Source organism: Scyliorhinus torazame, chromosome 12 (assembly GCF_047496885.1).
Source record: "Scyliorhinus torazame isolate Kashiwa2021f chromosome 12, sScyTor2.1, whole genome shotgun sequence".
NCBI lineage: Eukaryota > Metazoa > Chordata > Chondrichthyes > Carcharhiniformes > Scyliorhinidae > Scyliorhinus > Scyliorhinus torazame.
The window spans coordinates 21,178,372-21,466,729 of NC_092718.1; the positions used below are offsets into that span (position 1 = coordinate 21,178,372).

At 49.5% G+C, this 288,358-nt stretch overlaps 2 long non-coding RNA genes and 1 other non-coding gene across 4 annotated transcripts; 1 reads left to right on the top strand and 2 right to left on the bottom strand.

Moving 5' to 3' along the window:
- Positions 1–82,562: 82,562 nt before the first annotated feature.
- LOC140387149 (uncharacterized) lies at positions 82,563–198,440 on the top strand. 2 transcript variants are annotated; one of them, XR_011933739.1, is made up of 3 exons: positions 82,563–82,747; positions 195,713–196,850; positions 197,996–198,440. It is a non-coding gene; the product is annotated as an uncharacterized lncRNA (long non-coding RNA). The 2 variants fall into 2 exon arrangements; XR_011933740.1 differs by lacking the exon at positions 82,563–82,747 and adding an exon at positions 163,367–163,477.
- Positions 198,441–213,525: 15,085 nt separating this feature from the next.
- LOC140387150 (uncharacterized) lies at positions 213,526–225,494 on the bottom strand. The gene is made up of 5 exons (XR_011933741.1): positions 225,358–225,494; positions 225,169–225,239; positions 221,653–221,892; positions 219,527–219,562; positions 213,526–214,011 (listed from the first exon to the last, which is right to left on the bottom strand). It is a non-coding gene; the product is annotated as an uncharacterized lncRNA (long non-coding RNA).
- Positions 225,495–228,089: 2,595 nt separating this feature from the next.
- On the bottom strand, positions 228,090–228,284 carry LOC140387564 (U2 spliceosomal RNA). The gene has a single exon (XR_011933905.1). It is a non-coding gene; the product is annotated as a U2 spliceosomal RNA (small nuclear RNA).
- Positions 228,285–288,358: the final 60,074 nt, after the last annotated feature.

Below are 288,358 nucleotides of genomic sequence, written 5' to 3' on the forward strand. Positions count from 1 at the left end.
GGTGGGGAGCTCGATCCTCCACTGTAAGATCTTATCGTTCTTTATCTTGCCCCGCTGCGCATTATCGAACTTGAAAGCAAACGACCATTGGTCTGTGAGGAGAGTGAATCATCTGCCAGCCAGGTAATGCCTCCAGTGCCGCACAGCTTCTACTATGGCCTGGGCCTCCTTTTCAACGGAGGAATGGCGGATTTCTAAAGCGTGCAGGGTACGTGAGAAGAAGGCCACGGGTCTGCCCGCTTGGTTGAGGGTGGCCGCCAGAGCTACGTCGGAGGCGTCGCTCTCGACCTGGAAGGGAAGGGATTCATCAATTGCGTGCATTGTGGCCTTTGCAATGTCTGCTTTGATGCAGCTGAAGGCCTGGCGGGCCTCTGCCGACGGGAAAGACCGTGGATTGGATTAGTGGGCGGGCCTTGTACGCATAGTTGGGGACCCACTGGGCATAATATGAAAAAAGTCCCAGGCAGCGTTTCAGGGCCTTGGAGCAGTGGGGGAGGGGAAACTCCATGAGGGGGCGCATGCGTTCGGGATCTGGGCCTATAACTGCATCATGCACTACGTAGCCGAGGATGGCTAGACGGTCAGTGCTGAACACGCATTTGTCCTTGTTGTAGGTTAGAGTAAGGATTTTTGCAGTATGGAGGAATTTTTGGAGGTTGGTGTCGTGGTCCTGCTGGTCGTGGCCGCAGATGGTGACATTTTCGAGGTACGGAAACGTGGCCCGCAAACCGTATTGGTCAACCATTCGGTCCATCTCCCGTTGGAAGACCGAGACTCCATTTGTGACACCGAAGGGAACCCTTAGGGAGTGGTAGAATCGCCCATCTGCTTCGAATGTAGTGTATCTGCGGTTGCTAGGGCGGATGGGGAGCTGGTGGTAGGCGGATTTCAGATCCACCGTGGAAAAGACCTTGTATTGTGCAAGATGATTGACCAAATCAGATATGCGGGGGAGGGGGTACGCCGTCGAGTTGCGTATACCTGTTGATGGTCTGGCTATAATCGATGACCATCCTATGCTTCCCCCTGGTCTTTACAACCACGACTTGAGCTCTCCAGGGACTGTTGCTAGCCTCAATAATACCTTCCTTCAGTAACCGCTGGACTTCCGACCTGATGAATGTCCGGTCCAGGGCACTGTACCATCTGCTCCTGGTGGCGACGGGTTTGCAATCCGGGGTGAGGTTCGCAAAAAGGGAAGGCGGATCGACCTTGAGGGTCGCGAGGCTGCAGACAGTGAGGGGGGGTATAGGGCCGGCGAATTTAAAAGTTAAACTCTGGAGGTTACATTGGAAGTCTAACCCTAGGAGCGTGGCAGCGCAGAGGTGAGGTAGGATGGAGAGGTGGAAATTTTAAATTCCCTTTCCTGGACCGTGAGGTTCGCTACGCAGAACCCCTTGACCTCTACAGAGTGAGACCCGGAGGCCAGGGAGATGTTTTGGTTAACTGGGTGGATGGGAAGAGAACAGCCCCTTACTGTGTTGGGGTGTATGAAGCTCTCTGTGCTCCCGGAGTTCATCAGGCAGGATGTTTTGTGCCCATTGATGAGCACGGTCGTCGTTGCGGTCGAGAGCTTTCGGGGCCGAGACTGGTCCACCGAGGCATGTCGTGGCAAAAGTTGGAGGTTTTCCTCGGGCGGTGTGTGGTCATCCGAATCGAGGTCCTGAGACTTCAGCCAAGATGACTGCACCCTGTGGTCGCACATGGCTGGGGGGGTGCAAGATGGCGGCACCGAGCCGTCGCACGTGGTCCCTGGGGAATAAGATGGCGGCGCCCGGGGCCCGCACGTGACTCGTGGAGAGAGTTGGGGTGGCGGACCCGGTTCGCCCCCGGAGACCCCGGTGACCGCCCGTGCCTGGCATACTGCCACGAAATGGCCCTTTTTGCCGCACCCTTTGCAGGTGGAGGAGTGGGCCGGGCAGCGCTGCCGAGGGTGCTTGGCTTGTCCGCAAAAATAGCAGGGGGGCCCCTCGGGGCTGCCTGGTAGTCGTGCAGCACAAGCTTGTGGGGGGATGGGGGATGCATCGGAGTCGGCCGCGGGGGGGGTTCCACGCTGTCCAAGGGGCTGTCGCGCGGTCGGGGACGTACGCGCAGGCGTTTCGGGAGGCCACATCCAGAGAGCTAGCAAGGGCCCGTGCCTCCTTGAGGCCTAGTGTCTCTTTTTCTAGCAGACGCTGGCGGATTTGGGAGAACAGCATACCTGCAACGAATGCGCCCCGGATCAAAGGTTCTGTGTGGTCGCTGGCTGAAACTTGTGGGCAGTCACAGTTCCTACCTAACACCAGGAGCGCAGGGTAGAATTCCTCCAGCAATTCCCCAGGGATTTGTCACCTCGCCGCTAGCAGATGTCGGGTGTAGACCTGGTTTACTGGGCGAATATAGTGTCTTTTCAGCAGGGTCATTGCGGCCTCGAAATCGTCTGCATCCTCGATGAGGGTGTAGACCTCTGGGCTCACCCTCGAGTGGAGAACTTGCAGTTTCTGGTCCTCCGTAGGTGCAGTTTTGGCCGTCCCGAGGTACCCTTTGAAGCACGCCAGCCAGTGTTTGAAGGTTGCCGCTGAGTTTGCCGCGTGGGGGCTGTGTTGCAGACACTCCGGCTTGATTCGGAGCTCCATTCTTTAAAATCTAGTCCAATAAATTGATGCTCGATCAATAACTCCAGAAGCGAGATTGGATGACAATTGAAGGCTTTATTGGACTAGATGTTTCCCCCAGCAGCACAGGTACAGAATGCAGCTGCTAGGGAGACACAGACTCTTATACTCCGCCTTACTGGGCGGAACCAGCAGGCAGGCTTCACCAATGATCTTCCTGTCTCAGGTACCTCCCACACCAATGGTCTTACAGCATCAACCTGGGTACCGTAATACCCCTAATACCGACTACCACACACTGCAACCCCTCCTCCCCAACCCCAGCCCGCCACCCCCCCCCCCCCCCACCGGCCACCCCCTTTGCAACCCCCTCCGTGATACATACCTCCCGCACTACGAGCTGGGTTGACAGTGACAGCGGGTCTGGTCCATGGGATGGAGATGATGACAACCCGTTCTGCGATGAGCTCTGATGCACCACATCCTATGACAATGTCAGATTCCTGCCCGCGGTAGCACTTTCCACCTGGATGATCTCTGCATACGAGCTGGCCATTTCGTCACACGGTCCTATCAAATCCCTGGAGTGGCGCAGGTGGTGACGGTTCGGTGGGGGGGGGGGGGAGGAGTTGGCGGATGGAGATGGGGGGTGGAGATAGGGGGGAGGGGGGAGATGAGGGGAGGGAGGAAGATGCGTGGAAGATGGGGGGGAGAGGGGTGGAGACAGAGGGGGGGGGGGAACACAGGAACGGTGAGCACTGTCTGAGCTGTGGTCCCTGAGCCAAGCCCACCCACCAACGTCTGTCCATTTCCCCACCCCCCAAGCCGCCTCTGTGGCTAGCCGGTGCCAACTTAGCTGGTGCCCACCTTTCTGGCCTCACGAGCCCTAAAGCTGGTTCTAAGTGGAAATCCAGCACTGTTGTAGAGTGGAGGCGGCCTGCTGTGTTTCCCACCCTGCGACCTGCCTCCCCTTTGGCGGGAGTCTTCTGGGGCGACTGGGCCTGGGTGGGCCCAGATGTTGCTCGGGTGTCCCAGGTGGCATGGTGCCGCCCTGTTCATCCCACTGCCCACCAGATGCACCAGGGATAGACGGGGGAGTCACCGGCATGGGCCCCATCTCCTCCTCCTACCTCGGGGTGCCCGATGGCCCCCTGAATACTCTATGGGACGGGGTTTGAGCGGAGCTAACCCCTGAGGTTACCCCGCCAACAGGTGCTGCCAGTCCTGGAGGCCCGTTCTGGTCTCAATCAGGGTCTGCATGCTCGCGGCCATGGAGCACAACGAGTGGACCATCTCTGTCTGTGACTGTGCCACAACATTCTGGGTCTGTTCCACATCAGCCAGTGACTGGGCCACCTCCCTCTGGGATTGGGCCACCTTCCTCTCTGTGCCACATTGGCCAGCGTCTGGGCGATGCCACGTTCCCCCCCCCCCCCCCCCCCCACCCCCCCCCAGATCCGGAACGGCAGCCAGTGTTCTCTTCATGAACCCCGCATCATCCCATTTGGGGGCATATGTGCTTACCATCGCCACTAACCTCCCCTCCAACGCACCTGTAACCATCGCATACCTGCAACCCTGTTCCGACACCACCTTCTCCATCCGGAACCTTACCCGCTTACCCACCAAAATCGTCCCCCCCCGCCACCCCCCCCCCCCGCCCACCTCCCTCCCCCCGAACCCTACTATTCAACCCTGAGTGAAATACCTGACTCACCCATTCCTTCCTAGGCCTCAATCTGGTTCTTCCCCCTCAGATGGGCCGCCTGCATCACCACATCGGCTTTTAGACTCTTCAAATGTGCAAATACTTTTGCCCGGTTCCCCTAAGCCCCTCATATCACCAGTCTGACAGGGGGTCTCTCAACCGCCCGCCCCCCCCACCATCCACCATCACCATTATATCAGGCCCCGCCCACCCGGTCGGACCCGCCCCATCCTTTCAGTACCGTCGACCCCCCCACATGCAGAATCTCCCCTCATCCACTTCATCGTGCAAACACCTCACCCAGTATGGATGCCCTCCCCCCACCATTCACACCTTCCGGGTCCATTGAAATCAGCTCGACCATGCTCCAGCGACCGCGGCCCCTCCCCCCACCACACACCCGTCCAGTAGCCAATGTTCATTTGCCAGCATGGTGACCCCTTGCCAGAGGCACCGGGGCGGGGGGGGGGGGGGGGGGTGGCAGCACTCAAGTCCTAATCCCAACTCTCACCTCAGTCCCAGTCCTTCAGCCATAGAATTTTTTTTTTTTTCATAGAATTTACAGTGCAGAAGGAGGCCATTCGGCCCATCGGGTCTGCACCGGCTCTTGGAAAGAGCACCCTACCCAAGGTCAACACCGCCATCCTATCCCCATAACCCAGTAACCCCACCCAACACTAAGGGCAATTTTGGACACTAAGGGCAATTTATCATGGCCAATCCACCTAACCCGCACATCTTTGGACTGTGGGAGGAAACCGGAGCACCCGGAGGAAACCCATGCACACACGGGGAGGATGTGCAGACTCCGCACAGACAGTGACCCAAGCCGGAATCGAACGCTTCTGCTGCCTCGAATTGTGAGTCACTCTCAGTATTGCTGGGTGGACCACTCTGAAACCCACTCCGCAGCTGTACAGTGCCACCTTCACCCATCCAAACTCCACCCGCCTTCTCGCCAACTCCGCTGTCAGATCTTAGTAGATGCGTATACCAACGCCTTCCCACTTCACATCTCGCCTCTGTAGCTTCGGCCTAAGTGACCGATGTGCCCTGTTCAACTCACAGCTGGTGGGTTCTTCCCCATCAACTCAACAAACATCTTTGCAAAATACTCGTATGGCCTAGGGCCCTCGACGCCTCGGGCAGACCCATGATCCTGAAATTGGGTCTCCTCGACCTGTTCTCCAGGCCCCCCGCTTGGGCTCTGAGCCCTTTGTTGACCTCCGCCACCCTCCACAGCTCCTCACCCATCAAGGTGAATGGGTCACTGTGCAGCGACAGTGCCTCCTCCACCCCCTTCAACTTCTCTCTTTGCTTCCGCACCTCGACCGAAGTCTTCACCACTGCCGCCTTTACCGGTGCAATCGCTCCTCCTCACACTCTTTAACCAAAACCATCATCTCCCTCCAAAGCACCTCCAAATGTTTGGCAAACAGTCTTTCAAACTCCATCAACATCACCTCGGTCAGAGTTTCAACCGTGAGGGGAGCGGCCCCACCCAATGACCCAGCCCCCGCCATCTTTCTTCCTGCAGGACTCACAGCAACACTCACCGGCGGACTTTCGCTCGCCCCTTCTTTCCAGGACCTTTCTTCTGGGACTTAGACATTCCCCAACCTCCGAATAACTTCCCACACCAGCCCAACCAAAAACTATCCCTGTGAACTGGCAGAAAAGTCCAAAAACCAGAGACTCTAGCAGGAGCCACCTAACGTGCGAACTTCACCAACGTGTCCCCAACGGAAGTCCCCGGGGCGCCCTTGTTAAAGGGTGCCCAGAGCAAGTGGAAGATCCCACCCCCCATCCACAGACTTTGCGACCCCCACGGACGTGGGCAATACCCTGAATCCTGAACCCCAGAGGGGCAACCTACCACCCATCACTAAATGTCCGCTTTGCTAGATTCACCCCCCCCCCCCCCCCCCCCTCCCACACACACAGACACACCATCCAGGCATGAGGGTGACCCGGCTTCATCCCCCCTCCATCCTCGTCAACATTGGGGCAACACACTCCCCCGAGTGAGCATACCCCTCTATGGTGTCGCTGGGGGCCCCCACCTTAAAGCCCTCCCCGCTCCCTTGTTTTCACCCCCCCCCTTGCAGGCTAGCCCCCTCCATGTGCCTGCTTCAGTCTCCCCACTTCATGCACCCCCCCCTTCAGCAACCGCTTTTCTTCATACCCCCCTCATGCACCACTTCCATGCCCCCCTTCAACCCCTCTTTCATGGACTTGGCCCTACTCAGGCCCTGCCTTTGACAGTTTACTTTGACACCCTGGCACTATCCCTGGCACCCTGGCAGCACCAACCGGGCACCCGGGCTGTCCCTGACCAGCCAAGGGCTCCAACGACCTCTGAGCTCCCCGGCGCCGTCATCGCGTCTGTATTCCGTTTTGGGGGAACCGTGATTTGCGCCGGCCTCACACTGCGCCAGCAGGGGCCAGCAAATCCCGGAAGCCGGGAGTCTCCAGCCTCGAACGGGCTGGGAATATCTAAATGAGTTTAAAGATTCATTTAAACACGCGGGTCTGTTCATGCCCGGGGGGGGGGGATTGCCCCCATGGTCTCATTGAATGGTGGTGCAGGCAGGCAGGACTGAATGGAATATTTCTGTTCCTACATATTATGGTCTTATGGTTACTGAGGGCTAACTGCTGGCCGCGGACGTACGCGATGGTCAGGTGTACTCGGCTGTGCTGGGCCCTCAGCTCTCGACAAAGCTCTGGCCAGGCCCACCCATGTAGAATGGCCAACAGGATCAGTAGCAGCTGGCCGGCTACTCCAGCCTCCCGGAGCCAGTCATTTCGGCAGAGGAGGAGAGAAAGCTGAACAAACAGACATGTTTGACAGTCAGCTTTCTTCCCTGCCCCCATACTGGGCCGTGAATTTCAAAAAGCTGTTAAGCAGCAGTTCATGAACTCAGATGAGCATTGAACTCACTTTCAAGGAGTTGAAAGACAACATCACTCGTTGGTTTCAAGTTCTCATCCTTTTACAAAATATTGTTTCTGTTTGCACAGGTGAAGGGGAACTCAACCTTTGGAAGAATGTCTACGCGAACATGCTTTCACTGGAGGGTGTTTGCATGTATCATAGCACAAAGGACTGTCAATCTGGCAACTATATTGCCTTATCACCTGAGACTGTAGAGACAAGTACAAATAGAATTCTATTCTATTTCAACACTTTGGCACTCCAAGACAATAGAGACTATGCTTGAGTGTCGATGTGAAGAGTATAATCACCTGGACAAAGTATAGATATTCAAATGGTAACTCAGAGTTGACCTTATAACTTAGCAGAGAGTAAGTGAGCCCAGGAAGAATGTATGCTGTGTATGGTGTCATGCTCACCTTTATGTTTTACTTCAGATCCCTGTGCTCCCTTCATGTGGGAACCCCGCGCATCCCCATTGATGACCGTCCCATCAGCTGCCTCGGGTGTAAACTCTGGAATTTCCACCCTAAAATTCTCCCCCTCCTGACCTCTCTCCCCACCTTCAAACACTCCTGACAACTGACCCTTTTGAGCGGGATTTTGGTCACCGCTCCCAATATCTCCTTGAGTGGCTTAACGGCAGCGACTGCTTTCAGAACTCTCCCGTGAAGCACTTTGGAATGTTTTACCGGGTTAAATAAGGGTTGATGCTGAAAATTGACCAGGTACAGGAGCAAAGATTTTCAGGGATTACTGAATCCAATTATTAAGTCTAATTCTTAATGCAAAGTCGTCATTTAATTCATTTCATGTGGCAATTGGGGCTTGCGTTGGGCTCAGGTAAGAGAATCTATGGGTTATTTAATAATAATAATCTTTATTAGTGTCACAAGTAGGCTTACATTAACACTGCAATGAAGTTACTGTGAAAATCTCCTAGTCGTCACACTGTGGGGCCTGTTCGGGTACACAGAGGGAGAATTCAGAATGTCCAATTCACCTAACAAGCACGTCTTTCGGGACTTGAGTGAGGAAACCGGAGCACCCGGAGGAAACCCATGCAGACACGGGGAGAGCGTGCAGACTCCGCACAGACAGGGACCCAAGCCGGGAATCGAACCCGGGACCCTGACGCTGTGAAGCAGCAGTGCTAACCTCCGTGCTACCGTGCCACCCAGACACAGCAACCATGAAGGAGCGTGACATGTGTCTCAAGTTAGGGCAGCACACGATTTGGAGGGGAACTTGGCGGTGACGGTATTCCCATGACATTGCCGCCCTTTCCCATCTTCGGGGTAGAGGCTGAAGGGCAGGAAGTTTATGCCTTTGACCATCTGGTCAGACAATATAGAGAGAAGGACCGGACGGCGTACTGGGAAAGAACTAGTCTCAGCTGACAAGAATCCTTATACGAGGCCCTGAGACTAAAAATAGGAAAGCATGCTCTCTCATGAGCAGAAGAACCCAAATGCGGTTGATTTGGCAGGAGGGCTGGTGGAATTTTCCGTCCAATGCAATATCAGCTTTATTGCTGCAGAACAGGTGGCCTGATTTTCATCAACTCTCACTGTAGTTAAACAGATGTAGACAGACTTTGCTGTGTAGGCGAGGCTTGACCTCCTCCGTAGCAGCCAGTGTTCAAACAACTTGTCCTGAAACAGAACAGGCGTTGCATAGTTACAGCACAAAGCAACTCCACAGGCATCTATCAAACTTAGTTGGAGACACACAGAGGATATAATGCTGCTTTTTGATACAGTGCTTTTTTGCCTTATTATTACTGAGAAGCTCCCAAATTTATGCTGTGAAATTGAGGGTGTGAAAAATAGGAGCGATAGGGTGAATCTGAACACAGTGGTTTGGCCAGTCTTGGGTTTTACAAAACCTTGTAGATCGTGAGAGGGGGAATGGACTGAAGTGGAGGTCAGGAGTCCATTTGTGCACGGGAGGGCCACAAACAGATAGCCCAGTTCTTCCTACCTGATGTCCGTACTTGGGCAATCGTCAACAGTGGTCAAGGAATGGTACTGCCCCTCATCCAGGGGCAATTGTTGCGTTCCTACAACCAACCTGTCCAAGAACAAAAGAACAAAGAACAATACAGCACAGGAACATGCCCTTCGGTCCGCCAAGCCTGTACCGGTCATGATACCACCCTTGGCCAAAACCCTCAGCACTTCCTAGTGTGGTATCCCTCTATACCCATCCTATCCATGGGCGAAATTCTCCCCCAACGGCGGGATGTCCGCCGACTGGCGCCAAAGACGGCGCCAATCAGACGGGCATCGCGCCGGCCCAAAGGTGCGGAATGCTCCGCATCTTTGGCGGCCTAGCCCCAACATTGAGGGGCTAGGCCGACGCCGGAGGGATTTCCGCCCCGCCAGCTGGCGGAAATGGCGTTTGTTGCCCCGCCAGCTGGCGCGGAAATGCGTCGCATGCGCGGGAGCATCAGCGGCCGCTGTCAGTTTCCCGCGCATGCGCAGTGGGGAGAGTCTCTTCCGCCTCCGCCATGGTGGAGGCCGTAGCGGAGGCGGAAGGGAAAGAGTGCCCCCACGGCACAGGCCCGCCCGCGGATCGGTGGGCCCCGATCGCGGGCCAGGCCACCGTGGGGGCACCCCCCGGGGTCAGATCGCCCCGTGCTCCCCCCCAGGACCCCGGAGCCCGCCCACGCCGCCTGGTCCCGCCGGTAAATACCAGGTTTGATTTACGCCGGCGGGACAGGCAATTCCTGAGCGGGACTTCGGCCCATCCGGGCCGGAGAATCCAGCGGGGGGTCCACCAACCGGCGCGGCCCGATTCCCGCCCCCGCCCAATCTCCGGTACCGGAGACTTCGACGGGGGCGGGGGCGGGATTCACAGCGGCCAGCAGCCATTCTCCGACCCGGCGGGGGGTCGGAGAATGACGCCCCATGTGTTTGTCAAGATGCCTTTTGAACGCCGTTAATGTATCTGTTTCCACAACCTCCCCTGGCAACGCGTTCCAGGCACTCACTACACTCTGTGTAAAAACCTGCCTCGCAAATCTCCTCTAAACTTTGCCACACGGACCGTAAACCTATGCCCCCTATGACTCACCCCTCCACCCTGGGAAAGAGTGCCTGCCCATCCACTCTATCCATGCCCCATATAATCTTGTAGACTTCTATCAGACCACCCCTCAACCTCCGTCATTCTAAAGACCAACCAAAGGAGTTAAAGGTAGGTCTTCCGGGCACCTGCCTGAAGGGAATCTATCACATTTTCTCTGGGGTTACCTATATCTGCAGGATATATCAGGAACCAGGTTGATTTAACATCCTGCTAATTGTGATATAAGTAATAAAATCCTCACAGGAATAGTGGTCCAACTGTGCCTAACGAGAAGTTTAAGCCAAAGAGAGCAGTAAAAATAAGGAGTCCGAATTCAGTAAAGGATTGTCAAAGAATTGGTCAAATGTTCCAAGATCGGCACAACTATTTTGAAACGCCTGATGAGGCGTGGAACTTTATACAGACTGAAAAGTTGGACTCAAATTGAGGGTTTGTCGTGGGGGATGTTTACTGTGTTCACCGCGTTTGGGGAATGTTCTTTTTGTTTTGGTGCTGGGTGGGGATGGGTGAATGGATTTGATGTGGGGGCTGTGGGAGAGTGTGGGCGTCGGTGTTGGAGGGGCAGGGCCCCACGGAGGAAGAGGGGGGGTGGAGGCCCGGGGATGGGGAGTTGGGGTAAGGCCGCAAAAAGGAGCTGCGCCAGAGGGGGCGGGGCCGGCTCAGGAAAGCGCGGGCTTTTTCCCGTGTTAGGGAAGGATGGGGGCGGGGCCGGGGGGGGGGAAGGGCAGTGCTGGAGAGGAGCGCACACTGACTGCCAAGGGGTGGGGGGATTCTCACACTGGGGGGGTCGATGGAATGGCGGGAGAGGCCGGGGTCAGCAGGAGTCAGCTGACTTACGGGAGTGTCATGGGGGGAGCAAAATGGCTAGGTGAGGATCTAGCGGGGGGAACGGGGGGAGGGGGGGAGGGAGGGAGGGGGGGAACTGGGTTGCTGCTGCATTGGCCAAAAGGGAGCTTGAGGTAGGAGAGGTAGTCGGGGAGGGGGTCCGCCGCCTGGGGGACTGGAGGGTGCGGGAGGCGCGGGCACGTGGCTGGCCTAGAAAAGGAGATGGCTAGTCGGCAGGGGGGGGGGGGGGGGGGGGGGGCGGCGGCGGCGAGTAGCCCCCCGATCAGGCTGATAACTTGGAATGTGAGGGGCCTGAATGGGCCGGTCAAGAGGGCACGGGTGTTCGCGCACTTAAAGGGACTGAAGGCAGACGTGGTTATGCTCCAGGAGACACATCTGAAGGTGGCAGATCAGTTTAGGCTGAGAAAGGGATGGGTAGGGCAGGTCTTTCATTCAGGGCTGGATGCGAAGAACAGAGGGGTTGCAATACTGGTGGGGAAGCGGGTGTCGTTCGAGGCACTGAATATTGTAGTGGTCGATATGTGATGGTGAGTGGTAGGTTGTAGGGGGTGCGGGTGCTACTGGTGAACGTATATGCCCCGAATTGGGATGATGCCGGATTTATGAAACGCATGCTGGGTCGGATTCCGGATCTGGAGGTAGGAAGCTTGATAATGGGGAGGGACTTCAACACGGTGCTGGACCCAGCACTGGACCGTTCTGGGTCCAGGACGGGTAAGAGGCCGGCTGCGGCCAAGGTGCTCAGGGGGTTTATGGACCAGATGGGGGGAGTGGATCCATGGAGGTTTGTCAGGCCGCTGGCCAGGGAATTTTCCTTCTTTTCCCACGTCCATAGAGCCTACTCTTGGATAGATTTTTTCATTCATTTTGAGTTGGGCGCTAATCCCGAAAGTGGAGGGAACGGAATATTCGGCCATAGCCATCTCGGACCATGCCCCGCATTGGGTGGAGCTGGAGTTGGGGGAGGAGAGGGACCAGCGCCCACTGTGGCGCCTCGATGTGGGACTGTTGGCGGATGAGGTGGTGTGCGGGCGGGTGCGGGGGTGTATTGAAAGATATTTGGAGGCCAACGACAACGGGGAGGTGAAGGTGGGGGTAGTCTGGGAGGCGTTGAAGGCAGTGGTCAGGGGAGAGCTAATCTCCATTAGGGCCCACAGGGAGAAGAGAGAGGGGAGGGAGAGGAAGAGGTTGGTGGGGGAGATTCTAAGGGTAGACAGGAGGTATGCAGAGGCCCCTGAGGAGGGGCTACTTAGGGAGCGACGGAACCTCCAGACGGAATTTGACCTGTTGACCACGGGGAAAGCAGAGGCACAGTGGAGGAAAGCGCAGGGGACGATGTATGAATATGGGGAGAAGGCGAGTCGGATGCTGGCACATCAGCTTCGTAAGAGGGAGGCAGCGAGGGAGATTGGTGGAGTTAAGGACAGAGGGGGGAATACGGTGCAGAGTGCGGTGAGAATAAACCAGGTACTTAGGGACTTCTATGGGGATCTGTACAGGTCTGAGCCCCCAGCGGGGGAGGAGGGGATGCGACGATTCCTAGATCAGCTGAGGTTCCCGAGGGTGGAGGAGGAGGAGCTGGCTGGTTTGGGGGTGCCGATTGGGCTAGAGAAGCTGGTTAAAGGATTGGGGAGCATGCAGGCGGGGAAGGCCCCGGGGCCGGATGGGTTCCCGGTTGAATTCTACAGGAAATACGTGGACCTGCTGGGCCCGTTGCTAGTGAGGACTTTTAATAAGGCGAGGGAGGGGGGGACCTTGCCCCCGACAATGTCCAGGGCACTGATTTCTTTGATCTTGAAGCGGGATAAGGATCCATTGCAATGAGGGTCGTATGGACCGATCTCGCTCCTCAATGTTGACGCTAAGTTGCTGGCGAAGGTGCTGGCTATGAGAATTGAGGACTGTGTCCCGGGGGTGATTCATGAGGACCAGACGGGATTTGTGAAGGGTAGGCAGCTAAACACAAATGTGCGGGAGGCTCCTCAATGTGATTATGATGCCCTCGGTGGAGGGGGAAGCGGAGGTAATGGCAGCTATGGACGCGGGGAAGGCCTTTGATCGAGTGGAGTGGGAGTATCTTTGGAAAGTGTTGTGGAGGTTTGGGTTCGGGGAGGGGTTCATCAGCTGGGTCAGGCTGCTATATAGAGCCCCAGTGGCGAGTGTGGCAGCGAACCGGCGGAGGTCGGAGTACTTTCGGCTGTACCGGGGGACGAGGCAGGGGTGCCCCTTATCCCTCTTGTTGTTTGCACTGGCAATTGAGCCGTTGGCCATGGCACTGAGGGAGTCCAGGAAATGGAGGGGACTGGTCCGGGGGGGAGAGGAACACCGGGTGTCATTGTATGCCGACGGCCTGTTGTTGTATGTGGCGGATCCAATGGAGGGAATGGCAGAGGTCATGCGGATCCTTCGGGAGTTTAGGGACTTTTCGGGGTATAAATTCAACGTAGGGAAGAGTGAGCTCTTTGTGGTGCATTCAGGGGACCAGGGAAGGGGGATAGACGAGCTGCCGCTGAAAAGGGCGGAAAGGAGCTTTCGGTACCTAGGGATCCAAGTAGCTAGGAGTTGGGGGGCCCTGCACAAGCTCAATTTGACGCGGTTGGTGGAGCAGATGGAGGAGGATTTTTAAAGATGGGATATGCTGCCACTCTCACTAGCGGGTAGGGTGCAGTCGGTCAAAATGACGGTCCTCCCGAGGTTTCTCTTTGTGTTCCAGTGCCTTCCCATTATGATCCCCAAGGCCTTTTTCAAACGGGTAAGCAGGAGCATCATGGGATTTGTATGGGTGAATAAGACCCCGAGGGTGAAGAGGGTGTTTCTGGAGCATAGCAGTGACAGGGGAGGGCTTGCTCTGCCGAATTTGTGTGGCTATTATTGGGCAGTCAATGTGGCGATGATCCGTAAGTGGGTAATGGAGGGAGATGGGGCGGCGTGGAAGAGGCTAGAGATGGCGTCCTGTGTGGGCACGAGCCTGAGGGCGCTGGTGACGGCACCGTTACAGCTCTCGTCGACAAGGTACACCACAAGTCCGGTGGTGGCGGCGACGTTGAAGATCTGAGGGCAGTGGAGGCGACACAGGGGCGAGGTGGGAGCCTCGGCTTGGTCCCCGATTCAGGAGAATTATCGGTTCTTCCCAGGAAGGATGGATGGGGGGTTTCGGAGCTGGCATCGAGCAGGGATTAGAAGAATGGGGGGCCTGTTTATCGACGGGACGTTTGCGAGCCTAGGGGCGCTGGAGGAGAGGTTTCGGCTACCCCCGGGAAACGCTTTCAGGTACATGCAAGTGAGGGCGTTTGTAATGCGGCAGGTGAGGGAATTCCCGCTGCTTCCGGCACGTGGGATTCAGGACAGGGTGACTTCGGGTGTATGGGTTGGAGAAGGCAAGGTTTTGGCAATTTACCAGGAGCTGAAGGAAGAGGAGGAGGCCTCGGTGGAGGAGTTAAAGGGCAAGTGGGAGGAGGAGCTTGTGGAGGAGATAGATGGGGGTCTGTGGGCTGATGCCCTGAGTAGGGTTAATTCTTCCTCCTCTTGCACCAGGCTCAGCCTAATACAGTTCAAAGTTATTCACAGAGCGCATATGACAGGGGCGAGGTTGAGTAGGTTCTTTGGGGTGGAGGACAGATGTGGGAGGTGCTCGGGGAGCCTGCAAATCACGTCCATATGTTCTGGTCGTGCCCGGCGATGGATGGGCTTTGCAGGGGTTTTGCGAGGACTATGTCCAAGGTGGTGAAAGTCCGGGTCAAGCCGAGCTGGGGATTGGCATTATTTGGGGTATCGGACGAGCCGGGAGTGCAGGAGGCGAAAGAGGCCGGTATTCTGGCCTTTGCGTCCCTGGTAGCCCGGCGGAGGATTTTGCTACTATGGAAAGATGCGAAGCCCCCTAGTGTGGAAGCTTGGATCAATGACATGGCAGGGTTCATCAAGCTGGGGAGGATAAAGTCTGCCTTGCGAGGGTCTGTGCAGGGGTTCTCCAGGCGGTGGCAACCGTTCCTAGACTGTCTCGCGGAGCTTTAGGAGGAGGTCAGCAGCAGCAGCAGCCCAAGGGAGGGGCGGGGGGGAGGGAGGGAGGGGGGGTTTCTTTTGAGGTGGCATTTGGGCGAAGGTGGGGGGTTCCCTATTTGTGTTTTTAAATGTTATATGGGGGGTTATTGTATATGGGGGAAATCCAATGTATAATTGCTGATTGTTGTGTTCTTGTTTCTTTTTGTTGGGGGGGGGTGGGTTTTGTTGAAAATTTGTGGAAAAATTTGAATAAATATATTTTTTTTAAAAAGAAGAATTGATCAAGAGAAAGAAGTCGGAACATGAATGCAAACGAACAGAGAGGAAGAGATTAGCAAAAATAAGCGTGCGTCCCTGAGGCAAAGAGTCATGGGAATTAAGGTAATTGCAGTGATCTTAAGATAATACTTTACATCCATCTTCACAATAGAAGATACAAAACACCATTCTGGAAATAGTCGGGAGCCAGTGAGAACAAGGAACTTAAAATAAATGATTGTCGGGAAAGAAATCGCAGTGCAGGAATGACCGTGACTAAAAACGGAAAAATCTTCTGGGCCGGATTGCGTACATCTTCGATAAAAGAGTGGTTACAGAGATAGTGGATGCAGTGGCTGTGATCGTCCAGGGTACCCTAGATTTTAAGGTGGACCCTGCTGAAGGGAAGGCAGTAAATGTAATTCAAGAAGTACTGAAGATATCACGGGGTGGGGGGGGGGGGGGGGGGTCTGGTTCCCAGTGGGATGGTGTCTGGTTTCCGAAGGAGAGGGGGGAAATAATAGTAGAGGAAAAGCTATACTGTCATCTATAATTAGGAGTGTGGTATCATGTCGCTTAGAAACTCATAATATGGTTCGCTTAACGAAAGAAACGTCCTGTTGTCTTTGAGATTTTTTGAGGTTGTACCTTCAAGTCTTGATAAGGGGAAAGGACTGGATGTAATGTATTTGGATTTTCAAAGTAGCATTTGATAAGGCACCACACAAGGGCTTTCACACAAAATTAGCGCTTTCAGGATTGTGGTCATATATTAGCAGGGTGTGAAGACTTTCCTATCATAGAATCTCTGCAATGCAGAAGAGGCCATTCAGCTCATTGAGTCTGCACCAACCAAAGAGCTCCCCACCCAGGCCCACTCCCTCACTCTATCCCCAGAACCCCATCTTACCTTTGGACACAAAGGGTTAATTTATCATGGCCAATCCACCTAACCTGCACATCTTTAGACTGTGAAAGGAAATTGGAGCACCCGGAGGAAACCCACGCAGATGGGGGGGTGGAGTGGGGGGTGTTGACATTCACACTCCACCCTGACAGTCACCCAAGGTCGGTATTGAACCCAGATCCCAGGCGGCGTGAGGCAGCAGTGCTAACCACTGTGCCGCCGTGCCGCAGTTAATGGAGTTCCCTGACATGGAAGGCTAGAAGGCAAAGTCACAGTCTCAATGTGGGGGGGTAGCCATTTAGCCAGAGATTAGAAAAAATTTCTTCACCCAAAGGATTGTGAATCTTTGGAATTCTCTGCCCCAGAGAACTCTGGGTGCTCAGTTGTTGAGTGAAGAAACAGAAATCAATTGATTTTTCAGTGCTCGGGGAAAGAAGGGATGTAGGATGGAGGACAAAAGCTGGATTCTCCGGTTGCTGACTCCGAAATCGTGTTCGGTGACGGGCCGGAGAATCCAAACTCCCCACAGAATTGGGGGCGGTGCCGTTTCCGCGATGCTCCGCCCCCTCCAAAGCAACGTACTCTGCGAGTACGCTGCGCCATGTATCCACAAAACGGAGGCCTGCCAACCGGTGCTCCGCCCCGACCGGCCGGGTTCCTGATGCCATGGGTCTCTCATGGTCTCACCAGGAACTCAGCGTGGCGGCTGCGTACTCAGTCCAGCGGCGCCACAGTCGGGGGAGGACCGATCTGCAGGTGGGGGGGGGGGGGGGGGGACACACATTATTCAGGGCTGGGGGCACTGTGGTGGAGCGGTCCGGGGCGTGCGAGCTGGCTGAAGGGGGGACTATTTCACGGACCGGGTCCGCAAGCTCCATCCACCGTGAAGCACGGCGCGGTCACTGTAGGCCGCCGCCGTGCGCATGCGCAGCCACGGACCCGACAATTCTCCAGGCCGTGTCGGCAGCAAAGCCGGGTGCACTATGCTGCCTCCCTGCTAGCCCCCAGCGAAACGGATAATCAGTGGCCGTTTTGCACCAGTTTATGAAAACGCCACCCTTCCCACGCCGGGGTGGGAGACTCCAAATCGGAGATTCCAGCCCCAGATGTGTAATTCTGGTAAAATAATGACCTTGACCTTATGGAATGGCAGTGCAGGCTTGAAGAACACAATGGCCTACTCTTTCTCCTATTTATTAAGCTCCCAAGTCTAGGCACCCGGTGACAAACAGTTAAGTACCTTTCTCAGCCATGAGGCCGGGGTTTTCAAGGTGGGCAAAGTATCATTAAAGTTCGAGATTGTTTCAAACTCACTTCGTTTTTGTAGACAGCAAAGAAAGGAGATTGATGGGCAACCTGCCTGGGCTGGATCTTGTTGACCCCCCCCGCCCCCCCCCCCCCCCCCCCAACCCCACCCCACCCCAGTCTCTCTCTCTCACAAATGAATTGCTTCATGCAAACAGCACACCGAACCCTCACAGCAAACCTGCAAGAAAATCGACTCACTTAAAAAAAATGTGCTTCTTGCCAAACTCCTGTCACCTTCACCGATGATAAATAAAAATTGAGGATTGAGTCAACTTGAGGTTCTGCGCTGTGAAACGGTGCCAGTAAAGTCCATTCAGATTGATAGGAGCTAAGCTGTTCTACTTTGTAAACAGGATTTAATCACTGTACAAACTTTATATACACAGGTGCGATGGTTTTACCTTAGGTAAACCAAATCTTATTTAGTAATAAAAAATTCCAAGACCAACTTGTGTCGGGACAAGCCCCTTCGCCTTGAATCATTGATTTTGGAAGATAAAAATTAGCACAGGACCCACCCAGGTTACTGTTGTGTTCTGACATGTGAGATTACCAGCTGGGGCCAGAAACATCTCACATTTTAAAGGCATAACAGTGTTTATAATTGAGTGATGAGACCTGTTTCTCTTCAAATTGTCCACATTAACTTTTCTAACACACGGCATAGTTTAGAATATAATGCAAGCACCAACCATGTAGAAAAATGAATGACAATCACGGCCATGAAGGTGGATGTGCTCAATGTGCAGTGCTGCTGTCGGTTGTGAACCGGAGATGGAAATGGTGTGCAACAATAGCAGTTCAATATCCTTGCGGAATAACACGCATTAGCACCACTGCAGTGGGAGCCATGTACTGTAATACCACCGCAGTCTGGGCCACATACGACCAGGACGAGGCTAGGCTGGGCCAGCATTTATTGCCCAGCCCTAGCTGCCCTTGAGAAGGTGGTGGTGAGCTGCCTTCTTGAACCCTGAAAGAGCCTGTTGCGCCATTCGATTAAATGATGACTGATCTGTGCCTTAACTCCATCTACCTGTTGCGCAATCCTTAATTCCCTGACCTAACAAAGCAAAATTAATCTCAGTTTTGAAATTTTCAATTGAACTCCAGCCTCAGCAACTCTTTGGAAGAGGCAGTTCCCGATTTCTGCCACTCTTTGTGTGAAGACGTGCTTCCTGATCTCTCTCTGAAATGTCTTGCTCTCATTAGTTCTCACTCGTTCTCGACTGTCCCAACAGAGGAAGTAAGATCCCTCCATCCATCCTATCAACATCTTTTTTTAATATAAATTTTGAGTACCCAATTAATTTTTTTCCAAGTAACGGGTAATTTAGCATGGCCAATCCACCTAACCAGCACATCTTTGGGGTGTGGGTGACGGACACTGACCCAGAGCCGGGATCGAACCTGGGACCCCAGCGCCGTGAGGCAGCAGTGCTATCCAATGTGCCACCGGGCTGCCCTCTATCAACATCTTTAATTATCTTGAACATCTCCGTTAGATTGGCCTGTGATCTTCCACTTCCAAGTGAGTGCAACTCTAGTCTATACAGCCTGGCTTCATAATTAAACTCTTTAGGTCCAGTATTGTTCCGATGAATTTGTGTCGAACTTCCTCTGAGGGGAATACGTCGTTCCTGAGACGATATCCAGGACTGAAAGGTGAGAATGCAGTTCCATCCCTTTGGAATTCAAACCCCTTGACATAAAAAGGCCAACATTTCAAAGGCTTTTTAAAACTAATTTTTTGTACCTGTGCTCTAGATTTTTGTGATTTCTGCCCTCAGACCTCTACATTCCTCTGTTCATCCACAGGTCTAAGATTCTCACCACTTAGAAAGCATTCTGATCTATCTTTCTTAGGGCTGCATCCCTACATTTCACTCCATAGAATTCCTACAGTGTAGAAGGAGGCCATTCGGCACTGACCCTACCAAGAGCACCCACTCCCCGCTCTATCCCCATAATCTCACCTAACCTGCACATCTTTGGACACTATGGAGCAATTTAGCACGGCCAACCCACATAACCTGCACATCTTTGGACATTAAGGGACAATTTAACATTACCAATCCACCTAACCTGCACATCCCAGTTTCCTCCGGGTACTCCGGTTTCCTCCCACGGTCCGGGGATGTGCAGGTTAGATGGATTGGCCACGCTAAATTGCCCTCAAGTATCCAAAAAAGGTTAGGTGGGGTTACTGGATTACGGGGAGCGAGTGGAGGTGTGGAATTAGGTAAGGTGTTCTTTCCAAGGGCCGATGCAGACTCGATGGGCCGAATGGCCTCCTTCTGCAGTGTAAATTCTATGATCTTTGGACTCCCAGCCACAGATTTACAGTGTATTGCACCCAGCGCAGTGTGAATGTTGAAGGCAGTGGATGGGGTGCCAATCAAGTAGCTGCCTTGTCCTGGTTGGTGTCCAGCCCCTTGAGTGTTGTTGGGGCTGCACACATCCAGATAAGTGGAGGGTTTTCCATCACACTCATCACTTGTGCCTTGTAGATGGTAGACGACCTGAATGGAAGCTAAAAGCCAATTCATGAACCATTCACTGCAAGCAGGCAAGCTCCAACCCAGTGAGTGCTTGCTGCTTATTCAAACATGCCACTGAATAGTCACCAGAAGCAAGCACTCGAGATAAGATCGTCTAACCAAGCACACGCTAGGAATGAAGCTGGGATTGTCCTGTTCTTTATGGCTGATTAGGCAGTGTGCTTACTGACTGAACCCCTAAGGGTAGCAACAACCAGCTTGAAATCCAAATGAGAAATTTAGTGGCTGGCTTTAAGACAAATCATATTAAATTTGGGTTGTGGAAGCTCGGTCATTGAGTATGTTTAAAGCAGAGATTGATAGGATTCTAAATACCAATGACATAACGGGATCTGGGATAGTGTGGGAAAAAGGCACGGAAGTGGATAATCAGCCACGATTGTGTTGAATGGCAACACAGACTCGATGGGCTGAATGCCCTTTGCCTGCTCCTATGACGCTATAGAAGACTATCTGATGCTCTTGGGAAAAATAAATTTTAAAATGTGAGGAAAAATAATTCATTCCCAAATGTCAAGTAATAGTTCTCATTCAAATTCAGGGGAGAACCTTTTACTGATGAGTAAAACAATGACCATACTTCATAATGATGTCCTGAGGTGATGTGAAGCAAAAAATAACTGCAAGTCTTGTGGCACAGTGGGTCACATCTCTATCTCTGAGCCGGAAGCTCCGGGTTTGATTCCCACCCGGGGACCCGCGTTCATAACGCGGTCAAAGAGGTTGAGTGTCTCAACCTGCAAAATCTTCCATTACACGAATGGCTGGCAGTAAGAGCGGGAAAGACTCCTTGGAGGGGGCAGCCACACTTGATGTGGACTGGTGCCCCCTCCAAGCTATAAGCCTTTGGTGATGGACGCGCAACCTTTTCCAGAGAAAAATTAGCTATGGGAACAGGCGAAAGTCTTCCTTGTGCACCACTAGCTGCAGGATGAGAACAACAAACGACTTCCGTTAGCGACCAAGATATTGCACCAAATAAAATGTCTAAGATCTACATTTTCCGAGGACATGGAAAGTCACTGAGCAAGTAAATCTCCCTGGTGTTGGAGAGATTGAGAGTTGATATGAAAGAGTGCCGAGTACATCGACAATACAGCCCCATTGCAAATTCAGAGTAATTACTTGCTCTCATTTATCAACTTTATATTCAGCTTTGTATCTAGTCACAAGTATTTAGAAATTGTTATATACCCTTTGCTGACATTCCAGCTTACATTGTGGGATTCTGCCATTCTGCTCCTCTCCTTGTCTACTGATTGCCTGGTTCTCTCTTTATTGCCATCTCCCTCCATCCATTCAAAGACTCCAAATCCTTCACCTCAAGCTCTCCCCTAATGCCAACTGTGTTCATTTTCTCTTTTCTCTCAAGGTCGGCATCCGTTTCTTCATCTTTTTTTTTAATAAACATTTTATTGAGGTACTTTTGGTATTGTAACAACAACAAAACAAACAATGTACATGAAACTATAAATATGGTGCAAAAGCCGTCTCCCTTCCTTACAGGTCCCACCTTTATTAACCCCCTAATCTAAGCTAAACTAACCGCCCCCCCCCCCCCCATTTCTGCTGACGATTAATTTTCCGCGAAGAAGTCGACAAACGGTTGCCACTGTTGTGTTATGCTGCTTCGGATAACACAGGCTGCTTCTTGATGCAGTCTTAACTAAAGGATGCTCCAGACTCTGAAATGAGTTCAACGTGTTTATTGAACTATTAACACAGTTCTCAAATGAGTTAGACTCTCTGCTAATCTAACTGTAGTAACTCAGTCTAACTGTACCAGCTTGCTCTAAGCCACGCGCTGGGGTGTGATGCTTCTGATCAACCCTGTCTAACTTTCTAGATGCCTGTCTGTGGAAAGAGGCAGGGTGTGGGTGCCTCATCCCTTTTATAGTGTTTATATCATGCCCCCTTGTGGTGATGCCACATCTGAATGTCCTGACTGCCCATTGGTTGTGTCCTATTCTGAGTGTTCATTGGTTGCATGTTTGCATATCATGACAGCCACATCCGGGCGAACCCTAACAGTGCCCCTGTCAAGGCGAACTTGATTTTCTCCAAACAGAGAAACCTAGGCATGTCCGATAGCCAGGTCTCCGACTTCGGGGGCTTTGAGTCCTTCCAAGCTAATAATATCCGTCTCCGGTCTACCAGGGAAGCAAAGGCCAGAACGTCTGCCTCTTTCTCCTCCTGGATTCCCGCGTCTTCCGACACCCTGAAAATCGCCACCTCTGGACTCAGTGCCACCCTTGTTTTTAACACCGTGGACATGACATCTGCAAACCCCCACCAAAATCCCGTAAGCTTTGGACATGTCTAGAACATGTGGACCTGGTTTGCTGGTCCTCCCGCACATTTTGCACACTTGTCTTCCACCCCAAAGAATCTGCTCATTCATCATCCTTCTTCACATAAAGCTTACATTGCATATCTTTCCAGTTGCCTTTGGGTGTTAAAGGTGCCATGCCAATGAAAGTTATTGTTGTTCTGCTTGTGAGGATAGCTGTGGAAATGTATGCTGATGTTGATAGGAAGATCCAAGGTCCCCCTCCTGTGACAGCTCCCCAATGCACAGACACCCTGACATCTGGAGAACCGATGCTATTGCTTCCACTGAGAATATGCTATGAATGATTTACTTCAGGTGGGTGCTGCCTTCATACCACATCCAGGGGCAATCTCAACCTAACCTGGTCATTGGAAAATTGATAGGATCTGGTGCAACACTGGTCTACCTTCTCCCTGCACTCCTCCCCCAATCTCACTTTTCACTGAATTCGACGTAGTGTATTCTTGGTCGGAGTGTAAAACAAACATTCCACCTGATCCTGGGGATGGGATTTAGGATTTAGTTTTAAAATGAGTTTTTAAAAGACTCCGCTGGGCCTCTGTCAATACACAGTCCAGGAGCCAACTGAAAAATGAAAAGCGACCACACCTGACAGACACTGCAGGAAGGGCAAATGACTTAGGGTAAGAGTTGGTGCAACAAGACTTTGATTTCAAGTCGTGGTGTCTCTCGTATTGTGTGAGGCCGAGCCTGGCTGTCCGAACCCCTGACATCTGGAGCCGGCATGAAACTAAGAGTCATTGTGGGGCAGACAGGGGTGTTGGGCGGCATGGTAGCACAGTGGTTAGCACTGTTGCTTCACCGCTCCAGGGTCCCAGGTTTGATTCCCGTCTTGGGTCACTGCCTGTGCGGAGTTTGCACGTTCTCCCTGTGCCTGCGTGGGTTTCCTCCGGGTGCTCCGGTTTCCTCCCATAGTCAAAAGATGTGCAGGTGAGGTGTATTGGCCATGCTAAATTGCCCCTTCGTGTCCAAAAGGTTAGGTGGATATGGGGATAGGGTGGAGGTGTGGGTTTAAGTAGGGTACTCTTTCCAAGGGCCTGTGCAGACTCGATGGGCAGAATGGCCTTCTTCTGCACTGTAAATTCTATGGTTCCATGAATCCAGTGAAATCCAAGTCTTCCTGACTGTTAGCAAGTTTGTTTCTTCTGTTATCAGCTGTATGGGTTGGGAGTATGGTGTAAAAGCAGGTCGGAGGCTCTCATTTATATATAGTACCTTTCACAACCTTAAGGCTTTCCAAAGTATTTTCAGTGAAGTACTTTTAAAGTGAAGTCACTGGTAATGCAGGAAATGTGGTCACTGATTTATGCACAGTAAGGCTCCATAAATAGCAATGTGATAAATGACCAGATGATCTGAACTCATGATGTGGATCGAAAGGAATTATTGGCCAGAACACCAGGAAGAGCTACTGGTATTCTTCAAAAGAGACGGCATGGGATCTTGTACACCCACCTGAGAAGGAAAATGTAGCCTCTCTTATCCAAGAGATGGCATTCCTGACAGAGCATGGGAGCAGGAGGAGGTGATTTAGCCCCTCGGGCCTGATCGGTTAGTCAAGGAGATCATGGTTGATCTGCTGCCTATCTCCATATACCTGTCTTTTCCCAAACCTCTCAGTAACGGGGATAGAGTGAAGGAGTTAGGCTGGAGGAGTGGGCTGATTAGTAAGTTTGCGGACAAAGGTTGGTGGAGTGGCAGAGAGTGTTGAGGATTGTCAGAGGATGCAGCAGGACATAGATAGGTTGGAGACTTGGGCAAAGAAATGGCAAATGGAGTTTAATCCGGACAAATGTGAGGTAATGCATTTTGGTAGGTCTAACATTGAGGGGAAATATACCTGAATGGCAAAACTCTTAGGAATATAGAGAGTCAGAGAGATCTGGGCGTGCAGGTCCACAGATCTTTGAAAGTGGGAACACAAGTGGGCAAGGTAGTCAAGAAAGCATACGGAATGCTCACCTTCATTGGATGGGGCATTGAGTATAAAAACTGGCAAGTCATGCTACAGTTGTATAGAACGTTGGTAAGGCCGCACTTGGAATATTGCGCACAATTCTGGTTGTCACACTACCAGAAGGAAGTGGAGGCTTTGGAGAGGGTGCAGAGGAGGTTTACCAGGAAGTTGCCTGGTCTGGAGGGTGTTAGCTATGTGGAGAGGCTGAATAGACTCGGACTGTTTTCATTAGAAAGATGAAGGTTGAGGGGAGACCCGATAGAGGTCTAAAAGATTATGAGGGGCCTGGATAGAATGGATGGGCAGGCACTCTTTCCCAGGGTGGAGGGGTCAGTCACCAGGGGGCATAGGTTTAAGTTCTTTAGAGGAGATGTGCGAGGCAGGTGTTTTACGCAGAGGGTGGTGAGTGCCTGGAACGCGTTGTCAGGGGAACGTTGTGGAAGAAGATACATTTTTTTTTAAAAAAATGTCTTGTTTTTTAAATTTAGAGTACCCAATTCATTTTTTCCAATTAAGGGGAAATTTAGCGTGTTCAATCCACCTATCTTGCACATCTTTGGGTTGTGGGGGTGAAACCCACGCAAACACGGGGAGAATGTGCAAACTCCACGCGGACAGTGACACAGAGCCGGGATCGAACCTGGGACCTCGGCGCCGTGAGGCTGCAGTGCTAACCACTGTGCCACCGTGCTGCCCCCGGAAGCAGATACATTAACGGCATTCAAAAGGCATCTTGACAAGCACAAGGATAGGATGGGTAAGGAGGAATACGGCACAAGGAAGTGCGGAGGGCTTTGGCAAAGGTTGGTATCGTGACTGGTACAGGCTTGGAGGGCCGAAGGGCCTGTTCCTGTGCTGTATTGTTCTTTATACTTTGTTGAGTGGGCCGAGGTAGGATGCTGTTTCAGATGGTCAGTGAAAACTCAGTGGGCCAAATGGCTTCCTTCTGCGCCATAGGAATTCCATTCTCTATTTTCTAAATTTGTTTAAGAAAAATCTATCAATCTTGGATTTAAAGGAGATTGTTATAACCTGCCTACTTACCATTGGCTGGGGACTAATGACAATCCCACAATCCTGTGGGAGTATGAGCTTTCCCAATGAGAGGGGCGGAGGAACCATTAGTAAACTCCTAGTATAAATAAAGCTGGCCAGTTTAGGAACCAGCAGGAAGGAGTGTGCAGCAAGGGAAGTTGCTGCTGCTGTTATATACATATATATATATATGTTATTGTAAATAAATGTTATTACTTTGTATCCTTAAAACTCGTGCTGGATTCTTCGTGGCCCTCACAAAACTGGCGACAAGGATGGGATTCGAACCCACGCGTGCAAATGGTGTCCGGCCTGTGGCAAAACGAGTCCGACGCCCTCCTTCGCCAGGGTCTTTGGTGGATTCCTTGGACTTTGGGGGGGTGGGATGTTATAACCTGCCTACTTACCATTGGCTGGGGACTAATGACAATCCCACAATCCTGTGGGAGTATGAGCTTCCCCAATGAGAGGGGCGGAGAAACCATTAGTAAACTCCTAGTATAAATAAAGCTGGCCAGTTTAGGAACCAGCAGGAAGGAGTGTGCAGCAAGGGAAGTTGCTGCTGCTATTATATATATATATATGTTATTGTAAATAAATGTTATTACTTTGTATCCTTAAAACTCGTGCTGGATTCTTCGTGGCCCTCACAAAACAGATTTACCAGGATGTTGCCTGGATTGGAGAGTAGGTCTTACGTGGAAAGGTTGAGGGTGCTAGGCCTTTGCTCATTAGAACGGAGAAGGATGAGGGGAGACTTGATAGAGGTTTATAAGATGATCAGGGGAATAGATAGGGTGGACAGTCAGAGACTTTTTCCCGGGTGGAACAAACCATTACAAGGGGACATAAATTTAAGGTGAATGGTGGAAGATATAGGGGGGATATCAGGGGTAGGTTCTTTACCCAGAGAGTAGTGGGGGCATGGAATGCACTGCCTGTGTAAGTAGTTGATTCGGAAACATTAGGGACCTTCAAGTGGCTATTGGATAGGTACATGGATTACAGTGGAATGATGGGGTGTAGATTAATTTGTTCTTAACCTTGGACAAAGGTTCGGCACAACATCGTGGGCCGAAGGGCCTGTTCTGTGCTGTTATTTTCTATGTATCTCCTATGTATCCTTCTTGCGTAGAAATATTTCCCAATTTCACAAGTAGGTTGGGATTGTTCTTCTTGGAGAGGGGAAGGCTGAGGGGAGATTTGATAGAGATGTTTAAAATCGTGAGGGGGGCTGGACAGAGCAGATAGGAAGAAATTGTTCAAGCTGGTAAAAGGATTAAAAACGAGAGGATATAGATTTAAAGTGATCCTCAAAAGAAGATATGAGAGTAAACGTTTTTACACAGCGAGTGGTTCGGGCCTGGAATGCACTGGCTGGAGGTGTGGTGGAGGCAGGTTCAATCATGGCATTCAAGAGGGCATTCGATGATTATTTGGATGGAAACAATGTACAACGGAGGGGGGAAAGGCAGGGGTACAGCACTAAGTCGTTCATTTGGAGAGCTGGTGTAGACCCAATGGGCCAAACGGCCTCCTTCTGCACCGTAACAATTCTTCATCACTGATCTGCAACAAGAGAGTCAGCCTAGATCTTCTTATGAAGGCCCCGAAGGGGGACTCTGGGGCGTCATTCTCCGCCGGCGGGAGTCTCCGTTTTGCCGGCGCCCGGGGGTTTCCCGATGGCGTGGGGCTGCCCCACAATGGGAAACCCCATTGACCGGCCGGTGTTACGGAGACTCCGGCCGGCCGGTCGGGCAGAAATGTGGCTGGGCGGGTAGGAGAATTTCGCCCCAGATCCCACAGCCTTCTGGTTCAGAAACAACACTGCTACCTCTGGCACGTTACAGGTGAGGGAGAATTGCAGATTACTCTGAAACTGGACGCATTCTGTAGCCTCCTTGTAATGAACGGAGAGCTCCATTCTCGTTTCATTATTGTCCGCTGACGTTAGCATGGGAAAATTATTCATGAGTAACTGGCAGTCAATGAACATTTTTTTAAAAACTTGCGCTGTTTTATTTATTTATTTTTTGAGAAAAAAAATCGGTGGCCTGGGGTGCATGAGAATCAAATATGTTGCATCTGGTCCTGATTGAGAGGGTACTCAGTTTACGAGTTCACTTTCCCACCAAATCTCATAGAATCGGCTCAATGAAAGGGCAAAGTGTGAAAGCATTTCTGCACAAAGGTTTTAAAAGGCTCGGCTGCTTTTCTCCCCTCCCTATTCAAGTCTGTTCCAGTAGCACCCCCCCCCCCCACCCCACATCTTCTCCCCACCACCGCCTCTCTCCCACCCCCCACCCCTCACACCCCACTCCCACCTTCCCACCACCCTTTTCCAAACAGTCCATTCAAACAAAGGCCGCGGCTATGGCTTAAGGCTGAAATGGCCCCCTGGTGGGAAGAGGCTACCCTTTTAACCCACGGGTCCAACTTATTTTTCTTCCTTCCCCCCCCCCCCCCCCCCCCCCCCCCCCCCCCCCCGCCCTTTGCGTTGACAAGCGGTTTCGGAGAAGTAAGCCACTCATCTTTCTCCCTCTGTGAACAGAGAGCCTCTAGACTTACAGAGGGATAGAGTGAGAGAAAGAGAAACCAGGAGAAGTGAAAGGGAATAGGACACAGAATCCTCAGAATCTCGATGCCTGCTCCCTGAATGCTAATTTGCCAGCAGCTGTCAATAATAGATGACTGTGACACACATACACACTCACACACACACACACACAAGAGGAAATGAGCCTCACTGTAAGGGGAAGGGATGGTGTTTGATGGAGGGGTGGTGGGGGTGATATTTCTGCTGCTTGACAGTCCTCGGAGAAGCTGTACCTCCTGCACCAGGGGCTGGTTTAGCACACTGGGCTAAATCGCTGGCTTTTAAGGCAGGCCAGCAGCACGGTTCAATTCCCATACCAGCCTCCCCGAACAGGCGGTGGAATGTGGCGACTAGGGACTTTTCACAGTAATTTCATTGAAGCCTACTTGTGACAATAAGCGATTTTCATTTCATTTCACCACCAGCTCTCAGCTAAAGACAGCAAAAAACAGACAAGAAAATCGACTAACTCAGCCCCTTCGAAGCAAATAAAAGGCCTGCGTTTAAACGGCAACTTTCCTGACCTGCGGACATCCCAAGGTGCCGCCAATGGCGTACCTTTTGAAAGTTAGTCACTGCTGTAATGTAAGGAATCGCGGCCATCAGTTCGTGCACAGCAAGCTCCCACAAACAGCAGAGGTATAATGATCGGACAATCCATTTTAGTGATTCTAGCTGAGGCAGGACATCAGGGAGATCTCCTAATTTTCTTTGGAAAAGGTGGTGAAAGGTTCTGTTCATCTGGGTGGACAGTTCTGCGTAATGTCTGGTATGACAGATAGCTGGCTATATTCCCTGGACCTCCGCCCGCATATTTTTCGGTGGCGTGCTGTTCGCTGGTGGTGGGATTCTATCTTCCAGCCACTTGTCAGTAAGGTTTCTCATTGAAACCACCCCACCCTGCTGAGAACCCCATGGGCAAGGGTGGACTGCTGGTGGGAAAAATCAATGGCAAGGTCCGGATAATTCTGGTCATTCTCTCATGAACTGGTCTATGCGGTTCGAATTCACACACCCGCATATGCACATACACATACAAGCATATGTACAAACATTCGGGACAGCCCGGTAGCATTGTGGATAGCACAATTGCTTCACAGCTCCAAGGTCCCAGGTTCGATTCCGGCTTGGGTCACTGCCTGTGCGGAGTCTGCACATCCTCCCCGTGTGTGCGTGGGTTTCCTCCGGGTGCTCCGGTTTCCTCCCACAGTCCAAAGATGTGCAGGTTAGGTGGATTGGCCATGATAAATTGCCCTTAGTGTCCAAAATTGCCCTTAGTGTTGGTGGGGTTACTGGGTTACGGGGATAGGGTGGAGGTGTTGACCTTGGGTAGGGTGCTCGTTCCAAGAGACGGTGCAGACTCGACGGGCCGAATGGCCTCCTTCTGCAGTGTAAATTCTATGATAATCTATGATACACAATCACATATACACATATACACGTACATGCATGCACATACACATACATACAAGTATATACACATGCACGCACACACCCATGCACAGATACAAGCATACACATACACACATAGTTGCACACACACCTGACAGTTACCCACACATGTCCACATACACAGACACACGTTCAGGCTCACACACACGCACGCATACAATCACACACACACTCACACATTGTAGTGCTCTGCAGGCCCATCCCCCCTCCCTCATTGTTACCTTGACTAAGAACAAGTCAGGAATTAAGCCTATGAATGTCCTGGGCTGCATAGCTCCATGTGGCAGTGGGCAATGCGAGCTGCAAATCAGCCGGGGTTGCTGCTTCCAAACACTGTCTACATTCCTACGTTGCTGGAAAATGTGCCTGTTTGTGTGAGTATGTGTGAGTGGTGTGTTTGTGTTTGAATCATAGAATCATAGAAATTACAGTGCAGAAGGAGGCCATTCGACCCATCGAGTCTGCACCGGCTCTTGGAAAGAGCACCCTACCCAAGCCCACACCTCCACCCTATTCCCATAACCCAGTAACCTCACCCAACACTAAGGGCAACTTTGGACACTAAGGGCAATTCAGCATGGCCAATCCACCTAACCTGCACATCTTTGGACTGTGGGAGGAAACCGGAGCACCCGGGGGAAACCCACGCGCACACGGGGAGGATGTGCAGACTCCGCACAGACAGTGCCCCAAGCCGGGAATCGAACCTGGGACCCTGGAGCTGTGAAGCAATTGTGCTATCCACAATGCTACCCTGCTGCCCGGTATGAAATTACTGTGAAAAGCCCCTAGTCGCCGCATTCCGGCGCCGGTTCGGGGAGGCTGGTATGGCAATTGAACCCACGCCTGCTGGCCTTGTTCTGCTTTACAAGCCAGCTGTTTAGCCCACTGTGCTAAACCAGACCCTTTTGCATGAGTGTATGGTCATAGAGTGATAAGAGTATCAGAATTTGCTGTGACAACCTGCACAGTTGGGCTGCTATAGACACTGGAGGATGTGCCCCAGCGAGGAGCCAGCTCCTTCAGGAGAGATCGGGGGAAGGATGAAACTCAACTTCCAACACCGGGGAGGAAAATTGGGCAGAATGATTTATTGTGACCCATTTTACTGCCGAAGACACATTTAAACGCCCCTGCATCCCCCCCAATAGAGGTTTTTTTAGAAAGCTGAAAAAGATCTGAAGCAAGAGACAGAGAAATAAGAGGAGCTGTCCTGTGAGCAAAGAATAGTGTACGGAACGACCTCTTGCTGAATTTAAATTGTGCATCGGGCAGCAGTAAGTGATACCAGTTCTATCGAAAGAATGTTGTTCAGATACTCTAGGCCAGTAAAATACAGTTGGAAAGTTGTCAGGAGAGGGTTTGCTGACTGTGCAATTGTATAGGGCGGGTGGGGATTGTGGCTTCAGTTCAAGCAGGTGGAAGAGGTCTTCTGAGGAAAGCATAACAAAGACGTCCTTCGCTCGAGGTGAATGGTTGGGTCTCAACGCCGGTCTCCCCTGAAGGACTACACAGGACAGTTTGGGGGCGTTTAACTGGGCTTGACACAGGGGGCTGGATTCTCCGATTCTGGGGCTATGTCCCCACACCGGTGTGGGAACGGTGGCGGTTTACACCAGAAACAATGGCGCAAAACGTCCACCGATCCTCCGTTTGGCTGGGGGCTACCATGCCAGCCACGCCGTGCGACATGGCGGAGACTGCTTGCGGACCCGGCCCGCGAAATAGTTCCCCCCCATTGGCCGGCTCGCACGCCACTGACCACAACCCCCCCCACCCCCACAGTGCCCCCAGCCCCGAATAAAGTCCCCCCCCCCCCCCCGCCCGTAGATCGGCCCTTCCCCTGACAGTGGTGGCACTGGAATGAGTCCACAGCTGCCACGCCGAGTTCTCGACGGGTGAGACCACACGCGACCGACAGCGCCGGGAACTCGGCCGGTCGGGGGCGGAGAATCGGGGGTCGGGCCTCAGGCAATGTCCTGAGGCTGTCTGTAGGTGGCGCGCCGTACTCGGAGAGTGCGCCGCTTTGGAGGGAGCATCGCATCGCGAAAGCGGAGCCGCCCCCGATTTGGTCGGGAACTTTGATTCTCCGGCCGATCCCCGAAAGCGATTTACATTTTTTTTTTAAAATTAATAAATTTAGAGTCCCCAATTCATTTTAGCCAACTAAGGGGCAATTTAGCGTGGCCAATCCACCTACCCTGCACATCTTTGGGTTGTGGGGGCGAAACCCATGCAGACACGGGAGGAATGTGCAAACTCCACACGGACAGTGACCCAGAGCCGGGATCGAACCTGGGACCTCGGCGCCGTGAGGCAGCAGGGCTAACCACTGCGCCACCGTGCTGCCCTCCCGAACGCGATTTTGGCGTCGGCAACCGGAGAATCCAGCCCAGTGTGTGCTGCAGAAGAACCATAAACATCCCCCCCCTCCCCCCCCCCACCCCCACCCCGCAAAAATGATGTCAAATATTTTGACATGGAGAAAGCAGCCAAATGTTCATTAGCGTTACTTTCTAAACAACAGCAACTTGTATTTATATAGCACCTTTGGCATAGCAAAGCATCCTAATGCACTTCAAGGGAGTGTGAATGAACAACATCTGGAGATTTAAAAAACATTTTTAAAAATTAATTTACGGGATGTGGGCGTCGCTGGCTAGGTCAGCATTTATTGCCCATCCCTAGTTGCCCTTCAGAAGGTGGTGATGAGTTGCCTTCTTGAACCGCTGCAGTTCGTGAGGTGTAGGTGCACCCACAGTGCTGTTAGAGAGGGAGTTCCAGGATGTTGCCCCAGCGACAGTGAAGGAACGGCGATATATTTCCAAGTCAGGGTGGTGAGTGACTTGGAGGGGGAACCCCCAGGTGGTGGGATTTCCAGATATCTGCTGCTTGTGTCCTTCTAGATGGTAGCGGTCGTGGGTTTGGAAGGTGCTGTCTGAGGAATCTTGGTGAGTTCCTGCAGTGCATCTTCTAGACGGTGCTCACGGCTGCCACTGTTCTTCGGAGGTGGAGAGCTTGAATGTTTGTGAAAGGGAGAGCTATCAATGGGGCAGCACAGTGGTGCAGTGGTTAACACTACTGCCTCACAGTGCCGAGGATCCAGGTTCGATCCCGGCCCCAGGTCACTGTCTGTTTGGTGTTGGCACGTTCTCCCCATGTCTGCGTGGGACACCCCCCCACAACCCAAAAAGATGTGCAGGGTAGGTGGATTGGCCACACTAAATTGTCGGGCCTACAATTCAGGCCGTTCGCCATCTGACCACACTGCTCCGCTATTCAATTAGATGATGCCTAATCTATGTCCTCATTCAATCATCTACCTTGGTTCATGACTCTGAACACCCTTGCCTAAAAAACAACCTATCAGTCTCAGCATGACGTTTTCAATTGACCATCTCAACAGCTTTTGGGGGCTCCAAGGTTCCATATTAAATATACTGGTTTCTGACATTACCCCTGAATGGTATTGCTCTAATTAGAAAGTTATTCCTCCATGTTCTGGACTTCCCCAATTAATTACAGCATAAAACTCCACAGTTGCGTTGCATTTGTCACCACATTTTAAAGAAGACAAGAGGGCAGATCCTCACTTTTGACTCGTCAAACAATCCCAGGGGCAGACAAGGGTTAAGACCCAGAGTAGAGCTCGCAGAGTAGAGCTCTCTCTACACTGGCCCTTCGAGGTCCGATGGCTAGAAAATTCACAGGAAAGTTCTACTTACTATTGACCTTCACAGAAACAACATTATGCTTTGTGGAGCTCCATGAGGATAATGTGAAGCTTTTCAAAAATCGATAAATGAACTTTATATCATTAGCCATAAAAATGTCTCAAGATATCCACAATTTACTATGTTTGTGTTCTGCTCACTGATAATACTATATTAGGAGCCTAGGCTTTAATCCAACCATTTAATCATTCAGCAGTGTTTTATAAACAGTCCGGACTATGTTTAGCACATGGTTGAGTCTTCTTGAGCAGGTCCGTGTGTAGGTATTGCTTGTTATACACAGCAGTGCTGGCAGGCCAGGACAAAAACAAGAACATTATGGAAAGAGCGAAAGGCAGCTGGTATCGATCAGTCACTGCTGCCTGCACAATCCTGCCTCTCTCTAAATAGAACAGAGCTGACTTACATTTGGAGTGTTACAAATGTCCCCTGGACAAGGAGGGTGAGCGCTGGGCATTGCTCAATAAAACAAGGGGCGGGATTCTCCGGTCCGCCAGCCGCGCGTGATTTTCGGCCGCGCGCCGTCCGCTGGCGGCGGGATTCCGTGTTCCCGCTGATTGTCCCTGGCATTTCCCATTGTAACCATCCCACACCGTCGTGAAATCCACTGCGGGGGGGGGGGGCGGGTGGCGAGAAAATTGAATCGCAACGACCAGAGAATTCCGGCCAAGTTTGGAAATCCCCTTGTGTGGTGGATATTTTGTGCCGCCCATTTTGGGCTTAGCTGTGGTGTCTTTCATGGATTCACACACTCATTTTCTTTTTAAGAATTCGGTACTCTAAATTTATTTGTTAAAAATGTTTTTTTTAACAATATATATATGTAGAGTACCCAATTCATTTTTCCAATTAAGGGGCAATCCACCTAGCCTGCACATCTTTGGGTTGTGGGGGTGAAAGCCACGCAAACACGGGGAGAATGTGCAAACTCCACACGGACAGTGACCCAGAGCTGGGATTGAACCTGAGACCTCGGCACCGTGAGGCTACAGGGCTAACCCACTGCGCCACCGTGCTGCCTGCGGTTCACACACTCATGAGGGGGGGGTCCCTTTCGGCACTCTGGATAACTTTCTCTGAGAATTTCCCTCTCTCCTGGCAGGCATGCACCCATATGGGTGCCTCATAGTGCAGCACACCCGAGAGAGATCGGGAGCAGTGAAAACCTGTCTCCAACATTTCCTTTCCCAGATTCTGTGCTGCCGCATCCAAGTCGGCCCTTGTACATATATTTACCATGTGGCATGGGCACAAAGAATTAAGAGCCAATATATATTTGATTCTCTGGGCGCGATTCTCCCATGCCGCGCCGTATGGGAGAATCGCCGTTCACGCCATTTTTTCCCGCGGCGCAGTCCGATGCCGGCAGGCGATTCTCTGGCCTTGGTGGGCCGAGCGGCCGCGCGGAAACGGCACCTGCTCGCAGCCGACGGGAACTCTGCGTGTAGGGTCGGGGGGCGGCCTGTGGGACGGGGAAAAGCAGTGCTGGGGCGGCCTCTGATGGGGTTTGGCCCGCGATCGGGGCCCACCGATCGGCGGGCCGGCCTCTCCAGCCCCAGCCCTACTTTATTACGCGGCCCGCCCCTAAGCCCCCACACCATGTTGCGTCAGGGCCGGCGCGCTGAGGAAGTCCCCCGCGCTTTCGCGGGTTGGCGCGGCCCAACTGCGCAGGCGCGGGTTGGCGCGGCCCAACTGCGCAGGCGCGGGTTGGCGCGGTGCCCATTTGGCGCTGGGAAGGGAGGTTGGAGCAGCGTGAGCCGCTCCAGTGCCGTGCAGGCCCCTTGTGGGGGCCAGAATCGGTAGTACCCACGCCTGTTTCGTGCCGTCGTGAAATGCGACGGCGTTCACGACGGCGCGAACACTCTGTCTCCATTTCGGAGAATCGCGCCCAGAAACTTTGTGTCTTAATCATGGATCAGTGGGCAGCACTCTTGTTTCTAGAAGCATTGAAAATCTGAGTAGGCCATTGGGCCCTTCAAGCCTGCTCCACCATTCAATATGATCATGGCTGATGCTCCACCTGACCGCCATCTTCCAGCGCTCTCCCCATACTCCTTGACACCAATAGATGCTAGAAATCTATCTATTTCCTTCTTAAATATATTCAGTTGGCACGACACAGCGTCACAATGATTAGCACTGCGGCCTCACAGCACCAGGGACCCGGGTTCATGCCATTGGAGATGCCTAGCTGGTCAGAGACACGGCATGGTGGCACCCTGGCTCGCCCCCTGGCATCTGGATAGTACCACACGGGCACATCTGCAATGCCACCCTGGAATTTCCAGGGTGCCTGAGTGATGCTACCAGGCTGGCAGCGCCAGTATACCCAGGTTCCAGGTTGGCACTGCCAGGGATAAGCCCCTGGGGGGGGGCTTGCCAGGCAACGGGAGGATGCAGGGGGGGTCCCCAAGGTTGATGGGGTGAGGGTGGCCGGGGGGGGGGGGGGGGATCAAAAGTGGGGTTGGGCCCTGAAAGGGAGTGGGGGGAGAGAAGATCGGGGCTGCCAGACAAAAGATACCTCGACCTGCGAGGAGCCTTTCCTGCTGATGAGCTAAATCCCTTTAAATGTGACCCAATAAAATGGCAAGGTACCATTGAATAACTGGCCGCTTATTGGTGCTGCAGGTGCCAACACCCCACCAAACGTGCCGTTCAACAGACTTTATCTCAAGTCAAAGCATTTGGTCCATTCATTGGAATTCTTCGCTCGAATCATTTGTGAAGCATCCACACTGCAGGGACTCCAGTGTTCCAAGTAAAGAGCATCATATTTCCACCATATCAGGGCAATTGGGAATGGGCATTAAATGTGACCTTGCTAATGTTGCCAAATCCCAAGAATAAAGAAACAAAAATCAATAAACAAAATCACTGTGAAGACTAATTTACTGCATATATTTTGACTGGACATTGTCTTTTTTCACACATTCTGACAAGTCCCATTAAAGGCTGACCTTTGACGTTGACAAATTTTGGTCTTCAGAGTTTGAGTGTGGTAGCAATGTGCAACACACCCAGCGAAGCCCCAGGGCTCAATGACAGTATTTTTGTGGTTGAATGAGCTTACCTCAGCTATGGTGTTCGTGGGACACCACAATAGATCTTTGAGGCCCCGCCTCGGAGAGAAAATAAAACATTGGCCAGGTTCTTGCACCTGATCACTCTCCACTGATGCAACTGTTATAGGTGTGAAGTAATGGGGAGGGCTGAATTCAGTTCAGTGGTAATGTCCTGGAGAGCAAATAGCCCCCTAACACTCACTGTACAGTCTGACAATTTAAGGTGAGGTAACAGGGTCTGTGGAGCTGTGGGGAAATTAATCAAGAGCTTCACAACAGGATCGGAAGAGGGGATGGAAAGGGGGAGAAAGGGCTCTTTGAGTTCACATCTTGTTCTGTAAATTAGGTGTTTGTAATTTGTAATCATTACAATGGCCGCGAGCATGTTAAAAAAATGCGGCCGCACTGCGCATGCGTGCCAGATCATTGGCGCATGCGCAAAACTATGCACATGCGCGCCGATGATTGGGCACGCATGCGCAGTGTGGCCGCATTTTTTTTTAAACGGTCGCAGCTTTTTGTTTTACAAGTTCGGGGGGGTTTTATTCATTTTATTCATTTATTTTATTCATTTTTTTTTAACAAGTTCGCGGGGGGGCTTTATTTGATAAAAGTTTACCGGAAGAAAATGCAGAGCTTTGGACAGATGGAGACTCCGTACTTTCCGACACCGGAAGGCTTCACCTTCACCCAACAGGTTCCATTGGAGGAGCGTGTACGAGGGGCAAAGGGACCCAAAACCATTTCCTCCATTTTTGTCAGCAGCAAACAAGAGAAAATTAAATGAAATGAAATGAAAATCGCGTATTGTCACAAGTAGGCTTCAAATGAAGTTACTGTGAAAAGCCCCTAGTCGCCACATTCCGGCGCCTGTTCGGGGAGACTGGTACGGGAATTGAACCGTGCTGCTGGCCTGCCTTAGTCTGCTTTCAAAGCCAGCGATTTAGCCCTGTGCTAAACAGCCCCTGGAAATCGCTTATTGTCACAAGTAGGCTTCAAATGAAGTTACTGTGAAAACCCCCTAGTCGCCACATTCCGGCGCCTGTTCGGGGAGGCTGGTACGGGAATTGAACCGTGCTGCTGGCCTGCCTTACTCTGCTTTCAAAGCCAGCGATTTACCCCTGTGCTAAACAGCCCCTTGGTGGGCTGGTGGGTCGCGCAGGTCGGCTGGCGTGGGTCGCGAAAGTTGGCCGGCGTGGGTCGCGAAGGTCGGCCGAGTTGGGTCCCGAAGGTTGGCCGGTTGGTAAAAATGGGTCCCCGGAAGAACACTGCATAAGAGGGTTGTTTAGGAGTCTGGTGACAGCAGGGAAGAAGCGGTTTTTGAGTCTGTTCGTGCGTGTTCTCAGACTTCTGTATCTCCTGCCCGATGGAAGAAGTTGGAAGAGTGAGTAAACCGGGTGGGAGGGATCTTTGATTATACTGCCCGCTTTCCCCAGGCAGCGGGAGGTATAGATGGAGTCAATAGATGGGAGGCAGGTTTGTGTGATGGACTGGGCGATGTTCACGACTCTCTGAAGTTTCTTGCGGCATTGGGCTGAGCAGTTGCCATACCAAGCTGTGATGCTGCAAGATAGGAGGCTTTCAATGGTTCATCTGTAAAAGTTGGTAAGAGTTAGAACATAGAACATACAGTGCAGTTAATGTTGGCGTTGAACCATACAAGGAGATATCAGGACATGTGATCAAAAATATAGCCAACATGATAGGAGGGGAGAGAGGTAAGAAGATGGAGAGATTTAGGGAGGGAGTTCCGGAGCTTAAGGCCTAGACAGCAGGAGGCCTATTGTTACCAATGATAGAGAAATAACATTTGTGAAATTGCAAGGGGCCAGAATTGTATTGACAGAGTGATCCAGGAGGGCTATGGGGCTGGTTGATGTTACAATGCAGGGGTGGATGAATCCACGAAGGGATTCGAAAATGAGGGTGAGAACTTCAAAATAGCGGCATTACCAAGCTGGGCATTACTGGACGTCAGCGAGTACGGCGGAGATGGGTGAAAAGGACATGGTGCATGGTTAGGGAGAGCCTTGTCAGAGCCAGGGCAATGGGAGCTTGTGAGATTGGATATTGGTCAACAATGGTTCCAAATCCAGAAATTTACCATTAGAATTGTCCATAGAACATATTTCAGGACTGAGACAAAACATATCTTTTCAAGCACGCTCTGGTCTGAGGCTGATATCGCAATTTAACATAAACCTGCTCGTTCCTACACACAGAGGCCAATATTGAGTAAGGGTATAGAACGGTCCAAGAAGTACAGTTGGACCACTCTTCAAAGTTTACACCTGAAGTGTTTCAATCGAATAGAGATATTGATGTGACAGCGCAGACAGAATCTTCCTCTATTTTCATAAAACCAAATTACTGCAGATGCTGGAATCTGAAACAAAACCAGAAAATGCTGGAGAGTCTCAGCAGGTCTGACAGCATCTGTGGGGAGAGAAGGCAGCTAACTTTTCGAGTCTGGATGACTCTTTGTCAGAGCTGACAAATCTGTTTTTGTTGCTCTGCTTTCATCCGTACAGCACCAGATCCGACAGTGATCCATGACACAGCATAGAGGGAGCATCACTCTGCATCAAACCCATGTCGTGTCTGACCTGGAAATGTTTGGTGGGATTGAGTGGAGGAAGCTGAGGCGGAATTCTCTGAAAATGGGGCAGTGCCCCACGCCGGCTATAAAACGGGTGCGAATCACGCTGGATTTTCTTAGAGAAAGTCCAGAGTGATTCTCTATTTTGAATGGGGGCTTGCAGGGCCCCGGAGTAGTCCTCGCAGCTCCTGCTGCCGATGCGGGGCGCTGTACTTCCGGTCGTGGGTTTGCGCAACATGGCGGACCCACACAGTGGGCCGGCCCCAACAATATAGGCCCTCCCCCAAATCGCGCGCGCCCGCTGATCGGTGGGCCCCGATCGGAACCCAGAGTGCGGACTGGGTCTGCAGCCGCCACTCCGAGTGCCCGCCCGGTGGAACCATGAGGGAACCACGCCGGCGGGAACTTGCCGCGCGGGCCTCTTTCGATGGCCCCCGACCGGCGCTGCGTCGACCGCGCGCGACTGACGGCGATTGTCCGATCCGCGAAGAATCGCGGGAAGGCAGCGCGATTTCAGCGCGGAGGGTTGGAGAATCCCGCCCCTTTACGCTGCCTCTACCTCTTATATTTTCTTAACTCATTCTCGGGACGGAAAGTGATTGACAAGGCCAACATTCATTGGCCATCCCTAATTGCCCTTGAGAAAGTTGTGTTGAGACCACCCTCTTGAACCGCTGCAATCCATGCGGTGTAGGTACACCCACAGTGCTGTTACGGAGGGAGCTCCAGGAGTTTGACTCAGAGACAGTTAACGAACGGCGATATACTTCCAAGTCCGGATGGTGGGTGGCTTAGAGGGCATCTTTCCTATGCATCTGCCCCCCTGTTGCTTCTGGATACAGAGGTCATGTTCAAAGGGTCTTGGTAAGCTGCTGCTGTGCAGTCGTGTAAATAGTTCACAGTGCTACCACTGTGCGCTGGTGGTGGAGGGAATGTTTAACATGGTGATTGGGGTGCCAATCAAGCGTGGGTGGCACGGTAGCACAGCGGTTAGCACTGTTGCTTCACAGCTCCAGAATCCCAGGTTTGATTCCCGCTTGGGTCACTGTCTGTGCTGAGTCTGCACGTTCTCCCCGTGTCTGCGTGGGTTTCCTCCGGGTGCTCCGGTTTCCTCCCACAAGTCCCGAAAGACATGCTGTTAGGTAATTTAGACATTCTGAATTCTCCCTCAGTGTACCCGAACAGGCACCAGAATGTGGCGACTAGGGGCTTTTCACAGTAACATCTTTGCAGTGTTAATGTAAGCCTACTTGTGATAATAAAGATTATTATAATTTTGTATCGTAAAACAATATGTCGGTAACATATACATAGCCTGATAGCAGGTGAGGACAGAATCAAGTGGAATTGGAATATTTCCATCTTGTTTGCACGGCCTGTGAATCTCAATGGCCGGACTCCCAGATCAATATGAAGCTGGGACCTGTGGAGTTGTACCTGAGTGTGAATCCACACAACCACTGAGGCAAAATTCAAGACAAGTCTGTCTTTGAATGGGAGAAGAGAATAAGTGAAGTGAGCTTTGAATATTCTCACACTGCACAGTAAGGGAAATATTTTCTCGACATAGGGATGGGAAATTCCAATGACCCCAGTAGCGGGAATACAGAATCCCGCCGCCAGTGAACGGTGCACCAAAATTCTCCCCCCTCGCTAGCAGCAGTTATCGGAGCGGACTCGCAACGGAGAGTCCCGGCCAATATCTGGTGCAGTTGCAAACAAGTTCTTTTCTCAATCCTTACAATTTTGTTACAAATGGTGCAGAGAAGATGTTTACCCAAAGATTACTTGGCGTTAAGATCTTTGGCCTCAGTGGTGCTGGTATCCATATCGACAGCTGAAACTGACTTTGGCAGCTGTTTGCAACTAGCTGCAAGCCTTCACGATGAACAGGCGGCTCCTGGTAATCCCACATATGGAGCAATTAGCACCTTTGCCCAATCTAACAGTGAGACTGACTCTTCAACAAACACACATCCATTTAAACTTCCAGAGCCAGCTGTTTCCTGGCTTCGAGAAAGCAGTTGGGTTGCAGGGTTGGTGGGTGAACGATAATGAGAAGAAGTTAACAAAACAGAAAAACAAAACTCTCAGCGAGAAACAAATGACGATCTGGTGAAGAAACAGCAGCGGAGACGCTTTCTGCACTCCCCGATTCATTTGCAACCTTCCAACCTACATAAAGTGGATGGCGTGTTTTTTACATTGCAACACTTTACAAGTCATTCATGGGCTTTGAGATGGATTTAAGATGCTTTGAGATGGCCAGTGCTCATGAAAGATGCTGGGTGGGATTCTCCGGTCTCTGACGCGAAATCGCGTTCAGCGATCAGCCAGAGAATCCACGTTGGTGTCGCAATCGGGGGCGGCGCTGCTTTTGTGATGTACCCCCCCCCTCCAAAACGCTACCTGAGACCCTCCCCCGATGCTCCTTCCCCGATGGGCAGAGTTCCCTACGGCGTTGGTCGCCTGATGGATTTTTTTCCCCGGGAACTCGACGTGGCGGCTGTGGACTAAGTCCAAAGCCGCCACAGTCAGGGGGCAGCTGATCCACGGGCAGGGGGGGCTTTGGCGGTGGCTGGGGGCACTGGTGGGGGATGGTCTGGGGGGTGGCGACCTGGCCAAAGGGGCCGTCACTATTTGGCAGGCCGGTTCCGCGCCCGGCTGGCGACATGTTGCACGGCGCGGCCGCTGCAGGCTGCCGCTGCGCGGTTGCGCGGCCGCGGACTCAGCATTTCTCCAGCCGTATCCGCAGCTACGGCCGGGCGCTCTATGCTGTCTGCCTGCTAACCCCCCCACCAGACGGAGAATCGTTGGCCATTTTGCACTGTTTTTTCAGTCGTAAAACGCCACCGTTCCTATGCTAGCATCAGCACTTAGTCTCAAAGTTGGAGAATCCAGCCCGCTATATAAATGCAAGCTTTTCCTTTTTGGGGAGCATAAAATGTACAGTTTTAATTTGTGCCTACTGTTGTAACTTCTTATTTGCTCATTTGAGTGCTCACATATGATGTACTCAATTATTTTGTGCTTCACCAACTCCAATTTTGACCACGCCAATGCCTGGAATAAACAAATTCCGATTTTCTCAACACCCTGTCGTGTTGGTCTTGTCCTTGTTGCCATTGAAACAAGGAAAGAGTTACATTATTTTCTGTTCTTTAAGAGCCTCCTCCAAACCTTGTGTTGACTGAGCAGCCCCCAGTGTTTCTATTACCGTGCAATGCTTCCCCACTGCAAAACATTGTTCAAGATTTACTACAGTAGAAAGTGCTATAAAAATAGCTGTTGCTATTGTGGCCTACCCTTAACAACCAATATATGACACTATCAATTAGCCCAGTAGTTTGATGCAGTCATTGACTGAAGAAGCAGACTTCACCGTTGAGTTTTGCTGTGTACAATGCTGTTTCAAGGTCAAAAACAAGAGTTCTGATTATCTTGTACATGCCCACTTTTTGAGTACACTTGCACGGCATTAGAAGATTGTCAACTCTGGTCGGACATATTCCTGGCAGTTTCACCAAAGAACATAAGAACATAAGAACTAGGAGTAGGAGTAGGCCATCAGGCCCCTCGAGCCTGCTCCACCATTCAATGAGATCATGGCTGATCTTTTGTGGACTCAGCTCCACTTTCCGGCCCGAACACCATAACCCTTAATCCCTATATTCTTCAAAAAACTATCTATCTTTATCTTAAAAACATTTAATGAAGGAGCCTCTACTGCTTCACTGGGCAAGAAATTCCATAGATTCACAACCCTTTGGGTGAAGAAGTTCCTCCTAAACTCAGTCCTAAATCTACTTCCCCTTATTTTGAGGCTATGCCCCCTAGCTCTGCTTTCACCCGCCAATGGAAACAACCTGCCCGCATCTATCCTATCTATTCCCTTCATAATCTTATATGTTTCTATAAGATCCCCCCTCATCCATCTAAATTCCAACGAGTACAGTCCCAGTCTACTCAACCTCTCCTCGTAATCCAACCCCTTCAGCTCTGGGATTAACCTAGTGAATCTCCTCTGCACACCCTCCAGTGCCAGTATATCCTTTCTCAAGTAAGGAGACCAAAACTGAACACAATACTCCAGGTGTGGCCTCACTAACACATTATACAATTGCAGCAGAACCTCCCTAGTCTTAAACTCCATCCCTCGAGCAATGAAGGACAAAATTCCATTTGCCTTCTTAATCACCTGTTGCACCTGTAAACCAACTTTTTGCGACTCATGCACTAGCACACCCAGGTCTCTCTGCACAGCAGCATGTTTTAATATTTTATCATTTAAATAATAATCCCTTTTGCTGTTATTCTTACCAAAATGGATAACCTCACATTTGTCAACATTGTATTCCATCTGCAGACCCTAGCCCATTCACTTAGCCTATCCAAATCCCTCTGCAGACTTCCAGTATCCTCTGCACTTTTTGCTTTACCACTTATCTTAGTGTCGTCTGCAAACTTGGACACATTGCCCTTGGTCCCCAACTCCAAATCATCTATGTAAATTGTGAACAGTTGTGGGCCCAACACTGATCCCTGAGGGACACCACTAACTACTGATTGCCAACCAGAGAAACACTCATTAATCCCCACTCTTTGCTTTCTATTAATTAACCAATCCTCTATCCATGCTGCTACTTGCCCCTTAATGCCATGCATCTTTATCTTATGCAACAACCTTTTGTGTGGCACCTTGTCAAAGGCTTTCTGGAAATCCAGATATACCACATCCATTGGCTCCCCGTTATCTACTGCACTGTTAATGTCCTCAAAAAATTCCACTAAATTAGTTAGGCACGACCTGCCCTTTATGAACCCATGCTGCGTCTGCCCAGTGGGACAATTTCCATCCAGATGCCTCGCTATTTCTTCCTTGATGATAGATTCCAGCATCTTCCTTACTACCGAAGTTAAGCTCAGTGGCCTATAATTACCCGCTTTCTGCCTACCTCCTTTTTTAAACAGTGGTGTCACGTTTGCTAATTTCCAATCCGCCGGGACCACCCCAGAGTCTAATGAATTTTGGTAAATTATCACTAGTACATTTGCAATTTCCCTAGCCATCTCTTTTAGCACTCTGGGATGCATTCCATCAGGTCCAGGAGACTTGTCTACCTTTAGCCCCATTAGCTTGCCCATCACTACCTCCTTGGTGATAACAATCCTCTCAAGGTCCTCACCTGTCATAGCCTCATTTCCATCAGTCACTGGCATGTTATTTGTGTCTTCCACTGTGAAGACCGACCCAAAAAACCTGTTCAGTTCCTCAGCCATTTCCTCATAAGACCATAAGACCATAAGACATAGGAGTGGAAGTAAGGCCATTCGGCCCATCGAGGGTCCACTCCACCATTCAATCATGGCTGATTTCAACTCCATTTACCCGCTCTCTCTCCATAGCCCTTAATTCCTCGAGAAATCAAGAATTTATCAACTTCTGTCTTAAAGACACTCAACGTCCCGGCCTCCACCGCCCTCTGTGGCAATGAATTCCACAGACCCACCACTCTCTGGCATCTCCCATTATTAAATCTCCCTTCTCATCCTCTAAAGGACCAATATTTACCTTAGCCACTCTTTTTTGTTTTATGTATTTGTAGAAACTTTTACTATCTGTTTTTATATTCTGAGCAAGTTTACTCTCATAATCTGTCTTACTCTTCTTTCTAGCTTTTTTTAGTAGCTTCCTGTTGCCCCCTAAAGATTTCCCAGTCCTCTAGTCTCCCACTGATCTTTGCTACTTTGTATGTTTTTTCCTTCAATTTGATACTCTCCCTTATTTCCTTAGATATCCACGGTTGATTTTCCCTCTTTTTACCGTCCTTCCTTTTTGTTGGTATAAACCTTTGCTGAGCACTGTGAAAAATCACTTGGAATGTTCTCCACTGTTCCTCAACTGTTTCACTATAAAGTCTTTGCTCCCAGTCTACCTTAGCTAGTTCTTCTCTCATCCCATTGTAATCTCCTTTGTTTAAGCACAAAACACTAGTGCTTGATTTTACCTTCTCACCCTCCATCTGTATTTTAAATTCCACCATATTGTGATCGCTCCTTCCGAGAGGATCCCTAACTATGAGATCCTGAATCAATCCTGTCTCATTACACAGGACCAGATCTAGGACCGCTTGTTCCCTCGTAGGTTCCATTACATACTGTTCTAGGAAACTATCGCGGATACATTCTATAAACTCCTCCTCAAGGCTGCCTTGACCGACCTGCTTAAACCAATCAACATGTAGATTAAAATCCCCCATGATGACTGCTGTACCATTTCTACGTGCATCTGTTATTTCTTTGTTTATTGCTTGCCCCACCATAATGTGACTATTTGATGGCCTATAGATTACTCCTATCAGTGACTTTTTCATCTTACTATTCCTGATTTCCACCCAAATGGATTCAACCTTATCCTCCATAGCACCAATGTCATCCCTTACTGTTGCCCGGATGTCATCCTTAAATAACAGCTACACCACCTCCCTTATCATCCACTCTGTCCTTCCGAAAAGTTCGATACCCTCGGATATTTAACTCCCAGTCGTGACCATCCTTTAACCATGTTTCAGTAATGGCCACTAAATCATAGTCATTCACGATGATTTGCGCCATCAACATAGAACATTGAACATTACAGTGCAGTACAGGCCCTTTGGCCCTCGATGTTGCGCTGACCTGTGAAACCACTCTAAAGCCCATCTACACTAGTCCCTTATCGTCCATATGTCTATCCAATGATCATTTGAATGCCCTTAGTGTTGGCGAGTACACTACTGTTGCAGGCAGGGCATTCCACGCCCTTACTACTCTCTGAGTAAAGAACCTACCTCTGACATCTGTCTTATATCTATCTCCCCTCAATTTAAAGCTATGTCCCCTCGTGCTAGACATCACCATCCGAGGAAAAAGTCTCTCACTGTCCACCCTATCCAATCCTCTGATCATCTTGTATGCCTCAATTAAGTCACCTCTTAACCTTCTTCTCTCTAACGAAAACAGCCTCAAGTCCCTCAGGCTTTCCTCATAAGATCTTCCCTCCATACCAGGCAACATTCTGGTAAATCTCCTCTGCACCCTTTCCAATGCTTCCACATCCTTCCTATAATGCGGCGACCAGAATTGCACGCAATACTCCAAATGCAGCCGCACCAGAGTTTTGTACAGCTGCAACATGACCTCATGGCTCCGAAACTCAATCCCTCTACCAATAAAAGCTAACACACCGTACGCCTTCTTAACAACCCTCTCAACCTGAGTGGCAACTTTCAGAGATCTATGTACATGGATACCGAGATCTCTCTGCTCATTCACACTGCCAAGAATCTTACCATTAGCCCAGTACTCTGTCTTCCTGTTATTCCTTCCAAAATGAATCACCTCACACTTTTCTGCATTAAACTCCATTTGCCACCTCTCAGCCCAGCGCTGCAGCTTATCTATGTCCTTCTGTAACTTGTAACATCCTTCCGCACTGTCCACAACTCCACCGACTTTAGTGTCATCTGCAAATTTACTCACCCATCCTTCTACGCCCTCCTCCAGGTCATTTATAAAAATGACAAACAGCAGTGGCCCCAAAACAGATCCTTGTGGTACACCACTAGTAACTGGACTCCAGTCTGAACACTTCCCATCAACCACCACCCTTTGTCTTCTTCCAGCTAGCCAATTTCTGATCCAAACTGCTAAATCACCCTGAATCCCATTCTTCTGTATTTTCTGCAGTAGCCTACCGTGGGGAACCTTATCAAACGCTTTACTGAAATCCATATACACCACATAGGACCACCCACTGCCACCATACTCATGCCATTGCTCATTGGCTATGTCCAGCTTGCAACATACTGCCTTCCCTGCCAATTGGAAGGCAAGCAGATTCCTATTTGCCTAATTGGGTGCCATTGGACTGTCAGTCAAACCCCGTTCCAAAATGTTCCTGACTATTTCGAAACAGAAAATGAAAAACGAGCAGACTCTTTGATTTTTCTCCCCGGCTGCTCATCGCAGTGTCCTGGAGATTAGTCCCTAATTGCTGGAGATGGCAGCAGAATCCTGGAGGCTTGGCAACCCTCGAGCAATGAGAAAGGTTATGTACTGATTCCTGGTCTAATCTGCGTTCGTTAATCTCTGTTGGATTGGTCATTGTGACACTACAATTGATCTGCAATCCTACTGGCGAGAATTGTTCCCTCTGGTCAAACTTTTGGTCATCTGACCTAATATCTCCTGCTGTTGCTGTTGTTATTTCCTTATCCGTGAGCAAGGGAGGGTTGAAATCAGAGAGGGATCATTCAGCGGCCTCCCCAGCAAATGGTCACGCTGGCGCCGATCAGTACTCCATTTTAAAAACGTGAACCTGGCGATAGGGCTTCTGTGGGGAGCCGAGGAGGTGAGGAGCCATCTTCGCTCACAGGCAAAGAACCTGGCGGCGCTTGACATGCCACCACAGTGCTTGTGGGGATAGGGGAACGCTGGCTGGGGGTGGGGGACCCTCCGCAGGGGTGGGCTGCTGTGGGAGGGTGGGAGGGGAGGCGCTGTGGGGGGGAACCGGGGGGGCAACCGCTCTCTGCGCCGCCATGCCAACCCCTGGATCATTAACCGATTCCTTGGACAACCCTTGTTCCTGCCCGTCTGCCCCACCGACCACCCATAACCCACACCGCCTCTGGCCGCGGGGCTGAAGGCTATCGCTAATAGGGAATTGGCAATCGTGGTTAAGTGAGCACTTCACATAACCCAAATGGATTCCCGTGACTGGGCGGGTCATGTGGCATGTGGGAGTAATTGCCTAGCATCCCAATCACACCTTGATGCCTGGATACGGTGCTGAACACTGCGGGAGACAACATCACACACACAGCAGAAAACATCCGACCACCCAGGGGATGGGACACAGCTCCGGGAACATGTGGTCAACGTTGCCACTCCAGAGGATGGGTCTGGGTTATGGGCACTGTTATAACCTGCCTACTTACCATTGGCTGGGGACTAATGACAATCCCATAATCCTGTGGGAGTATGATCTTCCCCGATGAGGGGGGCAGAGAAGTCATTAGCAGACTCCCTGTATAAATAAAGCTGGCCAGTTTGGAACCAGCAGGAAGGAGTGAGCAGCAAGTGAAGTTGCTGCTGCTGTTGTATATATATGTTATTGTAAATAAATGTTATTTCTTTGTATCCTTAAAACTCGTGCTGGATTCGTCGTGGCCCTCACAAAAGGCACCCAGCATCCCTTCCTCCCGCTCAGTGCCCATAGGGCCTTGGGGTTCATCTTGAGATGCGGGGGACAGCTGGTTTGAGCCCCGGCTGCCCCTGCATCATCTGGCTCTGCCAGCCCTGGCGGTTCCCCATGGTCCGCACCATAGTGTCGACGTCCTCGGCCATGCTCCTCAGTGACTGGGACATGCTCTGCAGCGTCTTGGCCATGACCACCTGAGAACCTCACCATGGTCAGCCTGCTTCTGGGTGACATCCCCCAGCGAGGCGGACATTCTGCCGAGACCCTCAGCCATGGCTGCCACTGACTGGGTGGAGCCTGGTGGCTCCTCACCTCTGCGGCGTCCGCCAATCTCCGCGTTTTGTGACTGCTCTGTCCTCACACTGGTCACCTACAGGGCCTGCTCCTCGAAGGAGGGGAGACTTCTGATGTCCGGCATCCCTCCACCAGTCTTGGTCCTCTTGTGGGAGAGCTTTTCCTGAGGAGATACAGAGAGGGCATCATTAGTCACACAGTGGTGGGAGGGGTGGTGTGTAGGTAGGGTTTGGGGAGTTGAAGGGGAAGGGAGGGTGGAGGGTCGCATGGAGAGTTGGAGGGTGGATGCACCCGTAGGGGCGGAAAGGTCTTGGGGGGTGGGGGGTGATGCACAGTGGGCATTGCTGTCTACTCATTCATGGTGCCCGGTGTCGGTCATTGACCTTTTCCTGCACTGGAGGCCAGTCCTCCTGGTCACACTCCCCGTGTTCACATCCGTTACCAACTCGTCCCAGGCAGCACTGGCCACCCTATGGCTGACCCTCCTGGACCCTCGGGGGAACGGGACATCCCTCCTTGCCTCCGCAGCGTCTAGCAGCATCCCCAGATCAGGGCCCCTGAATAAAGAACAAAGAACAAAGAAGAGTACAGCACAGGAACAGGCCCTTCGGCCCTCCAAGCCTGCGCCGACCATGCTGCCCATCTGAACTAAAATATTCTACACTTCTGGGGTCCGTATCCCTCAATTCCCATGCTATTCATGTATTTGTCAAGATGCCCCTTAAACGTCACTATCGTCCCTGCTTCCACCACCTCCTCCGGTAGCGAGTTCCAGGCACCCACTACCCTCTGTGTAAAAAACTTGCCTCGTACGTCTCCTCTAAACCTTGCCCCTCACACCTTAAACCTATGCCCCCTAGTAATTGACCCTTCTACCCTGGGAAAAAGTCTCTGACTATCCACTCTGTCTATGCCCCTCATAATTTTGTAGACCTCGACCAGGTCGCCCCTCAACCTCCGTTGTTCCAGTGAGAACAAACCTCTTCTCATAGCTAATGTTCCATAGCCAATTGGAGGAGTCCCAGAGGCTACAGGCGCAGGAGACATCGCAACATCCTGGTAAATCTCTTCTGCACCCTCCCCAAAGCCTCCACATCCTTCTGGTAGTGTGGCGACCAGAATTGACCACTATACTCCAAGTGTGAATCTTGGGGCCGGTCTCCTCGACACCATTGTTGCAAGCTGGGTTTGGCTGACAAGTGCAGCTTAAGTGCTGCTCGACCTTGTGAGCGGGGGGTTGGTGAGCACAGTCCCGGCGAATTGGCTGGCGAGCCTTCATTTGCGGCGAGAAGCCCCTAAGGCCTCGTTAAGTGGACCTATTAACATTGAATAGCGTTGCCGGCCTCGCTGCGCCGAGCTCCGGGATGCGCGCGGCAATTCCCGCTCGCTACCTCACTTAGAAACTTTTCCGAAGAATCGCGAAGTATAATTAAGAACAAAAATTGGTATCGACCTTCGCAGATAGTTTCGTGCCACTAGTCTTCCGTAAGAGAAAGTTCGATTATAAACATTTTAATTATGATGCCTCCCTACTTTGACAGCTGGATCCAGGGCAATTTAATGTTACAGTACCCAGGCAATCGAGGGGAAAAAAGACTCGGAATAAATATCGCAAGGTACTGTTTCGGCAACATTAGTTGATTAATGTTTCATGCATCCATCTGCTGTTTCTATGTCTGTTTCTTTAGCAGAGGTGTTGACACAACTAACATGTGCAGGTTAACACTTATGTTACAATAGAGGACAAAGATTTCCAATATGAACATGTTAAGTGTCTGTTCACTGGTATCACTAACAGTTATTTCTATGCTCTATGTGTGTTCAATAGGCAATCCCTCTTTCACCCCTGACCTCCAACCTCTGTGTTCAATCATTCATATTTCTCAATAGTTCAGTAACTTAGTTTACTTTAACTTTGAAGATGCTTAATTTTAATTTACCTGTCTTACAAATATCCACCTGTGTTGTTTTATTTAAATTGCTTAGTCTGATGGGTCAATATTTGAATCATTCAAATTTTTATTCTCAGGCAAGAAGACCGAGTGAGTTCTTTCCTCTGTCTTGGTGACTATTTCTCCCACAGTCAACATTATTGAATCATATTACCTGGTCATTCCCACATTGCTGTTTTGGGGAGTTTGCAGTGCCCACACTGGCTGCTGCATTTGCTGCATTTAGGGTGGCACGGTGGCACAGTGGTTAGCACTGCTGCCTCACAGCTCCAGGGACCCTGGTTCGAATCCGGCTTCATCTGTGTGGAGTCTGCACGTTCTCCCCGTGTCTGCGTGGGTTTCCTCCGGGTGCTCCGGTTTCCTCCCACAGTCCAAAAAAGTGCAGGTTAGGTGGATTAGCCATGCTAAATTGTCCCTTAGTGTCCAAAAGGTTAGGTGGGGTTGCTGGGTTACGGGGCTAGGGTGGAGGCGTGGGCTTAAGTAGAGTGCTCTTTCCAAGGGCCGGTGCAGACTAGATGGGCCGAATGGACTCCTTCTGCACTTATGGTTCTAGACATGCTGAGGTCATGAAAGCCGCTACAGAAATGCAAGTCTCCCCCTCTTGCTGTCCTCCCTCCTTCACCGTGGATGTTAGATCTTCGCCTGGTCTTTTCATTAATGCAAGCTGCATTGGGCATTGCTGGAGTGGAAACAGGTCAGTTCATGTATAGATCTTTCCTGCTTAAAGTGGATTGAATCACCGTGCTACCGCTGGAAGAGCTGGAGGGTGTGATTGAAGTGCAGGCTCCGTGATTAGCTGTATTATTGCCCGTTTCTGAGTCTGTATTGTTCAAATTGAGGTCTCATTTGTGTTCAGCGCGTTATTGATCACTGAATGAGTTGCAGTGAGGAGCACTGGGGCAGCTCATGGGAAACAAAAATCAATTGGAATGTTACGCTGTGCACAATCAATAAAGCCTCTGCTGGCCAACCATGTAGCAGTTAGCTTGGAATAGAGTGAGAGCAGTGAGAGGTAGAATGAGAATCGGAACGACAGATTGATAGAAATAGATAAATGACAGAGGAAAACACAGAGAGAAATGGAAGTAGGGGAAACAAAGAGAGCATGCAATACATTGCACTGCGTGAAATGCTTTTAACTGTTTGAATTGTAGGATTTTGGGCAACATCGGAATGAATTCTCCGTTTCAGCAACTAAGTGTTGAAGCCAACGGAGCATGTGTGGTCTTTTACGACCACAATTTCTGTGTGAAACTGTCACCGATTCTGGGACCGGTGAGTGGCTAGCACTGGTGCTGGGTGAAACTCCCGGCTCCCATGCCTAAAACGGCCGGAGAATGGTTGGGTCCCTGGCTGCGTTTGCGCATGCCGGCGACCTGCAGCGGGTTCCGCCGTGGTGCCGGCCGTGCATGGGCCCGGCCCGCCACCCGCCACCCATCGGCCAAACCCTTGGCCACCCCCATGCGGAAGCCCCCCCCCCCCCCCCCCCCCCCCCCCGGCCAGCGGCACGGATCCCGTGTGAGTGCGGCGCCGCTGGACGCAATCCGCAGCCGCCACGCCGGGTTCCTGCACGGCTGAGACCACACGTGTCCCTCGCCGTCGGGAACTCGGCCCATCGGGGGCCGAGCATCGCGGGAGGGCTGGCCGTGACGTGCCAACGCCGTTGCAACAGCGCGCGACGGAATGGCGCCATTTCCGAGGGGGCGGAGCATGGCTGACTGGTGTCAAACCGGTGCCAGCTCCGATTTGGACGTCGGAGTCAATTCTCCGCCCAATCGACGATTACGATATCGGTGCCGTGCAATGGAAAATCCTGCCCATCATTTCTTGCTGACCCCAACCATTTCCTTTTTTATTTTAAACACCACTTCACATTGGGGGCTGGATTCTCCGGTCCCCCCCCCCCCGTGTTTCTCGGTGGCACGCCATTCCCTGGTGGCGCGACACCGCTGTCAATGGGATTTTCCATTGAAGACACCCACGTCACCAGGAAACCCAAGGGCAGGCATGCGCTGCCACCGGGAACATAGAATCCCAACGCTGACAAATTCCGGCCAGTTTTCACAAAGCAGCATTGTCGATAGATTCCAGGCTGTAAATAAGACAAAGTGACCCGGAGCACATTTAGAAGTTAGCACAGAGTGCATAATGCAGAACGTGTAAAGCATAACGAAGCCTCTGGCTATATGGGATGCATCTAAAATTCCTCGAGGAATTAAACACTGAAAATAGTGTTGCTTCAGTTGATGTCTTTGAAAGCTGCATAAGTAGCAGTAGCCAAGTACTGGAGGAAGGCAGATAGAGCTCCAAAAATTTGAAAAGCATCATCTTGGCACTGACAGGCCTTTTAGGCTGGTCTCTATTATGGAATAAACGTCTGAGAGTTTCCATTGGGACTGAGGCTTGACAGAGCACAGGAATCATCGTGCACAGTAAGCATGGGCTTAACCGTAACTCATGCGGTCGTGCAGACATAATGGGACTCTTTGAGAAGCTGACGATGCCTGTTGTTCTGCCTGAGGAGGAACAGTAAGCAGCGAACTTTCACAGCGATGGCGATGGTTGATACCCCACATGGGGAAGAGATATGAATCAGGTTTGGCAGCGGCAAAAATGGACAGTATTCAATCGTCTGCGGAAAGGGAAATTGGGCAGAATGGCTTGGTGCTGTTTGGTGCTTCCGTCGGTGTTAAATTTTACCCTGTTGGAAAATATTAAATTTGCTGATGGCACCAAACTCTGAGGATTAGCGATGAAAGATCACCTTTAGAGACACTCAGACCAATGATGTAGATTGTCTCAATTATATCAGGTGGCTTTTAAGCGTCACTATTGTTGACTGACACATGCAGGTGCATCAGGGACGATGGGGGAACGGGACTTGGTGTTAGTTCAGAGTTTGGGATGACACTTCTCTGCATTAAATTTAATTCGCCATTTGTCAGCTCATTGAAATTCTGTCGATGTCCTCCCGAAACCCGTTCCTATCCTCCTCATTGTTTACAACACTTCCGGGTTTCAGATCATCTGCAAAATGTGAATTGTAGCCCTGTATTCCTAAGTCATTGGTCGGAATTCTCTGCCTGTTCGTGCCGGCGGGATTGTCCGGCCTCGCTGCAGTGAGTGGAGCTGGGCGCCAAATTCTCCGTCCTGGCTGGCAGCAATGGGGGGCGAACTCTGATTGGGGAATCGCGGCTTTTAGTACATGTTGAAAAGGGCATTGATCCGAATACCAACCACTCTGAAAAATAGCACTACACTGATAGCAGTTTACTCACTGATTTCGATCCCCTAGCCAATTGTTTTATGTATGAAGGGAATTGGTTGGATACGATTTTAACGAAAAAAAGTGTCCCTGTTTTTTGGGGGGCCTGAGTGTCATCAGTGCAGGAAGAGGCTGGGGCGCATTTTTAAACGCCGCCCCAATCTTTGGACCGGCCCAATGTGGCCTCCGTACGCCCCCAACCAACCTTAAGGCCCCCCTCACCATATCTCATATGGGCAGGGCACCCCTGGTTCTGATCCCTGGTTGTGCCGACCTGGCACCTGGGCACCTTGACACTTCAGGCAGCGCTCCTGCCAGCCTGACAGTGCCACCCAGGAACCCTGGCAGTGCCAGATTGGCACTCCCATGGTGCCCAGGTGGCATTGCCAAAGTACTCGGGTGGCAGCGGGAGTGCCACCCTGCCCAGAGCCCGGCCATCCGGGGGCCTCTGATGGCTTGGGAGACCACCCCAGGTGCCATTACGCCTGGTCCATGTTACCATGGGCCAGTTTGACCCCGGGCTTTGGGAGACTCTGGCGCAGAGATATTTAAGTGAAGCTAACTGCTCGCTTAAATATGCAAATCTGGATCCCGTCCAGTGAGGGTGAGATCCAGATCGCGACGTCTCCGCGATTCCATTGGATACGTGAGGCGTCCCAAGCTTCGCAAATCTTGTGAGAGGTCTGTCGTGAGATTTAACGTCCCCATCGTGTCTCGAGTCGGGCCCGACGAGGTGGCACGATCGTGCCCAGGGTCTTTGTGTGGGTGTTTGGGAGATGCAGGGTGAATTTATTGGAACGGACCATAACTTTCTCTCGTCATCTGGGTTTAGGATCTTAATGAAGAGACAAGAATAATCCAATAGAAATGTAATGGTATGTTCATTGTATTGTGAAGATACACAGGTGAAGGCATTACGTAACGATGTATTTAGAGCACAATTTTTAGCAAGACTGTCCCCTTTTAAGAGGGGGACGGACGGAGGGAAGGGTCAGTTGGCCTAGGACTAGTGTGAATCAAATTCATGGCAACATTATGGGGTTCAATCCCTGATCTGGTTGGGCTGGTTTAGCTCAGTGGATTAGACAGCTGGTTTGTGATGTAGAACAAGGCCAGCAGCGTGGGTTCAATTCCTGTACCAGCTTACCCTAACAGGTGCCGGAATGTGGTGACTAGGAGCTTTTCGCAGTAACTTCATACTTCTGACATAAAAGGTTATTATTAATTTTTGGGACCTGCCCCTTTGCCCTACATCTTTTGGAGGTCGTGGTGCTGTGGAAAAGGGGAGACAATGGTGTAGTGGCAATGTCACTGGGCTAGTGATCCTGAGGCCCAGCCTAATGCTCAGCCTTCAATTTTCATTCCTTCACATGATTGCTCAGGGATTCCATGGTGGTGGAGTTTAAATTTAATCAGCGGGTCACCATGACCATGCCCTCGTGGGTTTCTTCCGAATGCTCCAGTTTCCTCCCATTGTGCAAAGGTGTGCAGGTTAGGTTGGGTTATGGGTATAGGGCGGGGGAGTGGACCAAGTTAATGTGTTGTTTTGGAGGGTTGGCGCAGACTCAATAGGCCAAATGGCCTTCTTCTGCACTGCTGGGATCCTATGAAGCTATCAAGTGGCGCTAAAACCCATCTGATTCGCTACTTACCTTTAAGGAAAGAAATCTGCCACTCTAACCCAGCCTGGCCTACATGTGACTCCAGACCCAATGTGGTTGACTCTTGGATGCCCTCTGAAATGGCCCAGCAAGCCACTCAGTTGAAGAGAAATTAGGGATGGGCAACAAATGTTGGCCTCGCCAATGAAGCCCATGCCCCATGAAAGAATTTTTTAAATGTTTTTATTTTGTAATAAATTTAGAGTACCCAACTAATTTGAGTACCCAAGATCTGGAGGACCTGATGAACAAGGACTGTAAGGAAGAGGGAAACTGTGGGAACATCTTTGGACAGTTATTGGACTGGGCAAGACTACCACTGGACAAAGCCAAATGAAAATGGGAGGACAAACTGGGGACAGAAGTGGGTTGGGGACTCTGGAGCAAAGCACTGAGCAGGGCCAACTCCACCTCCTCCTGCACAAGGCTCAGCCTCATGCAGCTCAAGGTGGGGCACAGAGAACCCCTGGCCAGAACCAGAATGAGCAGGTTCTTCCCGGAGGTGGAAGGAAAATGAGAACGGTGCCAGGGAGGCCCAGCCAACAACGCCCACATGTTCTGGGCTTGCCCCAGACTGGCAGGGAGAAGCTTGGAGGAGGGAGGGGGAGGAGAGGGGGCAGGAAGCCCCCCGCCCCTCACCCCGCACCCACAAGGCCTGCAACAAGAAACACAGAAGGAGGGATAAAAGCAGAAAAGAAACAACAGGAGCTCAGCGATAGAACACCCAGGGGGGAAGAGGGCAATACCGATGAAGGGGCAATTTAGCGTGGCCAATCCACCTAGCCTGCACATCTTTGGGTTGTGGGGGCGAAACCCACACAAACACGGGGAGAATGTGCAAACTCCACACGGACAGTGACCCAGAGCCAGGATCGAACCTGGGACCTCGGGGCCGTGAGGCAGCGGTTCTAACCACTACACCACCCTGCTGCCCGCCATGAAAGAATAAAGATGAAGGGAGACTGTTGGAATACTGTTGGTAGTAGGTACAAGGTGATGCTGCATTCAGGAAATAAGCCTATTAATAAAAGGATTTGCATCTAGTTTCACACTCAACTGTCCGGATTGGAATCCAGTTTACCATGGAGAACTATGAAGGACAGACACACCTTACTCCTATTCATACACATTCCTGCTCACACCCTGTGGCCTCGCTCCAGCACAAATTTAAAGAGGAAAAGGCAAACTTGGTTATTCCAAGCGGGAAAGCTTAATAGAACTGAGAAAATTTGGGTTGTAATCATGTCAGGAGGTTTTAGTAATGCATTAATTTAGTCCCACTTCTAAATACGTTAAGATAATCATTACTTGTACCACATGTGGGAATTTAATCCTCCTTATTATCACTAGATAATTTAATGAGAGACTCTGGGCAATAAAGTGAAATGTGTTTTGGAATCTGGGGAAATGATTAATGAGAGCACGGCCCTCAATTTCGTTTTTAAAATGTTTTAATCGGCATTTTCAATTTTACAGAGTGAAAATTTTGTGTCCAATATTTACAATTTATACAGTTTCTTATTTACATAGATCTTTCTTGGTATATCTTCTTCCCCTCTCCACCTCGCCCTGCCCCCACCCCCCCCCCCCCCACCCTGCACCCCTTCTTGGTATCGCCCTCCTCCCCCCTGGGTGTTCTATCGCTGAGCTCCTGTTGTCTGTTTTCCGCTTTTATCCCTCTTTCTGTGTTTCTTGTTGCAGGGCTTGTGGGTGTAGGGTGAGGGGTGAGGAAGGAGGGGGGTTTCCTGCCCCCTCTCCTCCCCCTCCCTCCTCCAAGCTTCTCCCTGCCAGTCTGGGGCAAGCCCAGAACATGTGGGCGTGGTTGGCTGGGCCTCCCTGGCACCGTTCTCATTTATCTTCCACCTCCGGGAAGAACCTGCTCATTCTGGTTCTGGCCAGGGGTTCTCTGTGCCCCACCTTGAGCTGCATGAGGCTGAGCCTTGTGCAGGAGGAGGTGGAGTTGGCCCTGCTCAGTGCTTCGCTCCAGAGTCCCCAACCCACTTCTGTCCCCAGTTTGTCCTCCCATTTTCATTTGACTTTGTCCAGTGGTAGTCTTGCCCAGTCCAATAACTGTCCAAAGATGTTCCCACAGTTTCCCTCTTCCTTACAGTCCTTGTTCATCAGGTCCTCTAATAGTGCGTCTCTCGGGGCCCTGGGGTACCCAACTGACTGCTTGCGGAGAAAGTGCTTGACTTGGAGCTTAGTAAGATCCGGTCCTGTCGGTAGATCCAGGTCCTCCGTCAGTTCGCTCAGTGTCGCTAGTTTGCCCGCCATGTAAAAGTACTTGACTGTTAGCGTCCCCCCCGTCCTGTCTCCATTTTTTAAATGTGGTGTCGAGCATGGCTGGTGGGAATTTATGGGGCGGGATTCTCCCCTACCCGGCGGGGCGGGGGCTCCTGGCGGGATGGAGTGGCGTGGACCACTCCGGCATCGGGCCACCCCAAAGGTGCGGATTTCTCCGCACCTTTAGGGGCCAAGCCCTCACCTTTAGGGACTAGGCACACGCCGGAGTGGTTACCGTCCCGACGGCTGGCGTGGAAGGCCTTTGTCGCCACGCCAGCCGGGGCCGAAGGGACTCCGCCGGCCGGCGGAAGTCCACGCATGCGCGGGAGCGTCAGCAGCTGCTGTCGTCATCACCGCGCATGCGCAGGGGTGGGTGTCACCTACGCGTCGGCTATCGCGGAGACGCACACGGCCGATGCGTAGTAAAAGAGTGCCCCCACGGCACAGGCCCGCCCGCGGATCGGTGGGCCAGGCCACCATGGGTCACCCCCCGGGGCCAGAACGCCCCGCGCCCCCCCCAGGACCCCGGAGTCCGCTCGCGCCGCCTGGTCCCGGCGGTAAGGGAGGTGGTTTAATTCCCGCCGGCGGGACGGCATTACAGCAGCGCGACTCCGGCCCATTGCGGGCTGGAGAATCGCCGGTGCCAGAGAATTCGGCAGCCGGGGCGGGGGGGGGGGGAGGTCAGAGAATTCCGCCCATGGTTTCCGCAGATGGGAGCCATGGTGGACATATTGTCCAGACCAAAATGTGCCTCATCTGGTTCCATGTCTTCAAGTGCAGCTACCACCACTGGGCAGGATGGATATCTCGTTGGGGGTGGGGGTGGGGGGGGGATGAGGGGGGGGAGCACTGCAGGAGGACTCCTCCATCCGCACCCATTCCGTGGTGGGTTCACGTATCCATTCCCTCACTCCCTCTGCTGTTATAGATTCGGCAGTGCCAAACCGCTCGTAACCTTTCTCCTTTGCAGTGTTGATTTGGGGATTCTTGGATTCTCACCTCCCCACACAAACGCCATGATCATTTTATCTATGCTGTGGAAGAAGGCCTGGTTGATGAAGATCGGTATGATCTGAACAGGAAGTACGTTCATTTTGATTGTCTGCACCCTCCCCGCCAGCGAGAGTGGAAGCATATCCCATCTCGGTAGGTCCTTTTTAACTTCCTCCGCCAGACTGGTCAGATTCCACTTGTGGATCTGTGTCCAGTCACGGGCTACCTGAATCCCTAGGCAGCGGAATTTGTTTTCGGCTAGTTTGAATGGGAGTCCCTCCCATTCACCGGGAATGCCTTGCTCTTGCCAGGTTGAGTCTGTAGCCTTAGAAGGTTCCGAACTCTTTCAGAATCTGCATGATTGCTCTCAGTGCTTCCTGTGTTCCGAGACGTAGAGGAGCAGATCATCCTCATAGAGTGAGACTCTGTGCTCTCTGCCTCCCCTTTGGATGCCCTCCCAGCTTTTTGCTTCTCGCAGAGCGATTGCCAGGGGTTCAATTGCTCGGGCAAACAGGAGTAGGGACAGTGGGCATCCCTGCCATGTGCTTCTGTGCAACTGGAAGTATTCAGAGCTGGCGGTGTTGGTTCAAATGCTCGCCTTGGGGGCGTTGTACAGGATTTTCACCCAGGAGGTGAATCCTACTCCTAGCCCAAACCGCTCCAGTACTTCAAAGAGGTATTTGCACTCGACTCTGTTGCAGGTCTTTTCTGCATCCAGGGAGAGATTGGGGATTCTCAAGAAAACTAGCACATCTTATCACCACTAGGTGGGAGACCGGAAGATTCTGCTAGCAGGAGGGACTGGACGATCCCGCCCATTGTTAGAGTTTTGGGAAAATGGTGGTGTAGTAGTAATGCCACTAGACTAGTAATCCAGAGACCCAAGCTAAGGTTCTGGGGGCAGAGTTTCAAATCCCACCATAGCAGCTGGTGGAATTTAAATTCAATTAATAAAATTAAAAACATTCTGGAATCTAAAGCTAGCCTCAGGAATGGCAACTACGGCAACTATCATCAATTGCTGTCAAAATCCATCTGGTCCACTTATTTATTCCCTTTAGGGAAGGAAATCTGCCATCCTTAGCTGGTCTGGCCTACATGTGACTCCAGATGCACAACAATTTGGTTGACTCTTAACTGCCCCCTGAAATGGTCCAGCAAGCCACTCAGTTTAAGGTCAATTAAGGACAGGTAATAAATGCTGACCTTGCCAGCGGCGCTCACATCCCATAAAAGATTAAAGAAATCAAACTTCCCAGGCACCTTGCAGGTTATCAAATCAAATTTGACAGTGAGCCACATGTGGCGATATTAAGACATGTGACCAAAAGCTTGGTCAATGAGGTAGCTTTGAAGGCATGTCTCAAAGGGGGGGGGGGGGGGGAGAGGGGAGGAGAGCTTTAGGGAAGGAATTCCAGTGTTTAGGGCTGAGATGGTTGAAGGTACAGCTGCCAATGGTGCAGTGGTCTAAATCAGGGACGTGCAAGGATGTGCCACCATTGGTGGAGTGCAGATGGCCCGAGGGTTTTAAGGCTGGAGGAGGGAGAGCCAGCCTAGGAGTCAACGTAGATCCGACAAAGCATACACGCAGGCAGTGATGTAACTCAGATGATCATCGACAGATAAAAACCTGTGTTTTAGTCATGCTGCTCCCCACGGTGACTCAAAACTAGACTACCCGGCAAAGGCCTTGCTGTTGGCCACTAACCAGTGACACTCCCAGCTGGAGTCTGCATAATGGACGAGAGTAGGACCTAACTGGGCTGTTTTGCCACCCCCGCCAAATCACCTGTGATGCTGAAGTGTCACCACAAGAGAGTGTTGCCACTTGGCGAGGAACGATGCCTGTGGAAGCAAACAGACGGTGGAGCGGCCGCCAGCTTCGGGAGAAGAGTCGAGGAGAAAGAAAGTGCGGTAAGAGGGGTAAAGAAAAACCGCGAGGAAAGAAATGTGGGGAAAAGGTATGAAACGTAACCAGAGTACAGACAAACCTGGAACAAAGAGCAGTTCAGTAAGCGGGGGATGTTAAATGCTGCATTTACTAATGGATTTTAATGTTCTTTCCACTGGTATGGTGTCCTGGTCACGATGAACACGCCACAGAAATGCAACTGGCCCAAGTCTCCTGGCCAAAAGAGAGATGAAAGAGCGACAGACAGGGAGAGTAAATGGGGCTTCACTTTCCTTCACAGAGGTGAATGGCACCAATTATTTCAACACTGGAAGCTTCTTTTCAAACCAACAATTGCCTCCAAGGAAGCCCGAAAGAATGCAGCAGTCTTTAACAAAAAAGACAAGGAAAAGCAATTTGCAAGTCACAAAGGGCCATGAATATGTATTTTCTGTTCTATAAATGAGGCCTCTGTCAGCTTACTCCTTTCTCTCGTCTTTCAATTATGACCTGGCTAATTACGCTTGCCGAGGTGCCCTTCGCAACTAGAGGAAGGCCACCCCTTGCGTCATTGTCAGGGAATAGAACTGCAGGCTTCAGGAGAACTGCAGGCTTCAGGAGCTCTGAAGGTACTCCTTGTGAGGTAAAAGTGGGTTGAACGAGGCAGAAGCAGCAGCACTCGCGCCCAGACCTGGAAGGTTACAGGGTTCAATAAGAAATGAATTGCCCTGTCACTCGATCAAGGCTTGCATTACTCAGAGACAATTTTGAGGCACTAATCCAAATAAATCATGTTCCTCCAAAGAAGCAACAATGAACCAAAAGTCGTTTGCGAGACTCACAGGCATCAGCTAGTGAACGTGATTCCTGGCTCCCATTTAATCTCATGTAAAATATATTACCCATTAGTTTTGCCTTTTCTATACTGTAGGACGCAGGGAGTCTTGTGGCACGATGGGTAGCGTACCTGCCTCTGAGCCAGAAACTCCGGGTTTGAGTCCCATCCCAGGATTTGGTGGCCGAGGAAGGTGCATTCATAACGCAGCCAAACATGTTGTGTGTCAACCTGCAAATCCTTTCAACACGCAAATGGCTGGCACTAAGAACGGGAGAGACTCCTGGTCAGCCATTCTTGATATGGAGTGGCGCCCCTCAAACTTTGGCGACAGACTCGCGACCTTGTTCCAGGAATTACTAGCTATGGAAACGGATGAAAGTCTGCTTCACGCACCATTAGGTGTGGGATGAGAACTTGAATACCATAGGATGGGTTTGATTATAGTGGATAAATGCTATGGATTGTAAAGTTCTTACACAGATGGAATTTTAACTAAGTTGGGTAACCAGAAAACCCACAGGATGGCATAGAATGCTGATATTGCAACACGTACCAATTTTGTTTTCCTTAACTTCAATGCAGAGTGGAATTGGGTAGAGGTGTAAAAGAAGTTGAATCCGAGCTCATCTATTTGATGCAGCCAGGTTAGGCAAAGTTAAAATTATCCCCTGTGCCTGTGGTCTCTATTATCCAACAAGCATAGAATTTAGCAGAGAATTTACAGTGCAAGAGGAGGCCATTTGGCCCATCGAGTCTGCACCGGCCCTTGGAAAGAGCACCCTACTTAAGCCCATGCCTCCACCCTATCCCCATAGCCCATTAGCCCCACCTACCCTTTCGAACGCTTAGGTACAATTTAGCAGGGGCAATCCACCTAACCTGCACATATTTGGACTGTGGGAGGAAACCAGAGCATCCGGAAGAAACCCACGACGAGAGACGGGGAGAAAGTGCAAATTCCACACAGGCAGTCTCCCCAGGCCGGAATTGAACCCGGGACCCTGGAGCTGTGAGGCAGTAGTGCTAACCACTGTGCCACTGTGCCGCCCTTTCCAAGGATCGAAGAAGTGACAAGTCTCATCAACATAGAGTATTCCCTCCCTTCTTTCAGGAAAAACTTGATAAATAATCGGGGTTTTCAAGGAAGGTAATTGACCAGTTCAAGGTTTTGATACATTCCTCCAAATCTTGTGACACAAATTATCATGGATAAAATTAATCCAGGCAGATTGCTCACGGCGGTAAAGGATTCAAATCCCAGACCCAGTTTAAATCGGTGAAAGTTAGGAATATGAGAGGAATATGAAAGGAACGAGTGAGGACGAGGGGTGACCTGATAGAGTGGCATGGACAGAGTGGATAGTCAGAAGCTTTTCCCCAGGGTGGACGAATCGATGACTAGAGAACATGGCTTTAAGGTGCGAGGGGCAAAGTTTAGAGGAATGTGCGAGGGAGGTTTATTACACAGTGGGGGTGAGAGCCTGGAACGCACTGGCAGGGGAGGTGGTGGAAGCAGGTATATTGTGACGTTTAAAGGCATTTTGACAAACACATGAATATGCTGGGAATAGAGGGATACGGACCCGGGGAGTGCAGAAGGTTTTAGTTTAGACAGGCATCATGATTGGTGCAGCCTTGGAGGGCCGAAGGGCCTGTGTAGCACCGTCAATATGACACGAGGCAGGTTGAAGTAATGTCAATTGAAGGCTTTATTAAGCAGAACTTTATCCCCAGCAGTGTGGTTACAGAATGCAACTGCTGAGGGAAATGGAGGGAAAAACTGGGTTCTTATACCGGCATTTCTGGGTGGAGTCCAGTAGGTGGCAGATCCTATCAGGAACTGGCATCCCTCCACCAATAGCCTATCGGCACGTGGTGTACCGTATTACCCCTAATACATACCACCACAGCCTGTTCCTGTGCTGTACTGTTCTTTGTTCTTCGATGTTAAGGAAAACTTTTACTCCCCACCCCCAAGGCTGTACAATAAGTTACCAGGAAAGGTCAATGGAACAGACAGTATAAATGGTTCGAAAGCCAATTGGACATGTCTCAGGAGAGAGAAGGGATCAAAGAATATGGTGGCAAGAGATTTAGATGGAATGGAAATCTGTTAGAGAGGGACGGACTTGTGGCGCCTCGTGGCTGTTCCCTTTTCCTAAAATGTCTAATTTTTCAAACAAAATGGGTAGGGCAAGGAGGCTGACCTTGAACATACCCCAGCTGGAACTGGGGATCAAACCCCGTGCTGTTGGCACCAATCTGATCCACACCTGTCGGTCCAGCCAGTCGACCATCCTAGAAGTCTGAGTTGCTGTGGCTGTGTGCTGTGTGCTGGTTTAGCACACTGGGCTAAATAGCTGGCTTTTAAAGCAGACCAAGGCAGGCTAGCAGCACAGTTCAATTCCCATACCAGCCTCCCCGAACAGGCGCCGGAATGTGGCGACTAGGGGCTTTTCACAGTAACTTCATTTGAAGCCTACTTGTGACAATAAGCGACTTTCATTTCATTTCATTTTACTTGCTTGTTGGAGCCTGGTGCTATGGGGAGTGATGGTAGAGGCTCTAATTTTTTTGCGTTACTTGGCTGACCAAGAACCTCTCCCACTTCTACCATTGGCAAATATTTGAAGGATTTCCAGATTGACTTTCAACCTGTTTGGCCACATGATGAACTCACCTCCCTTGGTCATCAAACTCTGGAGAGTGGGCTTGAACCCAGAGCTTCTGGGCCAGAGGCAGGGACACTACCCACGCACTGCACCACAAGATCTCCAATAGAGGTTGACTATGATTGAATTAAATGACAAAATAGGTCTGCAGTGCTGAACACCTTCTTGCGCTTCCATGTTTCAATTTGTGCCCTTTTGTCTCTTGTTTAAATACTGTCTGTTTCCTTTTAATATCTCACCCAATTCATCCTTGTTGTTGGTATTGCGTGAACCTAGGCAGTGAGTCTCCACCAGCAAACCTAAATGTGGGATAGAAGGCGAGGGACAGGAATCCTGGATAATATCCCTTGGAGATCCCAGATCTCAGTACCTGCTTACAGCGATCCAGGGACTAGATACAGACCAGCTGGGACCTTGCTGGTCAGAGAGACTCCTGAGCACATCAGTCAACGCATCAATCCGCAGAGCCATCAGATCCAACCAAAGTACATCTTAAACGTTTAAAGACGTTGAGATTAGAAAACAAATTGCCTTACTGCAGCATTTTAAATATGCAGCTGCCTGGGATTTTCTTTAAATCGTAAAGTGTTTTACAAACCATTAAAATAAATTGGCCATGAGCTCTGTGTAGCTATGTAAAGTTTGTCGTCGTTGTTTATCTTTGGAGCTGTTACTGAGCGTGAGGATCTATTGGCTTCAGAATTGACAGCCATCTGGATGCTTAGTCACACCCACAGCATCACCTTGACAACTGGAGAGGTAAACAAATACCTTCATGTTAGTCTAGCCCTGCTATTAAACAAAGTCAAACAGTGTTTCTATTCCTTTCGGCCAAAACAGGATGGTTGAGGGAACAATGCTCTCAGTGTAAAGTATGATGTGATATACCGCTCCATAAACATGATTATTTCCATAAACAGGGTTCAACCATTTCTGGCTGTCCAAGTATTCTGGGTCTCTCCCCCTCACTGCCAAACCTATGGCATAAAATATAAGCAAGGAGCTCTGAGTCGCATGACGTACCAGGCCAGTAAGTTTTATTGTTGGAGTCAGAAGTGACTGGGTTGATTCGTTAGACTTGGTCAAAGTTCTGGCCTCCTTTGGTGGAAGTGGGGCGGCTGCTACAGGCAACGTTTGAAGCCAGATTTGGCACCTTCTCCTTTGGTCAGGAATCATCACAAAAGGAAAGGAGGTTGGGGAGGAAACGCGGGAGGGAGGGAGATTGACAACAAAGAGCAATAATCATAAAATTATCCACAAAACGCAGTTTCGCCTCCAAAGACATCTTTGAGTAGTTGACTCAAAGTTCTAGGTTGCATTGAGTTACAAATTAAGTAGATCAACAATAAGTTATACTGTAAACTGCCCAAAACAAATTGGACTGAATCATCCAAATCTTTTTTAAAAATTGACACTGTTCCCATCCCTGAGCTACTGTGGTCCTGTCACATACTTGCGTGTGCAGACAGAATTTGGCAATGATCTGCAAGTAAACAGTATGTGATTGACAAGTTCTCATGCGGGAGGCAGTGCAATGCTGCCCAAATGAAGCGATCAACTAGTGCTCAAATATCAGGCGTTTATTTTCCTGTACCACCCAATCTTCCCACTCCTGACGGTAGAGAACCTTGCCCGGGTAGCTGCCAGAGTCTTTGGCATCACTCTCTCCCACCCTCTCCCCATTCCAGTCATTACCCTCCAAGAGGCAGTTATTCAGGAGTGCCGGGTGTTAGTGGATGTGCGGATCATTGAGGTGACCCCTCTACACTAGCAAGGTGGCGAAACGTCAAAGGTACTGGTTGTAAAACACCCAGGGACATCCTGGGGTTGTGAAAGGTGCTATACAAATTCAAGCCCTTTGCAGCAACAAATCATTGGCTTATTACTTTACGGTCTCCCTCCGGGAGTGGGAGTGGGCTGGGGGGGCTGCCATTTCATCTGGCAGCGTCTCATTTTAGGTATCTGGGGGTGCAGGTGGCCCGGGATTGGGCAGGGCTACAGAAGTTTAATTTCAGTAGCTTGGTGGGGAGGGTGAAGGCCACCTTGCTGAGGTGGGGCGGGTACAGATAGTAAAGATTAATGTTTTGGGCGGCATGGTGCAGCATTGGTTAGCACTGCTGCCTCATGGCACCGAGTACCCGGGTTCGATCCCGGCCTCGGGACACTGTCCCTGTGGAGTTTGCACATTCTCTCGATGTCTGCGTGGGCCTCACCCCGACAACCCAAAAGATGTGCAGGTTAGGTCGATTGGCCACGCTAAATTGCCCCTTCATTGGAAAAAAATAACTGGGTACTCTAAATTTAAAAAAAATGAACGTTTGCCACAATTCTTGTTTTTGTATCAGTGCCTGTCAGTCCTTTTGCCCAAAGCATTTTTTAGTGGTGTGGCGAGGCTGATCTCCTTGTTTGGGCAGGGAATGTGGCTAGGATTAGGAAGGTGATGCTGTAGAGGGGACAGCAAGGGAGTGGGGGGGGGGGGCGGGTGGGGGGAGCGCTAGGTCTCCCAAATGTGATGTATTATTATTGGTCAATACATGCAGAGAAGATTCAGGGGTGGAACGAGGAGGGGGGGCTCTGTGGGTGAGGATGGAAGCGGGCTCTTGCAGGGTGTCGGGGTTGTGGGCGCTGGCAACGGGAGGATTTTGGTAGGATGTTAGAGGAGGATGGGTTGTCCATGGAGGGGGTTAAGGTGAAGTGGGAGGAAGAGTTGGGGGTGGCGCAGGAGGAGAGGCTGTGGTGGGTGTGAGGTGCGGCGGAGGGTAAACGCCTCAACCTCGTGCGCGCGGCTGAGGCTGATACGGTTGAAGGTGGTGTACAGAGCGCACTTCATAATGTCGAGGATGAGCCGGCTGTTCGAAGGGGTGGAGCAACGTTTGATGGGCCCTGCGAACCATGTACATCTATTTTGGTCCTACCCGAAGCTGGAAAGGTTTTGGAGGATGGTGTTCAGCACCATTCCGGGGGGGGGGGGGGGGGGGGGGGGGGGTTTACATGTGGACGTGGAGCCGGGTCCCCTAGAAGCTGTATTCGGGGTGTTGGACCAGCCAGAGCTGCAGGCAGGTGCGGGGGGCAGATGTTTTAGCCTTTGCTCGCAGGCGGGTCTTGTTGGGGTGAAGGTCAGCTTCTCCACCCTGTGCAGTGGCATGGCGGGGAGGTTTCCGACCCTGGAAAAAGTGAAAATTGCCCTAAGGTGGGCTGAGCGATGGGTTCTACAATTGTTGGAGTTTGTTGGAGTTTGTTTATCTTGGTTACCGTTGATTGTTGGGAGTGAGGGGGGGCGGTTGGTGGGTTGAGGGGTTGTTGATCATGTTGAAAACTTGTGGAATAAAAATACTTTTTTAAAAAATCATTTGTTTGTGTTCAAGAGCAGGAACCCGACCACATTTTTTCTCCTCACAAGCCCAGGCTGTGTACATGAGACCAAGGACCAGCTAAGGACATAAGAGCTGATTAAACCATACACCAGCATGAGTCACGATCGGCAGGAGGGGAGGGGCTGATGGTGAGAAAATCAATGGGGAGAAAGATATTTCTTTCCATCTTAGAATCTGGAGAGTTTGCCTCTAATGAGATTTCCCATGAACATACTCTTTGGAAAATGATTGTCCTGATGTTAATTCGAATGACTCAAAATTCCACTCAATGCCTTAGTGGCCTCACACGAGGTTAGTCCGCCCTGACAGTGTTATACTGACATTATTAGGGTAGAACAAGCCAAGGTTAAGCCACAAGAATACACTACGTTCGTAGAAGAATAACATCACTGAGGAACAGTTACATCCAGACTGGAGACTGAATCGAACATTGTGAATGCGGGGGGAGTCTGCCACAAGGGACGAACACAGCCACCCACACCTCATCCTCACCCCCACCCCCCAGCCCACACACCCCATCTCCACCCCACACCACACCCACCACCACCAATCCCCATTCTGAATGCCCCAACCTACACCCCCGTCCCACAATCCCCCCCCACTGCCCCCACCCCGACATGCCGCATTCTCAACCCACTTACCCTATGCCATATCCCCCCCCCCCCACCCAGCACCCTACACGGGCCACCCCACACACCTACCCCATCCCTGCACCCCACAGCACCACTCCACAACTCCCCACCCTACATCCCTCACTCCCCAATCCCACCCCAACCCACCACCCCACAGGGCCACCCAACCCCACACCCCCGCCCTACACGGGCTACCCCACATGCCCTACCTCACTGCCTCACCCCACAGCACCACCTCAACCACACACCCCCACCCTACATGAACGAAATTTGAACCTCCTGGAAAATTGCAGTGCAATGTTTACCTGGGGCCCTCTGTGGGCGAGGGGGTGGGGTGATGGTCTCAGGTCAAAGACCTTTGATCAGAACTGGAAAAAGTTAGAAATGGAACAGGTTTTTGTGGTGTTGGGTGCTCTGGGGTACAGACGAACCAACACGGTTGCGATTGGTACAACGCAGTTTTATTCCAACTAGTTATTTACACATCTGACTTGGTACTCAGCACGTGGTGACTGTTGTGAGTGTCTTGTTAATGAGGTCCTGGCCTTGTCCTGTCTCCAGATGGACTGCCCAGGAGGTGTCATGTTTCTTGACTTATACTGCGTCTGCTCTTGTCTTGATTGGCTGTCGTGTTATGTGTGCTAATTGGTCTGTTGGTCTGTCTATCATGATGTGTGTGTTGTGATGTGTGTTTGAATATCATGACATCCCCCCTTTTTTTACAAGATTATGTGCCTACGTGGTTATAATATAAATGTGTCCTGAGTGCAGCTAAAGGTGTGTGTGCGTGATATTTACAGCATGTACATGTGGCGTAACTATATACAAGGTGCGATGTCAGGTGCGACATGCTAACGAGGTTGTACCATAACAAAAGAAGAAGAACGTTGAAATTTGGACCGATCAAACGAGGCCTGGAACGATAAAACAGTGACATGTTACAATACAGTAGTTGCTAAAATTTGACGTGTGAACAGTCTCATAAGTCCAGTCTAGTAGGTGGGCGACGAATTTGGGTTGACCGCCTCAAAGGTGGGTCGAGAACCACCGGCTGAGGTGCAAGCCTGGCCATGGGCGGCGACAGAAGGGGCATGGTATATGGCAGCTCCACGAAGTCGCTATCAGGAACCAGTGGAGGACACGGCGTCTGTGTATGGTTCCGTTGCGAGCGTGGAAGTAGGCGAAGGTCTCGGCGATTGCGCCTACGCACAGATCCATCCGGCATGCGTACCAGGAACGAGTGGGAAGCTACGTGTCGGAGAACTTCGGCAGGTGCTGACCAGCCACCGTCTGGTAGGTGAATGCGGACGTTGTCTCCAGGGGCCAGGGAGGGAAGATCAGTTGCCCTTGTGTCGTACGATCTCTTCTGGCGATCGCGCTGCAGTTGCATCCTATGCAGTACCGGAGCATGGTCTATCGTTGGTGCCAGGATGGAAGGCACAGTGGTTCTGAGGGCGCGACCCATCAGCAGCTGTGCTGGCGAGAGACCCGTGGCTAGTGGGGCCGAACGATAGGCCAGCAGGGCGAGGTAGAAGTCCGATCCGGCAGCAGCAGCCTTGCAGAGGAGCCGCTTGGCAATGTGAACGCCCTTCTCCGCCTTTCCATTGGACTGGGGATGCAGAGGGCTGGACGTCACGTGTGTGAAGCCATACGAGGCCGCAAAGGACAACCATTCATGGCTGGCAAAATAGGGCCCATTGTCCGACATGACAGTCATCGGAATGCCGTGGCGAGCAAAGGTGTCTTTGCAGGCCCTGATGACAGCAGACAACGTCAGATCGTTCAGGCATATGACTTCTGGTTAATTGGAGAAGTAGTCCACTATGATAACATAGTCCATGCCAAGCGCGTGAAATAGGTCGACACCCACCTTCGCCCAGGGGGACGTCACCAGCTCATGGGGCAGAAGCGTCTCAGGAGGTTGCGCCGGCTGAAACCTTTGGCAGGTTGTACAGTTGATCACCATGTTGGCAATATCGTCACTGATGCCCGGCCAGTATACCGCCTCTCGGGCTCTCCGTCTGCGCTTCTCGACCCCCAAGTGGCCTTTGTGTATTTGATCGAGAACCAGCTGGCGCATACTGTGCGGAATCACAATCCGGTCCAGCTTCAGAAGGATCCCATCAATGATGGCTAGGTCGTCTCGTACATTATAGAACTGCGGGCACTGCCCTTTGAGCCATCCTCCCGTCATGTGGCGCATCACTCGCTGTAAAAGGGGGTCGGCCGCTGTCTCTCGGCGGATGCAGACCAGACTGGAGTCATCAGCCGGCAGATTTGCCGCTGTCAAGGCCACCTGTGCCTCGACCTGACATACGAACCCCTCCGCATCTGGCGGCGTGCTGACTGCTCTGGATAGGGCATCCGCCACGATGAGGTCCTTCCCTGGAGTGTAGACCAGTTGGAAGTCGTACCTCCTGAGTTTAAGTAGGAAGCGCTGGAGGTGAGGGGTCATCTCGTTCAGGTCCTTGTTTATTATGCTGACCAGGGGGCGGTGGTCAGTTTCGACCGTGAACCGTGGAAGACCATAGACGTAATCGTGGAACTTGTCTAAACCGGTTAGCAAGCCCAGGCATTCTTTTTCGATTTGCACGTAGCGCTGCTCTGTGGGGGTCATGGCCCGCGATGCATAGGCAACCGGGGCCCATGACGACATGTCATCCCTCTGCAGGAGCACTGCTCCAATGCCGGATTGGCTGGCATCAGTTGAGATTTTGGTGGGACGAGACGTGTCGAAGAACGCCAACACTGGTGCCGTGGTGAGTTTGCGTTTGAGCTCCTCCCATTCCAGCTGGTGTGTGTGTTGCCACTGGAACTCTGTAGGTTTTTTGACGAGGTGGCGCAGAGTCGTTGTGTGGGAGGCAAGGTTGGGAATGAACTTCCCCAGGAAGTTGACCATGCCAAGGAAGCGTAGGACAGCCTTCTTGTCGGCCGGCTGCGGCATGGCTGTGATGGCCCTCACCTTGTCTGCATCCGGACGGACCCCTGACCGGGAGATATGGTCCCCCAGGAACTTCAATTCGGTCTGGCCAAAGGCGCACTTGGCTCGGTTGAGGCGCAGGCCGTTTTCCCGTATGCGGGCAAAAACGCGTTGGAGACGATGTATGTGCTCCTGCAGTGTGGTGGACCAGATGATGACATCGTCCACATATACGCGCACCCCTTCGATGCCTTCCATCATCTGCTCCATGATTCTGTGGAAGACCTCGGATGCCGAGATGATGCCAAATGGCATCCCGTTGTAGCAGAATCTGCCGAAAGGGGTGTTGAAGGTACATAGCTTTCGGCTGGACGGGTCCAGTTGGATCTGCCAAAATCCTTTAGAAGCATCCAGTTTCGTGAATATCTTCTCTTGGGCCATTTCACTGGTGATCTCCTCCCGTTTGGGTATGGGATAATGTTCCCGCATAATGTTATTATTGAGGTCTTCGGGGTCTATACAGATGCGGAGCTTGCCAGAGGGCTTCTTTTTTTTTTTTTTTTTTTAAATAATATTTTATTGAAAATTTTTGGTCAACCAACACAGTACATTGTGCATCTTTTACACAACATTGTAACAATACAGATAATAATGACCTTTTTTAAATTTAAACAAAAACAACAACAAATAAATAAATATTAAATAACAAAAAATAAAAACTAGCCCTAATTGGCAACTGCCTTGTCTCAGGCCACCCCCCCCCCCCCCCATCCCCCCCCATCCCTCCCCACCCCCCCCCCACCAAGTCCTGGGCCGCTGCTGCTGCCTTCTTTGTTCTCCCCTATCTATCTTTCCGCAAGATATTCGACGAACGGTTGCCACCGCCTAGTAAACCCTTGAGCCGACCCCCTTAGGACGAACTTAATCCGCACTAACTTTATGAACCCCGCCATATCATTTATCCAGGTCTCCACCCCCGGGGGCTTGGCTTCTTTCCACATTAGCAATATTCTGCGCCGGGCTACTAGGGACGCAAAGGCCAAAACATCGGCCTCTTTCGCCTCCTGCACTCCCGGCTCTTGTGCAACCCCAAATATAGCCAACCCCCAGCTTGGTTCGACCCGGACTCCTACTACTTTCGAAAGCACCTTTGTCACCCCCATCCAAAACCCCTGTAGTGCCGGGCATGACCAAAACATATGGGTATGATTCGCTGGGCTTCTCGAGCACCTCGCACACCTATCCTCCACCCCAAAAAATTTACTGAGCCGTGTTCCAGTCATATGTGCCCTGTGTAATACCTTAAACTGAATCAGGCTTAGCCTGGCGCACGAGGACGACGAGTTTACCCTGTTTAGGGCATCTGCCCACATCCCCTCCTCAATCTCCTCCCCTAGCTCTTCTTCCCATTTCCCTTTTAGTTCGTCCATCATAGTCTCCCCTTCGTCTCTCATTTCCCTATATATATCCGACACCTTACCGTCCCCCACCCATTTCTTTGAGATGACTCTGTCCTGCACCTCTTGTGTCGGGAGCTGCGGGAATTCCCTCACCTGCTGCCTCGCAAAAGCCCTCAATTGCATGTACCTGAATGCATTCCCTTGGGGCAACCCATATTTCTCGGTCAGCGCTCCCAGACTCGCAAACTTCCCATCCACAAATAGATCTTTCAATTGCGTTATACCTGCTCTTTGCCACATTCCATATCCCCCATCCATTCCCCCCGGGGCAAACCTATGGTTGTTTCTTATCGGGGACCCCCCCAGTGCTCCGGTCTTTCCCCTATGTCGTCTCCACTGTCCCCAAATCTTCAGTGTAGCTACCACCACCGGACTCGTGGTATAGTTCCTTGGTGAGAACGGCAATGGGGCTGTCACCATAGCCTGCAGGCTGGTCCCCCTACAGGACGCCCTCTCTAATCTCTTCCACGCCGCTCCTTCCTCCTCTCCCATCCACTTACTCACCATTGAAATATTAGCGGCCCAATAATACTCACTTAGGCTCGGTAGTGCCAGCTCCCCCTATCCCTACTACGCTGTAAGAATCCCTTCCTCACTCTCGGAGTCTTCCCGGCCCAAACAAAACCCATGATACTCTTTTCTATCCTTTTGAAAAAAGCCTTTGTGATCACCACCGGGAGACACTGAAACACAAAAAGGAATCTCGGGAGGACCACCATCTTAACTGCCTGCACCCTCCCTGCCATTGACTATGCTACCATATCCCATCTCTTGAAATCTTCCTCCATCTGTTCCACCAACCGCGTCAAATTTAGCCTGTGCAATGTGCCCCAATTCTTAGCTATCTGGATCCCCAGGTAACGAAAGTCTCTTGTTACCTTCCTCAACGGTAGGTCTTCTATTTCTCTACTCTGCTCCCCTGGATGCACCACAAACAGCTCACTCTTTCCCATGTTCAATTTATACCCTGAAAAATCCCCAAACTCCCCAAGTATCCGCATTATTTCTGGCATCCCCTCCGCTGGATCCGCCACATATAGTAGCAGATCATCCGCATATAAAGATACCCGGTGTTCTTCTCCTCCCCTAAGTATTCCCCTCCATCCCTTGGAACCTCTCAGCGCTATCGCCAGGGGCTCAATCGCCAGTGCAAACAGTAATGGGGACAGGGGACATCCCTGCCTTGTCCCTCTATGGAGCCGAAAATATGCCGATCCCCATCCATTCGTGACCACACTCGCCACTGGGGCCCTATACAACAGCTGCACCCATCTAACATACCCCTCTCCGAACCCAAATCTCCTCAACACCTCCCACAGATAATCCCACTCCACTCTATCAAATGCTTTCTCGGCATCCATCGCCACTACTATCTCCGTTTCACCCTCTAGTGGGGCCATCATCATTACCCCTAACAACCTCCGTATGTTCGTGTTCAGCTGTCTCCCCTTCACAAACCCAGTTTGGTCCTCATGAACCACCCCCGGGACACATTCCTCTATTCTCATTGCCATTACCTTGGCCAAGACCTTGGCATCTACATTGAGGAGGGAGATTGGTCTGTAGGACCCGCATTGTAGCGGATCCTTTTCCTTCTTTAAAAGAAGCGATATCGTTGCTTCTGACATAGTCGGGGGCAGTTGTCCCCTTTCCTTTGCCTCGTTGAAGGTCCTCGTCAGTAGCGGGGCGAGCAAGTCCAAATATTTTCTGTAAAATTCAACTGGGAATCCGTCCGGTCCCGGGGCCTTTCCCGTCTGCATGTTCCTAATTCCTTTCACCACTTCTTCTACCATGATCTGTGCTCGCAATCCCATCCTTTCCTGCTCTTCCACCTTGGGAATTTCCAGCCGATCCAAAAACTCCATCATTCTCTCCCTCCCATCTGGGGGTTGAGCTTCATACAATTTTTTATAAAATGTCTTAAACACTTCATTCACTCTCTCCGCTCCCCGCTCCGTCTCTCCATCTTCGTCTCTCACCCCCCCTATTTCCCTCGCTGCTCCCCTTTTCCTCAATTGGTGTGCCAGCAATCTGCTCGCCTTCTCTCCATATTCATACTGTACACCCTGCGCCTTCCTCCATTGTGCCTCTGCAGTGCCTGTGGTCAGCAAGTCAAATTCCACATGCAGCCTTTGCCTTTCCCTATACAGTCCCTCCTCCGGTGCTTCCGCATACTGTCTGTCCACCCTCAAAAGTTCTTGCAACAACCGCTCCCGTTCCTTACTCTCCTGCTTCCCTTTATGTGTCCTTATTGATATCAGCTCCCCCCTAACCACCGCCTTCAACGCCTCCCAGACCACTCCCACCTGAACCTCCCCATTGTCATTGAGTTCCAAGTACTTTTCAATGCATCCCCTCACCCTTAAGCACACCCCCTCATCCGCCATTAGTCCCATATCCATTCTCCAGGGTGGACGCCCTCCTGTTTCCTCCCCTATCTCCAAGTCTACCCAGTGTGGGGCATGATCCGAAATGGCTATAGCCGTATATTCCGTTCCCCTCACCCTCGGGATCAATGCCCTACCCAACACAAAAAAGTCTATGCGTGAATAGACTTTATGGACATAGGAGAAAAACGAGAACTCCTTACTCCTAGGTCTACTGAATCTCCACGGGTCCACCCCTCCCATCTGCTCCATAAAATCCTTAAGCACCTTGGCTGCTGCCGGCCTCCTACCAGTCCTGGACTTCGACCTATCCAGCCTTGGTTCCAACACCGTGTTAAAGTCTCCCCCCATTATCAGTTTTCCGGTCTCTAGGTCTGGGATGCGTCCTAGCATTCGCCTCATAAAATTGGCATCGTCCCAATTCGGGGCATACACGTTTACCAACACCACCATCTCTCCCTGTAATTTGCCACTCACCATCACGTATCTGCCCCCGTTATCCGCCACTATAGTCTTTGCCTCGAACATTACCCGCTTCCCCACTAATATAGCCACCCCCCTGTTTTTCGCATCCAGCCCCGAATGGAACACCTGCCCTACCCATCCTTTGCGCAACCTAGCCTGATCTATCAGTTTCAGGTGCGTTTCCTGTAACATGACCACATCTGCTTTAAGTTTCTTAAGGTGTGCGAGTACTCGTGCCCTCTTTATCGGCCCGTTAAGCCCCCCTCACGTTCCACGTGATCAGCCGAGTTGGGGGGCTTCCCACCCCCCCCCCTTGCCGGTTAGCCATCATCTTTTTCCAGCTTCTCGCCCAGTTCCCACGCGGCTGTATTTCTCCCAGGACGGTGCCCCCCCGCCCATCCTTTCCCGCACCCACTCCCCCCTTTCCCCAGCAGCAGCAACCCAGTAATTCCCCCTCCCCCCCCCCGCTAGACCCCCCGCTAGCGTAATTACTCCCCCCATGTTGCTCCCAGAAGTCAGCAAACTATGGCTGACCTCGGCTTCCCCCCGTGATCACGGCTCGCCCGTGCGGCGCCCCCTCCTTCCTGCTTCTCTATTCCCGCCATAAATTATCATAGCGCGGGAACCAAGCCCGCGCCTCTCCCTCGGCCCCCGCCTCCCATGGCCAACGCCCCCATCTTCCTCTCCCTCCCCACCTCCCCCCATCACCACCTGTGGGAGAAAGAAAAGTTACCATACCGCAGGATTAATCATACAATCCCTCTTCGCCCCCCCCCCCCCCCCCCACTCGTCCCACCACTTTGTCCAAACGTTCATTTTCGTAGTCCAATCATTCCAATTTTTCTTCTACAATAAAAGTCCACGCTTCATCCGCCGTCTCAAAGTAGTGGTGCCTCCCTTGATATGTGACCCACAGTCTTGCCGGTTGCAGCATTCCAAACTTTATCTTTTTTTTGTGAAGTACCCGCTTTGGCCCGATTAAAGCTCGCCCTCCTTCTCGCCACCTCCGCACTCCAATCTTGATAGACGCGGATCACCGCGTTCTCCCATTTACTACACCGAGTTTTCTTCGCCCATCTAAGGACCATTTCTCTATCCTTAAAACGGAGAAATCTCACCACTATGGCTCTGGGAGCTTCTCCTGCTCTCTGTCCTCGCACCATAACTCGGTATGCTCCCTCCACCTCCAACGGACCCGTCGGGGCCTCCACTCCCATTAACGAGTGCAGCATCGTGCTCACATATGCCCCGACGTCCGCCCCTCCACACCTTCAGGAAGGCCAAGAATCCTCAAGTTGTTCCTCCTTGCGTTATTTTCCAGTGCCTCCAACCTCTCCACAGATCGTTTCTGGTGTGCCTCCTGTATCTCCGACTTCACCACCAGGCCCTGTATGTCGTTTTCATTCTCTGCTGCTTTCGCCTTCACGACCCGAAGCTCCTGCTCCTGGGTCTTTTGTTCCTCTTTCAGCCCTTCAATCGCCTGTAATATCGGGGCCAACAACTCTTTCTTCATTTCCTTTTTTATCTCCTCCACGCAGCGTTTCAAAAACTCTTGTTGTTCAGGGCCCCATATGAAACTGCCACCTTCCGACGCCATCTTGGTTTCTGCTTGCCTTCCTTGCCGTTGTTCCAAAGGATCCGCTGCAATCCGGCCACTTTCCTCTCCTTTTTCCATCCGTGTCCAGGGGGAACACCCTTCTGGTTTACCGCACGGTGTTTTCAGCCGTTAAAATTGCCGTTGGGGCTCCTATCAAGAGCCCAAAAGTCCGTTTCACAGGGAGCTGCCGAAACGTGCGACTCAGCTGGTCATCGCCGCACCCGGAAGCTGCCAGAGGGCTTCTTGACACACACCATGGAGCTGACCCATGGCGTGGGCTCCGTGACCCTGGATAGGACCCCTTGGTCCTGGAGATCCTGCAACTGCAGCTTGAGGCGGTCTTTAAGTGGCGCAGGAACCCTGCGAGGTGCGTGAACGACCGGGATGGCGTCCGGTTTGAGGCGAATTCGGTAGGTGTATGGAAGTGTTCCCATGCCTTCGACTGTCTCCTGGTTGTGGGCGAGGAGCGATTGGAGCTGTGCGTTGAACTCTGCATCCGGGAAGTCAGACGTGCCGTCCGGAGAGAGAGAGAGAATTTGTTGCACAAGGTGGAGAGCCTTACATGCCTGTGCGCCCAGCAGGGAGTCCTTCGATGAGCCAACTATCTCGAACGAGAGTGTGGCCGTGTGTGTTTTGTGTGTCACCTGGAGCTGGCAGGATCCCATGGCCGGGATAACGTTCCCGTTGTAGTTGACCATCTTGCACCGGGATGGCTGGATTGGTGGTCTGACCTTCATGGCATAGAATGCTGACCATGCTATGAGGTTGACGGAGGCGCCAGTGTCCAGGCGGAAAGTGATCGGCGATCGGTTGACCTTCAGGGTGGCACTCCATTCATCGGCCAGATTGAAGGTGTTGACCCGGTTCACATCAATGACCGTAACCCGGAAGGCGACTTGGTCATCTGTGTCGTCGGTTTGGATGTCGTGATGTGGAGGCTGGATGGTCCGCACGTGTCTGCGAGGTTGTCGGAGATGTGGAAGATCCACAGGTTAAGCCGCTCGACAGTAGGCAGCGTAGTGGCCCATCTTGCCACAGCGTAGGCATTGTATGGTTTTTGCAGGACATTGCCCTTTTAAATGTGCAGCTCCACAGTTGCCGCACGTCATGACGTCATGGCGTTCGTTACGCCACTGCACATGCGCAGTTCGGTCTTGCGTCGGGCACGCCTGCACAGCACGTCCCTCAGTGTTGCCGTAGGTTTTGGGGCGCACAAACGCGGGAGGCCTCAAAAAGCGCGCAAAACGGCCGCCCTCGTCCGGGCCGCGGGCCGGGAGAAAATCGATTGCCTGGATGCGTGCGGCCTCGTGAGCGGCCTGGCTTGCCGATTCGATCGCTTGGGACCCCCTCCGTGCCGATTCGGTCGCCTGAAATTGGGCATAGCGGCTGGTCGCATTTTCATGCAGGACACAGGCTTCAACTGCAGATGCTAAGGTCAGGCCTTTAATTTTTAGAAGCTGCTGGTGTAGGCCACTGGAGGCAACGCCAAAAACGATCTGGTCCCGGATCATGGACTCTGAGGTGGTGCCGTAACCGCAGGACTGCGCGAGTATGCGGAGGTGCGTCAGGAAGGACTGAAAGAGCTCATCCTTACCTTGTAGGCGCTGCTGAAAGATATACCCCTCAAAGCTTTCATTGACCTCAACGTTGAAGTGCTGGTCGAGCTTGAGGAGGACCGTGTCATATTTAGATTTGTTCTCGCATTCCGCGAACACCAAGGAGTTGTATACATCGATGGCGTGCTGACCTGCAGTAGTGAGGAGCATGGCAATCTTTGTTTCGTCCGAGGCGCCCTGTTTATCGTTGACTCGCATGAACAGTTCGAATTGCTGCTTGAAGAGCTTTCAATTGGTGCCAGGTTCCCAGCGACTTGCAACGGCTGCGGTTTGTTGTGGGTGTCCATGGCTCAGGATGGCAGATTTGCCGGTAAGTATCGATTCACTCACTGGTACCATGTGGTGTTGGGTGCTCTGAGGTACAGCCGAAACAACACGGTTGCGATTGGTACAACGCAATTTTATTCCAACTAGTTATTTACACATCTGACTTGGTACTCAGCACGTGGTGACTGTGTGAGTGTCTTGTTAATGAGGTCCTGGCCTTGTCCTGTCTCCAGATGGACTGCCCAGGAGGTGTCGTGTTTCTTGTCTTATACTGTGTCTGCTCTTGTCTGTGTTGGCTGTCGTGTTATGTGTGCTAATTGGTCTGGTGGTCTGTCTATCATGCTGTGTGTGTTGTGATGTGTGTTTGAATATCATGACAGTTTTGAGCGAGAGGTGGGCAGGAAATGGGATAACAGGAAGGTTCGTGACAGGGTGAAAGGCAGGAGAGATTGAATGACACAAGAAGATGGGACAGGAATTGAAATGAAGAAACAAAAGTTGTGCCTAGAGCGGGTATGGTGGCAGAAAGTAGAAAAAAGAGAAAATCTGAAACATGCCAAGAAAGGACAACAAATTAGGAGCCAGATATGGTTGAAATTCTTGAACTCAACGTTGAACGAGGATGGCTTAATTTCTTAATTCTGTTTACAAGGCTTGTCAAAGAATTACAGAGTAGATTTTGGAGACAAGTAACACTTCAAGGTGCTGAAGGCTGGAGCTCCAAGTCCACTGCTAACAATTACCAATGATGGATGCCTCATAAATCGTCATTGGTTCTTTGCACTCATTGATGATTGCGTGGTAGTAAAAAGTGACAATAAAACTGGCTCGTCATCATCCCTGCTTGAGCAGTTTGGGGTCTCTCGAAGTCCACAGCTGCCCCTTTATAGCTTTACACGGTAGCCAACAATGGTCAGATTACACCAGATAGTTCAGCTCAAGTATTTCTGTGATCCTTCCTTGCAACTATTCAATGCATCATTTAGCAATTGCCCTTGTGAGTGTGCCAGCAAATAGAATCGAGTAAAGAAAGTATGCTGTCACAATGAGATATTAATACATGTCAGTGATACCATGAAATTGTCAAAAGATACCACGCTTAATATGTGATCCGCTTTTCTCCAGCACGCACATTCCTATCCCGCTGTGATCAGGACTGCACTAAAATGTGCTTCTTGCTCCTCCTTAGCTCCAAGCTCTTCCACTTACTCATACTTTCACCACGTTAGACTCAAGGCTCACCGCCACTGTCTCATTCTCGTTCCCAGGACCAAACCCTTCTTTGGCACTTTTAGAGATTTTTAAAACCCCAGCTTGCTGCCATATCATCGCTACTGCTCACCAAATAGGTTCAACCCTGAGCCAGTCGGGTGATATGGAACATGGCCCTTCATTCGGTGGGCGAGTTTACACCAAGCCAAATTAACTGTGGAAAGCTAAAGAATGATCACTTTCCAGACACTTTCTTTGAAGGATTTATTTAAGTGCATTAATCCTTGATCTACAGCCAAACCAGGGGCTGGTTTAGCACAGGGCTAAATCGCTGGCTTTGAAAGCAGACCAAGGCAGGCCAGCAGCACGGTTCAATTCCCATACCGGCCTCCCCGAACAAGCGCCGGAATGTGGTGACTAGGGGCTTTTCACAGTAACTTCATTTGAAGCCTACTTGTGACAATAAGCGATTTTCATTTCATTTCATTTCAATTTCCCCTGAGGCTTGGCGAAGGCCTGTGTCTGTTCCTCTAGTTTGATGGGAGGCCTACAGCAGGCCTCAAATGACCTGGAATATCTTGGCCAGGCCTCAGACTACATAGGATGCTGGCCTTCAGACTGCATGGGGAGGCTAGGCCTGGCCTGGGATGATTGTTGAGGAGCAGAACCTCACTTTCCACCCCACCAGCCTTCACATTGAAAAGATCGACCTCCGCCAGTTCTGCCCACTCCAGCATGATGCCACCACAAAACACATCTTCTCCTCACCTACTCCCCCTGTCAGCGTCCAACCATGACTCCTTATCCCCTTCCCACAGCTCCTTCCCTTACAATTGCAGAAGGCGCATCACCTGCCCCTTTACGTTCTCCCCCCTCACTCTTCAAGGCCCCAAACACTTCTTTCAGGTGAATCAACATTTCACTTGCATCTCCTCCAATTTGGTTTATTGTATCCACCGCTCCCAACGCGGTGTCCTCTATATTGTGGAGATGAAACAGACGCTAGGTGGCGGCTTTGCGGAACACCTTTGCTCCGTCCGCAAGCATAACCCCAAACTTCTTGCTGCTTGCCATTTCAACTCAGCACCTTGCTCCCATGCCCACATGTCAGTCCCTGGCCTGCTGCAAGGCTTCAGTGAAGCCTAACGTAAACTGCAGGAACAACACCTCATCTTCCGATTAGACATGTTATCACCCTCAGAACCTGCGTGTTCTTTAGTTTTGCTTTCACTGACCACTGACCTTTGTCCTCCCATTAACACATTCTGACATCGTACCTTTATGCCCCCACTCACAAATTCCATAGCCCTTCACGCTGCCGTTAGATCTTCCTCGCTCTCGTGACCTACCCATCTTTGTTGCAATGTCTTCTAGCTCCCACCAATCACTGGCCTCTATTCTACTGGGGCCTTGAAGAGTGGGAGGTGGTGGCCTTGTGGTATTGTCACTTAACTGGTAATCCAAAATACGGGGGACCCAGGTTCAAATCCCACCACTGCAGATGGTGAAATTTGAATGCAATAATAATCTGGAATGAAAAGTCACGATGACCATTAAACCAGTGTCGATTGTTGTAAAAAGCATCTGGTTCACTAATGCCCTTTAGGGAAGGAAATCTGCCGTCCTTACCTGGTCTGGCCTACATGTGACTCCAGACCCACAGCAATGTTTGTTAATAATCTTTATTGTCACAAGTAGGCTTACTGCAATGAAGTTACTGTGAAAAGCCCCTAATCGCGACACTCCGGCGCCTGTTCGGGTGCACAGAGGGAGAATTCAGAATGTCCAAATTACCTCACAAGCACGTCTTTTGGGACATGTGGGAGGAAACCGGAACACCCGGAGGAAACCCACGCAGACACAGGGAGAACGTACAGACTCCGCACAGACAGTGACCCAAGCCGGGAATCGAACCTGGGACCCTGGCGCTGTGAAGCAACAGTGCTAACCACTGTGCTACCGTGCTGCCCGTTGACTCTTAACTGCCCCTCAAGGGAAATTAGGGAAGGGCAATAAACGCTAGCCCAGCCTGCGATGCCCACGTCCCATGAACAAATTTTTAAAAACTTCAGCTGCCCCATCTCCTTCCATACAGTATATAGTATAATGCATTTCTCCCTCTCTTTAGCTCTGAAGACCTCATATGGACCTGAAATGTTAACACTGTTTCTCTCTCCACAGATGCTGCCAGACCTGCTGAGTTTTTCCAGCGTTTTATTTTTCTGATTGTTGAGAGTGCTGGCATTTAAATTCAAACAAGTAGGTTGGCTCAGATTGGTCAAAGCATTGCCCTGGGGCATGAACCAAGGAATGGTGGACGCCTATTTTGTTTAGTTTCAAAAGGCTTTTGTTGAAAACTGTCAATTATCAGTTGACTGTTGCATTGCCCACGGCAATTCCTCAACCAATCAGAGTTCACTTTCCAACCAATCAGCACGGCCTTCCCATGCAACATAAATTGTTGTTCCCTTCGCAATTTGGTATTCTTGCCAATTGTCGTAATGAGTGCAAGTCAGGAAGCTTCAACAGCATCTGTCTTTTTCAGCAATGCTTAAAAAAAGGAATACAATTTCTCTCGTTGGTGCGAGTGCCAAGGATTAGAATTCAGTAACATGCACAGTGTGAGAGACTGGCAGGGAAGGTGTACAAATCCCTTCTCGTTGGACTGTAGGAAACTGGAAAGGTCCAACAAATACTGCAACCTTTCAACCTGACGTTATTGAACAGGTAATGTATTTACTGTCAGAAATTTTAAAAAGACAAATGGAGGGGTCCCGCGTGGGTGGGGTGGAGAGGGAGAGAGAAAGAAAGATCGAGAGAGGGTGGGAGAGATAAAATATACATTTACATCACACATTTTCCAAGTCCCACACGACTTTGTAGCGATGAAGTATTTTTGAATTGGAGGTTGCGTTGTTATATATGACAGACAATCAACATGCAGAAAAGTTGCCCTCCCCCCATCGCACCAAATATAAAATGAGATGAATGAATGGAGAATCCACTTTTGAGGTGCTGTTGGCGGGAAGGAAAATGTTGGTCTGAAAGAGTAAGCTCTTCAAATAGCTGTTTTATATCCACCTGAACAGGCAGGTGGGGCCTTGGGCCTGGTGGCTCATCGATCAGCTAGAATTTCTAATGTTCGATATGGACACACAGCAGGAAACCGTGATTGCACCTCCCCAGCAGAGAGGGCAGCAGAGAGGGCAATAGAACAAAATGCTCAGATTTTTGCAATCTGCTACATCTCCCAGTGCAGCAATCCCTCAGTAGAGGGCTGACGCGTTGACCTGGTTTGTATGTATTCACAATGAGATCTGAAGAAAATTCATCCTATTTAAACTCATTAAAGGATGACATATTCTCCTGTTCTTAAATCTATCAATGTCAGAGTTCAAAGAGGATGTGTTTATCCATGTTGTCCAACCCCACAAGGGTTTTTTTTAAAAATCAAGTCCCAGCTCCGAATCACTTAAAGGCACTGATTCATGCGGGAGATGAACTCTATGGCACTGGTTTTGTGTTCTCTATTTTGTTTTACGTGGATGGCTCGGATGCATAATGTTGAATAAAGAGCACAAAGCTTTGTTAAGAAATAAAACTATAAATTTATTACACTACTGACTAAGATTCGATCACATTCCTAAAGTGGAAGCTTTCTCTATTAACCTATGATGTCTCTAACGAGCAGACTTTCTCAAGTACAACTGCTCTCACTATCTCATCCCAGAATCCCCCAAGTCACATGATATATATATCTGACTTCTGCAGAGCCCTCTAGTGGTAAGAAGCATTATCATTAACTTGTTAACTCATTACATCCCAGTCAATATACATATTTTTTTTTAGAATTTATAGTGCAGTGGGAGGCCTTTTGGCCCATCGAGTCTGCACCGGCCCTTGGAAAGATAATCCTACTGAAGCCCACACCTCCACCCTATCCCTGTAACCCAACCTAACCTTTTTGGACACTAAGGGCAATTTATCATGGCCAATTCACCTAACCTGCACATCTTTGGACTGTGGGAAAAAACCGGAGCACCCGGGGGAAACCCATCGAGACACGGGGAGAACGTGCCGACTCCACACAGACAGTGACCCAAGCCGGAATCGAACCTGGGACCCTGGAGCTGTGAAGCAATTGTGCTATCCACAATGCTACCGTGCTGCCCTTTAGAGGGTGGGGCCTGGGTCCCACAAATTCTGTGGCCTGGGTCTCTGGATTACCAGACTAGTGACACAACCGCTACACTAGCATTTCCTCTGGTCGCAATGGTGAGGTTGACGAAGGCTTGAGTTTGTAGAGTATGGAGGTGCCCTTCCTGAGTTGTATGGGAATATGGACCTTCTTTCCAATGAAGGCTCTTACAGAGGTAACACGTTATTGTGCCTGCAGAGGCAAAGGAGTGAAAGCAGCTGCTGAGGTTCTACCCTCCAGATGTGCAGGTGTGAACATGGCAGAAAGGCTTAGAAATCTGGCCTTGCAATACCCATGTTTTTGACACTAAGCAGCTTTCTGATGCGTCGATATAGGCAGGGACAGCGCTCTCATTAAGAGCTGAAAATGCGCCACCCACCACACTGGTAAAGACCTACGAGTGTCATAGAAACACAGAAAATAGAAGCAGAAGGAGGCCATTCGGCCCTTCGAGCCTGCTCCGCCATTCATTATGGTCATGGCTGATCATCAAGTTCAATACACCAGATCCCGCCTCCCCCCCCCACCCCATATCCCTTGATCCCTTTAGCCCTAAGAGCTGTATCTAATTCCTTCTTGAAATGACAACATTTTGGCCTCAACTACTTTCTGGAGTAACGAATTCCACAGATTCACCATTCTCTAGGTGAAGAAATTTCTCCTCATCTTAGTCCTAAAAGATTTCCCCCTTATTCTCAAACTATGACCACTAGTTCTGGACTCCCCCACCATCGGGAACATTCTTTCCGAATCTACCCTGTCTAATTCTGTTAAAATTCTGTAAGTTTCTATGAGTGCCCTCTCACCTCTTTAGTCTCCTGCCTGGTAAACCTTTGCTGCACTCCCTCCATAGCAGGGACATCCTTCCTCAGATAAGGCCATCAAAACGGCACACAATACTCCAGGTGTGGTCTCACCAATGCCCTATGCAATCGCAATGTTCCCGCCTGACATAGGAGTTAGGCCTTTTGCACATATATATCGGGGGCCTGTTTTGGACCTGGCACTGTCAGATCGGTGTGCTCTGAGTAAATCGGGCCTAACCTGTGAAACAGGTGGCACTGGCCACAACCCAGCAAGGTAAATGTTTCCAATATATTTATGCCTGAATGTGGAGTCCCTGCCCGTACATTAAAAGACCATGAGCCTCTCTCTTACAAACCCTATCCGGTGCCACCAGTGTCGAAACCATGGCTTTCACATGACAGCACATTGGCGGATTTATCAGGGATGGCGACCCATGGACAAATCTTGTGGCACGGTAGCACAGTGGTTAGCACTGTTGCTTCACAGCTCCAGGGTCCCAGGTTCGATTCCCGGCTTGGGCGACTGTCTGTGCGGAGTCTGCACATTCTCCCCGTGTCTGCGTGGGTTTCCTCCGGGTGCTCCGGTTTCCTCCCACAGTCCAAAAGATATGCAGGTTAGGTGGATTGGCCATGCTAAATTGACCATAGTGCCCCCAAAAAGTTAGGTGGGGTTACTGGGTTAGAGGGATGGGGTGGAGGTGTGGGCATAAATGGGGTGCTCTTTCCAAGGGCCGGTGCAGACCCGATGGGCTGAATGGCCTCCTTCTGCACCGTGAAGTCTATGATTCTACGATACAATATCACGGATGGAGGAAATCTGATGGAAGGTCACAGATCTCAAACATTAAACCTTGTGTCTCGCACCACAGTTGCTGCCGGGCCGGCTGAGTGTTTCCATTGTTATTTCAAGCTTACTTTGCCCGTTCTTGCCAAGTTGATTAAGACTGTTGTTAATGACACAGCGACAGCAGACGTATGGGCAGAGTCGAGACAGAGAACTGCTCCGCACGTCTATGAAACCACCGGCAGGCACACAGCACAAGATTTGCTGCACCAAACAGAATCTAGTGTTACAGCGTGCCGAGCCCGGGGGAAGCTGAGATGCATGCAGCGGTTCTGGTGACCCTCAGAGCAGAGCAGCAAGGACAGCGATTGGCTTATCTTTCACACTCAGCACATCCGAGGCCCGGCGCATTCTAAATTAGGAGCAATCAGGCTCCTGACAGTTTAACACCCTTGTCAGTCGATGGTAGCACAAACAGCCACTTTAAATGTATTGACTGCACTCTAGCTGCACGCGCAGCTGTTTGAGGCAAAGTAACGCAGAGGCTGAAGGCAGAGATAGTAATCCAGGAACATCCCACTTCCTACACTCAATCTCAGTGTTTTACAGGATGGCAACACTCAATACAAAAAAACACCCTCCTGACCTTGGCCTTTGACTGACCTGTAACAAAATGTGTGTGAGGGACGCATTTTCTTTCCTGGTATTTTTTTCATTATCATTGACCCTTTCTGGGAGGCAAGACTTGCTTTCCGTCCCTGGTGACAAGAAAATCAACACGATGATCACATATTATACAGGAGCGTGAAAGTGCATGTGTGACCATGGTGTTGTGAACTTAAATATTATTGATCCAACGAGACACTTATAGTTTCGCTACAGCCGTCTTGTTTTACAGGAAACGGCGAGTGTAGTGAGTCCCTGAGACTTGGGGGATGAGGGGATTCAGCGCAAAAACATCATAGGAGCCGGAGTAGGCCATTCAGCCCCTCCAACCTGCTATGCCACTCTATAAGACGTGGCCTTAACTCCCCTTTCCTGTCTGTCCCCCCACAGCACCCCGACTTCCTCTGCCAATCAAAACACCTGCCGAATCAGCCTTGAACATAATCAATGACCAAGCCTCCACTGGTCTCTGGGAAGAGGGTTCAAAGGGCAAACGGCCACCTGAGAGGAAACATTCTCCTCATCTCTCTTCAGTGAGAGACCCCTTATTTTGGAATTGCAGGTCGAATGACAGTATGAGAGCCTCCTGCTTATGTGGGCGAAAGGCAGGTGAGTGGTTCTATTCAGACCATGGAGATTATTGGCGCGACTGTCCATGACAGCACGGCAGCACAGTGGTTAGCACTGTGGCTTCACAGCGCCAGGCTCCCAGGTACGATTCCCCGCTGGGTCACTGTCTGTGCGGAGTCTGCACGTTCGGGTACACAGAGGGAGAATTCAGCATGTCCAATTCACTTAACAAGCACATCTTTCGGGACTTGTGGAAGCTGGAACACTGGAGCTCTGAAGCAACTGTGCTAACGTGCTGCCCACGATGCTGACAGACCGGCTAGGTTTTTTCGGCAGCCTCAGTTCTTGCTTCATAATTGAGTGACCTGTAGTGGCGCCTCCATAGACTACTGGGTTAAGTTGTTCCACACCTAGTACAAATGGATGGAGTATGTGCTGCGCAAAATTGCAATCGGAGTCCAAGTTTCATCATTGGGCCCCCAGTTTGTGTTTACAAATGACCTTTCACCTGGAACAGGTGAGTGCTCCCCAAGCCCATTTCGGGCTCCAACCCGAAAGATGGAGGCTGGCGCCAGTGTCCATGGGTAAGTAAATGACCCAAGGCTGATCTCGGTCTGCTACACCCCCGCCTTCACCTGCCGAAGAGAGTTTAACTCTTCCCTATGTGGTGAGCCACGTATGGCTACGTAAGGCTGTCGTATATATGTTCTGCTGTTCTATTAGTATCGTTATCTCCACTGTTGTATATACTTATTGTTATTGCTGTTCTGTTATTGGTTGTTGCTGTTGTACTGTTGGAATGTTATTAATGGTGCTGCTGTTGGTTCCGCCTGTGGCTCCGCCCAGCGGGGGAGGTATAAAGCCTGTTGACCTGGGTCAGCCCTGCAGTGCAGGAGGAGCTACAGGTCGGCACATATTTAGCTTATTAAAGCATCGGTTCACTGCTTCTCAGCGTCTCGTCTGAATTGATGTCTATCAATTTAATAAGCTAAAATTTTGATAATGGATGCTGCCCTCAAACCTGAACGTCTCGAACTGGACCCGCAGGCCGCTGAAGCGCCGGCTATCTTTGAGCATTGGCTCAGCTGCTTCGAGGCCTACCTCGAATCCTCGACTGCTGCGGTTTCCCCGGCACTGAAGCAACGTCTCCGCAACGCCCGGGTGAGCCACCGGATCTTCCAGTTAATCCGAGATGCGGGCTCGTATACGGAGGCTGTAGGTGTACTCAAGGAACAGTTTGTTAGGCCGATCAACGAGGTCCTCGCCCAAAAGCTCCTCACCACGCGGTGTCAGCGCCAGGGTGAGTCGCTCGCGGAGTATCTTCGTGAGTTGAGGATACTCGCCCGCAGTTGTAACCGCCGGGCAGTCTCTGCATCGGAGCATTCGGAGCTAATGATTCGGGACACTTATGTGGCTGGAGTCCAGTCCAGCTATGTCCGGCAGCGCCTGCTCGAGAAAGGGGCTCTCGACCTCGAGGCAACAGTGAAGTTGGCGACCTCATTAGAAGTGACTTTCCAGAGCCTCGAGGCCTTCCCGTCCGACCACGCAGCATCCTCGGGGACGTCAGAGGCGAAGCCATCACCCGATCCATGCGTATCTCACTCCTGCGCCGCACGGCTGCCGGCCAGCTCCGGAGGGCTTTGCGGTTATTTCTGTGGGCAGGGCCAGCATCCCCGGCAGCGATGCCCAGCACGTAGCGCTGTGTGTAATGAGTGCGGCAAGAAAGGTCATTTTGCGAAGGTATGTCTGAGCCGCTCTAAAGCCCCCAAATCAAAAGCCGGTCGGCCTGAGGCTCACAGACCCCGTAACGTGGCATCGTGCCTGCCGGGACCGCCCTCTTCCGATGCGTCATCCGCCGCGTGCGACCTGTGCAGGACGCCACCTTGGTCGTCGTCGCCGACACGGCCCGCCACGTGCGACCAGTGGGAGCCGCTATCTTGGCCGACATCTTTGACGCCGCCATTTTGTGATCACGCTGCTGCCACAGATAGTCCTTCGCATTACCTCAGCTCGGTCCAGCTCGACCAGTCCCGGCCTTACCATCTGCGAAATTTGATGATGGCTGTCAAACTCAACAGGCAAGAGGCGTCCTGTCTCTTCGACTCCGGGAGCACAGATAGTTTTGTCCACCCTGATATGTTAAGGCGCTGCGCCCTCCAGGTCCTCCTCGTCTCGCCGACTATATCCCTAGCGTCCGGTTCGCACTCCGTATAGACCCGGGGGTATTGCGTCGCAAACCTATCAATACAAGACGTAGAGTACACTAACTTTAAGCTCCATGTCCTCCTTCATCTCTACGCTCCCCTCCTGCTCGGGTTAGATTTCCAGTGCAACCTCAGAAGCCTAACACTAAAATTCAGGGGACCCCTGCTCCCTCTCACGATCTGTAGCCTCGCAACCCTGAAGGTCGCCCCTCCCTCACTTTTCGCGAACCTCACCCCAGACTGTAAGCCTGTCGCCACCCGGAGCAGACGGTACAGTGCTCAGGACAGGGCCTTCATCAGGTCAGAGGCTCAGCGGCTCCTGGAGGAAGGGATCATCGAGGCCAGCAACAGCCCCTGGAGAGCGCAGGTGGTGGCCGTCCAGACCGGGGAAAAGAACTGGATGGTAGTCAACTACAGTCAGACGATCAACCAGTACATGCAGCTCGATGCGTACCCTCTCCCACGCATATCTGATATGGTCAATATCGAGTCTTCTCTACGGTAGACTTGAAGTCACATACCACCAGCTCCCTATCCGGCCAGAAGACTGCCAGTACACTGCCTTCGAGTCAGATGGCAGCCTCTTCCATTTCCTCAGGGTCCCCTTCGACGTCACCAATGGGGTTTCGGTCTTCCAACGAATAATGGACCGAATGGTGGACCAGTGATGCACAATCAATGACCACTAAAGCGAGGTTGTAGTCCAACTGAAGGCTTTAATAAGCTAGATGTTTCCCCCCAGCAGCTCAGGTACAGAAAGAAGGCTGCTGGGGCGACATGGGCTCTTATACACCGCCTTGCAGGGCGGAGCTACCATACAGCTTGACCAATAGGAAACATACAATATCTACCAATGGTGTTCCAGCATTACCAGGTACCGTAATACCTCTACACAGACTACCACATTCACCCCCTGTTAAAAAAGAGTCCGGCGGGGTGGTATCTTGATATTACAAAATGGTAACGTGGTAGAAATTACAGTTACGGAGGTACCGTAATACCTCCGTACAGCGTTTTGACTTTATTGTCGTAACTATTTACAGATTCACAATTAACTATATACACTTTAAAATGAAGCAATCAGTCGATCGGGGGCCCTGGTCATCCTCTGTGATTGTCGAAGCTCTGGTGGTGACGTCGGTGGAGGCTCGGGCGCCTGTGACTCCGGGAGCGTGGCCTCGATCTCTGTGGCAGCTTCGACACTCCTAGACGGTGCTGGTGGGGAAAACGGTTGACCTGGGAAGGGAGCGTCTGTGGGGTGTGTCGGTGGGAGGGAGGGTGGTACTGGTGGCTGGGGTGTGCGTGGGGATCCGGCGGGCGCCAGGTCTGGTAGGGAGACCGTATCTTGCCGGCCGTTGGGGTACGCCACGTAGGCGTACTGGTGGTTAGCGTGGAGAAGATGGACCCTCTCGACCAACGGGTCCGACTTGTGCGCCCACACGTGTTTTTGGAGCAGGATGGGTCCGGGAGCTGCCAGCCAGGTCAGGAGCGAGGTCCCAGAGGAGGACTTCCTGGGGAAGACAAGGAGACGTTTGTGGGGTGTTTGGTTGGTCGTGGTACAAAGCAGTGACCGGATGGAGTGGAGGGCATCCGGGAGGACCTCCTGCCAGTGGGAGACTGGGAGATTCCTGGACCCGTAGGGCCAGTAGGACGGTCTTCCAGACCGTTCCGTTCTCCCTCTCTACCTGTCCGTTATCCCGGGGGTTGTAACTGGTCGTCCTGCTCGAGGCGATGCCCTTGCTGAGCAGGAATTGACGCAGTTCGTCGCTCATAAAGGAGGACCCCCTATCACTATGTATGTAAGCGGGGAACCCGAACAGCGTAAAGATACTCTGGAGGGCCTTGATGACGGTGGTTGCGGTCATGTCGGGGCAGGGGATGGCGAATGGGAACCGGGAGTACTCGTCAATCACGTTCAGGAAGTACGTGTTGCGGTCGGTGGCGGGGAGGGGGCCTTTGAAGTCCATGCTGAGGCGTTCAACGGGATGGGAAGCCTTTATCAGGTGCGCTTTCTCTGGCCTGTAGAAGTGCAGTTTGCACTCCGCGCAGATTTGGCAATTCCTGGTGTCTGTCCTGACCTCAATGGAGTAGGGCAGGTTGCGGGTCTTGATAAAGTGGAAGAAGCGAGTGACCCCCGGGTGGCAGAAGTCCTCGTGGAGGGATCGGAGGCGGTCCACTTGTGCGGTGGCACATATGCCGCAGGACAGGGCATCAGGAGACTCGTTTAGCTTCCTGGGACGATACAAGATCTCATAGTTATAGGTGGAGAGTTCGATCCTCCACCGCAAGATCTTGTCGTTTTTTATCTTGCCCCGCTGTGCATTATCGAACATGAAAGCAACCGACCGTTGTTCAGTGAGGAGAGTGAATCTCCTGCCGGCCAGGTAATGCCTCCAATGTCGCACAGCTTCTACTATGGCCTGGGCCTCCTTTTCGACCGAGGAATGGCGGATTTCGGAAGCATGGAGGGTACGGGAGAAGAAGGCCACGGGTCTGCCGGTTGGTTGAGGGTGGCCGCCAGAGCTACGTCAGACGCATTGCTCTCAACCTGGAAGGGGAGGGACTCGTCGATGGCGGGCATCGTGGCCTTTGCAATGTCTGCTTTGATGCGGCTGAAGGCCTGGCAGTCCTCCCTGACCCGTTCCACTTCATCCGGTCGCTTCTGTGTACTGCCACAAACGAGACCCCTCACAGCCGTCTATTTGTCTTTCCCAGGACGTCGATCTCCGGGGTCTCGCTCCCGGCCTGGTTAACAAAACCTGGGCCGGTCCTCCTACGGAAACACGTGAGGAGCCATAAGGCCGATCCCCTGGTCGAGCGGGTTCAGCTTCTCCACGCGAACCCTCAGTACACGTATGTGGCACACCGCGATGGACGACAGGACACAGTCTCCCTCCGGGACCTGGCTCCCGCAGGTACCCCTGCACCCATTATCACCGCGCCCCTCCCAGCCACCTCCCCACCCACTTCCCCACCTACACCTTCACCAACATCTCCAACAGGGTCCTTTAGCCCTGCCTCTGCGTCATCACCCTATCCGGGACTCTGTTGTGCGGACGATGTGCTCCCGGAGCCGAAGATTTTGACGCCAGTGTCCACGCCGCAGTCGGAGCTGAGGCGTTCGCAGCGAACAATTCATCCTCCTGTGAGATGGAACTTATGAGTCCCTTTCACCCCTGCCGGACTTTTTTTTAAATGGGGGGTGAATGTGGTGAGCCACGTATGGCTACGTAAGGCTGTCGTATATATGTTCTACTGTTCTATTAGTATTGTTATCTCCACTGTTGTATATACTTATTGTTATTGCTGTTCTGTTATTGGTTGTTGCTGTTGTACTGTTGGAATGTTATTATTGGTGCTGCTGTTGGCTCCGCCTGTGGCTCCGCCCAGCGGTGGAGGTATATAGCCTGTTGACCTGGGACAGCCCTGCAGTGCAGGAGGAGCTACAGGTCGGCACATATTTAGCTTATTAAAGCATCGGTTCACTGCTTCTCAGTGTCTCGCCTGAATTGATGTCTATCACCCTATCTCTCTTGTTCTAGGGCTAGAATTGAGATCAATTGAACTGAGGGACTTTCTGGTCTATTTAATGCAGTTGAATATTGGGGGTACATTTAAAAACTGAATTACTAGCACCTGCATATCTTGACAGGGTCCCCGTTTGGTTATTATGAGTAAAGCCCCACATGGAGTAATAGTCTAGCAATACCCGATGCCAAGGATGACTTTAAAGGAATGATACTTTGTTGGGATACTCATGGATTTCGAGCACAAATGGGTCAATATTCATCCCAGAACCAGGGGTAGCACATGGCGCAGTGGTTAGCGCTGGGACTACGGCACTGAGGACCCGGGTTCGAATCCCGGCCCTGGGTCACTGTCCGTGTGGAATTTGCACATTCTCTCCGTGTCTACGTGGGTTTCACCCCCACAACCCAAAGATGTGCGGGTTAGGTGGATTACCCACGCTACATTGTCCCTTAATTGGAAAAAATATATATATATTTGGGTACAAATATTCATCCCACAACTAATATCACCTAAAAAAATATCTGCTCTGTAGAAGGACTGGGTTTCAAAATCTGGCGTCAAGGGACTAACAGCTATGAAGGTTTATTAAGAATACTGAACAACTCTTACATGCTGTGTGTTTGTGAAAGGTGCCATAGAAATCCAAGTTTTCTTTAGGATGCACAGTAGCACAGTGGTTAGCACTGTTGCTTCACAGCACCAGGGACCTGCGTTCGATTCCCAGCTTGGGTCACTTTCTGGGCGGAGTCTGCACGTTCTACCCGAGTCTGCGTGGGTTTCCTCCGGATGCTCTGGTTTCCTCCCACAGTCCAAAGATGTGCAGGTTAGGTGGATTGGCCATGCTAAATTGCCCTTAGTGTCCCAAAAAAAAGGTTAGGTGGGGTTACTGGGTTACGGGGTAGGGTGGAGGCATGGGCTTAAGTGGGGTGCTCTTTCCAAGAGCTGGTGCAGACTAGATGGGCCAAATGGCCTCCTTCTGCACTGTAAATTCTATGATCTATCAGGAGAGACACGGAGTTAACATTTTGAGCCATGGACCTTTCGTCAGACCTGAAAGGAGAGAGCCAGCCTCCCCGAACAGGCGCCGGAATGTGGAGACTAGGGGCTTTTCACAGTAACTTCATTTGAAGCCTACTTGTGACAATAAGTGATTTTCATTTTTGTTTTTTCAATATTAGAGCCAAAGAAACTGCAACAAAATGTAACAACTTTAAGTATAAATGTCGGACAGCCTGGTGTGAGGGGAGGGGGTGTTTTGCATTGAGCAAATATACAAATGGAACATTAAAAAATAGAAGAAAGGGGGGATTTAAGATGTAGGAGAAAAAGTCAAAATCTAAAGTTTCAGAACTCAACGTTGAGTCCTAAGGGCTGTAACGTGCTCAACCGAAAGATGAGAGGCTGTTCCTCCAGCTTGCACTGGGCTTCACTGGGGCATTGCAGCAGGCCGAGGGCGGACATGTGGGCCTGGGAGCAAGGTGCTGAGTTAAAATGGCAACAACATGGCTGGGGTCATGTTTGCGGACTGAGCGAAGATGTTCCACAAAACTGCCGCCTAGTCTGCATTTAGGCTCTCCAATGTGGAGGAGACCACATTGGGAGCAGGGAATACAAGAGACCAAATTGGAGGAGGTGCAAGTGAAACGCTGCATAACCTGAAAGGGGTGTTTGAGGCCTTAAAGAGGGAAGAGGTAAGAGGCTAAGGGGCAGGTGTTGCACATTCCTCCGTTGCAAGGGAAGGTGCCGTGGGAAGGGAGTGGGGAGTTGGTAGTGATGGAAGAGTGGACCAGGGTGTCAGGGAGGGAGGGGTCCTCTGCAGATTTGACTGTGAGTCAGGCCACATTACACCCTCCTACACCCTAGCTCTGATGAGGAGGCGACTTTCAGTGTCCACTCGCGCAAGCGATAAGATCTGGAGCCTCATAGTGATTCAGGCCTCGAGCAATGAGGGTTCATTCGCCATCCTGTCACCTCTATTATCCCCCTGAAGTTAAAATCAGCCCTAAGTTAATCTTCACAAAGGCATTTACGATCTCAATGCATAAAGCAGGCAGACCAATCATGTGGCTGTTAATCGAAATGCTTCCACTTTGACATCGCCAGTAAATGTTATCAGTCATGAGGAATTCTGTATAATTGGAACGAGCAACTCTTCTCCTTTTCGCTCATTCTCCGTGCCGCTTTTCGGAAGTCTGCAAAACCTTCGCATTTCAAAGATAGAACGCAGGCACGGTCCGCTATGGACTCAGTTTTAACCCTGTTCAAAACGATGGGTTGTGAGTGGGTTAAAACCTCATCGGAGAAGCCGCTGAAAAGGAAAAACAGTTTTGAAAATGAGCTCGGTTTATTTGCGAGTCTGCGTTCAGCTCCGCCCAGCTCTGTGAGGGTGCCACAAAGGTCGCAAGTGAAATGAGTTTTTTGCGGTTTCAATTCTGTTCTGCGTGTCGCTGGGTTTAAAAACATGCTCAAGTCTGCCCTGGACTTCAGCAATCAGCAGTTAATATCACAATTTCATTCCAAGGCACAGCGGCGGTGTGTGTGTAGAATGAAAAGATCAAACTGATTTGGGCATTTTTTGGTGAGGAGAGGGATTTTAGGAAGAGAATGTAGGACAACCGAGCCCTCACACTTAATCCGGTGAGATCTTTGGACTGTGGGAGGAAACCGGAGCACCCTGGGTCTCTGGTGCTGTGAAGCAACAGTGCTAACCACTGTACTGCCGTGCTGCACTAATTGCTATTATAATTACAGAATCATAGAGGAAGGTGACCATTCAGCCCATCACGTCTGTGGGAGCTCTTTAAAAGAGTTATCCAAGAACTCGTCCAACCTGCCTGCTCTTTCGCCAAAGCCCTGCAGATTTCTCCCTCTCAAGTTTACATCCAATTCCCTTTTGACCTGGGCCATCTTGTCCTTCTGCCTTCAAAGTATTGTGCCTTGCTTAGACATCCAAAGGTTATAGGTGATAGGCTTGAGAGACTTGAGCATCAAACCCAGATTGTCATTCCATCTAGCACAGTACCCAGGGTGCGCTGCACTGTCGCAGGTGCTGCTTTGCTCAGTGGGATGTTAATAAGACAACATCTGCCCTCTCAGGTGGGTGTAAAATGTCCCATTGCACGCTTTCGAAGAAAGGCAGGGGATTTATCCCCAGGGGGCTGGCAAGGATCCCGCAGCCAAAACCACAAAAACAAGTACAGATTTTTACCATATTGCTTTTTGTGGCAGTTTGCTATTATTATGGGTCAAGGTTTAGAGAACCCCAAAGTGTCTCATGGGGTTCACCTGACCCACAAGTTTTAATAGATTGTGGTATGGGGAGCACACGGCCCACTCTACAGGTGTGGTACAGCAGAAAATGGACCAGTGGTTTTTAAAACAAAACAATATTTATTCTATGAACTCAAGTTAACCTTTCTAAAACAAACAGTGAACATCTTAGCAACCAGCAAATCAAATACACCCCCCAAAGAATACAACACTAAATAACCTGTATGCTGTCCTTTTACCATCCAAAAGACTTAACAAACCATCAAACAGGAGCACATTAGGATTTACATTCAAGACTGAAAACATTTATAATTCTTCTGAATTCACCAAATGATTAAGAGATAGTCCTTCATGGCAGAGATCAACAGCAGCTCCCTGAGAAACACAGACACACCCAAGCTCTTCTCAAACTGAAACTAAAAAAGCAGAAGAGCTCAGCTCCACCCACACTCTGACATCACTCCAGTAACCTGAGCAGCTCCATTTCTTAAAGGTACATTTCTTAAACACCCATTTCTTAAAGGGTACTCTCACATGGCACTATGCACATATGCGCGGGGTGGCATGGTGGCACAGTGGTTAGCACTGCTGCCTCACAGCGCCAGGGACTGGGTTCAATTCCGGCCTTGGGTGACTATCTATGTGGAGTTTGCACGTTCTCCCCGTGTCTGCGTGGGTTTCCTCCCACAGTCCAAAGGTGTGCAGTTAGGCGGATTGGCCATGTAAACCTGCCCCTTAGTGTCCATGGATGTGCAGGTTGGGTGGGATAATGGGGCTACAGGGAATGTGCCTCAGTAGGGGGCTCTTTTAGAGAGTCGATGTTGTGTCGATAGGCCCAATGGCCTCCCTCTGCACTGTAGGAATTCTATGGTTCTATATTAGCTGCTACGTTTCTTATGTGACAACCCTGATTATATTTCAGAAGTTTATCATTGACTCTGGAATGCTTTGAGGCATTCTTAGATCATGAAAGGCACTGTAGAAATTCAAATCTTTGACTCTTCGAATGCCTCTCCTGGGACTTTCTGTCTTGTGCCTGAACAATTCAAACTCATGGGCGGCAATCTCCGGTCGCCGATGCCGAAACCGTGCTCGGTGATCGGCCGGAGAATCCCCATTTGTGCCGAAATTGGGGGCGGAGCCGCTTTTGCAATGCCCCACCCCCTCAAAAATGGCCCTCCCCCGATGCGCCTCCCCCCAATGTGCCAAGTTCCTGACGACGTGGAACACTTGTCCTTGTTTTTTTGGTGAACCCGGCGTGGCCGGCTGCGGACTGAGCGGACGGTGGGGAGCCGTTCCGCGGGCAGCGGGGACTTTGGTGGGGGCTGGGGGCACTGGTGGGGGGTGTTCCGGGGGGGGTGGCGAGGCTGATTACAGGGGGGCCGTTTTTGGCAGGCTGAGTCCATGTTGCATGGCGCGGCCACTGTAGCCCGCCGTCGTACACATGCACGGCCACGGACCGGGCAATTCTCCCACCGTATCCGCAGGTAAAGCTGGAGACTTTACGCTGCATGCCTGCTAGTCCCCTGCCAGACGGAGGATCGGTGCAGCTTTTGCGCCGTTTTTTCGGGCGTACAACGCCACTGTTCCACACCGGTGTCAGCACTTTGTCTTCAAATCGGAGAATCCAGTCCATTTTGTTATTTCTCATTGTCCATCCCAGTATTTTTGGCCGGCACGGTGGAGCAGTGGTTAGCACTGCTGCTTCACGACGCCGAGGACCCGGCTTTCCATCCCGGCCCCGGGTCACTGTCCGTGTGGAGTTTGCACATTCCCCCCCGTGTTTGCGTGGGTTTCACCCCCACAATTGAAAGATGTGCAGGCTAGGTAGATTGATGACGCTAAATTGCTCCTTATAGAGAACATAGAACAGTACAGCACAGTACAGTCCCTTCAGCCCACGATGTTGTGCCGTCCATTTATCCTAATCTAAGATCAAGTCGGTACTCTAAATGTATTTATTTTTTAAAAATTCATCCCAGTATTTTACACCATCGGGTTCAGCGGGCTTTCTGAGAAATCATTTTTGAATTTGTGTTGTCATCGACCGTCCCCAACTTAATTAATATTAGAAAGGTGATGATGAAGCTCCGAGACAGATGATCCAATAGAGTTGACTCGCTGACCTTCACGGTTTTCGGGAACATCTGTGGCACACACTTGTCTGAAAGGTTTATGATTTGTCAAGTTTTGACAAATCTGTTGTCAGTCACCCATCTGTTATCTGCTGGGATTCTGACAATTGTCTGATTTAGAAGCTGTCAGGAGAGTAGGCACGGGGCGGACACAAAGGAGAATCATTTGCAGTGAATTTCAGAAAAAGACACAGCTCCGACTTCCAAATCGGCGAAGGGAGTGATGGATAAATCTGATGACAGATGACCTCTATCGATTGTAGATAAGCAAACCGTACTGTCACTGTTCAGATCAAGAGGAGATGTGCGCTGGCCACATTCACGTCCATCACATACCCGTGGCTTCAATGGAAAGAAGGATCATTAAGTACTTCTGATATATCTAGCTCTGTCCTGTCAGTCAGCTTTTCAGTGTCATATCATTTCAGCCGTACAGCCCAACATTCTGACAATAGCGATCAGACAGCACTCAATGTCCTGGAGTCGTGAACCGGTCTAATTATTCATTGTACTGCACCGTTGGTTAAAATGCAAGCCCGCATGACTTTATGAAACCACCATGGTCAAACTAACGGGAATCACAAGCTATGCATTTCATTATGTCACTCTTGTAGCCAACGTCAAACACTATAAAACATGGTGCTGTGGGTTGGTCGGATTACGGTGTCCGTCTATGATTGTACTGCCGTTTCAGATGTTACAGCAGCGATTACAGTCCATTAGCTGTAAGTGCTTTGAGATCTCTGGTGGTTGCGGAAAGTGCTATATGAATGTCAGGCCCGATTTACTGGCCACCTCCCACTGGAATCGGGATGGGATGTGGCTGATAAATCCCTCGAGATGATTCCCAATGCTTGTTACTCCTAGCGACATCTAACGAGGTCTCCCAAGACATCGTGATCTTGGCGGGATCAAGATTTGCATAGTTAAATGTGCAGTTAGGCACACTTAACTGTGCCTGTGCCAGAACTGACCAGCCCCCGGGCTCTGTCGGCTTCGCTGCGGAGATCCCATGCCGGCGCCATTTAGCATTGGTCTCCACAAATGGGAACCAGGCGGAATGGCACTTGGGGGGGGGGGGTCTCAGGTGGTCAAAGGCTCCCAGGTGGTTGGCCTCTGGGTAGGGTGACACCCTGGCACTGCCAGAGTTCCCAGGTGGCACCGCAAGGCTGGCAATGCTAGGGTGCCAGACTGATGGTGCCCAAGTGGCATTTTGCCCGGGCTGGGGGTTGCCTGACCCGTATGAGGTGGGGTGCGGGGGAGCTCGAGGACCCCCCAACAGGTGAGTTGGGGCATTAGGACGGGGAGGGGGAGGAGGAGGGGAGGGGAGGGGGGGGGGGGGTCACGGCAGGAGGCCGCCCAGATCTCTTCCTGCACTGGCTTGTGGAGCTGCCCAGTGAGGATATGATGCAAAGTGTGACCTCAGGAGGGTTCCCTGCCAAGGCCCCCCAAAAAAATAACAGAGCTCCGTTCGATAGTGGGGCTACCTGTTGCACTCAGGTGGTCAAAGGCTCCCAGGTGGTTGGCCTCTGGGTAGGGTGACACCCTGGCACTGCCAGAGTTCCCAGGTGGCACCGCAAGGCTGGCAATGCTAGGGTGCCAGACTGACAGTGCCAAGGTGCCCAAGTGGCATTTTGCCCATGCTGGGGATTGGGCTGGGGGTTGCCTGACCCGTATGAGGTGGGGTGCGGGGGAGCTCGAGGACCTCCCAACAGGTGAGTTGGGGCATTAGGACGGGGGGGGGGGGGGGGTCACGTCAGGAGGCCGCCCAGATCTCTTCCTGCACTGGCTTGTGGAGCTGCTCAGTGAGGATATGATGCAAAGTGTGACCTCAGGAGGGTTCCCTGCCAAGGCCCCCAAAAAAATAACAGAGCTCCGTTCGATAGTGGGGCTACCTGTTGCACTCAGGTGGTCAAAGGCTCCCAGGTGGTTGGCCTCTGGGTAGGGTGACACCCTGGCACTGCCAGAGTTCCCAGGTGGCACCGCAAGGCTGGCAATGCTAGGGTGCCAGACTGACAGTGCCAAGGTGCCCAAGTGGCATTTTGCCCATGCTGGGGATTGGGCTGGGGGTTGCCTGACCCGTATGAGGTGGGGTGCGGGGGAGCTCGAGGACCTCCCAACAGGTGAGTTGGGGCATTAGGACGGGGGGGGGGGGGGGGTCACGTCAGGAGGCCGCCCAGATCTCTTCCTGCACTGGCTTGTGGAGCTGCTCAGTGAGGATATGATGCAAAGTGTGACCTCAGGAGGGTTCCCTGCCAAGGCCCCCCAAAAAAATAACAGAGCTCCGTTCGATAGTGGGGCTACCTGTTGCACTCAGGTGGTCAAAGGCTCCCAGGTGGTTGGCCTCTGGGTAGGGTGACACCCTGGCACTGCCAGAGTTCCCAGGTGGCACCGCAAGGCTGGCAATGCTAGGGTGCCAGACTGACAGTGCCAAGGTGCCCAAGTGGCATTTTGCCCATGCTGGGGATTGGGCTGGGGGTTGCCTGACCCGTATGAGGTGGGGTGCGGGGGAGCTCGAGGACCTCCCAACAGGTGAGTTGGGGCATTAGGACGGGGGGGGGGGGGGGGGGGGTCACGTCAGGAGGCCGCCCAGATCTCTTCCTGCACTGGCTTGTGGAGCTGCTCAGTGAGGATATGATGCAAAGTGTGACCTCAGGAGGGTTCCCTGCCAAGGCCCCCAAAAAAATAACAGAGCTCCGTTCGATAGTGGGGCTACCTGTTGCACTCAGGTGGTCAAAGGCTCCCAGGTGGTTGGCCTCTGGGTAGGGTGACACCCTGGCACTGCCAGAGTTCCCAGGTGGCACCGCAAGGCTGGCAATGCTAGGGTGCCAGACTGACAGTGCCAAGGTGCCCAAGTGGCATTTTGCCCATGCTGGGGATTGGGCTGGGGGTTGCCTGACCCGTATGAGGTGGGGTGCGGGGGAGCTCGAGGACCTCCCAACAGGTGAGTTGGGGCATTAGGACGGGGGGGGGGGGGGGGGGGGGGTCACGTCAGGAGGCCGCCCAGATCTCTTCCTGCACTGGCTTGTGGAGCTGTTCAGTGAGGATATGATGCAAAGTGTGACCTCAGGAGGGTTCCCTGCCAAGGCCCCCAAAAAAATAACAGAGCTCCGTTCGATAGTGGGGCTGTTCCCGGCGCTCACTAGTCCCACCCAAAACAGGACTCTTTTTTTCCCGTTAAATCGTGTCCATGAATCCTTCTATTTTTACTTACTTTAATCAAAGATCCTCTGACACCAGATTGCACACTGTTGCTACAAATGGAATGCAAGGACAATTGAAATCAGAAGCTCACTATGTGCCTTTGATTTTGCGTGGTAGTGTAAACCAGACCACAGCCTATTTTACACCCCTCCCAGTTTTGCTTTCCATTGGCTTCAATAAGAGCAGGGAGGGGTGTGAAAGGAGCTGTCAGTTCACTCCCTTTTTTTTGCAAAAGTATACTTGATTCATTAAATATCTGACGGATATCACAAAGAAATTTCAAAATGGCCATCGCACAAAGTGCAATGAAAGAGCAAATTATCCACATGTTGCACTCTAAGGTGCTTCAATGCAACATGTAATATTTACTGTATACATTCAATGTGAGTCATACAGCCTGAGGGGTTCTGCACGACATCCACTCCCTCCGTGTACCAGGGCTGAAAGGCAGTGAACTGTGACTTTTCCCCATTATCTCGCTGCAGTGGCTGCCGCACCTTTTAGTGCATCCCTCAGCACATAGCGCTGGTCCTGGAAATGTGCCAGTCTGTCAATTCATTATCACCTTTTTCTAACATTATTAAATCAAGTTAAAGTGGCTCTCATTGTGTGGAAGCATGCACAACTATCTTTCTGCTTGCCAGGGCAGCATGGCAGCACAGTGGCTAGCACTGTTGCTTCACAGCTCCAGGGTCCCAGCTTCGGTTCCCCGCTGAGTCACTGTCTGTGCGGAGTCTGCACATTTTCCCCGTGTCTGTGTAGGTTTTCTCCGGGTGCTCCAGTTTCCTCCCACAGTCCAAAGATGTGCAGGTTAGGTGGATTGCTGTGCTAAATTGCCCTCAGTGTCCAAACAAGACTAGGTGGGGTTACGGGGATAGAGTGGAGGTGTGGGCTTGGGAGGGGTTCTCTTTCCAAGGGTCGGAGCAGACTCGATGGGCTGAATAACCTCCTCCTGTACTGTAGATTCTATGATCAGTCATTCATGGGCGGGATTCTCCGTCAGCTGACGGCAGAATCGGGAAATGCGATTGGGCGGGAAATCGGTTTTGACGCCAAAACTTTTTCTTTATTCGTTCATGGAACGTGCGCGTCGCAGGCTGTGCCAGCATTTATTGCCCATCCCTAATTGCCCTTGAGGGGGACAGTTAAGAATCAACCACATTGCTGTGGGTCTGGAGTCACATCTAGGCCAGACCAGGTAAGGACGGCAGATTTCCTTCCCTAAAGGACATTAGTGAACCAGATGGGTTTTTATGACAATCAACAATGGAATCATGGACTTTTAATTCCAGATAACTTATTGAGTTTAAATTCCGTCATCTGCCATGGTGGGATTCGAACCTAGGTCCCCAGATCATTATCTTGGGTCTCTGGATTCTAGTCCAGCGACAATACCACTACGCCACTGCCTTCCCATGGCGGGTGCTGGTTTCACGCCAAATCACAATTCTCTGGTGCCTTGACAGTGGCGGGAATGCATTCAAGAACGCACGTACAATAAACACCTTTGACATATCATGAGTGGGCCAGACCCGATAACCCCGAGGGCCTCCGTGATTCTCCGCATGTACTGGAGGGAATTCCCCACGGCAAGGTTCACTTGTGCTTTTAAAAACCATGAAACAGGCGCCGTGGCTGCTGAGGGAGAGAGCGAGGGTACGGGAAGTGTCCAACACCGCCATAGTTTGCTGACAGTTGTGCCGCTGGCCGGGGGGGGGCTTCTGCCAGGGCCGGGGGCAGTAGCGGGGAGTGGCCAGGAGGCAGGGTGGACGGGCAAGGAACCGTGACGCAGACTGCAAGGCAGCTGTGCAAGCCGCTGACTGCCCACTGTGAACTTAGGGTCATGGGTCATGTGGGTGTTTCCCCCCCCCCCCCCCACACCCAGGCCATCCCCCCATGTGCCCTCTGGCCCCAGCCGACCCATCAGTGGGATGGGTACCCTCCAGCGCAACCAGTGCCACCTTGTTGGCTGGGATGAGTGTGTGTGGGGAGTGAAGTGTGTATATGTGTCTGCAGCTTGTCAGCCTCCTGAGTGTCAATTACAGACCCTGCGCATCCCGTCCCATTTCTTATTGGAATCGATTGTGTTCGACGCGGCGCCGGTGCTCTCCCCTCAACGGTCGCTGAATTGGTCAGGAGTGCGGCGCAGGTCTTGCTATTGTGAAAGTCTATGAATCCTGCCCTGCGTCAACGCTCAGTCTCACGAAGGGAGAATCCCGCCCTTGCCCACTGAAAATCTCTCCTTAAACCATCCCAACATATAATCATCCTCTCCCTGACCTCGAAAGCCCCGAAATACGTTTTTATTTCTTTTTTAGCTGAAACTTTGGGACCAATCCCCCTGACTCTGCCCCAGCGTAGTTTTCCACCCCTTTCTGCTTGCTATCTTACTTTTCCCCACCTAGTTAATTGCTTGGAGTTGCATATTGTATGTGAGGAGTACTGAACAGATTCAAGCTGTTATGTGTCGCCGTGGGGTGTTACCAAGCAGAGACCAGGCACTTCCCCACAGGAAGTGCAAGAAATAAAATAATTTGGTGGTTGAACACAGAGCGCACAGTGCGCAGCCTGATCTCTCAGCGCTGGGCTGTTCCTGATTAACTAACCTACATTGTGACTCCTGTTGTATCCAATCAAGCTGTCTCCTGCTCTGTGGGGTTGGGAGCCGATCTTTAAGGCTGGACGATTTGACGTAGTTGATCAGTCAGAAATGAACTTTTAAAGGGAAAGTCAGAATATTATCAACACCATTTTCCTCCCTTTTAGTAATGAAGGTTTACGAGGAACCTCTCCTTGCAGCGAGGAAGCTGCGAGAACCCTGTTTCCTTTCTGCCAACCTTGGGTCAGGGTAGAGTGCTCTCACTTCTGAGTTCAAGGTTGTGGCCTCAAGTCCTTCTCCAAACACTGGCACAGAATCCAGGCTGACACTCCCCGTGCAGAACTGAGGGAGCACTGCACTGTTGACGGTGCCTTCTTTCAGGTCAGACATTAAAAGCAATGTTGCTCAGGATAGCACGGTGGCGCAGTGGGTTAGCCCTGCTGCCTCACGGCGCCGAAGTCCCAGGTTTGATCCCGGCTCTGGGTCACTGTCCGTGTGGAGTTTGCAGATTCTCCCCGTGTTTGCGTGGGTTTCGCCTCCACAACCCAAAAATGTACAGGTTAGGTGGATTGGCCACGCTAAATTGTCCCTTAATTGGAAAAAATTAATTGGATACTTTAAATTTATTTTAAAAAAAAGCAATGTTGCTTTATGCACATAGAATATTCCATTATTCGCTTGAAGAAGAATGGGGCGTTCCTCATGGAGTCTTGGCCAATATTTAACTTGCAATCAACATCATTGGAATAGCTGATTATTTGGTCGCCATTAATGTTTTTGGGATCATGCTTTGTGCAAATTTCCTGTTCTGTTTCCCATGCTACAACATAGACTGCACTTCAAAAGTACATTGACGAAGTGTGTGAAGGATACACACGCTTCCATTTCACAATGGAGTGAGGAACAATTCCAGTCTCCTGCATAGTAGGAAAATTGTCTATTGGGGGGGCACATAAAGTTCAACCCAATTGAATGAAATGAAATGAAAATCGCTTATTGTCACAAGTGGGCTTCAAATGAAGTTACTGTGAAAAGCCCCTAGTCGCCACATTCCGGCACCTGTTTGGGGAGGCTGGTACGGGAATTGAACCGTGCTGCTGGCCTGCCTTGGTCTGCTTTCAAAGCCAGCGATTTAGCACAGCAGGTGCTATATTAAACTCAATTGATCTGCGTTTCACTGCTCCACGTGAATTGTATTGTAATTTACCTTCGCAGAACGTATGAATAACGTTCATTTTTGGAAAGAAATATGATTTCTTTCTGGAGACGGGGTCTTGTTAAGGTAGCAGGAAAAGGGGTGAAGGAAATTGAAGGGGTTGGTGGTGAAGGGTGTGGAGTTCACAGACTGATACAGGATCCCAGGGTGCCAGGTTTGATTCCCGGCTTGGCTCACTGTCTGTGCGGAGTCTGCACGTTCTCCCCGTGTGTGCGTGGGTTTCCTCCGGGTGCTCCGGTTTCCTCCCGCAGTCCAAAGGTGTGCAGGTTAGGTGGATTGGCCATGCTAAATTGCCCTTAGTGTCCAAAATTGCCTTTAATGTTGGGTGGGGTTCCTGGGTATGGGAATAGGGTGGAGGTGTGGGTTTGGGTAGGGTGCTCTTTCCAAGAGCCGGTGCAGACTCGATGGGCCAAATGCCCTCCTTCCGCACTGTAGATTCTGTGATGATACGTTGCTCCACTTACAGAGAGTACCGTGGCTAATGTAGGCCTCGTAATCCCGAGCTGCTGGACAAAACAGTTAAGATAATCAGTGCACTGAGTCTCAATTTATTCAGCAATAAAGTATTAATGGCGGGAAATGCAAGGTATGATTAGAGAGATGGTGCTGTCTAATTGGGCAGAGATTCCGCCAAACCACAGATTGGCATCGCAATCCACAGAAAGAAACTGCTAGTCACGCCTGCTGACTCTCTAACCCTTATCTTGCAACGGTAGACTAAATGTAGCCCAGATAAGATCAACATTTGCACTTGGGTGGATTAATTCTGGCATAAATGCTTCCAGATTTGAGGATAGCAGAGAAACAGTATTAAGCAACTCTGCTAAAGTGTGAATGTATTTTAATGCACTTCCCCCGCTCCATGGTGACTGCACATGTATGATGAGTTAGCTCAGCCTGAACTGTGGGATAATATCTAGTTCAGGGTCCGTGTTAATATTTCAGAGGTAATGGTTTTGGGAAGATTCTTGTGGTGACAGCAGACAGCTAAAATGCTGAGCTTTAGAGATTACTGGAACACCTAAAAGAAAATGGCAAGTTCAGACGGTTACCCATCTTCATTTAATAGGATCAGAACCAGAAGAGAGGAAGCAGGTGGGCTTACTTAGCTGGAGAACTGCAGACGTGGGGCTTGATTCTCCGTCGGCAGGATCCTTCGTTTTGCTGGCAGCGCACTCGCGCCGGCGGATTTCCCGCCAAAGTGGGGGTGCCCACAATGGGGACGGAGAATCCCACTGCCGGCGGGGGCGTGTCGCACCAACAAATGGGTGTGGCCGGATGGCAAAACCCGCCTCTGATTCTACACTGCTTGCAAAGAAGTGCAGCCTGAAGAGATATTTTGTTTTGGGAGTTAGAGTTAAATTTGTTTGAAAAAGCATTCAGTGGACCCTGTAAGGCTATGCTATCATGGAGATGAGTGGAGCTTAAGAATCTTAGCTGCTTTGAATTGATCTGTTCATTTGCAGTTTTGACCTCATGTGGTTTGCAGCTCACAGAGAAACCATGGAGAAGTCCTGAGAATCAGTGGAGCTGAGAAGGTGGTGAAAGGTCATTTGTTATATGCTGGAGATAGTTAGAGCTTAGAGAACCCTGGGGTCTATTTATAGCTCGGTGCAGCTTGGGGGCTAGAGTTCAGAGAAACCCAAGGGCAGTGCCAGCTTAGTGAAGCTAGCAGGGTGTGAAAGAATTGGAAGTGTTCTGGTAATTAGAGGTCAGATTGCAGCTTTGTGAATTCTGTGGAATTCAGTCTCAGGCGGAAAGATTGAATCATCAGGTGATGAACAGCTGTTGAGACAGTCCAAGTCAGAACATACTTTGAGTGAATTCTGAGGCGAGATGATCAAAAGTGATTTGTTGAAATCCCTTGTGAGGGAAACAGAGTTTTAGCAAGATGTTGTGACTCACAGTTGACACTGATGTCTGGGTAGGTTGCTGCAAAATCCATGGAATCTGCCTTGGTCGTATCAGCCATTTAACATGAAGTGTGGTGTGTTTGACCAGTTTGCCTGCTGTTTTGTATTTACCTCATACAAATATTAGGGTATAAGATAGATACTGGCTGGATTCTTCCGCCCCGCCCGCCGCACGAACACCACGGACGAGACATGGACAATCGAGAAGTTCATTGATCTCTGGCGGGAACCTCCAGTCACCGGCCAACGCAGCGGGAGAATCCCGTCCATCGTAAATTGTTTTACTTTTCTGACTTTTTATAGTAAAGTTAATTATGTATGTTTAAAGCCGTGGGATCTTTTTTCTCCTAGTGGGTAACTGGGATTTCACGTTTCGTCTGCCTGAAATAAAAAAGTTACTGGCCCTGAACCAAATCATAACAGCTGGCCTTAGCTGACTTTCAAAGATGCCACTAACATTAGCCTTGATTAGGAGAGCAAAATCAGGTGGCCTTCCCATTGCCGACTGTTATTCATTGGCCCACCCACTGGATCCTAGACGTGTAACGACAGGATTGGCTATTGTGAGTACTGCGCTGAATAACCTGTTAACGCTCACTGCTTAGATTCGCAACTATACTCGGGTGAGGCAAGGCTGGACAAATGCTACAGCTACAATTGCAACCAGCATTACTAACACTGCTCCTACTGTTACAATTATTACTATCAATACTTGGCACCACTAATTAACAAGCAAATCACGGGTTATTAACACGGCACTTTAATGTACAGAAATATCGCAAGGTTCTTCACAGTGAGAAATCAGAAAGCCAAATGAACAGCATTAGCAGTAAGGGGCAGAGAAGGCGAGACAATTGGAGAAAACCAAAAATCAAAACATTGAGAATCAGGTCACGTGATTTGGCAAGGTGAGACAGCCCCCATGAATGTTTCCCCAGACTCTGTATCAGACTGATTGGTTGCAGAGTAGCCTACAGGGTCCAACATCTGAGCAGAAGCCACCAATAAAATAAATTCCATGCTTTACCTGTGAGTATCACCTGGGCATTCCAAGTATCCATTCTCAGGGTAGGAGAGACTGTCAGTGCTCCATTGTACAGATGCTCAATGGCCTTCTATCAAACTCCTCTCTCTCGCCATTTTGATGAAAGTATTAACCCGTTCATTTTAAACTGGCTACCAACCATCACAATTGCAGAGGGTAAATTTGAGGGGCATGCGTTCAGTGTCTGATAACAGGACTGGGAATGGTTCATTCCCAATGCTGCAGGGATTGTTTCCTGGACTTTGTGTTTGTTTGGATGAATTGGAACAGTCTCTTCAGAGGTTGCACACTGTTACGTAATCTTTTTTTCGAAAAGGGACAGAAAGGGTCATGGAACAAAGAGGTTTTAAATGCGCAGCAATTATCCACACTCTGACTAAAAGCACTAGAGGGTAGTGCATTAATGGCAAAGCATAGAGCTGAGAAGTAATTAGCCTCTCTTACCCTGATCTGTAATGGAACAGTGGATATAAAGCAGATAACACCATGAGCCGCATGTATTGTGGTTTGGAAAAAATAATGCTCACACTAACAGTAATGTAATTTTGGATTGCAGAAAGATAACATTCAGCAACTTAGCTGCCGTATTTTAAGCTACTTTTATTTGGTATTCAGCAGCGTACGGACACTTTAGATTACCACGATGTTTCCGAGATTCCCAGATTACATATCAGCATATAAACGCTGAAGAAAACCCAGGCAGAAATTAATATTATTTAGACTGATTCCCTAGCTATATAACCAAGCGATTCATCAATGCCACACCGAGGAGTACTGAGTCGCAAAGATCCCTCTGTCTAAATGTGATATATATGATCAGTCGGGGCCTAGCTGCATAATGGCTCATCGTGATGTGGTGAGCATATTGCCCAGATTTGATTTGTTTGTTCCTGTGCTGAGTTAACTGGTCTCTGCTGAGGCAGAAATTGTGGCTCTTGCAACTGGGTAACATTGGACATTCAAGGAAGCACAAAGGAGGTGGCATCAGGTCCCCTGCTTTAAATGAGGAGAGATAGAGTCGGTTCTCATAGATTCTCTGGACGTCAGAAGAACAGAAATCTATAAAATTCTAACAGGACTGTCGTGTTGGGTGTTCCGCTATACAGACGAACCAACACGGTTGCAGATGGTACAACTCTGTTTTATTACTATCAATAACAACATCTGTAAACTTATGACTGTCGTTCGTTCTTTACCCTTTAACCTGTGGACCCAGCCCTTACACTATCTTAGAGAGGCACTCAGCACATGGTGTATGTCTGAGTGGCTTGCTGTGAGCTCTGTGCCCTGAGCTGTCTCCTGCTGGAATGAGCGGGAACTGTGATGTTCCCCGTTTTATAGTGCGTGTGCTCTTGCTTGTGATTGGCTGTGATGTTGCGTGTGTGTTGGTTGGTCTGTTGATCTATCAGTGTGTATGTGTGTTTGCACCATGATGTTTATCTGAATATCATGACATCCCCCCCTTTTTTACAAGTATATATGCCTATGTGGTAATAAATATAGATGTGTACTGAGTGCAGCTGAATGTGTGTGTGCAATATCTACAACATGTACATGAGGCTAAACTATATACATAGGAAGGTGCCAGGTGCAACATAGCAACGAGGTTGTACCATAAACAAAACAAGTGTAATCATCAAACATCAAAAACGAACTCCTGTAACGACAAAAAGAGAAACATATTAACATTGTGGCATAACACTTTCGTGACTCCAATGTTCAAACAGGCTCATAAGTCCAGCCTAGTAGGTGGGCGACGAATTTGGGTTGACCGTTAGGGTGGCACACCATTCATCACCCGGATTAACGCTGTTCACTGGCATCGGCTGGTGGGTTCTGCTTGGGGACATCCGGTTCCTGTCAATGACCGCGACGTGGAAGGCTTCCCAGTCGCCGGTCTCACCGGTCTGTACATCGTCAGGGTATGACTCGGTGTATAGAGTATGGGTACTCTAAATTATTTTTTAAAAAGGACTAGGCAAGCTAAATTCAAGAAGGATGTTCCCGATGGTGGAGGTGTCCAGAGCCAAGGGTCACAGGTTGAGGATACAGGGTGGACCATTTAGGACAGAGTTGAGGTGAAATTTGTTCACCCAGAGAGTGGTGAGCCTGTGGAATTTGCTACCTCAGGAAGTAGTTGAGGCCAAAATATGTTTTCAAGATGGTGTTAGATGAAGCACCTGTGCTGAAGGGGATCAAAAAATATGGAGGAAAGGTGAGATTGGGCTATTAAGTTGGATGATCAGCCATGATCATAATGAATGGCGGAGTAGGCTCGAAGGGCCGAATGGCCTCCACCTGCTCCTATTTTCTATGTTTCGATGTTTCGAAATCCTGCTGGATGGGCCATCGACTTCAATGGAACTTAATATCAATTGGGACTTAAAGCAGGCACCTGACATGGTTGCAAATGAATTCCCAGGAAACTCAAACTTCCTTAATATTAAAGCAAAATGCTGCAGAAGCTGGAAATCAGACATTTTCCGTTTACTTTTAACTTCAAACTTCCATTGAACAATTGCCCTTGCAACGTGGTCCAATCAAAAGTACAATAAAAATTCCATACTTCAGATGGCTCTAACTGGCTTACTGTAATCGATAGCCAGGAAACGTTAGAAGAATTAAAACCACTCTTTCTTTAAAAATAAATTTAGAGTACCCAATTCTTTTTTTTACCAATTATGGGCCAATTTAGCGTGGCCAATCCACCTACTCTGCACATCTTTGGACTGTGGGGGTGAGTCCCATGTAGTCACGGAGAGAATGTGCAAACTCCACACAGACAGTGACCCAGGGCCGGGATCGAACCCGTGTCCTCAGCGCCGTGAGGCAGCAGTGCTAACCACTGAGCCACCGTGCCGCCCAATTAAAACCATTTCTAAATGCTGAGGAACTATAGTACTGACTTACCCCAGCCTTTCCAACTACTCCCACCATCTATCTCCTTACCCTCCCATGGGACACACAGACTACAACCCCGCCCCCCCCATCCCTCCACAACTACCCACTAATCCGCCACGGGACAACCCCCACTCCCCCGACTGCCACCCTCCCAAACAATTCTGAGATTGCTTTCTTTTTCTTTTTAAAAAATAAATTTAGAATACCCAATTCATTTTTTTATCCAATTAAAAGGCAATTTGGCATGGCCAAACCACCTACCCTGCATATCTTTTGGGTTGTGGGGGCGAAACCCACGCAAACACAGGGAGAACGTGCAAACTCCACACGGTCAGTGACCCAGAGCCGGGATCGAACCTGGGACCTCGGCGCCGTGAAGCCGCAGTGCTAACCACTGCGCCACCAAGGTGTCCTGAGGTTGCTTTCTAATGGGAATGGCTCCCCGGTGTCTTGTTGGTATTTGTTAAATTTGCCCTACTGCGTCCAAATTTGCGTAGTCAACAAAGACCGAAACGTGCTCAAGTTCTGATACAAGTCCACAGAATTGTGGTACATTAGTTCATTCCAGATTCACACCTAACAAAATTTAATTCCAGATTCAACCAAAACATGGAAACCCCGAAAATGGAATGGAGTTTTCCATTAAACCTGACTATTTTCACTCTTCCTGCTACATTCAAGTCAGCAGAAATTCAACTCAAAAGACGTTCGCCAAGATATCAATTTTTTCAATTCACTGCTTGGTCCATTGTGCACAATTAATTGAGAGAGAGAGAGAGAGGGAGCTAGAAATGTTAACCTTGATGTGATGGTGTAAAATGGAGAATTATTACAAGGGCCTTCTCTTGTTCCCCCGACACTGGACTACTGACAGTGATTAAATGGTTCATGGTACTGCGATTTTCAAAGTAGCTATTTTTAGCAGCTGTTTCAAGAAACACTGATCGAAGCATAATCCTGATTCAGGAAAAACAGCGCATCGCAAACTTGTCCTGTGTTTCCGGAATTAAGTTGGTTTATGTTTGTACGGGTTCAAAGGAATTTCCGATTCGGAAGGGCTTTGTACCTGCAATTGTACCTGTCAAAGCCAAGTCCATTCTGTTCTGTTAGACTATATGGCAATGTTCCTGTAGATCCGATCTTATATTCTTGGAAACAGTGCAACAACAACCTGCATTTTTATAATGCCTTTAACGTCCCGATCAGACCAAGACTTGACACCGAGTTAAAGAATGGAGATAATAAAATGGGTGACAAGAAGCTCCATGAAAGAGTTTGTTTTAAAGCAGACCTCAAAGGAGGAGGGTGGAGTGGAGGGAATTAGGGAGTGAACTCCAGAAGCACTATGGGTCTGTTGGTACAAGCTTGATCCATTTTGGGACTGTATCGACAGGGATTGAGGAAACACAAGAGATCAGAGTTGGAGGAACGCAGGGTTTTCTGAGGGTCGTGGGGCTGATGGAGATCACAAAGATCGGGAGGGGCAAGATCATTGAGACATTGGAGCATGAGGATGAAATTTATAATATTGATGCAGTGCTGATTTCTGACTGGCTCCAGGAATCTTTATCTCGTTTTTCTTTGTTTATTTCCCCCATGTGTTGACATTACCTGACCAGCGGTTGTTACCACATTTGTGTTATGCCACTTCTGTGCCATCAGTAAGATTGCCTCTTCCCATCTCCATTACATCACCCAATTCTGCCCTTGTCTCAGCTCATTGCTGCCGAAACCCTCAAACATCTCATTATAACCTCGAGACTTAACTATTCTAATGCAATTCTCTCGGGCCTCCTGCCTTTTAACCTTTGTGAACTTGGTGGCAACCAAAACTCTGCTGCACGTGTTCTAACTTGCAACCATTCACCCATTACACCTTTATTTTCTGGCCCACAATGCTCCCTGGTTAAGCAACACCACAATTTTAAAGTTCTTAGCCAGGTTTTCAAATTCCTCCATGACCGCATCACTCCCTGAGCTGGATTTCTACAGGCCCCGCCCTCCCGGGAACCCCTGCTTGAGGTCAATGGACCTTTTACTTGTCTGCCCCGCCCATGACGATTCCCTCGGCGGGTGGGATCGGAGGATTTACACCCCCACCCCCATCTCTGTACCTTCCTCCAGCCCTAAAAATACCTGCGATTTCTGTTCTCCAATTCTGGCCTATTGCATGGCCCCAATGCCACTCAACGCATTGGCAGTCGTGCCTTCGGCTGCCAGGGCCTGAGCTTCTGGAATTCCCCCTCTAAACCTCTCCGTCTCTTTTCTGCTTTCAGATGATCCACAAAACCTATCTCTTTAACCAAGCTTTTTGCCCTGTGACCTAGTGGATCGCCCATGTGACTCGGTGACAAATTCTGATCTATAATGCTGCTGTGAAACGCTTTGGGGCGTTTTCTTACATTGAAGACTCTGGGCTGGATTCTCCGTTGGCGGGATCCTCCGTTTCGCCGGCAGCGCACTCACGCCCCCGGATTTCCCGACGCGTGGGAAACCCCATTGGTCGGCAGCCGGGACGGAGATTCCCGCTGCCGGCGGGGGCGCACCCCACCAGAAAACGGGTGCGGCGGGACGGAGGGCCCTGCCTCCTATGAACAAGTTTAAATGTTGCTGGGTGGGAGCAGTTCACAAGGTTGCACTATTTCATGGACAAAGTGAACCTAATGCACAAGGTGTTTTTTTTCATCTTTTTTGTGCGTTTGCATGTTTTCATGCGGATACCAACATCCAAATGGGGGTTGGGCAGGAGATTCCTTGGGTGATGGTGGAGAATGAGTTACTTTGCAGCAGCTGAATTGGATGTGCCTTTTCTAATTTTCCTGTTTGTCAACTTCATGGATAAGAGGATTGGATTTGAATTTGTTTATTGTCACGTGTACTGAGGTACAGTGAAAAGTATTCTTCTGCGAGCAGCTCAAACTGATCATTTAGTACATGAAAATATAAACAAACAAAGAACAAAGAAATGTACAGCACAGGAACAGGCCCTTCGGCCCTCCAAGCCCGTGCCGACCATGCTGCCCGACTAAACTACAATCTTCTACACTTCCTGGGTCCGTATCCTTCTATTCCCATCCTATTCATATATTTGTCAAGATGCCCCTTAAATGTCCCTATCGTCCCTGCTTCCACTACCTCCTCCGGTAGCGAGTTCCAGGCACCCACTACCCTCTGTGTAAAAAACGTGCCTCGTACATCTACTCTAAATAAAGCAAATACATAATAGGGCAACACAAGGTACACAATATAAATAGATAGACACTGACATTGGGTGAAGCATACAGGAGTGTAGTATTAATCAGGTTGGTCCAATTCAGAGGGTCATTTAGGAGTCTGGTAACAGAGGGGAAGAAGCGTGTTCTCAGACTTTTGTATCTCCTGCCCCATGGAAGAAGTTGGAAGAGTGAGTGGGTGGGAGGGGATGTGTGACAGACTGCTGTTTTGATCTGACCCTTTTTTTCGCACTATTGCCAAACATTAACATTACTGCCCTTTGAGCAAATGAACACAAACAATGTTTTAAAGTTTTGTCCATTCTCAAAACATTTTAGTCGGGTCGTGTGGAGAGTTTTCTTTCACTGCTCTCTCGTCATGTGGTTTGGATTCTTCCGGTGTGAGGTTTCCTTCAGCCTTCACTGTCCACTCTTGGAAAGTTCGCAACAGCAAGAAACAAACTGCTCCCCGCTCCTCGCGTTTCGAGTCTCCTCCCACATGCCGATGAATAGAACCTCGAAATAGAAAAGAGCCTCTGAAGTTAAATATTCCCTCACTGGAGACGTAAGCATCTTCAGCTGTTCCACATTTGTAACCCATTAGTTCTGCATGACTGTGGAACATAGTTACTTCACACCAAAACTGCCTAGGAGCTGTGTTTAATCACGCTCAGTCCGTACAAAATCTGTGTGTAATCCCAGAGGCCAGGTTTCCCACACTGATTTCCCTCCTGCAGAACTCTCTCCCAGAGAGTGTCATCACCTGCAACTCTCCTCTGGAATGCACGGATTGCACAATTGTTCAAGCTCTCAGTGGCCTTTCAGCCCATCCACTCCATGTTGTAAGTTCGACCAATGTTTCCAGAGTCCACTAGGATGACATTTGTGAGGCACCTGGGGATAGATTTTGACTTGTACTGGTCAGGCAGAGGTACAACAACACAACCGAACCTCATTAGGAGGTTAGGACACTTGTTAGGACAGGTTACCCAGAAGCCTAGTCAAAGAGGCGGGTTTTAGGGAGCGGATTGAAGGAGAACAGAGAGTTAGAGAGACGGAGGTTTGGGGAGGGGGAATTGGGGCTCAGCTAGCCGAATGCATGGCTGCCAACTCTGTGGCGCCGGGAATTGGGGAGGCACAGGAGGTCAGAATTGGAGAAATGGGTGTATCTCAAAGGGTAGTGGGACCGGACGGGGACGCATGGGTAGCGAAAGGCGAGCCCATTGAGGAATTTGAATACACCTTGAGAATTTTAAAAATTGAGTTTGGGGACTAATTTCAGGTAAAGAGGTCTTGTGGCGCAGTGGGTGACTTCCCTGTCTCTGAGCCAGCAGCTCCGGGTTCGAGTCCCACCCCAGCACCTGATGACAAAGGAAGGTGCGTTCATAACTCGGCACGAACAGGTTGAGTGTCAGCCTGTAAAATCCTTCCAGTCCCTCCTGTCACCTGGAGACTTTGTTTGAAATCACCAGCCGAGCCGTGTGCCAGCCAGCCAGCTTGCCAGATAGAAGACTGGAAGTCAGGCCAGCAGTCTGGGAGGGATGGACTGTGTCAGTGATGACGGTAGAGCGAGTGGGCACTGGGTGTCAGTTGCAGGGTTCCAGGGTGGATTTTGTGGGGGCTGTGGATTAGAACAAAGAACAAACAACATTACAGCACAGGAACAGACCCTTCGGCCCACCAAGGCCTACTATCTATTGCTCAAACTATCTGTATCCCTCCATTCACCGCCTGTTCATGTGTCTATCAGGATACATCTTCAATGCTGTTATCGTGCCTGCCTTCACCACCTCCACTGGCAACGAGTTACAGGCATCCACCACCCTCTGTGTGAAAACTTTCCCCGCACATCTCCCCCTCTCACCTTGAACCTGTGCCCCCTTTTAATTGAGTCTTCCACCCTGGGAAAAAGCTTTGACCCTGTCTATACCTCTCGTAATTTTGTAGACCTCAATCACCTCTCCCCTCAGCCCCCATCTTTCCAACAAAAACAATTCTTCAACCTCTCCTCATAGCTAACACCCTCCAGAGACGGCTACATCCTGGTAAACCTTCTTTGCACTCTCTCCAAAGTATCCACGTCCTTCTGATAGTGTGGCGACCAGAACTGCATGCAGTAGTCCAAATGTGGCCTAACTAAAGTTTTATGCAACTGTAAAAAGACCTGCCAACTCTTGTATGCTATGCCCCGGCCGATGAAGGCAAGCATGCCTTATGCCTTCTTGACCACCTTATGCACCACCTTATTCCACTTTCATGGAACTATGGACCTGATCGCCCAGATCCCTCTGTATGTCAATGCTCCAAAGGGTTCTGTCATTTACTGTATAATTCACACCTGAATTCCAAAATGCATCACCTCACATTTATACTGATTGAACTCCATCTGCCATTTCTCTGCCCAACTCTCCAATTTGTCTGTATTCTGCTGTATTCTCTGACAGTCCCTCTCACTATCTGCAACTCTACCCATCTGCCAATTTGCTAATCAGCCAATCTACGTTTTTCTCCAGATCATTTATATATATTACAGACAACAGTAGTCCCAGCACTGATCCCTGTGGAACATCATTAGTTACAGATTTCCATTCTGAAAAACTCCCTTCCACTGTTACTCTCTGTCTCTTGTTGCCAAGCCAGTTCTTTATCCATCGAGCTAGCACACCCCGAATCCCATGCGACTTTACCTTTTGTGCCAGTCTGCCATGAGGGACCTTGTCAAATGCCTTTCTAAAGTCCATGTAGATGGCATCCACAGTCTTTCCCTCATCAATTAATTTTGTCATCTCCTCAAAAAATTCTATCAAATTGGGAAGAGATGACCTTCCCCGCACAGAACCATTTGCCTATCATTAACAAGTCCACTCGCTTCAAATGTGAATAAATCCTGTCCCTCAATATCTTCTACAAGAGCTTCCCTACCACTGACGTCAGGTTCACCGGCCTATAATTAACTGGATTAACTATGTTTCCCTTCTTAAACAAAAGGACACATTGGCTATTCTCCATTCCTCTGGAACCTCGCCTGTGGTCAAAGATGTTGCAAAGATATCTGTTAAGGCGCCAGCTATTTCCTCTCTTGCCTCCCACAGGAACCTGCGATATATCCCATCTGGCCCAGGGGACTTGTCTACCTTAATGCATTAAAAAATATATCCAACACTTCCTCCTTCATTATGCTGACTGTCCTAGAGTATTCACACACCCATCCCTAACCTCAACATCCATCATGTCCCTTTCCTTGGTGAACACTAATGCATAGTACTCATTAAGGACCTCGTCCACTTCCTCTGACTCCATACTTACCTTCCCTCCTTTGTCCTTGAGTGAGCCTATTCTTTCCCGAGCTATCCTCTTGCTCCTGATATATGTATAAACGGCCTTGAGATTTTCCTTGACGCTGCTTGCCAATGACATTTCATTAGGGCCATTTTAGCCCTAACTTTGGGGTTGAATTTGTTCGTACTTTCTCTATATTCTTCAAAAACTTTGTCTGTTTTTAATTGCCTAGACCTTATGTATGCTTCCTCTTCCTTTTTGACTAGTCTCACAATTTCTTCTGTCATCCATGGTTCCCTAATCCTACCATTTCTGTCCTTCATTTTCACAGGGACATGCCTGTCCTGCACTCTAATCAACTGGTCTTTAAAAGACTCCCACACATCAAATGTGGATTTACCTTCAAACAGCCGCACCCAATCCACACTCTCCATCTCTTGACGAATTCTGTTCTAGTTAGCTTTCCCCCAATTTAGCACCCTCACTCAAGGACCACTCTTGTCCTTATCCATGAGTATTTGAAAACTTCCGGAATTATGATCATTATTCCCAAAATGTGGAAGAATCCAGCCCTTAGTCTCTTTACTGGCGGAAGGATACGCTTGCATTGGACGCATTCAGAGGAGGTTTACTGGGCCGATTCCTGGGATGAAGAGGTTGGCTTATGAGGAAACGCTGAGTAGGTTGGGCCTGTATCCAGTGGAGTTTAGACAAATGAAAGGTGATCTTATTGAAGCATGTCAGACTCTGAGGGGGGTTTCACAGGTTAGAGGATGTGGCAATGAATTCTCTCATAGGGTATCTAGAACTAGGGGGCATAAGTTAACAATATGGGGACTCACATTTAAGATGGAGATCAGGCGGAATTTATTCCCTTAAAGGTCATTAAGGTCTGTGGAATTCTCTTCCGTAGAAAGCAGTGGAGATTGAATATATCTGAGGCTGAGTTAGAGGTTTTTGAGCGACAAGGGAGTCAAGCATTATGGGGGTGAGGAAGGAGTTAAGGCCCAACAGGACGTCCATGATCTTACTTTCTTTCCTCTTCATTCTTTCATAGGATGGGGGCATCGCTGGCAAGGCCAGCATTTGTTGCCTATCGCTAACTGCCCCTGAACTGAGTGGCTCGCTCGGACATTTCAGGGGGCAGTTCAGACTCAACTACATTGCTGTGGATCTGGAGTCACACGTAGGACAAACAGGGTCAGGACTGCAGATTTCCTTCCCTAAAGGGCGTCAGTGAACGGGGTGACAATCAACGCTAGTTTCACCGTCACCGTTCTTGAGACTAGCTTTCAAAGCCAGGTTTATTCATTGAATTCAAGGTCCACCGGCAGCTGTGATGGTGGGAATTGGACCATGTGCCCAGAGACATTGCCTCAGTCTTTGGGTTACTAGTTCAGTGGTATTGTTGAGTGGTGGAGCAGAGTCAGTAGGCCGAATGATACCCATTTCTTATGTTCTTTACTTAGACTGTGGTCGAAGTAGGCCCAATAGGTAACAAAGGTCTTTTGGACAAGGGAAAGAGCTGTGATAAAGAGTTATACCAGTACTAGTCTTTCTTTGCTTACATAATGAAAACGGTATTCCGATTGGTAATCTTTTTTAAACCGGGTTATTCTAATTAAACCCAGTTCTCATTATAAACCATCAGTCTAAGTATTTTTCTCAGCTTCTCTGCCGTAATATATTTATTGATGGACTGCATTTATTGAACGATACCTTCACTCTGAAAATGTGCCGTTTATAATTAAGCTGACTAACTTAATTTTTAAATTTAGCCACTTGATATTGCCTGGAGTATTTTTGAAACATGATTACACCGACTGAAATAGATCACATGAGCACTGGACTCGTTAAATTATGAACTATTTTATCCGCCAACCTCCCCCCCCCCCAACTCTTCGATGCCTCGATTGGTAAATGTGCTGCTCCTGACCTGTATGGGAATGAAAACCCCAGCTCCTATCCACAGTCTGTGCTGAATTTAACTGGAGACAACATCCCAGCAGCAATTTTCCCCTCTTGATCATTATCCAGCTCCTCATGGTGTGTGTGTTGTGTGTGTTTGTTTTCTGTGTGTGTGTTTTGTGTCAGTGTGCATGTGTGTCTGTGTCTATATGGGTATATGTTGTGTGTGTTCTCTGTGTGCGTCTGTGTGTATATCTGTTTCTGTATGTGTGTTTTCTGCATTTGTACATGGATGTGCTGTCAATTTAGAGCATCCAATTATTTTTGTTTCCAATTCAGGGGCAATTTAGCCTGGCCAATCCACCTACCCTGCACATCTTTGGGTTGTGGGTGTGAGACCGACGCAGACACGGGGGGAATGTGCAAACTCCACACGACAGTGACCCGGAGCCGGGATCAAACCCGGGTCCTCGGCGCTGTGAGCGCTAACCACTGCGCCACCCTGCCGCCCATATGTATGTGTATGTTTTGTGTGTGTATGTGTGTCTGTGTGCCTGTTTGTGTGTTGTCTGTGTGTAGGTGTATGTTGGATTGGATTTGTTTATTGTCACGTGTACCAACGGACAATTAAAAGTATTTTTCTGTGAGCAGCTCAACAGATCATTAAGTACATGGGAAGAAAAGGGAATAAAAGAAAATACATAATAGGGCAACACAAGGTATACAATGTAACTACATAAGCACCGGCATCGGATGAAGCATACAGGGTGTAGTGTCAGTTCATAAGAGGGTCATTTAGGAGTCTGGTGACAGTGGGGAAGAAGCTGTTTTTGAGTCTGTTCGTGCGTGTTCTCAGTCTTCTGTATCTCCTGCCCGACGGAAGAAGTTGGAAGAGTGAGTAAGCCGGGTGGGAGGGGTCTTTGATTATGCTGCCCGCTTTCCCCAGGCAGCGGGAGGTGTAGATGGAGTCAATGGATGGGAGGCAGGTTTGTGTGATGGACTGGGCGGTGTTCACGACTCTCTGAAGTTTCTTGCGGTCTGTGTGTTTTGTATTTGTGTGTATAGGTGTGTGTCTGTGTGTGTCTGTGTGCATGTGTGCGCGTGTTTTGTGTTTGTGTGTGTATATGTGTGTGTCTGTGCATATATGTGTTTGGGTGTATATATGTGTGTATGTTTTGTGTGTGTCTGTCTGTGTGTGTCTATGTGTGCATGTATATATGTGTGTGTGTTTTGTGTGTGTATGTGTGTCTGCGTGTATATATGTGTGTGTGCTTTGTGTGTGTGTATATTTGTGTGTGGGTATGTGTGTGTGTCTGCGTGTATATATGTGTGTGTGTGTTTTGTGTGTGTGTGTTTGTTACGTTGAATGAGGATAGAATTGGTCCGAGTCTGCGATGCTACAATAATACATATTTTCTATGGATTGGTATTCCTGTACTGCACACATGAGCTCATCCTATACATTGGCTACAACCCTTCCTGGTGTCAGCTGTGGCTCAGTGGTAGCACTCTCAGCTCTGTAACAAAAGGCTGTAGGTCCTGATCCCAGCCCAGCAACTGGAGCACAAAATCCAGGCTAACAATTCAGTGCACTCCTGTGTGAATGCCCACCACAACTTCTCAAAGGCATTTAAATGATTCCACGGCATAATTTAAAAAAAACCTTGGGCCAGAATCTTCCAAGGCGGAAGAAGGTTCAAATTTCATGCGTGGGATTCTTTCTGGGACCTTTCCTGCCCCAATCAGATGGAATCTGATGGTGGGGCAGACAGGGTCATGGACGGGAAGCCCACCATGCACCAATTAAGGTTTCTTCACATTTTGGTGCACCCTTTCCTCAGGGACCTGAGAGCTCCGGCCCTCCCTCTCACCACCCCCGGATTGCTTCCCCTCCTAGCGTGTGCTGGCGTCATCCCAGTGCATACGCAGGGGGGTTAATCTCTGCGTTGGCAATCGCGGAGGTCCACAGCAGCCGACGCAGAGGAATAGAGTGCTCCCACGGCACAGGCCCGCCCGCGGATCGGTGGGCCCCGACCGCGGGCCAGGCCACCGTGGGGGCACACCCCGGGGCCAGATCCCCCACGCACCCCTGAGGACCCCGGAGGCCGCCCGTGGAGTCAGGTCCCGCCGGTAAGTACCTACTCTAATTTACGCCGGCGGGACCGGCCGAAAACGGGCGGCCACTTGGCCCATCGCGGGCCGGAGAATCGCCGGGGGGGGGGGGCGCTGCTAGCGGCCGCCGACAGGCACGGCGCGATTCCCGCCCCCGCCAAATCCCCGGCACCGGATAATTCTGCAGCCGGCTCAGGCAATTCGCTGCAGTACCTCCTCCGGTCACTGTAACACTGTGCCTGGAGGGATCTGGAAAGCTGTCGGCCAATTTGATTGGCTGACTGTTCTCCAAGGCAGGACCTCTGTCCACCACCCCCCACCCCCCCCATCGCTGCCAATTAACGGCCAATGGAGCGTGAAATGGCAGTGGGTCTGTCAGAGTCGTGGGGGTGCGTTTTCCACTCATTCTCAGGGTGGCTGGTGCTGAGCGCTCGCATTCTGAAAATTGGCCAATATTTATCTGTCAAGTTAGATCAGTGCGTAAGATTACCTGGGCGTCCCCACATTGCTGTTTGGGGGAGCTTTCTGCGTGCAAATTCGCCGCTGCGATTTCCAACTTACAACAGTGACTGCTCTATGTTGCGTTTGGTCTTCTATACCTTACGAAGGGATCCACCAAACACCTCAACTTGTCCAAACTAGAATCTTTATTCAGTCTCGTGCAAGATAGCAATCATATCATGGAATCTGCTTTTTACTCCTCTGGAACTTGCACCTAGCACTGACCATTCACTTGTATATCTTATTACCCTCTCAATCTTCTTCTGAATATGGCCGGATGTGTCTCCCCTTATATGGGAGTCACTGGTCACATGACCTTGGTCTTGAGATCGCATGGTGTGTCTGCACTGCCACCTGCAGGTTGGAGGTTGCACACCATCCATCTATGATATAGCCCATGGGCACATCACCACACTCTACATTGATTATGAATGTGAAGCTCATGCTGAGTTCATGGAAGGCACTATACAAATGCAAGCTCTTTCTGTCTTTCATGGGTGCACGAGGTGTGACGCCCAATGCTAAGGTCTCAGTTAATGGGCTGCACCCTGGGGGTAAATCACTCAGATTTGGCCATGCTGACCCAGTTTAATAATGCTGCATAAAATCCCCTCACCCGAGATGTTAAATTGAGAGGATCCTCCCTCTCTGTGCCTTGCTTATCCGCAACTGGGTAGACTGTTCCTGTTGTCTCCTCCTGTTTCATTTAGGAATGTCTCATTTAAAATATATTTCACTGCAGCCAAGGTTCAAAAACAATTGAAGAATTAATTCAGATGGAAGTTCTGCTTTTTAAAATTCTTTTACGGGATGTGGGCGTCGCTGGCAAGGCCAGCATTTGTTGCCCATCCCTACCTGCCCTTGAACCGAGTGGCTTGGTCGGCCATTAAAGAGCCAACTACACTGCTGTGGATCTGGGGGTCACATTAAGGCCAGGCTAGACCAGACCAGGTAAGGACAGAAGATTTCATTCCCTGAGGGAGATCAGTGAACCTGATGGTTTATTTTTACGACAATCGATGATAGCTTCATGGTCACCATCACTGAGACAAATTATTAACTGAATTTAAATTCCACCAGCTGCCATGGTGGGATTTGAACCCACGTCCCTGGCACTTTAACCATGGGCTCCTGGGTAACTAAATCAGTGACATTACCACTACATCACCATCTCTCCCCCAAACTGAAGCGGCCCAACATGGGGCTGGAACCCGCGACCCCGGGATTAAGAGCCCCGTGCTCTACCTACGAAGTCCGCCAGGCTGATGTTTGCAAACTACCCGATTTCAAGTTAAGGATATCATTGAGAACTGTGTGATTTGGGTTAAGCAATATTGCTGCATGTTATTAGACTGAAATTAGTTGGCACTCCCTGAAGGAAACACAATTTGTCAACAGTGTTGTCAATATGATTACCTAAAAGCCTGCCGCTAATGGTTGATAAATAATTTGCTTTGAGGACAATAAGATTGGACTAAATTTGCCATTATGTTAATAGGAAAATTAGATTGCATCGTTTTATCTCTGCTTGAGATCCTGGGATCAGACTGTGAAGGAGAAAACAGCTGATCTAAGCCTAAAAAATGACAAGTCGGTGATATTAATAGAAAAATGCTTCATGCACTCAGAGGACATGCTACTGCGATGTCAACTTGGCTAACGGCTGCACTAGATTAGCTGACACATGTTAAGTGTCTGTCTGCTCTGAAACGGTCACCTTTAAGCCTCTTTGATGTGTTGATAAATCATCTTTTCTTTCTTCCAATTGTTTATCCTCCCAAAATAGACCCGGAGAGAGCTTTCCATTATGTAATAAGTGATCATAGTGAATGACGTTGAAGGCCAATGACTATTGTTGCATAGTAAGCTTGGTGACCATTTTGGAAATGATAAGAGGTTTGTTTTTTTGCTTTTTTTAAATAAATTTAGAGTACCCAATCATTTTTTTTTCCAATTAAGGGGCAATTTAGTGTGGTCAATCCACCTACCCTGCACCTCTTGGGTTGAATGGGCGAGACCCACGCAGACACGGGAGAATGGTCAAACCCCACACAGACGGTGACCCCGGGCCAGGATTGAACGCTGGCCCTCCGCGCTGTAGCCAGCAGTGCTAAACACTGCCACCGTGCCGCCCCAAGATCCAAAAGTAAAGATGAGGTGAATGGCCAATTGTTTTACTTTTGCTCAAATTGGTAGAGGGAGAGGTGCAAGGTATGGAAAATCTGAAGCCTAACTGGAGAGATGTGTACTTAAGAGATATTGACAGAGTTATGTAGAGTCGGAGAACGTGGGCAGCTACAAGGTGGGTGAGCAGCAAAGGGAAGGCGGCAAGACTCCTGGATCAGGATCCACAAGAAGGGTGGGCAAAATACAGAGAGAAACAAATAAATGTGCTTACATTGTAGAATAGGTGGTGGTGCCAAGAGTCTTAGTGAATTGAAGAAGTTGAAAGTCAGACCCAGAAAACCATGTGGAACAGAAAGCAGGCGGAAAAGAAAAAAAAACTTGTAAACTTGTCCAGCTGAGTTGAAAGTTTGAAAAAGAAGCTTACAGAGTTTGAAAGGAAAGAGACGATGGTCATGTGGAGCGGGCAACCAGAAGAGCTGTGGCTTCAAATTTAAAAATAAGAAAATTGGGTAAAAGGCAGAAAATTGCTGCAATTCAAAAAGCTCAAAAGCTTAAAAAACAATATTTGGCAGGAGAAAGCACTGCTATAGCTTTAAGTGTAAACAACAACAACTAAATGGCCTGGAACACTCTGTACCTGCATTAATACATATGTTGCAAAATGCATCTGCAAAGAGAAGCCATCTGTATCTGTGCAATTACAGCCAGTATGGAAAAAAAGATCACGACAGTCACACTTAAAGCAGCAATCTACTTAAAGTGGCAACTACAAGAAGGAACAGATGGTCATGGACATGAAAATTAGAAGAGACTCCAGAGAGAGAGGGCAGCTTTCAAAATAGATCCATTGGCAACAAAGAACTCATAAAGGAGGCACCAAAGACCTCAAAGAAGAGGCAACAGAAGAAGGAGGCCAGTGAAAGACCGTACAGATAGACAACAGAAGACCCAGGCGGAGGATAATGGAGGATCCCAGAAGGAGGGCAATGGAAGAACCCAGAGGAGGGCAATGGAAGATCCCAGAGGAGAGCAATGGAAGATCCCAGAGGAGGGCAATGGAAGATCCCAGAGGAGGGCAATGGAAGATCCCAGAGGAGGACAATGGGGGACCCCAGAGGAGGGCAATGGAAGACCCCAGAGGAGGGCAGTGGAAGACCCCAGAAGGAGGACAATGGAAGACCCCAGAGGAGGACAATGGAAGATCCCAGAGGAGGGTAATGGAAGACCCCAGAAGGAGGACAATGGAAGACCCCAGAAGGACGGCCATGGAAGACCCCAGAAGGACAGCCATGGAAGACCTCAGAGAGTAGGCACCAAGACAACAAATGGCCTCAGAAAGAGAAGAACAAGAGAATTGCAGAATGGAAAGTAGTCAACACTTCGGCCGAGACAGACCTGGTCAACAGTGAAGCCAAAAGGGTTTGGCTGAAGTTACGACAGTTGAAATGAAGGTTCCAGTTGTGAAATGTACACGTCCAGTAAGAGAATGCTAGATTCCCCTCGGATGTAATGCACAAATTAAAGGCCTAAAAAGAAACTAGAGATTATTGAACATGAAGGGGAATCAGCAAAAGGAATCAAAGCTCAAGAGAAGACATTAAAACAACAAGATGAAATGGCTGACGGCAAACTTAGAGTAAAAATAAATTCCAAACATTTACAAAGTGAAATTATGAAGGAGAAATTAACGAAGACAATGGAGAACGAGCTGAACGCCATGAAAAAACACAACGAGAAAATAAGTACAAGTGCAGTGAAGAATTGAATCAGGAGAATAAGAGCTTGACGAAGAAGCTAAGCCAACTAGTTCTTATAAAACCGAGGTGGAACAGTTGAATTTGGAACTGGCAAGTCTCAACAATCAATCTGAAGGAACTATTCAAAGACTTTAGACGGAAGCTTGACAATGAAAAATTAACTGAAGAGGGAAAAACATTGACATTGACAGCAGCAAAAGTAATTCAGACACAGAAAGAAACTGCGATTATGTGCCAAAACAAGATTGCTGAAATGGTCACAGTAATGGAAAAGAACAAGTAGCAATATGATAAAAGGGCTGATGAGGAAGATGCTGCATTGAAATGCTGGAAAGAAAAGGAACCAGATATCGACCTATCTAAAAAGCCTTTGGAAATTGAGCAATTGTCTGTCAAGGATGAACCCTCAGTTGTAAAACAAGAACCTAAGAAAGTTACTGCGGAAAAGAAAGTTTAGCGAGGCAGACTAAAGCAATGGAACAGTCAAATTTTTGAAAGATTAGTTCAAGCAGAGAAAGGCAGGGAAAGCTGTCTTCATATTGTGGCATCCTGTTGGCACCGAAGAAACTTATTCACATGACCTAAATACCAAAAACACTGAGTACCACCACCATTCTTTCACATGTGACAGACCGAGATGTGGAAGAGCTGTCAAGACTCAAGACCATGATTGTGTTGTTATCGGAAGTAATAATTATATTGGTTCCTCTGTTATAAGGGAGAAAAGCTTTTGAAAAAGAAAGGGGGATGTGGTGATATGTGCCTGCGTCCATTATAATGTAAAGGTGCTCAGCAGAACAAAGGTTCACATGGGACTGGAGGGTGGCACCACCCACAGTGTGATGGATGTAGACACATGGTCGGAGAACAACCTGGAAGAACATTATGTGAGCAGCTAGCTTGCGTGGTGGGAGCAACACCATGCAAGACCATACTTGGAAGTGTACATTTTCCAATTTATGTTTAAAGACACAAGCCTCACGGTCTCACCAATGAGCCACCACCACAGCATCATAAAGACCCGATATTACAAACATATAATGACATATGCTACCATGCCCCTGTGTGTCAAACCTCGGCTGCATCAACAAGGAACTGGTAGGTTTAGATTGTGAGGTTTTGTATTCCACCTGATTGTACTCTCCACTGTCTTTGTCAGAAGGTAAAATCAGGCAGGTGTAAAATGGCCAGCTGATCCAAATTTCTCTCAAGTGAGTCCATTTAAAACGAATTACACTTCCAAGTGTGGTCTTACATGGTGTTGCTCCCATCATGCAATGTTCTTCTAGACTAGGACAGCACGGTGGCACAGTGGTCAGCCCTGCTGCCTCACGGCGCAGAGGTCCTAGGTTCGATCCCGGCCCCGGGTCACTGTCTGTGTGGAGTTTGCACATTCTCCCCGCGATTGTGTGGGTTTCGCCTCCACAACCAAAGGTGTGCAGGCAAGGTGGATTGGCCACGCAATTTAGCCCCTTAATTGGAAAAAATGAATTGGGTACTCAAAATTTATTAAATAAAAATTTAATGTTCTTCTAGACTGTTCTCTGACCATGTGACTACATAAATCACACTGTGGGTGGTGCCACGCTCCAGTCCCACGTTAACCTTTGTTCTGCTGCGCACCTTTACATTATAATACATGCAAACACATATCATGTGAATGTAACTTTTAACTGTGAACCAATGGTATAAAATGGCCGATACGGAATTACACATCAGTTAGGTGAAAGGGAAAATTGAGTGGGCTTATATGTGAGGGCAGGATTCTTGTCAGGCGGTGGCAAACCTGGTGGCAAACTAAAAACAAACATTGCAAGAGAGAGCCCGCAAGAAAATGAGGTTTTCAACGAGACTGATTTGATCAAATGGCGCGCGGCCCAAGAAGATTTATCTTGTGAGGCTGCGGGTGTGTTTGAATGTACCAGATCCCTTCCAGGAATCATAAAACTGCCCCCAAGCAGTTGGCAGGACGAGTGGTTTAAAATTTCACTCGGGTGTCTGATGGAGGAAGTGATGCAGCACAATGGATTAGCCTATTATCGGGTGTTTGTATTGAATAGCGAGCAGTGATAAGGATACAAGTTGTACTTGAACAATGCGATTTTATCTGCAGTGCCTCAGACCGGGTTAGAACAAAGGAGCTGGGGGAATTTCCTTTGAACAGGCCCGCTGGTGTTGGCAAGTGCTTGCTGGATTCTGTTCAGGATTCTGTGAAAGAGCATGGGCTGGATTCTCCATGTCAGCGGCTAAATGCTGGCTCAAGCGGAGACTCTCCGGGCGTTTTACAATGCCAAAATCGGCGCCGAACCCTCACCGATTCCAGCACCGGTGAGGGGCTAGAAGTGGCACTGGGTGAAACTTCCGGCTCCCGCGCCAAAAATAGCTGGAGAATGGCCGGGTCCTTGGCCGCGCACGGCGACGACCTGCAGCGGTCGCGCCGTACAACACGGCCCGCCAAATGCGGCCGCACAGGACACCCCCTAGCCATCCCCAGCCCTCGCGGAAGCCCCCCCCCCCCGCCAGCGGCACGGATCCCAGCCGAGTGTGGCGGCGCTGGACACAGTCCGCAGCCGCCACGCTGGGTTCCCGACCGCTCGGACCACACGTCAACCGCGCGGTCGGGAACTTGGCCCATCGGGGGTGGAACATCGTGGGAGGGCTGTCCGATGACGCGGCAACGTCGTTTCAACGGTGTGCGCTGTGCGACGCGATGACGCTATTTCAGAGGTGACGGAGACTCGAAAGCTGGCGTCAAACCGGCGCCGCCCCCGATTTAGCGTCGGAAGGCATTCTCCACCCGATCGGCGATTACAATATCGGCTTCGGGTGACGGAGAATCCCACCCCATTTCTTTTCTTTTTAAAAAAATTTAGAGTACCCAATTATTTTTTTCCAATTAAGGGGCAATTTAGCGTGGCCAATCCACCTAGCCTGCACATCTTTGGGTTGTGGGGACAAAACCCACGCAGACACGGGGAGAATGTGCAAACTCCACACGGACAGTGACCCAGAGCCGGGATCGAACTGGGACCTCAGCGCCGTGAGACAGCAGTGCTAACCACTGTGCCACCGTGCTGCCCTCCCATTCCTTTTCTGAGGGAAGGACTCCACACCACAAAATCTGTGTGTCTGACGGCGACTGATTACAGCCAACTCCTCTCACCTGTACGTTTAACATTCAGAAAACCAACCAGCTGACGGATATTCACCTCATCACGGCCAGACACGCAGAGCCAAGACGTTCCCCCTGACCTCCAGCTCCGAAAGCACAGATGCCCCCCTTTCGCCCAGAATAGTTTCTCATGGTGCGGTCTGGCGAGTGAATATGGGCCGGCTGTTAGCCTCTGGCGGGCATCGTAATCAGTCTCTTCTCTTTTCACTTTCATGCTTGAAGGCTGAGCCTTTGCCAACCCACTGCCTCTGTTGCTTGGTGAGAAAGATGGAGCCTCCAAACATGTGCAGATTAGGTGCATTGGCTAAGCCACAATTGCCTCTTAGTGTCCAGGTTGGGTGGGGTTGTGGGGATAGGGCGAGGGAGTGGGCCTAGGTGGGGTGCTCTTCCAGGATATCAGTACAGACTCGATGGACCAAATGGCCTCCTTGTGCAATGTAGAGATTCTATGACTTTTATGACTTCCACCATGCCCATGAACCCCTGGCTATCGTAGGGCCACCTCAGTTAGCTGACACCACAGCAGGTAATGGCCTTATAAGGTAAATGAAGCAATAGATGAGAACAACAAAAGCAACAACAATTTGCATTTATACATTATCCTTAATGTTCCAGAATATCCCAAAATGCTTCACAGGAACACAACCAAACCTTTGTGAGGGCCACGAAGAATCCAGCACGAGTTTCAAGGATACAAAGAAATAACATTTATTTGAAATGTTGTGTGTGTATATATATATATATATATATATACACACACACACAACAACAGGAACCTCACTTGCTGCTTACTCCATCCTGCTGGTTCCAAACTGGCCAGCTTTATTTATACAGGGATTGTGGGATTGTCATTAGTCCCCAGCCAATGGTAAGCAGGCAGGTTAGAACATAGACAAAGGTTGACACTGAGCCACAAATGAACACGTTAGGCTAGATGACTCCACTTGGTCAAATATGTAGGTTTTAAAGACTCACCTGAAGGTGGAGAGAGAGGTTGAGAGATGGAGAGATGTATGGAGAGGATTCCAGAGCTTGGGGCGCAGGCAGTTGAAGGCGTACCTCCAAAGATGGAGCGCTTAAAATGGGGATTGTGCAATAGGCTAGAATTGGCGGGAGTGCAGATACCTTGGAAAAGCTGGTAGACTGGAGAAAGTTACAGAGGGAGGACCAAGGCTGTGGAGGGATTTGAACACAAGGTACAAATTTTTAAATCGAAGAGTTGCTCCACCGGGAGCAAATAAAAATCAGTGAATACAAGGCTGGTGGGTGAACTGGACTTGGTTTGAGTTAGGCTACAGGTAGCAAGGGCATGGATGAGTTCATGTTTAGATTGGGTGAAAGATGGAAATACATTGAAATTGTAAAACCTAGAGGCATCAAAGGCAGAATAAACATTGCAGTATTGAGAGAGCAAAGGTCTCCTACTTAAATGACTTTGAGACTGTGCAATTATTCACTGAATAACAAATAGTTCAAACAGCTGATATAAACCTGGGAAATGGATACTGGAAGGATTAGAGTTACGGGGTAAAGGAAACAGAATAGATAAATGAGAGAGACAATGATAAATGGAACAAACCAGCCTAAAGACAGAATATCTGACGGATAATGACCTAGGGCAGCATGGTAGCATTGTGGTTAGCACAATTGCTTCAGAGCTCCAGGGTCCCAGGTTTGATTCCGGCTTGGGTCACCGTCTGTGCGGAGTCTGCACATCCTCCCCGTGTGTGCGTGGGTTTCCTCCGGGTGCTCCGGTTTCCTCCCACAGCCCAAAGATGTGCAGGTTAGGTGGATTGGCCATGATAAATTGCCCTTAGTGTCCAAAATTGCCCTTAGTGTTGGGTGGGGTTACTGGGTTATGGGGATAGGGTGGAGGTGTTGACCTTGGGTAGGGTGCTCTTTCCAAGAGCCGGTGCAGACTCGACGGGCCGAATGGCCTCCTTCTGCACTGTAAATTCTATGATAATGCTAATAACGGAAAATCTGACTCTGCAATGTAAAACTCAGCACTAACCACATCATCCATGTTTATATTCAGCGAAGTTTTGTACCTGTGAAGGTGTAAGCATGTTAATGCAGAAGAATAGAAGCAAACACTTCCAGGTCAGGCGCAGGTTAGATTTAGAGGCAAGTTCCACCCATACTTATCCATCAAGCACACTTTAGTATAGCATGAGTTAAGGTAGATTACAGATCTGTCTATCTACATAGCCCCAGTGTTTCATTATTTCAAGGTCATGTACAACACTAATTAGACACAGAAGTAAAGCTCCTTCTAGTTAAAGTGGAAATCAGTCAAAGAAACCCACCTGTATTGCACCAACGTAACATTTTTACACTTCTCACAATAATCAAACCAGGTGATGCTGACACTTAATGTTGTGGAATTGGGTTGACAAACTCATTTCGTATCAGGATCCTCAGAGCCAGTGGACTGGGGAGGGGTGGGGATACTGTTTTCCTGCCCATCCTGTTGGGATAGGTTTCAATCCAAGGGCCAGAGATGGACAACGACCACGTGACTCCCCAATACCACCTGAGGAGCTGCTGTTTTTTTTTTAAGCACTTCTTGCAACAAGGCTCCGGTGAGATGGGGAGAGGCCACGGTCCATTTATCTCTTCCACAAATCAATTGCCGAGATAAACTGACATGACCACATTCATCTTAGCTGACACATAAAGAAAATATCAACAAATGAATGCTTTTGTTTTATGACAATCATTCAGCAATTGGCAAACGCTTCTATTAGTTTATTCCCAAATGTTTCCACTCACATCTCAGTCACTCCGCTACCTTGCACACAAATGAAAGTCAACTCTGAAATAGCCCGCACAGTACGTACGGGGTGGGAATGATTGTCTTCCCTGTGGTCCTTGCGGAGTACAAGGTCCCCCACTAGGGGCGGGGGATCTCGATTGACCTCTGTATAAAAGGTCGGCCAGTAAGGCATCAACCAGAGAGGACCCCCAGTAGGGATATACCATATATTGTCCTGTAAATGAAAACTTAATTGATTTTATTTAACTCAGTGTGGATTCCCCATGTCCTTATTAAAAACTCACTTGGAGATAACGTCACATTCACCCACGCCTCCATCTCTGCTCCAGGTCACAAGTATCTGTAAATCCTAGATAAAGGATATACGCATCCTATTAACAGTATCCCCTCATTTCTGGGGATAGCTCAGTCTGCTTTGGGTTCCTCTCCCTCCCTCCCTCCCTCCCCCCTCCTTCCTTCCCTCCCTCCTTCATGTCAGTGTTGTCTCCCGCTGCTCTCCACTCTTTCTCTCCCATGGTTTTGGTTCCAGGGAGACAGTAAGCGAGAGAGAAAATCATGGACAAAAAGTGGGAGAGCAACGCAATAGCAGAGGTAAAGTACTCGAGAGATGAAGGAAGCTGGCTTTCTTTTCCCTGGTACAGGGAAGGATGAAGGGAGATTTAATAAGTATTCAAAATTAGGAGGAATTTGGATAAAGTAAGTAGGGACCGATTCCACTGGCAGGAGGGGATTTGTAACCAGAGGAGTCTGATTTAAGGTAATTGACAAAAGAATCAGGGAGAATAAATTGTCACAGCAAATTGTTCATTATCATGGAATCACAGAATTGTTACGGTGCAGAAGGAGGCCATTTGGCCCATCGTGAATGCACCAGCTCTCCGAGAGAGAGTACGCTGTGCGCCGTACTGACGGCCTCAGGACTTTACCTGAGGCCCACCCCCCGATGCTCCGCCCGCGACCGGCCGAGTACCGACGGCATCGGTTCACGTGCGGTCTCATCCGTCGGGAACTCGGCGTGGCGGCTGCGGACTCAGTCCAGCGCCGCCACAGTGTAGGGCCGATCCACGGGCAGGGGGGACTTTGCCAGGGGCTGGGGGCACTGTTGGGGGGTGGTCCAGGGTGCACAAGCCGGTCAAAGGGGGGGGGGGGGGGCACTATTTCGCAGGCCGGGTCTGCGAGCAGCAGCCGCCTTGTTGCACGGTGCGGTCGCTGCAGGCTGCCGCTGTGCGCATACACGCCCGTGGACCTGGCAATTCTCTGGGCCGTATCGGCAGCTAGAGCCGGGTGCTCTACACTACCTTGATGCTAGCCCCCAGCCACATGGAGGATTGGTGGCCGTTTTACACTATTTGTTCTGTCGTAAAGCGCCACCGTTCCCATGCTGGAGAATCCAACCCATGTCTTACTGCCATGCCTCTGCCTTTTCCCCATACCCCTGCACATTGTGTCTATTCAAATATCCATCTATCGCCCACGTGAATGCCTCGATTGAACCTGCCTCCACCACACTTCCAGGCCGTGGAATCCAGAACCGAACCACTCGCTGTGTGATGAAGTTTCTTCTCACATCACATTCGCTTCTTTTGCAAATCACTTTAAACCTGAGCCCTCTCGTTCTTGACCCTTTTACGAGCGGGAACAGTTTCTCCCCGTTATCTCTGACCAGTCCACTCGTGATTCTGAACTTGTCTATCAAATCTCCTCTTGGCCTTCTTCTCTCCAACGAGAGCAGTCCCAACCTCTCCAATCTGTCCTCATAGCTGAAGTTTTTCATCCTGGAAGCAATTCTTGATCTGGAATGCACTGCATTTGTGAGCAGTTTTGGGTCCCGTGTCTAAGGGAGGAGGTGCTGGTCTTGGAAAGGGTTCAGAAGAGGTTCACAAGAATGATCCCTGGAATGAAGATCTTGTTGTATGAGGAACGGTTGAGGACACTGGGTCTGTACCCGTTGGAGTTTAGAAGGATGAGGGGAGATCTTATTGAAAGTTACAGAATACTGCGAGGTCTGTATGAGTGGACGTGGAGAGGATGTTTCCACTAATAGGAAAAACTAGAAGCAGAGGACACCATCTCAGACTAAAGGGACGATCCTTTAAAACAAAGATGAGGAGGAATTTCTTCAGCCAGAGGGTGGTGAATCTGTGGAACTCTTTGCCGCAGAAGGCTGTAGAGGCTAAATCACTGAGTGTGTTTAAGACAGAGGTAGATAGGTTCTTGATGAATAAGGCAATCACGGGTTATGGGGAGAAGGCAGGAGAATGGGGATGAGAAAAATATCAGCCATGATTGAATGGCGGAGCAGACCCGACGGGCCGAGTGGCCTAATTCTGCTCCAATGTCTTATGGTCATTTGGTGGTGGAAGCAGATTCTTTCAAAAGGGAATTGGATGAGCGCCTGAAACTCCTGAAAAGAGAAAACTTCAGGGCCAATGGGGAAAGAGCAGGGCAGTCGGTCCACCCGGATAGTTCTTTCAAAGAGGTGGTTTAGGCATGATGGATTGAATCAACTCCCCTCCCGTTCTGTAAGAATCTATGGCAGAGGCACGGGAGTAACAAACAGAGGGAGACATGTGCAGGAGGAAGAGGTGAGAGTGGCAGGGAGTCACCAAGAGAGTTACAAAGAAACATTGAGAGGGAGACATACGAGAGATAGTAAAAGAGAAGTGGAAGGAAACACAAAAAAAGAGCACAGGGTAAAACTGACAGGTAGCAAATACAAAATCTGATGGAATATCTGGCTTTTTAATATATTCATTCATGGGATGTGGCCATCGTTGGCTAAGTCAGAATTAATTTCCCACCCCTAACGTGCGAACTGTGACTGAGAATTAAAGTGTTAACTCCTATAGTTAAATAGTCCTTCAGTGCTCAATCGGATTTCACGGTGGGGGACACCAGAACCCATCCCAGTAGTAACAGGTAATGCAGAGGCCATTGAAGCGGAGGAACTTAAAACAATCCTCATCACCAGGGATGAGGTACTAAGTAAAGACAGACAAGTCCCCAGGGCATGATGGCCTACATCCTAGGGTCTTAAAGGAAATGTTAGCAGAGAAAGTGCAGACATTGGTTATAATATTCTGAAATTGCCTGGATTCTGGAAAGTTCCCAATGGATCGGAAAAAGGCCAATGTAACACCCCTGCTCAAAACGGGGAAAAACTTAGAAAGTAGAAAACTATAGACCAGTTAGTTTGATGTCTGCATTTGGAAATTGTTGGAATCCCATTATTAAGGAAGTAGTAATGGGACATTTAGAAAGTCAAGGTGCAATCAACTGAGTCAGCATGGCTTTTTGAAGGGCAAATCATGTTTAACTAATTTCCTAGAGTTCTTCAAAGATGTAACAAGCAAAGTAAATAATGGGGGTCCTGTAGATGTAGTCTATCTGGACTTCCAGAAAGCATTTGATAAAGTGCCGAACAAAAGATAAGATTCCACGAGGTTGCGGGTAATATATTAGTGTGGATAGAGGATTAGCTAACCAACAGAAAGCAGGGAGTGGGGATAAATGGGTCTTTTTCTGGTTGGCAAGCTGTAACCTTCGGGGTGCCACAGGGTTCGATCATTAGGTCCTTGGGTTCCTTTAGTTAGGGGGTCTCGGGGGGGGTCCCTTTAGTTAGGGGAAATCTGGGGGTAATTCCCCCTATTCAAGAGTCTCTATGGGGGGTCTCTATATCTAGGGTGTTTCTGGGGGTTCCCCATATTCAGGGCGTCTTGTGGGGGGGTCCACTATCCAGGGGGTCTCAGGGGGCCCTATGAGGGGTCTTGGGGGGTTCCCCTATCCAAGGGGTCTCTTGAGTGACAGGTGGGTCAGGTCACCCCTGTACTTGGAGGAAGGGGGGACCCAGAAAATTCAGGGGTGGGGGGGCTGCTCTGCAATGTGGGAGGGGGGTGGCTGGCCACGGGACCTTGCTATCAGGCTGCCTGCTCAAAAATGGCAGCCCGATAGCGGGATTCCCTTGGGAATCCCTCGTATTCCTCGCCATGCATAAATTAGGTCACGAGAGGATCCTCAGTGGTGAAGCCCTGCTCTTTAGTGTTTGATTATTGGCAGCTGCCTCAATGGTGCTGATGTGTCTAGAGTTCAGGCACACTGAGCAGGCTTCAAAGTTTGCTGAACATGCAATGCACTAATCATCCTCTGAGACACGCCTGCCCTCGAGGAGTCACTTAAGAGTTGAGGAGTATGAAGTTTTCTGACAACTAACAAGGCTAATTCCTCCTTTGAAATAACCTTCAGCAGTGAAGCTAGAGGCCACTCACAGTCAAAGGGAGTGAAATTGAATTTTGGGATCGAGGCTGCTACAGGGTTCTGTCCTGGAAGTGTTTGGTAAGACAGACGGACTGGAGCTGTGGTTGCCCCTGGTAAAGGTCTCCACAATATTTAAAGATTGCTTGAAGGCCTCCCAGACGCAAAGCCCCTCTCCCTCCCAACCTGGAACGCTTCCAAACCCAATCCTCCAAGGGACCCCCCCCACCCACCCCCCCCCCCCCCACCCCCCCGAACACTTCCCCTCAGTAGCCATTGCACCAGCTTCACCTTCTTGAAAAGAAGTTCTGAACGGCGCCCGTGTGGGGAGTCGGGTAATCCCCGGGAGGCTGCTGCATTCAACATCAATCTGTTTGATGAGATTGAAATGAATGCAAATGAGGGTTAATGATATTCTCACCATTTTTGGGAGTGATCTATTAGCACAAAAATCGCATATTTAGCCTTTCCCGCTTCTAACCCAGTGCACCCCGGTCCGAGCTGGGCACAACGCGGTTGCTGAATCGTGCCCGAGAAGAATGAGAAGAGATATAATTGAGGTACATAAGATGCCAAAGGGGATTGAGATTGACAGGGTAGACGTGGAGCAGATGTTTCCCTTGTAGGACATTCTAGAATGTGAGGCCATAGATTTAAAAAAATATATATATATAAAAGTTTAGAGTAACCAATTCATTTTTTCCAATTAAGGGGCAATTTAGCGTGGCCAATCCACCGAGCCTGCACATCTTTGGGTTGTGGGGGCGAAACCCACGCAAACACGGGGAGAATGTGCAAACTCCACACGGACAGTGACCCAGAGCCGGGATCGAACCTGGGACCACGGCGCTGCGAGGCAGCAGTGCTATCCACTGCGCCACCGTGCTGCCCCCTTGAGGCCCTAGTTTTAGGCTAAGGGGGGTCAGATTTAAAACAGAAATGAGGAGGAATCATTCCACTGAAAGGGGCATGAATCTGCGGAATTCTCTACCCCAGAGTGGTGGACAGCAGAACACTGAACACATTTAAGGAGGAGAGAGATAGGTATTTGATTAGAAGCAGGATAAAGGTTATGAGGAACGGGCAGGAGAGTGGAGTTCAGGCCGAGGTGAAATCAGCCAGGATTGTATAGAATGGCCATGAGGGGCTGAACTCCCTCCTCCTGCTTCAAGTTCTTCTGCTCAATTTGGGTGGCGGTAGTTAGCACGACTGCCCCACTATGCCAGGGTCCCAGGTTCGATTCCCCGCTGGGTCACTGTCTGTGCGGAGTCTGCACGTTCTCCCCGTGTCTGCGTGGGTTCCCTCCGGGTGCTCCGGTTTCCTCCCACAGTCCAAAGATGTGCAGGTTAGGTGGATAGGCCGTGCCAAATTGCCCCTTAAGTGTCCAAAAGGTTAGGTGGGGTTACTGGGTTGCGGGGATAGGGCGGGGTGTTAGCCTCCGTGGGGTGCTCTTTAAGAGGGTCGGTGCAGGTTCGATGGGCCGAATGGCCTCCTTCCGCACTGTAGGGATTCTATGATCATCCATTTTGATCATAAAATCATAGCTAGTGATGAGAACTTTCCAAATATGTGCTAGCAGTGGCAGTGTGACAGATGGGGTCAAGCCTCACCTCGCTGGAACAGCTTATACATGACGATTGGATTCCTGCACTAGAAGGGGAGGATGTTGGTGTCCGTGCAAGTTGCCTGCAGGGAAAGAAAACAACAATAAAGAGGGTTGATTTCTGTTGCAATATTCCGAGCATGCTTATCAGCATTTAAATATAATTTAATACAGGAAGTTAGGCCTCATAACAACTAATACAAGTGTCTCAAAACTGGCCGTGGAGGCAGAGCATTCAGTATGTCACGAATGAACCCAGTGAGACCTGTTTGGCACCACAGAACAGTGAGTGGGAAAAATGGTGCGAGAACAGTGGTTTTCTTCAACTTCACTTTCTCTCGCTCTTCATCAAAACCGTTCACGTCCTTCGCTATTTTATCAACACTTCTGGTCAGCGCAGCTGAACTGTAAATATCCCACTTAACCCACTCTTCCCCCACCCTCGCATCCTCACTGAGCTGAGATGACAATTCAATGCACCACCTCCTAGACTAACTCTCTTCCAGGCGAGTCAATTCTTCAGTTCCTCACCTCCCTCAGTCTCCCCTTCCTTGGCGTTACCTGACCATCGCTTCTTAATACAATCCATTTATTTGCTGTTCCTCTTTGAGTGAGGTCAAAAAATAAACAGGGATGACGAAGGTCATTCGATGCATCTTAGTTCGTCCATCCCTAAAAGAAACTACAAATCCCCAGCCGCCCACAACACCCCTCACCGTTTTGGCACCAAATTGTTTCTTAGATAACTCGAGGGTTTCTGCCTCCACTCTTTTGCCTCTCTTCCACATATTGATGATGTGTTGAAGTTTGTCCAGGTTATGAAGAAGATGATTGGCTGTGGGTGGCGCTAAATTTGAGCAGCTCTGTCAAGGAGCTGGCACGTGCGCACGGGGCTGAATGGCCTGCTTCTCCGCTGTAAGGTTCTTTCATTGTACGACTACTCTTTCAGCCATTTTGGCTTCGTGGGATACTGTGTCAGGAGAAGATGTCAAGAGCAGGCGAGATGTAAACCAGACTTTTGATTCATTATTACTGTCATTTCACACTATTCTTCAGGTTGCAAATTAGTCCCATTGTGTGAGGAACAACCTGATCTCAGACCTCATTTATTTTAGTCTGTTTTGAACTCTTGACACCTTGCCTGACAGAAATGATTTAATTTAAAATAATTGGAGTTGGCTTTTACAGTTTCCTCTCCTATCTTGGAGATATGTCGGTAAGACCATGTCTCAGGTGCCTTTTTCAATCTTAGCAATGCCTGGAACAGACCTTGGATATTTGCTTTCCGCAAAGAAGAGAAAATAAAATTGAAAAACATAAGCAGGATCGGCCATTTGACCCCCACGAGCCTCCACCGCCAGTACGTTCATGGCTGATCTTCTCCTGTTCTTCCAGCACTGTTCCTACATCCCTTCATTCCCTGAATATCCGAAATCTGTCAATCTCCGATTTGAAAACACTCAATGACTGAGCATCTACGACACTCTGGAGCAGAGAGCTCTAAAGTTTGACAGCCTCTCGAGTCAAGACATTTCTCCTCACCTTAGGCCTAAATGGCTGACCCTTCGTTCTAAGGTTTCTCACAGACATGGCAAAAAATCTATTCAACATCTGCCCTGTCTACCTCTTAAGGATTTCATTTGTTTCAATAAGATCACTTCTCCCTCTTCGAAACTCCAGGGATTGCAAATCTTGTCCACTCAATCTGTACTCAGAGAACTCAGGCGGTTAGCTCAGCTGGCTGGACGGCTGATTCATGATGCAGAGCGATGCCAACAGCGCGGGTTCAGTTCCCGTACCAGCTAAGTTTAACTATGAAGTCCCGCCTTCTCAACCCTTGCCCTTCACCTGAGGTGTGGTGATCCTCAGGTTAAATCGCCACCAGTCAGCTCTCCCCCTCAAAGGGAAAAATACTTAAAGTCATCTGGGACTATAGTGACTTTACATTTACTCAGAGGACCAGCCCTTCAACCCAGGAATCAGTATAGTGAATCTTTGCATTCATGGACATGAATACAGTGTAGAATGGAGACAATGAGTTGACAGCCTGATCTACGATCGCCAGATTTGTACTCCAGGAGTGAGCACAGAAATCTAGACTGACAGTCCATCACAGTACTCAAGGAGTGCAGCACTTTTGGAGATGTCATTTGTTTGGATGGGACATTAGTTCTTCAGGTGGACGTGACCCTACTTCTAAGAAGATGAGTTATCACTTACGCCCTGGCCAATATGCATCCCTCAGTCAACATCAACAAAACAAATTATCTGGGTCATTACAAGATTCTGAGGGGTCTTGACAGGATGGGCGTGGAAAGGATGTTTCCTCTTGTGGGAGAATCTAGAACGAAGGGTCACTGTTTAAAAATAAGGGGTGGGATTCTCCCCTACCCAGCGGGGCAGGGGGGTCCCGGAGGGACGGAGTGGCGTGAACCACTCCGGCGTCGGGCCGCCCCAAAGGTGCGGAATCCTCCGCACCTTCAGGGGCTAGGCCCGCCCCAGAGTGGTTTGCCGCCACTCCAACCGGCGGCGAAGGGCCTCCACCGGCTGGTGCGAGCGTCATCCCCGCGCATGCGCAGAGGGCTTCGCTTCCGCACCGGGAATGGCGGACCGGTACAGCCTCCGGTGCGGAAGGATAGAGTGCCCCCACGGCACAGGCCCGCCCGCGGACCGGTGGGCCCCGATCGCGGGCCAGGCCACCGTGGGGGCACCTCCCGGGGCCTGATCCCCCCGCGCCCCGCTAAGAACCCCGGAGGCCGCCCGCGCTGCCAGGTCCCGCCGGTAAGGGGCCTACTCCAATTTACGCCGGCGGGACCGGCAAAAGACGGGCGGGACTTCGGCCCATCGCGGGCCGGAGAATTCGGGCAGCCCCGGGGCCCATTGAGTCACGCCGGACCCCGCCATTCTCCGAGGCGGGTGGCGTGACTCACGCCGGGCCGATTTTTGGGGGCCCGGAGAATTTGGAGGACGGCGGGGGCAGGATTCACGCCGACCCCCGGCGATTCTCCGACCCGGCGGGGGGGTCGGAGAATCCCGCCCAAGGGGTCCACTTAAAACGGAGATGAGGTGAATTTCTTTCTCTCAGAGGGTTCTGAGCCTTTGGACCTCTCTTCCTGAAAAGGTGGGGGAACCAGAGCCTTTGGCCTGAATTTTCCGTCTGTCGGGTTTATGCACTTGGCAGACCTGGAGGTGGGCGCAAAACCCCGCTGCGGTTGTGAGTGGCCCCTGAGCGGGATTTCACGCAGCCCAGCCAATTAACGGGCAGCCAGCATGAAATGCATGTTGGAAAACGCTCAGTGCCGTGGGGAAGGGCGGGAAGAGGGAGGCTGTTTTTAATGTGCTTTTAATGTGCTTCCTTGGTGGGTGGGGAGGGGGACAGCAGCTGCGGAGTGGCCTCAGGGAGCTGCTGACTGGTGAAAAATAAATTGCGACAGGCAGGCTACGCAATGACCGCCTAGGCAGCGCTTTCAAATACAAATCTCAAATCAGACAAATGCTTAAACTGTATTTCAGCCGGGACAGTTCACCCGGCCTGGGATAGAGGCTGCAGCTGAAGCGTAAAGGCTATCTGGCCAATCGTCCCGACCGCAAACAGTAGAAACAGTAATGGGCTAAATTGCCTGCTTTATTGTCGGTGGCGCGCTTCAGACAATTGCGCCTGCTGGCCGGCCGACCAAAGAATTATCCAATTGCTCACTCTTTTGGATGGGGCACACCCGGGTGAGTACAATTCTGGCCTGTGAATATTTTTAAGGTAGAGGTGGGTAGATAGATTCTTGGTAAGCAAGGGGGCGAAGGGTGGGCGCAATGCAGACTTAAAATGATCAACAGATGGTCTTAGTCAATGGCGGAGCAGGCTTGAGGGGCTGAATGGTCTCCTCCTGCCCCTGGTCCCTATGTTCATATTGTCACATAGCTGTTTGTGAGAGTTTAGCGTGCGCATATTGTCAGCCATGTTTCCTCGGCTGCGACACTTCAAAAATACATCGCTGGCTGCAAAGGGCTCTGCAGCACGGCATGGCTGTGAAAGGTGCTTTATAAATGCAAATCTTTATTTTTATCTGAAGTCTTGCGGAAAGATGTAAAACAGGCTGTCGACCCAATGCCGCCTGTTTCACAATATTGCGCGACATTAAGATCAATTGCTTTGAAAATGTGTGATGTCTTTTCTGCTCAAGCTGCTAAATGGGGGATAATTGACGTGAAATATAGTTGACACGAAATGTGGCTGAGGTGCAATGCTCCGTAGCAAAGGGAAAACCAGCTGAGTGAGTACACTTCGAACGACAGTCGGTGACTCAGAGTGCAAAATCCGCCAGTGTAAACGGGTGGAGCAGTGAGCTGGAATCTCATTTGTATAAGACTCCTTCGTCTAAATCAGAGTTAGTGGGCTGGCTTTGTTGCGTCTCTGACAATGCTCAGGAGATTCCGCAAGGCAGTCAGTTCACTGAAAGCGACCTTTCGTATCTCTTTCGGATGAGCTGACTACCAGAACACTGGCACTGGCCAAAGCTTGATGACTAATGCTGCATGGAATGGGATTAATAATGGGGAGCAATGTCAAATGGGCAGGTGACTCACTGTCACCTGTTTTAAAATGTCACTCAGAATCAGAATTACCCCCCGCCCCCTCACTGATTTTAATGAACGGAAGGAAGGCACTAAACACACTGTAGAAATTAAAGCAGAAATGGACACATTCATTGGCCCATTTGGCGAACTCGGATGGACTATTTGGTCTCTTTTTTTCAATAAACATTTTATTGAGGTATTTTTGGTTTTACAACAACAACAAAATAAACAATGTACATGAATCTATAAATATAGTGCAAAAGCCATCGCCCTTCCTTACAGGTCCCACCTTTATTAACCCCCTATTCTAAGCTAAACTAACCCCTCCTCCCCTTCCGCTGACGATTAATTTTCCGCAAAGAAGTTGACGAACGGTTGCCACCTCCGGGCGAACCCTAACAGTGACCCTCTCAAGGCGAACTTGATTTTCTCCAAAGAGAGAAAGCTCGCCATGTCCGATAGCCAGGTCTCCGACTTCGGGGGCTTTGAGTCCCTCCAAGCTAATAATATCCGTCTCTGGGCTACCAGGGAAGCAAAGGCCCGAACATCTGCCTCTTTCTCCTCCTCGATACCCGGGCCTTCCGACACCCCAAAAATCGCCACCTCTGGACTCGGTGCCACCCTTGTTTTTAACACCGTGGACATGACATCTGCAAACCCCTGCCAGAATCCCCTAAGCTTTGGACATGTCCAGAATATGTGGACATGGTTCGCTGACCCCGCTGCACACCTTGCGCACCTATCTTCTACCCCAAAGAACTTGCTCATCCGGGCCACAGTCATGTGAGCCCGGTGAACAACCTTGAATTGTATCAGGCTGAGCCTGGCACATGTTGTGGACGGGTTGACTCTACTCAACGCGTCCGCCCAGAGACCATCCTCTATCTCTCCTCCCACTTGCGCTTCAGATCCTCAGTCTGCATATCCTCTGACCCCATGAGTTCCTTATAGATGTCAGAGACCTTCCTTTCTCCCACCCACACTCTGAAAACTACCCTGTCCTGTATCCCCCTTGGTGGTAGGAGCGGGAAGGTTGAGACCTGCCTGCGTAAGAAGTCCCGCACCTGCAGGTACCTGAATTTGTTTCCCCTCGCTAATCCAAATTTCTCCTCCAGCCCCCTCAAGCTAGGAAAGCTCCCCTCTATAAACATATCCCCCATCCTCTCAATCCCTGCTCTCTGCCATCTCCAAAACCCCCCGTCAATCCTTCCCGGGGCAAACCGGTGATTATTACAAATTGGAGACAAGACCGATGCTCCCTTCCCTCCAACATGTTTCCTCCATTGTCCCCAGACTCTCAGGGCCGCCACCACCACGGGGTTGGTGGAGTACCGTGCCGGCGGGAACGGCAGAGGCACCATTATCAACGCCCCCAAACTGGTGCCCTTGCATGAAGCCACCTCCATACGCTCCCATGCTGACCCTCCCCCTACCACACACTTCCTGATCATGGCTATATTCGCCGCCCAATAGTAGCTACTGAAGTTTGGCAGTGCCAGCCCGCACTCTCCCCGGCTCCGCTCAAGCATTACCTTCCTTACTTGCGGGGTCTTGCCCGCCCAGACAAAGCCAGTGATCACTTTGTTGACCAGTTTAAAAAAGGACCGCGGAATAAAAATGGGGAGACACTGAAACACAAACAGGAATCTCGGGAGGACCGTCATCTTCACCGTCTGCACCCTCCCAGCCAGTGACAACGGGAGTGCGTCCCACCTTCGGAAATTGTCCTTCATTTGGTCTACTAGTCGGGCCAGATTTAGCTTGTGCAGCCGTTCCCATTCCCGTGTCACTTGGATGCCTAGATACCGAAAGCTTCCCCCTACCACTCTAAACGGCAGCTCCCCCAGTCACCTCTCCTGTCCCCTCGCCTGGACCGCAAACATCCCACTTTTCCCCATATTTAGTTTATACCCTGAAAAACGGCCAAATTCCCCCAGAATCCTCATGATTTCTTCCATCCCCTCTGCTGGGTCCGATACATACAGGAGCAGGTCGTCTGCGTAAAGCGAGACTCTGTGTTCCACTCCCCCCCAGACCAGCTCCTTCCAGCCCCTTGAAGCTCTCAGTGCAATTGCCAATGGCTCTATGGCTAATGCGAACAGTGGCGAGAGGGGGATCCCTGTCTCGTCCCCCGATGCAGCCTAAAATAGTCCGATGTTGTCCTCGCCACAGGAGCGATACAGCAACCTGACACAGTCAATAAAGCCCCGCCCAAATCCGAACCGCCCCAGTACCTCCCACAGATATTCCCATTCTACTCGATAAAAGGCCTTCTCTGCGTCCATTGCGACCACTACCTCCACCTCCCTACCTTCCAGGGGACTCATGATCACGTTCAACAGCCTTCTTACATTGGCCATCAACTGCTTTCCCTTAACAAACCCAGTCTGGTCCTCCACAATAACATCCGGAGCACAATCCTCAATCCTAGAGGACAACATTTTGGCCAGCAGTTTGGCGTCCACATTCAATAGGGCTATCGGCCTGTAGGACCCACACAGCTCCGGGTCCTTGTCCCGCTTCAGGATCAGCAAAATCATGGCCTGTGACATCGTCGGTGAAGCACCCCTCTCTCCCTTGCCTCATTGAACGTCCTCATCAACAGCGGCCCAATATGGCAAAAAACGATTTATAGAACTCCACTGGGTACCCGTCCGGCCCCGGGGCTTTACCGACTGCATGGCATTCAGACCCTCCGCTATCTCTTCCATCCCGATCGAGGCCCCCAGCCCTTCTACCAGCTCCCCGTCCACCTTCGGGAAATTCAGCCCCCTAGGAAGTGCCTCATCCACTCCGGCCCAGGTGGGGGTTCCGACCCGTACAGCCTACTACAAAACCCCTTAAACGTCTTATTCACCCCTGCTGAGTCTCCCACCAGGTTCCCGTCTCCATCCTTAACTTTCCCTATCTCCCTGGCTGCTTCCCTCTTTCTAAGCTGCTGTGCAAGCATTCTGTTGGCCTTCTCTACATGCTCATAAATTGCCACCCTTGACTTTCTCAGCTGCTCCACCGCCTTCCCTGTGGTGAACAAGCCGAACTCCGCCTGAATCCTGCGCCGTTCCCTTAAAAGCCTTGCCCCTAGGGTCTCCGCATACCTCCTATCGATCTGTAGTATCTCCTTTACCAGTCGTTCCGTCTCTGCCCTGTCTACCTTATCCCTGTGGGCCTGTATCAAAATCAGCTCCCCTCTGACCACCACCTTCAGTGCTTCCCACACCACCGCTGCCGAAATTTCCCCCGTATCATTGACCTCCAGGTAGTTCTGAATACATTTCCTCAGCCGCCCGCACACCTCTTCGTCCGCTAAAAGTCCCACATCTAACCTCCAGTGCGGGCGCAGGTTACTGTCTTTACTAACCTGTAGGTCAACCCACTGCGGGCCATGGCCTGAGATTGTAATTGCCGAGTACCCCGTGTCCACCACCCCCGTCAGTAAGGCCCTGCTCAAAATAAAGAAATCAATCCGGGAGTACACTTTATGCACATGTGAGTAGAAGGAGAACTCCTTCACCCTCGGCTGCCCAAATCTCCATGGTCCACCCCTCCCATCTACACCATGAACCCTTTTAGTTCCTTTGCCATTGCTGGCACCCTGCCCGTTTTTGAGCTTGACCGGTCCAAGCCAGGGTCAATAACTGTGTTGAAGTCCCCTCCCATGACCAGCTAATGCGAATTCAGGTCCGGTATCTTCTCCAGCATCCTCTTTATAAACTCCCCATCGTCCCAATTTGGCGCATACACATTTACTAGTACCACCTTCAGCCCCTCCAATTTCACACTGACCATAATGTACCAGCCTCCCACATCCAAAACTATTCTTCCAGCCTCAAACACCACTCGCTTGTTGATCAGGATCGCAACCCCTCTAGTTTTCGAGTCCAGTCCCGAGTGAAAACCCTGTCCGACCCAACCTTTCCTTAATCTAATCTGGTCAGCTACTCTAAGGTGCGTCTCCTGCAGCATTACCACGTCCGCCTTCAGTCCTCTCAAATGCGCGAGCACGCGTGCCCTCTTGACCGGCCCATTTAGCTCTCATTTAGCTACCGAGGGCAGAACGGTAGCATTGTGGTTAGCATAATTGCTTCACAGTTCCAGGGTCCCAGGTTCGATTCCCGGCTTGGGTCACTGTCTGTGCAGAGTCTGCACGTTCTCCTCGTGTGTGCGTGGGTTTCCTCCCACAGTCCAAAGATGTGCAGGTTAGGTGGATTGGCCATGTTAAATTGCCCTTAGTGTCCAAAAATTGGCCTTAGGGTTGGTTGAATGGGGTTACTGGGTTATGGGGATTGGGTGGTGTGGGCCTCGGTAGGGTGCTCTTTCCAAGAACTGGTGCAGACTCGATGGGCCGAATGGCCTCCTTCTGCACTGTAAATTCTATGATCTATGATCATACATTCCAGGTGATCAGTCTAGTTGGGGGCTCATCGCCCCCCCGCTTCACCGATGAGCCATTCCCTCTCTTGGTCCAGTCTCCAGCCTGCGCCCCACGCCACCTCCGGCCCGCCCCCAGGCAGCCTCCTCCCCCGACCTCATCTCTGTCCCTCAGCAAAAGTCCCTCCCTCGTCAGCAGAACATCTTCCCCCCTCTAGTAACAGCACAAAATAAATCAACCCCTTTGATAAGCCTAACATCTGCTCACCCCCCACTACGCTTCCATGAGCTAGCCCGCCCAGCTAGCTTGGTGGCCCTAGCCCCTGGCGCCAGACATTCTCCCACCTATTGTTCCCTCCCCATTCTTCCCCCGCTCATACGTACATATTCAAATGAAAAACAATCCCAACACAATTGCCCGACAGGGGGAAAAAAAAAACCACTAAACAAAGAAAGGATCAAGCAAAAGATCCAGCATCTAGACAAACACACCTCCATCCCCCCAATGCAAAATTTAACTCACTCAGCTCTGCAACTGGCCCCAAATCAATACAGAAGGCATTACAAATAAGGTCCGCAAAACGAAAAACGAGAAACGTTTTTAAACATGAATGTTGCAGCAAAGTTCAAAGTTCTCAGTCCGCCACCAGTCCTTTCCTTTTCGCGAAGTCCAGTGCTTCCTCAGGCGACTCGAAATAAAAATGTTGCTCCTCGTATGTGACCCAGAGACTGACCGGACACAACAGTCCAAACTTCACCTTTTTCTTGAAAAGGGTCGACCGTACCTGGTTAATCCCCGCTCTTCTCCTGGCCACCTCCACATTCAGGTCCTGATAGATCCGCAGGATACTGTTGTCCCATTTACAGCTTCGTGTCTGCTTGGCCCACTGTAAAATACGCTCCGTTTCCAAATACCTGTGGAATCTCACCACCATTGCCCTCGGGGGGTCTCCCATTCGGACTACTTTTTCTAATCTTCTTTTTGTGTTCTTTCCCCTGCCATTGTATATTCTTCCTTTACTAATTCACTATTTTTTTTTAAACCTGTTTTTATTCAAGGTTTTACAGAATTGTTACAAAACCACTACCAAAAAAAAGGAAAGAGAATTTTTTTTGTTTTAACAACTGAACAAAACAAGGTGGGATAACTACAATTTACAAGAGAAATCTATCAACAACCCATACAGTTTGCCCCCTCCCCCCGCCCCCGGGTTTGCTGCTGCTGCTGACCTCCTCACTTAACGTTCTGCGAGAAAGTCAAGGAACGGTTGCCACCGCCTGGAGAACCCCAGTAAGGACCCTCGCAAGGCAAACTTTATCCTCTCCAAACTTAGAAACCCAGTCATGTCACTAACCCAAGTCTCCACACTTGGGGATTTTGCATCCGTCCACATTAACAAGATCCGTCTTACCAAGGAGGCAAAGGCCAGGACTCCACTAATTCACTATTAAATTATATTGTAGCCTCTGCCCCAGTTTCTGCAGCAAAGCTTTTTTTGTTATTTGTTCATGGGATGTGGGCATTGGCAACATTTATTGTCCATCCCAAATTGCCCCTGAGAAGGAGTGGCATGGTGGCACAGTTGTTAACACCGCTGCCTCACAGCACCACGGACCCGGGTTCAATTCGTGACTCGGGTGACTGTCTGTGCGGAGTCTGCACGTTCTCCCCATGTCTGTGCGTGGGTTTCCTCTGGGTGCTCCAGTTTCCTCCCGCAGTCCAAAGATGTGCAGGTTAGCTGGATTATTGCCCCTTAGGTCCAAAGATGTGCAGATTTGGTGGATTGGCCATGCTAAGTTGCCCCTTTGTGCCCATGGATGTGCAGGTTAGGTTAGGGGGTTGCAGGGTGGGAGGGGGAGTGGACATGGATAGAGTGCTCTCTCAAAGGGTCGGTACAGACTTGATGGGTCGAATGGCCTCTTTCTGCACTGTAGGGATTCTGTGATTCTAAGGTGGTGGTGAGCTGCCTTCTTGAACCACTGTAATCCATGTGGTGTAGGTGCACCCACTGTGCTGCTCGGGAGGGTGTGCCACGATTTTGGCCCAGCCACAGTGAAGGAACGGTGATATATTTCCAAGTCATGTGGATGGCCTGGAGGGGAACATTCAGGTTGTGGTGTCCCCAGGCATCTGCTACCCTTGTCCATCTCAGACTGGTAGAGGTCACTCGCAAGTTTGGAAAGTGCTGTTGGAGGACAGCATCCCATGCTGCGATAACCCACTGTGTGAAAAGGACTTGCTCTAATGTCATTCTGCCAGTGATAATCCTGCAGCTGTGCTTCCTCCCCTCAGCACAGAACCTCCTCAACTATTACCCCTGCCACCAGACAGACCCCCAGAACTTTAAAATCAAGATGTTGCTGGACTGGGGAGCTAATGTAACTCATTCAGAAGAAGGTGATGGTTGACCAGGACTTGGTGTAGACTTGCGTGTGTTTTGCATGTGCTAAATTCAGGGTTGCAATGTTACCAGAAGAAACAAGGACATCATAATCTGTCAGCATTGAAATAATAATAATAATCTTTATTATTGTCATAAGTAGGCTTACATTAACACATGAAGTTACTGTGAAAAGCCCCTCGTCGCCACATTCCGGCGCCTGTTCGGGTACACAGAGGGAGAATTCAGAATGTCCAATTCACCTAACAGCACGTCTTTCAGGACTGGTGGGAGGAAACCGGAGCACCCGGAGGAAACCCACGCAGACATGGGGAGAACAGACAGACTCCGCACTGACCCAAGCGGGAATCGAACCTGGGACCCTGGTGCTGTGAAGCAACAGTGCCAACCATAATGCTACCGTGCCTAACATGGAGTCAATTCAACTCGTATTATTGTTTGGAAGCACAGCACAATGTCACTTACATTAACAGGGGCATTTGGAGGGTGTCAATGTGTTGAGGTTTTTCTGAAACTACAGCTCTTATTCCCCTAATGTTCATTTGTGTGAAGAAGAAGAATCATACTGCCCTTAACTCAGAAAATAACATTGGAGTAATTCTGACGTGGTAATCCTTTCCGACTATTACCGTGTTAAATTATGTCATTGTGTTCAATGTCGTTCGGTGTAATATTTACCATGGGCTGTATTTTAAGGGGGGAGCATACCGTTCAACTGCATCCCCTCCCCACCCACCCCCACCCTCTCCCCCACCCCCCCAGAAGACAACTCAGTGAGAGTGATAATGCATTGTGGGTGGCCTTACCAAACTGAGGGTCCGTCCTTCGCCCCTCAGTGCAAGCAAGCCCCGCCGTGGATTCTGATCCCAGCCCCTTTCGGGGGGAATCAGTCAAACTCCTCGGATGATCACTCTCACTAAAGGTTGAGAAAGACAGGCCCCAAATTCTTTGCTGCAAGATGTTTTTAACTTGAGCACACAATTATACCCACACAGGTTTATAAACTTTCAAACCTTTGCCCAGGTTTGCATTTTTATCAAGTTTTGGAGGTCTGTCTCTCTCTACACTGCTTCAAGTGCAGTTTACCTCGACCCAGCCTACCCAACACATCAGAGCTGTGCTCCGAAAGGTAGTGATTCTAAACAAATCTGTTGGACTTTAACCTGGTGTTGTAAGACATCTTACTGTCCATCTGAAATGGTCAAGTTCGAGAGGGTGGTCTGTTAACTCAATCCCATTAAGAGTGAATTGCTTCAGGGGAGGAGGAGGAGGCAATACTGTGGGGAGAGAACACACATATTAAGACTGGACTTTTCTATTTGTTCTTTTCTCAGTTCATCATTAACACCGCACTGACCCCCCCCCCCCCCCCCCGCCCCCCCAATCCCCCAAACTCCCACACCCCATCGACCCCTTCCCAATTCATTTTACAATTGCAGAGAGGCAAACGTGGAAAACCCTTGCTCTAAATGTCATTCACAGCGAAGGCATATTTATGAGTGAAGTTCTGGTATATGTGAAGAAAATAAGCAATGGTATGGTAATGCGCATTGGTTTTAGTCAAAAAATATGAATTTCCCAAAATCCAGTAAAAGCATTTGTGCCTCACTGAACATCCACTGATTGAAGTGAAGCTTGTAAATGCTAATCAGCTTTCAAGTAGGATGACAGAGCAGCCTTCAGATCAGCCCAGGGGACTTGTGCTGATGTCTTTGGGAGGGAGGTTGCTGAGTTCAAAGTGAATTTATCTGTGTTCTGAACCACCTTCTTTCAAGCCATCAGCTATTATTCATTGTAGTCTTGTTTTATCAGCCAGCTCCTTGACCAAGCGCAGCCAAGTACCCGACTGAGTAAATGTTGCTGATGCAGTCATTTCACAAGAACTCTGAAGCAGGAGGTAATGTTAGGGGTAGTACTGTCTGTACAAAATACTCCTGCAGCCTAATGCTGGGTCCAATTGTGCAGCCACATCTCAGCGACATAGGCACTGAAATGAAAGTGAAAATCACTTATTGTCACAAGTAGGCTTCAAATGAAGTTACTGTGAAAAGTCCCTATGTGGTGAACGTATTGTATTAACCATTCACCATGTATTTCACTGTATCACGCTGTTGCCCATGTGGGCTCCACCTATGGACCATTGGACGATATTACATGGAATGTATCATGTTGGTGCCCTTGTGGGCTCCGCCCCTTGCGGGGAGGTATAAAGAGCAGCAGCCCTGTAGGCGGCTCTCACTAGCAGAGCAGCCGCAGGCAGGCACTGTTCTAGTCGATTAAAGCCACAGTTTACATCTACTCTCTGTTTCGCGTGAATTGATGGTCGCATCACCCTAGTCGCCACATTCCGGCGCCTGTTCGGGCAGGCTGGTAAGGGAATTGAACCGTGCTGCCGGCCTGCCTTGGTCTGCTTTCAAAGCCAGCGATTTAGCCCTATGCTAAACCAGCGATTGAGCGATGTGCGAAACGGAACAGATTGAAAAGCTGGAAATAGCTCGCCTCGAGTGTCTGTGAGATCAGGTCATTTGCAGCAATTTAATGTGCCCCGTGCGCCCAGCAGCCTGGGGATAGGATTGAAGGATCGGAATAACCCTTAAAGAAAATAAAGGGGATTTGTTTATAACTCTGCAGCCCACCGAGTTCTCTGCACTCCTCCAACTCCGACCTCTTGCCCACCCCCAATCTTCATCACTCCACCAAGAGCTCCTCTAGCTGCCGAGGCTCTGGAGTTCCTTCTCTGAACCTCTCTGCCTTTCCACCACCCTCTCCTCCTTTAAGACATTCCATAAAGCCTGCCTCATTACTCGTCCAATACCTCCTTCGGCAACTTTGTTAATGCTCCTATGAAGGGCCTTGAGATATTTTGCAACAGTCAAGTGGCGATATAAATGCATAGATTGCTTTTTACATATCCATTTTTGTTCCAGATGCAGTTTGGTATTCATATTATTCATTATAAGGTTCATTTTGAGAATACCAAGCACAATTTTGGAAACCTAGACCTAGATGTTCCACTTAAATTACGCCAGTCCCTAATGTAACTTGGCTAGAAAGCTGGTGGGCGTCTCTCCGTGACGTACAGCCTGCAAAATCTCCCACAGGATGATGAGTTCCATTCTCCAGACACTGATTATGAACGCTGTTTAAAGTATCCCCTCCCCATCCTTAGATTGCCGTCGGAATTTCTCAGGTAGTATCCTGGGTGGAGGCTGCGGAGTCAGATATTCCACCCTGACACAACTCTGGCAGGCGGTTTGGCTGAACGACAGGTTGAACAGGTCTCAAGTGGGTTCAGCTGGCCTGTTCAGGATCTCCATTTTGCTTCACCTGCAAATCTTTCAAAAGTAATTTTTCAAAAATAAACTGCAATTCTACAGCACATCTTACAACCTCAGGATGTCCGAATTAGTTTTACCACCAATGAAGCATTTTTGAAGTGACCGATGCTACCTGGGCAACGCAGCAGCCAATTTGTACACAGCAAACTCCGACAAGGAGGTCTTGTGGGGCAGTGAGCAGCCCTCCTGCCTCTGAGTCAGAAGCTCGGGGTTTGAGTCCCACCCAAGGACTTGATGGCTGAAGAAGATGTCAATGTGCAAATTCTTCCAAACACACCAATGGCGGTAAGAACGGGAGAGACTCGTGGTCAGCCATGCTTGATGTGGAGTGGTCTTCAAGCTATATAAGGCTCTGGTGACAAACTAGCGACCTGTTCCAGGAATAACTAGCTATGGTTTAGCTCAGTTGGCTGGACAGCTGGTTAGTGATGCACAGTGAAGCCAACAGTGTGGGTTCAATTCCCGTGCCGGCTGAAGGGATTCAAGAAGGCCCCCCCCTTCTCAACCTTGTCCTTTGGCCAAGGTGTGGTGATCCTCAGGTTAGATCACCACCAGTCAGCTCACCTCCTCAAAGGGGAAGGCAGCCTGTGGTCACCTGGGACTAAGGCGACCTTAATTTTAGCTATGGTAACAGACGGAAGTTTGCCTTAGTGCATCACCAGGTACAAGAAGAGAATTGAAACAGACCTCCCACAAACAGCAATGTGATAATGACCAGGGAATCTGTTTTTGTGAGGTTAAGTACTGGCCAGAACCCCCAGGAGATGTCCTGTGCTCTTTATTGAAATATTGCCATGGGAACTTTAACATCAATTTGAGAGGGTCTACAGTTTAGCACCTCAATTGAACAAAGAACAATACAGCACAGGAACAGACCGTTTGTCCCTCCAAGCCTGTACTGAGCATGATATCAACCTTTGCCAAAACCCTCAGCACTTCCTTGTGCCGTATCCCTCTATACCCATCCTATCCATGTGTTTGTCAAGATGCCTTTTTAACACTGTTAATGCATCTGATGATTATCTGTGGCGCGATTCTCCGACCCCCCACCGGGTCGGAGAATCGCCAGGGGCCAGCGTGAATCCCGCCCCCGCCGTGTCCCGAATTCTCCTCCACCGGAGATTCGGCGGGGGTGGGAATCGCGCCGCGCCAGTCGACGGAAATCCCGCGGCGATTCTCCGGTCCGCGATGGGCTGACGTCCCGCCGCTGTCAACCCACGCCAGCCGGCGTGGACTGAACCACCTTTCGAACGGCGGGACAAGGCGGTGCAGGCAGGCTTCGGGGTCCTGGGGGGGGCGCGGGGCGATCTGGCCCTGGGGGGGGGGGGGGTGCCCCCACGGTGGCCTGGCCCGCGATCGGGGCCCACCGATTCGCGGGCGGGCCTGTGCCGTGGGGGCACTCTTTTCCTTCCGCCTTCGCCATGGTCTTCACTATGGCGGAGGCGGAATAGACCCCCTCCACTGCGCATTCGCGGGGATGCCGTGAGCGGCCGCTGATGCTCCCGCACATGCGTCGCCCGGCGAACTCATTTCCGCGCCATCTGGCGGGGCGGAAATCAGTCCGGCTCGGGCCTAGCCCCTCAAGGTGAGGGCTCGGCCCCTCAAGATGCGAAGAATTCCGCACCTGTGGGGCGGCGCGATGCCGGACTGATTCGTGCCATTTTTGGCGCCGGTCGGCGGACATCGCGCCGATTGCGGAGAATCCCGCCCCGATCTCTCATCAATGCTCTGAGGTTATGGCTTGACGTATGCTCAAACCTCTGAATTAGGACAGTATTTTTGGCAATGGGGAGCACTGATGTGCAAGCAAGCATTGCCTTGAAGATTCCTCTCGAAGAGAGGGGTGAAGCCAGACATTAACAGTTGTCACAGAGTGGTCCTCTGATAGCATGGAGGTGAATTCAATTCTTGAGATTCTGATTGCTACCAGAGATATTAATACTTAATTGTTCACGGGGCAGCACAGTGGCACAGAGGGTTAGCCCTGCTGCCTCACGGCGCTGATGTCCCAGGTTCGATCCCGGCTCTGGGTCACTGTCCGTGTGGAGTTTGCACATTCTCCCCGTGTTTGCATGGGTTTCGCCCCCACAACCCAAAAATGTGCAGGGTAGGTGAATTGGCCACACATTGGAAAAAAAGTGAATTGGGTACTCTAAATTTTTTTATTTTTAAATTGTTCACCCCAATAGCGCTGCCAATGTGGGCCTGTCATTGAAAACTAATTGACATCCATTTGCTGGCTTCAAAATTATTTCCCACTGCAGCTGACCATTCCTGAGGTTCCTGTTTTGTTATGTTTCCTTTGTAACATAAGCGGCTTCCTTGTGTTGCATTGGGCATTTATTTAATTCATCAGCATCTGTTGAGTGACTCTCCATTGAGTGGAAGTGAACATCTATTACTAATCTCAACAATTCTACTCGTAAAACAACCAACAGTAAATATTGACTGATTGCAACACTGTCCTTTATAACGGAATTCCTGCAACATATTATCAATGAAGTGCTTGGCTTGCACACATTCATGACCAATGGATTACTCAGGGTTCAACCCAGGTGTAGAAAACACCACTACAATCTGGATAATCGGGTGCCCTGATCAGTTTGATGCTGGGCTCTCATTTCTGGGACCTGGCCGCAAATCCAGAATGAATTGGTAAGATGGAACTCTCACAGTGGGGAGGCTAGTTGGAGGCACCCACACCAAGGGGCTGGAGCAAGGCAGGCCAGCAGCACGGTTCAATTCCCGTACCAGCCTCCCCGAACAGGCGCCGGAATGTGACGACTGGGGGCTTTTCACAATAACTTCATTTGAAGCCTACTTGTGACGTTAAGCGATTTTCATTTCAAGTGAGCTTGGGAACTCTCAGCTCAGTTTCCACGGGCTTCACGTTTGGCGCAGGAACTTTGTGCTGGTGCAATGTTCTGAGCTCAAAGGCTGAGAAATACTGGAGTGGACATTGATTTGGGCCTGTGGAGTCATACTTAAGAATTCTGAGGGGGCAGGGATGACACCAATCACAACTGGATTGGTGTAAAGGCACCCAAAACAGGTGTTAAGCCCCTCATTCCCCCTCATTCATCTATTTCAAGTAGCTAATCAGCCATAGTCCACTAAAGGCTGTGGATATCTATGTGAGAGAGACAGTTGCTTATACATAGCTTGAGGAGCAGCACTCTGCAAGTGTTGGGGAAACAAGGAGGCAGGAACAGTGGCACAGTGGTTAGCACTGTTGTCTCACAGCCCCAGGGTCCCAAGTTCAATTCCAGCGTCGGATCACTGTCTGTGTGGAGTTTGCACTTCCTTCCCGTGTCTGCGTGGGTTTCGTCCGGGTGCTCCGGTTTCCTCCCACAGTCCAAAGATGTGCAGGTTAGGTGGATTGGCCATGCTAAATTGTCCGCTAGCGTCCAAAAGGTTAGGTGCGGTTACTGGGATGGGGTGGAGGAGTGGGCTTAAGCAGGATGCTCTTTCCAAGGGCCGGTGCAGAATCGATGGGCAGAATGGCCTCCTTCTGCACTGCAGATTCTATGATGAACTATCACAGCCGCACAGGGATCGAACCCATGCCTCTGCCACTTTCCCACATCAACCTCCAGCTAACTGACACACACAGGGTGCACCTCCTGAGAACATCACCCTATTGGCTGGTTCTGCCGGAGGATGAGTAAGATCAGTGCAAGCATTCGAGTGAGGTTCATCTACAACTGAAGCATGCAAAACTGAGTCACCCTTCTACAGCCACATATACAGGTGATCCTGTGTTAATGTGTCTGCGGGGACCTGTACATGTAGACTCTGATCTATGAGGGAACCCTGGATGGCACTCTGTAGTCCCCTAAACCAAACCTTGAAAACACTTTGAAGACAGGAATGGCTCTGTCGTTGGCTGTCGAGGGTAGCGCAAACCTTTTTGGGGGGGGGTTTGCCGTCGTTTCGTTTAGTTTCAGGCAAAAAACCCCAAATATTTGTTGAATCTCCCAACCAGCAGTGTGTAGCTGCTCTAGAGAGGCAGCAGGTGTATAGTTCTCTGAGGCTGGGGATTTCATTGATTTCTCTGGGAAGCTAGCCAACCTCTTTAAAGTACTCCTCACTTGCACCATCTGGCTTGAATTCCCCAAAACGTAGGTCGCCAGTGAGAGCACTCAATTCAGAACAGAAATGGAGCACTACACCCAACAAAAACAGAAAACACCGGACAATCTCAGCAGGCCTGCCAGCATCCGTGGAGAGAGAAGGGAGCTAACGTTTCGAGTCTGGTTGACGCTTTGTCGAAGTTCTACTCCTTGAACTTGCAGCAGATCCGAACACTGTCGACTCAAAAGCTGCTGTGTTGATGCCATTTCCCCTTGTGGGTACAATTATTGCACAGGCAGTTAACAGGGTTTTGGTGTAACAAGTGTCTTCATATTGACTGAATGGGGGCTGGTTTAGCACAGTAGGCTAGCACAAGGCCAGCAGCGCTGGTTCAATTCCCGTACCGGCCTCCCCGAACAGGCGGCGGAAGGTGGCGACTAGGGGCTTTTCACAGTAACTTCATTGAAGCCTACTTGTTACGAGAAGCGATTATTATTATTATTATCATGCGCCTCAATATGATCCAACAAAAGCAATCCAGATTACTGTGACGTGCTATATTTTCCAAAACATTGGCCTGCAGCATTTGGAAACAGAGCAGGCTGAAGAAGAGGCCCAGATTCAATTGGAGACGTGGAGATGGAAGAAACACCTGCAGAACAAACTTTCCCCTCTGAGAAACAGTTAAATGGCTAGACAGCCTGCTGTGAATTGTGATTTTTCTTTTTTGTTGAGATGGCCCCATGTGAGGCAGCGAAAGAATGAGCGAGTGGGGAGCTAATGAAGAAAAGGCAACGATACCAGCTGCAAACTCGGGGCTGGGAGGGCGGGCTCCCCGGGAGGACCCCCTGATCTTTTCACACTCTCAATTACCTTCCCAATCAGAATCTGGAATGCCCACTCTGTATTAGGATTAGCTGACTGCTGCCTAATCTACATACATTGTGCGGCCTTTTCATCCAGTAAACCATTAGAAATAAATTGAAATGAAGACTGTGCGGCACACTGGCACAGCGGTTAGCACTGCTGCCTCACGGCGCCAGGGACCCAAGTTCGATTCCCACCTCGGGTGACTGTCTGTGTGGAGTTCGCACTTTCTTCCCGTGTCTGCGTGGGCTTCCTCCAAGTGCTCCGGTTGCCTCCCACAGTCCAAAGATGCGCAGATTAGCTGGATCGGCTATGCTAGGTGGGGTTATGGGGATAGGGAGGGGGATTGGGCCTCAATAGGATGCTCTTTCACAGGGCCGGTGCAGACATGATGGCCTCCTTCTGCACTCTAGGGATTCTACGATGTGTGTCAGTCAAATACACTGCCTACCATGCAGCTATGTGAGTCTCTCATAGATGGAGAAGGCTGTAGGCATCTTGTACTAGCAGTGTCCTTGATGGTTGTAGAATACCACATATAACGGGGGACAAGGTCAGCACATTAAAATGATAACATTACACAGTGCCATGGAAGAACGGGAGCATACTTGTGAATTAAGACAGGCACAACATTACATTTTCCCTCTGTCACTCTCGCTACCCAGCTTACATTAAAGAGCAGTAATTGCACTCTCCTCAAGTCAACCTGGCAAGATGTTGCCGCAGACTTGCTCGCTTACCTTGGCAACCTTGTGGAATTCAGCAAATATCTGCCCGTACCGATCACCCTGGCTTCTCGTCACCAAAGGATACCCCACAATTCCACCGATGAAGCACTCTCTACTCTGCTCCAACTCTTGAGCAAATATCCCCAAAGTTACCTTGTTGAATGGAATAGTTCTATTGCATTGGACTATTGCAGCGATTTCTCCCTCTCAGAAGCAGGACAGCAAACTGATACATTTAACATCAACTGTGGAGTATTTACTGGACTCTATCAGCAAAGGCAGACTGACTGGACACTTGGGTTTACTAAACTAATACCTGGAATGGGCGGATTGTCTTATGAGGAAAGGCTGGACATCGAGGCTCGTATCCATTGAGGCTTAGAAGAGTAAGAGGTGACTTGATAGACATATTTAAGATCCTGAGCGATATTGACAGGGTGGATGTGGAGAGGATGTTTCCTCTTGAGGGAGAATCTAGAACCAGGGGTCACTGTTGAAAAATAAAGGGTTGCCCATTTAAGACGGAGATAGGGAAAAATGTTTTCTCTCAGAGGGCTCAGAATTTTTGGGAATCTCTTCCTCAAAAGGCGGTGGAAGCAGAGTCTATGGCGAGGGGGGGATTTTAAGCTCCCATTTTCAGGGGACAGGATCGGCGAGGAAATGGAAAATCCCGTGGGAGCCCTAGAACGTGGGACCCTGGTGCTGTGAAGCAACAGTGCCAACCACAATGCTACCGTGCCTAACATGGAGTCAATTCAACTCGTATTATTGTTTGGAAGCACAGCACAATGTCACTTACATTAACAGGGGCATTTGGAGGGTGTCAATGTGTTGAGGTTTTTCTGAAACTACAGCTCTTATTCCCCTAATGTTCATTTGTGTGAAGAAGAAGAATCATACTGCCCTTAACTCAGAAAATAACATTGGAGTAATTCTGACGTGGTAATCCTTTCCGACTATTACTGTGTTAAATTATGTCATTGTGTTCAATGTCGTTCGGTGTAATATTTACCATGGGCTGTATTTTAAGGGGGGAGCATACCGTTCAACTGCATCCCCTCCCCACCCACCCCCACCCTCTCCCCCACCCCCCCAGAAGACAACTCAGTGAGAGTGATAATGCATTGTGGGTGGCCTTACCAAACTGAGGGTCCGTCCTTCGCCCCTCAGTGCAATCAAGCCCCGCAGTGGATTCTGATCCCAGCCCCTTTCGGGGGGAATCAGTCAAACTCCTCGGATGATCACTCTCACTAAAGGTTGAGAAAGACAGGCCCCAAATTCACGACAGGTTGTCTTGCCATTTAACTCTGTTGCTCCAAGGGGAACAGTTTGTTCTGCAGGCACTTCTTCCATCTCCAGGTCACCAATTTGAGTCTGGGCCTCTTCTTCAAACTGGGACTGTGCTGGGGCATTGTCGGAGCAGATTTCCCATGGGGGGGGGGGGGGGGGGGGGGTCGGTATATGGGTATATGGGTGGGTTCCCTGGAGGAGGTCAGGGCTTTGTGGCTGAGGAGTTAGTGGGGGGGGGGGGGGGTGGGGGGGGGGGGGGGGGGTGGTGGGGGGGGGAGGGGGTGGTGGGGGGGGGGGTGGAGAGCTGATGGGGACGGTGCCCAGGTGTGTTCGGGGGGGTGGGGGGAGTGGTGTTTGGGATGGGGGCACCTAATTTTAATTTTCCATATTGCAGTACCTTTAAAAGACGGCACCCCTGTCTTTCAAAGACTAAATTGCTGGAGGTGCAGATTCAGCCAGAGCCCGCCCTGCCAGCGTGATGTCACGTGACCCACCCCTTGGATCTCCTTCCTCTGTGTCCCTAATAATATGGCGGAGGAAGGCACCATAGGGGCTGATGGCTCCCATGCCATTTTCCAAGGCCCCTGCCACACTCTGCCCAAGAAATGTGAAAATTCCGTCCTATGAATATCTTTAAGACAGAAGTAGACATATTCTTCATAAGCAAGGTTATTGGCAGGGTGGGCAGGAGTGATCCTATTGTCTGGTGGAGTAGATTCGTGGGGCTGAGTGGCCTATTCCTACCCCAAATCCGTATGTTTGTATGGATAAGTACAGTTATTCAAAGAGAGTCAGCATTATGAAGAATCGGCAATGTCTTACTAATGTTGCTGTGTCTTTTGAGAGGGAGATTGGCACAGTGAATATTCACTGCAGAAGAGATTTGAGATTAGGGTGACACGGTAGCACAGCACTGTTGCTTCACAGCTCCAGGGTCCCAGGTTCGATTCCCCGCTGGGCCACTGTCTGTGTGGAGTCTGCATGTTCTCCCCGTGTTTGCGTGGGATTCGTCTGGGTGCTCCGGTTTCCTCCCACAGTCCAAAGATGTGCAGGTTAGGTGGATTGGCCACGCTAAATTGCCCTTAGTGTCCAAAAAGTTTGAGTGGGGTTGCTGGGTTATGGGGATAGGGTGGAAGTGTGGGCTTGTGTGGGGTGCTCTTTCTAGGGGCCGGTGCAGACTCAGTGGACCGAATGGCCTCTTTCTGCACTATAAATTCTGTGATTCTATGAGAAGGGTCTGCATGAGGAATGATTACCAGAAATGAGAGTGCATTGAATTTGAGATATGGGTTTGTAATTAGTTGGGGCATAGGAGACAGGGAGCAGGGATAAAGTGTTTGTTCCCTGATCGGCAGAACGTGACATGTGGTGTGTTTTCCAAAGATCTCAGCTTCTTTTGTTTATATATCAATGACTTAGATGAAGGAAAAGAGAATTACATATCCAAGGTTCTAAATTGGCAGGCACAGTAAGCTGTATGGACAGGAACAGGAAGTTACAATGGGAACATAGGCAGACTAAGTAAATTCGCAAATCTATGGGGCGGGATTCTCCGACCCCCCCGCCGGGTCGGAGAATCGCCGGGGGCTGGCGTGAATCCCGCCCCTGCCGGTTGCCGAATTCTCCGGCACCGGATATTCGGCGGGGGTGGGAATCGCGCCGCGCCGGTTGGCGCCCCCCCACCCCCCCGGCGATTCTCCAGCCCGCGATGGGCCGAAGTCCCGCTGCTGGAATGCCTGTCCCGCCGGCAGGAATCGAACCACCACTCTTACCGGCGGGACAAGGCGGTGCGGGCGGTCTCCGGGGTCCTGGGGGGGGGGGCGCAGGGCGATCTGGCCGTGGGGGGGTGCCCGCACGGTGGCCTGGCCCGCGATCGGGGCCACCAATCCGCGGGCGGGCCTGTGCCGTGGGGGCACTCTTTTCCTTCTGCCTTCGCCGTGGTCTCCACTATGGCGGAGGCAGAAGAGACCCCCTCCACTGCGCATGCAACGGGGATGCCGCGAGCGGCCGCTGACGCTCCCGTGCATGCGCCGCCTGGCAAAGTCATTTCCGCGCCAGCTGGCGGGGCACCAAAGGCCTTTCCCGCCAGCTGGCGGGGCGGAAATCAGTCCGGCGCGGGCCTAGCCCCTCAAGGTTAGGGCTCGGCCCCTCCAGATGCGGAGACTTCCGCACCTTTGGGGTGGTGCGATGCCAGACTGATTCGTGCAGTTTTTGGCGCCGGTCGGCAGACATCGCGCCAATTGCAGAGAATCCCGCCCCCCGTGTTCAAGGTGGAGAAGTATGAGACTGCCCTCGTAGTATTGGCAGTGGCGTAGTGGCATTGTCACTGGACAAGTAAATCAGAGACCCAGAGTTCTGGAGACCCAGGTTTAAATCCCGTCATTGCAAAAGGTGAAATCTGAATTCAATAAAAAAAGTCTTGAATTAAAAGTCTATGGTGACCATGAAACCATTGTCAATGGTCATTGAAAAACCCCATCTGGTTTGTTAATGTCCTTTGGGGAAGGAAATCTGCCGTCCTTACTTGGTCTGGCCTACTTGTATCTCCAGGACCAAGCAATGTGGTTGACTCTTCGCTGCCTCCTCAAGGACAATTAGGGTTGGGCAATAAATGCTGACCCATGTCCCATGAACGAAAAAAAGAAAAAATAAGAAAGGCATTGTAATAGACCAGACTAGAAAATGTAATGGAGTAAAGGGATTTAGTTCACAGCTTATAAGAAGTGATAAATCTCATGGCCCTTTGACTCAAGGGGATTGGAATTCAAAAGCGATAAAGCAATGCTTCAGTTGACCAGAGCCTTGGCAGATTCTACCTGGAGTACTGCATTCAGTTTTGCCTCGGGGTGGGGGGTACATTGGGACTACCACGGAGAGACTGGGAAGGTCGAAAATAACCAGGAAAGGATTCAAAACAAAAGTAAATCAAATATAATCATGACAGGCATGGAACTTTAGAAGATAACAAAGAAGGGATGACTTTGGCAGCTCATCCAAATGCTCCAAACTATCCTTTGGATGAAAGGTAAGGGCACAGCAAGGTACGTGAAAGCTGCTGGAGTATGTATTGAGCTCGGGATCAGGTCCTCACTGCAACACGACCAGTTTGGATTAATAGGGAGGGACATTTCACCTCGGATGGGACCAGAATTCTTGATGAGCCCCCGCCATGTTGCGGAATACATCAGTCGTGTCAGCCCTGGGCAACGATCCTTGCATTAAAAGGTTCACGATGTCAGAAAAGGCTCAGAACTAACAAACTTTGACTCTGCGAAGAAGCAACTTCCAGCGTGATTCACCGTAAATCTATAACACTGAGTTCAGGATGACCTGTTTATACATGAAGTATTTCTCTTAACAATCAGCTGTGAATAATACATGATCTCAAATTATCTGTTGTTTCAAGAGGTCAGACAAATGGAGAATATACTCAACTGCGAACATGATTCATTCTTGTTGGTGCGTCACTGGTTTCACACCACTGCATCTCATAAGGGGCAACATTCTGAAGCTTCAACACACATCTCATCAAATTTGTAATAATAACAGAAAGTTTGGGAAAGCTTAGAAGGTCTGCCAGCATCTGAGAAACATTTTGAGCTCATTAAGATTCTCCTTTAGAATTGTCAGATGCGATGGGTTTTACCCCGTCGATAAAAGGGAAAGGTGGGGGGCGGAGGGGGGGGGGGGGGGGATGTCAGTTGGAACAAAAGGAAAGGTCAGGGATAGGTTAGAGGGCGGGAGATTAAATAAGAAAGGTGTCATGGAACAAAAGGCAAAGGGAGCGGTGATGGTCGTAATAAAGAAACAAAGCACTGGCCCAGATTAGATGTTAAAGCAGAATAAAAGCTCAGTCTGAAAGCACAAACATGAGAATTTAAGATACATAGTTAGCACTTGAGGGGAATCAAAATGGAGGACAGGGTTTATGGTCTGAAGTTGCTGATTCAATGTGAGGCTGGAAGGCTGTAAATTGCCTAATCAAAAGTTGACTGGTTCATTGGGCTTTACTGGACCGTCACAGCAGGCTGAGGACAGAAATGTGAGCCCAAGAGCAAGATGGTGAACTGAAAAGGTAAGTGACCAGAAGGGTGAGATCATGCTTGCGGACCAAAAGCAGGAGTTTGCCAAAGCGGTCACCCAGTCCTCGATTGGTCTCTCCAGTGTAGAGGAGGCCGCAATTTGAGCTGTGAATGGCGTAGACCAAATTGAAAATGCAGATAAATCATTGCTTCACCTGGATGGAATTCTCAGTGCTTTGGACAGGGAGGATAGGGAAGGTAAAGGGACAAGTGTTGCACCTCCTGGAAATGCAAGGGAAGGTGCCTGGCAAGGGGGCGGGATGTTAGGGATGATAGAGGAGTGGACCCAGGGCACTGCAGAGGAAATGGTCCCTTTGGAATGCTGACAGGGGAGTTGAGGGGAATATGTGTTTGATGGTGGCATCATGCTGGAGGTAGCGGAGTTGATGATGGTGGATGATCCTTCGAATAAGGAGGCAGGTGGGGTGGGAAATAGGGTCAAGGGAAGCCTTCATGGTCTGGGAGAGAGGATAAGGGGAGACGATGGAAGTGCTGGAGCTGGGCTGGTCATGGAAGGGGGCCTGAGCAGAACTGGAACAAGGAATGTTCCACATACCCCATAAAAGACAGGCACAACTGGGGCCCACGGGGGTACCCATAGCCACACCTTTTATTTAGAGGAAGTGAGACAAGTTAAAGGAGAAATTGTTCAATGAGTGAACAGGTTCAGCCAGGCTGAGAGGAGAGTTGTGGTGGATAGGGTTTGTTCGGGCCTCCATTCAAGGAAGAAGCAGAGAGCCTTCAGGATCGATTGCTGAGGCGGGGTGTGGAGATATAGAGGGATTGGGCGTCCAAAGTGAAGAGGAGGCAGTTAGAGGCAGGAAACTGGAAATTGTTGAAACGACGTAAGGCGTCAGAAGAATCACAAATGTAATTGGGAAGAGACTGGGCAAGGGGAGGAAATATAGAGACAAGATAGGAAAAAAAATAAGTTCAGTGGGGCAGGAAAAGGCTGAAACGATAGGTCCACCAGCATAGGCCTGTTATGGATTTTGGTAAGGAGGAAGGCCACGCCGGTTGAAGATTGGACTGTTATAATGAAGCTCAGATTTCTCCAACTCACCCTTTCGTCCACTGGAACTCAACACTGGCAGTGGAATCTTGTAATGTCCCCTGATAATCCGCACTAAAGGATGCCAAGAACCTAAACCAGACACTAGGTGGGTCAGGAACAGGGCAGGACATTGGGGGTGGTTTCATGGATTGATTGCTGAAGTTCTGGTGTTAAGAAGTTAATAACTAATAGCAATACATTATGGACTACAGAAGTGTACCAAATCACAGGTGGAGCCCACACAGCTCCTCTGGGGATTCTACACCTCGGTGTCAATGAGTTTGGGTCAGGGATTTGCTTCCAGCCTCGCTGAACAATGGTTTCAGTGAATGTACTCTGATGTGCCAGAGAGATCGTGAACAATTTGTAATGAGCCGTGTTCCATGACTGGTCTTCAGTCCCTCAGTGCCTTACTCCACACTTTACTCCACACTGTGCAATGGGTAAAACACAGCGACTGATAACACAACCTGCTGTATTGGATGGACATGAGTGCTAATGGCACCGAGCATCACATTCACAGTCCTCCAACCCTCTGGCAGCTTTTCTCCCCTGCGGCATGCTGGAGACAAATTCAAGCATGCTTCTCGAGTAACCATAAAATATAGATGCTGCGTTTGAACTCAGTGCAGTATCTTTGCTTTGGAGTGTTCAGACCTGTGAGATTTAATTCCCTTCCCCTCAGCGACATAGTGATTTTTGCTGGTGTAGCGTTTTAATTCCAACCTGAAGGCTGCCTCTCTCTTTCTCTCTCTCTCTCTTTCTCTCCCATAATTAGGTGTCAACAGCACACTGTAGGAATCGCAAAAGACATCTTTTTTTTTTGGAAAATCTTTTTTTTGGCTTTTCTCATACTTATAAACAATTGTTGCTTATATACATTACATTTTTCTTGCCCGCGCTAATTTGCTTTATTTTACAGAGAGGCTTGTTTTGTCCTTCATTTGACTAACTGTACGTACATTTTGCTGCCCTCTGGATCGGTCCATGATATCCCCCCTTCCTCCTCCCCCCCTCTCCCCCATTGGTTTCAGCACCCTTCCTCTTCTCTTGTGGTTCCCCCCCCCCACCCACCGGGTTGCACAGTCATTTGGTTGTTCATCTTTTTTTTTCCCCCTGGCTTACCCCTCGTTGCTGACCTCGAACAGGTTTTGGAACAGGCCGACGACCTGCCCCCCAGTATCCAGGAAGCCTTCCTCTGACCCTCGGGTGGCGTACTTAATCTTCTCCAGGTGGAGAAATTCAGAGAGGTCAGCGAGCCAGTCTGCAGCTTTGGTGGTGCTGCCGATCGCCAGCTGAGCAGGATTCTCCGGCGTGCGATTAGGGAAGCGAAAGCAAGAGCGTTGGCCCCCTTCCCCATGTTTAACTCTGGCTGCTCCGATACCCCGAAGATTGCCACTATTGGGCATGGCTTCACCCTCACCACCACAACCTTGGACATTGCCAAGAGGGACATTCTCCAAAGAAGGCTGTCCAGAACCCAGCAAGCTCGGGGCAAGCCCAAAACATGTGGGTGTGGTTGGCCGGGCCCCTCTGGCACTGCTCACATTTGTCCTCCACCTCCGGGAAGAACCTGCTCATTCGGGTTCTGGTCAGGTGCGCTCTGTGCACCACTTTGAGCTGCATTAGACTTAGCCTTGCGCAGGAGGAGGTGGAGCTCACCCTGCTCAGTGCTTCGCTCCAGAGTCCCCATCCTACCTCTGTCCCCAGTTCGTCCTCCCATTTTTGTCTGATCCCGTCCAGTGGTGTTCGGGCTCTGTCCAGTAGCTGTCCGTATATTTTCCCACATAGCCCCCCCTTCTCGCTGCTTGTGCCTATCAGGTCCTCTAGTAGTGTGTTTCTTGGGGCCCCGGGAGGTGTCTCATTTCCTGTCCTTTTGCTAGCCTCCACTTCCTCGTCAGTTCGTCTAGTGTCGCCAGTCTGTGGCCTACATAGAAGTCCCCGACCGTCAATGTACCCCCGTCCCGCCTCCATCTTTTAAAGGTGGTATCTAGCATGGCTGGGGGGAATCTGTGATTGCCGCAGATGGGGCCCATAAGGGACACTTTGGTTATCCTGAAGTGCTGTCTCAACTGGGTCCACGTCCTCAGCATGGCCACTACCACTGGGCTCGTTGTGTACCTTGTTGAGGAGGATGGGAGTGCTGCTGTGGCCAGGGCCCGGAGGGTTGTTCCTTTACAGGATGCCTCCTCCATTTGTACCCAATCTGTGTCGGTTCTTGTACCCACCCCCTCACTCTTTCTGCCGTTGCTGCCCAGTGGTAGTATTGCAGGTTCGGTAGAGCCAGGCCCTCTCTGACTTTCCCTCTTTGCAGTGTCGGTTTGGGAATTCTTGGGTTCTTTACGCCCCCCCACCCCCGCACACACAAACGCCATGATTAGCCTTTCTATGTTTTGCAAAAAGGCCTTGGGGATGAAGACCGAGATGGATCTAAACAGGAAGAGGAACCTTGGCAGTACGTTCATCTTGATTGTCTGCACTCTTCCCGCCAGGGAGAATGGGAGTGAGCCTCACCATTGAAGGTCCTTCCTTATTTCCTCCACCAGGCTGGTCAGGTTCCACTTGTGGATCTGTGTCCAGTCTCTGGCTATTTGGATCCCCAGGTAACGGAGTATGTTCTGGGCCGTTTTGAACGGGAGCTCCTTCAGCTCTGTCCCTCTCCCCCTTTTGGGTTCACTGGGAATGTCTCGCTTTTGCCCAGGTTAAGTTTGTAGCCCGAGAAGGTTCCAAACTCTTTCAGTATTTGCAATATTGCCTTCAGTCCCTCCTGCGACTGCGAGACATAGAGGAGCAGGTCATCTGCACAGAGTGAGACTCTGCTCTCTGTCTCCTCTCCGGATTCCCTTCCAGCTTTTTGCGTCCTGCAGGGCTATCGCCAGGGGTTCGATCGCTAGCGTGAACAAGAGTGGGGACAGGGGGCAGCCCTGTCTTGTTCCTCTCTGTAGCTGGAAGTATTCAGAGCTGGTGGTGTTAGTTTGGACACTCGCTTTTGGAGCGTTGTACAGGAGCCTCACCCAGGCGGTGAATCCTGCTCCTAGCCCAAACCATTCCAGTACCTCGAGGAGGTAGCTCCATTCGACCCTGTCAAAGGCATTTTCTGATCCAGGGAGACAATCACCTCTGGTGTTCTCCCCCCGGGGGAGGGGGGGGGGGCACTATCACATTCAGCAGCTGCATGATGTTCGCTGTGAGCTGCCTACCCTTGACAAGGCCGGTTTGGTCCTCTGCGACCACCTCTGGTATGCAGCCCTCCAGCCTTTTGGCCAGGACCTTTGCGAGCATTTTCGCATCCGCGTTCAGCAGTGAAATGGGTCTGTATGATCCACATTCCGTCAGGTCTTTATCTTTTTTGGGTATTAGTGAGATTGTGGCCTGCGCTAGCGTTGGGGGGGGGCAGGGTGCCCCCTGCCAATGAGTCCGCGAACATGTCCCTTAGGTGTGGGGCCAGGACTGGTGCAAACTTTTTGTAGAAGTCCGCCGGGAACCAGTTGGGTCCCGGTGCCTTCCCGCCTGCATGGAGCTGATGCTCTCCATGATTTATCCCAGGTTTATTGGTGCTTCCAGCTCCCCCCGTCTGTCTTCCCCCACCATTGGTAGTTCCAGTCTGTCTAGGAACCGTTTCATTCCCGCATCCCCATCTGGGGGCTTGGAGGTGTACAGTTTCCGGTAGAAGGTCTCGAATGCCCGGTTGACCTCCTTTGGTTCTGTTACCAGTCTGCCTCTGCTAGCCTTTACCTGCGCTATTTCCCTCGTGGCTACCTGCTTTCTCAGCTGGTGAGCCAATAGGCGGCCAGCCTTGTCTCCGTATTCATAGAAGGTACCCCGTCTCTGACGGAGTTGGTACACTGCTTTCCTAGTGGATAGCAGGTTGAAGTCCATTTGCAGCTTTTTCCTCTCCGCCAGCAGCTCTACGGTCGGGGCCTCGGAGTATTTTCTATCGACTTCCATAATGGAGTCCACTAGCTGTTGCCTGGCCACCCTCTCTTCCCTATCTCTACTTGCCTTGTAGGCTATGATCTCTCCTCTGATCACGGCCTTCAGTGCCTCCCAAAACGTGGAGGGTGAGACCTCCCCGTTTTGGTTGTTACTGTCGTAATCGCCTATGGCCTGCGATATTTTTTGGCAGAAAGCCTTGTCGGACATGAGATACGTGTCCAGCCTCCATGTGGGGCGCTGGGCCCCGCCTGTCTCCAAACTCACATCCATGTAATGTGGAGCGTGGTCAGAGATAACGATCACGGAGTACTCCGTTCCCGTGATCCCTGGAAGCACCATTTTCCCCACTGCAAAGAAGTCGATACGGGTGTATACCTTGTGCACCTGTGAAAAGAACGAGAACTCTTTTTCTCCTGGGTGCAGGAACCTCCATGGGTCCACCACCCCATCTGCTCCATAAATGCTCCTCGTTCCCTAGCCATGCCAGTCTTTTTCCCTGCTCTGGGGTTTGATTGGTCAGTCAATGGGTCCAGCACGCAGTTAAAGTTGCCCCCCCATAATCAGTCGGTGTGTATTAAGGTCGGGGATTTCTGCCATGGTCTTCTTTAGGAATTCTGAGTCGTCCAGTTGGGAGCGTACACATTTACCGGTACGACAAGTGCCCCTTCCAGGACACCGCTGACCATGGCGTACCCTCCCCCGGGTCCGTAACTGTCTTGGTTCCCGTAAATCTATGATCTATGATCTATGAACCTCGTCCTTTTGCTAATTAATATTGCTACCCCCCTAGCCCTCGTCCCGTAGCATGAGTGGTATGTCTGTCCCACCCAGCCCTTCCTTACCAGCAGTCGGTCCCTCAGTTGCATCTCTTGTATGTAGATTATGTCTGCTTTTAGGCTTCTTAGGTGGGCAAACACTCTGGATCTTTTCACTGGGCCGTTGAGTCCCCTTACACTCCAGGTAACAATCCTGGTGGGGGGTTTCTGACCCCCCCCCCCCCCGGTCCTGTGGGACTACCCATGCTTACCTGGTGGACGCGCCCCTGCACTCCGGGGTTTCCCTTTGTTAGGGGGCCGTCCAAAATGGCCAGGGTCACCGCTCTCACCATGGGGTCAGGCCCCAGCGCTCAGGGGTTTCCCTTTGCCCAGGGGGCACCCAATGTGGCCACCAGCTGTGTGTACGCCACACGGGTGCGCCCCTGCACCCCGGGGTCTCTCTCCGCCCTGACGCCCTCTCGAGTGGCTGTTTGCGGTGCCCTCTTGGTTCCTCGCCCTGCTCCTTGCCCGCCGAGGCCTATGTCTGTACTGCTTCACTATCTCACCCTTCTCTTTGATTCTCTTTTGTTCTGCGTTCTCCCCCAGACTCCTTTCCCCCCTCCCCCAGCCCCTGTCCCTTTGTCACCCCCTGCGTTCTCCCCTCCTTCTGCCCCCCTCTCCCCTCCTTGTGCCAGGCGCTCCCCCTCCCTTGAGAGGGGTGCCGCGGCCCTCCTTCCTTCCTGCCCTCCCGTGCTGGCCCTCCTCGCTAGTACAGTGGCCCTCCTCCCAGTATTCGCCCAGTTCTGGCCCTGTTTAACCTTTCTCTTACTGGCCCTTGTCTCGCCCCTGTGGTGAATGTATAATTACTGATAATTCACCAGTGCAGTGTGTTATGTTATTAACCCTGTGGGCTCTACCTATTGGCCATTGTGTGGCTTCACCCACAGGGGATATGTTGGGGCATGTATGGGCTCCGCCCATGGCTCCACCCCCTTTACAGGAAGTATAAAAGCTGCTGACCTGCGGGGCCACCTTCAATGTTGTACCGGTCACAGGCAGGCTCAGTTCTAAGCTGATTAAAACCTCGGTTTACTTCTCCACGTGTCTTCGAGTGAATTGATGGTCTCATCAGCCCTCCTGTTTGCTTTCCTCACCCTCATTTCCCTCGCTCCACTCCCCCCCCTCATTGCATTGAGAGAGGAGACAAGCTCTGAAACAAGACAGCACAGTCCCGCGCAAGGCATAACACACATGTGCACAGTTCATGAGTCCATTGTCCGCCCCAATGTCCTGATACATCCTTATGGTCTTCCCTTCCCACATGCTCTGTTTCGTTTGCTGGGCCCACTTTAGGATTCTGTTCCTGTCTTGGAACCGGTGCAGCTTCGCAATAATTGCTCTGGGCTGGCCCCCGGCTTTGGGCTTGGGTTGGAGCGACCTGTGCGCTCTGTGTATTTCCGGTGGGTGTGGGAATACCTCCTTTCCCACTAGCTTGCCCATCATTTGGGTGATGTAGCCTGTTGGGTCTCTGCCCTCTATCCCCTCTGGCAGACCCACTATTTTAATGTTCTGCCGCCTGGACCTATTTTCCTGGTCCTCCACTTTCTCTCTTAGGCTCCCCTGGGCCGTTACTAACCTTTTGACCTCGGCTTCTAGGGTTATCACCCTGTCGCTCTGGTCCGAGGCGGCCATCTCCAAAATCGTTTTTTTCTGCGCTTTCACTTCCCTATCCAGACCTTCGATGGTCTGCTGCATTTTGTGCGTCGTCTCCTTCATCATTGCTTGGAGCCAAGAGAAAAAAACGCTTCTGGAGTTGGAGAGGGCCGCCTCGGACCAGAGCGCCTCCTTTATGCTGGTCGCTGCGTCCTGCTCACGCTCCACTGCTTGGTCCGCCATCGTTTTCCCGTTCAGGCTCGCCCTCGTCTCGTCTTGTGGGGCCGTCTGCCTGCGCGTCCGCCGCTCATGCGCCTCCCCCCCCAATCCTCCCCCTCCCCCAACCTCCCCCACCCCTTGCTGTTTGCGTGTACTTTCTCCGCCCTTCAAAAAGCGGCATGGTAGCACAACGGTTAGCACTGTTGCTTCACAGCTCCAGGGTCCCGTGTTCGATTCCCAGCTTGAGTCACAGTCTGTGCGGAGTTTGCACGTTGTCTGTGTGGGTTTCCTCCGGGCGCTCCGGTTTCCTTCCACCAGTCCCGAAAGACGTGCTTGTTAGGTGAATTGGACATTCTGAATTCTCCCTCTGTGTACCCGAGCAGGTGCCGGAATGTGGCGACTAGGGGCTTTTCACAGTAACTTCATTGCAGCGTTAATGTAAGCCTACTTGTGACAATAAAGATTATTATTGTTAAAAATACTTCATTGGCTGCAATGCACGTCGGGACATCCTCAGCATGCGAAAGGCGCTATATAAATGCAAGTTTTTTTCCAGTTCTTTGGAGCTAACAGCCAGCTGAGCAGCTTCTGTTAATGTTTAAAGGAACCAAACATCCCGGGACATTTTCTTTTGCCCACAGCTTCATTAATTGAGGATCTTTCCTGAAGTGATGATGAACACTGTCGTAGCTCTAAAGGTGATAACATATTTATTGCTTTTCAGCATTTATTCTCAGAAATTACTCCTTCCATCTACAGCTATGGTGAGGGAATGGCCCACCGGGCCGAGTTTTGAGGAATGCGGAGAGATGCTGGTACAAAACGTGCCCCCACCAACTTTCCATCGCAATCTGTTCACACATCTTGCAATAAATTACCCTCGGCAATGACTGTACCTTTCCTCTGGGAGGTTATCCCTCTGCTGCACTGTTTAGCTCAGCACCCGGAGGGAACCCACCCACACACGGGGAGAACGTGCAGACTCCGCACAGACAGTGACCCAAGCCGGGAATCGAACCTGAGACCCTGGCACTGTGAAGCAACAGTGCTAACCACTGTGCTACCGTGCTGTCCATGGGGAAGGGGGCAGGATTCTCCGACCCCGCGGCGGGTCGGAGAAACGCCGGGACGCCGCGCGAATCGCGCCACGCCGCCCCGACGCGTTTTTCCGCTCTGCGGAGATTCACCGCCATTGGGGCCGACGTGGTCGGTGCGCGCCGGTTGGGGGCGACCTACGCGGCCCCCCTCCGTGATTCTCCGGCCCGGATGGGCCGAGCGGCCGTAAAAAATAAACCGAGTCCCGCCGGCGCCATTCTAACCTGCTCTGAGCCAGCGGGACCTCGGCGTTGAAGGGTCGGATGGCAGCCTGTAGGGGGAGGGGGGATCCGACCCCGGGGGGGTCCTCCAATGTGGCCTGGCCCGCGATCGGGACCCACCGATCGGCGGGCCGGCCTCTCTGTCTCCCGGCCTCCTTTCTTCCACGCTGGCGCCTGTACTCGTGCGCCATGTCGGGTCGGGGCCGGCGCGCAAATCGTGCCGGTGGGACCGCGCATGCGTGCGTTCGCGCCGGACCCATTGCGCATGTGCGCATCCCCTGGCGCCCGTTTCACAGCCGGTCCAGCGCCCTGCTGACCCCCTGTAGGGGCCAGAATTGCTGATCCTGGGGCCGTGTTGATGCCGTCGAGAAACGCAACGACGTTTCCGACGGCGTCAACAATTAGCTTCAGGATCAGAGAATCCCGCCCGGGAAATCTGCCAAATTACCTGGTCTGACCCACATGTAGTTCCTGACCCACAGCAGTGAGGCTGACTCTTAACTCCTCTCAATGGCAATTGGGAATGGGCAACACATCCTGACCAATATCCTATGAACACGTAAATAAAAGGTTTCTTATTCTAACTTTCATCTCGATGCTGTAACAGAGTTCAATCTTGACCATTTCTAGAAGCTTCCTTGTTGCCTGTGGGACTAAAATCTGCACCGTATAAAGCGACAGATTGATGGAGAGTGTAGAGGTGAAGGATATTGAGACTCAGTACGGATCCGGTTGGTTGTATTCGTGGCTGGCGCAGATTCAGACTTCATCGAGTGGGCTCCAGGCCTGTCAAGAGGCCTCGATGCAAGTCAGATATTACAGAAAATAAACTCTTGAACTCTGCAGCCAGCTGGCATTGAGACCTCACTTATTTGGGCTTATTCGAGATTCCCTCCATGAGGAGACTGGTATCTCTCTCATAGTGCTTTGCACAGGGTACTCTGACCTCCACACTGCACTGGGAAATCTCAATTCACCTGACACTGTGAGGAGAATATAGTCTGTTGTGTGACTGCCACAGGAGGGACATTCAGTGCACACGTGCCACGGATTATTGGAGATCATAGTGAGACAAGTATTTTAAAAATTTATTTTTATTGAAAGGTTTTCATTTTATAGCAAACGTATTATACCCATCCGGCTATACAGTTATTTCTACCAAAGTAACAAAAATAAATATTGTGGGCTGGATTACCCCAAAATGAGACTGCCCCACGCCGTCATAAAAACGGCGGAGTTTTACTCCCGAAATTCCTTGAAAACAGTTAAACATATTCATAGCCCTGCAGGGGACTAGCAGGGACACGCAGTGAATCTCGCAGCGTTTGCTGCAGGTACGGGCCCCCTTCACCTCCGGGTCGGAGGCCGCGGATGCGCACGGCGGCGGCCTCCAGCGCCCGCGTCGTGCTCCATGGCGGACTTGGACCGCGGAGCCATACCGAAGAAGGAGACCCCCCCCCCCCCCCCCCCCCACCCGATCGGCCGCCCACCCGAACCTCAACCCCCGCACATTTAACCCCCGGCCGCCTATAAGGCCCCCCCGGTCTCCGATGCGTTGCCCCTGACCAGGGTGGCCCGGACTGAGTCCGCAATTGCCACACGAGCATCCCGACCGGCAATAGGTGGCTAGTCGGGTACTCTGCTGGTCGGGAGCGAAGGATCGATCAGAGGGTGTCTGGCAATGGGTCCCCAGCGGCGCGGTATACTCCACAGCCGGGCCCGATTACGGCGGCAACCTGGCTTCTCCGTCCCGCCGCCGGCTGTGATTACGCCGTTGGGCTGCGGAGAATCCTGCCCGATACATTTGAATTCAACCTGGACACCATGTGATTGAACTGTACAATTTTGGTAGGCAGCCTGCCTGAGTGGTTAATATTGACAGATTGTGACAGATACGGTAGATATATGGTTGAGAATGAGAGAAAAAAAAAGAACAAAAAGAAAAAAACCCTGGTGTCACTTGAGAGTCTGGAGGGGCGGGGTGGTAGTCCCAGCGTAGAGTTCCTCAGGGCGAGGCCTACTGAAGGTTGTGAGGCCTGATAGAACATAGAATATAGAAAAATACATCACAGAACAGGCCCTTCGGACCACGATGTTGTGCCAAACGTTTGTCCTAGATTAAGAAGATTAAGAAGATTAATCTACACCCCATCATTCTATCGTAATCCATGTACCTATCCAATAGCCGCTTGAAGGTCCCTAATGTTTCCGACTCAACTACTTCCACAGGCAGTGCATTCCATGCCACTACTCTCTGGGTAAAGAACCTACCTGTGACGTCCCCCCTCTATCTTCCACCATTCACCTTAAATTTTTGTCCCCTTGTAATAGTTTGTTCCATCCGGGGAAAAAGTCTCTGACTGTCTACTCTATCTATTCCCCTGATCATCTTATAAACCTCTATCAAGTCGCCCCTCATCCTTCCCCGTTCTAATGAGAAAAGGACTAGCACCCTCAACCTTTCGTCGTAAGACCTACTGTCCATTCCAGGCAACATCCTGGTAAATCTCCTTTGCATCTTTTCCAAAGCTTCCACATCCTTCCTAAAATGAGGCCACCAGAGATGCACACAGTACTCCAAATGTGGCCTTACCAAGATTTTGTACAGCTGCATCATCACCTCAAGGCTCTTAAAGTCAGTCCCTCTGCTAATGAACGCTAGCACACCATAGGCCTTCTTCACAGCTCTACCACTTGAGTGGCAACTTTCAAAGATCGATGAACATAGACCCCAAGATCTCTCTGCTCCTCCACATTGCCAAGAACCCTACCGTTAACCCTGTATTCCGCATTCATATTTGTCCTTCCAAAATGGACAACCTCACACTTTTCAGGCTTAAACTGCACCTGCCACTTCTCAGCCCAGCTCTGCATCCTATCGGTGTCTCTTTGCAGCCGACAACAGCCCTCCTCACTATCCACAACTCCACCAATCTTCGTATCGTTTGCAAATTTACTGACCCACCCTTCAACTCCCTCATCCAAGTCATTAATGAAAATCACAAACTGCAGAGGACCCAGAACTGATCCCTGTGGTACGCCACTGGTAACTGGGCTCCAGGCTGAATATTTGCCATCCACCACCACTCTCTGACTTCCAACGGTTAGCCAGTTCGTTATCCAACTGGCCAAATTTCCCACTATCTCATGCCTCCTTACTTTCTGTATAAGCTTACCATGGGGAACCTTATCAAATGCCTGACTAAAATCCATGTACACTACATCCACTGCTTTACCTTCATCCACGTGCTTGGTCACCTCCTCAAAGAATTCAATAAGACTTCTGAGGCAAGGCCTACCACTCACAAATCCGTGCTGACTATCTCTAATCAAGCAGTGTCTTTCCAGATGCTCAGAAATCCTATCCCTCAGTACCCTTTCCATTACTTTGTCTACCACCGAAGTAAGACTAACTGGCTTGTAATTCCCAGGGTTATCCCTATTCCCTTTTTTGAGCAGGTGCACGACATTCGCCACTCTCCAATCCCCTGGTACCACCCCTGTTGACAGTGAGGACGAAAAGATCATTGCCAACGGCTCTGCAATTTCATCTCTTGCTTCCCATAGAATCCTTGGATATATCCCGTCAGGCCCGGGGGACTTGTCTATCCTCAAGTTTTTCAAAATGCTCAACACATCTTCCTTCCTAACAAGTATCTCCTCGAGCTTACCAGTCTGTTTCACACTGTCCTCTCCAACAATATGGCCCCTCTCATTCGTAAATACTGAAGAAAAGTACTTGTTCAAGACCTCTCCTATCTCTTCAGACTCAATACACAATCTCCCGCTACTGTCCTTGATCGGACCTACCCTTGCTCTAGTCATTCTCATATTTCTCACATGTGTAAAAGGCCTTGGGGTTTTCCTTGATCCTACCCGCCAAAGATTTTTCATGCCCTCTCTTAGCTCTCCTAATCCCTTTCTTCAGTTCCCTCCTGGCTATCTTGTATCCCTACAGAGCCCTGTCTGAACCTTGTTTCCTCAGCCTTACATAAGTATCCTTCTTCCTCTTAACAAGACATTCAACCTCTCTTGTCAAACATGGTTCCCTCACTCGACCATCTCTTCCCTGCCTGACAGGGACATACATATCAAGGACATGTAGTATCTGTTCCTTGAACAAGTTCCACATTTCAATTGTGTCCTTCCCTGATAGCCTATGTTCCCAACTTATGCACTTCAGTTCTTGTCTGACAACATCGTATTTACCCTTCCCCCAATTGTAAACCTTGCCCCGTTGCATGCACCTACCCCTCTCCATTACTAAAGTGAAAGTCACAGAATTGTTGTCACTATCTCCAAAATGCTCCCCCACTAACAAATCTATCACTTGCCCTGGTTCATTACCAGGTACCAAATCCAATATGGCCTCCCCTTTGGTCGGACAATCTACATGCTGTGTTAGAAAAGCTTCTTGGACACACTGCATAAACACCACCCCATCCAAACTATTTGATCTAAAGAGTTTCCACTCAATATTTGGGAAGTTGAAGTCATCCATGACTACTACCCTGTGACTTCTGCACCTTTCCAAAATCTGTTTCCCAATCTGTTCCTCCACATCTCTGCTGCTATTGGGGGCCCTATAGAAAACTCCCAACAGGGTGACTGCTCCTTTTCTATTTCTGACTTCAACCCATACTACCTCAGTAGGCAGAACCTCCTTGAACTGCCTTTCTGCAGCTGTTACACTATCTCTAATTAACAATGCAACCCCCCCACCTCTTTTATCACCCTCACTAATCTTATTGAAACATCTATAACCAGGAACCTCCAAAAACCATTTCTGCCCCTCTTCTATCCAAGTTTCCGTGATGGCCACCACATCATAGTCCCAAGTACCGATCCATGCCTTAAGTTCCCGTACCAGCCTCCCCGAACAGGCGCCGGAATGTGGCGACTAGGGGCTTTACACAGTAACTTCATGTGAAGCCTACTTGTGACAATAAGCGATTTTCATTTTCATTTCAAGTTCACCCACCTTCTTCCTGATGCTTCTTGCGTTGAAGTATCCACACTTCAACCCATCTCCGTGCCTGCAAGTACTCTCCTTTGTCAGTGTTACCTTCCCTACAGCCTCACTACACGCTTTGACGTCCTGAACATCGGCTACCTTAGTTGCTGGACTACAATTCCGGATCCCATTCCCCTGCCAAATTAGTTTAAACCCTCCCGAAGAGTACTAGAAAACCTCCCTCCCAGGATATTGGTGCCCCTCTGGTTCAGATGCAACCCTTCCTGCTTGTACAGGTCCCACCTTCCCCAGAATGCGCTCCAATTATCCAAATACCTGAAGCCTCTCTCCTCCACATTCCTGCAGCCACGTGTTCAACTGCACTCTCTCCCTATTCCTAACCTCGCTATCACGTGGCACCGGCAACAAACCAGAGCAAGTCCTAGTCAGGTGCACCACCTTTAGCTGCGGTAGGCTTAGCCCTGCGCGTGAGGAGGTAGAGTTCACCCTGTGCAGTGCTTTGTTCCAGAGTCTTCCCTCTTGAAATGAAATGAAAATCGCTTATTGTCACAAGTAGGCTTCAAATGAAGTTACTGTGAAAAGCCCCTAGTCGCCACATTCCGGTGCCTGTTCGGGGAGGCTGGTACGGGAATCGAACTGTGCTGCTGGCCTGCCTTGGTCTGCTTTAAAAGCCAGCGATTTAGCCCAGTGTGCTAAACCAGCCCCAGATCCATACCTAGTTCTTCCTCCCATTTTTCTTGTGTCTTGTCCAGTGAGACCCTTGCCTCTTCTAACAGTCGTCCATATATGTCGGCTCATTTACCATCGTCTAATTGGTCCCGCACTAACAGTCTGTCCAGTAAGTTGTGCCTGGGTAGCTGGGAGAATGCTGCGGCCTCCTTGCGCAGAAGGTCTCATAGCTGCAAGTATCGGAGCTGGTTCCCTTTTAGGAGTTGGAGCTTCTCCATTAGTTCCCCTCGTGTCACCATTCTACCCCCCATGTCCCTTACTGTCAGTACCGCTTCGTCCTGTCTCCACGTTTGGTAGGTGGCATCTATTTTTGCCGGATGATTCTATGGTTTCTGCGGATGGAAGCCACAACAAACACGTCACCAAGTTTGTAGTGGTGATTGAGTTGGTACCAGGCTCCTCAAGTACTTGGTTGGGGGCAATGGGAGTGGGGATGTAGCCAGTGCCCACAGGAACGCTCCAGTACATACATTTTCGTACTGAGACAAGCTGAGGAGATTCCAATCTGGGTTCCTTTGATTTCACAATGTTGAAATGTTAATATCGGTTTAAGTCTGGGGGAGTGGATTTTTCTCTCATTTAAGACGCTGGGATAGATGTTTCCATTCTGCCCAGGGGGGCCGTCAACTCCAAAGAATGGCCGCAACTTTATGGCCCCCATATGGTGGGGGACGTGGATGTAAAGTGCGGCGAGTCATTCAAAGATCCATTCATTTGGCAGGATTGGAAAATCCCACCCTCGGGTGGGGCTGTAAACCGCCGCCCAGTTTAATTAATCTGGAAACAGAAAGACTTGCAATTGGCTAGTGCCTTTCAGGATGCTGCAAAACAATTTGTAGCTAGTGACGTACTTTTGAAATGTAGTCACCGCTATAGAGTCGGAAAAACAATACAAGGGTACCAAAATGGAACTGGTGGTAATTGTGGAGGTACACATTTGGACACAGTGGGCGGGATTCTCCGTTTTGCCGGCACCCTGGGGTTTCCCGACGGTCCCACAATGGGAAACCCCATTGACCGGCCGGCGTAACGGAGAATCCCGCCGGCGGGTCAAGGCAGAAACGAGGCGGGGCGGAGACTCCAACCCCAGGCTTCCTGGGGTCAGGGAGGGGGAATAAAGTCAGTCAGGATGTCAGTGACTGATCAGGCACCGGCGCCACGTGCTGGAATGTCTTTGGAGCTGGAATTGTGCAACAGATCTGCTGGAGTTTTTTTCGTAATGTCAAAGACTGTGGTGCAGCTTGAAAACTCCGCCAGGGCCGGGCATCGGGCAGGATTGAGCTTCCCTCTGCCCTTAATCTGGGCCCCCACATTGGAATGGGTGGAGTCAACGATGCAATCTTCCAATGCTGAGAATTCCTGAATTGTGTCTTGTGTTATGGGCGAGGCGTTTTCAGAACCCCAAAATGTACCATGGAGTTCAACCAACCTCACCCTTTAATGTACTTGTTGCTTTTCCGAGCACATGGCTTGTTCCCTAGGTGTGGAATTACAATTATGGACAAGTGGGTTTTTAAACACAAAACACTGTTTATTCCATGAACTCAACTTAACATCTTAAATAAACATTGGATCTCTTAACACCCCTTACTTCAAAGATAACTCAGAAAATATTGCAACAGTAAATAATTCCTTAAAATGTTCCTTCAACCTTCCAAGAGACTTAACACCTTTAAACAGCATCACATCAGGTTAAAGGATATATATAGTTATGAGTTTAAATCACCCAAATGATCCAGAGATGGTCTTTTATCGCAGAGGTCACAGCAAATCCAGCTCACTGCAAAACAAGCTGCTTTTCAAACTGCAAAACTTCAAAATGGCTGAACTGAGCTGAGCTCCACCCACTCTATGACATCACTGTGTTCTTAAAGGTACATTGCTTAAACATCCATGTCTTAAAGGTACCCTCACATGACACTTGCAAAACACTTGGAATAATATCAGAGTCAGGCATGCTAAGGGAGAAGAGGAATATTGGTCCTAAATCTTGTGTAAGGATGGAGGGAATCTCAGGCCATAACGGGGAATTTACCACACAGAAACAGTCCATCAGGCCCACATGGTCCAGGCTGGTATTTATGCTTCTCTTGAATCTTCTGCAAACCTCTCTCATGTAACCTTACCAGCACAACTTTTGACTTCTTTTTCCCTCTTGTATTTATCTATCTTCTCCTTAAGTGCATTGATGCTTTTTAGCATAACTATTCCATGAGGTAAGGAATTCCACATTAAAAAAAAATAAATTTAGAGCACCCAATTATTTTCTTTTTACAATTAAGGGGCAATTTAACATGGTCAATCCACCTAACCTGCACATCTTTGGGTTGTGGGGGTGAAACCCACGCAGACATGGGGAGAATGCGCAAACTCCACACGGACAGTGACCCAGGGCCGGGATTCGAACCCGGGTCATCAGCGTCGCAGGCAGCAATGCTAACCACTGCGCCACGTGCCACCCACAGGAATTCCGCATTTTAACCACTCTCTGAGTAAATAAATCGCTCCGAATTTAGGGAATCTGCACTCCGATTGGTAACGGGGATTCATTCCATTTTTAAAAATGGAGTGTGCCATGGTGGATGGGCAGATATTGTTTCCAGAGGTTAGGGGGGCACACCTCTTCTCTGGCTTTTAGAGGATCAGCAACACCTCTTTGACACTGCTGGCAGCAGAGGATCACTTTTCATATCTATGCAGCAGAATTTTCCGTCGGCGGGATCCGCTGGCCGTGCACCCATGCCCAATTAAGTGGCAATTTAGCGTGGCCAATCCACCTACCCTGCACATCTTTGGGTTGTGGGGGTGAGACCCACGCATACACAGGGGAGAATGTGCAAACTCCACACGGCCAATGACCCGGGACCGGGATCAAACCCGGGTCCTCGGCCCTGTGAGGTAGCAGTGCTAACCACAGTGTCACCGTGCTGCCCAACATGTTGAACTTTGATAGAATGAGTGGTTGCGGTTGTGGGGGATGTATCCTGGCACTTGTACTGGGTGGCTTCCTGTTTAAATGTTTTGGGCTGTGATGAATATAAGAAATTGTCATATTTTATATTTCTTTGCAGTAATGTTATTAAAACATGGGTTAAGATACATACAGACAGTATGACCATGAGAGTTGTAATTAAAGTGTCATAAAAGTGAGGTAACCATTGATTTGTAGTTGAAATCTGCTAATAAATATTGAGAACCATTTACTTGTATACAAATATCTCGCTAATGGAATGTTGTTTATGTTTGAAGGACCCCTGGGATGTAGATAATTTATGAGGGGTATTGTGTTTGGTCCAGGCTCAATAAGTCAAGGCACATCTTGTAAGAAAAAGTATGCCATATGCCTTGAGTACAGGTGATGTAGTTAATGGGAGGAGCCAGATCTGTCTGAAAAGGCAGCTGGTCCTCGAACTCTCATCTGAACAGAAGTGTTTCAGTTTGGTTTTCTCTCCAAAGATTCTGCACAGAGAAAATCAAATAGAAACCTGGCTGTTACCTTCATTTACGAGTGGCATTTGAAACATTTAGTTTGCTTAATTGGAATGTAGAGGCAGCTTTAGGAAGTAATCGAAGGTTTCCTCTTTTGCATAACAACTGTTGTATTTGTGAATTGTAAAGCTATTTCTTTGTCGTTAATGTGGTTAATTCTGTGTTTATATTAAAGTTCATATTACTGAGGTGCACTAACATTTCCTCACAGTTTTATATATAGCAAAAAGTTGGGTTCTTGTCCAGGATCCTAACAGGGCCCAGTGTGTTTGTTGACATCAATGCGAAGGCAGTATTGGCCTTTCCTACCATACCCTCTACAGTAGCCTGTCGGCACTTACCTGTCTCGAGTCAAGGAAATGGACAGGGCACTTTGGTGAGATATCAGACCAGCAGCCTGAGGCAATGGAACTGAATGGTTCCATACAGGGGGATGGCCGTGCATTGGGGAAATGGTAACATTGTGGTAATGTCACTGGACTAGTAATCCAAAGGTCGAGGCATCCGGTGGAATTTAAACTCAGCCCAGTGAAAGCACGTCTCAGTGATGATGATCATGAAAACATCATCGATTGTCATTCAAAACCCATCTGGCTCACTAGTGTCCTTTAGGGAAGGAAATCTGCCGTCCTTACCACATCTGGCCTACATGTGACTCCAGACCCGCACAAATGCGATCGATTCTTGACTGTCCTCTGAAATGGTCCAGCAAGCCACACAGTTCAAGGGCAATTAAGGATGGGCAACAAAAGGTGGCCTCGCCAGCGATGGCAACATCCCATCAAAGAATAAAAATAAAGAGAGACTTATCACCTTCAGTGTGCAGGGAAGAAAGTTGGGATTCTGCTGCCTTCCAAACTTCCACCCACAAGTGTCAATCTGGTGACCAAAGGGTTAAGGCAGCAAGGTGTGTGTTACTGTGTAACCCCCTCGACTTTTGTAACTGCACAGTGATGTTGATTGCAATTATTAGCATCATTGATCAACTGAAGTGATACGGTTCTCAGTGAAGTCACATCCTTCAGATTGTCTTGCTGTAACACAATGAGCTGGTAATGTGATTCTTGAAACGCTGAAGGTGAATGCACTGAGTGTGATTACAAGGTCAGGGATGAGTGTGCGGTCTTTGTTTACATCACCATTTCAAGCTCTATTGACCACTAAGATGCGTTAAAGGTACCTTTCCGAAAAAAAAAATTCCTTGGTTAATCTTAAAGGAAAAGTGATTCTGTTGAACTATTATATATTCCTGTTTGTCACACAGGGTTGATAATCTGTAAATGCCCATAGGCCCCAAATACACTAAACATCTTGAAGACTGCTACCAGGTCATGTTCATTTTCTAAATTACAATAGTGGCTGCAAAGTCAAAAGTCTTTTTTTATTCACTCCTGGGACGTAAACATCAGTGGCAAGACCAGTGTCTGTTGCCCATCCCGAGCTGCCCTTGAGAAGGTGGTGGTGACCTGCATCCTTGAACGGTTCAGGTGCTGTAGGTACGCCCGCAGAGTTTTTTTCTCTAAGAGTCAACCACATAAGACCATAAGACGTAGGAGCAGAAATTCGGCCACTCGGCCATCGAGTCTGCTCCGCCATTCATTCATGGCTGATATTGTTCCCGCCCCCATTCTCCTGCCTTCTCCCTATAACCCCTGATCCCCTTATTAATCAAGAACCTATCTATCTCTGTCTCAAAGACACTCAGTGATTTGGCCTCCACAGCCTTCTGCGGCAAAGAGTTCCACAGATTCACCACCCTCTGGCTGAAGAAATTCCTCCTCATCTCGGTTTTAAAGGCAGGGTAGCACATTTGGTTAGCAGTGTTGCATCACTGCGCCAGGGCCCCAGGTTCGATTCCCGGCTTGGGTCACTGTCTGCGGAGTCTGCACGTTCTCCCCGTGCCTGCGTGGGTTTTCTCTGGGTTCTCTGGTTTCCTCCCACAAGTCCCAAAAGACGTGCTGTTAGGTAATTTGGACATTCTGAATTCTCCCTCCATCTACCCAAACAGAATGTGGTGACTAGGAGCTTGTCGCGGTAACTTCATTGCAGTGTTAATGTCAGCCTACTTGCGGCAATAAAGATTATTATTATATTTAGTCTGAGATGGTGTCCTCTGGTTCTACAAATGGAAACATCCTCTCCACGTCCACTCTATCCAGGCCTCGCAGTCTCCTGTAAGTTTCAATAAGATCCCCGCTCATTCTTCTAAATTCCAACGGGTACAGACCCAGAGTCCTCAACCGTTCCTCATACGACAAACTCTTCATTCCAGGGATCATTCTTGTGAACCTCCTCTGGACCCTTTCCCAAGGCCAGCACATCCTTCCTTAGATATGGGGCACAAACCTGCTCACAATTCTCCAAATGGGGTCTGACCAGAGCCTTATACAGCCTCAGAAGTACATCCCTGCTTTTGTATTCTAACCCTCTCGACATGAATGCTAACATTGTACTTGCCTTCCTAACTGCTGACTGAACCTGCACGTTAACCTGAAGAGAATCGTGAACAAGGACTCCCAAGTCCCTTTGTGCTTCTGATTTCCTGAGTATTTTCCCATTTAGAAAATAGTCTATGCCTCCATTCCTCCTTCCAAAGTGGGCCCGGTCACGTGTAGGTTGGGTAAGGGTTGGTAGATTTCCACCTCTGAAGGACATTAGACAACGAGATAGTTTTTTTAAAACCAACAGTCCTGTAGTTTCATGATCATTATTAATGAAGCTAGAATTTTAATCCAGATTTGATAATTAATTCAATTTAATTAAACTCGGCCGGAATTCTTGGCCGTTTGCTGTCGGCGGGATTCTCAGGTCCCGCCAGCAATGCAACCCCACCCGCAAGTTCCCCGGAGGCATGGATGGCTTCAATGGGAAATCCCATTGACAGCCGGGGGAGCGGAGAATCCCGTCGCCAGCGAACGGCGCGCCGCCTCTCGCTGCGAAGAAACGCGCGGCTGGCAGGCCAGAGAGTCAAGCCCCTCATGTCTCTGGAACATAGACCAGGCCTCTGGATTACCAGTGGGGAAATATTACCACCATGCGATTCTTACACACCATTAATATATATTGTATATGTTTACCACCATGCCATAAAACAATAGCTGTAAAGCGCTTAGAGTTTGTGAAAGGCACTCTGTCAATACTCATCTTTTTCATATTTGGGAGGTTATTCTAACATATTGTCCACACTCCTGGGTGGCAGGTCATCCACAAATAGCCTCAGACGTGATGCATCCAATTCGGTGAGCAAGAGAACCACTTTCAAATAAATTGGGTGGAATCTTATCAGAATTTGGCAAGGTGTCTGGTTCAAAAAGAAAACTGGTGTGTAATTCTGCAGTGGCATCGGCCTGTTTTCTCTCAAAATCATGAGCCTCTCTGCCAAAGAAAATGAGTGGGCGTGGTTTGTGCCATCACCCTGGCGGGGCAGGGCCTGGCCTCCTAGAGCTGGGAACTGACGCCAAACAGATCGGGGCACCATCTTTAAAGGGCTGCGTGACCAATGCTGCAGGAAAATGATTTCCAGCCCACAACGCAGAGGTCTCGAGGACTCCCCCCTCGCCCCTCCACCGCTCCCCACCTCCCCCCGACATTAATCGCCGGCAGAATCAGCTCCGACATTCATTGCTGGCATCCCCCCACAGTGCCCGCTCCCCCTCCCGTCCACCACACATATACGCACCCCTCTATGGGGCTCCTGCCAGGGTCCACCCCTGACACTGCCTCGTCACTGGTTGGCACTATCAGGTCGGCACTGCCTAGGTGGCACTGCCAACCAGTAAGAGGCAGGCATGACCCTCTAATGCCCGGGGGCTGTATTTACCTCTGCACCCCCGGAGTGATCCCCTCGACTGCCTCACGCCTGGCCCAACCTGTTGAAATCCTTGCCGACATGTGAGGGGGGGGTCATTTGATGGTGTGTGGGGGGGGGGGGGGGGGTGACACAAAGTGCTTTGAAATGTATTAAAATGTATTGAAATGAGGTTCACACCCTTTGTGGGTGTGAATCTTGTGATGTCGTCAGCGAGGGGCAGGGGAAATTGGGAACTACAATCTCTCTGGTGAGAATCCTCACCGCCAATCCAATGGGCAGCGAGTGCGGGCTCAAGATTCCGCCCATCCTCTTGTGTCATCTGGAGACGACAAGCATGATGGTGATGCATGTCACAGTCACATAGAAGGTGAGGATCGGCTGTTGGGGGAACTGGCACAAGAGCAATAATGAGTATGAGGAGGAAGAAACTGGGGAGTTGGCAGGCTTGGCAGTTTGCGAGAAGCGAGTGGCTGCTGGTTTTAACTCGCAGTTTTAGTTTTGGAGCCTAAAGGAGAATCTCCTGTTTCTCCTGTCTTCACGCTTTGCTAAGTACATTTGTCTCTAACTGGAGAGAGATCCATTGCATATTGCAGAAGAAGACAGAAAATATTATCCAAGATGGCGCCGGAGCGAGGCGACTCTCTGCGAGCTCTCCCAAACAGATCCACTTTTTACTTAAACTATACTCGTTCTAATCTTTTAAAAATTAACTCTAAAACTAACATTATTACTAACCTCTCTCTCTTATCTTCTCTTGCAGGCTTGACATTGTATATGTTGTGTTGCCCTATTATGTATTTTCTTTTATTCCCTTTTCTTCTCATGTACTTAATGATCTGTTGAGCTGCTCGCAGAAAAATACTTTTCACTGTACCCCGGTACACGTGACAATAAACAAATCCAATCCAATCCAATCCAATCCAAAAGGAAAACCTCATAATAATGATCTTGTTTCTTTACATGTCCCAACACATGACCCTCTGGTCTTTCACCATGAACCCTTCTCTTGTGTAATCTCTTTCGTTTTCCAAGCCATCACAGATGTTTTTTTTCTTTTCTTGCCTGCTTCATCCCTTCCCCTTTTCACTTCCTCAAAACCTGTTACACCTCTCACTGATGAAAGGCTATTGAACTGAAATGGGGTACCTCTGTTTCCCCATGCTCGACCTGCTGAATATTTCCAGGAGTTTTTGTTACTTTTCTTTTTAAATTTAGACTCCCCAATTCATTTTTTTTTCCAATTAAGGGGCGATTTAGCGTGGCCAATCCACCTAGACCGCACATCTTTGGGTTGTGGGGGACGAAACCCACGCAAACACGGGGAGAATGAGCAAACTCCACACTGACAGTGACCCAGAGCTGGAATCGAACTTGGGACCTCGGCGCCGTGAGGCCGCAGGGCTAACCCACTGCGCCACCGTGCTGCCCCTTTTTGTTTCTTTTTCAGATTTCTGACATCTGCAGTATGTAGCTATTTTAAGAACTACTCTTGTAGCTTGCATTATAATGTTGTATTAAACCTCTGATTGCAACAATGACACCATCCCTTAAGCCCCGATGACGTGGAAAAGATTTGTTGCTGCTCTGCTAAGCTGTACAATGAATAGAAACTTGCTCATTAAATTAGGCATCACCGTGTCTGTCACCCAAAGCAATAGAACATGAGTAGTTTAAGAAACAATCCTCATTCCGACTGCTCTTTCTAATTGTGGTCATTGTCTTGCCCTGGAGTCATTGTGAATCAGGGATTATCTCGTTAGAAGATAGCACCGAATCGCACAAAATGTGTCCTGCTTCCAAACTGCCTGTTATACCCCTGACATGGTTCGCGGGAATGAAGCTTAAAGAGCTCGCTCACAATACCAATGAAATGCCATTGATCCTCATCTCAGCGTAGAGCCTGATCCCCAAGTGTCAGACCCTGCAGCTTCTTTCAGCTAAACTCCTCAGTCGCAGGCGGTTGCCTCTCTGATCAGAGGCTAAATAAATAGGACCCATACCCTCTCGGGTTCAGAAGAGTGAGTCGATTTCATTGAAACGTACAAGATTCTGAAGGGGCTCGACAGGGAGAGGTTGTTTCCCTTGGCTGGGGAATCCAGAATATTTTATAATAATAATATTAATCTTTTTCGTGTCACAAGTGGGCTTATCTTAACACTGCAATGACGTTACTGTGAAAACCCCCTAGTCGCCACACTCTGGCGCCTGTTCGGGTACACAGAGGGAGAATTCAGAATGTCCAGTTCACCTAACAAGCACGTCTTCCGGGACTCACGGGAGGAAACCGGAGCACCCGGAGGAAACCCACGCAGACACAGGGAGAATGGGCAGACTCCGCACAGATGGTGACCCAAGCCGGGAATCGAACCCTGGTCCCTGGCGCTGAGAAGCAACAGCGCTAACCACTGTGCTAGCATGGGGGATGGAATGGTGGGGGTGGGGTTTGGAGGTGGGGGCGGGGGGGGGGGGGTAAGGGCACAGTTTTATAGTTTGGAGTGATCTTTTAGGACTGGGATGAGGAGACATTTCTTCACTGAGTGGGCTGTGTATCTTTAGAAACAAGTCGTGGGTGTTCCGTTGTTGAATATATTTCACCCTTCCAGGGGCCCTTGGAGCTGGAAGGGGCCCATAGAGTGCTGGCGAGGAGGCCCAAGGCTAACGAGCCTCCGCGGGCGGTGCTGGTGAGGTTCCATCGGTTCGTCGATCGGGAGTGTGTGCTCAGGTGGGCCAAGAAGGAGAGGAGCAGCAGGTGGGAGAACGCGGAGGTTCGGATATACCAGGACTGGAGTGCGGAGGTGGTGAAGAGGAGGGCCGGGTACAATCGAGCGAAGGCGGTGCTGCACAGGAAGGGGGTGAAGTTTGGCATGTAGCAGCCGGCACGACAGTGGGTTACCTACAAGGACCGGCACCATTATTTTGAGTCTCTGGAGGAGGCGTGGGCCTTTGTTCAGGCCGAGAAGCTGGACACAGACTGAGGATCGGGATGGGCGATTGGGGACTGCGGTGGATATGTTATGCCTATTTTTTGTTCGGGGGGGGGGGGTGCCTTTGCATTGTTTTGGGTTTCTTTTTCTCTGTGTTTTTCTCTTTTGGTTGGGGAGGGTGGCTGGGGCGGGTTGGGCACTGTTTTGGTTGGTGGCGGGGCCTGGTAGGTGGAGAGCGTGGGCTTTTTTCCCGCGCCGAAGACTGGGGAGGGCGGGGCCGGGGCGGAGAAGCGAGGATTGTTTCCCGCGCTTAGAGCGGAGGGGGGAGGGGGCGAGCCTGTGGATGGGGAGCGGGAGAGGAGGGTGTGCCACACAATGGGAGGAGTCGAAGGGGAGGCGGGAGTGGCCGGGGTCAGCAGGAGTCAGCTGACTTGCGGAAGTGCAATGGGGGGAGTAAACCAGCTCGGGTGGGTCCTAGCCGGGAGGGGGGGGGGGCGGAATCGAGTTGCTGCTGCTAAGGTCAAGGAGGAGCTGGAGCGAGTGGGGGGGTCGAGACGGGGGTATGCCGCTGTGGGCCTTTGCTTTGCTCCTGGTTTCTTTTTCTCTGTGTTTTTCTCTTTCGGGTCGGTGAGGGTGGTTGGGGTGGGTTGGGCACTGTTTTGGTTGGGTTGGTCGGGGGGGGCTCTTGGAGGGGGGTAGGTAAACGGAACAGGGGTGGTGGCCGGCGGTGAGATGGGGCCCCGCGGGGGAGGGGGAGGCCCGAGTCGGGGGTGAGGGGACTGGGCCTGTAAAAGGAGCTGCGTCAGAGGTGGCGGGGCCGGGTAGGTGGAAAGCGCGGGCTTTTTCCCACGCTGAAGACTGGAGGGAGCGGGGCCGGGGCGGGGAAGCGAGGGTTGTTTCCCGCGCTTAGAATGGAAGGGGGAGGGGGAGAGCCTATGGATGGGGAACGGGAGAGGAGGGTATGTCACACAATGGGAGGAGTCGAAGGAGAGGCGGGAGTGGCCGGGGTCAACAGAAGTCAGCTGATTTGCGAAAGTGCAATGGGGGGAGTAAATCATTTAGGATGGGTCCTAGCCGGGGGGGTGGGGGAAGGGGGGGGGGGGGTGGGGGGGAAATCGAGTTGCTGCTGCTATGGTCAAGGGGGAGCTGGAGCAAGTGGGGGGAGGTCGAGATGGGGGTATGCCGCCGTGGGGAACGGGCCGGGTGTGGGGTGCGGGCGCGTGGCTGGCCGAGGAGGGGTTATGGCTAGTCGGCGGTGGAGGGGGGCGGGTAGCCCCCTGATCCGGCTGATAACCTGGAATGTAAGGGGACTGAATGGGCCGGTTAAGCGGGCCCGCGTGTTCGCGCACCTGAAGGGGCTCAAGGCGGATGTGGTTATGCTCCAGGAGACACACCTGAAGATTGAGGAAAGGGTGGGTAGGTCAGGTGTTTCACTCGGGGCTGGATGCCAAAAATCGAGGGGTGGCAATCTTGGTGGGAAAGAAGGTGTCATTCGAGGCGTCGAGCATTGTGGCAGATAATGGCGGTAGGTACGTAATGGTAAGTGGTAAGTTGCAGGGAGAGAGGGTGGTACTGGTCAATATGTATGCCCCGAATTGGGCCGATGCAGGTTTTATGCGGCGTATGTTGGGTCGGATCCCAGACTTGGAAGTGGGGGGCCTGATAATGGGGGGAGACTTTAACACGGTGCTGGATCCGGCACTGGATCGTTCCAGGTCTAGGACAGGTAGGAAGCCGGCGGTGGCTAGAGTGCTGAGGGGGTTTATGGACCAGATGGGAGGGGTGGACCCTTGGAGGTTTGCAAGGCCGGGGGCAAGAGAATTTTCAATCTTCTCACATGTCCATAAGGCTTATTCCCGAATCGACTTTTTCATTTTGAGTAGGGCGCTGATAGCGAGAGTAGAGGATGCTGAGTACTTTTCCACGCCCCGCATTGGATGGACTTGGAGATGGGGGAGAAGAGGGACCAGCGCCCGTTGTGGCGCTTGGAGGTGGGGCTGTTGGCGGACGAGGAGGTGAGCGGGCGGGTCCGAGGAAGTATAGAGAGGTACTTGGAGACCAACGACAACAGGGAAATCTGAGTGGGGATGGTATAGGAGGCGCTGAAGGCGGTGGTGAGGGGAGAGCTGATCTCCATTAGGGCCCTTTAGGAGCGGAGGGAGCGGGGGGAGAGGGAGAGGCTGGTGGGGGAGTTGATGAGGGTAGACAGGAGGTATGCGGAGGTGCCCGAGGAAGGATTGTTGAGGAAGAGGCGCAGCCTCCAGGCTGAATTCGACCTGGTGACCACCAGGAAGGCGGAGGTGCAGTGGAGGAAGGCCCAGGGGGCGGTCTACGAGTATGGGGAAAAGGCAAGCCGGATGCTGGCGCATCAGCTCCGGAAGCGGGACGCAGCTAGGAAGATCGGGGGAGTTAAGGACAGGGGAGGGAGCGTGGTGCGGAGTGGGGTTGGCATCAATGGGGTCTTCAGGGACTTTTACGAGGAATTGTACCGATCCGAGCCCCCACGGGAGGAGGGAGGGATGGGCTGCTTCCTGGACCAATTGAGGTTTCCAAAGATGGAAGAGGGACTGGTGGCGGGAATGGGGACCCCGATTGGGCTGGAGGAGCTGACCAAAGGGATAGGAAGCATGCAGGCGGGGAAGGCACTGGGGCCGGACGGTTTCCCGGTCGAGTTCTATAAAAAATATATGGACCTGTTGGGCCCGTTGCTAGTCAGGACCTTCAATGAGGCAAGGGAGGGGGGGCTTTACCCCCGACGATGTCTCGGGCACTGATCTCCTTGATCCTGAAGCGGGACAAGGATCCCCTGCAGTGTGGGTCTTACAGACCGATTTTCTTGCTAAATGTAGATGCCAAGGTGCTAGCGAAGTCCTTAGCCACGAGGATTGAGGATTGTGTGCCGCAGATCATCCATGAAGACCAGACGGGGTTTGTGAAGGGGAGGCAGTTGAATGCGAATGTGCGGAGGCTTTTGAACATTATCATGATGCCGGCGAGGGAGGGGGAGGCGGAGATAGTGGTGGCGATGGACGCTGAGAAAGCCTTCGATAGAGTAGAGTGGGGGTACCTGTGGGAGGTGCTGAAGAGGTTCGGGTTTGGGGAGGGGTTTGTCAGGTGGGTTCGGCTGTTGTATGAGGTCCCGATGGCGAGTGTGGCCACAAACAGGAGGAGGTCCGAGTATTTTCAGTTGCACCGAGGGACGAGGCAGGGGTGTCCCCTGTCCCCCCTGCTCTTCGCACTGGCGATTGAACCCTTGGCTATGGCACTGAGGGAGTCAAGGAACTGGAGGGGGTTGGTGCGGGGTGGGGAGGAGCATAGAGTGTCGCTCTATGCGGACAACTTGCTGCTATATGTGGCGGACCCGGTGGGGGGAATGCCGGAGTTAATGAGGATTCTTAGGGAATTCAAGGCCTTTTCGGGGTACAAGCTCAACATGGGGAAGAGCGAGCTGTTCGTGGTTCACCCAGGGGACCAGGAGAGGGGGATTGGTGAGCTCCCACTAAAACGGGCGGAGAGGAGCTTCAGGTATTTGGGGGTCCAGGTGGCCAGGAGCTGGGGGCCCTGCATAGGCTTAATTTTACAAGGCTGGTGGAGCAAATGGAGGAGGAGTTCAAGAGGTGGGATGCGTTGCTGCTCTCCTTGGCGGGTAGGGTGCAGTCAATCAAGATGACGGTGATCCCAAGGTTTTTGTTCCTGTTCCAGTGCCTCCCCGTGTTTATCCCGAAGGCTTTTTTTAGGCGGGTTAACAGGAGTATAATGGGGTTTGTGTGGGCGTGAGGGACTCCGAGGGTGAGAAGGGTGTTCCTGGAGCGGAGTAGAGATAGGGGGGGACTAGCGCTGCCCAACCTCTGTGGGTACTACTGGGCCGCCAATGCGATGATGGTGCGCAAGTGGGTGATGGAGGGGGAGGGGGCTGTATGGAAGAGGCTGGAGTCGGCGTCTTGTGTGGGTACGAGTCTGGGGGCGCTGGCAACGGCACCGCTGCCGCTCCCTCCAAGGAGGTATACCACGAGCCCGGTGGCTGCCCTCAAAATCTGGGGGCAGTGGAGGCGGCATAGGGGGAAGTTGGGGCCTTGGCGTGGACCCCAATACCAGAGAACCACCGGTTCGCCCCAGGGAGAACAGGTGGAGGGTTTTCGGGGTGGCACAGGGCAGGGATACGAAAGTTGGGGGACCTGTTTGTGGACGGGAAGTTTGCGACCCTGGGTGAGCTGGAGGAGAAGTACGGGCTCCCCCCGGGGGAAACCTTCAGGTACTTACAGGTAAGGGCGTTTGCCAGACGGCAGGTGGTGGAATTCCCGCGGCTACTGCCACACACAGTACAGGACAGGGTGCTCTCGGGGGGGTGGGTGGGAGTGGGGAAGATCTCGGAAACTTACCAGGTGATGCAGAAGGAGGAGGAGGCCTCGGTGGTGGAGGTGAAAGTGGGAGGAGGAGTTGGGAGAGGAGATTGAGGATGGGACATGGGCAGATGCCCTAGGGAGGGTGAACTCTTCCTCATCGTGCGCGAGGATCAGCCTCATACGGTTTAAGGTGCTGCACAGGGCACACATGACCGGGACAAGGATGAGCCAGTTTTTTGGGGGTGAGGACAGGTGTGTTAGGTGCTCAGGGAGCCCAGAAAATCACACCCATATGTTCTGGGCATGCCCAGCGCTGGAGGAATTTTGGAAGAGCGTAGTGAGGACGATGTCGAGTGTGGTAGGATCCAGGGTCAAACCGGGCTGGGGGCTCGCAATATTTGGGGTGGCAGAGGAGCCGGGAGTGCAGGAGGCGAAAGAGGCCGGTATTCTGGCCTTTGCGTCCCTGGTAGCCCGGCGAAGGATTCTTCTTCAGTGGAAGGATGCGAGGCCCCCAAGCGTGGAATCCTGGATCAACGATATGGCGGGGTTCATTAAATTGGAGAGGGTGAAATTTGCATTGAGAGGGTCGGTACAAGGGTTCTTTAGGCGGTGGCAACCGTTCTTAGACTTCCTGGCAGAACGGTAGACATTGGTCAATGGCAGCAGCAACTCGGCGGGGGTGGGGTGGGCGGGGGGGGTTACTTTATTTCTGTTTCTGTTATTTACACTGAAGGGTCTGAGGGGGTGTATATACCAGTTGTGTTAAGTCGGGGTGTTAATGTTAACTTATTATTTATGTACAGGGTGGAGGGGGGTAGGGAGGGTTGCTTTTCTAGACCGTGTTTTGTACTTAACCCTGTTGGGTTCATTTTTCATTTTGTTATTGATATTTTATGAAAACCTTAATAAAAATTATTTTAAAAAAAGAATATATTTCACACAGATTTTTAGTCTCTTGGGAATCAAGGGAAAATAGAGTAGAGGCAGATCAGCCATGGTCATGTTGAATGATGGTCAAGACGCAAGGGACCTTATTGTCTGCTGCTCCTAGCCCCTATATTCTTGCAACATCAGCTTGCATTTATCTTTTTTTGTATAAATTTAAAGAGTCCAATTCTTTTTTTTGCCAATTGAGGGGCAGTTTTAGCCTGGCCAATCCTCCTACCCTGTGCATTGTTTTGGGTTGTGGGGGTGAAACCCATGCAGACACAGGGAGAATGTGCAAACTCCACACGGGCAGTGAACCAGGGTCCTCGGCGCCATGAGGCAACAGCGCTAACCAGTTCACCACTGTGCCGTCCTCACCTGCATTTATCTAGCACGTTTAAAGTAATAAAACAACTCACTGGGGGTTCACAGGAGTGTGATCAGAGCAAACAAAACTGGTATTGAGCCAAAGACGGAGACCGACGGAAGACCCAAGGTTTGGTAAAGAGTGAATTAAATGGAGTGTCTTGCAGGCAGAAAAATAGAGAGAGGTGGAGAGGTCGAAAGCTTGGATCGGAAAAATCAGCCTGGTGTTCTCACTTCTGACTCCTATCCAATGACCCTTGTTGGATTATTGAGATCGGTGGGATAACAAACTCAAAGACCGGTGTCGTGTTGGGTGTTCCGATGCACAAATGATCCACCACGGCTGTAGATGGTACAACTCTGTTTTATTGTATAAACAACGGCTACAACTAACTGCTGGCTTGGACACGTGCTTCACCAGCTAACCTGTGGACCCAGACCTATCACTATCTTAGTGAGGCACTCAGCACATGGACTATGTCTGAGTGGCACGCTGTGAGCTCTGTGCTCTGAGCTATCTCCTGGTAGAATGAGCGGGAACTGTGGTGTTCCCTGTTTTATAGTGCGTGTGCTTTCACTGGTGATTGGCTGTGATGTTATGCATGTGCTGGTTGGTCCAACTGCCCGTCCATCAGTGTGTGTGTGATTGCACCATGATATGCTGATGTGGATATCATGACAACCGGAATCTTCCCACAAATGCACAGAGTGTTGGCTCAGATGAGAAAAGCAGTGCGAAGGTCGCACGGTCGACTTTTCTCGTCGTATTGAACAGCACTTTGAGCAACTTCAAAGGGGAAGCGAGATTCACATAGTCAGCTAAGAAAGGTGACAGCGGCGGCAGGCAAAAGGGTGGCCCATCTCAGGCTCAAAAAGAGCCCCCCCCCATGGATACAGAAACCCCCCACAGACACAGGTGTTCCCCCTCTCCACGCCCTACTACAGGAAGTGTGACTGCACACACAAAAGGGCAAACCCCCCCCCCCCTCCCCACGCATAAGTGGAATCCCTGCAATGGACCTTCCCAGAGGGAGGAGGCAGTGTCAGGGGACAGTGCCGGACGGGGGCCACTGCAAGAGTGACAGGGGGCCCTGCCAGAGCATGTCTCTCACCACCTGTGGGCTATAGCCACCTGTTCAACCCCAGCGTGGTCATTTCGACCATTTTTTGTTTTTGAAAACAGACAAAGGCTTCTTTGACGGACCCATTCCGTGACCAACACCATCCCAACAAATGTCAAACTGACTCAGTCTCTTTGGTTCCACTCCAGGCTGCGCAGTGCCAGAAGTGGAGTTCAAAATGTAACAGGTCCAGTTCTACAGATGGGCACAGCCAAGGTGGCATCTCATCCATCGCTCATAAAAATTACTGGGCAAGGTTCCCTCCACCAGGAGCATTCTTCCTTATATGGGCCCAAATATTTCTGAGAGATGGAAACTAACCATAAAAGCAATGTTTTGATTGCATGAGTATGGTTTGTTGATTTATTTGCTTGCAAAGATTCAACGATTTTGACTCCAGGATCATTTTAGTGGGATGGGAAATGACAATGTAATTGATTTCTTGGATTGTGAAATCTTATCTGTAGAATTTAACAATCCAATTGTACATCACTCTCAAATAGCCTACGTTACATTTAGTAATATTCACTTTCTACTGAAAACAAACGCGATGCTGGATCTAATCAGCATTCAACTATCCAAAATAAATAAATATCTCATCATATTTCAGGGCGGCCAAAGAACTTTACAACCAAGGAATCTGTTTGAAGTGAAGTTGCCGTTGTTATGGAGGCAAGCTCAGAAGCCAACTTGAGCGTAACAAAGACCCACAAACAATAAAATGAACGATGCAACTTGAGGCATTTCCCGATTTTAAAGTTGTGATATAAATGCAGGTTATTGTAGTTGAATAACTCCCTTGTCAATCAAAGGTCGGTCTGACTCACCATTGAGTATATTCAATGATTCAGCGTCCACCATTGAATCACAGAATCATAGAACTTATAGTGCAGAACGAGGCCATTCGGCCCATCGAGTCTGCACCGGCTCTTGGAAAGAGCACCCTACTTAACCCCACACCTATCCTGTAACCCAGCAACCCCACCTAACCTAAGGGCAATTTAGCATGGTCAATCAAACTAATCACCTGCACAATTTTGGACTACAGGACCACCCGCTGGGGTAGAAAGTTCCAAAGATTCTTTTTTTTTTCTTTTTAAAATTTTTTTTAGAGTACCCAATTATTTTTTTCCAATTAAGGGGCAATTTAGTGTGACCAATCCACCTAACCTGCACATCTTTGGGTTGTGGGGGTGAAACCCACACAGACACGGGGAGAATGTGCAAACTCCATGCGGACAGTGACCCAGGGCCGGGATTCGAACCCGGGTCCTCAGCGCCGTAGGCAGCAATGCTAACCACTGTGTCACCATGCGGCCCTAAGTTCCGATGGTTCATGACTCTCAGAGAAGAAATTTCTCCTCTTGTCTGTCTTAAATGGAAGACCCCTCATTTTGAAACTATGCCCCCTAGTTCGAGATCCTCCCTTCCACTCCCGAGAGGAAACATCCTCCCAAATTGAGAGAATACTCTCCACTTATTCAAATAGATCTATGGGATCTTTACAATCCATTCGGCTTTATCATCAATTCACTCTCAATCCAAATTTGATGAAATGGCAATTCAGCATTTTCTGTTTTGGGATTACCATCAAGGTGATTAGAGTGAAAATCTACTGCAGAGTATGCATTCACTTGACTGTCAGAGGAATTCAATGACGACCTCCGCAACACCATCATTGAGCTTTTGTGTGCAACCTACCCCCAGCAACATCTCCAACGTGGAAAGTGAAGCCATTACGAATGATGGTATGTTCAATGGTTTGATCGATCTCTGTTTGATTGTGTTAGTCTAGTCGCTGATCCATATTCACTGATGTTGATTGTTTAATCCTGCAGGTGGAGTTTGGGAGCTTAAGTATATAACTGACACCTTACAGAGCTTCTGATCTGGGTTGACCTTGGCCAGGATTATCCCACCCCCCCTGTAGTACGTTTTGAGGCAGTGGAGGCAGTTCACCATTGCCCGCCAGTTGGATCTTCTGGTCTCGCCTAAGTCTATGGCACTTTGCATGGCTTGCTTGCTGCGCCGCAAGGAGACCCGCCACAGGGTATTCCGTTCGACGATTCCGGAAGATTCTGCCGGCAGGGGGGGCCGGAAACCCTGCCCCATGTGTGCAGTAATCTTGCCAGTGAGACATTTTAAAGGATTGTAACTAAAACTGTAGACTTCAAAGAAGTGTCATCCTTGCAGGTGCTCTTGAAGTAAATAAGGTGTAAGAAATACAGCAAATTGGCAAATGCATAACAAATGGCATAAATTTTACTCAAATTTTGATTTTAACTTAACGACAACTTGCATTTACATCGCACCATTAATGTAGCAAAACATCTCTGACCACTTTCCAGGTTGGGAGCAGAGTAGAAGAGATCCACATCTGGGCAAGAATTCAGGGACGAATTGATAGAGGTTATTGAAAGTTTAATTAAAGTTGGAAACGTTTTTTGCACGTGTTCAGGAAAGGGTTGGGAAAGGGACTTTTTCGATTTGGTTAGATAATAATAATAAGACTCTTTATTAGTGTCACAAGTAGGCTTGCATTAACACTGCAACAAAGTTACTGTGAAAATTCCCTAGTCGCCACACTCCGGCGCCTGTTCGGGTACACAGAGGGAGAATTCAGAATGTCCAATTCACCTAACAGCACGTCTTTCGGGACTTGTGGGAGGAAACCCGCGCAGACACGGGGAGAACATGTAGACTCCGCACAGACAGTGACCCAAGCTGGGAATCGAACCCGGGTTCCTGGAGCTGTGAAGAAACAGTGCTAACCATTGTGTTACCATGCCGTCCTTTCCAACAGGAGTTGGCAAAATGTTGGGGCCCAAAAATTATGAAGTGGGGACAATGAGTATTGTTGCCTAAAATTCTGTTTTCCTCATTTGATTTCCAGGGAATTTGGTGATCATCCCTACGTTTGAGTGCGAATGGTGAAAGATCCACTGCAAGTGGGAATCAATACAAGGATCAATGAAGTGTGTTGCTGGAGATTTTCACAATGTCAGAAAAAACAATTCAAACATTTAAATTGAAGAGCGATTTATTACATTTCTCGATTTGTTTCAAATAAAAAAGAATGTTCTGCAATCATTCAGCCAAAGAGGATAATCTAAAGTTCTGCTCAGTGAAAATGGGACACATGTTTAAAGAACGGTCAGAAAGGTTTGATTTCTGATGACACTTGGAAGTGACCAATCACATTCTTTATTTCTAGCTGCAGGATTCAGATGTGAAATGGAAAGTTGTGAAGCACCACTAAAATGTTTCCATTCTCAAGATCAAAGTCAGGTCTTTCTAAGCTTTTCTTGGTTTTTTGGTTTATTTCTTACTTAACTGTGGGCAGCACGGTAGCACAGTTGCTTCACAGCTCCAGGATCCCAGGATCGATTCCCAGCTAGGGTCACTGTCTGTGCGGAGTCTGCACGTTCTCCCCGTGTCGGCGTGGGTTTCCTCCGGGTGCTCCGGTTTCCTCCCACAGTCCGAAGATGTGCAGGTTAGGTGGATTGACTGAGCTAAATTGCCCCTCGTGTCCAAAAAAAAGGTCATGTGGGGTTACGGGGATAGATCGGAGGTGTAGTGCTTTTTCCAAGGGCCGGTGCGGACTCGATGGGCCGACTGGCCTCCTTCTGCACTGTAAATTCTATGATTCTATGATTCTGCGAACTTTCCTCTTCTATACCTCCCCAACACCCCCATCCCTCTCCCCAACCCCTACCCCGTGCTGCCCACCCTACCCCGACCTCGGTGTTCTTCTCTGAAGCTACTCAGGCAAACCTCCTTGCCCTGATTATGAACCAGTTTTGCACTACTGGTGTAGAGCAATTTCGCACTGCCTCCTCTTTGCATCTTCCCCCCATTCCTGCCCACTGTCTTGCTATCGGCTCCTGGTTCAAACTCGCGCCATGCCAAGTTATGGAAATGAAGTGAATTGGTGGGAATCCTACACCACCCCTCCCCGCCCCCGGCAGCGTGTTTTGCGGCTGCGGAGGCGGCCTTCAATTGGCTGGTGGTAGCATCTTCCAGTCCCCCCAACGTCAAAGGCCTTTTTCGCCGGGGGAGGTTGCCATCCAAGGGTCCGGAAGATCAACGGTGTCGGGAAGGGCTGGAAAATTCCATCAATAATCACCATAGCTTTTGGACTGATAACCGGGGAGTTTTTATTTTATTGATTCCAGGTTGCCGGCAATGCCTAAACCCCGTTAATGTATTAAAAAAGGGGATGAGGCTGTTGCTGCTGAGGCCAACACTTATTGCCGATCCCAAATTGACCTCAAGAAGACGATGGTGAATACAATTGAGTGATTGCTAGGGTATTCAAGAGTCAACCACATTGCTGTGGCCATGGAGACACGTACGGAGTAGACCTGGGGAAGCAAGAAAGATTCCTTCCTTGAAGGAACTTAGTGGACCAGATGGGTTTTTATAACAATCTGGTGTCTTCCTGGTCACCATTGCTGAGGCTAGCTTTTTATTCCAGATGTATTTAATTAATTGTATTGAATTCCTCAGCTGCTGTGGTGGGATTCAAACTAATTTCTCTGGATCATTTGTCTGGGCCTCTGGGTAACTAGTAATATAGCCAGTAATACAGAATTAATTACAGTAATTCTGTAATATAACCAATATGCTGTTGCACCAAAGGCTGCCAGATTGTTATAAAAACCTTATCCCCTTAAGGACAGGTAACTCCCACCTTTCCACGGTACGCCCTGTGTGTGAGTCTAGTTTCGCCTTATATTGGTGATTCTTGGAGGTGGAGTGTCGGATTGTCCACCTGACCATCATCTGTTGAAACTCTGGAGAAAAGGCCAGAAACTCGGGAAAACCTCCAGAGAAGGCCAAAGACTTTTAATGACATCAGACCAAGGAGCACTGGCCAATAAATACTGTCCAAATCCTAACCACAACAAAAAAAGAGAATTGGGGTCCCCTACAGTAGTCTGAAGTGTTAACTAAGTGGGGTTGATACAAAACGATTATATCCTCTAATGGGGGTGTCCAGAACAAGATGTAAAAGTAGAGCGAGACAATACATGAGCAAAATAAAGAGATATTTTTGACACAAATTAAGAGTATTATAACCCTCAAATTGGGCTGGGGATGCCAAGGCCCATTGAAGTGTTCAAGACTGAGATTGAAAGATTTTTGTTATTATCAAGGGATATGGAGATGTGGAAGAAAGATGTGAACATGGGAGTTGAAATGCAGAACAGTTATGACGGAATTGAATCGCAGAACAGGTGCGAGGGGCTAAGAGGCCTTCTCTTCTCCACCCCCTCCCGCCCCCCCACCCATGATCAGTCTGGTTGAATCAGATTAATTAGCTATCTATGGGCCTAAAACCAAAGCCGTGAAAGTCTCCGGAAAAGTACACTTCAAAATGTAACTAGGGCAGCTTAATTCCCGATTAGAGCAGGATTTGCATTGGATCAGACCCAGGGCTGAAACCCGATACGTTCCTGGGCTATTTTTAATCAGCGTTAAGAAAGAAGAGATGACTGTTCCGGTAGCACGAATCCATGACTACGCCGTAACTCAGTCCCCCCGAGGTGCGAATTGGAGTCAGCCCTCCAAGGGTTAAAGAGCTCGGATGTCGGACTTGTACTGTGGAGTGTCAGCTGCATTCTAAGTGTCTGACAAGTCGATCAATGACAGCGATTGAGTATTTCACTCTGTCAGCTATCGACTTTCTTCCTAGCTGCAGATATCGCAGGGCAATCTATCACCCCTGCCAAGTATGTGTAGAATAGTCTCAGATAACTATCTCCTATCCCATTTCACAGCTGATTATATTGGCTCTGCTCGCCGTATTAAAAAAAATCAGATAAAACTCTCCTTATAGCAATGCTGATAAGAGATTAGCGATCATGGCTGAATTGTGTTTTTCAAGGCAAAAGGAACATAGCAAACTCTCAAGCTGAAGGACCCGCAAAAAAAATTAATTTTCAACTTCCAGCGTTGGGAAGAAACAAAGGTGGATATGGTTGTCTGTGTTGGGCAGCGCTACTAAAATGGCTGACCGTAGATTGAGCTTTTATAATTGCCCTCAGATGCCTGTGTGTTAGAGGCCTTAAGGCATTCGAGGTTCCCCAGTCCAAAATCGGGGGCAACCTCAGCCGAGGTCACGATGCCTTCCACAGGCAACTAGCTTGCCGACGTTTCCTCCTCTAGGAGGAAAATGGAGGTGTGCAAGGGGAATGGCTAGCAGCAATTCACACTAAGGTTTGTTACTATAAGCACAGTACCACAGATTGTTCCATTGTGTCTGACTCAGTAATAGTCAACCCTGACCACTAATCACCCACGTCTTCACTGTAATTTCAGCACAAGTGATAAGATCAATCACAAGCTTGAGCATTTCCTCACTGTATTATTTACACACAGTGCTACTGGCAACCAATATGGGAACCCAGTTCTGACCTGGGATCACATGACATCATATCATTCCCCTGTGTTGCTTTGTACTGTGCAGCAACACCGATTCGATCTCACCTAATTTATCATCTATTAAAATCACTTTCCTCTGTCATTAACTTTGTTCCTTCCTTTCATCCCCAAGGCGCTTTGAGTTTCTTTCAGATACAAGAGTCACTACATGGAGGAAGAGGAAATGGAAGCTGTCAAGGGACTATGTTAGGCAAAGATGTTAAGGGTTACAGAAACAAGGCAGGAAGATGGTGTTAAGCTACAGAGCAAACCTAATTGAATGGCCTCTCCCTGTTCTTTTGCACAGTTACCCACATCTGCAGCATGTCTCCAAGGTGAACTGGCATGTCACAAAGGTCCTTCTGTTAAAATGTGTCACATTCAAACCTGCCTCTCTGGTCTGAGCCCAGTGCTGTACTATCCAGAGGAGGTTGGGAGGTGGCGAATGAGGGCAGCAACCCAGGCCAAGGGGCACCCAGGTCGATTGTGAGCTCATACTCCCAGCTGAGATCAGGGCCTGGATTTTCCTCCTTGGGTCAGAGTTTCGGCGGGGTGGTACTTCGCTTTGCACCTTCACGTCCACCCAGCCCCCATCCCCAAATAGGGCTCTTTAAACGAGGACCCAGTGGAAATGCTGGGAACTCGCCTGCCGGTACCGGCCAGTCTGGAAGTTCTGTGGATTCTCCAGCCGCATGTTCCTCGGTGGCGTGCCCTCGCCGGCAGCGGGATTTCCGTTCCCGCCACCTGCCAATGGGATTTCCCACTGTGGCCGCGCCACGGTGCCGGGAAACCCCCGGGTGTGGGTGCGCTGCCAGTGCAACTGATAAACCCACCGGCGGAGAATCGCGCCCATGATGAGGGATTTTAAAAATGGAACCAAATGAGGCCTTCCATTGAAGAGCTGCCAAGGCAAAACTTTCAGAGGTGAGCCTCACAATTGTTTGGAGGGTACTTGCGCGGACGATCAATGAGAACAAGAGTGAGCTTGGCGGTGATACCTCTCATTGACAGAGAGCTAACAGATGCTCATTGTCCTGCCCTCACGCAAGAGGTCCCAACATGAGGCACCAAGGAACAGCACCCGAGCAAGAGTTAACATTTTCTGGAGATGCAGGGAGGAAAACAGCCTCTTTGTCAGGCAAAGGCCTGTGGGCATGCTGGAAATCTGAAATAAAAAGTGCTGGAAGTACTCAGCAGATCAGACAGTGTTTGTGGAGAGGAAAACAAAGTTAACGTTTCAGGTCCATGATCTTTTGTCAGAACTGGAAAAAGGTCCTTAACCCGAAACGCAAACTCCATTTCTTTGTGCGATATTTACTTCTGAAATTAGCTTGGATAACTAAAAGCAGGATGGACAAAACATATTTGCCAATTTAGTAAACCGGGGTTGCTGTTTCCAGTACAGAGCAGAAGGAGAGATTCTAGGACACTTTCCAACACAAGGTATTGTGGTCGATTTCAGGCCGTTCGATACTGGCACAGATATGCTGTAATTACAGCTATCCGAGAGTAAGCTGCAGAGCAGGAAAATTAAAGTGTGACCTCAGGTGTAATTCTTGCATCTCAGTTGGAGCCCCCATATTACCCTTCGCCTTTCAAAGAACCTCTACTCATTATGGTAATGCTTGCCTCTGTTCAAATGTACCAGCAGCAAGCAGATCCTCTCAGAGGCCCAGGGAAGCCTGGGCCACTTCCGACTTCTGAGGGCCTCTGGTTACAATGAAAACAAATTAAGATCCATGAAAACATAACAGGGCATCAAAATAAAAGTGAGACATAATTTGAATTTTTTTTTAAAGCTTCTCTCATCTTTTTCTGTGCAAATGCACTAATTATTGAGAAAAAATATAGCTTTCGCGCAATGTCACAGTTGATATTAAGATGGCGGGAGCATTGAAACGCTTTTGTCCCAAAGCTGAATGGTGACAGTTCTTTACCTGCTTCAACACGTCGAAAGGGCGTTCACCTGAAGCCATTGATGCAGGCAAACTTACAAAAATACGCAATGACAGTTGTGGTACTTGGAAACCTCCCAGTGAATCCAAGTTCGAATATTTCTTGAAGTAACTCCTTTGGCTTTCAAAAGAGGAGAGTGTTTTGAGTCTGAGGGCTTTATGTTGAAAAACTATCCATTAGAAAGTGTTACGAATAGTGTGACAGCTTCAATCGTGTGCTAGCTCTGCTGCCTTAATATATGCACGTACCTACACCCTCCTTTACACGCCAGTAGGATAGGCTATGCAGACGCTGCCTGATGTACAGTACAGAACAGCAAAACTTACTTTCTTTCCCTATATTATTTCCTTATGCACATAAAAACAAGTTGCGAAACTTACCGAATGCCAAAATCTGAACAAGTGTCTAAATTTGAGGCCCCCTTTGAGGTTGAGGCGCAGGCCAAATTACCCTCATGCCACCCCCCCCCCCCCAATTCCCCCTCCACCCTCTGATTGGCCCCGGCAATAAGTACATGACACAGGTAAAGGGAGAATAAACAGCTCATTGGCCAGTCTTTGTTGCTGACTGTTGTGAGAGAGCAGAGATCTCAGAATTATGGACAATGGGCCAGAACTTCAGCTCCATAGTGCCTGGTTTTGCAGTGATACGGGGTGGTGTTTTGTACACAAATTCGCGTTCGCACAATTCAGCTGTGGGCTACACCAGGCACCATCTTGACAATGTCTAAACAAGCGGCATCTCTTACCCAGATCAACAGCAAACATCATACTCTATTTTGCATATGCAACTGCCTGTTTCTGTTCCCTCTGGCTCCCTTAAAATACACGCGCACGGTAGCACACTGGTTAGCACTGTTGCTTCACAGCGCCAAAGTCCCAGCTTCAATTCCCGCTTGGGTCACTGTCTGTGCGGAGTCTGCACGTCCTCCCCGTGTCTGCGTGGGTTTCCTCCGGGTGCTCCGGTTTCCTCCCACAAGTCCGGAAAGACGTGCTTGTTAGGTGAATTGGACATGCTGAATTCTCCTTCAGTGTACCTGAACAGGCGACTAGGGGATTTTCACAGTAACTTCATTGCAGTGTTAATGTCAGCCTACTTGTGACAATAATAAAGATTATTATTATAACTGGACTCCAAACTACCAAACGCAACTTAATCAAACTCTCCAGGTGGGAGAAGGGGATAAAGCAGAGATGGATGTTGCAACTATTGAAGTGACCCCAACACTCTGTATCACTCCAAATATCCACACTCAGTATAGTTAAAAATGCTTCCCCTGCCTTCAAAACTGTCTCCAGGACAACTTCTCTCTGACAAGGAAACTGGGGCGGGATTCTCCGCAATCGGCGTGATGTCCGTCGACCGGCGCCAAAAACGGCGTGAATCAGACCGGCATCGCGCCGCCCCAAAGGTGCGGAAGTCTCCGCATCTTGAGGGGCCGAGCCCTAACCTTGAGGGGCTAGGCCCGCGCCGGACTGATTTCCGCCCCGCCAGCTGGCGGGAAAGGCCTTTGGTGCCCTGCCAGCTGGGCGGAAATGACATTGCCGGGCGCCGCATACGCGGGAGAGTTAGCGGCCGCTCACGGCATCCCCGCGCATGCGCAGTAGAGGGAGTCTCTTCCGCCTCCACCATGGTGGAGACCGTGGCGAAGGCGGAAGGAAAAGAGTGCCCCCATGGCACAGGCCCGCCCGCGGATCGGTGGGCACCGATCGCGGGCCAGGCCACCGTGGGGGCCCCCCCCCCCCCGGGGCCAGATCGCCTCAGGACCCCGGAGCCCGCCCGCGCCGCCTTGTCCCGCCGGTAAGAGAGGTGGTTTAATCCACGCCGGCGGGACAGGCATTCTCGCAGTGGGACTTCGGCCTATTCGGGCCGGAGAATCGCCGGGGAGGGGGGGCGCGCCAACCAGCGCGGCGCAATTCCCGCCCCCGCCAAATATCCGGTGCCGGAGAATTCAGCAACCGGCGGGGGCGGGATTCACGCCAGCCCCCGGCGATTCTCCGACCCGGCGGAGGGTCGGAGAATCTCGCTCCTGAACTCCACAGACCAACAAGGCCCTCGAGTCCCTATTCTGTATTGGTGAAGGAGTCGGTGTGGCCTGATCGGACCTCAGAAACCTTAGACATCGAAAGATTTTCAATCCTAGAATTCACAGGGCAGAAGGAGGTCATTCAGCCCATTGAGCCTGCACCGGCCCTTGGAAAGAACGTGAGTGGGGGGGGGGGGGGGGGGGGGGGGGGGGCGGGGTTGTAAAATATTGGTCACTATTTGTCATACGAATGACCCTTCTGGAAAGTGCTCCATCCCGGATGTTGGGTCAGGACAAGTTTAGTTCACTTGCGATGTTCCCAAGATTTATGTGAAGAGTGACCATTTGTTGGACCAAGAGTGACCAAGAGTTGGCCTGCTAACTCTGTGGCGATCAGCGCATCCTGCATCGGCCAGATGTGGTGCTCTGTAGCTCTCAGCAGCAAGCCAGGCCAAGCACTGAGCATTTTTGGGAAGCTTTCCAATAATGTATTGCAATCTAGAAAGACATCTTTTCAAAGCTTCTTTCAATAAATAAGGCTTATGTAATAAAAAAAAAGGACCAGTTTGTAATATTCGCTATGTTAGTCTGTTCAAATATTGTACATTCAGGCTCTGAGGGCCAATAAAACTGATAGACTCTCTTTGCAATAGCCAACACTTCAGTGTGATTTATGTTCAGGGCTCAGCAAAGAGATCACGGTCAGGACAGAATGATTACAGAAAATCAAACAGATTGTCTATTTTCATTTGCTGTAAATTTAAACAGAAGCCTATAAAATGGTCAAGGAAGGGCGGTCATTTCCACAAATCAAAGTAGGAGATGTCAGCACTGGAGGTGGAACACTTTCATCTTCTGCTGCATTATACAAACACCCTGCCCACTCTTTCTCCTTGCTTCGGCAAGCGCTCTATTGGTTAAGAAGACCTGTCGGCTATGATGCCATGCAAGTTTCCAGGCTGAGGTAGGTGATCTCAGCAAAAGGCGAGGATACTGCACATGGCAACAATGTCGTCCCCGAGCCAGAAATAACAATATCCTGCATTTATATAGCATCTTTAACATAGAAACATTTCCCAATGTACTTCATGGCAGCATTATCAAACAGTGCTTGAGGTTGAGCCACACATAAGCAGACGTTAAACAGGTGGTCTAAAGCTTGGTCAGTGAGGTAACAGGGTATTAAGGAGCATCTTAAAGGAAGAGGAGGGAGTGGACAGTAGGAGAGGTTCGGAAAGAGAATTTCGAAGCTGAGGGCCATAGGCAGCTGGAGGCATGGATGCCAATGGTGGAGTGAGTAAAGTCAGGGGGCACGATTCTCCCAAAGGGAGACAAAGTCCCAATGGCGGAGTGAAAACCGGAGTGTTTCACTCCGGCGTCGGAGCCCGCTCCCAGCCCCCTATTCTCCCGCCCCCGGGAGGCTAGGAGCGGGGTCGCGTATTTTACGCGCGCTGGGCCTTGGTGCCGCGTAAAAAGCGGCGTCCCGCAAATGACGTGGCCGGCGTCGCGTAAATGAAGTCACCCACGCGTGCACGGTTGCCGTCCTCCCCGAGGCCGCCCCGCAAGAAGATGGCGGATGGATCTTGCAGGGTGGCGGAGGAAAGGAGGTCCTCCTTTAGAGAGGTCGGCCCGCCGATTGGTGGGCCTCGATCGCGGGCCAGACTCCATCGGAGCCCCACCCCCCCCCACAGGCCGCCGCCCCAGCGTTCCCGCACAGTTCCCGCCGGCAGCGACCAGGGGCGTCATTCTCCGCCGGCGGGAGTCTCCGTTTTGACGGCGCCCGGGGGTTTCCCGATGGCGTGGGGCTGCCCCACAATGGGAAACCCCATTGACCGGCCGGTGTTACGGAGACTGCCGCTGGCCGGTCGGAGCAGAAATGTGGCGGGGCAGGTAGGAGAATTTCGCCCCAGGTGTGGACGGCGCCGGCGGGAACCTGCCGTGTCGGAGCGGCTGCTCGGCCCATCCAGGCCGGAGAATAGCGGGGGTACTGGAGAATCGCCGTTGTGAGTGTCTCGGGCGATTCTCCGGCTGGCGCGGCGCAGAACTCGACGGGACCGTTCTCGCCGGTTGGGAGAATGGCGGGACAGCGTCGGACCGGCATCGCGCGATATAATGGCGCGGCCGGCAATTCTCCCAACCGGCGCGGCCTCGGAGAATTGTGCCCAGAGGGTTTGCAAAAGGCCAGAAATGGAGGAGCGCAGAGCCACAGCTCCTGTCACTGATCGCTGATTAAGATTGCTATTGGAAACTGAGGTTGTATAAACATTGAATAGGGTCAGGATTAAGCTTGGCTCTAATATTCCACACCGACAAGCAAAACAATTCACCAGTGAAGCAAATAGCTGATATTTTAATTTCCACTCCCAACAATGTGCTTCAGTTCCAAAGAAAGGAGCATGTCCCACTACCCGAATGTTACATTAATAATAATCAGCCCACGGCGCAGTCCAACAAACCACAGTGTTCTCTGTCACCCTTACAACAAGACAGACAATTTTCATTCATGTAACTGGGCAGAAGGCCATTGTGTTTAGGACCATCATGTCCCCTACATTTGGAATCAGTGATCACTACAGTGACAGTGATTGCAGAGAACACCTCACTTACTTTGTGGCAGGAGCACTTTTACAAGTAACTCACTCTGAGCTCGCCTCTGAGAAAAACTGCACAATTTAGGGATGAGGCTGGTCCCTATTGGTCAGAGGCTGAGAACCCTCAACTTGTATCACATCTTGTTATGTCCCTCAGGACAGATAACATGGCAGATGGAATACCATGTGGAAAAGTGTGGGGTTATGCACTTTGGAAGGAGGAATGGAGACATAGACTATTTTCTAACTGGGGAAATGCTAAGGAAATCAGAAGCACAAAGGGACTTGGGAGTCCTTGTTCACGATTCTCTTCAAGTTAACGTTCAGGTTCAGTCGGCAGTTAGAAAGGCAAATGGAATGTTAGCATTCATATCGATAGGCCTAGAATACAAGACCAGGGATGTACTTCTGAGGCTGTATAAGGCTCTGGTCAGACCCCATTTGGGAGTATTGTGAGCAGTTTTGGGCCCTGTATCTCAGGAAGGATGTGCTGGCCTTGGAAAGGTTCCAGAGGAGGTTCACAAGAATGATCCTTGGAATGAAGAGCTTGTCACATGAGGAACGGTTGAGGACTCTGGGTCTGTATTCGTAGGAGTTTAGAAGGATGAGGGGGGGGTCTTATTCAAACTTACAGGATACTGCGAGACCTGGATAGAGTGGACTTGGAGAGGATGTTTCCACTTGTAGGAAAAACTAGAAGCAGAGGACACAATCTCAGACTAAAGGGAGGATCCTTTAAAACAGAGTTGAGGAGGAATTTCTTCAGCCAGAGGGTGGTGAATCTGTGAAACTCTTTGCCGCAGAAGGCTGTGGATACCAAATCACTGAGTGTCTTTAAGACAGAGATAGATAGGTTCTTGATTAATAAGGGGATCAGGGGTTATGGGGAGAAGACAAGAGAATGGGGATGAAAAAGTACCAGCCATGATTGAATGGTGGAGCAGACTCATTATGCCGAGTGGCCTAATTCTGCTCCTATATCATATACTTTGGGTTGGGAGATTATAGAGAGTGGAGGGAAGAGGTACCAATCACAGGGGGTCTGATAATAGGTGAAGAATAGCAGATGATGGTCAGTGCGATAGATGGTGATAAGAGTGGAGTCCAATGATGCTCAGAAGATGGAGACTATCATGGGGAGGGGAGGGTTCAAGGTTTACTGGGTAGCGGATCCTGCAGGAAACGTACTTGCTCTTGCTGACTCTTGCACCTCTACGAGTACAACATTTGTTTTTAAATGTTTTTGTCCAATTAAGGGGCAATTTAGCATGGCCAATCCACCTACCCTGCAGATCTTTGGGTTTTGGAGGTGAGACCCACGCAGACACGGGGAGAATATGCAAACTCCACACGGACAGCGACCCGAGGCCGGGATCGAACCTGGATCCTCGGCGGCGTGAAGCAGCAGTGCTAACCACTGCGCCACTGTGCCATCGACAGTCCAACATTTGTAAACTACACACTCAAGTCTTGGGATCGGGCACAAACCTGACAATATTCTCACTGAGAAATCACAGAGTTACCTGCTGTATAAAACAAAGCTACAGCTCATTAGTCATCAACATAAACATTGATAGGACCTTCCAGAATTAGAATTCTTGCACCCCAGTAAAAGGGAAGTATGGATGGCAAAAGACTGACACTCACACAAGCTTGCCACCCCCACATTGATTCTGTATACACCTCCCGCTGCCTCAGGAAGGCAGACAGCATTATCAGAGACCCCTCCCTCCCAGGCATTGCCTTCTTCCAGACCCTTCCATCAGGCTGAAGGTACAAAAGTCTGAAGACCCGCACATCCAGACATAGGAACAGCTTCCTCCCGCAGCTACAAGACTCCTCAACGACTCCCCCTCGGACTGATCTGTTCCCTGTAAGAACACTATTCACGACGCCCTATGCTGCTCGTGCTCATGTATTTGCTTTGTTTGGCCCCTTGTTCCTCACTGTAACCAATCACTGTTTGTCGATGTACCATTTGTCAATGTTCTCTGCTGATTTTTCTTTTTGTCTCCTATATATGTACTGTGTACGTTCCCGCGGCCGGAGAAAAATACTTTTCACTGTACTTCGGTACATGTGACAATAAATCAAATCAAATCAAATCACTACTTTTCAAAGGGTATCATGGACTCTGGTCAACTCATCCCATTTCCTGAGGGAAAATTCCAAAAACATTCCCCAGAAACTCAGTTATGATTTGGGGACATATGCAGAATCTGCGCCTGATGCACGTCGTACTTTTCACATCGTCAAACTGCTTTCCCTTCATTTGATACTTGCACATTCCCAGAAGCTCCATAATCACTGCGCAACATTTCACCATCTCTACTTATCTCAATAGACCTTAATCTCATTCCCAGCCCAGATGTATATCCAGCCCTTTCTTCTAGGCATTCATTAACAAAGCTTTTGCTGTTTTCACTGGGAGAGGTGCATGAATGTTAACAGTTCAGCGCTGCTGGAAGGTTTGTCACCATGTCACGGAGATATTCTTTACAGTCATCTTAAATTTCCCCCCTGGGAGATTACGTTCAGTGCGATATTTTATCACAACAGAAACGCTGTATAATAAGCATCCCACTTAGATACAAAAGAAGCAGACATTTTTTTACAACCTTCGAGACAAAAACAGCACAAATGACGACAAATTTAGTCAGCAATTTATGAGGGTGTTTACGTTTTTCAAATATATTATTAGTGATTACCTAAATATCTTAAAATGTTTAAGGCACCTTTCATGTCCTGGGATTCTCTGTGTCTGTCTTATCCTTCGATAACTAACCCTCTGTATTTTGCATTCGACCCCTCTCATGGGTTGAAGGTACCTCTGCTAGTCCTGCTTATTCTTAAACATACCCCAAGATGACAAACAGAAAATCCTGATTTGCAATTTCCCACAACAGATTTATCCCAAGCTAAAGGCTTCTCACATGTTTGCAAAGTGCCTTGGCCGTGAACTTAGTTTTAGAGTTTAATGATCAAGTGAATTTAGAAAGCAAATATATGAGGATAAAAGAGTGCGGTGGGATGTCCCAGCTGACCTTTGGGTCCGCCGACGGCCACCCCTTACCGTGGGTTCCCGGCAGTGCAGGTTGGTAACAACAGGAAACCCCGTTAACAGCGGCGAACTGGAAGATCCCGCTGCTGGCGAATGGCAGGTCACCCCACCGCCGTAAAACATGCCGCGGTGGGGGAGGGGAAGACGTGGAAAATCCTGCTCTTCATAATGTCGATATTGGACGGATTTAATGGAAAAGAAACAAGAGTCCCATTTTGGGGGCGTTTAGCAGGGTGTTTGTCTGCATTTGCAGCACTGTGAATGACGTGGCTATTAAACAAGACTCTGCTTCTTCTTTGAGTCCAGCTGAGACCGCACTTAGATCATTTCCCGCACTAACAAGCTCAGGTCACCAGTGCAGGAGGAGATCAGGGTGCCATTTTTCAATGGTGCCCCGATCTCCGGACATTTCAACTTACCTATTAGGGGTGCGGAAGGAGCAGTGCTCCGAAAACTAGTGATTTGAATGAAACTTGTTGGACTTTAACCTGGTGTTACAAGGTTCCACATGTTAAACACTTGGACAAAGTTCTAGGGAGCAGAGCAGATGGAGCTGTACCCCAACATGGAGTTAGAATATGGAAGAGATGAAGCCAGTAGGAAAGGCAGAATCCTGCATTTATATACAATTTTTCACGACCACCGGACATTTCAAAGTGCTTTACAGCCAATGCAGAACAATGTTAGTTACTGTGGTAATGGAGGAAATGCAGCGGGCAACTTACGTACTGCAGGCTCCCAAAATCAACAATGTGATAATGATCAGATAATCCGTTTTTTTATCATTTTGATTAAGGGATTAAGTATTGGCCCGAACGTCAAGGATAACTCCCAAGGATAATTGACTGGGCCGTGTTCACGACTCTCTGTAGTTTCATATGGTCTTGGGCAGAGCAGTTGCCATACTAAGCTGTGATGCAGCCAGATAGGATGCTTTCTATGGTGCAAATTGGCACGTGTCAATGTGGACATGCCGAATTTCATTAGTTTCCTGGGGAAATATAGGCACTGTTGTGCTTTCTTGGTCATAGCGCGACGTGGATGGACCTGGACAGATTATTGGTGATGTGCACACCTAGGAATTTGAAGCTGTCAACCATTTCCGCCTTGGCACCATTGACGCGGACATTGATACGTTCACTCAGCAAGCAGATGAGGCCTCTCAATCGGCAGGTGGCACCTTGGTTTTTCTGTTCAAGCCCTGGAGAGGGATTTGAATCGACAACATTGTAACTCAGGAGTGGACATGCGACCAATTGAACTATGATCGACACCATTAGGGTGGAAGAAGAGAAGGAAAAATGGGAGAACATAGTATGTAATACAATTTAAATATCCCACTGTAGTTGGACAAGACACAGTAGGAAATTTACCATTCAGTTTTTAAATTGTAACGGAAGATCTGTTCACGTATTAATAATAATCATCTTTATTGTCACATGTCGGCTTCCATTAACACGGCAATGAAGTTACTGTGAAAAATTATTGTTTTGGGAAGAGGGGTGGCATGGTGGCACAATGGTTAGCACTGCTGCCTCACAGCTCCAGGGACCCGGCTTTAATTCCGGCCTCAGGTGACTGTCTGTGTGGAGTTTGAACTTTCTCCTCATGCCTGCGTGGGTTTCCTCCGGGTACTCCGGTTTCCTCTCACAGTCCAAAGATGTGCAGGTTAGAATCATAGAATTTACAGTGCAGAAGGAAGGCATTAGGCCCACCGAGTCTGCACCGGTCCTTGGAGAGAGCACCCGACTTAAGCCCACGTCACCATCCTATACCTGTAACCCAGTAACCCCAGCAGGTTAGGTGGATTGGCCACGCTAAATTGCCCCTGAATGTCCAAAGGTTACGCGGGGCTACTGGACTTAAGTAAGGTGTTCTTTCAGGGGCCAGTGTAGACTCGATGGGCTGAATGTCCTCCTTCTGCACTGTAAATTCTATGATTCTACGATCTTGAAACTCCGGCACTCACTGAGTGACATCTTTTCCAACGTTCAATGAGCTAATTGAAAAGTGTTCGTAAAAGTGTATGAAACATGTAAATAAGGCACAATTATAGATTGATTACACAGTGGTGCAGGCAAAGTGTAAAACTGTCAAAATTATTCATCGTGGAACCCGCTCCTCAGCTCAGAATGAAATTTTACAGCTGCCCTCTGACCTTCCTGAAGCTACGCTCAACATTTATTTTTCCCCGAGCACGGCGTTGTCTATTAATGAGGTTCTCCCTTTACAGCAAAGGGTGGCTGCTTTTGTGAAGAAAGCATTAATTAGAACCATATTTTCAAAATAATTGACAGCTACAATACGCCTCTCGGTGCACTATCATTATCCAACACCATAAATGACACAACTTAAACACCAAATTAGAAAGGTAATTGTTTTCACCAACCAAAATGAGCAGGCAAAATAAAAACACACACAAATGGGCCAATTTACATACAGACACATTCTTTGACAGCTAAAGCAGTTTATCAGCCTCAAAAAGAAAGACTTTAGGGTGCTACATTCGAACACGGCTGTGCGATACCACTAGGTTTGGATGAAGAGCGCCTGTCAGTCCATTTGATGGAGTTCTTCCAGAGTACCAACCTTTGCCATCTTCCATTACATCATCTGGTCATTTCCTAAATGGGCCGAGAAGCCTTGATGGTGATCATTTATGGCTCATTGTCCTTTGGTTGAAAAAGCAACCCTTTCCGCATCTGCCCCAAGCTAGCACTTGGGGCAATGAAACAATGTCCTCTTTCCCTGCTGTCCTCCTGCATCTGCAATGTTGTATTTGGGTTTACCTTTTCTATTCCAGTGAAAACCGTATAAACCTAAAGTGCCTCGTACACAGGAAGGAATCCCTGTTTGAAATTCAAATGGAAACAATGAAGAACAAATGAGAAATGGGAACATACTATGTAATACTGTTGTCAAGAATCCCAATGTAGTTGGACAAAGTACAGTAGGAAGTTTACCATTCAACTTTTTCATCGCGATGAAAGACTTGCTCATGTGCTGCTATTGGAGAAACTGCAGCATTCGCCAAACGACACCTTTTCCAACTTTCAACAAGTTAATTGAAAAGTGAAAATTGAAAACGGAGACACTCGCATGAAACACATAAATAAGTGCATTTTAGATTGATTGCAGAATGGTGCACACAAATGATAGAACTGCAGAAAACATTCACGTGCCGGGATAAAGAATAGATGAAGTGGATGGCTTGAAAAGTCTTCAGTTGGCCTTTGAAAGCAGGGAGGGGAGAGTCTGGTGAAGGGACTTGGGTATGGAACCTGGGAGTGCAAGGGCTTGGCGGTTGCGAGGGGAAGATACTGGAAATGGTGAAGAAGGAACGGGGTAGAGGATTACGGAATGGGGTGTTGTGCGTGCACACAGTGCCTAAGAGGATTACTGGGGCAGAAAGCCATGGAGGCATTTGAAGGTGAGAATAAGGTTCTCAAATGGACGTACAAGAGTTCAGAGATCCTAGGAGCCTAGCAACGATCAGTGTAATGGAAGCTCAGGGCTTTGCGTGGGGAAGGAGCATGGCTGCATTCCGAATGAGCGAATGTTCACAATGTAGAAATAGCAGCATCAGTTGCTAAGAAGCGAATCCTAGGGGTTTTAAAGGCTTGGATAAAGTAGGTAGGGGGAAAGCCAGAGACAGAGAAAGATCCTGTTGCAAAGGAAGGCAGACATGATGGCGCAGAGATATGGGGACGTAAACACTTAGCTTGTGATTAAGTAACACCAGGTTCCTCATGACTTGAGATGTAAATCAGGGCGGTTAATGGAAGTAATGATGGAAATAGGTACGGTACAAAAATAGGACGGTACAAAAATAGGACGGTACAAAAAGAATGGTTTCATCTTCATCCAAACATTAAGCAAAAGGAAATTGTGATTCATCCCAAAGATGATTGTCAGACAGGCAGTTGGAAAGTTGACTAGTCGACTTGGAACTGAGGGAAAAGGCAAACTACATACCATCAGCAAGAACTCTGTGCTTTTGGCTGATATCACCAAGAGACATCATAGGAGAAAGTGCCTCCATGAAGATCCACATTCTCAACCATGGTGGAGCTCAGCATGTGCGGGCAAGAGACAAGGATAAAGTGTTTGCAAGCGACTTTATCCAAAAGTTCAAGTGGATGATCCTACAGTGTCTCCTCCTGAGCTCCCACCATTTTCAGTGCCTGTGTCCACTCCAATGGGCACGGAATGTCCAAATGCATAGGGCACAGCAAAGTCCACTTTACTATAGACATAGAAGATGTAGAATTCCTACAATGCAGAAGGAGGCCATTTGACCCATCGCGTCTGCACTGACCCTCTGAAAGAACAGCCCACATAGTCTCATTCCACTGCCCTCTCCCCGTGATTCCAACTAACCGGCACATCTTTGGACATTAAGGGGCAATTTAGCATAACAAATCCATCTATCCTGCACATCTTTGCACTGTGGGGGGAAACCGGAGCACCCGGAGGAAACCCACGCAGACGTGGGGAGAAAGTGCAAACTCCAGCACGGCAGCACAAGTGGATAGCACTGTGGCTTCACAGCGCCAGGGTCCCAGGTTCGATTCCCCGCTGGGTCACTGTCTGTGCGGAGTCTGCACGTTCTCCACGTGTCTGCGTGGGTTTCCTCCGGGTGCTCCGGTTTCCTCCCACAGTCCAAAGATGTGCAGGTTAGGTGGATTGGCCATGATAAATTGCTCTTAGTGACCAAAAAAGGTGAGGAGGGGTTATTGGGTTACGGGGATAGGGTGGAAGTGAGGGCTTAAGTGGGTTGGTGCAGACTCGATGGGCTGAATGGCCTCCTTCTGCACTGTATGTTCTATGTTCATGTTCTATGTTTCACACAGACAGTCACCCGAGGCTGAAATTGAACCCAGGTTCGTGGCGCTGTGAGGCAGCAGTGCTAACCACTGTGCCACCGTGCCATCCTATGTGGCCCTCTGTCATTTTGTTGCATTTATCACAACGTTTAAGAGGCATCTTGACAAATACATGAATATGATGGGAATATAGGGATACAGACCCTGGAAGTGTAGAAGGTTTTAGTTAAATAATAAAAATCTTTATTGTCAAAAACTGCAATGAAGGTAATGTGAAAAGTCTAGTCGCCACATTCCGGTACCTGTTCGGGTACACGGAGGGAGAATTCAGAATGTCCAATTCACCTAACAGCCCGTCGTTTGTGACTTGTGGGAGGAAACCGGAGCACCCGGAAGAAACTCACGCAGACACACGGAGAACGTGCAGACTCCGCATAGACAGTGACCCAAGCCGGGAATCGAACCCGGGACCCTGGTGCTGTGAAGCAACAATGCTACCCACTGTGCTACCGTGCTGCCCTTGGACAGGCATCATGATTGGCGCAGGCTGGGAGGGACGAAGGGCCTGTTCCTGTGCTGTACTGTGCTTTGTTTGTCATTAAAGGTGCCACATAAATATAAGTTTTTGTTGTTGAGGTGACAGGAGGCTGAAAGCTTAGCTTGGGGTCAAATAGCATGACAAGTTGTGAACAAATCAGATCAGAGAGGAGCTCAGCTGTCTCCCAGCTAAGTAGCACGGCCGATACACACTGGTTTAGGCTCACCAATGAAGCACGTCTGCATGAACTGGGTCCTGGAGGATGACACGTTGAATTCAGAGTGGAAATTGGCTGTGAGGAGACACGTTACCTCAGGATCAATCAGCAGCTTTCGCAGTCTCACGGAAAGAGAAACAGGTCAAAGCGAAAGCATCAGTGGAGTTAAGCATGAAACCTGCTGCCTCTGAGAAATAATTATTCCAGTTGGTACCGTTAGAGCTTGACACTTCCCAATCAGTTCAATCACTCAGTGAGCCTCTGGTGTTGAGGGTGGTGGGAGGGCTCTGTGTTATGATGTTAGAGTTTGGGACTCTGGGAGGTGGCATTGTGGCGGGGGAGAGGGGGGCGGGGGGGGTTTGAAGGGGATGGGATGGGGCAGATGGCACACACTTCAGACCTGAATGAATTGCCTGTCAGCTAAAGCCTACTAATTAAATTCTAGTGGGGGATCCCTATTAATATTCATCACACAGCAGCTCCATCTTATCTAGGCATGGCCATTATAAGCCTGATAATTAGTTAACCCTACTTAAATGCATTCAGAGTACCTCTGCGATCTCAGGCGCATACTAAAATGGGAGCATCGAAGGACAACATGCCAACCAAATCCGCAGTTGCCCCCTAAAAAAGCATTGCGTTGTCCTTTTGCGGCCGTATACATTTTCCTGTAACGCGCAAGGAAATCTTCCAGAAGAAAGTGTCAATTAGATTCGCTTGGCATTGTTACAAGTGAGCCATCGCGTTCACAATGAGCTATTTTACATTTCAATGAGGCTGCGAAAATCAGATCATTAGATTAACTGCTGTACGGTATTTGCTGTGGCTTTTGGTGCACGGAAAATTAGGCTTAGTTAAATTGGCCACAGAGAAGGAATTAATGTTCCGCTCTGACTGTTTTATCTGGATTTTTAGGGACACAGCGGAGAGAGGTTGCGCTGATGGTTCAGTCGGACGAGGATGCATGCCACTCTATCAGACAAACCAGATGGTCCCAGGTTTATTTGTACAGTATTGCATAGAACCTGCAGCACAGAATAAGGTCCTTCAGTCCAGCAGGTCTGTGCATGTGTTATGAAGGCAGAAAACGCTGGCAGACTTCAGCGGGTCTAGCTGTGGAGAGAGAAAAACAGAGTCCGTGTTTCAAGTCTGTGCCACACGTCTTCAGAGATGAGAGGGGTAGAAATGTAAACATAAGAACTAGAAGCAGGAGTAGGCCATCTGGCCCCTCGAGCCTGCTCCACCATTCAATGATATCATGGCTGATCTTTTGTGGACTCAGCTCCACTTTCCGGCCCGAACACCATAACCCTTAATCCCTTTATTCTTCAAAAAACTATCTATCTTTATCTTAAAAACATTTAATGAAGGATGATACCGTTGGAGAGGAGGGGTTGAGAAGGCGGAGCAGAATAGAAGGTCAGGGATAGGTGGGAACTGAGGAGAGGTTGACATGGACACAAGCCAAAGGGAGTGTTAATGGTAGCATTAAAGACTGAAGATGGTGCTGATAGTGGCATAAAGGAAAGATAGCAAAATGTGGGAGATCAAAGATCAGTGCTCAATGAAAGCAAAACTAAAGAACAAGTGACAGATGACAGGTGTTCTTATTTTAGTGAATAAACATATGGGGCAGGATTCTCCGCAATCGGCGCGATGTCCGCCGACTGGTGCGAAACACGCGCGAATCAGTCCGGCATCGCGCCGCCCCAAAGGTGCGGATTTCTCCACATCTTGAGGGGCCGAGCCCTCACCTTGAGGGGCTAGGCCCGCGCTGGAGTGATTTCCACCCCGCCGGCTGGCAGGAAAGGCCTTTGGCGCCCCACCAGCTGGCGCGGAAATGACCTTTGCCATGCGACGCATGCGCGGGAGTGTCAGCGGTCGCTCACGGCATCCCCACGCGTGCGTAGTGGAGGGGGTCTCTTCCGCCTCCACCATAGTGAAGACCATGGCGAAGGCGGAAGGAAAAGAGTGCCCCCACGGCATAGGCCCGCCCGTGGATTGGTGGGCCCCGATCGCGGGGGTGGGCCCGCCGACCGGCGCGATTTCCGCCGACCGGCGCGGCGCGATTCCCGCCCCTGCCGAATCTCTGGTGGCGGAGAATTTGGGACACGGCGGGAGCGGGATTCACGCCGGCCACCGGCGATTCTGCGACCCGGTGGGGGGGTCGGAGAATCGCACCCAAGGTTGGGAATTGGATTCAACTTTGGAAATCCCCTATTTCCTTCAAGAGATTAAATAGCAGCGTGTTAGGAGTTTTGGCCAATTTAGAGGATGTGATAGGGTTATCCAGAAGGGCAGCAAGGATTGTGAGTTCAAGTCTCATTCTAAAATCACAAGCTGGAAGATCTAGGCTGGCATTCCAGTGCAGTAAAGAGGGAGTGCAGCACTGTCAAAGATGCCATCTTTTGGATGAGGTGATAACCCAAGCTCCCTCACAGGTAGACATATAAGATCCTGTGGCACAGGGGCAGCACGGTGGTGCAGTGGTTAGCACTGTTGCCTCACGGCGCTGAAGACCCAGGTTCAATCCCAGCCCGGGTTCCCTGTCCACGTGTGGAGTTTGCACATTCTCCCCGTGACTGCGTGGGTCTCTCCTCCACAACCTAAAGATGTATATGTGTTGGCTACACTCAAAGAAAAATTGCCCCTTAATTAGAGATTTTTTTTTCAAAAATCAACATTGGAGAAACAGTTACCTGGCTGTCATCCTATTTCAGTTTGTGTGCAGATTGGTTGCTGCGTTTTCTATGTTACAACAATGAATACAATTCAGAAAGTACCTCATTGGCTGTAAAATGTCTTGGGACGCCCTGAGTCTGTTAAAGGAACGACATATAAAAGTCATTCTTTCAATTTTTGAAAAGTTCTGGATAAGTGAAAACAACTGTTCCTCATATTCTTGACGAAGGGGCCTTGACTTTGTGTGATAATGCAAAATGGGTGATAATGAATGGGCGATGTAAATAATGACTCTATATAATACAGTTGTTCCTCCATGTGGCTTCTTTTGACGATTACCTTAAATTGTATTGGATGGTTCTCGACCCTTCTGTCAAAAGGAATAGTCTCTCCCTATCCTGACTGTCAATCCTGTTAAGAACCCTGCTGATGTTACCTGCAAGAGTATCTCAAAACTCTGAAGGATAACTTGAAACATTGGCTCTCAGTGGTGTATTTTTGATTGGAATAATGTGAGGAACCCCGTACAACCCAGTGAGGAACCAATTTAGTCGTTGTGTAACAATTAATAAAGAATATTTATCAAAGTAAATGAAAAGCAAAACCCCACAACAAAACACTAATATACACTTTGATGCTTAAGTATATGAATAACTAAACACACCGTTTTATCAGAAGTTACCTCTTGTTCCCAAAATATACCCACATTCCCAGAACTCTATGAGACACCCCTTTTCCCAAGCAACACCGAATTTTCTTCTTTTTTTCTTAGAATTTTTTTAAAGTACCTAATTCTTTTTTTCCCAATTTAGCGTGGCCAATCTACCTACCCTGTGCACCTTTTGATTGTGGGGCTGAGACCCATGCAGACATGGGGAGAATGTGCAAACTCCACACGGACAGTGACCCGGGGCCAGGATCGAATCCGGATCCGCAGCGCTGGGAAGCAACATCCAATTTTAGTAACTCTAGAGGTCAAATCCAGTTAATAATTACCACACAATACCGCTTCGGTGACCAAATCTGGGAAAACGCCTTTTCCTGGTTCAGCAAAGGCACAAAATTGTGACTCTAAATGTCAACTGGACCAGGCTTCCGCGGCTTGGATCAGAGATGGAACTGGCCCGTCTGGCTGTTGGATGGAGAACTGGCCTGTTTCCTTTATGAAGGTTCTAGCAGTTAACCTGATCTAGCTCTTTGATATTCCCCTCTGTGGATTCTGCTGTCTACCTCACTCGAATTTCTTGCCTTTAGAAGTTACCATTTGTATATCTCCAATGATCTCTGGTAAACTCTGCCCAGAATGTGACCCAAGCCGGGAATCGAACCTGGGACCTTGGTGCTGTGAAGCAACAGTGCTATCCACTGTGCTACCGTGCTGCCTTATGTCTATCCATTCAATTGGAATCCATAATCTGTGATATGGCCATTTGCACCTCAATGTCTCTAGACTCCTGCTAATCTTGTTACTGGGAAAATCACATCTCATTATTCCTCTAGGTGCCTGCTTGTAATGTTACTTTTCTGTTATTTTACTTTCATCTCAATCTCATTAACCTTCCATATTCCTGTCACCCCTCATGACTTTGAAAATCTCTCAAATTTCCCCTGATCCTTCTTTTCTCTCGTGAGTATGGCCTCAAGCTTCCCAAATCTCAATAATAATAATCTTTATTGTCACAAGTAGGCTTACATTAACACTGCAATGAAGTTACTGTGAAAAGCCCCGAGTCGCCACATTCTGGCGCCTGCTCGGGTACACGGAGGGAGAATTCAGAATGTCCAATTCGTCTAACAGCATGTCTTTCGGGACTTGTGGGAGGAAACCAGAGCACCCGGAGGAAACCCACGCAGCCACGTGGAGAATGTGCAGACTCCGCACAGACAGTGACCCAAGCCGGGAATCGAACCTGGGACCCTGGCGCTGTGAAGCAATAGTGCTGCCCACTGTGCTACCGTGCTCCCCTACGTCTATCCATACAGTTGGAATCCATGGAAACATTCTCGTAAGATTCACACAGGAGTTTTTGAAAATGGCTTATAAAATATATTTCAACCTTGCACAATTGCCCAGTCAAACATAATTTAGCTGTTTCATTGTTAATGTATAAACACCTTACTTTCATTTAGCATCAAAATCAGCACAAAATGGGCTTTTCACCATAAACAATGTTTCAGACGATTGAAACGGTCAGCTACGGAATTTTGATTTGATCCAGAAATATACCAAAAATATATGTCTTCCTTGGAAACAATGAGCCCTTGGAGGATGAGCTTGCACGATGAATAAATGATGTGCTTCTCCTGGTACCCACTGTTTTAACTGCGGGAGAGCAATTAATAGGTAGCGAAGAGATATCCACGCTTTCACATGCTTAGGTCCCCAAACTACAGGTGCTCAACTGCAGGGATGAGGATTTTTTTTCCCCCTACTTAACCACAGGCTGCAGTTGGAAGGAATCGATACCTGAAAAACATAGACGGTTACTTCAGTGGATATCATTGCCAAAAAATTAACAAGCTAGAACATAAATTACTGGCAGCACACTTGACTGATGTCAAGGGACCAGCCTGTTAACAGACCTGTTTCGCATTTTCGTCAACAACTTCAATCCCCATGACACGGATTTAAGCGAGGGAATTCTTGAACAGAATTTCAATAAACAGTGAAGGTGAAATCATTCTAAGCTGCATTTCACACAAAAGATACTTGCTCCAAGCTCCATATTAACATTATTTTCTGTTTCCTGGTGAAACTATGTGTTAAGATGTGTCTACCGTGTTAGGAACAGGTCGAAAATGGGTGAACTGGCCCCCCTGTATTCTACCCCCTTGATTGCTCACCAATAAAAATTGTAGAATAGAATTCCTGCAGTGCAGAAGGAGGCCGTTTGGCCCATCGAGTCCGCACTAGCCCTTGGAAAGAGCACCCTATCCCCATATTCCAGTAACCCCAGCTAACATTTTGGACACTAAGGGGCAACTTAGCATGGCCAATCCACCTAACCTGCACATCTTAGGACTGTGGGAGGAAACCGGAGCACCCGGAGGAAACCCACACAGACACGGGGGAAATGTGCAAACTCCACACAGTCACCCGAGGCCGGAATTGAACCCGGGTCTCTGGAGCTCTGAGGCAGCAGTGCTAACCACTGTGCCGCCTTGTCGCCCGTAAAAGTTTGGGCCAGCCATGAGTCGAACCTAGAATCTTCTGATCTGTAGTCACATGCGTTATCCATTGCACCACTGGCCCACAAGGTTTTAAAAAAAATTTAGAGCACCCAATTATCTTTTCCAATTAAGGGGCAACTTAGCATGGCCAATCCACCGACCCTGCACATCTTTGGGTTGTGGGGGTGAGACCCATGCAGACACGGGGAGAATGTGCAAACTCCACACGGACAGTGACCCGGGGCCGGGATCGAACCCGGATCCTCAGCGCCGTAGATAGCAGTGCTAACCACTGCGCCACCGTGCTGCCCCTTTCTGCAAGGTTTTAAGTTTCTTTTTTTCATGAGGATATGCCTTCTCCAAATCAGAAGGTATTTAACTATTTCAGTGCTGAGGCAATCAAACATGGTTTTCTTGAATTAAAAAATAGCAAATTTATTAACCACTGAAAAATTGTAAACACGAAACGTCAAGATTCGGTCCGCACCCCTTCGGTGTGTGTGGGGTCCTCACCCCACACACACACAAACACATCAGTTATCAGAAATCAGGGGAGTTAGAATACAATAAGTAAATATTTTTAAACATTTTTTTTATTGCTTTATCAAAGTTACAAAGCCAGAGCTCAGAGTGTGGACAGGGCCGAACCCATATTCCAGCTCCTTACCTGCTCCAAAAACCAATTCAAATTGAATCCAATTCATGGTCCCCCAAGAGAGACATACCAGATCCAGGCATTACACCTGACCTCATGCTCATCTGAGCTAAAAGTCCGAGAAGCGATACAATAAGTAAATATAAGATAATATATGGTTAAGTGTCCTTTGATTCATCTAGTGGCTGGGTCATCTTGCCTTGAAATACTTCACCCATTGTGTTTTCCCAAAGGTTGTGGGTGTGTCGGCTGTAGCAGCTATCATTTAAATGTCCAATAGTTTGTATTTTTAAATGTCTCTTCCTTAGACTGTTGCGAGATTTGATGGGTGCCTGAATTACAGGACATGTCTCTCCTCGCACTCCCTTGAGGGTGATTTTATTTGTTTCTCACTGTCACCTTGGAATGCGGCCTTGCATTTTTAAGCAGTTTGCTCTGTCTCAGTTCAAATTGCAAAATTTCCAGTCAATTGAAAGATGAAAAAACATATTTTCAAAAAAATGAAGGGGCATGGCCTTGTGACACCTGCACTTTCCCCAGTTCAAGTCTCATGTCAGGACTTCAGGGAGTTCATAAGTTGGCCAAACAGATTGATTGCCCAGCCTATGACCCATTCCAATACTTCTGCTGGCAGGTGGGAGAGTTCCCAGGTCGACCGTGCTGCAGAAGGCAACGGCAAACTCTTGCAGTACTTTGGCAAGCATAATCATGGGCCAATCGAATGGAAGTCCACGGTCACCAATGCCCTTCCAGGGCATGGTACCTGAAAGAGGAGGTGCATTATGACTCAGAGTGCTTGCAAAGAAGATAACACAAAGAAAATCAGTACAAACGGTTTGCACATAGAAACAGCACTTTTGACCTTTGGTTACTTCGTATGTGGTTCCCCTATAAAGACACGGTTATGTACCAGCCTCCCCGAACAGGCGCCGGAATGTGGCGACTAGGGGCTTTTCACAGTAACTTCATTTGAAGCCTACTCGTGACAATAAGCGATTTTCAATTTCATTAAATTTCATTTCATTCATGTACCTGGGAATACATTCTTGCTGGTTTTGCCTCACATGATGTGTAGTGACGTCAACAGAGTGTTTGCATGGGCTTTGAGCAGATCACCATCTTGATTATATTGAGCAACACCCTTAACAAACCCCTCATCGTGTTTCACAAGAATGCAGATTATGGGCACCTCCATACCTTTTCTGTTTGCAGCAACAAAGAACTATAACAGGTACATTTAGAACTTTTGCTCAGGGCTCGAGCACCAAACGTCAGGTTGACACTCCAGTGCAGGACTGAGGGAACGCGGCAGCGTCGGAGGCATTTGCCTTTTGGGTGAGAAATCAAACCAAGGCCCCATCCACCTTCTGCAAGGGATGTGAAAAGGAGTAACAATCCCATAGTAGTATTTTGAAGAAGAGCAGGGGTGTTATGCCTGCTGCTCTTTGCAAATATCTATCCCACAATCAACAACCCGTAAAACAGATGATCCGAGTCATTATCACACTGCTGCTGTGGGAGTTTGTTGCCCACAACCTGGATGCTGTGTTTTCACATTACAACATTTCAGACTAATACATTGTCAGCTGTAGAACACCACATGTTCACTCACAGCAACCCAACCATCGACATTGTCAGGAGTGACAGGACTGTCCCTGAGCAACACAGCCTGCATTCCCCAGGGAACCGTTGGTCTTCTACCACTACTACACTCGTATTCGCGATTACGCTGACAGACTCACTACTGGGTGTTCCTGTAAATATATTTTTAAAAATGTAGAGTGAAAACCATAGATGATTTTTTAAATTTCTTATCATTAACAACAAAGGATAATTGCAGGCGCTTTCTTCGTAAGTTTATTGCACCTTGTGAAACTAAACTAGTTTGCGCGTGCAGTCACATAGCTAGCCACTTACCTATTCATAAAGGCGTTGAGAAAACAGAGCAAGGTCACTGTGTGAATATCCACTCCACATTATGAGCAGTCCTGTCCTTTCAGTAATATGTAAACCAAACACAATTCACAGTTAATCCTCACTTGCTGACATATTTGAATAGTTCACATTTCTCAATGCATATTGCATGTCAGTGGATTGGAACTTTACCATTTATTTGCATTGCCTCCAGCCTCCCTGCCATTATGTTTGAATATTTCTACCTCATTGCTGGCAGCATCGCTCCCACATCTCCCCTCAAGGTATCAGTCTCAGTGTTTGCACATTCTCAATCTCCTTCCTTCCACCTGTTAGTACACTGCCCCTCCCTGTACGGCGTTCCCGGGAATATTCCTTCCTTTACCTGCTCAGACCTTCTTAGGGTTAACCCTTCCATGTTCTGTAGGGGCCCTGTGACTGTTGAAAAAAGAGACGTGCTGTCAAATCTTTTCATCTTGCACACACCAGAACAGTTTGCGAGAACACCAATAGTAGACGGAACAATTTACACCTCAGGAGAAGAGAGTGCTGATTGATTGGCAAGTGGACTTTGGTTGCTCGAGGTGTTGCCATGGAGAATGCACCAGGGAAAGTTAAATGCTAAGCTACTATTCAAATTCAAACGAGGCAGGTCAACTCTTATATTGTCAAGCCATTGCTATTGGGAATGTACGAGAGAATGGCTGTCCCCAAGCTTTTCTCTAATTGGAAGAGGTGCAATGCACACGCATGTACCTTCTGTCTACAAAAGATAGGTTCCTGTATGTGAATAAATGTTGGCCCAGCCAGCGAAGTCCATGTCCCATGAGAGAATTAAAAAAATGTATGCATGCGTAACTGAGCCATACTGTGAGCCCGACTGATAATCTTAAATTGGTTTTTGGTATAATTTTTGAACAACACTTGCTAAACAATCCTAATTGTGCAAAGAATTACACTGAAACCCAATTTAAGATTATTAACCAGCTCACAGTTTGGCTCTTTTTTTCAGCAATACTCTGTACTGCCAAATGACTATCTTCTCCCTTCTGCTCTACCATTCTACCTCTATACTCTCGGAGGACTCCTTTCCACTCATATTTTCCGCAGTATTATCCCTTCTCTGTTCTGGTCTGTTGCTTCCAAAGTTACCCCTTGCTTCTTCTCGTATACCCTACTTTGCCAGAGCACTCTCTTCTGTGGCCTGTCACTCTCAGGAGTCCCTCTTCCCCTCTTACACCTGTCCCTCTCGTTGCCTCTCATCCATCACCTCAGGGTTACTTTAACCCTCGTGCAACCTTTCGCCACCATCACTGCTTCCCCTCTTTTTAAAGTGCCCAATTCTTTTTTTCTCCAATCAAGGGGCAATTCAGTGTGGCCAATCCACCGACTTGCATATCTTTGTGTTGTGGGGGGAGAGACCCACGCACACACGGGGAGAATGTGCAAACTCCACATAGACAGTGACCCGGGGGCTGGGATCGGACCCGGGTCCGTTGCTCCGTGAGGCAGCAGTGCTAACCACTGCGCCAACGTACTCCTCTTAGTGTACTTAGCCTCTATGATAGGACCGCATGCAAAGGCATGGAATTCTACTGTGCAAAAACAGGCCACTCGGCCTAGCTGGGCCATACTGGCGTTTCTGTTCCACTCGAACCTCCTCCCACTTTAATTCATCTCACACTATCAATAATTCTAGCAGTTTGCTTTCTCTCTCATGTACTTACCTATCTTAATGTTTCACCTTTTTGAAAATGCCTTTCTTGAGCCTTTTGTTGCTGTAGCACGGTAGCACAGTTGTTATCACTGTGGCTTCACAGCGCCAGGGTCCCAGGTTCGATTCCCTGCTTGGGTAACTGTCTGTGCAGAGTCTGCACATTCTCCACGTGTCTGCGTGGGTTTCCTCCGGGTGCTTCGGTTTCCTCCCACAAGTCCCGAAAGACGTGCTGTTAGGTAATTTGGGCATTCTGAATTCTCTCTGTGTAAACCCGAACAGGCACCAGAATGTGGCGACTAGGGGCTTTTCACAGTAACTTCATTGCAGTGTTAATGTAAGCCCACTTGTGACAATAAAGATTATTATTATTATGTTGCTTGGGGGAGGAGTGTATCATGACAAACATCACTCGCACATGCATCACCACGACAACAAAAAAACGTTATCTTCCCCTCAGTCAAAAACAACATAGTAATAAGTCTTATAACACCAGGTTAAAGTCCAAAAGGTTTGTTTCGAATCACTAGCTTTCAGAGCACAGCTCCTTCCTGAGGGAAGGCCTCAGTGGGGCATTGTGCCCTTTTGCCAATTGAGGCCCTTTAGTGGTCAATTCATGGCCTATGTCCCACCCAGCCTCGTTTTTTCAGCTGACGGGAAGATTGATCCTCCGTGGGGGAAACATGAAATGCAGTGAAATACAACGAAACCATTTCTCGGGTGGGAAGAGGTTGTCTGTGTCGGGGAGAGGGGTGGAGGGGGCCGCACCTCCATCAGAAGCCCCCTTGTGAAGCCGAGCCCTGAAGATTCCATGGTCTCAAGACCTCCTTCCCCTATGGCTTCTCCCCTGTGACCCACACCACCTCTCTTGTGACACCCCAGGCCTTCCCTACCATCCACTCCATTGGACCCGTTGAACTTACCTGGTCCTTCAGTTCCTGAACTTATTCCCTGACGTCTTCTTGATCCTTCTCTCCTGTTCACTGCAGCGCTGTTGCCATAGGGATTGAGAGCTGCCATCCAATTTAACTGGCTGACAGCTCTCTGGGGCAGGACTTCCTCCAGGGTGAGGGGCGCAAGATCAGCCTGCAGCCAACCAACACTCATTGGAGAGTAAAGCGGGTGCGGGGCACTCAGAGTTGGCTGGGAATTGTTCCCTGCTGACTCTTCGGATGTCGGGAAACAAGATTTGTTTTTGTTTTTTTTAAATTACGTTTTCTGAGTTACCAAGCCAGGGCTCAGAGTGTGGGTCAGGGGCAAACCCCTAATCCAGCTCCTCGCCCGCTCCAAAAACCAATTCAAATTGAATCCAATTCATGGTCCCCACAAGAGAGACATACCAGATCTAAGCCAAAAGGCTCAATCTACACTACACTTGATCTCAGCCAAAAGGCCGAGAAGCGGTGGAAACAAGACTTTTTAAGCATACAAAGTGGCAAAGATTAGTGGGAGACTGGAGGACTGGGAAATCTTTAGGGGGCAACAGAAAGCTACTAAAAAAGCTATAAAGAAGATTAAGATAGATTATGAGAGTAAACTTGCTCAGAATATAAAAACAGATAGTAAAGGTTTCTACAAATATATGAAACAAAAAAGAGTGGCTAAGGTAAATATTGGTACTTTAGAGGATGAGAAGGGAGATTTAATAATGGGAGATGAGGAAATGGCTGAGGAACTGAACAGGTTTTTGGGTTGGTCTTCACAGTGGAAGACACAAATAACATGCCAGTGACTGATAGAAATGAGGCTATGACAGGTGAAGACCTTGAGATGATTGTTATCACTAAGGAGGTAGTGATGGGCAAGCTAATGGGGCTAAAGGTAGACAGGACTCCTGGCCCTGATGGAATGCATCCCAGAGTGCTAAAAGAGATGGCTAGGGAAATTGCAAATGCACTAGTGATAATTTACCAAAATTCACTAGACTCTGGGGTGGTCCCGGCGGATTGGAAATTAGCAAACGTGACACCACTGTTTAAAAAAGGAGGTAGGCAGAAAGCGGGTAATTATAGGCCAGTGAGCTTAACTTCGGTAGTAGGGAAGATGCTGGAATCTATCATCAAGGAAGAAATAGCGAGGCATCTGGATAGAAATTGTCCCATTGGGCAGATGCAGCATGTGTTCTGTTATGGGCGAGGCTTTTCAGAGCCCCAAAATGTATCATGGAGTTCAACCAACCTCTCCCTTAAATGGATTTGTTGCTTTTCCGAACACACGGCTTTTTCCCTAAGTGTGGGATTACAATTATGGACACGTGGGTTTTCAAACACAAAATACTGTTTATTCCATGAACTCAACTTAACATCTTAAATAAACATTGGATCTCTTAACACTCCTTACTTCAAAGATAACTCAGAAAACATTGTAACAGTAAATAATTCTTTAAAATGTTCCTTCAACCTTCCAAGAGACTTAACACCTTTAAACAGTGACACATCAGGTTAAAGGATATATATAGTTTCTTTAGAATTGCAGAGACTGTCACAAACTGGCTTTCTACTTTTAAACTGCTCTCAGCAAAACCAGCCAGGCACTTTTTAGCTGCTCTCAGCAAAACCAAACTGCAAAACTTGCAGCTCTCTGGAAACACACAGACACTGCTGACCTAAAGCCCAGCCCCACCCACTCTCTGACATCACTGTTTTCTTAAAGGTACATTGCTTACACATCCATTTCTTAAAGACACTCTTGCATGACAGTTCATAAAGGGCAGGTCGTGCCTAACTAATTTAGTGGAATTTTTTGAGGACATTACCAATGCGGAAGATAACAGAGAGCCAATGGATGTGGTATATCTGGATTCCAGAAAGCCTTTGACAAGGTGCCACACAAAAGGTTGCTGCATAAGATAAAGATGCATGGCATTAAGGGTAAAGTAGTAGCATGGATAGAGGATTGGTTAATGAATAGAAAGCAAAGTGTGGCGGTTAATGGGTGTTTTTCTGGTTGGCAATCAGTAGCTGGTGGTGTCCCTCAAGGATCAGTGTTGGGCCCACAATTGTTCACAATTTACATAGATGATTTGGAGTTGGGGACCAAGGGCAATGTGTCCAAGTTTGCAGACGACACTAAGATAAGTGGTAAAGCAAAAGTGCAGAGGATACTGGGAGTCTGCAGAGCGATTTGGATAACTGAATGGGCTAGGGTCTGGCAGATGGAATACAATGTTGACAAATGTGAGGTTATCCATTTTGGTAGGAATAACAGCAAAAGGGATTATTATTTAAATTATAAAATATTAAAACATGCTGCTGTGCAGAGAGACCTAGGTGTGCTAGTGCATGAGTCGCAAAAAGTTGGTGTACAGGTGCAACAGATGATTAAGAAGGCAAATGGAATTTTGTCCTTCATTGCTGGAGGGATGGAGTTTAAGACTAGGGAGGTTATGCTGCAATTGTATAAGGTGTTAGTGAGGCCACACCTGGAGTATTGTGTTCAGGTTTGGTCTCCTTACCTGAGAAAGGACGTATTGGTACTGGGGGGTGTGCAGAAGAGATTCGCTATGTTAATCCCAGAGGTGAAGGGGTTGGATTACGAGGAGAGGTTGAGTAGACTGGGACTGTACTTGTTGGAATTTAGAAGGATGAGGGGGGATCTTATAGAAACATATAAAATTATGAAGGGAATAGATAGGATAGATGCGGGCAAGTTGTTTCCACTGGTGGGTGAAAGCAGAACTAGGGGGCATAGCCTCAAAATAAGGGGAAGTAGATTTAGGACTGAGTTTAGGAGGGACTTCTTCACCCAAAGGGTTGTGAATCTATAGAATTCCTTGCCCAGTGAAGCAGTTGAGGCTCCTTCATTAAATGTTTTTAAGATAGAGATAGACAGTTTTTTGAAGAATAAAGGGATTAAGGGTTATGGTGTTCGGGCCGGAAAGTGGAGCTGAGTCCACAAAAGATCAGCCATGATCTCATTGAATGGCGGAGCAGGCTCGAGGAGCCAGATGGCCTACTCCTGCTTCTAGTTCCTATGTTCTTTATTAAGACCTGGTCACACGAAGAATTCAGGCTATAGATTGTCAAATACTTTTTCCGACAGGCACCTTTAATAAAACCCCAATTCCCTATTCATTGAAAATCATTTACAGCACAAGATAAAACAGAATTGAATTATTATGTCTAAGGGATAACAGAAGGTGTAGCATGAGTAATCTTTACAACAGGGCTGAGTTTAAGACAAAACAAATTGCAGTCTACACCCTGGCCTACATAACTCATAAGCCTGAAAACCTGTGAGCTTATTCCTGACACCACCTGGTGATTTATTAGCGGCCTGGAAACCACCAGGTCTGGCTTATATCCCATAACGGTCCTGGTCTCAGAGTGTTTGGAGAACTGATGTACTGTATTTATTCACAGAGTCTTGTTAATGTCTTCACAGTGACTGAAGTTAGTATTTCACATTTATTTTTTTAAAAAAATCTTAATTAAGTGGGGCTTCCACTTCGGTATAATATTGCAAAAACCTCTGCTTTAGAATCTGTTCAATCCCCTCTTGCCAGATGCAGCCACACACTCAAGGGACTCATGCGATGTTAATTATCCAGAAAACCAGTCATCACACCCCACTTGAAATAAAGTCGGAAACGTGAGCAAGCCAAGTGGTAGCTCGCTCCCCTTTACATCTCCCCTATTGCTCAGAGAATAAATTAACAGCTCATTGAGTCATACAGGTCAAGAAGGACCCAGGTATTGAGTTAGCTGATTTTATTTGGGCTTGTTATTACATCGGTGCCCGTAAGCTGGGGAAGGCTGTAATCAGGCACGATTTCAGAAAATAACATTCTGGAGTATAGCACATGAGTAATTTGTGACATGTCATTTGGCAACTGGAGCAGATTCGGGAGGAACACAGTGATTCTGGACCTAGGGTTCAGCAAAGCTCTCTCTCACTGGGGTCTTATTTAAGTCATGACTGGATTTAGATGAATAGATAGAGTCTTGCTGATAAAAGTGACATGCCATCAAAGCTTTTCATCTTGGACTCATTAGGACAGATTCACAAGAATACCGGCCGGGATTCACCGACCCGGTGCTGATTATCTGGTGCCGATTTTCAGGCGCCCGCAGGATCGCCGCTGCGCCGGTCGGGTGCCGCTGAAAGCGCCCCCCCCCCCCCCCCCCCCCCCCCCCCCCGGGCGATTCTCTGGGCCTTGACAGGCCAAGTGCCTGCCAAGTTCGGCCAAGTCCCACCGGCGTGGATTACTCAGGTCCCACACAGCGGGACCTGGAAGGTGTGTCTGCAGGGGCCGTCCTGCAGGGGGGGGGGGGGAGTGGGGGGGGGGGGCTATATTGCCTGGGGGCCGCGCGAAGACGGGAACACATGCGCATGCACGGAATCACACCGGCCGTTGCGCGCAAGCGCAAGCTCACGCCGGCCGTTCCGCGTCGACTGGAGCTGCGGGGACCACTCTGGTGCCAAACTAGCCCCCTAGGAAGGGGAGCATTCCCGAATATCGGGGACCGTGGATGCCGGAGTGGTTGGGACTCCATCTACACCTCCCACTGCCTGGGGAAAGCAGGCAGTATAATCAAAGACCCCTCCCACCCGGCTTACTCACTCTTCCAACTTCTTCCATCGGGCAGGAGATACAGAAGTCTGAGAACACGCACGAACAGACTCAAAAACAGCTTCTTCCCCACAGTCACCAGACTCCTAAATGACCCTCTTATGGACCGATTTCATTAACACTACACCCTGTATGCTTCATCCGATGCCAGTGCTTATGTAGTTACATTGTATATGTTGTGTTGCCCTATTATGTATTTTCTTTTATTCCCTTTTCTTCTCATGTACTTAATGATCTGTTGAGCTGCTCGCAGAAAAATACTTTTCACTGTACCTCGGTACATGTGACAATAAACAAATCCAATCCAATCCAATCCAATCCCTTGAATAGAATATAACTGAGCCACGTGGAGCCGAAACATGTTCAGCAAAGGTGCCTTGCGTGGTTGACTGCTCTGCAAAAGAGATGGTGGTGTAGTTCCAAGGTCAGTGTGATAGAATTTTGGGAGCCCAGGATAATGCTCCAGGGGCATGGGTTCAAATCCCATGAGGGCAGCTGAGGAACAGTTCATTCAGACATTCAATTAACTCAAAAAAATCTGAGATTGGTGAGCGCTTCCTGCCTCAATAATGATGACCAAAAAAATAAGATCGACAGATTGCCGTAAGAGCCCATCTGGTTCACTGATGATTTTAAGTGAAGGAATTCTGCCAACCTGGCCTATTTGTGACTCCAGATCCATGGCAATGCAGTTGACTCATACTGCTCTCAAGGGCAATTAGAATATAGAACATTACAGTGCAGAATGAAGCCATTCGGCCCATCGAGTCTGCACTGACCCACTTAAGCCCTCACTTCCACCCTATCCCCGTAACCCAATAACCCTTCCTAAACTTTTTGGTCACTAAGGGCAATTTAGCATGGCCAATCCACCTAACCTGCACGTCTGTGGACTGTGGGGGGAAACCAGAGCACCCAGAGGAAACCCACGCAGATACGGGGAGAACGTGCAGACTCCGCACATAGTGACCCAGCGGGGAATCGAACCTGGGACCCTGGCGCTGTGAGGGATGGGTAACAAATGCTGGCCTTGCCATGCAGTGACATCCGATCCCATGAAAGGATCTCTAAAAAAATCGCCAATCAGGGTCACACAAAAATAAAGACAGGAAGTGCTGGAAATTCTCAGGGAGCGTTCATGTCTTCAGTTGAATATAACTCTTCTTCAGAGTTTCACGGGGTGGAAACGACTGCCATTGGCAGACGGCGCGATCCTCTGGTCCCGCCGTTGTCAGCGTTGTTTCCCGTTGAATGCGCCCCTCACCGCCGGGATACAAGCGGCGGCACTGCACCATCAGTGGACTAGAAGATCACACTGGCGTGAACGGTCGGAAAATTCCAACCAAAGACCGGCTACTTTGCCAAAAGCTGGGGTGCGTATTAATTGCACAACTCTGCCAAACAAAGTATCAATGAATGAGGCAACAAAACTGGGGGAATAACTTTACGTTTGTTATAATCCATTCTCATTCCATTTTAAAGATGTGAGAAGCCAGCATGTTTAGTGATCCGGTGATGTACCTTCAATTCACCGAGAGGCAGCGAGAGCGAGTGAACATTAGGCTTGATTAGTCATGAACTTGCCAAGCCAGAGTCGGTTGTACAGATGAATGCCGCCCACAGGCGGCCGGTCTATATATGGTCCCGGTGAGGGAGGAGCCAGAGGCGGAGCCCACTGGGGTTACAGTACAGTACCTGGAAGCAGCTTGTATCACCACTTCCAGGTCATAGGTCATAGGTTACAGTAGCATGCATGCATTAGGTGAATACATTCACCACACCCGGTTTACTAGACTGGGCTGCAATCGGAATATCAACAGAGAGGTTGAAAATGTAGCAGCCGATCATTACGAGCAGACGATTAAAGCACCACTGTGGTCAACCCGCTCAATAAATCGTGAAAATGCTTCAACATATTTAAACATTCAATACTATTTTGATCATTATAGAACATTTTGGTTCAGTTATGGGCACCTCACCATATAATTTATGTATTACCTTTGGAGGGGTATGCTACAGCACAAATGTACGAGAATCAGATGTTAGACGTGTCCACAGTGGAACAGGTTTCCGAGCCATGATAGTGCGATTGGGAAAAGCAAAGTTAACAATATGTATTGAACAGTCGAGCAGGCTCGAGAGGCTGAATTGCCAACTCTTGCTCCTAGTTCCTATGTTCCTATGTTCTAAGAACTATTCTGTCTAATTCCACCTTCCAGCTCGGCCTGTAGCCCTGTAGGTAACAGCACCTCAATCACAAATCTGGTGTGCCTGATTAATAAGGGAATGTCTTGAATAATAAGGGGATCAGGGGTAATGGGGAGAAGGCAGGAGAATGGGGATGAGAAATATATCAGCTATGATTGAATGGCGGAGCAGGCTCAATGGGCCGAATGGCCTACTTTTGCTCCTATATCTTGTGCTCTTATGAGTTAAGGGTCCAACACACGGACATATCTGTTAACATCCTAACAGAAGGACAACTCGGAACGGGAAATAAATGCTGGCCTAGCCAGTGACGCCCACATCCTGTAAATAAATTTTTAAAAGATTGAACTCATTGGATATTAAAGTTGAGCAAGGTGTCCATTAACCCAAGCTGAATATGAGAGATAGCTTGCAGACCTCACTGTGCAACCCATCTAACAGCCCTATATTCTGGAAGTTCTGCTTTGGTCATTGATATGAAGTAAACGGCACGGTAGCACAGCGGTTAGCACTGCTGCGCCAGGGACCCGGGTTCGATTCCGACCTCCGGTGACTGTGCGGAGTCTGCACGTTCTCCCTGTGTCTGCGTGGGTTTCCTCCGGGTGCTCCGGTTTCCTCCCACACTCCAAAGGTGTGCAGGTTGGGTGGATTAGCCATGCTAACTTGGCTCTTAATGTCCAAAAGGTTAGGTGGGGTTACTGGTTTACGGGGGTAGGGTGGAGGCCCGGTCTTAGGCAGGGTGCTCTTTCCAGGGGCCGGTGCAGGTTCGATGGGCCAAATGGCCTCCTTCTGCACTGTCAATTCTATGATTCGATGATTGTATGAAGCTGTCATTTTGGGGTGGACGAGTTTGGAGTGGATTGGCCTCCTGTTCCACACCCTGTCTGGTGTTTCCTTCAAAGTCAAAGTGACAACATGCCCTGCGATGGCGGTGGGTCAGTCTGTTCCACTCTTACCTTGCGTGAGTGGGTAAAAATCTGGCAGGTGGAGTGCAATGTGGGAAAATGTGAAGATGTTCTTCACCTTGGCAGGAAGAATAGAAAAGCAGAGTGTTACTTAAATGGAAGACAACTGCAGAATTCCGAGGTGGCGGAGGGACCTAGGTGTCCTAGTGCATGAGTCACAAGAAGCTATGTACTGATATTATTCTTCAGTTATGTGGGGATCACAGACACGATTCAGCGGACTGTAGTTAAAGTCCGCTGAACAGTGCGTTTAGTATGGTGTTTCTCACTGGCTGCAGTGCTGAGAAACCTATCGCTATCTAAGAACACTTTGCTGTTTCATTTTGGCGTTGGGGAGTCCGCTCCGAGACCGCACTTAAAGGGTGTTCTTGCTGGGAAGTGCAGCAGGAAAGGCCCCTCGCACACCGGGCGCCATTTGTCTGGCAGCCTTGATCTCCACCCCCCCTGCACCATTTCAGCGACCTTCATGCTTTTGAATCCCCCCCAAACTTGGGGAGGTCCCCTGCAACCCCCCTCACCCCCATCTCTACTTGACAAGGCATCCCTGGCCCCAATTCCTGGTGCTGCCCACCTGGGTACCCTGACACTGCCAGCCTGGCACAAGGCTGACACTGCAGGACAGCGCTGAGGGGAGGGAGTGCTGCGCTGTTGGAGGTGCCGTCTTTTCCATGGTGGCAACGGCACAGCATCCGCTGGTGACTCATTGCACTGTGCCCTGAGAACATTCTGGACCAGATTCTCATTGGGCCTGAGGTTGTAACTGGAGTCAGAACTGTCATAGAACACAGTCCTTCACAGATTGTGCGGTCGGTCAAAGGGCAGTCAGCAAACTGCAAGGAAGAAACATACGATGAACGTCTGAGGATCCTGGGATTATATTCATTGGAGTTTAGGAGGTTGAGGGGAGATCTAATAGAAACTTACAAGATAATGAATGGCTTAGATAGGGTGGATGTAGGGAAGTTGTTTCCATTAGCAGGGGAGACTAGGACCCGGGGGCACAGCCTTAGAATAAAAGGGAGTCACTTTAGAACAGAGATGAGGAGAAATTTCTTCAGCCAGAGAGTGGTGGGTCTGTGGAATTCATTGCCACAGAGGGCGGTGGAGGCCGGGACGTTGAGTGTCTTTAAGACAGAAGTTGATAAATTCTTGATTTCTCGAGGAATTAAGGGCTATGGAGAGAGAACGGGTAAATGGAGTTGAAATCAGCCATGATTGAATGGTGGAGTGGACTCGATGGGCCGAATGGCCTTACTTCCGCTCCTATGTCTTATGGTCTTATGGGTTCAAATGATGCTGCCAGTCCAAGGCTTTCGATCTGAGCTCTCTGTGCCGCTACAACCTTCCTAAAGGTACATCAAACACAGTCTGCTTGAGAGATGAAACCAGTTGTTTTCAGAGTAATTAAGAAATCAGACATATTGCTAGAGGGTACATTTTAACAGTTCGCTGTTTATCTGTTAGGCTGGGGCGTGTGAGGTCTATAAAATGTTTGTAATTATCTTCACCCACAGAACCAAAACAGCTAATTTGAATTTCAATAGCAAACATGTACCCGTACGCAAACAATGGAACTGAAAAATGGAAATGAGAGGTTATTGTGGAGCAAATCATTGCAGCTCAGAATAAATAAAAGATTCAGACAGCACCAGGGCCTTCTGTGCAGGCTGTCTGCTGACTGTGCTAATTGAAGACTTTGTATGCTTAAACTGACATTTACTGTTATATCTCAATAAAAACGGCAAGAAGTGGCGACCTGAGATTGTATACCCGACTGTAAACGGGACCTGTGGTTTCCCAGGCTGTCCCAGTGTGATAATGCACTACCCTGTCCAAGACTGGTTCGCATTCATTACTTGATCGAGGGTGACCTGACCCTTACCCTGTCTGCCGAGCTATTCAGTTCTAGTGCAATTGTTTATTAAGACACAGGCCCTTCAGCCCTTTTCCAGAGCGAGTCGGACCAGACACTAAATGCCCCAACCACTCACGCCCCCTCCCCAATCAAATAACTCATTAAAAAAAAAACATTGCTGCAAAGTGTTGGTGCTGATCGAAGAAAAGAAGAGAGAGATGATCTGTCCCCACCACCCCTTGCCTCCATTAAAAAGTTTCCCAACACTAATTGCTTGCCTCCATGTTGTTAGTTGCAGCTCTGCGTCAGCCTGATTCTCTCTAAGTGTTAAAAGTGGGTTCAAGTCTCACACCAGATGCATAAGTAGATGCTCTGGTGTAGTACGGAGTGTTGGAGGGGTTGCTGTTCAGACTAAGTCTTAAACTGAGGCCCCATCTACTCTCTCGGGGAGGCATGAAAGATGACATGTTCTATTTTGAAGCAGAGGAGGGGTGTTCCCTCACCCTGTGCCTTGCTGAATATTTATTCCTCAGACATCATCTCCTAAACTGGCTATCCGTTCATTATCACATTGCTTTGTGTTGAAACTTGCTGTGTGGGAATTGGCATGTGTGTTTCCCACAATACAGTGGGGACTACACCTCAAAAGTATTTAATTGTCGGAAAGCATTGTGAGATGCCCTGGGATTGTGCAAGACACTATTTGAATGCACGTCTGCACTCCTATGAAATATAACTATTTGTTTCTCCTTTCCCATTTTCAATTTTTAAAAATGTCTTCCTGAGACGTCACTGGCTAGGCCAGCAGTTATTGCCTATCCCGAATTGCCCTTGAGAAGGTGGTGGTGAGTCATCTTCTTGGACAGCTGCAGCCCCCGTGGTGTAGCTACACCCACAGTGCTGATTGGAGGGGAGTTCCAAGATTTCCATCGTGCGACAATAAAGGAACAGTGATATATTTCTCATTCAGGATGGTGTACGAGCTGGAGGGGAACTTGTTGGTAATGATATTTTCCATATGCCTGTGGTTCCCTACACGGTAGAGGTCGCTGATTTGGACGATGCTGCTGAAGAAGATTTGATGAGTTGTTGCACTACGCCTTGTATATGGTACACACCATTGGTACACACCATTGTACTACATTGGCGGGTAGCGGGACTAAAGTTTTCAGGCGGTTGATCGAATCTTGATCAGATGGCTTACTTTGTCTTGGATGGTGTTGAGCTTCTTGAGTGTTGTTGAAGCTGCACTCATCCAGGCAAGTGGAGAGTGTCATAATATGCACCCATGCACGCCATGAGGTAAAAGCAGGCAGTGACAGACACCCAGGTTAGCCAATCAACATACAGGACAGAACACAACCAGTTACCAGACAGAGCACCAGAGGGGGGCTTCCAACTATAAAACACACGAGGCACCAGCACTCCGCCTCTTTCCACTGGTGACAACTGTAGTGACAGTCAGGGTGTATATATCAGTCAGCACCTTCTACACGTGGATGAGAGCTAGCCTGGTCTAGTAAGTTAGAGTTAGTACACTTAGAGTGGTAGAGTGTCAACCCACAGCCAGCTGTGTGCATTGTTACAGAAGTTCAATAAATCGTATTGAACCAGCGTCTACGTTTGGTGTATGCTTTACCGTTCATCTCGATCCTGTTGCAGTCAGTGTCACCCCAGGGTGAATAACGCGACAGAGAGTAATGAATCACATTCTTGACTTGTGGCTTGTAGGTGGTGGACAGGTTTTGGAGAGTCACGAGATGAGTTATTTGCTTCGGAATTCCCAGCCTCTGACTTGTTCTTGCAGTCATAATGTTCATGTTCTTTGCCCATTAGTTTTCCGTCAATGGTGTCTTTGGGGATGTTGATGAGGGGGCATTTAGTGATGGTGATGCCATTGAATGTCAAGAGGAGGCATTGGATTCTCCTTTGGCTGCACACAGTCATTGCCTGCCTTTTGGTGTTCAACATGGCTGTTACTTTCACAAAGCAGTTAATCAAAATGTGGGCAACTCAAATGGATTTGCACCTGCTTTACATTCTCTGGTTTGCTCTGCTTGAATTGTGTAAAACTGGATGTTTGGAAAAGCGTTGTTACCTTGAAGTAAATCCTAAATCAGAACCGGAAGTTCTGTTGATATCAGAAACTTGGAATACCAGGAATTAATGGAGAACTGCATTTAAACTTTATACTTGGCTTCGGAAGTTGCATGGTGCTATTTGAATAGTCGAAGCTTAGACTCCGTTGTTTTAAACCATCCGTTTTTGGTAAATATATTAAGGAGAAGGATTTTAGAAGATTAAGGTAAAAGTAATTTGACAGGAAGGTCTACTGCATGCAGAATTATTGAGGTTCAGAAGATATAATGTGTATTTCCTGTCAGTAATACCAACCACATGGACTGTGCCAACTATCCATCAAAATGCTTCTCCACCATGGGTACGAAAAAAGCCAAGTTAACATATCATTTTCGCTGGGCTACATTTTCACCAAAAACATCACGTACTTGAACAGAATAGTTTTGTTTTTAAGATGGAAAGGTCTTAGAGAAGATTTTGAAGAATCTCGGCTATTGCCAAGTTTCTGAAAGTCCTCTGGAGTGGTTTTTTTGGATGTTATAGCAGGGAATTAGGCAAAGGGCGTTACTGCAGCCCCACAGAGAGGACAGGGGAGTAGGTGATCACTCCACACAAAAGCTGAGACTGTTATGGGGGCAGTGGGGGCAGTGCTTCTGGGTCTTCAGTAAGGCAGCGAGGTGAAGCAGAGGCTTCAGAGAGGACAAGCCCTGTGGTGGGGGTGCTAGAGAGTGGGGGGGGGGGGGGGGGAGAGGGGGGGAGTGGGGGGGGGGGGGGTGCCATCCCTGGAAACAGTGCAAAGGCAGCCACAGGGGCTGCTGACTGCAGAGGTGGGCTGATTTAAAGGGCTGTCTTGGTGCTCTGGGACTTCATCTGAGTTATAATAAAATCAGTAAGGTCCTCCATGGGCGGCACGGTTGCACAGTGGTTATCACTGTTGCTTCATAGCGCCAGTGACCCAAGTTTGATTCCCAGCTTAGGTCACTGTCTGTGCGGAGTCTGCACATTCTCCCCGTGTCTGCGTGGGTTTCCTCCGGGTGCTCCAGTTTCCTCCCACAAGTCCTGAAAGACGTGCTGTTCGATACTTTGGACATTCTGAAATCTCCCACAGTGTACCCGAACAGGCACCGGAGTGTAGCGACTAGGGGATTTTCACAGTAACTTCATTGCAATGTTAATGTAAGCCTACTTGTGACACTAATAAAGAGTATTCTTATTATTATAGCCCACACCCCTTCACACACTCCACATGCCCCACCCATATGGATTTATTCCCCCATCAACCTTGGCCACTCAGAAGCCCTATGCCAACAATACTTCTTTATCTAACCCCGTGGCCTCTGCTAACCTCCATGCCAACTTACTGTCAATTCATACCAACCTATGACTCCCTGTTCATCCTTTATAGCTCCATGCCTAAGTTGGCATGCCAACCCATGTCCCCACCCACCATATCCTACCCTTGCACCCTCCATGTCAACTCACCCAGTAACCACCATGGGCAGACCTCAGGGGCCACATTGAGATGAAATAAAATAAAGTTCTAAGAATCTATTATACACTCTATTTTAAAAAATCAATATCGTTGATTAAAAGCCCACTCAATACTTTTATTCTCTTCAAGTATTTAAGTCTTTAGAAACACAAACATTTCCTTCAAATATTTCATCCACTATACAAACATTTCATTCAAGTACTTAACCCTTTATGAACATTTGGTTCGAGTACGCCACCATACAAACAAACATTTAATTCAAGCACCTAATTCCCAAATAAACACAAATGTTTCCTTCAAGCATGTGATCTGCTGTACAAGCAATTAAGTGCTTAATCCTTTATAAAAGCTATTCTATTCATAACTCTATCACAGACGGTTAATCTAATCCTTTTCATAATTACCTTGTGCTATCAATTGAACTGTGAAATTACTGTCCCCCACTGAGATAATGGTAGGCTGTGGAAGCAGTCAAGCAGTACTCTTGGTCTTATGTAAACAAACATCTATTGAAATAGATGGGTTTGGGGGTGGGACGTCTTGATTCTGGGCTTCAGCACCCTACTGACTAAGGTGCAGAACCCTTCAACTAAGTTGAAGTTGGTTGATCATTTGGATAGCGAGCGTACCCTTTTGGCGATGTGATGTAACCCTTTGGATAGGGTCCAGGAACACCTTTGGGAGAGGTGATTCACCCTATGGGACAGGTAAAATACCTTCTGGGATTGCTAAATGTGAACATGATTATGCACTTTTTACACATAAAATCAGTAGAACTATCAAGCTGTCAAAGAACTATTCAGCTGTCAATTAATTGTCCAGGTGTCAAGGAACTGTTAAAGAACTATTCAGCTGTCAAGGAACTGTCCAGCACTCTATTCCGATTTCCATGGTCCTTTTCATGTATAGAAGCCTGCACTGTGTTACTTTCAGATGATATGGTCACAATGAGGCTCCATGTCTCTCTTCGCACCTGAAACTAATAAACTATAGCTTTAACTTAAATTAGCCTGAATTTTCTGATCATCACAAAGTGCTTGGTAACCCATTTCAGAAATCATAGCTTGATGTTTAGGAACAGGAAATGGCACAGAGAAGGTAAATATGGGGAAGTTCATGGTCAATAGAAACAGGAGTATGCTATTCAGCCGCTGGAGCCGGTTCCACCATTGAACTAAATCCTGGCTGATCTCCAGGACTCAACTCCACTTACCCACCGTCGATACATATCCCTCCATACCCTTCCCTCACATAAATCTGTCAGTCTCACTCTTGAAGCTTTCAGTGAGGGAATTCGCTACCTCTTGTGTTAAAAATGTGCTTCCTGATTTCAGTTTTATGTAAGTAAAGGAACAGGACAGATTAACATTGGTGAATTCAAGACTGAGATCAGGAAAGTTTTCTTCACACAGAGCAATCTATACTTGGACTAAATTCATGGGTGACATAGCAGTACTAATGGCTTTGAAATTAGTCAGGCGCCATTTATGAAAAGTCAAAAGCTACCGGCGCAACTATTCTTGAATCACATGCCTGCCTTTTCTTCCTCACATTGTGGGAAACATTAAGGGCCTGGGGAAGAGCTGGATACGTGTCAACAAAATGATACATGGCTCATCTGTTAGGCTTCTGGGACCCAGGGCTTTTTATTTAAACCGGGGAGGGATAGACTTTGAGGTGATGCGATTAATATATATGAAGTGTTGATGGATATAGGATATGGACTCTGTTTGCTGGATAGATTATTGGAGCTCGATAGGGAGACTGCATGGAGTGAAAGTCACCCCTAATTACAGGACAAAATGAGCTATAATGAGAGTTGGAAGTTTCCTGGAGCTTGTTTGAACTCCTTGGGGGGCTGGAGAGGAAATTCTCAAGTTTTTACCTAATGGTCTGAAAATGTCTCTCATTGTGTTTGTAGATTATGGTCTGGATTCCCACCTTGATGGAGAACCCTCTGTGTTGTGGCAAAAATCTCAGAAATGGCCAAAAATTCCATGTCCTGCAACCAGACCTGGCATTTCCCATCTTTGCAGGGGCTGGACTGGAGTTGTGCCAAGGGTTCACCAATCCGCGATTCATGGAGGCAGCTGAGCCCATAAGTCACCAGCTTTCCCCATTGAAGTGGGATATATTTAGGCCGGGATTGGAACAGGTAAGAGGAGGTCTGAATCTGGTGATTGCATTTGGACAACTAGGGCACCATTTTGGAGAGGTAAGGTAAACCTTTGCCGAAGGCCCTGGGACACCTTTGGGAGTGGTGAGGCACCCTTGAGGAGTGGTAAGGTACTTTCTGGTATTGTTAAACGTAAACATGATTATGCACTTTTAACACATAAAATCAGTGGAACTGTCAAGCTATCAAAGAACTGTCAAGTTGTTAATGAACTGCTTAAGAACTGTTCAGCTGTCGAAGAGTGATAAAAAACTACTTCGCTTTAAAGGAACTATTGAAGAACTATTCAGCTGTCAAGGAACTGTCCAATTGTCAAGAAACTGATAAAGAGCAGCCCATCTGTAAATCTGTCAAAATTTCCGGAACGTGTCCTGTCATGAGAATGTCACTTTAAGAAATGTTTGTCTGCTCATGTTACTGCAGTGATGTCAGAGTATGGGTGGCGCTGATCTCTGGCTCTGCTTTTTAGTTTCACTTTGAGAAAGCTTGGTTGTGTCTGTGTTGTTTTGGTTTTGTTTTAGTGTTGGAGCTGCAGCCAGCCAGAGAAGGTGTAATGCTGTTCTCTCTGCCATGTAAAGACTATCTTTTGATCATTTGGTGAATTCAGAGTGATAACTGCTCTCAGTAGTGAATTTAAATCGGATGTGCTTCTGTTAAAAGTTTTTTTTAATGTCTTATGGATGTTAAAAGGAAAGTAAGGATTACTTAGTGTTGTATTCTTTGGGGGTGGTATTTGAATTGATGGTTGCTAAGATGTTCACTGTATGTTTTAAAAAGGTTAACTTGAGTTCATAGAATAAACATTGTTTTGCTTAAAAAAATACTTTTCCATTTCTGCGGGACCACACCTGTAGAGTGGGCCGTCTGCTCCCCATAACCACAATCTCGTAAAAGTCGTGGGTCAGGTGAACTCCATGATGCACTTTGGGGTTCACTAAACCCTGGCCCAGAACAGTCCACACTGTCAAAGAACTGTCGATGGATGGTAGGTAATTTGGTATGGAAGGGATAAAGAGCAGTGAGTGTGGGGCAAGTGTTGGCATGAGTTTGCACTAAGTTGGCAAAGGAGGTATGGGGGTCATAGAGGATGGATAGAAAGGTATTAGCAAGGCATGGGACCATCAGGTGGGTGTTGGCGATGGATAGGGTTGCATGGATAGATAGGATAGCTAAGTGTATGGGGAAGGTGAGGGGGTGAGGGAAGGGGCAAAGTTTTTTGTCTTATTATTATTTGTTTATTTGAACACAGCGCCGGAACACAGAGGCAGGCCTGGGCATTCACCCTGGGGTCACCTGCTCTGGCTCCTGTTTCTGCCCACAGCAACCACCCGCCCGAAAATATGACATGCAGGTGGGCATTTTAAAAGGCTGGCTTTGTTAAGCCGTAAAATCTCCCGACACGGCAAACACGACAAGGTGACAAAAATCATAGAATCATAGAATTTACAGGGCAGAATGAGGCCACTCGGCCCATCGAGTCTGCACCGACCCTTGGAAAGAGCACCCTACTTAAGCCCACGCCTCCACCCTATCCCCGTAACCCAGTAACCCCATCTAACCATTTTGAGCACGAAGGGCAATTTATCATGGCCAGTCCGCCTAACCCGCACATCTTTGGACTGTGGGAGGAAACCGGAGCGCCCGGAGGAAACCCACGCTGTCACGGGGAGAAAGTGCAAACTCCGCCCACACAGTGACCCAAGCTGGGAATCGAACCTGGGACCCTGGAGCTGTGAAGCAACTGTGCTAACCAGTATGCTACCATGTTCCCCTAAGGTTACCCAAGGTTACTATGGGAAGCAAGGGAGGAGATTGCTGCGCCATTGGCGATGATCCTTGCGTCCTCACTCGCCACTGGAGTAGTACCTGGATAATTGGAGGGAGGCAAATGTTGTTCCCCTGTTCAAGAAAGGGAATAGGGAAAACCCTGGGAATTACAGACTAGTCAGTCTTACGTCTGTGGTGAGCAAAATACTGGAAAGAATTCTGAGAGATAGGGGGCGTGATTCTCCACTCCCACGCCGGTTGGGAGAATCGCCTGGGCTGCCGAAGTTTCCGGGGACACCGGTCCGACGCCCTCCCGCGATTCTCCCGAGCGGCGGGAACGGGCCAGTCGAGTTTCGCGGGCCGCAGGCCGGAGAATCGCCGGAGATACCCAAAATGGCGATTCTCCGGCACCCCTGCGATTCTGAGGCCCGGATGGGCCGAGCGGCCAGGCCAAAACTGCGGGTTCCCCCCCGGTGCCGTCCACACCTGGTCACTGCAGTCGTGGGCGGTGCGTGAACGCTGTGGGGGCGGCCTGTGGGGGGGCGAGGGGGGATCCTGCACCGGGCTTCACCTTGAATGTGGGGTGGCCCGCGATCGGTGCCCACCGATCGTCGGGCCGTCCTCTCTGAAGGAGGACCTCCTTCCTTCCGCGGCCCCGCAAGATCCGTCCCCCATCTTCTTGCGGGGCGGATTTGGACAGGACGGAAACCACGCAAGCGCGGGTTGGCGCCGGCCAACCCGCGCATGCGTGGTTTCCGTCCTGTCCAAATGCGCAGATGACGTCTGTTATGCGGCGCCGGCCGTGTCATCTATTCGGCGCCGCTTTTACGCGGGCGACAAGGCCTGGCGCGGGTAGATGACGCGGCCCCGATCCTGGCCCATTGTCAGGGCCTGAATCGGTCGGGACCGGGGCCGTTCCGCGCCATCGTGAACCTCGCCGGCGTTCACGACGGCGCGGCCACTTCAGCGTGGGAGTGGAGAATCGCGCCCGTGATTTATGAGTATTTAGAGAAACATAGTCTGATTAAAGATAGTCAGCATGGCTTTGTGAGGGGCACTCATGCCTCACAAGCCATATTGAATTCTTTGAGGATGTGACGAGACACATTGATGAAGGTCGGGCAGTGGATGTGGTGTATATGGATTCAGTAAGGCATTTGATAAGGTTCCCCATGATAGGCTCATTCAGAAAGTTAGTGTCATGATATGCAGGCACGCACACACACATAATGATGTACAGACAAACAGCTAATGGACACAGAGAACAGGACACGACCAATAAGCAGGCAGGGCACTCAGGGGTGGGATCTAACTATAAAAGACACGAGGCACTCACACTCCGTCTCTTTCCACTGATGAACATCTAGAGTTAGTCAAGGGTGTTGTTGCAATCTCACACCTCCACCACGTGGCTAAGAGCTAGTCTGGTTCAGTCAGACAGATAACCACACTTAAGTTAGCAGAGAGTCAAACTCACAGAGAACTGTGCTAACTGTGCTATTAGTTCAATAAACCTGATTGAACTAACTTCAAGATCTGGAGTATCTTTCTGATCTAAGCTGCATCCTGTTGCAGCCAGTGTTAGACCAGTGTACCTAACACAACAGTTATGGGCATGGGATACAGGGAAATCTGGCTGTCTGGATACAGAATTGGCTGGCTGAAAGAAGACAGTGAGTGGTAGTGGATGGAAAGTATTCCGCCTGGAGGTCGGTGACCAGTGGTGTCCCGTAGGGATCTGTTCTGGGACCTCTGCTCTTTGTGGTTTTAGAAATGACTTGGATGAGGAAGTGGAAGGGTGGGTTAGTAAGTTTGCCAATGACACGAAGGTTGGTGGAGTTGTAGATAGTGTTGAGGGCTGTTGCAGGTTACAACAGGACATTGACAGGATGCAGAGCTGGGCTGAGAAGTGGCAGATGGAGTTTAACCTAGATCAATGTGAAGTGATTCATTTTGGAAGGTTGAATTTGAATGCTGAATACAGGATAAAAGGCAGGATTCTTGGAAGTGTGGAGGAACAGGTGGATCTTGGGGTCCACATACATAGATCCCTCAAAGTTGCCACCCAGGTTGATAGAGTTGTTAAGAAGGTGTATGGTGTGTTGACTTTCATTAACAAGAGGATGGAGTTTAAGAGCCACGAGGTTTTGCTGCAGCTTTATAAAACCCTGGTGAGACCACACTTGAAATATTGTGTCCAGTTCTGGTCGCCTCATTATTGGAAGAATGTGGATGATTTGGAGAGGGTGCAGAGTAGATTTACCAGGATGTTGCCTGGACTGGAGGGCATGTCTTATGTAGAAAGGTTGAGGGAGCTAGGGCTTTTCTCACTGGAACAAAGAAGGAAGAGAGGTGACTTGATAGAGGTGCACATGGTGATGAGGGGCATTTATAGAGTGGATAGCCAGAGACTTTTCCCCAGGACAGAAATGGCTGTCACGAGGGACATAATTTTAAGGTGACTGGAGCAAGGTATAGGGAAGATATCATAGGTCGGTTCTTTACACAGAGAGTGGTGGGTGCGTGGAATGCACTGCCAGTGGAGGTGGTGGAATCAGAGTCATTAAGGACATTTAAGCGACTCTTTGACAGGCACATGGGCAGCAGTAAATTGAAGGGGTGTAGGTTAGGTTGATCTTAGATTAGGATAAGTGGTTGGCACAACATCGTGGGCGGAAGGGCCTGTACTGTGCTGTACTGTTCTATGTTCTATGTTCTGTGTTCTTTGAAGCCATGGTGGGATATTCACCTGTGTCCCCAGATCAGTATCCTGGGCCTCTGGATTATTAGGCCAGTGACATTACCGCTAGATCACCGGCTCAACCCAGTAGCGAGTGCGCCTGCACCCACAGCACAACACTGCCCTCAATTAGCAATGTAAAAGTTGCCACAGTTCCAGAGGCTGCTCTCCCACTTTGAGAGCTGGCTGGTGGTGATTTACCCTGAGGATCACCACATCTCGGGCAAAGGGGCAAGGCTGAGAAAGCGGGACCTTCATGAATGACCTCATGCGGGAATTGAACCCATGCTGTTGGCGTTGCTCTGATTCTGATACTGAGTGCCTGCAACTATTCTATTTCCTTCCACTAACAACCTTTGCTTGGCTCACCAGAAAAATCCTCTGCTGTCTCCAAAAGGGTTAAAACCCACACTTTGGGGTCATAACAATTCTATTGTGTCCTCTTTTGTAGTTTTTTAAATAGTACCTGCCAGACATAATCTTATGTAAATCCTGGGAAAGGTGTTTAGTCAAACAGTCTGGGTGTGTCAAAATACATAAGCTGGTAAGAATAAAGGAATAGCTTCTCATAAGCTCTGCATTGTAGCTGTGTAGCTCAATACATGTACAGCACGTAATGTCTGAGAAACCAGACAATGTGATCTTCACAGGGTTCAGCATCTTCACGAGGGAAAAAGTGTCAATATTTCTTCTTGGGAAGCTGAGGCTCACACTGCAGGACACCATCAATATTGAAACCAGTAGGGCAGCTGATGAAGTAACTCACACTGTCGTAGGTAAGTGATGACATTGTTGGATTTCATGAGGTTGTGGATTTTAGGACGACCCAGACCTTTTGAGTCCTGGGAAAGAGTGAGTTAAGGGAGGCGATAAGTCGTCATTTCAGTAGTGAGGAGGTAGGGGAAATAAATGTCACCCAGATGAGATCCTTAGAGCTGAGGAGGGAAAAGGGAGTGAAGTTTGCTGGGTACAGGATACCGCGAGGCCTGGATAGAGTGGATGTGGAGAGGATGTTTCCACTTGTACGAAAAACTAGAAGCAGAGGATACAATCTCAGACGAAAGGGACGATCCTTTAAAACAGAGCTGAGGAGGAATTTTTTCAGCCAGAGGGTGGGGAATCTATGGAACTCTTTGCCGCAGAAGGCTGTGGAGGCCAAATCACTGAGTGTCTTTAAGACAGAGATACATAGGTTCTTGATCAATAAGGGGATCAGGGGTTATGGGGAAAAGGCAGGAGACTGGGGATGAGAAAAATATCTGATGATTGAATGATGGAGCAGACTCGATGGGCTGAGTGGCCTAATTCTGCTCCTATGTCTTATGGTCTTATGGGTCAAAATCCTGGAACTCCCAGCACTCTGAGTGCATCTACGCCACAAGAATTCAAGAAGGCCACCAACTTCTCAAGGGTAATTAGGAATGGGCAACAAATGCTGACCCTGCCAGCAATGCACACTTCCTCATGAATGAACACAGAAAACAGCAATGACCAAAATAATAAATGGAGAAAGGCCAAAAGAGCTTGGTGGATAGAGAAAAGTCGGAGGCGAAAGGTGAGAGATGGAACAGCATTAGTCAGCAAGCATTTCAAATATGGTCAAACAGTACACTGCAAAGACTTCATCATCGGTCAAGTTGCCACTGGTGTGGGCCAGTTGATTGCAAGTGTCACTATGTCTGTCTGAAAACTGAAAAAGTTAAGATTAAATTCTCGCTACCAAACCAGGCAATAAGCAGGTAATTTCTTCACTGACCACGGCTAATGACCGAATCTATCACACGTGGTTACCGAAGCCATTATCTTTTCAATAAGGAAGAGACAGAATTTATTGAACTCTTGTTAAACACTGACAAGGAGAAGCTCTCCGGCAGCAGTGACATTAAACTTTCTGCTCCATATAAATTGCGAGTCTGGTTACCTCCATCTCACTGGATGAATTCAGGCATCATTTACCTCGGTCGATCTGCACCACACCACATTTAATGAATATAAATGACAGAATTAAGTCCCCGGCTAACTGTGCAGCATATACGACGTAAATGTGTGGAAGATAGATAAACATTTTGAAGATGATTGGATGTTGCTTCGCTCTCCGTGTGGAGTTAAAAAAGAAAATTCTCTCAATGAACCAATTATAAACCATTTAGTCAAAGAATGTTTCTTTAAGTTTGTGCATAGAGGAGCATATACTCCGATATGCCATTATTTCAGAACATCATTTAGCAGGGTAATCAGAAGGAAATGATTTCCTTCCAAAAGTCATAGTACAGCAGATATGCAATATTGCTCCCAATGGCCTGTAACTTAGTGCCGTCAATATAAATCTTGGAATGCCTGTACGTCCACCTTGATATTTTGATTTACATCCAGCCAGCTAAACACCTAACTCTGATCAATTTACTGGGAATATGTATACCATGTTATAAATAGTACCAATGTTTAAAATGTAACCAGATCACATAATTACATCTTTAAAACGTGATACACTGATACTTTAACAATGTAAAATTAAAGAGAGCAATATATTTTGACTAATTGGCATTGAGATGAATTTTTAAATGTTAAGGTCAATCCTTTCTGATTCGTGGATGACAGGAGCAGGAATATTAATGCTTTATGCCCAATAGGAATCAGAATTATAGGGCAATAAGCACTGCAGTAAGTGGGGCAATTTTTAATGTTATGGAGCAGTTGATTTATGTTAAGGGTGCTAGGGTTAAGACCTTTTGTACCAAGCCTAACACGCTCTCTTCCGGCATCTCAATGCTGGAATTTCTTACCACTCTCAGCCTTCAGTTCTTCGAACAATCTGCAGGTTTGCAAAGTCCAAGCTTGCTGACTGCTTGCCACCACTTCTCATTTTACTTCACCCTCTCTCCAACCCTGTTCAAACTTGCTCTTGTTTAGCCTTGGGCACTTCACCTGGATTCCTCAATTTGTTTTTATATATATATAAAAAAAACACACAGACAAAGAAACGATAAATGCCGATCCCCAACTTAACTCAAGAGAAGTCAATCAGGGAAGAACCCATTAGCCATTCCCGATTGGGTCTTTCCTGGTTGCAAGGCCAGGTGAGGTGAGCCGGTCTGGGATTGATTGTGCACTTTGACAAATGGACTATCTCCCCTCAGAGAGGAGATGTATATCTTTAATTACTTCAACGTTGGCCCTCTGGATTGGAATTATACATTGAAAAGATTTTTTCTGATGGCCCTCTTTAGGAACCATTAATAAAAGAGGACGACACTCAAGGCATAACAAGCAAAACGGAGAGTTTAAAGATTTCCCATTGGAGAGCTAGAGGCCTGCTCCGAAGTAGCCCTGAAAACAATGGGAGCTTTAACTTAATTTTTTTAATATGTGTGTTTAACCCCTTGACGTTCCGCAGAGGTATAGCTTGACATTTTGCAGAATAAGGTAGGAATGTCCCCACAGTAATTGGATTTTTGCCTGTGTCAAAATTTGACAACGTGACCATAAATATTAATGAAGATTTGAACAAAGTGAGTTAAGATGGTGCAGCTTGAATATGGTAGAGTCTAGTAAAAAAAAGTAGAATCCAGTAAACTTGTTCCTATCTTCCTCCATCCTTGTGGCGAAATCAAAAGGCCAGTAGGATCTAACGGCCTGTTTTTCTGCCCCCAAATTCTATTACATTCTACATGCACTAATTATTTCGGCTACTTGAGCTGGCCTCTCGATCAGTGGAAGATGGGGTACAATATTGCTTCTGTGATGGACCTTGACAAAAGAGCTGAACTCCAGAGGTGAGGGGAGAGTGACTGCCCTTGGCATCAAGGCAGCATTTGACGGAGTGTGGCATCAGGGAGCCCAGTAAAACAGGAGTCAATGGGGATCAATGGGAAAACTCTCCACTGGATGCAGCCATGCCTGGCACAAAGGAAGATGGTTGCGTTTGTGGGAGATCAATCATCTCAGTCCCAGGGCATCATCACAGACATTCCTCAGACTAGTGTCCTAAGCTAAACCATCACGGTAGCACAGTGGCTAGCACAGTTGCTTCACAGCTCCAGGGTCCCAGGTTCGATTCCCGGCTTGGGTCACTGTCTGTGCGGAGTCTGCACGTCCTCCCCGTGTGTGCGTGGGTTCCCTCCGGGTGCTCCGGTTTCCTCCCACAGTCCAAAGGTGTGCAGGTTAGGTGGATTGGCCATGTTAAATTGACCTTAGTGTCCAAAAAGGATAAGTGGGGTTACTGGGTTATGGGGATAGGGTGGAAGCATGGGCTTGAGTAGGGTTCTCTTTTCAAGGGCCAGTGCAGGCTTGATGGCCCGAATGGCCTCCTTCAGCCCTGTAAATTCTATGATTCTATGATTTTCAGCTACTTAATCAATGACCTTCTTTCCATCATAAGGTCAGGAATGTGGGATGCTCGCTGTTCAGCACTATTTGTGACTCCTCAGATGCTGACGCTGTCCATGCCCAAATGCAGTAAGATCTGGACAAGATGCAGGCTTGGACTAACAAGTCGCTTTTAACATTTGTGCCACACAAGTGCCAGGCAATGACCATCTTCAACAAGAAAGAATCTAACCATCATCCCATGACATTTAATGGCCTTACCATCACTAAATCCCCTTCTATCAACATCCTTGGAGTTATCATTGATCAGAAACTGAACTGGACGAGTCATATAAATACTGTGGTTACAAGACCAGGTCAGAGGCCAATCCTCTGGTGAGTAGCTCACCTCCTGACTCCCCAGAGCCTGTCCACCATCTATACGGCACATGTCAGAGTGTGATGGAATACTCTCCATTGCTTGGGTGAGTGCAGCTCCGACAACACTCAAGAAGCTCAACACCAGCCAGGACAAAGCAGCCACTTCATTGGTACCCGATCCACAAACATTTACCCCCTCCACCACCGATGAAAGTAGCAGCTATGTGTACCATCCACAAGATGCACTGCAGGAACTCATCAAGGCTCCGAAGACAGCAGCTTCCAAACCCATGACTGCTTCCATCTGGAAAGGCCAGCGGACACATGGGAACACCACCACCTGAATGCTCCCCTGTAAGTCACTCACCATCCTGCCTTGCAAATATATCGCCGTTCCTTTGCTTTCGCTGGTTCAAAGTCCTGGAACTCCTCCCACTAACAGCACTGTGGGTGTACCTACACCACGTGGACTGCAGCGGTTCAATAAAGAATTTCACCAACTGTAGCGCACAAAGACTCTGAGAGACGAATAGAGTGAAGTCGATGAGGCTTTATTAAGCGTGACTGTTTCCCCCGCAGTTCAGTAGTAGACTGCCTGCGGGGGAGGACTCCAGGTACTTATACTCCGCCTTCAGGGCGGAGCTAGAGGTCAACGTCCAACCAGGACCCGGGATCTGTCAGCCAATGACATCATGGCTTCACAGTCCCACATGACCCCTAATGCATACTACCACACCAACACCTTTCCCAAGGGCAATTAGGGATTGGCAATAACTACTGGCCTGGCCAGCGATGTCCACATCCCATTAATGAATTTTTAAAAAAAGAACAATTACCTTGAATGACTATGAACAGCGATCATCGTCTTCACCATTATGAAATGAAAATTGCTTATTGTCACAAGTAGGCTTCAAATGAAGTTACTGTGAAAAGCCCCTAGTCGCCACATTCCGGCGCCTGTTCGGGGAGGCTGGTACGGGAATTGAACCGTGCTGCTGGCCTGCCTTGATCTGCCTTCAAAGCTAGCGATTTAGCCCAGTGTGCTAAACCAGCCCCATTAGCAAAGTATCTGGACAATCATCGAGGAACGCAACTGGCTGGAGACCAACCATTCAACAGATTTACTTGGATAATAGAACCCTTGCTGTGAAAGAAATGTGCTCAGACATTATCACTTCATGTAAAGTAGGCAACTGGAATACAGTAGCCACAATCACGGGCTAAATTCTCCAATTCACCAATTGCGGGTTTCTCGAAGGCATGCCATTCGCTGGCGGCAGGATTCTGTCTTCCTGCCGCTTGTCAATGGGATTTTCCATTGAGGCCAACCCACACCATCGGGAAACCCGCGCACTGCCAGCGGGAAAGTGAATCGCAACGGCAGGAGAATCCGGCCCTATACTTGTGTGGGTGTGAACTTAGAGTGTATGCCGTCTGTGTGTGTGTGTGAGTGTGAACTTAGAGAGTCCATGTGTGCATGTGGGTGTGTACACATGCATGTGAACAGGTGCAGATGTGTGCATGTGTGTGCATGTGCGAGCATGTGTGTACATGCAAGCATGCTGTCAGGTGGATGTACCTTTAAGAAATGGGTGTTTATCAAATAGCTGCAGTGATGTCATTGTGTGGGTGGAGCTGAGCTATGGCTCTGCTTTTACTTTCGTTTTGAGCTGGCAGCTGCAGTGTGTTTTGGGTTTCGTTTTCAGAGTTGGAGAGCTGCATTCAAAGCAAGCAGCTGTATAATGATCTCTCTCTCTACAAGCTAAAGAATGTCTCCAGATCATTGACGATTTCAAAGTAATACCTGTTTCTGTCGAGCATTTAAACCTGCTGTCTTTATTTTTGAAAGGATTTAACTTATGGATGTTGTTTGGGAAGTTACTTATGGAATTTGGGCCGGGATTCTCCCTTCTGGGGACTAAGTCCCAATGCTGGCGGGAAAACCGGCACCAACCATTCCGGCATCAACAGCCCCGAAAGTGTGGGATTCTCCGCATTTCTGGGGGCTAGGTGGACGGCGGAGGGGTTGGTGCTGCTCCAGTCTGCGCATACGCGGAACGGCCGGTGTGATCTCGCGCATGCGTGGAACGGCTGCCGTGATTCTGCGCATGCGCAGACAGGCCGGCGTATTTTCACGCATGCGCGGGGGGTTCTCTTCTCCCTGCCGGCCCCCGGACAGTATGGCGCAGCCCTACAGGGGCCCGGCACAGAAGAAAGAAGTGCCCCCACGGAACATGTCTGCCCGCAGATCGGTGGGCCCCGATCGCGGGCCAGGCCCCGAGGTTGGATCCCCGCGCCCCCTCCCGAGGACCGACCAAGCATACTCACCTCCCAGGTCCCGCCATGCGTGAGGTGAATGATTCACGCCGACGGGACTGACCAAAAATGGACGGCCAGTCGTCCCATCGGGGCCTGGAGAATCACCGGGGAGCCGCTGCCAACGGCCCCCGACCGGGGTGGCGGAATCCCGCCCAGTGTATTTGGGAATGTATCGGTGTTTGTAGTTGATAAGATGTTTACTGTGTGTTTATAAAATGTTAACTGGATTCATAGAATAAACATTGTTTTGTTTATTTTAGCTCTCTGTTGCACCACACCTGTAAAGTGGGCCTCTGTGCTCCCCATAACCAAAATCTATTTAAAATGTGGGTCAGGTGAACTCCATGATAGACTTTGAGTTTCTCTAAACCCTGGCCTATAATAATGCATACAAGTGAGCCTGTGTGCGTGTGTGCGAGCGTGGGTGTGCATACCTGTGTGTAACTTTGACTTAGGCCAGGTTAAGTGCCATAAAAACTATCCTCTTATTTTAAAAACACTCAAGAAAACGTGTCTGAGGGCGTCCATTATGATCACAGCGCTATCGGCTTGCTGAATTGGCAAGTATATCCTTTTCAAAAAAACCTGTTGAGGTCAAACAAGGAGTGGGAAAAAAGGGAACCATTCGACCCCCCCCCATCCCCCCTCCCCCCCCCCCACCCCCACCCCACCCCTCATCCGATCATAACAAGGAATATGTTGGTCACTGGAACTCTGAAACTGGATTGCTTTTTTAAGGTTGAAGAGGGATTAGAGATAAATACACTTAGCTAAGTTGGTTCTGATTTACACGAGTGGACTTTCCTTCTTGGTGCCACCTTGTTTTGGCATAGCAGGGTTGGGGTCAGTCTGTTAGCCACAGGTCCTGCTCGAACTGATGAAACTGCCCCAAATGAAACCTCAGCCAATAGTAACAGTCTACATCTGGCAGCCTAAAAGACATTGGTTCCTATTTTGGCTCACTGATGAAGTCTGATGTTTGATGGCAAGTAAACGTATCTCAAATCTCTGGCTGAATTTGAACAAGTGTTAGGCCCCCAGTTTTTAAAGGGAACTTACCTGGGTGCCTACTTTTTCTCACAGTTTCTGACCAGAACCTTTTCTCCACCTCACTTAAACTTGAACCTAACCTGGCCGTGTGTCATAATGTCACCAATAATAACAATGTTTATGCAGATACAAACTCCAAAAGTAAAGCACTGTCTAAAGATTCTTAACGCATTTAACAAAAGATGTGGTTCGATGTTTGCCAGAATGGGTCATACGAACACACGAAACAGGAGCAGAAGTAGGCCATTTGGCCCCTCGAGCCTGCTCCACCATTCAATAAGATATGGCGGATCTGTTTGTGTTTCCAATTCCACGTTCCCATCTATCCCGATAACCTTTAATTCCCTTACCCTTCATGAATCTATCTACCTCCATCTTTAAAATATTCAACGATCCCCCACCCCCATTGCCTTCTGAGGTGAAGACTTCCAAAGTCGCACAACCCTCTGAGAGAAAACGATTCTCGGTTCCTAAAGGGTGACCCCTAATTTTAAAACATTGCCACCTTGGTTCTAGACTCACCCACAAGAGGAAGCATGCTTCTCAATACCATTCAGGTTCTTATATACTTCAATCAAGTCACCCCTCATTCTCCTGAACTCCAATGGAAACTAACCCAGTTTGTCTAACCTTTCCTCATAAGAAAACCCGATACAATGGGTCAGATGCAATAGCCAGGGATCTCCATTCATGCAGTCGCCAGGCCAGATCCCCGTGAACACTCGGAGCGCAGCCATGTCTCAGCCTACCTCTGATCTCAAAGCCAGGAAATTGTGCAATGCTCTTCTGTGCCTTAACATCATCCTGATAACATTATGAAACTTATAAAGGGAACCAGAATCTGCGGAAGTGGTGACAAGATATGTTCAACGGAAAGCTTTCTGACCGAAAATGTAAGCTTTTGTTTCTCTCAACGAAAAGTATCAATCCACAGCCAGCTGTGAGGATGGCTTCAGAAAAGGATTATTTGGGTCTTCGTGATTGAACAGTATCTGGACCGTAAGACCATAAGACCAGAAGACATAGGAGCAGAAGGAGGCCATTCGTCCCATCAAGTCTGCTCCGCCATTCAATAAGATCATGACTGATCTGATATGATTTTTTAACATTTCCAATTAAGGGGCGATTTAACATGGCCAATCCACCTACCCTGCACATCTTTGGGTTGCGGGGGTGTGTTCCACATAGACACAGGGAGAATGTGCAAACTCCACGTGGACAGCATGTTAGCTGAATAAACCCGGGGTCAGGACCAAACCTGAGTCCTTGGTGCAGTGAGGCAGCAGTGATAACCACTGTGCCACCGTGCCGCCCCTCCTCCCCGATCCGATGTGATAATCGTCAACTCCACTTTCCTGCATAATGCCCTTAACCCTTTGATGCACGATCAATCAATACTGAAGTGAGATTGTAGTCCAATTGTAGGCTTTAATGAACAAGTAGTTACCCCAGCAGCTCTGGTACAGAATGACTGCTGTGGGTGAAACACAGACTCTTATGCTCCGCCCGGAACCAGCAGGCAGATTCTACCACTCATATACAGTATAAGGTACATCCCACCTAGGTACCGCGATACCCCTAATATAGCCCACCACACCCTTGATTCCCTTACTGATTAAAAATCTGTCTATGTCAACCTTGGACATACTTAATGACCCAGCCTCCACAGCCCTCTGTAGTAAAGAATTCCATAGATTCACTACCCTCTGAGGGAAGAAATTCCTCCTCATCCCTGTCATAAATGGGTGACCTCTTACTCTGAGATTATACGCTCTGGTCCTGGACTCACCCAGAAGGGGAAACAACCTCTCAGTATCCACTCCATTAAACCCCTAGAGAATCCTCTATGTCTCAATAAGGTGGCCTCTCATTCTTCTGAACTCCAATGAGTACAGGCCCAACCCACTCAACCTCTCCTCATTACAAAATCCCTCCATTCTCGGGATCAACCTAACGAACCTTCTCCGGACTGAACATTGTTTGTGCACCAAGTGTCAGTGTGACTGCTTCATGGTGTTCATTCATTTTGACACCTTTTGCCAATTTTCCACCCTTTTTTCCCCCGGAAGAGTCAACTTTGCAGGTGTGAGGGAGCCCCACCTGAACCCACCAGTACAATGCACAAGCGGCTGCTCGTCTAAAGTGTCGGCCTGGGCAATGAGGATCGGAAATCTATGAACACCAGGGAGGACAGCATGACGGAGCGGAGTTCTGCCCTTGCACGTGTGCTCTCCAGGGAAGCTGACTGAATGGGAAGAAGGGGAAATAGCCCTGGCTGACTTTAGCCCTTCATTGATTCACGAGCAGTGAGGCCAATTGCTGCCCGTCAGCCGCTGCCAGTGGCCGCAATTCAAAATTAGACCAAACCTGCTCCTTCAGATAGGCTTCAGTGATGCAGCAGGCAGTGTCAGCACCTGTGGGGCATTAGCAGAGTATACAGAACTTCAAACAAAAAAAACCCAGAAAAGGTGTGGGGAGAGGAGTGCACAGATGCTACAGTGAAAAATGGGAGAGTTGCCACAGGTATCCACTGGATGGATGGGAAGCAATTTTATTTCTTTAGAATCTGTTAAAGCTTGCCCTTAAACCACTTGGTACCAAGGGCATTGACAGCAAGAACAAGCCAAGACTAATGGAGCTTTAAATCCAGCTTCTTATCCATCTGACGAGGAAATGAGCTCATCTGTCTCCTTCGCACTTGCTGTGCTAGCAAATACAGTTTGAGTCAGGCAATTCCAAAACCGAGCAGCAAAGGTTGACCGTACACCAGACGTCTGAAGCCTCGGCCGACAGGAAATGGGGGTTATGTGCTGAGCAGTGAAAACAAAATGGCTGACTTTAAAATGTTGCCGAACAGAGCTCCCTCTCATACGCCCCTGTCTTGAGGTTGAAGGAGGATGCTCCGTGACAAGAAAGGAACCTTGTTTGAAACAGAAGGCGTCCTAAATATTTACTTCCTAAGAAAATACACGTGTGAAAAAAGGAAATAAATGCATAGTTTCAAAAAAAGCAGTCAATGAAGCTAGAATAGACAATCGGCTTTAGCGAAGAGACTTAAAATGGTAAAATGCTTCGACTCATGATCAGAGAATATTGTCAGTTTGCGCACAGGAATCATGGCGAAAACCGCCCCAAAACCTTTATTTATATTTTGGGCTTGTACTTGCTTCTGTTTGGAGGCCGTAAAAGGGTGCTAGATAAGTGCAGTTTTTTGTCCCTTTCCTTCCTCCCTTGCATTCATATCCTGTGTGTGAGAATTTCTTTTGCAAATGGGAAGACATTGGCTGAGGAGAAATAATTTCAGAGCTTATCTGAAGGAAATTGGAGGGGTAAGCAAGGTGAAGTGGATTTTGCAAAGGGTTTGACTGAATGATAGAGAGCACTGCCCAGTGGTGGCTCCACCTTCAGAATTTTTAGGTGAATTGGACATTCTGAATTCTCCCTCAGTGTACCCGAACAGGTGAAGGAGTGTGGCGACTAGGGGAGTTTTACTGTAACTTAATTGCAAGCCTACCTGGGACAATAAAGATTATTATTAAGACAGCTCTGGTTTCCTCCCACAGTCCAAAGATGTGCAGGTTAGGTGGATTGACCATGTTAAATTGTCCTTTTATGTCCAAAATGGTTGGGTGGGATTACTGGGTTATGGGGATAGGGTGGAAGTTTGGGCTTAAGTGGGGTGCTCTTTCCAATAATAATATGATAATAATCGCTTATTATAGGCTTCAGTGAAGTTACTGTGAAAAGCCCCTAGTCGCCACATTCCGGCGCCTGTTCAGGGAGGTCCACTGTGCTAAACCAGCCCCTAAATAATCTTTATTGTCACAAGTAGGGTTGCATTAACACTACAATTAAGTTACTGTGAAAAGCTCCTGGTCGCCACATTCCGGCACCTGTTCAGGTACAGAGAGGGAGAATTCAGAATTCTCAGCTGATACAGGAATTGAACCCGCGCTGCTGGCCTTGTTCTGCATCACAAACCAACTGTCTGGCCCTGAGCTAAACCAGCCCTTAAGGGCTAGTGCCGATGCAATGGGCTGAATGGCCTTCTTTGTCACTGTAAATTCTATGATTCTATGAAATGATCTCTGCAGGCTGCAAAGCACATTATCTACCCCTAGCCACTCCCAGTAAATCCACAGTCCATTAGCCTAGACTGAAACCACATTCCTTTGCCAATTTCATCTTCCGGCTGCTAACAACATACAGCCCCTGCGAAACAGAATTATTCAACAAAAAAAAACATGACCATTGCAGTCGAACACACTCTAATCCCAGGTTTTTAACTCTTAAATTGCCCAATACTTCGAACCCGATCTTCTTAAAGTCTTCCAGTTGTCACACTAGACAACAACCACTCACTACAAGGGCAGCATGGTGGCATAGTGGTTAGCACTGCTGCCTCACGACACTGATGACCTGGGTTCGATCCTGGCCCCGGGCCACTTTTTGTGTGGAGTTTGCACATTCTCCCTGAGTGGGTCTCACCCCCACAACCCAAAACGATGTGCAGGATAGGTGGATTGGCCACACTAAATTGCCACTTAATTGGAAAAAATGAATTGGGTACTCTGAGAGGGCGCGATTCTCCACTCCCACGCTGGTTGGGAGAATCGCCTGGGTAGCCAAAATTTCTGGGGATGCCGGTCCGATGCCCTCCCGCGATTCTCCCAAGCGGCGGGAACGGCCCGGTCGAGTTTTGTGGGCCGCAGGCCGGAGAATCGCCGGAGACACCCAAAATGGCGATTCTCCGGCACCCCCGCTATTCTGAGGCCCGGATGGGCTGAGCGGCCAGGCCAAAACAGCGGGCTCCCCCGGCGCCGTCCACACCTGGTCTCTGCAGTAGTGGGCGGTGCGTGAACGCTGGGGGGGCGGCCTGTGGGGGGCGAGGGGGGATCCTGCACCGGGCTTCACCTGGAATGTGGGGTGGCCCGCGATCGGTGCCCACCGATCATCGGGCCGTCCTCTCTGAAGGAGGACCTCCTTCCTTCCGCGGCCCCGCAAGATCCGTCCCCCATCTTCTTGCGGGGCGGATTTAGACAGGACGGCAACCACGCATGCGCTGGTTGGCGCCGGCCAACCTGCGCATGCGCGGGTGACGCCCGTTATGCGGCGCCGGCCGCGTCATTTATGCGGCGCCGCTTTTACGCGGGCGACAAGGCCTGGCGCGTGTAGATGACGCGGCCCCGATCCTAGCCCATTGTCAGGGCCTGAATCGGTCGGGACCGGGGCCGTTCCGCACCGTCGTGAACCTCGACGGCGTTCACGACGGCGCGGCCACTTCGGCGTGGGGGTGGAGAATCCCGCCCTCTAAGTTTATTAAAATTAAATGTTGATCACCTTAGCTCTGTGTCCTTTGTTAACTCATCTGTGTCCAGAAAGAGATTCTCTTTATTTGCTCGATTGGAACCCCTCAGGATTGTGAAAACCTTTACCAAATCTCCCCTTAACCTCTTCTGCTCTAAGGACAACAGCCTCAATTTCTCTAGTCTTGCAACTTAATTGAAATCTTTTCACCCGGGATCAATCTGTTCAATCTTGTCTGCATCCTCTCAAAGGCCTTGGCATCCTTCGCAAAGTGTAGTGCCCAGAATTTAACACATCACAGTACTCCAGCTGGGGTTTAACATGACTTTCTTGCTTTTCTACTCTGTTAATAAGGGTGGGTTATATAGATGGCGGCGGGGGGGGGGGGGGGGGGGGGGGGGGCGGAGAGAGAGAGAGAGAGAGAGAGAGAGGGGAGGTGGGGGGGAATGGGGGGAGATGTGGATGGAACTTGGGGGCCAATGGGTAAGCAGACTTGCTCCTCCTGGACCACAAGCATTGCTTTGAAGGCACTTACCCTTACCCTCGTCTGAGACTAACCCTGCCTCCCTTTAGCTGTTGTGTTTCCTGAGGCTTGAGGACCCCAATTACCCACGGTACAATCTGCAGAATAGGTTAATTAATGTTAAATTGCCTACCCACCTCCTGGGAGCTGGTTGGTTGCTCCTGCCCCCCCCCCCCCCCGACATGTTCCACAAATACTTCTATTAGTTGTCACGACACCGTGGGTTAGTGTGCAGTCAATTCTAGCCCCACTTGACCGATTTCACAACGCAGGTGAAATTAGATTTTATTTCAAGTACCCGATGCCCTTGGGTGAGCCCCAGCCATCCCATCAATGGGGTGGGTACACTCCAGCGCAACCAGTGCTATTTTGTTGGCTGGGATGAGTGTGTGTGGGGAGTGGAGTTCTAATATGCAGCTGCAGCCCGGTGGGGGGGGGGGGGCTAGCAGCCATGCCACGTAAAACCCTCGGCGTTCCCGACAGAAACGGGCAGAGAATTGTCGGGTCCGTGGCCGCGCATGGGCACCGCCACGACCTGCAGCGCCCGCGACGTACAACATGGCTGCATGCGGACCGTGCATGCCCCATTTCGGTTGCCAAAGGGGATTTTATGTCCGATCGCCGAATACAATTTCGGCGTCAAGCAACGGAGAATCTCGCCCTCCGTCTCTGATATGGAGAATCCTGACCATGGTGTTTTTCATAACCGTAGGATGTCACAAAGGGCTTTACAGTCAATTTGGTACATTTTTTAAAAAATGAAGTCATTGTTGTAATGCAGGAAAGATGGCAGCCAATATGTGCTCAGCAAACTTTCACAAACAGCATAGGATCACACGAACAAGGAGCAAGAGGAGCCATTCGGCCCCTTGAACCTGCTATACCATTTAAAAAGATCATGGCTGATCTGACAGCAACCTCAAATCTAAATCCCACCCACCCTGATAACCTATCACCCTATTGCTTACCAAGAATCTATCCACCGCGGCCTTAAAAACATTCATCGACCTGCTTCCATCATCTTTTTAGAACGAGAATTCCAAAGACGCACAATGCTCTGTGGGAAAACATTTTGCCCCATCTCTGTTTTAAATGAGTGTCCTCTTATGTTTAAACAGTGACGCCTGCTCTATATATAATATATAATCTTTACTAGTGTCACAAGCAGGCTTACATTAACACTGTTACTATCAAAAACTATCAAAAATGATAGTTACCATCAAAATCCCCCAGTCGCCACACTCCGGCGCCTGTTCACGTACAGTGAGGGAGCCTTCCCCCTGCACTTTCCCTGTATCCGGGGACCCCGTAGCCTCCCTACTCCCCTACATTGTCACCGTACCCCGGGGCACCCAACCTCCCTTCTCCCCTACACTGTCCCGGTACCCCGGGGTTTCCTAGCCTCCCTTCTCTCCTGCACCGTCTCGGTACCCCGGGGTTCCCTCACCTCCCTTCTCCCGTGCACCGTCCCGTACCCTGGAGCACCCTAGCCTCCCTTCTCCTCTGCATTGTAGCCTGTGCCATGGCAGCAGAAGGCACCCATGAAGAAGCTATTGACTGGACTTACCTGTGATCTGCCCACTGAATCCATAGAGCTGCTTCCTTGCATTGGGATCTGTGGTGATATGCATCACTGTAAGTACACAAGGGGTTAATGTAAATACACTTAGACTAGATAAACACTAGAGGGAGCACCAGAGACATCATGACACACAGACATTCAACCAATAGGTCAGTAAGATAGGACACGACCAATGGGCAGTCACGACACACACAGAGGTGACACTACCACAGGGGGGCATTACACCAACCCATATACAAGGACACAACACACATGATCTTCCTCTTGCCAGTGGGGACACTTAGTGAGTGCAGACAGGGTTGGTTGAAACACATCACACCCACCACGTCCTTGCAAGCACTGCGCTAAGCTGTGAGCACTCACCACTGAGTTTCCTGTGAAGTTCAAGCCGCCTTTTAAAACCAATCATAAATCAGGCCGTTCCGAAATCACACCAATGTGGGATTTCAATTTGACGTGGGGGGGGGGGGAATGAATACAGCATGTGGCCACTATAATGAGATGCAAATTCATTATAATTAAGTTCCTGATGTTTGCCCGCAGGAAACGCGGCCTGCCATTGACGCGGGAGGGAACAATCGCGTCCTGGATTTATATCGCTGCAAGCCCAGGGCCTTCTCATGATATTTTCTGGGAAAATCCCCGCCAGTGTCTCCTGTAGTGCAGTACTCCCTCAGTACTGCACTGAATTGCCAACCGTGAATTTTGTCCACCAGTCCTGGACTGGAACTTGATTCAGAGACAAATTTGCTGCCAACTGAGACATGGCTGACACCCTCACTTCAGAAACATTTATTTCCTCGGCGAATTTGATTTAATTTACACCATTACACATCTGCGTTACTTATGTGTTTCAGTTGCTAATGCATCTTTCATATCTCGCAGCTGAAGATTTCACTCCAATTACACTTCAATTAGAATTTGTTTTGAACTTATGATCCGCCTTTGAACTTCTTCTCATCATCTGGTTTTATTTTAACTCCTTTAATCTCTGCCAGTGATTCTTGTCCAAGTTGAAGAGTTCTAACATACTTTCCCATTCAAACTGGACACATTTACTTCACACACTTTACCTAGGAGAAGTTCAAAACAGGATTAATTGAGCTAATGATAATCAGACACTTTCACTTGTGCGTTTATTTAACAGCAGCAATGACCTGCATTGATATGGCGCCTTTAATATGGTAAAACATTCTCAGGAACTTCACAGAGGCATTTGTGTGTGGTGATATGCCTGTGGGCGGTGATATGCCTGTGGGCTATATCATGGATGGTGTGTGGCCTCCAACCAGCAGGTGGCGGTACAGCCACAGCATGCAGTCTCTCGACCAAGGTCACGTGACCTGTGACTCCGATATAAGGGGACACACATCCGGCCACCTTCAGAAGAAGATTGAGGCAGCACGGTGGCGCAGTGGGTTAGCCCTGCTGCCTCACGGCGCCGAGGTCCCAGGTTCAATCCCGGTCCTGGGTCACTGTCCGTGTGGAGTTTGCACATTCTCCCTGTGTTTGCGTGGGTTTCGTCCCCACAACCAAAAGATGTACAGGTTAGGTGGATTGGCCACACTAAATTGCCCCTTAATTGGAAAAAATTAATTGGGTACTCTAAATTTATTTTAAAAAACAACAGAAGAAGATTGAGAGGTTAATAAGATATGCAAGTGAGTGGTCAGTGCTCGGTACAGATTCCAGAGGGGTAATAAGCAGACTCCATGATAACTTGCTCTGTAACAGATTGCTATCTTACCACACAAGACTCAATAAAAGGTTCTGGTTTGGACAAGTTGAAGCGTTTGGTGGATTCCTTCGTAAGGTATAAAGGACCAAACACAACATCATTGACAAAGTTTTAACACTGAACAAAAAGAAGGAGGCATTAGGGCAGGTGTTAAAAAATTTGGTCAACGAGGTAGATTTCAAGAAGCATCAGGAAAGAGGGGTAGAAAGGGAATTGCAAAACCTAGGCCTGAGGCAGCTGAAGGCATGATCAACAATGGTAGAATGATTTAACCTGGAGATCCACAAGATGTCAGAACTGCAGGAGTGTAGAGATCTCGGGGGATGGAGGGGAGCTGCAGGGAGGTTACAGAGAGATGAAGAGAGATGAGGCCATGACGGACTTGAAAACAAAGATGGGAATTTGCAAATGATGGCATTGCTGGACCAGTTACCAATGTAGCTCAGCAAGCACAGGAGTGAAAGGTGAATGGGCCTTGGTGTGAGGATAGGGAAGGCAGAATACTGGATGATCTCAACGTTATGGAGGGTGGGGAAATGGGAGGCCAACCAAGAGACCATTGGAATAGGGTACCTTTGCCTTGCTATTAAGTGAAAACAATTGGGCCCCAAGTAACAACATAACTAGAGCCTCTGAATGTATTTCCTGCAGTTACTAAGCTATGTGGTGTTCTTTGTGGTGCTGTTTTCAGGATGGATGTCGTGGTGTTCACAAAGACCACAGAAACTAAGTTCATTAATGAAGCTAACGTTTATTTACACTACTTAAATTAAGCTCGACCACTTACTCCTATCGTAAACAATAATTATAGTACTCTACACTCTACGAACACTAGTCTCTACACTCTAACTCTAAATGTACTCTATCCTCTCTAGATCTCTCCTATGCTCTGTGGTGAATGCACTATACCAATAATCCACCATTGTATCAGTATCATGCTTTGCCTTTGTATTTGCATCTATGCTATGCTGTTGCCCTTGTGGGCTCCACCTATGGGCCATTGTATGGCATCATCCATCGGGGAACATGTTGGGACACATATGGGCTCCACCCATGGCTCCTCCCCTTGAGGGGGGGTATAAAGAGCAGTCGACCTGTAGGCGGCGCACAGTATTGTATCAGTCGCAGGCAGGCACTGTTCTAAGTTGATTAAAGCCACGGTTTACTTTTACTCTTGTCTCGAGTGAATTGATGGTCGCATCATGCTCTCTACTCCAGCCTTCACTCTCTCTCCCAGAAGTAAGAAGTCTGACAACACCAGGTTAAAGTCCAACAGGTTTGTTTCGATGTCACTAGCTTTCGGAGCGCTGCTCCTTCACCTGAGGAAGGAGCAGCGCTCCGAAAGCTAGTGACATCGAAACAAACCTGTTGGACTTTAACCTGGTGTTGTAAGACTTCTTACTGTGCTCACCCCAGTCCAACGCCAGCATCTCCACATCATGTCTCCCAGAAGTCTGAGAGTCAGTGCTTCTGTCGTATTGCATCTAGCTCCATCTAGCGGTTAATTGTAACATGACATTAACTCTTTGAATACTGAATATTTCTGTAATGTCACAGGCTACTTAACCATCAGTGTAGATGCCTCTGCTATGAGGACACCTGAAAATGAGATAAAAAATGGCGGTCATTGATATGGACAACTGGGTTGTTGACAGCCCTGTCTTCTTGGAGGGGCGCTGGAAGAGGGGAGGAGAAGTGGAAAGCTCAGGTAGCTGAGAAGAGAGCCCAGAGAAAACAAAGGGCTGTGGATCCTGTACCCTCTCAACCCACTGTCTTCCTCAACTGCAGCAAGTGCAGCAGAGACTGCCATGCCAGAATGGGGCGAGCCAAACCAGGCAATGTTTAACACAGACACAAACCATCATCTCATGAAATGGACGGCTGTCAAAGAACTAGGTACTGAAGTTGTTGTTCAACTAATATTGATTAAAAAAAGCTTAAAATTCCATGGACTACTGTTTGCTCTATATTCCTGCCACTTGCCTGTTTTCGCCCAACAACTCTGCTTCCCCAACAGATAGCCCCATTGATCCAATGTTCTGGAAGTTCTGAATCCTCGCTTTTCTATCTATTTTACCCTCCGCCAGAAACGTCCTGATAATAATCCGCATTTGCCCATTTCCTAAGTCGTCCACGACCACCGCTCTGCTTTTACAATGGTTTATTAAGTTAAAGGTGAAGTATGAGCACCATCTCTTGTTATTGTTGGAGTTGGGGGTAGCATGTGGCGCAGTGGGTTAGTCCTGTTGCCTCACGGCGCCAAGGTCCCAGGTTCAAATCCCGGCTCTGGGTCACTGTCTGTGTGGAGTTTGCACATTCTCCCCGTGTTTGCGTGGGTTTCGCCCCCACAACCCAAAGATGTGTAGGGTAGGTGGATTGGCCATGCTAAATTGCCTCTTAATTGGAAAAAAAGAATTGGGTACTCTAAACTTATTTTAAAAAGTTATTGTTGGAGTCAGGACAGATAAAAGGTGCTAAAGTGAATTGTGAAATTCTACCCAGTGAGAAGGTTCTAGGTATCACCATGTCTGACTGGGTGACGGTTTAGAGAAATAGTATCCCAAAAAATGAGGTGGACGGCCAATTATCTGCTTTTAGTGATCCCAAGAAAAATGTTGTCTAGGACACAGAAATCCAGACCTTATTTGGAATAATATCATCAGATCTTTAATGTTCATCTCAGTTTAATATCTCATCCAGTGGGTGACACATGTAAAGACGCAAGGCTTGCTTAGTTCTTCAATGGAGTGTTAAACTGGATTACAGTCACTTTAATCTAACCCGCCCACTGATAGATACAAGATGGGCTTGGGTCAGATGCTCATTTTACATCTTGCCGAATTTTACAGTTGGGGATTGCAAATCATATGAAATGAAATGAAATGAAAATCACTTATTGTCACAAGTAGGCTTGAAATGAAGTTACGGTGAAAAGCCCCTAGTCACCACATTCCAGCACCTGTTCAGGGAGGCTGGTACAGGAATTGAACCCTGCTGCTGGCCTGCCTTGGTCTGCTTTCAAAGCCAGCGATTTAGCCCAGTGTGCTAAATCATTCCCGGGTGCCATTCAATCTGGAGCTGCTTCATTGTTCCTGGGCAGGTTATCTTAAAGTCATGGATTTGTGCTCAGTACCCGACCCGGGGCTCAGAACCACCAGTCTCGGACTCAGAAGTGTCGAGAGAGATATTCTAGAGACTGCAGTAATGGGTAAGTTCCCCTTCACTATAATCCCACAGCTCCATCTTCCATCTCACCGTTAGACTCCTGCACACAAGCACGATCGTCCGTCCTTCCTTTATCGTGTATTTCCTCTGGGACATCCGTGCTTCTGGGATCATGACATCGTGCACTTAGCTGTCAGCCTGAGTTGATCTTCACATTGTACCAATGCTTTTTAAAAATTTAGAGTACCAAGTTATTTTTTTCCCAATTAAGGGGAATTTAGCATGGCGAATCCACCTACCCTGCACATCTTTGGGTTGTGGGGGTAAGACCCACGCAGACACGGGGAGAATGTACAAACTCCACACAGACAGTAACCTGGGGCCAGGATCGAACCTGGGTCCTCGGCGCCGTGAGGCAGCAGTGCTAACTACTGCGCCGCCATCTTTGTTCAACATTGTACCAATGCTGAATCAGAGTCAGCACCTTAAGGATTAAAGGAACAAAATGTTGAACTTTTACAATTCGTTAAAGTTCCCGAGTGATTTGGCATCAGGGGTACTTGCTTCAACCTTTAGGATTGACTTTGCCCAACTCTCTCCCACTCAACAAAGGACATGCTGCATCTCAAGAATACACTGCCCCAGAACAGCGGTCAATGCGTTGATAGATATTAGAAACGTTATTGTTTGGTCTGGATATATCCAAGTAATATCCATGAAATGGGGTTACTCTGGTTACCAGTAAATGAAGCAGTGTGTCGTCCTTCCGTCTTGAACTGTGCAGAGTCCCATTAACTTCCTTTGAAGATCCATGTTCAGATGGTCAACCGTGTCCCAGTGAAGTCGCAGCCAGAGGCACGTGCGCCAAACATGAATAATAAAGGTACTGTAGTGCACTTAAATACTTTTCTTATTTTGTGGAAGAGCCATACAATGGGTACCATTAAAGGGAATTTGCTAAAAATTCAACTGCCCTCAGGGCTACAGGAGGCTGGACAAAAGAGCATTTAGTTACTGGAGAAGTTGTGTTCTCAGTCCCCTGCAAAATGGCATCTGAGAATCTGTGTTACGTACAGTACACTCTCTCTCTCTCTTGAGAAAGACCTTCATTGTTAAATAATCCTGCTCCCTTTTAGGGCTTTGGTTGTATTTAGATTTAGTTTCTGGATAATAAAAGGCAACAGTATAAAATTACCAGATGGTCTGGTCCTTGTCACATTGCCGTTTATGGGATCTTGCTTTGTACAGATTGGCTGCTGCATTACATTATAACAGCGACTACACTTCAGTAAATGCAAATCTTTCTGTCAACACAGACATCTTTCTTTTGTTGGTAAGTTCTCTGCATAATAAGAAGCGGCACGGTGGCGGAGTGGTTATCACTGCTGCCTCACAGCGCCAGGGATCTGAGTTCAATACCGGCCTTGGGTGACTGTCTGCGTGGAGTTTGCACTTTATCCACGTGTGTGAATGGGTTTCCTCCGGGTGCTCTGGTTTCCTCCCACAGTCCAAAGATGTGCAGGTTAGGTGGATTGGCCATTGCTAAAATTGCCCCTTGGTGTCCATGGGTGTGCAGGTTAGGTGGCGTTACGAGGTTGGGCCGGGTGTTGCTCTTTTTAACCTTAGTCTATTTGCTCTGATTACGTCACCTTTGCTCATGAGTCGCCAGGTATCTTTATGATACCGCCACGTGGTTCAAGTTCAGGTTATGATTAATAATACAGCACACCGCTTAGTAAGGATTAAAACAACGGTCATTTATTATATACAACAAGCAATATTAATACCCTAATACTACTTTCTATCTAATAAACCTATCACTACTGGCCAATACTTAACTTAGGAAGAGCCCACCAGGTCAGGGAAACGAATGGTTTGTCCAATCAGATCTGGCCCGCGGGATCCAAAAGGCTGCTACAGGTCGGTGGCTAGGTGTCTCTACCGGATAGCGATCGCTGGATTCAAACTTACTGTTGCCGGTTGCTGTTCTTGCGAAGGTCTCGAGCAGGCGAAGAGGAGAGAGAGAGAGAGATCTGAACTTGGACCCCCACTTTTATAGGGCCCAGGGGCTTCCCGCGTCCCGGGGCGGCCCTTGACCCTGAGTCCCAAGTGATTGGATCTGTCCCCAATCTCTGGGATCGATGTGTCCAATGGTGAGGCAATTCCTCGATCGGGGGGTGGTCGCTCACCTGTCTTTGTTTCGGCCACTGCAGGCGCCGACAGGTCTGGCCCGGTATTCAATTGCTAATATGTTGCAATTGTTCCCGGGGATAGCCGATTTAACTGCAGATGTCTGGATAGATGGGCTGCAAACAGTCCTGAATGCAACTGCAAATACCTGGGTTGATGGGCTGTTGATAGCCCTGAGTATCGATCTGGGCTAACTTCCCAGAGCCAAATATGCAAAACTGTCTGCAGCTGCCTGCTTGTGTCTTCTTGGCTGCTTTTACCAGCAGTCTTTCGGGTTAGCCGTTTTTAAACTGGGTTTTGGCCAGATTAATCGGAACGCAGCCATTTTACATGGCTACACGGGGAAGTGGGCCTGGGTCGGGTGTTCGTTCAGAGGGTTGGTGCACACTCAATGGGCTGAATGGCCCCCTTCTGCACTATAGGGATTCTATGGTAGAAGTTGTTAAAATTTAGATAGTTGGGCACTCAGTAACAAGCCTCTTCATGGTCCTGTTAGCTCTGTTGATAATACCTCACCTCGTTCATGTCGTGCCGTAGGAAGGATCTGAGCGATCGGCCAGGGTTTTCCGTCTCCTTTGTAATGGAGGGAGATTCGGTAGCCCAGCCAAACGTTTATTGACTTTCCGCGGGACCAGACAATCCTGGTAGCAGGTGGGGCCGCAAAATCCCACCCAGTGCTTTTCTGCATTGAATTACCAGCCTCTGTTGCTGGATCAGCTCTGGCATTCAGATTGACCAACATTATTCAGTGACCAACCCCTCCCCAGCACTGCTCCCGTACCCTTCGCGGCCTCAGGATACCCCAAAGCTCCCACAGCCAGCAAAGCACATTCAAAGTGTTGTCACTGTTACGATCCAGGAGATGTGGCAGCTGATCTGCGCACAGCAAGATTCCACAATCAGCAAGATGACCGATGGCTTGACCATCCATTCCAGTGAGGCTGGCTGGAAGATGAACATTGGCCCCAGAATGTGTGTGACACATGCAGCAACTGATATTCAGTTCCATTGCAGTCAATGGAATTGAATATCTGACGCTGTGTGGGTCTGGTGGGCGACCTGATGTGACTCACTTCACGCGACCACCCGGAACGAACATCTGCCTCGATATCGCTTCTCTTTTTTTTCTCTCCAATTTTCTCGTCTCTGCTTCAGAAAGTAGCCGCGTGCAACTGGTCACACCTCACTTGGACAGTTCGTGTTGGTGAGCGAATCAATAATATTTGATCGATCCAGCATTCTGAAGGCAATTTGCGAATTTATCAAGACTCGCTTCTCACTTTTCAATGAGGCTTCCTTCGAACACCAGAAGCTTTCCTCTCCTCTTTCCCCCTCAATCCCATTGCGTGAATGATGAATTTTGGCCCAGGGATTATCACAAAAATTTGCCCAAATCTACAAGCCATTAATAAAGAACATAAAAGATCAGAGGCAGTCCGACCCATGTCTGATTCCCACTATTCAATATTTTAATATATTAGCTAAACAATGCAGCCATTTTGAATTGTCTTTGAAGAATCAGGGACAAGGCAGTTTCTATGTTCTTTTAAAAAGCTTAAATTTCAGGATGAGAAACAATTGAGGAGGATGCTGTGGTATCTGATATTTATTAAACGAAGGATCTCCATCGTGGCCTGGACTTAACATTCCATATGAAGAATGGGATTTAAAAACAACAGTTCTTCAGATAGTATGTTATTTTTATCCACATATATTTCTGCGTTCTTGCAGGACAGATTCTCAGAGGCTGAAAGGATTAACGGCAGCTTAAGCAGGGGTTTGATGAATGACATTGGTCTTACTCTTTAACCACATGCAATGGAGTCTTTTTACAGACCTTCTTATTAGCAATGTGATGACAAAGGTCGAGGGAAGGAAGTAGTTCAAAAAGCTGAACAAAACCCACAAGTATAGTCCGGTGAAAGCATTATACTTTCAAGCGCTATTGATTCTTCTGGTTTCCAAGTGCTTCCTGCATGGGGTGATTGGGGATGATGTTTGTACAATTCAACTCCTCAAAAAGGAAAAACTATTTCCTCATGCTTTGGGCATTTCAGCCTATTTGTCACTTACTAGAGAGATGTTTGAAATCTGCCCCTTTCTGCTTCCAATGTCAAGCGTTTGAATATTTCCTCCCATTCTCTCCTGAAGGCACTAACCAATGTTGCAGTGTAGAATTAGTATAGCGCTGAAGAAGGCCATTCGGCCCGATCATGTCAGACACCCTCAGTGCCTTGCTAAAATGTCTGTTCTTCACACGAGACTCTTCAATATGTGTTGGTGAGCAATCTGGCTGTGGGACGGTATTGTGAACCGGGTCCAGCCTTCTAGTGTCGATACATGGGCGGAAGTCATTTTGACTTCACACAATTGATACTTGTAATCAGCTGAAACTCAACAGGAACCAAAATCTGGAGCAGTGTTTCACAGCTGGTCGCACTAATATCACAGATATTTCACTACCCGGTCCCCCTCTTGGACTTTCTCACATAAGTTACTGGACGGAAATCAGAAAGGCGACGGTAAGGTGATATTTCAAAGCTTTCCATAGCCTGGGTTTGGTGAGTCCAATTGTAGTGCTCCTACCATGGGCAGCACGGTAGCACAGTGGTGAACACAGTTGCTTCACAGCTCCAGGGTCCCAGGTTCAATTCCCTGTCTGTGTGGAGTCTGCACGTCCTCCCCGTGTCTGCGTGGGTTCCCTCCGGGTGCTCCGGTTTCCTCCCACAGTCCAAAGATGTGCAGGTTAGGTGGATTGGTCACGCTAAATTGTCCTTCGTGTCCAAAAGGGTTAGGTGGGGTTACTGCTTTGCGGGGATAGGTTGGAAGTGTGGGCTTAATTGGAGTGCTCTTTCCAAGGGCCGGTGCAGACTTGATGGGCTGAATGGCTGCCTTCTGCACTGCAGATTCTATGAATACCACTGCCTTGGGGATAGGTGATTTTTTAAGCATTATTTTGTTTGTTAAACCTTCCTGCATCATTTGGTGTCTTCTGCAAACAAAAGGCATGTGTCTTTTTAGCCAGGCCTGTCTACGACCCTGATAGGGACTGGACAGTTCCAAGCCATGCTGACTCGACGCTGCCTTCCTCCACAAGGTTTCAGCTCATTCCTTTTCCAGTGTTGACCTTACTGAGATTGAGAACTGCTGTTTTCATGTTCCAAAGTGCAATTTAAAAGAAAAAGATTACACTATCCAGTTTGAGCAGCAAGGAAGACTGGAGGACTGTACTAGTCGGGACTAGAATTAATAGATCAAAATTGGGGCAAAAGTAGTGCTCACACGTCGATCAACCCATAAATTGAACAAACAACACACTTTAACTTCAAGCTCATAATAATACATAAACGGGCAGCAAGGTGGCACAGTGGTTAGCACTGAAGCCTCGCGGCGCCGAGGTCCCAGGTTCAATCCCGGCTCTGGGTCACTGTCTGTGTGGAGTTTGCACATTCTCCCCGTGTTTGTGTGGGTTTCGCCCCCACAACCCAAAGATGTGCAGGCTAGGTGGATTGGCCACGCTAAATTGCCCCTTAATTGGTGTAGCGCACAAAGACTCCGTGAGACGAATAGAGTGAAGTCGATGAGGCTTTATTAAGCGTGTCTGTTCCCCCGCAGCTCGATAGTAAACTGGCCTGCGGGGGAAGACTCCGGCTCCTTATACTCCGCCTTCAGGGCGGAGCTTGAGGTCAACGGCCAACCAGGACCCGGGATCTGTCAGCCAATGACATTAGGGCTTCCAGTCCCACATGAACCCCAATACATACTACCACAATTGGAAAAATGAATTGGGTACTCTAAATTTATAATAAAAAATAAACAAAAATACAGAATCTAATCTAAGATCTGAGAATTGACTGTAATGTTTTCCCACACTGGAATGCAGTTTGATTGTCTTCCCAATAATCAGGACGTAAACAAAGATATCTAGATTACTATGAATGCATGGTGGGATAGCTAATTTCAAAATGGTCCCCACCGAGCTAATTAGAGCCCATCCCTCATTATAAGTGGTGTACAAAGCAAAACCTTGTTTTACGGATATTGGACCAGAAGTTAGCAATCAAATAAACTGTTGTAGTGACTTTAATTGTGGATCATAGCTTTCTTGATCAGCACAATCAGCGTGGAGCAGGCCGCCCTTGACCTATTTTTGACCCACTTGTTCCAGGACTTGCATTCCTTGGTTGAGTTGAACGCAATTGGTTTCTATTAACCACCGGTCCACCTACATGTTCCTCCCTGTCCCAGTCCTGATTTTCTGAGCATAATCCTCAGCCCCGGTACATCCTGGGCGCGATTCTCTGCTCCCGCGACTAAGTGCCCGCGCCGTCGTGAACGCCGTCGAGTTTCACGACGGCGCGAAACGGCCCCGATCGCGATCGATTCAGGGCCCGAAAATGGGTTAGGAGCAGGGCCGCGAGAAACTCGGGGGGGGGGGGGGGCGTGGCACGAAAGCAGCGTCGTAAGCGCGCGACGCTTGAATGACGCAGCGCTGCGCCATAAATGGTGCGATCCGCGCACGGAAGGACCCAGGAGGAGGAGAAGGAGCAGAGATGGCTGAGCCCCGACGAGCCGCACCGTGGTTCCGGGACACGGACCTGGACACCCTCCTCGATGAGGTTGAAAGCCGAAGGGCCACCCTCTGCCCAAGACGTGGGCACCGCCAGCCGTCCAGCACGGTGAGGCGTGGTTGGCATAAAGTTGGCACCGCTGTGAGTGCTGTGGGGCACACCCCCCGGTCCGGGGAGCAGTGTCGGAAGAAGCAGCACAACCTCACTCGGGCTGCCAGGGTAAGTGCCATGAGGGTGCCCCGGGTCACAAACAACCCCCCCCTGGGCACGAGGGGGGGGGAAGTGGGTGGGGGTGGGTGGGGGGGGGGGGGGGTGGGGGGGTGGGGTTCAGGGTGCACAACGTTGTACTCGACCCACATGAGCACCGGGACCCCCCCTAGATAGATGCCATGGCGTGGCTCCAACTGTCTCCTCACCCAGCATTAATATAGCTTATATCTGCATGCCTGATAATACCCGCCTAATTGTGACGCACATACGATGGACAGAGACAATACTGAGGGGCACAGGACAGACAGTGACGATGACGCACAGAGAACGGCCACACAGTCCACGGTTTCGCCTGGAGGGCAACATGCACCATGCGCCGGGCCATGAGGGGGACCAGTACACACCAGACTTCCCAACGGACGATGACCTTGAGCTAGCGGCACTGCTGTCTCTCACACCATCCACCATCGCAGAGACACTCACCTCGGTTGGGCAGATAAGTGATGAGGCTCCCGGATCACGGTCTGGTGCGCGCCACACAGCCGAGCAGGTACAGCAGGTGGAGTTTGGAGCAGCCGAGGGGCTGGACGGTCGGAGGGCAGCCCAGGCCCAGCTGCCGCCCAGACGGTTCCCGGGTTCCTGGATGCACTTGACCCACCCGGACAACCGATGCATGTGGACACCGAGGGACTGAATAACGGGATGAGGACCATCTTCCAGGACCTGCACACGCAGTTGGAGGAGTCCATTCGCGTCCAGGAGCAGGGTGTGGTGCCGCTCATCGTAGCCACCCAGGCCGACATCGCACGGTTGGCGTCCGCGGTGGAGGCAATGGGTGAAATGGTTTCAGCCATTGGTCAGGTTCTGCAAGGCGTTGGGCTTCATGTGCACGGGTCATCCATGGCCCAGGCCTCTCACAGGCAACCATCTCACAGAGCCAACAGGACATTGCCGCCGCTCTTCGGGCCCTGGCCGAGTCTCACCATGCCATGGCACGGTCCCAGCAAGCAATGGCACAGTCCCAGCAGTCAGTCGCGGAGAGCATTGACCGCCTGGCGCACGTGATGGATGGCGTAGCGCACTCACAGGTTGAGATAGCACAGTCCATGGCAGGAATGTCGCACTCCCTGGGCTCCGTCTCTGCGAGCATTCGGACCGTGGTCGATACCGCTGCAGGCCTCCAGGACTGGCAGCGCCAGGTGTCGGTGGTGCGACGGGGCATGCCTCCGATCGCATCTCCGTCCCACAGTGAGGCCCAGGGGCTACCGGGCTCCCCGAGGGAGGAGGAGGTTCTGGGTCCCGTCCCGGTACATCCAGCAAGGGACGTCCCGGACCACTCGGCCTCCCCCCCATTCCGTCCCTGGCGCATCTGGTGGGCAGCGGACAAGCCAGGGTGGCACCACGCCACCCAGCACGCCCGCCGAGCAGCCTGGCCCATCGAAGCCGGGCCGCCACAGAAAACGTGTGCTGTCGGGGAGCCATGTCGCAGGGCATGATTCTCAGCAGTCCGCCTCCACTCCTGCTGTACCATCTGGGGAGACATCTAGACGTAGTAGTAGGTCCCTCCCCCACAGTGCGTGAACCATGCCCGCTGTCCTCCTCGACGGTACCGTCGTGCAACCTCCTGGACGTAACCAGCACCCGGGCAGTGTCAGTGTCCTGCGCCCTTCCCCCACCCTGATGCACGCCATCCTCCTCCTCCTCCTCCTCCTCCTCCTCCCCCTCTTCCTCCTCCCCTTCGTTTGCGTTAGCTCCGGTGCCATCGGGTCCTCCCTCCGACTCCTCCACCAGTGCATCTCCCCTCTGCAGGGCAATGTTGTGCAGCGCACAGCAGACCACAACTATGCGACCGACCCTGTCGGGCCGGTACTGCAGGGCCCCTCCGGAGCGGTCCAGGCATCTGAATCGCATCTTCAGCAGGCCGAAGCACCGCTCCACCACACCCCTGGTTGCTGCATGGGCCTCGTTGTATAGGCTCTCCGCGTTGGTCTGAGGCCTCCGTACTGGCATCATCAGCCATGACCTCAACGGATAGCCCTTGTCGCCCAGCAACCAGCCCCTCAGCCGGGGGGGCATCCATCGAACATTGCGGGGATGAACGACTGTGCCAGAATGTAGGCGTCATGCACACTCCCGGCGTACCTTGCACACACGTGCATGATCTTCATGTGGGGGTCGCACACCACCTGAATGTTCATGGAGTATGCCCCTTCCTGTTCCTGAACACTTCCCTGTTGTCTGCAGGCGGGCGCATGGGAACGTGCACACCATCGCTGCCACCCTGGACCATCGGTATCCCGGCCACCTTGGCGAATCCACGTGCCCGTGCTTCCTGCTGTGCTCGGTCCTCGGGGAAATTAATATACCTGTCCGCGATGGCGTACAAGGCGTCGGTCACGGCCCTGATGCACCTGTTGACCGATGCCTGTGAGATCCCGGATAGGTCCCCGCTCGGCGCCTGGAAGGAACCGGTAGCGAAAAGTTTAGGGCCACCGTCACCTTGACGGAGACTGGTATAGCGTGTCCTTCACCCGTTCCAAGTGGTGCGAGGTGCGCCACGAGGTGGCATATATGTGCGACCGTCTCCCTGCTGAACCGTAGTCTCCTCCTGCATGTGATGTCCGGTAGGGCCTCGGACGACATTCTGTCACGGTACACCCTCGGCCTTGCTGGACGCCTGTGATGCCCTGGCACCACCATCAGTGTCTCCTCCCCCCCCACCCCCAGCACTCCGATATCAGTGCCCGCTTCCTGTGCATTCCTCGCCGTCGGGGGGGGATCAATGGTCCCCTCGGCATCCCCCTGGACATTCCGGGCCTGAGCGCCTGCGGCCTGCGCGGCGCCGACGGGCCACTCCGCGGCCATCCCCTCTGCTGCACCGGCAACCGCTGCATCTGCAGCAACTGTGGGCCGCCTGAGTCTACGCTGCCGGATGGCCACCTGCAGAGCTGCGGCTCCAACCACAGCAGTGACATCGCTGTCTGGTTGGCATACATGGTGACCTGCAGGAGGTTGGTGGGGGGCAGAGAAACGACATGTTACAAGGAGGTTCTTCCACACCTTGCCAGCCGGGTTGTATGGGATACCCGTGTGCTCCGGTGGCCTGGTCGCGCTGCAGATACGCAGCCAGCCTAACACCTGGTCACTGTCTGCATCCAATGGTCAGTTCACACCGTCCTCCTCACCAGTGTGCCAGTCGCCTGTGCCCATCAGCCACACGACAACCTGCAGCCGTGTCCTCCTCACCGTCCTGCCATATTAGGGCGGCTGACTTGTGGCATCTGCGGATGGACGACACCCTCCACACTCGCCCTCACCCCCCTCCCACCTCTACTCCCTCACTAACCCCCCTCCCACCTCCACTCCCTCCCTCCCCCCCACCCACCTCCACACTCTCCCTCCCCCCTCCCACCACCACACTCTCCCTCCCCCCCCTCCCACCTCCACTCCCCCCCTCCCCCCCCTCCCTCCACTCCCCCCCTCCCCCCCCCTCCCTCCACTCCCTCCCTCACCCCGCCACCCCCCCCCCGTTGGTCACAGCGTGCTCGGGGAAGCCGACCCGGTATGCAGGAGCTCCGGAACAGTCCACTCACCTCCTCACTGCTCAGCGTCAGCCAGCATGACTGGCTGACGACTTTATTTGCCAGGTGTGAACGGCGACGGCGTGACGGGACTTCGGCCCATCCGGGCCGGAGAATAGCGGGGGTAGCGGAGAATCGCCATTTTGGGTGTCTCGGGCGATTCTCCGGCCTGCGCCGCGCAGGACTCGACGGGGCCGATCTCGCCGCTTGGGTGAATCGCGGGAGGGCGTCGGACTGGCGTCGCGTGGAAAAATGGCGCGCCAGGCGATTCTCCCAACCGGCGCGGCATCGGAGAATCGCGCCCCCTGTATATAATTCAGCTCCTCTCTCTTGCGTGCTCCGAAAGGATTCGCGGATCTGGAGCCAGTGTCAGTAAAGTTAATTTTTTTACATTGTGCAATAACATATGGGAAGTAGGATGCGAAAGAGCTATCTAAATGTCACCCTTTTACTGAGCCTGTGAAACACATCCAGCATTCCCCCCCAACTGGTTCATGGCGTTAACCCCTGGGGGGGGGGCAAGAAAATATGTAAAGAGCATAAATGCGTGGCTAATTTCACAGGGGAAAATTAAACCTCTGGGAAATTCCTTCCTAGCTCCCTGAGGCAATCACTGACCACCACCCTTTTCCCTCCCCACCTTTCGGTATGATTAGAAACATAAGATTAAAATGGATCACCTCAAATAATTGGGATGATCCCAAAGATCTCCTACACCTACAAAATGCAAAAATGAATTTGTTTCCTTCTTGGTTCTGACGGCATTCTTCTTCCCATGTGGGCTATTTGATATACGCACCCCTCTGCGAGAAGACTTTGGGGCTAAATTGGATCAGGTAGATCTTTCTTAAGTACCATGGGGGGCGATTCTCCGATATTGAGGCCGCGTGTTCGCGCCGCCGTGAACGCCGTCGTGTTTCACGACGGCGCAAACAGGGCCTGGACACGACCTATTCTGGCCCCCACAGGGGGGCAGCACTGCGCTGGAGCGGTTCACGCCGCTCCAGCGTCCTTACCTGGTCTGTCCTACATGTGGCTCCAGACCCACAGCAATGTGGTTGACTCTTAACTGTCCCTCTGAAATGGCCCAGCAAGCCACACAGTTCAAGGGCAATTAGGGATGGACAATAAATCCTGGCCTAACCAGTGACGCCCACATTCCATGAATTTTTAAAAAATGTTGCAGGGCACCATCTTAGTAATGGGGGGGCGGGTGGCATGCGAGCAGAGAACGACTGCTGATAATGTTAAATTAGTGGGCATTACTGATTTGATGCCAAGAGTGCTGTATTTAAAATCCATACTCTAGGTCAGTGCTTTTCAAACTTTTTTTCCCCGAGACCAACTTTTGCCAACCACATGACCTTCATCATAGAATTTTACAGTGCAGAAGGAGGCCATTCAGCCCATCGAGTCTGCACCGGCTCTTGGAAAGAGCACCCTACCCAAGGTCAACATCTCCACCCTATCCCCATAACCCAGTAACCCCACCAAACACTAAGGGCCCACCATGACCCACCTGCCGACATTTGCAACTCATGCCACGTGCGCTTACCTTTAATGCGAAAGGGGAGCCTGCTTGGTCCTCACGATCTCACTCCAATCAGGTTCAAAGGAGGAGAGGGCCATGCGCACATCAGGTGCAGACTTCAGCCAGTTCCTTTGTGCCGTCTTCAGCAATGGAAAATCGGAAAATCCAACCTCGCACGTGTAGGTCGTCGTGAAGGGCAATGGCACCAAGATGCTTGTTTTACTCAGCACTGGATACTTCTGGGAGATGCTACACCAGGATGCTGACAGCCTCATGTGCTTTTGATGTGTTTTTAATGTGGTATCACAGCTCAGGTACAGCAGCGTAATCTTTTAATTTGGAGTCAGCTGTAAGTTAATAACTGTCTCTGGGATCCAAATCCCAAAAGGAATTTTTCTCCCACCAAAACTTCTCTTTCAAAATCTGAAACATCTCCTCTACATGCCAGTACCTCCATGCATATAATGCACATGGGCTTTGTATCCTTAGTTGCATTGGCCAATTGAATAAACCATACCTCGAGAAATCATCTTTATTCTGCTTTGTTCCCGAGTTAAGCTAAATTGACCTTTGACGCCTCAAAAGATCTCCAAAAATGGAGATGGACGTAAACACCAAGTGTAAAAGTGAACCGCCAGCGTGTATGTGATTGCCATTTTGAAATGTCACTTGCAGCAGTTGCAAAGAGTGGGCGTGTCATAATCTCCCACGCATCCTCACAACATAGGCTGTATTGCTTGCTGGATCCTCGCACCCGGTACTGTTAAGTAAAGCTTGCATTTGTGTGCTGGAAGATTGAGGTTGGCTTCCAATGCAAATAAAGCCCACTGCGGCTGAAAAGTGGAGCAGGGGCTCGACCCATACGCCAAGTCTACGCAAAACCATGATTTATTTGGGCAAGAAAAATTGGGTCGCCTTCTCCACCAGGTTGACTCAAACGCAGCATATTTTAACACTTACGTTCAGATCATGTGGTCTCACATTATCTCAAAAGCCTTTACACAATGAACCACAACAGCGGCTGTTGTAAGGGAGGTGAGGGGTCGAAGCTCATAGAGCAGGACATCGCCAATGTTGAAAAGGGGAGGGAAGGCAAGCTAAAGATGAGGTGATGGTTAAATGGCATCCGTCGGGGGTTTTGTAAACCCAGGCTGTAGGTGGAAAGGAAGAATTGAGAAGGCATTGTACCGTTTGGGAGGCCGCTCAGTGATTTGATATAAACAACTGATAATTCTGCCAATGATATCTTACTTTTTTTTATTAAGCTGACACTTGACACTATATTGGAGCTGCACTGTATCCAAAATATCTGGCTTTAAAAGGAAAATCTCGCATTTATCAGCCTTTGGCCCCAAGCAAAACACAAACACTTAAAGCTGAGCCTGAGTCTAGCAATCACGTGTGGTCACATTAGTTTGCTAATCCTATCTTTCAGAAGACCTTCACACTGATCTCCCAAGGTCTTCTCCGCATTATTAACAAAATCCTTCCACCCCCCCTTCCCCCACTTTCTCTTCCTGGCCTGCTAATTCACCAGAAGCTAATTCAATTCAAAGCACAAATCTGTGCTTGATTGCAAAGGTCTCGACGAGGGTTATTACTGTAAAGGATTAGCCATCTGATGTGGATTAAGAGGGTCTGCTACATAGCTTTACTAATCCTGTGGCATTTACTGTTTACAAGCACTTGTTGAATGAGACATTGGTGATCTTTTCATAACTCCCTAATGCTTAACTGAGGCAAGGTCCTTTCTGTCTACTGCAGAGGGCACGGTTAAATCCTCTTCCAAGATGAAGATGAGTCAGCCTTAATTGTCCAAATTGAAATTTAATTTAACGGGATGCTCGCCAATCCTCAGCGCCCTGGAGAATGGAATTTCACACCGCACAGAATAAAGAGGCTATGACACAATTACTAAATGTTTCTCCTCTATAGAGTGCAACCACATTTTGCCAAGTCAAACAAAACTTGGCATTTCCTTTGTCAGCCTTTCCCTTCTGATGCTGGTAGAGCGGTGCACAGTTGCACGGGCGCTGGTCACCCTTGCCCAAGTTGCCAATATATGCGTCCTGGCTGTGAGTCTGTGACGGGCATCGCACTCGATCCTGGCCTCAACCAACCTCCATTCACAGCAACTGCAGATTTTGGTTGCAGAAGGAAGACATTCAGCCCATCAATGTCTGAGGCAGCTGATAAAAAAAGAGTTACCCAGCTGAATCCTACTTTCCAGCTCTTGGTCAGTACTCCTGGAGTGCACTTCAAATGCTCATCGAGGTCTTTTTCAAATGCAATGATGATTTCTGCCTCCATCAGCTTCTGAGGCTGTGAATTCCAGTTCCCCACCATCCTCCAGGTGAAATAATTTCCTTTCAACTCTGCACCAATATTTCTACCAATTACTTTAAATCTATGCACCCTGGTTGTTGACCTCGCTTCTAAGGGGAACAGCTCCTTCCTAGAAAACTCTATCAAGGCCCCTTCTTATTTTATACAATCATAGAATTTCACAGTGCAGAAGGAGGCCATTCGGCCCATCAAGTGTGCAACGGCTCTTGGAAAGAGCACCCTACCCAAGCCCACACCTCCACCCTATCCCCGGAACCCAGTAACCCCAACTAACCTAAGGGCAATTTAGCATGGCCAATCCACCTAACCGGCATATCTTTGGACTGTGGACAGAAACCGGAGCGCCCGGAGGAAACCCACGCAGACACGGGGAGAACGTGCAGACTCCGCACAGACAGTGACCCAAGCCGGGAATCGAACCTGGGACCCTGGAGCTGTGAAGCAACTGTGCTGACCACTGTGCTACCGTGTGTCGTGTTAAGCACACTGAGATAACACAGGCTGCAACTGGATGCAGCTTTAACTGAAAGATACTCCAGACCTTGAAGTTAGTTCAATCTGATTTATTGAACCTGTCACTGGGTGCATTGCATGAGTATATTATAATTTCACTTCTTGAAATTGGGTAAAAATCCAGAGTGCATGGATGGGATGAAGGTGGGATCGGCGAGCCACTGAAATCTCCGCTCACACCAGCGGGACTGGGAGATTCTGCTGGTGTGAAGGGCTGGAAAATTCTTGCCGGGTTGTCTGGACCCAATTACAAGAGAGTAAGGGCCTGCCATTCCTAATTCTTTTTATTTGTTCAAGGGAAGTGGCTGTTCAGGTAGTCATGGGGCGGCACGGTAGCATTGTGGATAGCACAATTGCTTCACAGCTCCAGGGTCCCAGGTTCGATTCCGGCTTGGGTCACTGTCTGTGCGGAGTCTGCACATCCTCCCCGTATGTGCGTGGGTTTCCTCCGGGTGCTCCGGTTTCCTCCCACAGTCCAAAGATGTGCAGGTTAGGTGGATTGGCCATGATAAATTGCCCTTAGTGTCCAAAATTGCCCATAGTGTTGGGTGGGGTTACTGGGTTATGGGAATAGGGTGGAGGTGTTGACTTTGGGAAGGGTGCTCTTTCCAAGAGCCGGTGCAGACTCGATGGGCCGAATGGCCTCCTTCTGCACTGTAATTTCTATGATAATCTATGATGTCTGACAGGGAAGGTGATGACATAGCGGTGTTGTCACTGGCCTAGTATCCAGGTTCGAATCCCACCATGGCAGATGGTGAATTCAATATAAATCTGGAATTATGAGTCTTATGCTAATGATGAAACCATTGTCAAACCCATCTGGTTCAATAGTGCCCTTTAGGGAAGGAAATCTGCCATCCATACCTGGTCTGGCCCACACAGGACTCTAGACCCACAGTAATCTTGAATGCTCAAGAGCAATGAGTGGCTTGCCCGAGCAAGCCACTCATTTCAAGGGCATTAGGGATGAGCAATAAATGGGTGCCCAGCCAACAATGCCTACATCCCATGCGCAAATGTGGGAGGCAGTGACGTAGTGGTATTGTCAGTGGACTAGCAATCCAGAGACTCAGGGGCGAATCCCACCAGGGCAATTGTTGGAATTTGAATTCAATAAAAATCTGGAATTAAAAGTCTAATGATGACCATGAAACCATTGCCGATTGTCGTAAAAAACCATGTGGTTCACTAATGCACTTTAGGGAAGGAAATCTGCCATCCATACCTGGTCTGGCCTACATGAGACTCCAGACCCACAGCAATGCAGTTGACTCTTAAAATGCCATCAGGGTTGGGCAATAAATGCCCAAATGCCATCAGGGTTGGGTGATAAGTGCTGTTCCAGCCAGTGATGCCCACATCCCATGAACGAATAAAGAAAAAAATTACAAAAACATTTGGAAAATGACATGGAAAACTGTCAGAACTTTCTCTACAGTCTGGAGGAGATTCGTAAAGAGTTGGACTGTTGAATGCAAAATTCTGTTTTGTTCATCTGGAGCGAGCAATTCTTCACATCGCTGGCAATGCCAGCATTTATTACCCATCACTAATTGCCCTTCAGAATGTGGTGGTGAGCTGCCTTCTTGAACCGCTGCAGTCCATGTGGTGTTGGGGAGGGAGTTCCAGGATTCTGACAGTGAAGGAACGGTGATATACAGAAATACGGATTGAAAGTGCTGGAAATACTCAGCAGATCCAGCAGCATCTAGGAAGAGAGAAATAGCGTTAGTGTTTCGAGTTGAATATGACCCTTCAGAACTGATTCCAAGTCATTGTACGGGCGGCACGGTAGCACAGTGGTGAGCACTGTTGCTTCACAGCTCCAGGGTCCCAAGCTCGATTCCCGGCTTGGGTCACTCTCTGTGCGGAGACTGCACGTTCTCCCCATGTTTGCGTGGGTTTCCTCCGGGTGCTCCGGTTTCCTCCCACAAGTCCCGAAAGACATGCTTGTTAGGCAATTTGGATATTCTGAATTCTCCCTCTGTGTACCCGAGTAGGTGCCGGAATGTGGCGACTAGGCGATTTTCACAGTAACTTCATTGCAGTGTTAATGTAAGCCTACTTATGACAATGAAGATTATTATTATTATTATTAAGTTGGGATGGTGTGTGGCTTGGAGGGGAACTTACAGGTTTGGTTACTAAATTGGCACACAGCAAAAACCACAAGTTGACTGACCTGGAAAATAATAGTGTGCAATGATGCTGGGGTTAAGACATATTGTTGACATTGGGTAGAGAGAGTGCATTAGAGGGAGTGTTACTCTGCATCTAACCTTCTTAATACCTGACTTGGGGAACTGCAGAGGGCGACCATTTTCCCCTTCCAAATGACAAAAAGGGGCAACGTTGGGGAGGGGAATCCCTCCCTTTAGATGAACAAAATGGAATTTTACATTGCTACTGAGTACAATTCTTCACAAACCCCTTCCTGACTGTAGACAACATTTTTACTGATTTCCATTTTATTTTCCAAATGTCAGACATGAATCATGATTGGCTGGACAGCCTCCGAATGTCATAATGAATAGTGAGGATGTATGAGTTAATTTGCAAAGAATTTCTCATTTCCAACATCAGCGGAACGTCTGTTTGAACGGAACCAACATCAAGTATGAGAAACGTATTGTTCGTGTCCATTTCCTGGAGGGGTTTGACTGAGCCCTATTCACTGCCAAATTGCCTTGAGTGTTAAGCACTATGCTGGAATTAAACATGTTTCATTTACATCAACTGATGCATTTTAATATGGTTTTCAGTCCTTTCACAGGGACTCACTTTGCACGCAATGCATCAGCCAGGGTCAACTGGACCATCATCCATTGATTCTACAAGACACACCCCAGTGTTACCTCGTTCAAATTCTGAAAATGATTTGTAATTTAAGGTGAGGTCATCAATACACTATGTTGTATGAATCTACGCCATATAGCCCAATGTCCAGTCTCAGGGTACGGCCGCAGGAGTTCCTCAGGGCAGTGTTGTAGGCACAACACTGCTTCATCAATGACCTTCCTTCCATCATAAGGTCAGAAGATGGGGATGTTTGCTGCTGTTTGCACAATATTCAGCACCATTCACGACTCCTCTGATACTAGAACAGTCCATATCCCAATGCAACAAAGTCTGGATAATGTTGTGTTCCTTGATCTTGTCTTGCAATGATTCTACAGAACTGCTGGTGACTTAGCCAGAACTAGGATTTATTAATGCACATGTGGTAAAGTAATGATCAGATACAGACCAAGTTATCATAGAGTTACATTACACTCTCCTGGAACTACCCTTATGTGCGACTGTCCTCATGTACGCCTTACAACCTTCTGCTGGTAGCCGGATGTCACATGACTGATGTCTGACACCACCTGCTGGTGGGAGGTTGCACAGCTGAGTACATGTAATATCTGCAGGCATATCACCACAGGTAACATTCAGGCTTGGGCTGATAAGTGGTCAATTACATTCGCCCCACACAAGTGTCAGGCAATGATTATCTCCAACAAGAGAGAATCTAACCATCTCCCCTTGACATTCAATAGCGTTACCATTGCTGAATCCCACACTATCAATATCGCAGGAGTTGCCATTGACCAGAAACGTAATTGGACTAACTAAATGAATACTATGGTTACAAGAGAAGGTCAGAGGCTTGGTATTTTGCAGTGAATAACTCACTTACTGACTCCCCAAAGCCTATCCACCATCTACAAGGCACAAATCAGGAGTACGATAGAATACTCTCCCCTTGCTTGGATGAGTATAGCTCCAACAACACTCAATAAGTTCAACACAATCCAGGGCAAAGTAACTTGCTTGATTGGCACCTCACCCACCACCTTAAACATTCATTTCCTCCTCCGCCAGCACACAGTGGCAGCAGTGTGTACCATCTGCAAGATGCATTGCAGCAACTCACCAAGGCTCCTTCAACAGCACCTTCCAAACCCAGGACCTCTACCACCTAGAAGGGCAAGGGCAGCAGACACATGGGAATCCCACCAGCTGCAAGTTCCCCTCCAAGCCACACACAATCCTGACTTGGAGATATATCGCAGTTTCTTCCCTGTTGCTGGGTCGAAATCCTGAAAATCCCTCCCTAGCTGCACCGTGGGTGTACCTACAGCACATGGACTGCAGTGGTTCAAGAAGGTGGCTCATCACCGCCTTTCCAAGGGTAATTAGGGATGGGCAAAAAATGTTGATCGAGCCAGCGATGCCCAGATCCCAGGAAAGAATAAATTTTAAAAGTCTAGCCCCCAATCTATGCTGAGTTGGATTAATCCTTCTGGGCTGGCATTACACTGAGAGAGGAGAAATATCAGCCACGGCTCCTGATTCTGTCCTCAATCATTACCCATTCTGTTCAATTTTCTAGAGATGGTCACTCAACAGAGCTCAGGAGTTGACTGATTTTTCATTTCTTCTCTCAAGACCTTCTCAAAATAAGCAGGAGCATTCATGCTGATGCAGAGGGAAGTGTAAGGGTGAGGACAATTTCACTCTGCATCTAACCAAGCTGGACTGACCTGCAAATATTTAAGATGGGGATGCAAACATGCAAAGGTTTAAATGCGAAGCTCACTGATGGTGCATTTGATGCACAAACCCTGCTGATCACACTTGCTGGTGATCATTTAGAACATAGAACATACAGTGCAGAAGGAGGCCATTTGGCCCATCGAGTCTGCACCGACCCACTTAAGCCCTCACTTCCACCCTGTCCCGGTAACCCAATAACCCCTCCTAACCTTTTTGGTCACTAAGGGCAATTTATCATGGCCAATCCACCTAACCTGCACGTCTTTGGACTGTGGGAGGAAACCGGAGCACCCGGAGGAAACCCACGCAGACACGGGGAGAACGTGCAGACTCCGCACAGACAGTGACCCAGCGGGAAATCGAACCTGGGACCCTGGCGCTGTGAAGCTATCCACTTGTGCTACCGTGCTGCAGTTTCTGCTTGCGTTCACTCTCGGTGCCCTGCTGTTGCACCTTTGACATCACCCTTTCACCGTCACACCTTCTTGATTGAACTGACACACACACAGCGAAAAGATCAAACCAAAAGTTTTGTTGTGCTGCCCCTGCCCTTGCTCCTAAATAATTTGTCAATAATCCCGTTCTACGCTCAGGCAAAAAGGAACACGCGGGCGAGGCTCTGGAGGGTTGCCAGTTTCCGTGAAATGATGCATCCCGAATTAACCACCTTCAGGATAAAAAGGAAACAAATTAAGGGAAATTACAAATGGTGTCGTCTCTTCAAAGAGGCAAACTCATTTTTGAGCTAATTGCAAAATTCCCAAACGG